At 41.8% G+C, this 227,920-nt stretch overlaps 4 protein-coding genes across 11 annotated transcripts; 3 read left to right on the top strand and 1 right to left on the bottom strand.

Moving 5' to 3' along the window:
* Positions 1 to 7,083: 7,083 nt before the first annotated feature.
* On the bottom strand, positions 7,084 to 90,893 carry zranb3 (zinc finger, RAN-binding domain containing 3). Of its 2 annotated transcripts, none has more exons than XM_030073652.1 (22): positions 90,762 to 90,893; positions 88,611 to 88,917; positions 81,633 to 81,651; positions 81,175 to 81,353; positions 76,583 to 76,814; positions 73,054 to 73,139; positions 71,339 to 71,510; positions 66,638 to 66,772; positions 61,669 to 61,788; positions 58,559 to 58,678; positions 57,566 to 57,745; positions 56,089 to 56,262; positions 53,272 to 53,740; positions 45,659 to 45,952; positions 40,662 to 40,813; positions 33,746 to 33,850; positions 28,728 to 28,870; positions 20,222 to 20,362; positions 15,954 to 16,133; positions 13,723 to 13,915; positions 8,002 to 8,133; positions 7,084 to 7,299 (listed from the first exon to the last, which is right to left on the bottom strand). In XM_030073652.1, the coding sequence occupies exons 2-22, from the start codon at positions 88,847 to 88,849 to the stop codon at positions 7,201 to 7,203; spliced, it is 3,564 nt and encodes a 1,187-aa protein (XP_029929512.1). In that variant the 5' UTR covers positions 88,850 to 88,917; positions 90,762 to 90,893; the 3' UTR covers positions 7,084 to 7,200. The 2 variants fall into 2 exon arrangements, with proteins under 2 accessions (XP_029929512.1, XP_029929503.1); XM_030073643.1 differs by lacking the exon at positions 90,762 to 90,893 and adding an exon at positions 90,449 to 90,587.
* Positions 90,739 to 146,972, top strand: LOC115374653 (R3H domain-containing protein 1-like). 7 transcript variants are annotated; one of them, XM_030073684.1, is made up of 25 exons: positions 90,739 to 90,875; positions 101,779 to 101,921; positions 105,799 to 105,997; positions 111,357 to 111,446; positions 115,133 to 115,256; positions 115,677 to 115,755; positions 116,009 to 116,068; positions 116,827 to 116,967; positions 117,939 to 118,047; positions 118,189 to 118,284; positions 118,606 to 118,631; positions 118,951 to 119,004; positions 120,006 to 120,238; positions 122,963 to 123,232; positions 124,889 to 125,031; positions 128,362 to 128,733; positions 129,767 to 129,893; positions 133,755 to 133,912; positions 134,255 to 134,385; positions 136,843 to 136,946; positions 140,329 to 140,510; positions 141,527 to 141,680; positions 141,837 to 141,934; positions 143,537 to 143,621; positions 145,491 to 146,972. In XM_030073684.1, the coding sequence occupies exons 3-25, from the start codon at positions 105,839 to 105,841 to the stop codon at positions 145,808 to 145,810; spliced, it is 3,315 nt and encodes a 1,104-aa protein (XP_029929544.1). In that variant the 5' UTR covers positions 90,739 to 90,875; positions 101,779 to 101,921; positions 105,799 to 105,838; the 3' UTR covers positions 145,811 to 146,972. The 7 variants fall into 7 exon arrangements, 6 of the variants coding, with proteins under 6 accessions (XP_029929544.1, XP_029929524.1, XP_029929561.1 ...); XM_030073664.1 differs by having other exon boundaries at positions 134,252 to 134,385; XM_030073701.1 differs by having other exon boundaries at positions 134,252 to 134,385; positions 143,537 to 143,608; positions 145,491 to 145,617.
* Positions 146,973 to 147,344: 372 nt separating this feature from the next.
* On the top strand, positions 147,345 to 150,827 carry LOC115374680 (uncharacterized). Its single transcript, XM_030073728.1, has 3 exons — positions 147,345 to 147,623; positions 148,145 to 148,239; positions 149,176 to 150,827. The coding sequence occupies exons 1-3, from the start codon at positions 147,428 to 147,430 to the stop codon at positions 150,481 to 150,483; spliced, it is 1,599 nt and encodes a 532-aa protein (XP_029929588.1). The 5' UTR covers positions 147,345 to 147,427; the 3' UTR covers positions 150,484 to 150,827.
* A 25,861-nt stretch (positions 150,828 to 176,688) lies between these two features.
* rnd3a (Rho family GTPase 3a) lies at positions 176,689 to 193,339 on the top strand. Its single transcript, XM_030073436.1, has 5 exons — positions 176,689 to 176,970; positions 177,605 to 177,692; positions 187,636 to 187,745; positions 190,202 to 190,336; positions 191,230 to 193,339. The coding sequence occupies exons 1-5, from the start codon at positions 176,821 to 176,823 to the stop codon at positions 191,476 to 191,478; spliced, it is 732 nt and encodes a 243-aa protein (XP_029929296.1). The 5' UTR covers positions 176,689 to 176,820; the 3' UTR covers positions 191,479 to 193,339.
* The last annotated feature ends 34,581 nt before the right edge of the window (positions 193,340 to 227,920 follow it).

Below are 227,920 nucleotides of genomic sequence, written 5' to 3'. Positions count from 1 at the left end.
GACCAGAAGTGTCCTTGAGCAAAACACCGAAACCCTCCTAGCACCAGGTGCACTATTTTGTAGCTGATCTTGACTTAGCTGGAGGGATGCGAGTGAGTGGGGGCAAATTTCCCTTCTGGCATCAATAAAGTAACACACACATCCTAAAATGAAATGCAAAAAAGGCTGGGAAGAGAACCCGAAAATAAGATATTAGGAGCGTGGCGGTGTTTATGGCTCTGACTCATCTAGAAGCCTGTGCGCAGTTTGAATTTTTGACTACAAACTAAAAAAAGACCGCCTAAGTACTTATAATCCAAGTATGTTTTGCCCGCCTGAAAGTAGTGACCGCACACACACACACAGGCACACACACACACACAGCAGACGCTCATTTGATGCGACTGAAAATAGCCTCAAATTAACACTTACAGTCTGTTCTTCAACTTGGTAGTCACTCTGTCATTTCAACTCCAAAGTAATGAGTGCAAAGGAAAAATGGAGCTGGGTCACTGCAAAGACATCCACAGCCCTTTGTACATTGAAATTAGATTAGGATAGTATATTGGACCAGCTTAGGTCGGTGGTTTTCAATGTGGGGTCCAGGGTCCTCCAGATGGTCCTTAGAAAAATGAGGGAACATTCAGTTTCACTATAATTCGACTGACTAGAAATTACTGCAGCAAAAAAAAAAAAAAAAAAAAAAAAAGGAAAAATGCATGAGTGATTATTATAATCCCTCATCGGCATTCAAGCATGACATCTAAAATGCACAAGAAATATATTATAATGTTTAATAATTAGATAGTTTTCTTGTATTTTTTGTGGTTGCAATAGTTTCTTTTCTTTTCTTTCTTTTTTTTTTTTTTGGGTGCCAATTTGCTAATCACATTTTTTCCCCAATGTTTTTGAAAGAAACAGTGAATTTGATCAGGTTTCAAATTGAATTCACCACAAATGAAAATATCACATCGTAATATTCACATCAGGGTATACTTGGAGAAATCACTACAAATGGGGGTTGGTGGCTTAATGATCTGCAGGTTGAAACACGTGTATTCACATTAGCAGGTGCGGGAATGTTTCCGGGCCCTGCTCTCCGCTGGTCAGGAAGTGTGGCTAACCCGAGCTAAAGTGACACCAACTCATAACAAGTCAGGCTAGAAGGCGGCGGCTCACGTAATCGTGCGGGGCCTCGGCCCTGTGATGAGGACGCCGCGGCGGGCTCGCTCCCCGACTCGACACATTGATCTGCCGCACGCCGGCCGCCGCCGCCGCCGCTCAGTTGCGTGCTGCCCGTGTTGTTCAAGGCATTATGGGATGTTGTAGCGAGGGAGCAGAGGGCTGATGGAAGACAGTCGCAATCGCCTTCTCCTCATTAGATGCAGGACTGACTGTGCTCATTAGGCCGGCAGCAGGGCGATGGGGCTCCAGTCTCCAGAGGTGACCAAAGGTGCTTACACAGACCCTCCAAGTTCCAGTAATGATGCCCCAGACCTGTCACTCTTGTCACTAGACTGACACGACCTTTTTATGGTTCAGCCGCCGGAAAAAAAAAAAAAAATCCTAATTTCACTGGATGAGGCAAGACAAATCCTGTTTTGCCCCGAAACCTGAAAATCTGCCCGGTTTTGTGTCAGCATTCACTGTGAAACTTTCAAAGTTGTTGATTTGTCTTTTCCACCAGTGTTTTCCACAACCGGCGCCCGTGCAGCGATTGCGCTCGGCGATTTACGCGATCCTGTTTAATCTACCCACAAAAGGAGAGGCCTCGCTATTAAACCGGCGCAACACAAACCCCGAAGAGTGCAAAGCGGCTGAATAGATGTCTGGAAGCAATCTATGAGAGACGCCTGATCAATGGCCTGAAAATGAAATGGAAGATGAAAAGATGTCTTTGAAAAGGGAACTTGTTTGAAGGTGTGTGTTTTTTTTTTTCTCCACCAACTTCCATTTTTAACCTCAATCATTTGAACACAACAAATATGACACGGGGTAAAACGCTAAGCGCGGCCTTATTCCACTGATGTCAAGTGGAACTCTCGTGTTTGTGTGCGCGATGAATGTGGTTGTACATTTATGTCCGCGAGGTATTTATGATTAAATGCGACAACAGGTATTTTAAAGCAGATTAATAAGATGGAATACAAGGTGCTGCAGTTTAAGGATTTTTTTTTTTATCCCCCTTTACTAATAACAAAATCCACCACTGTAGTCCTACATTGCATTAAGTGCTGCTGCCTTATAAACTGCTGTGGTCAGATCCAGTTCTCACAGGGGCCTTTCCAAACAAAGCCTGATTGTAATGGGCCACAAGAAGTGCCAATTTATACCCACACAAGCCCAAATGAGAGAGAGCTACAGCAAAGACATACATTAATCCTAGCCAGATTGGGGACTGTATGAATTATGCTAAGAACCTTATCTGTTATTTCCCCTGATCTCCCGCTGAGTGAATTGATTGCGTTTTGGTCTTAATCCGCAGCATGCCATGCATCTTGGGAGACAACCAGGGAGCCATCTTGAATAAATAGAATTTGGACTTGACAAAAGCCACCTCCAGCTGAGCAATGAGAAAGCATCCTCTTCCCACTGCACATCCCCTGCCACGCCAAATGACATTATCAAATAGCCCGCTACGGCTTACATGAAATTGTTGTATGGATTTCGGTGCCCTCGGTTCAGCCCCGCTTTTTTCACACTCTAGGAATATCATTTGTATACACAGTGACACACATGAGGATGGATAAGCCCCATTTTTTCGAAAACACCCTCTGCTGCAGCGGTCCTCAAGTACATCTCCGTGCAACCGGAGAGCGGATTTTAATGAGATTAATTAGTTTGCTTATGAGTGATGGTTCTCCACCAATTACCTGGGCGATAATATCGTTTCCCTCCCAACCCTGGATGTCGCGCTCTGCGGAGCGGTGCCAGCCTTCTGCCTGACTGCGAGGCTGCTGCTGCGGGAAATGATTAATCATCTCATCACCTTCCCCCCAAAGATAATATGACAATAAAGACAAAAGCCTCTCATCAGCGGCGGGCGTTTAAAAGCAAGAATCGCTTCCTAAAGGCCGACTCCAGAATTCAATAAGGCGAGGCGGGTTCGAGCATCACAGGCGACAAGATTTCCCGATCTTGTAACGCCGCGCCAAAGAGATGCGGCTGGAGGTCGAGTCCTTTTCGATGAAGTGTTACTGGCATTTGGCAGACTATCAGAGATTCTTTGACAGGAGAAATGCAGGCAGCGCCATTTTTTTTTTTTCCAATTCTGAAGGCGAGCGGGGGGTCCAGCCTCCCTTGTGTCTATTTCCTTTTCCTTGGCAAAGGTCGGAGAGGGTCACAGACACAGAGGGATCGCAGTGGAGAGAATGGCAGCCAGGAATCAAGCCACCTCTCCACACAGCGGGGACTCATCCACGGATTGGAGAGCTGGCGGCTGCATGCGGTGCGCTGTGCAGGCTTTTATTGGCCATCCTCCATCACACCTGTCACACAGGATCGGGTTTGTAGAGGCGCACTCTTCAGCTGGCCAAAGTAGATTATGAGGGGCAGGCGAGGATGAAATGGAATAACCAATGGAATGGCACCTAGTATAACAACATGCTGTCTGAGGGCAAATAATGGTTTAATTATGAATGTGTGTTTGAACTGATGTGTTGCTGTGGACATTTGCATCGTGCAGCCCACCGTGTGTTTCACCTCCTGGGTCACTTGGAAGGAAGCTTCCTATTTAGGTGAAATCTTAAGGAAATATGAAATGGTTCCTTTGCTACGTAGGATATTCATAAGACTGCACGGTAAGCCAGAAACATCAGTTCCATAACTTAGTGAGCATAGCCACTCCCAGAGGTAGCCAAATTTAGTGTTAGATAGGTAGCTGTGAGGTAGATAATGTTACTGTTATGTCTTTTTATTTTTCATTCTAGGCGCTATTACCATGGAAATCAGAGACACATTATGTAACATTACCCTGCTAGGTTGTCTAAATTCTTGCACAGAATAATTACTGTCATTAGTGAAGCCTGTGTTTACCCTGCTATTTCATGTCAAAATGGCTGCTGTGAAAAATGTCTATTGGCTCCAAATCAGGAACATTCCTAACTTGGAACGAGCATGACAAGAAACGAGAAACAAGACAGACCCTTTGTAAAAGAACATTAAGGAATTTGATTTTTTTTTTTTTTTTGTCTCTATCTTTTATGCATCATGCTTATTGCTGTGGTGTGTCTGCACTGGAGTGTGGATACCCAACGGGACTGGAGGGGTTGGGCCGGGCTCGCGCAAAAATTTAGAAATGATGTACGGGTTTGGGTCAGGTTCAGTCACGTCAGCGTTAGTGTAAAATAAATAAACAGGCAACCTCCTGTGCAGTGCTGGAGTTTACGTGCTGACACTGAAGGCAACACGTAGGCTATGTCAGGTGGTAAACGTGACCTAGTGATGGAGGACGAACCAAATCAGGTTGGGCTCGGTTACCAGACTCTAAAGCTTGGCTTGGGTTCGGGCACATGTGCAGCCCTATCTGCACTCTAGTCTGCACCGCACTTCCCAGAGATCACCTGTCAATCAAACAGTGTGGGCGGGACTGTGACGTCTTCCTCCTGGGATTTACTGTTAGTGGGGTTTGAATTTCTGTGGGTGGCGCTCTTTTCTTTGTTTGCTCAGCCGTGGTGGCCGTCACTGCTCGTGTTAACTACCCACTTCTTCTTCTGGTTATAACAAACCACTGCTGCTGTTGGAAAGTGCATCATTTCTGTGCAGCAAAGCATTTTTCCCAGGACATTTTTCTTTTTTTGTAAGTCAATGTAAAGGCTCTCATGAGCTCGAGTTAATATTGTAACTTCCAAAGAATTCCCAAATGGAAAATATATGTGTATATATATGTGTCACATATTATTATATTAAGTTTGTTACCATGACTTAGTGTGAATAAATCTGATTATTTTGGCTATGTTTTTTGTCCAGCTAATTTCAGCAGTGTGTGTGGAAATCAGCAAAGTCTTGGCCTTTGTTTGTGTATCATGTGTGCCAGCGCGCACTGCGTCGCTATGCAAGCTGTCAAAATGTCTGTGGACCAACAGCACCGAGGCAGAGACACTGATTGAACTTGACGGAGAGAGCGATTTGGATTCTGATCTCATGCCGACTAAAGAAAGGGGACAGACAGAGAGCAAACACACAAACTTCCACCGCCGCCCTTCCTTGTTTGAGCCAATCTTTATTATTGTCATCATCGGCGCTGGTAATGTTTTTCCTCTGGGCTGATAGGGTGTCCAACGCAAACAGTGTCACGCGGCTGCAGCGCTGCTCTTTACCCAGCAGACCCTCTGGGAAGAACATGAGACGGCTTCATCTGGGCACCGGCTCATTATGGCTCCGTCTTCCCAATACACACACCTACACACACACACACACACACACGCCACTTCCTCTCTCTTCCATGCACACTTTCTTTCTGTCAAGCACACACAGTTTTCTGTTTGTGTATCCAATACACACATGCTGCTACAAGCAGTACACTTTCTCTCACACACATTTCATTCCCTGTGCCACACTCACGCCACTTTCTTGCTCTCACACCCTCTCTATTACACACACACACACACACACACACACACACACACACCTTTTGGGTGTAATAAACCAGCAGATCAGAGTCATTGGCTGCTGACAGGGACTGACACTGAAACCCGCTGTTGTTGGAAGGCTGCCTGGGAGATGTTCATTACTCACAAAGCTTGTCGGTTTGGACAGGAGAGGGACAACGGCCTTATTAAGTGGAGACCTGGAGCAGCCGTGGGGGAAATACACCCACACACACACACACCCGAGCTCAGACAAAGTTTCAAATTGTGGCTTTAACCCAGCAGTGTGACAGACTGACAGAAGTTGTGGCTGCCAGATACATCTCAAACTTTCCAGCTACGTCTGAATTTGCTGAGGTTGGAGTTTGACGCGACTGACGGACAGACAAAGCATGACACGGCGACATCTGCAGCGTCAACCCGGAGACTGAAATCTCGACGCTGAGAGGGGAAGTGAAGTTTTGCTGCGGAGGAATGTGACGGCCTCATTTTCACAGGAGCCTGCTGGTATTGATTGGAGTTTCTGATGTCTGTCTGGCTCATTGTATAACTCGCACAAGAAGTGATTCAATATTCTCGACATTGCTGAACCTGAAGCCTTGTTTCCATAGTAACTCTGCTCTCTGTCTCTCTAAACAGAGCCCTCCAGACTGACTTTAGCTCTATTCAGATCATCAAGCACAGTTGAAGAGGAGGCAGATGCGTGGACATGGACAATAATGTTTCTGACTGGAGGCGATGGAACGATTTGCTAGCTTGTCAGAACAACCAAAGTCTTGCTGTGTTTACAGTCCGCGCCGTGGTTTAAGCATCAATGACTCCCGCTGCAAATCTATCACAGACCACAAAATGAAACGGCAAACGAAAACAGGTTCTTACTTCAGTTGTGAATGTTCATCTGTCTTCCAAATGTTAGGGGGGGGGGACGACGTACAAGGCATCAGTTGTTGAGGGCGCCAACGAGGACACTCGGTCGTGTTTTTCCGCCGAATAACTTTAATCACACCCTGCATCTTTCATCTGCTACTTTTCACCAAGTTTGCACAATCTTAAAATAGCAGCGTCTCTCTAAACAACATGCTCCATTTCAGCCTTGAGCAAAAGGGGGCCCGTCATAAATCAAAACTGCCGCACTTGTGACGGTTCGGGGACGAGCAGGGGAGTTGGCTGAATTTGCATTTGATGCAGTCGCCGCCGTTTTGGCCAAATCTCCGCTGCTGCAGAGGCCCTGCAACGGCAGACACAATCGGGTGACTTCCAGCAGGACTTCGCTGGTATCGCTGTTGTGCAGGGTTGTAAGGAAGACGCAGCACGAGCAGGGCTCTTTAAGCGACATTAATTCAGAAGAGATCCTTTTATCCTATTCTTTCTGGGGAAAATGGCATTGGTTATGTTAACGCGTTTAGTGCGAGTTTTGTCACTGAAGAACCATGATGCATCAACTCCCACACTGATCCAGCTCATGCACATATCAAGCAAACACCTCTGTGATGTCCTAGAGGACGTATATATAACAGGGATGATTCAACACCTTTATTAAGGAAAATTTTTTATACAGCTTTCAAAAACAGCGGCGCATCCACAATAGTAAATCTTTTATGCCTTTGTGTGGTTCTTGAGTGAGAAACCCATTTCATTTCTTGATTAAGAATCTGGTGATATCTGATGCAACCTTGGAGGCTTGCTGACTTCTCTTCATCTGGCTCCGTTCTTTGGCTTGCTGCGCTGTTCTCTGTGAAGAAAAATGGAACGTGATGTAAGAGGTTAAATCTGCAGTCTGCGCTGAAAAGAAAAGTGGGATCAATATATTGAGCATCTCTAGATGAAAGTGTCTGGGCAACGGCATAAACATCCAAAGCCCCCCCCACCCCATTGGAATGCGCGGTTCTTTATATCAGTTTATATACGTCAACGTATAAAGAGTTTTGTTCCGTGAAGAGACAGCAACCCTGGAAAAAAACTGACAGGGACTCTGAGAAAATGTTTGCTGGCTTGAAAGTAAAGCACATTACGGGTTATATTGAGGCCTTTGCTCACAAATCAGTTCTGATTTGTAAAGACAGAACCATATGAAATATTGACTGAGGAAAATCACGAAAGTAACCTTTTTTCAAGACAGATATATATATATAGCCTTTTGGAATGAATGCTATATATCTGTATGACATATAGCCACATTGTATGATCTCATTACTGGCAATAAACAGCTTTGTGAGAGAGGGTGAAACTTTTGATCTATGTGTCTGAGCATGTGTAACAGTATTAGCACAAAATATGATCCCCAAAATGAGTTTCTTTTTATTTCGGGGTTTAGGGTTAGGTCCACACGCTGTGGATCTTGAATGTTACACACTTCTTTTAAAGCCTGTGACTTTGAAGGTGGTGCTGTGGTCATTATTGGTGCGGTGATGGATGCTGTGGGGTGTGGACGTACAGCTCTGTGGCAGACGGTGCAGAGTGTCTGCAGGTTGTCGAGCGAACACTGTCCTCCTCCGCTGTAGACCGGCCGGATGTGGTCGACCTGCCAAAAATCCCCTTCTGCTGGGACCCGGATCATCTCATTCAGCTAGACACAAACACAAACACACAAATACAATACTGAGCATTTTAGGAGCAACACCACTAGCCCTGGATATTTTCTTATTATATCATAAATTTACATAAGCTATAATTACACTGCCCTCCCAAACCATCAATCTATGCTAAACTTAATTTTTTTAACTGATGTGACATCTTTAGTGAAGCTCAGTCTGCCTCCGATCCTCCAGCAACCTAAATTGTGATTTTATGGCGCCATCGCGCACGCCCACACACACACACATACGCCAACGCAGGCACGCAAATCAGTCAAATTAAACTAATTTTCGCACAGCAGGAGCACTTCTGCAGTGCGCTTATTCACAATAAAACACAATAAAATCAAATAAGCCTAAGCCCCGTGAAGTATGCATGACAGCAAGGCACATAAATAAAAGAAACCCAGAACATGGGAAGAAAGAAAAGACACAAAACTATGTAAACAGAGAAGGTCTCTGCTCTCAAATGCTGGAAATGCAAGCCTTTTCTATTGCATTCATTCGGGTGGTTGTGAACCTAATAAGTAGATACTTGGAAGTATGCCTGACAAAGATACACTCAAAGAAGTGAAAAACAAACAGGAAAAAAACATGCTCGCAGAAGACATAGTCTTAAATTCCCATCCAAATCTTGAATTTTGATTGCTGGTGGCTATGTGAATTTACACACCATATCCTGTTTACAACTTGGATAATCCCTTCTCCAAACTATAAGAGAGGATAATGTTCCCAGGATCAACATGTTATGCCTTTATCATTGGTTTTTGCAGACTGCAGAAGCTCGGTTTTGCATAATATATTACATTAAACTAATTACAAAGCTGGAATTAGCAGCAAACTTCCAGAAACATTGATGTTATTCCTATTACTGAACGCTTATTTCTGTTTTGACTGTTAAAGAGAGCTAACAGCAGGGCTGACTATGAAATTACGTTTTTGTCAAAAGGGTAGAGAGACATGCAGTTATACCTAGAGTGGCCATTTCCCCAGCCCCATAAAGAAGGGCACTGTATATGGAAACTCCCTAACCGTGAATACAACTTCAGCTGCTCAACACAGAAATGCCACACTGAAATGATCACAGAGCGCCCCTGCCATGTCAAATGCTATGTCACAAAATCAGTTAATCCCAACACAACACAGGAATGCAATGTGAGCGAATGATTCTTCAGCAGAAAGTGCAATATGTCAACCCTTAGAAAGAGAGACCAAGAGGAACAGAGAGAGAGAGACAGAAAGAGGCTGAGCACCATAACAAGCCAAGAAAACAGGGATACCACAGCAGCAAATCTGACAAAGCTGTCAGAATCCAAAGGCATACCATCCTACTCACACTTACCCAATATATCGATGGTACATAGGATACGGAATATATATTTATATAAACCATGATCCATTACATCAGTGGTTAAATTATAGAGAAGCTGTAAAAATAGGAAAGCAAAAAAACTGTCTGAACTATAGTCTAATGACCCCTGAGATTTAACAGGTGACCCCTGTGCAGGGTCATGATCCATATGTTGAGACCCACTGCACTACATCATGTGCCTGTGCATCCCTCAATACGCCCCAAACTGACTGAATTATTTCAATCTAACTTCACAAACACTACAGAGTAACACTAACTCACTGCCATGTACTGTAAATAAACCCATGTTTGCAGATGACACAGTGCTAATTAAAACAAGTCGATACAGCTACCTGGAAAATCAATGCCAGCTCTGAGGAACCTGCACTCGCACTGTTTTGTCTGTGCTTGTTGGTGCTAGCATGACACTCGATAGCACCTTTGCCCCTGCTGCCCACCTCTACACCACACCTGCAAAAACGTGTAAAACCCTTTGTGCCCTTGGTGATAGATCCAATTTCCTTGAACCACTTGGGGTTAAATGACTGTTGGGGCATTTTGAAAAGGTGCAGAGCTGCTGATCAGCCAAAGCTAAGGGAAGAAGGCAATGGCCTGCAGGTCTGTGGGTCACAGTGGAATCAGTCATGCTGAGGTTTGATAGGTGTGTCATAAACTGGTGTGCAGTTGATGACCGATGAAATGTAAGGATGCATTCTGTTACACCAAGTAAGACAGTAATGTAAAGAAATTGAGCCAGGTGCTGGTCACAGAGCTCAAAAAACCACGTCTGGTCTAGTTTCATTGCTAGATAAATGACTTGTAGGAGAGCAAAAACATTTTTTCTGTGTGGCTACATGCGAACTGCAAATGGATGATTAAAGGTTCATATAAATGGACACATGCAACTATATCCATCAAAAGCTTAATGTTAGGCTATTATCTCTTCGTAGAACCTTTATTGCCTTGGCCTGTTTCACATGTGGCTCCAATGTCTACAAATTGTAAAATTTTAAGAATTACTATCATTATAATACAAAATATTTGAGACACAAGTTTACTGTAATCATGACGTCTTTTCAAGGTAAATCCACGTGACAGCCAATATTCTTTATTATTTTCCCTTATTAAATCTACACCAATCACAAAGGAGGAGGTGCGGATGAAGAAGTAGATCAGATTTGGGGATTTTTAAGCTTTGAGATAATTACGATGTAGATTGTGCAAAAGGGGCTGCAAGTCAATATCGGGACAAGCATCGCGACTGAGTTAGCTTTACCCTGCCAGTACCTGCATGGCCCCTGTGTGTCTATATAAAACCAGATTACCAAGCTCCAGTGGAGCAGAAAACTGAAAGGGAACACTGTGACCTGGAAATTGTACCAATAGGTGTGTTCTAGTAGCTTGTTGGTGAAGAAAGAAAGAAAGAAAGAAAGAAAGAAAGAAAGAAAGAAAAAGATGAAATTGACAAAAGAAAAGAGCAAACAAGTGGAATAAAGGAAGAAGATTGAGACAATTAAAGTGGGTGATACAGCAAGATACAGAGAGACAAAGCAAGAAAGTGTGAGTGAGTGAGACACAAAGATAGAGAGAGAAAAAGAGAGAGGGAGAGAGGAGAGGAGAGAGGAGAGGAGAGAGAGAGAGAGAGAGAGTGAGAGAAAGAGAGACAGAGAGAGAGAGAGAGAGAGAGAGAGAGAGAGAGAGAGAGTGAGAGAAAGAGAGACAGAGAGAGAGAGAGAGAGAGAGAGAGAGAGAGAGAGAGAGAGAGACCCCGTGGGAAAAGTTCAGGGCCAAAAATCCATTTTCCCTCTTGGAGTGTTACTCTGCCGTCATTAAGCGGCGAGCTGGAATGGATCCCAACAGATTTAAAGAACAGGCCCGTTCAGAGGGGCAGGGTTCACGTCTCCACGGTGCACACACACACACGACCTCAAGACACACCAAAACACACACACACACACACACACACACACACACACACAAAATGCTGCAATAACCACACCACACAGAGAATGAAACAAAACAAACGAATACACCAAAATACCCCAATACACATACATGCCAAAAGACCCCTAGACAAAGTCCCTGAATTACTAGTCTTCAAAGTCGGGTTTGGGGACCCAAAGGGTCCTTGAGGGGCTCACAGAGGGTCCTTAAGAAAGAGGAATTGAGTCATTTCACTTTAGTTTAATTCAGCTAAAATTGTTAGAAAGGAGAACATGTAGAAGGGATCATACTCACATTCTCTGGTTTAATCTCACCATGATTTGTGTTCAAGTATGACATTGAAACAATTTCAATGTCAGCAAACTCAGTAGACTTTGTTCAAAAGCATGGGAAAATGGTGATTAGCATGTTAGTCAAAAAATATCTCAAAAAACAAGGAAAAAAAACACAACAAAATTAGCAAAAAGCAACCAGAGAATCAGCAAAACAGAAACACCAAATTAAAAAAAAAAGACAGAAATAATAATAAAAACTGAATCAATGCCAGATTTCTTGGATTTAAATGCTTGTGAAAGGTGTCTGAACACAGCCTGAACATTTAACACTGAACACAAAGCTAAACAATTCTTTATATCAAAATCACTTCAGATGGAGGTCTGCTGCTTATTAAAAGTTAACTTGGAAGTCCAGAGCATGCAAACACACACACACACACACACACACACTGCAATACAAATTCCAAAACAGCAGAAAGCGTTACACACCAAAATATGCCATTACACACCAGCTAAGACTACACCAAACTACGTCAACAGACACCCAAGCCCCGCCAATGCACACACATACAAAATAAAAAAAACACCATTACACATGGACACATACCAAAAGAGCCCCCCCCCCAAACACCTAACACACACCAGAGCCCCCAGTATGAACCAGTTACTGAGCCCATAATCTTGGGGCTCCTTTACGGCTGCTGCGTCTTATCACAAGGCTGAGTTTGTTTCCTCCAAAGCCCGGCGCATCGATCGGCGAAGCGCTGGCGCTGCTGCCGACGGCGCTGGGGTGGTGTGGAGGGTACGTGTGTGCGTGGTGGGGGGTGGAGGGTGGTTGGGGGCTGAGGCTTTGCAGGATAACATCCAACCAAATCAAACAGGCTTACTGGTCGAGGCCTGGCACCGGGAGAAGAAAAAGAAAAATCAATGGGCCCAGCAATCCATTTACTGGGAGCTGGCCCCTTGGAGTGTAGATCTACCTCTGTGTGTGTGTGTGTGCGTGTGTATGTGTGTGTATGTGTATGAGTGTGCATATATGTGTGGGTGGGGATGGAGAGTACAGAGCGCCCTGATTTTTGCACTCACGCAAATACACACACACACACACACACACTTACAAAATGACTGTTCGGAGAGTGATATAACAGCTGACCTGGAAAGCATGCACCCCCTCGAGTTTTTGTGTGCATTATGGCATTTTCTATTAAATTCTAATTCTAGTGAAGTAATTATGTACTTATGATGTGCTGATGGTGCTAGGGGTGTTAATTCACTTAAACCCTAAGCCTGTGGCAAAGGCTCTGCATCTAATATCATTTGCCTCTCAAAACTTCAGCACCCACTTGTTTCAACTAAATCTCCAGAGACACGCGGAACAACTGTTGACAGACAAGATGTTATTTAATGATAAAATATTAGAGATACTGACATATTCGACACATTAGATCAGGCATACATGAGCATCTTAGAGGAAACTTGTCCTGAATGCTTCAGTGATACAGGTGGATGATATATGTGTATATTTATGTAGATAATATATCAATAACATGATGTAGATATCATATCACATCATAATATTGTGATATGGCATCAGTCTTTTCCAGGGTTTAAAGGATGCATTTTCTGAACTTACTAGACTGTTCATGCTGTACTATTGTTTGCCTCCACCTGCTTGGTCATCACATCCACATTACTAATGACTCATTCATTCATTCATTTTCCAAGCCTCTTCTCCTCGCAAGGGTTGCAGGGGGTGCTGGAGCCTATCCCAGCGCTCATTGGGCAGAAGGCAGGGGAACACCCGGGACAGGATGCCGGTCCATCACAGGGCAGACGGACAAACAAGCACATTCACGCACACGTTCACACCTAGAGGCAATTTAGTATCCCCAATTCCCTATCTTTGGACTATGGGAAGAAACCGGAGCTTCCAGAGGAAACCCACACAGACACGGGGAGAACATGCAAACTCCACACTAAGGATAAATGAGTGACCCTTTGTGGTGTCTGACCTGTTTGAGTGGCAGCTGGGTGAGCCACGTGTTCTCCAGTATCTCCTTGCGCTGGGAGGGCGGGGCGTCGCGCACCCTCAGGAAGAGCCGGTGGGCGTCCAGGCCGCAGTTCTGGCAAACGCCCTTCTCCACCTCCAGCACCCGCGAGCGCATGTAGCCCTGGCTGGAGCGCAGCTGGAACTCGTCCTGGCACCTGACAGCAGGGAAATACATTAAAAAAAAAAAAAAAAAAAAAAAAAAAAAAACATCTGGACTGGAGCGGGTTATGAGGTTGATGAGAGCAGATTCTGCACAGTCACATGGGGCCCTTCACAACCATAAGTTCATTTGAATGTGTGGATCCGCTGCCTTCATTTCCTCTGGAGAATGAGGTTAACTTATGCTACCTGGCTAGCTAATGTTAGCAAATGGACTGCAACCAAACATACAGGAGCTTATTACAAAGTGCCTACATGCATTGAAGCACTGGTTATTACACACAATGCTTTGCTATGAAATGAGTTTGCGCTGTCTTAAAATTTAGTAACTTAGATTTTACTACATATATTGCATGGCAGCCGTCTAAATTAGTAAAATGGAATAAACTGAACATGAGGGACAATAGATTATGTAAGAAGTTGCTCATGAGGGGCGTACAGATGAGTGGCTCTCGAGCACAGCATATTCACATCTTATTTCAGAGATCAAGGTGTGAGGAAATGTGCATCTTGAAAGAAAAAGTCAATACTAATTCAGTCAAGGATGCCATTTTCCCGCAGTTTAAAGAAAAACAGGCCAGTGAGATGAGGAGTAAGCCAAAACGCAGGATATACGGCTCAATTAAAAATGAGTTCAGGAAATTCAATGCATTTTGTTTTGTTTTGTCCTCTGCTTATTATGTCCTTGTCCTTTATTGTGATTTGAGGAAGTGTTTGTGTAAGAAGATTAATAGGGAAGATCTTGATTACTTTTCAGTGGGAGACTTTGAAATAACTGAAAGATGTTTGAAAAGGAAACATTAGCCACTGCAGAATATTTTGATAAAGCGTGGTCACTAAGAAAATATATAATGTCTGATAGTATTTTAAATTTGTGTTATTATGTTACATGGCCAGGGAGTCTGTGTTGTATATTGCTATATTTGAGTGTCATGTAATCTAATGTGTGTTGGGCCGTTTAAATGGTATGACACCATAAATAAACTAAGATAAATAGGCAAGAAGTGTATTCTTCCACCATGTGATGTAACTGTCATCCTTGCAGAGATTGGCGGGTCACCATTTCATTCCTCTCTATAAAAATTAATAAATAAAAATCCTTTATTTTTGGACAGAGGAACCTTGTGACTCAAGTGTGTAGTTTTAATAGCACAGAGAGAGAGAACATTGTGACTTTTCATCCCTACAGGGTCCTGACGTCCTCAGAAGAAACTGTAAAAAAAAAAAAAAAAGGCCTGCAACACAGAGATTAAGGTCTTATGAAGGTCTAACAAGACCATTAAATCACAAAAGTTACTGACTGATCTGAGAATGCCAATGTCTTTTTTTCTTCTCCGTCTTCAAAAAACAGAATTCTTTTGACATCATACACCGCTTGGCAGACACACCGTTAGACAGTAAAGCAATGTAAAGCTGTAGATAGTAAATATAGCAAAGAAAAGCTAGTAAAACAATGAGGTGAAGTCAACATTATGTATTGTCATGCGTTATTGGTATTGTTCTCCATGGAAACTCTCAATTCAGCTTCTTAAAGCCCTGAGTATGATTGAATTTACTTAGGTGCCAGATGGGTGGGCTTTGGCACGTAGGACAGTGAGTTCCAGAAACTTTAGGCAGCCACTGCTATTTGAAAGTTAATTTAATATACTTTTCTCTGACTGACAACCTACCTAAGACTGCCTGCATTGTCCTGATGCAGTAAACCCCACCCATCTGGTGCTCCAAGCAGGGTAAAACAAACACTAAGATTTATATGCATCTGCTATTTGACACAAGTCTACTGGGAATGAACACAGTTATTTCCATACTCCTCACAACTTTTTGTGCAACTCACAAACTTTCCAAAGACCTGTAAATTCTCAGTTCATTTAGCAGACTTTTCTATAGCAGTGCATGAATCCAGTCCATTGTAACTGATGCATACCTGCAGCTGCAGAAGCTGCTCTGTTTAACCCAGTTTGTGTTTGTATAGATGCACGACACACACCATATACCCGGAGCTGCTATTTGTGTCCACTATTGTGTCCTACATACTTGTGGCTGCAGAACCGGGTGTCCCAGGGCCCACCGGTGGTAGAGCAGGCCTTCTGGCAGGAGAGACACAGAGGGACACCCTGGCTGTCCACAGCCTGCAGGTAGCCCAACTCAGATGACGGCTGCTCTGGGACCTCGGAAGGTCGCCCCTCCTCTGCTTTAGGGGAGTCCTTGTCCTGCCTAGAGAGAGGACAAGAGAAAGACAGAGCCAATCAATTATATTTACCTTTGGCATTCACCCATGACACCACTGGAGTCAGGGGCTGCGTTCATTCTAATGCTGCCCTGTGTTTACGGTTACTATAAGACGCTCAGGAGACAAGCATCCAAACACTTAAGGCAGCAGGGGTGACTGAGGGGTTTGAAAGATCGCCCTATAACTGGAAGCTCATGGGTTTGATCCTCTATAACTCCAGATCTCTTAAAGTGTCCTGGAGCAAGAAACAACCCCCAGCTCCAGGTTTTTGTGTCTGACCTTGTGCTCCGACCTCACGGTGGAGGAGGGCGGTGAAAACCACAAATCACCCCCAGGGCGATCAATCAGGGAGGACTGCAAATGGCATGTAAATTGAAAAGAAAAGGGTGAAAAAAACATCATATTATTTTGGAAAGCACCTGACATGTAAAAGCGTTCATCAGGGATACAGGACTGCATGCGCTGAAACACAAAAATGGCCACTTCACAGGCAACAGATTGATCAGACATTAATATTTAAATGACTCTGCTGACTTTTTGGGAGTCAAGGCCATTGGCCAACATAGCCAATGTGTGATGATAGGATTGTCAGTATAATCATCTCACAGTGTCCAGCAGATACTTCTGTCAGCTAGATCATATCGTATGCTTAAGCCTTGGCATGCATACAGATGTCATTTTGGAGAAGCTAATAGGAGAAGCACAGTCTTGCTGATGTTTCATGCAACACTCCAGGACACACAATTTGAAATGTTCACCATTCTTTTAGTAATTTCTGTTTTCAGCTCAACACATCTGCACAGTTCTCAAGCGAAATGTGACACACTTAACAGGCCTTACGACTTGTTTCAATAGAATAGAAATATAATTGCCTTTTTATTCTGTAGCAGCCAAAGGACTTCGGCAAAGACCATTCAACTCCATTCAAGTTCTGTGGCTCGGACACATTTATTCACCCTTAGTGCACCAAACTGCACAGCCAAGTTGCTCTGACCCACTTGATCTACAGCAATCTCTAAGCCCAGGAGACCAGATTCAATGTAAAGCTGAGTTCATTCAACATCAGCAGAATAGCAAATACAATTCAATATATATTCATCCAATAGGAAAATCTGTGCCTGCTGCGAATACTGCAGTTACAGGGCTGAGGGACATATGGCTGCAGTGCGTGTATGAAATGTGTATGTGCTCGGTGTGTATGCAGGGTAGGCCTCTGCACAAAATTGCATGTATGTATGTGTGTGTGCGTGCCTGTCCTTTTGGCAAAGGACGGTGAGTTTGGGCATTTGCCACGGTGTCCCACCAGGGTGCTAGAGCCACGCTGGGGGGGACAGATGGACTAAATTCTCCTCTCTGTCCCCATGGTTCACAACACAGAGAGAAAGAGAGAGAGAGAGAGGAACAGAGCCAGAAAGAGATAGAGATACAGAGAGATTTAATCATTGAAATGGAAAAAAAAACCCTAAAATAAAGGAGAACCATCTAAAAAAAAAAACTGTTCGCTGCTTCAAAGTTGAGAGGATACCAAAAATTGGAAGTACCAAGAGACCAATGCTGTGCCAACAGCATCTATGTGCTTGAAAGAGAGACAGAAATAGACTTTTTACTAGTGTGCCCAAACTTGGCACGGTGAAGCATATTATGCGACATCAGAAAAATGTTATTCAAATTTTACATTCCTCTTTGTGATACATGGAGCTTGTTGGTGACTATTGCTATACATATCAGCCTGGAGAAAATCTTATTCAAATCAATTTTAAGTATCACACTAAAATGTATTTTTCAGTATATTTGCGCTACTAATATGTATACGACTTCAAATAAATTTAAAATGATGTGCACTAGTCGACTTTGCATGTTGGCAGCTCCAAATGGCAGCAAGAGGTAACAGTTTGGAAAATGAAATTCATGACCCAGAAATCATGTGCCGTGACACAGCACGCTCATGTTTACCAACCTGACTGTCAAGTGTTTCTTTAAGGAAACTGAAGGGAGGAGCGAAGCAAAAGATCTAAAATTGGTGAGTCCAACTTCCTCTGAAGGAAGCTCTCTTCACTGCTGTTTCGGAGACGATTTGTATTTCACTCAGTATTTCATAATTTGTCACTTCTTGTGGGTGATGAAGATTCCCTGCCAGTGCCTGTACTAGATAACAGCGTTTTACTCAGACAAACAGGACAAATCTACAGCATCTCAATTAAAAGGGATCAGATGCTCTTCTCTCATGTTGCACTTCCTTGTAATTTAAACTGATTAGACAAGTGTGTTTTAACAAGGAAATCTTGCCTTGTGAAGCTTTAACATTTGTAATATTTAACAGACTTAATGCATTATGTATAGATTTGCTAAAATACTTCATGGTCTATTATGAAGACATTTTCATATGTATGCAACATGTCACAGGGGCAGTTGTTTGTGTATGTGTGTTCGCTGGAGGTTTCCATAGTGATATTCTCTGCATGTGGTGAGCAGGCCCCTGCATCTCACCCAGTGGCTTGTATTATGGTCTGTACTAACAGTGCTAACACACTCAGTGGGTTTTTCAGCCTCTCCCACAAGGCACATACAGATCTCCATGGAGACAACTGAGGGAGGGAGAATGAAAATGCACTCACTCCCGACAAAAAAGAATTCCTGTGAAAGTCCAGCCGCCTTTATCTTCGAGTGCTCTGACCTTGTCATGTAAAACCACGATAATGATAAGACATTTTTACATCCATCAACACATCCACCCATCTGTCCAGCTTCAGGGTGTCTGCAAGGTTCATCAACTTACATCTAAGACTAAGACATCCCCAATGTAAGTGCATAGCTATCAACACATAACTCTGTGTGATTAGACTGGACTGAATAGACATTAAAGTGGACCCTCAACCACTGGCTCTCTATTGGCTTGATGCATATTGTGGGAATGCAAATAGTGGGAGAAGGGGGTTTGTACATTTTGGTCTGAGGGTGGCGCAAGACGAAAGGCCATGAGGTCACCCAAGCTGACAGGATTCATCCTCTGGGGAGTATAAGCGTGTGCATTTCATGGCAATGACATAGAAACTGAGATATCAAAGTTGACATTTTGAGCTGAGAGGGCACTGGAGGAAAGGTGAGAGTGACAGCAAAATTGATAAGGTTCATGCCCTGGAAACATGGCTGGGTGATATGGACAAAATCAAATATCATGATATTTTTTGCTGAATATATTGCTATTGATCATCGATATTGTGGCAACATTGTGTTCACTAATGTGGATTTAATGACCGAGCAGGTACTGGCAAATAACAGAACAGCTACAAGAGTCGATTAAACTTTTTAAATTAAACTGCAAGACAATTGCATCTTCTTACAGTAATGCAGCCTAAAAAAGACACTGACATATCATGATACTGCAATAACCAAAATCCCTGACGATATTTGGTCTTATATCACAATATTGATATGATATCAATATATTGCCTAATGCTATCTGGGAAGCATGAGTATGTTCAGCAAACAATTGGGCAATGAGTCCATTACATTATGTTGTGTACAAGCCAAAATTTTGCCTGATGGTGGCGCTAGAGGAAAGGTCTTAGGGTCAACATAATTAGGAGGAATCTTCCTTTCGGGAGCGTATGATTGCACTTCTTAAATTTTGTGATATTTTGCGTGCAAGGTTAGCATTAGAAGAAAGGTCATGTGGACACCAAAACAGACAGAGTTCATCCTCTGAGGAGCATGAATGTGCTCAACAAATTTCATGGCAATCAGCCCAACAGATTTTGCCTTGGAGTAAAGTGTTGAACAGACGGACAGACCAACACGGTCATCTTTACGCTCTGCCTGCCAGCAAGGCAAAAACATGCAAGAAATCACACTACTTTCACAACATCTAAAACTAACTTAAGGACTGTAAAATTGCACTGAAGGCGTTAAAGAGGCTGATGACACCTAATATAATAACATAATATAATTTAAGACCTTTTGAGAATTCCAGAACCACCCTCAGACACCCTTTGCACTTTCCGGTCATATCAATCTATTGATCCGCCCTCCCACCAACCCTGGTTCAACCCTCCCATCCGCCCCCCTGTCCTACCTCTCTGGAGCAGGTGGTGTTAGTGAAGATGCAGACCTCCTTTTGCTGAAGAAGTTCTCCTTGGTGACCAGCCGGACGCTGCCTCCCTCGTTCTGGGCCTTAGTGAGGGAGGCCAGAGCCACCTCGTCTCTGTCGAGGTACCTGGGAGGATGCGAGGCAGAGCGAGAGAGAGAGAGAGAGAGAGAGAAAAGTGAGGGAAAGGGAAGACTTGTGAGCTTTATTTAACTAGCAAAGGGAACTGAATCTCATCTACAGTGACAGTATGGGGGAACTGCTGAAGGGGGGCAGTGGATTGCATTGATAAACCCTCGCTATGTTAGTCGTACTAGGTGAGGTTGGTCATTTGATTTTGTCCTTGCGTAATGGTAATTTTAGGAAGTCTTCAAGTAAGTAAAGTATTTTACTGGTGGACTGTGATAATACAGGGACTCGCCTGTGTGAATGTAACACATAGCGTCGCCCACAGTACAGCAAAACTGGCAAAACTCTCTGCGAGTGGTTCCAAATGCAGCAGCTCATGCACTCTTTTCCACATTTTTTTAAATAAATTTTGTTGGCACCAAACACTGCTTCAAGGGAGAGTTTACCCAAACATGAAAAATTCTGGTGAAGTTAATACAGCAATGTAACACACAGCACACTAGCTGGTACAGCTTCATTTCAATATTTTATAAAATAACTAAATGGAAAGTGAATGACTATAGATATAAAAAAAAAAAAAAAAAAAAAAACTTAAAATGAGTCCAAACAATAAAATCCACATATTCTGAAGCAAAACCACTGCACTGTAGGTCTAAAAGTCTAGTTTACCTCATTATCTCCTAGATTTTCCTCAACTGTTCTGCACCGCAACAATACAGTAGGAAGTATATGCTGCCATTAAATGCTGTTGGGATTCAGGGAACATTATAATTGCTGTTGGAACACAATTGAGCAACTTGATAAAGTGGTAAATACAAATGGAAAAGGTGAAGCTAAAAAAAAAAAAAAAAAACACTTCAAGGTACTTTGAGACCTTAAAATTGGCAGAATGAACAGACAGGTGTGATGGCACAGGTGATCAAACCCAAGTCCTCCAGTTGAGAAACAACCTTGCAACCCACTAAAGGCTCTTCGTCTGTACGTGGGTGAGAGTGCACGAGGTGCAGTTCAGAGACACATCTAGTAAACACAAAACAACACAAAACACCACAAAACACTGAAAACACAGAAGAAACTGGGACACAGAAATCCTCCCAGTGAAACGACATCGCATTGTTACATTTGTATTTTCAAACTGAATCTGTAAGATGCTTTTCTATCCGGCCCAAGTTTGTTTGATCATTCGATTATGTTCTGAAGCCACCTCCTGCCAGAAAGTAGGACAATACGACCAATGAGCAAGTTTGACCACACACCACATTGTTGAGATTTAGGAGGTGTGCTCCTCTATGTCTACCCATAAAATCCATCTCTGTGTAGTTCCGCAGAGATGTTTACGTTCATTTTCAAAGTACAATTCCAGGTTAAGCCATCCTGACGCACTACTGGAACAGTTCCAAGCAACTTTTTCATCCAGTTCCTCTGAATGACTTGTCTTTTTTCTTTAGCCCAACAGTAAGAACTGGGGAGTTTGGTCAAATTTTTGCCTCTCTGGCCGTTTACTTTAAACCATGAACACTGAACAGGATGAAGGCACTGGAAATAGTTGATATTGCAGACTAGAAAGAGTAATGGGAACGCAGCGCAAGCTAGGGATATTGATCCCAAAATAGTGTCTGTACCAGGCTTAAGTAGGGTATCACACCAGAGAATTTCCATATTACTAAAATGTGCCAGATATAACAGATTAAAAATCAGAAAAAAGGGCCTATGCATATTTTTTCCATATAGATAATGTTTCTTCTGTATCTACTGGACAGAAGTGGGCTATGAACTTCCAGTGATGCCAAAATCAATAGTCTAAGTTTGTTGTTTGGAAAAAATATCATAGGTGCTGGCATTGATGTGGTATTAGGACATTAGAAGGGAGAAGGAAACAAGTGGATTTTCTTTTTCTTTTTTTTTTTTTTTGGAAAAAGGGAGGTGAAGTGGGAAAGGATGGCGAGAGGTTAGAGAAAGAGAGATGGGGGAGACACAGGAGGTGGGAGAGGAGGTGATAATTTTATGAGGGGAAGGGACCATACGCTGCTGTGTGTTCCGTGATCGTACATGGGTCATTTTTCAGGCAATCAATTTCAGGTAACAGGACTGATTGTAATTTGTTATGTGACTCGATAACAAATGCTTTGTGTATTGTCCGAGCATGTTGTTTGATGGCTATATCAATGCCTGAATTTATTTTGATGCAACCTTTTTGCCAGCTGACAAATGGCAGCTCTGCCACCTCTGAAATAAAATCAATAACATGGATAGCTCCTAGGTCTATAAGGCATATGCTAGAGTAACCCCTAATTAGCAGAGAAGCCAAACTTACTATGCTAATAAAATATTGATGAATATATGCAGAATATTTTAGCATTTTGAACGAATCAATTCCTTCTAAATGAAGATTCTAAACAAACTGCTAACATAAGTGATAAATAAATAAAGTGATCTGATACGTTATGGTAAATTTACACCCACCAAAGCATGTAACCAGAATAAATATTAAGAATGTCATTAATTGTAAATGTACCAACATGTGCAGAAACATATTACAGTATATTCCAACCAGATGGAAAAGTCAGTTTAAGTGTTTACATGGCAATCAGCAGTTACTATTCTCCTACTGAATGGATTATCAAAGGCTTATACCAGCTCTTTACTTCATCTGATGTAGTTACATTTTTATTCAGACTGCACTGTGTTTCTGATTATTTATGGAATATCAGGCTCCATGCAAACTCAGCTACTGAAGCAGGAGGTGAGTTGGAAGGTGTTGCTACTATTAAACTATGCTGTTGGTTTTTCCAGTTGGCTCTGCAGGCGATGCAGTGACATTTCTATCCCCTCCTTCCACACAGAACGGATTCCTTAGGAGGGAGGAGGAAAGGAGGCAGAAAAAAAAGAAGAAGAGAGAGAATGGCGGGAGGCAAAGAGTGGAGGAGGGAGACACATCAAAGAGGAGAAGTTTCTCTGGAAGCTGAGAGGAGAGCAGGAAGAAGGTAAGTCTCCATCAAACAGAAGAGCCTGCTCTGCTTCAAACAGTCCCAGCACAGAGGGTGGATGAAACGAAATACTCTGCACTAAACTGGAGTCCAACTGCGCCTCTGTGTGCGTGTGTGTGTGTGTGTGTACGTGTGTACGTGAGTGTGTGTAGGTTGTTGGACAGTATGGATTCAAGTAACTCTGTAGATTTTATTTAATTATTTATTTACTAAAGCTAATCCCATTGTATGTGAATGCTTCCTTATATTTTTTTCATGATCCATATTTGTTCTCGCTTCTTCACTCCTTTAGTTTACATACAGGGTCGCCCACGGGGGCAATGTACAGCACTGACCCTGGCCCTTGGACAAGATGGGCACAGGAACACCATCTTTCATCAAAATTATATTAAAATGACTTGAATGTTTGAGTGATTTTGAATGTTTGGCCTGTTTGCTACAATTTACCCACATTTTAGATTTTACAACAAACCATTTTGGAAATCAAGTGAGGGTACTAAAGATTTCACATCATATAATCAAAATCTACCTAAAGTATTTCTGCAGTATCTCTAGAGTCATTCAGTAGTGTTATGCTGCTGAAAACATGTCACTTGTAACACTTGTAACACTTGTAACCTGCTGAAGAGCTACAACAGCCTAGAATTGTCATGCAGGCAACTAGCCCAAGCACAAAAGCCAAGGAAGGGTTTTGAAGGTCGCTTTCCTAAAATGTTGCAAGGTTGGTGCATGCGGTGGTTTTGTGTTAATAGGTCTTATATGCACAGCTGCTGGAATGCCAGTCATTGTGTGGCCAAGTTATGAAGTGCTTGTGTGAATGGGCACAGGACAGCAGCCACAGTTAATAAACCAAAACTAAGAGTAAACTAGGTGCTGAAACACATTGTTATAACTGAAATAAAACTATGATGTATACTTAAGTAAAGTGAGATTCAAATGTAAATAAAATGTTTTTGGTATAATGTGGGAGGAACGAAAAAAAAGAAAAAAGAAAAAAAAAAGAAAATCTGAGCAGAGAATTTTTTTTGTCTTTTTTTATTGGCTGTTATCCTGTAGAACTGCTTGTTAGGCCCTCAACTTGTTAGCAGCTCTGGCTCTTGGAGGAAGTGCAACCTTTGCCAGTGTCAATGACAATGCTTTGGGCAAAATGGCAGAGTCCCATTTGGGATTATTTAGAGCTATGGTCTGCACTGAGACTGCTGTTGAGCCTGCTGGTGCATTTCATTTGTGCAGTAAGAGACAACAGGTCCATACTTTTAGTTGAAGATCTACTTAAAATCTACTGAAAGTTGTTTAAAAAGTGCATATATATCCGTGTATGTGTATACATCTGTGTGTGTGTGTGTGTGTGTGTGTATATATATCTGCCTTGTAAGGTTGCCTGCCTTGAATGTTTTGAAAGGTGCCTATACACACACAAACATAGAGTTCAGCAGTTCAGCACCATGGACAGCAGCTTCCCTCCACCCTGAGCAGCCCTGCAGTTCAGCACCACAGACAGCACCATGGAGGGGGTACAGGTCCTGTCTAGTGGGTAACCCTAGATTTGAGAAACTTTGTAATGTAGGTTTGAACTCTTGCAATTGTGGTTAAGGTTAAGGTAAGGTTTAGGGTAAAGGCAAAGTGAAGCGCTACTGTGCTAAATCAAGTGCATATGTGCAAGAGTGTGCAAGAGCTCTGCAGATCTGGGGTTTCCATCTAGACACTAACAAGGCACGGCTCAGCAGTGTGGGGTCAAACTGACGAACTGCTGCTACAGTCCAGCCCCAGTGAGGCTGCACCTCTGCATAAACCAGCACCAGTGACCCACCGTTAGTGTGTTTTGGCTTGGAGTAAACCTGCATTCCCATTCAAATTCAAAATTTGGAAATTCCCAGCCTGCACATCATATTTACAGTCTACCAGCATGTCAGCTTAGAAAAACCAGGAAAGAATTATGAAGCACAATTTTAAATTTCAAATTTCCTCACTTGGCTAGAAAGAAGTGAGGGAAGTTTCTGCAGTGACACCTTAACCAATTGAGGCTCCACAAGCCTGGGAAATTACTTTTCTTTAGGTTTATTTTGCCTCCAGCTTTGAGATGCATTTTGAAAGCTGGCAATAAAAGCTTATTTTCTGTTCAACATTGAACCTCATCTGTTTCCCCTGCCTTGGTCCCCTCACACTTGATAAGATTGTTTGGGAATGTGCTACAGGCCTATAAACAAAACCCAACCAAGATCTGACAGGTGTGGTGTTTGGCGGCAGGTTTGTTGATGTGTTATTGTCAGCAGCACTGGAAATCATATTTGTCTGTTTGTGAGAAGTGGTGTATTTGATGAACTGTGATGACAATTATTAATGAATGCACTGATTGATAATGTGTGCATAGTTATTATTTCAGTCTTTGGCTACTGCATTCAAAAGAGGACAACTCTTGCCTGCGGTGCGTAAATTGGATTGGTTCTGTGTGTTATGACATTTGACTGTTAAGTGGGCAGCTGAGACTGAGGATGTGATGAAGGTCGGTCTGGAGGAGGTGGAAGAGCCACAGGGATCATAATTTCCTAGGCACAGGAATGACACAAGGCACCACACCAAATTATTACGATATTGAGATTCAAAGTTAGACATTTGAATGGATTTAGTTAATACTTCTGGTTATTTATTAATCTTTTTAGACGCTGTATCACATGATTTTGGAGGGATATCATTGATACAATAGAATTGTAGGCCTATGATTTATTGCGACTATATTTTTCAACCACATCATTGTAATATTTAATTAGTCTTTAACCATTCTTATTACTAATCTGAGCAACACTTACATTTTTAACCTTGCACTTGCATGTAACTGTCGGTTTAATTTCTCCATGCAGATTTAAAACCCTCCCTCCCAAAAAATTAATTTCACTTTTATTTTACACAGCAAACAGCTCTGGTCCTCAGTAAAGCTAAGTAAGTAAGTACATAAGCTTATGTTGCACTTAGCAATCACATTGTTTAGCTACTCTTCAGAGGCAGTATTACCAGGTGGAACATTAATATGCAAGTACGCGCTGAAAAAACATTTTCTTTCTCACTAAATATGTGTACAATGTATTCAATTTCTATTCCTTAAATTCTGTATTACCATGTTTTGTAAGAGCAATAACTCATTGGAGGCCTGGGTTTACAGTGATTTGAGCAAGAAGGCATTGTTAGGCAGAACGCAAAATGGAGTATAACCCTCTGAGCTCTTCTGAAATCACTGTAAATCACCATGAGTGGCTTATGAGGAAAATAGGAACACTGTTGGAAATCTGGGAAAGAGCATTAAGTTTCAAGTAGTTGAAAACTGAGCCGCTCATTGCTGAGAAGGTGAGCCGTGATCGCCCCCCTGAGTCGAAGCCGGAGCTTGATTGGTTCTGATTAGTGAATAAATCAAACAGGTGTCAAATCAAGCCAGGCCAATTGCCTCCTACTCACACCTTGATTAGGTTCACAAACCCAAACACGTCCCTAGTTGAGACACACACACACACACACACACACACACACACACACACACACACACACACACACACACACAGAGTCTATCCTGTAATTGGCAAACTCTCCCAGCCTCCATCCACGCCAGCTGTAATTAGTGTGCCGGAACAAACGCTTGTTTGTCAAAAAAAAAACAAAAAAAAAAAAACAACACACACATGTACACATACACACACACACAAATACACATACTAATTCTGCCTACCCCCATGCCTGGACTAGCAAGCGAACTGCCTAATTTCATTGTTGAGCTAAAATTTTATATAGGTAAAGTACACGTGAGCTGGACTGGTTCCATAGAAAGTAGTAAAAGTTCAAAGCTTTATACTTTGCCGTTTGACAACATATTTAATGTTAGGGACAGGACAATATGCTTATGTAATACAGATATATTATTACTGATATATTGTTTCAGATAGATATATAGTGTTCTTAATAAAGTAATTAAAGTTAAAGTAATTAAAGTTACTCATTACTTACTAATTATTCTCTCTAAAAAGTAACTGGATTACTAATTCAATTACTAATTACTATTCACAGCTGATCATTCAATCTGTAGGACTTTCTGTTTCTCACTGTTTCTCACTGTGTGTGTGTGTGTGTGTGTGTGTGTGCATGCATGGTTTCTCCTCATTGTCCTGAGGTTTTCTGGATGAATGTCATAAATGATAAATATTATAAGGATTTTTGTTAGGTACAGTCACAGCAGTGTCAGTCGCGCTTGGAAGCGAGTTCAATTTTTGAAGTTACATGATCCAGAGTGTTGAGGAGTTTCTGCTTTCATCGGTCTGTTAGTGTATAAACTGTTCATTACCTTCAGCAGACAGGAGGCAGACTGGTCGGGACCCAACTCCATCAGACTCACCTCAGCTCATATATTATATTCTCCCCGCTGAGAACCCATATCTTTCAAAAACTAACAAAACGATCGGGAGGCGACAGTGGATTTTCCTGGTGTCTGGATGAATTTGAATGATCTCACTGACAATCTGCTCACCTCTGTCACTGCTCTCTTCTCAGCAGTTTATTGATCCAACCTGCTGCACTGGACCAAATGAACACAAGCAGGCAAGAGTGATCTTGATTGCTTGTTTGATGTAATTTTTGGGGATTTTCGTCACTTTAAATTTGCCATAACACCACTTCACTCCACTCTAATTTTTATTAGAAATGTAACTGTAATCTGATCAAAAATTTAAACGTAATTAAAACTTTACCAAGGTACCGTGTTGTAATCTAATTACAACACAGCTCTAATGCATTACTCCAAACACTGGTCAGTGTATTCTTATTTCACAACAGCGACATCAGTCATGGCCTTGTCCTGGATGAGTTCATTTTTTGGTGTGAACGTTCCGTCTTATAGCTAAATATCACTACGATGAATGAAAATTTGTACATTTTCCTACCTATCCCACCTGCTGTCATTAAGGACAAAGCAGTAGAGGTTGTCCACTTATACAAGTATCTTGGGATAATCCTTAACAGTGGACTGTCCTTTAAAGCCAACACAGATACTTTTTGGGTGCTGTCTGCAAAATAAATTGATACTTGACCTGACAATATGACACAATATAATACGATATGTTACTTTATATTACCAAATTGTACACTACCATGTGATGTGCTTTTACTGCACAGAGAGAACTACACAGAAAGAAAAATAGCTAATATCATGATTTGTTTTGCTGCACCATGATATGTACGACCACATTCTTGTATTGTGAAAAAACAGAATTTTAATATGTCGCCCCTACTTAACGCTACACCTGTATCATTCTACTGCAGCAAACCCCAATGACATGTGGTCACAACAAACACAGATCTATTACTACGGTGTGACTCCAGCCTCCCTGCATTTTGCCCACCTCTTGGTGCTGGAGTGAGAGCGCTGGGTGGTGGCCAGCTGCTCCAGGGCGAGGATGGGGCTGTGGAACAGGAGACCACTGCGTCGAAGCAGTTTTTGCTTCATGGCTGCCAGGCTGCTCCACTCCTGAACAAAGCGCAGTACCTGTAGGGGACATGACACTTGTAATTCCCATTTCAAACAGTCATGATAGAGTGTTTTCACCTACAAATCTCTGATTCATTCAAGGAAACACAGTTTTCCACATAGCTGAGTAAAACCCATTGAACCACACAGAGATGGATATCCACTGAAGAGTGGAATTGTTTGAAGGTTTGTGCTCCTTACGCGAATGTGTTGGAGCATTGTAAGTTTTCAACCTGTTCTTTGAAGAAGCCAATCGAATAAGAGCTTTTAAAACTTTTCTTCTATGAGAAGTGTCTTGGATTTTGTTTTTCCTCTTTGATGCAGTTAAGAGCACCTTCAGCTGATGAGAAAGCAAGACTGCGCTGTCAAAATCACTATGAAACCGAAACAATACTGAGTTATTTACCTTCAAAGTTCTAAGAAACAAGAAGGTAAAAGACAAAAGACTAGCAAAAACAGAACAATTCACCAGAACTACTGAGAATGCCATCTGGAAACAATTTTACAGTTTAGTTAACCCTAAGCCTTCTAAACAGAATCATATAAAGGAAATAATGATTGATGGCAGTATAACTGACAATGATACACAAATTGCATGTGGATTTAATGTTTTTTTTTTTTTTGTTTGTTTTTGTTTTTTTTAATTGACTAAGTAGAAGATCTTGCCAGATGTTTTAAACCAGTCAATCATGTAAATGACATTATCTCAGACATGGACAGGATACAGTCTACAAAACTGTTTCTCACTTGTCTAACCCTCATGTTAAGATGTTTTAAAGGTTTCAAACTTAGACGCTGTATTCTTAAAGACACACTTTTCTGAGCTTACAAAACCTCTGACTCATCAAATTAATATGTCCATCAAAGTTCCCTGATTCCTGAAAAATGGCCTTTATCACCTCAGTTAGTAACAGTTAGTGGGTAGTAGTTAGTAGCAGTTAGTAACACCTGGAAGTATTCTATTGTCAAAATTATCCAAATTCAGTATTATTTATTTAAGAAACAGAACATAAATAGTTACCACTAACAATACCATGTCACATAGTTGTCACAGCACAAAAGGGCCAATAATCCTCAAGGAGCTGTGATGAATGCTCTTTGGCCTATATATGAATGATATTTTGAAGTGCTGTTTGGGCAAAGAATTGGAAATGTATGCGGACGACATAGTCCTGTTTGTATCAGCAAAAACATGCAGTGCAGCTGCAGCAAAACTGGCAGCCTGCTTCAAGAATGTGTCACTTAGGCATGAAAACTCCTATGTAACTCCAAATATATAGAAAACTGTCTCTATGTGTTTCTCAGTTAGGATGCCCCAATCACAGACACATTCAGAATAAAGATACAAAACATAAAAGGGATTTTCGGAGAGTAATTTTCGAACCACAGCTAAAATCTGTCAAACATATGAACAAGATAGGGAGAACTGTTAAGGCAAATATTCAGACCTTCAGACAAATCAAACATTACCTATTCCATATAGCTCTCTCATTCATGCATGCCATTATTTTCTCCCTTTTATCAAACTGTATAGCCTCCTGGTCCCAGACTTTATCTACATCCATTAAATCACTGGTATCACTCTATACCCAATCCATCAAAGTCGTGGACAAGAAATGCTTACGATACCATCGCAACAATATTCTCAAGAAGCATAACCTCCTCTGCCTTGACAATTTCATTCAACTATTCCAATCTAAGAATCACTTTTAAAAGCTTGCACAACCTGGCCTCCCTCTTTCTTGATCCATACATTGCCAGACAACTAGCACGTAGAGCACTTCAGACAGCAATTGTCATATCAGGCGTGGTACAATGGCTGTTGTTCAAACTACTTTCTCCAACAAAAGAACAAGGCTCTGGAACTCCCTACCTTGCAATATAAAGCAAATCCATGATCTTGACACTTTCTCAATTAATGTTAAAGGCTGTCCCACTGACACGTCACTGGAACCTCAATATGCTTTTATGTTATAAGAATTTGACTTACAATTAAAAAATATACACACACACACACACACACACACACTCACACACACACACACACACACACACACACACACAAACAAACAAGCACTTTCTCCACTCTGCTTTTTTTGTTTTGATTGAATAGTTGTATATACTTTCAAGGATTCGACACTAAAAATGTAGTTGCTTGAAGAAAATCCTCTGGCAAGAAAATGTATTTAGTAGTTTAGTAAAAAAAAAAAAAAAAAAAAAAAAAAAAAAAAAGGTAAAACAAAGCTATATTGTATTTGTATTTGGGATGTTTTGTTTCATGACTGATACCTGTCCTGATACCTGGTACCTCCACTACATTCCATATATTATTCTCATAAAATCATTAAGTAAGGATTGCGTTGCATTTTTTTTTTTTTTTTTTTTTACATTTATGAGTTGTAACTATCTGTATTTTACATGTACTATAAATATTAGGTAATAATTTCTCACTTAAATGAAAAATTGGAGACTGAAACACTCAATTTGTAGCATGACAGAAAATACCTGAACAGACCGCAACAAAACCCTGGAATTGCCACATCTGTGTGTATGTTTGTGTAACCTCATTTCTATTTATTTGTTCTGTTTCGACATGTTTGTGTTGACATTGACCCATGTTGGGTGCTAAATGGCAGTAATTGGGATAATCAGGAGTGCTGATGTGTTGACTTCTGCAGCCAGCTGGGCCAAAAGCTGCCAACTCAGCCACAGCATGCGGGTGGAGCCAGGAGAGTCATATTAAAGAGCCAATCCCAGATGCCTACCAGCCCCTTAACCACTGGATGATACTGCTAACCCTCCAAATCCAGTTATATTCATAATGTGCACTTGCTATGAGAAGCAAATCCAGAGGGTTGACAGAAATAAATACATAAAACAGGCAAAAGCGCCACAGGAGAGAGGAAGAAATACAATATGATGGCGTAAAAGGAAGGGGCAGGTTGACCTGAAGGTGTGAATGGAGGTTTACAGGATAAAAATAACATAATTCAATGGAAGATTTAAGAAGGCAGCAGAGTTTGAATTCAGTCCTGGAGGAGATGTGGAGCCACAACATTGCAGCCAGGAGAGGTGTGATGTGCTGACAGATCCTGACAGTACTGTTCTGGCTGCACTGGGGCTGCTGGAAACTCCTGACAGGGGTCCAGAAGAAAAGTGTGACAGTAGTTCAGGCTTCAGGAGATAAAGGTGTGGGGAAATTCATCTAAACCTTTCCCATGTTCCAAATCTTCTTGAAGTCGTAAATGGAAGCTTTGCAGTGATACTGTATATGCTCATCAAAGGTCAGCCAAAAGTTGAATTGGACACAGAAATGGGTAACTGAGGAAGAGAGATGGATGATTTTTCCAGCAAAATTGAGATGTCATTGATGGTGAGATGGTGAGACTTGGTAAGGCAGCAAAGGAATGAGGGACAAAGGCAAGGGAGGAAGATACAGAATCAAGAGGATGGGGCCAAAGACAGACCCTTGCGGGACTCCACTGACAACAAATACACTGGATTTGCAACATCCAAGTGGAAGTTATTAAGATATACCAGATACATTGTCCTCAAACCATGCAGAGCTAAATAAGGCAACAAAAGTGCAAGGTTAAGTATGGATTATATAACAATTTTATACTGGTCTCATGTTTCATTTTCTTGAAAAGGCTTGATTTCCAAGAAATTGATGAATCTTATACCAAGCACAACAATGTATACCATGCATGTATATCCAAGATTTTAGTTTAGGTGGAGAAGTTGGGTAAACTCGATCTCTAATATAAAGCTGGGTATACCAAGAGTAGGCGAGTTTACACACCACTGCCTCCCATCTAATATGTGCTGCAGCCCACATAAAATTGTTTTGTTTCATATTGACGTTGATGGACAATTGGAGCGTTAGATGGTATAAATGATGGCTTCAGAGGACGGATGCAACTCACGGCTTCATTTTACGAACCAACATAAACAGTGTGAGTGGTGGGGCGTCTGTCAGTGGCTCTGTTACTGCTGTAGCAGATTGCAGGGTTTAATATTAGCTGGATGGTGTGTGGGGTCGTTTTGAAGCGATGATCCGTCTCCTTTAACAACCGTCATAAAAAGGCACTTTGTCTTCGCCGGTCTCCTTGGCCAGCTCAGGTTGCTCAGCCCCCAACCTCTCTCTCACCCCTCCCCTCTCTTTCTACATTCTCCATTATCCCTCTCCTCCTTCTCTGCCTCCCTCTCCAACTCATCGCCCACCTCTCTGCACTTCCTCTCTCCCTCCTCCCTCCAGGCCCTGAGGTGGTAAAAGTGGGCGTCCGGACTCCATCTATCTGCCAGGCTCCTGATGCAGTGCTGCGCTTCCTTCCTTCTCATGATCAGTGGTGTCATTAGCTTCATATCTCAGTGATCACAGACATCCGTTAAGTATATTAAACCCCCTGTACAGTCTTTTGCCTCATCTTCAGTGGGTCAGTGGGAATAGGGTGATAGCCCTACTGACTGTCATATCAAAGAAAATTATCTTAGTCTAAAATGAAGGTCATGCTTAAAGCAGCCTATGGGCATACTGAACATCTGAAGAACTTTTAACTATACTTGAGTAGGCATAAAATAACCCCTCCCCATGCCCCTTCTAGGAAAGTGCAATTCAATGTTGCATTTTTTCTTTATCTTGAGACTTCAGAACTCAGAAAACAGAACAAAATAATTGAAAATTTTAGGAGTAGCAACATCAAAGTGAGTGCCAGTCGAATTCCCATTTATGGCGTGCTTACAGTAATGATAGATCAAGTTGGTACATTACAGAGAGACATCTCCATTGCATTGCAACACCCATCCACATGTTCACTCACACATGTTCAGGCATACCAATCCTCGTGCAAGAATGCATACAAATATACACACAGACAGGTGGGAAGGGCAGACCTGGATTCGATTTTCCCGTCGCTGGCTGAAAGCCTCAGGCAGGTCGTCCCACATGTCCAGTCTGATGTCCAGGGGGATAAAGTTACAGTTCAGCTGAGCACCGTCCTAACAGACAAGGAGAAGAAAATTACAGTCTAATGCAGAATGATTTAATACTATTACCAGAACAGCTACTAATAATAATATTGAGTATAGTTCCATAATGATCAAAATTGGCATATTTTTCTAAGCAAGGTAAACAGTAATTTTCCTACATTACAAACTCTATCATCATTATATAAAACAGTGTATGCCACAGAAACCACAGACAGCACCATGTGAATTGTATTAAGTTGAAGGCCAATTAGCAGGATCTGTCAGTTTTAAAAGAGTCCTGACAATCATCACTTTTAGAAGGGATGCTTTCAAGCATCATGAGGCGATTTACAGAGTCGAAAAATAGCTGGTGTCTAAACTGCAGAAGCATCACTCACAAAAACTGCAAAATTATTTGGTATGGCAGGGGGGAACAGTGTGGAAAATGATGACAGTGCGCCAAACACGGACACAAACTGCATCAAAAAAAAGAGGAACAGCAGTGACATGTCAAAGCTCACTGAGAGGGATAAAACACTCAAAAGGATAGTTGCTAAATTCCAAAAACCATGGCTACAAAAATCACCACATATGTGAATCGACACCTCTGTGACACAATCCAAACAAAAAGTGTACACGATGTGGTTCACAGAGCTGGTATTGTTGGCAGGGGCGCCATTCATCTGCTTCTGTGCAAGGTCAACACACAAAGATGCATAACTGTGTAAGGAGCATAAAACCTTAAGTTCTGAGAAATGGAGAAAGTGAAATGTTTAGATGAGTCATCGTTTACCTTTTTTCCTACATCTGTACAGGTTTATATTTGGAGAGAGCCAAAGGATGCGTTAAAGGCACAATGTCTGCCGCCAGCTGGTAAACATGGCAGTGGATCTGTAATGGTATCCACTGGGATATCCATCTACAGTAGGAATATGAGGCCATTTTATACGACCGAACACTGCAAACACCATTCCCTCATAATGTCCCCATACTCCAAGATGATAATGCCCCCATTTAAACTGCTGAACAAAATCAAGAGGGGTTTTACGAACAGCAGAATGAGGTCAAACCTCCACAGCTTCTGCACAAGATCTAAACTTGTGGTGCAACCTTTATGCTGAGTAGATTTCCCTCCTTCAGAAAAACTGTATGCTTTCCTTCTTGAGAAAATGTCCATTACCTGTTTTTCCCTTCCCTTCTTCAATTTTTTTTTCTTTTCTCCTGGGGCCTAGTTACCAAAATCACAATACATATGGTTCAAGACTTGAAGGAGAGGCGGAGCTGTTGGTGGCAAAGGGTGTTCCTCTCCATATTACGTAATTGATGTTCGAATATTGTCAGGTGTTTCAGCTACATTGCCCTGTGGCTTAGACATTATTATACAACATGTATTTTCAGCTAGGCAGTCTAATTGGTCAAACACGTGTTTAATGGTCGGCCACACTTTGTTGGTTGCCATGCCAACTCTTCTGGAAACCAAGGAGCTGGTTAATGATCTTTCTTGCTTTCTTCTTTTTTTCCTATATACACCACTGAGAAAAACTTTTCAGACAGTATACATGGGTGGTAACAAGTGTGTTATAATGAGTATAAAAAGCTATATGAGCCATATTACCCTTGAGAACATTTTTCACTGCAATTATGGGTAATAATAGCACCATGGCTTGTAGCCACTTGCATCACCATTGTAAAAAATAATCACAGGGAAGGACATTTTCTCATGAATTATTGCTTTATTTGTACAGTGCCTAACTACTGCTAATTGGAGGTCTAGGAAAACCAGCACACCCTCAGAGTTAACTATTACTGAATCGACATTACGAACACGTGTTAAACATTACGAACACTTTACAAGAAACAGACTGACCAGTAAAGTCCAGTTAAAGCTATGATCTGGATCTCTATTAGACCGAATTCAGCCATGGGGAGAGTAGATAAAACGAAAGATTAGGAGAGAGCAGGCAGGTTGAAGCCTGAATGTTAATACTTTCAGGCATCTGAGATATGGCTTGTGGAATACAACTCAATATTAGGAAGGTTTTCCTGTTTGTACCATCAGTGTGCACAGGCCCACATGTTTATTTGGATTATGGTAGAATAAATATCATAGTGAGTCAGGGACCGGCAGAGAAGGCTGGGCTGTGACAGCATGGAGCAGGATTAGAGATGCAATTTCAAAGGAGGTGATACAGTATTGTCATCTCCACTAACAAGCTCACCGGGGGAAAATAAAAAATGTATGAGGTGTTTTGTTCTAAACTCAGATATCAACCGCCTGAAAAATGTGACATCAGCTCTTACGTCCATCATGCACAGCACAATATTAAAGGAAAACTCAAGACAAAAAAAAAACATATTATTTAAAACCAGGAAATTCTGGTGCCATTTTGTTGTTTGATTTTGTATTTTTGTTATTCTGTGGCTAACTGGCTAAAAGTTAACCCAGTGACTTCACTGAGAGATTTTCTCAGCACAGCTACAATAGTGTCACATATGGGGAAAAAAAATCAATAATCTTAAATAGAAGTGTTAGCTATCAGGTGTCAGTGTCAAACCTTGAAAATAAAAGGCCTCTTTGTAGAATCCCAAATTTGCAGTACTATTAGACAAACAATACAGGGAGAAATCCTGCACAGAAGAGGGAGATCACACTTCTTTCTCTGCTTTAAGCTGCAACATAGCTGCAGCTTCTCTAGATGTGAATCACATTTGGAGATTTTACCAAAGGGGAAAAAAAGGAAATTTACTCTAAAGAACAGCACAAGAAGCACAATGTGAGTCACAATGTTAATGTGCTTTATTCAGTTGGAGGAATTTTCCTTTTAAAAACATGATGGTTCTCCACAAATAGAGGTTCACTTCATTTTAGTTTGAAAATGTATTTACAGATGGGATACTCTATTTCATGTTTCCTTTCATATTTTAGGCATACAATAAATGCTACATATGATTTTTTTTTTTTAGATAAATATTGGAATACATTTATGTTCAACACTGGTGAATATCACACCATTTGGAAGTGATTAAATCTTTTTCACAAGGTATTTGCAAATGATTCATGGCATTGATTTCAATTTGATGTAATAGTGGATGTGTGGGGTTTTCCACACAGGATACAAGTTTAGCCTGTTATAGGTATGTGTATGAAAGTCAGCGTAGTACAGCATACTTCTCTGTTACTGACAACTGACACTATCTGAACTGTCCTGATGCAGTGAATGCCACCCATCTGGTGTTCCTGGTGTTTCTGTGAATCAAACCACCCACCCAACTGAGAGCAGGAACAGAGAGTTCATGCATAAATCAACTCTTTGATGTGTAGAAAACTGGCATAAAAGTCCTAATGCTCGCAATATTTTTCTTATACGAACATGGTGACAAATCCTGCTTTGATTGTGCATTGAGCGATCCCTGTGTGAATTCTGCGCCTGGTCTAGGATTAGCCCAATGTGACAGCTTTCCAGCCAGATCTCCTCCAGTTTATCATTTAAACGACAGCGGGGGACATTTATCTCCACGGCTTATCGTCTCAGGCACACGTACATGACACTTGTCTATTGCCGTCAGGGTAATATTCTATTGGTGATTCAGTTCATCGCTTGGTCTTCTCCGTGTAAAACCCTCTTGTCTCTTATCTGTGTTGGCTGAGAAAGAATTTGATCCCTCATGAATGAAACAAAAGGGTGTAAGTATCACAAGCCGATCAATATGAAGGTCCCTTGGCAAGTGGCCCTCAAGGAAAGTGCCAAGAATGCTCAGGAATGTGATCAGGAATAGGATCTGGGTTCAAGATTATTCGAAAATGATATAGCTCGTCTAAGTCTGCTGAAGTGCAGGATGGGTGCGGTGAGTCAAGAGAGTGAGAAGCAGAAAGTTTTGACAATTGTGGGAAAGCAGCTGAAATTCAATTTGAGCTACTTTTCTGTGACTGACAACTTACTTGACTGTCTGAATTGTCAAGATGTGGTAGAGTAAAATCCACCCATCTGGGACTCCAGGCAGGTTGAAACAGACATAAAGCTCCACCTGCAACCATTATTAAGAGGGTGGTTTGCCTGCTGTGGAAACAGGCAGCAGACTTATGCAGGCACAAGGCGTTGTATTAGCATCTGCGTTGGCCTCAGACTCTTGGCCAAGCCAATCAAAGTCATTAGCACCTGCAACTGGTCTAACATATCATGTGATTGGTTGAGTTGCCTTGAGGAAAAGGAGCTCTGTTTTCTTTTCCAGTTCCTAGCCTTTGTTTTCATCTCTGTGCTAACATGTCATGGTCTTAGTGGTTGAGGAAACCTTTAAAGGCTCGGCTCACAGACCGTGACCAAAGGACCTGTGCACCTTATTGACCGATCCAACAGCCTCTGAATTGTCATATTCCCTCAAACGCCTTTGTCACTCGTTCACTGCAGCTACTGTTGTTGAAGAGTTTGTCACTGCTATTTAATGGTTTCTCTAGATTACCTCTTTCTTCATACAGCCCCAACAGCGAGGAGGGTAAATAAGCAAACAACACTAAGCTGCAGCAAATATACACAAACGTGTATGCAGCACAGCATTCATTTGTGTTTCTATTTTGAGAAACTTCGTAATCATTGCAAAGTACACTGACAGCTTAGGCCAAGGACTACCAAGAGCACAAAGAGAAAAGAGTAATATTAAATTAGAAATAAACAGGAGACGTTTGTCCAACCCCCACATGAAATCCTGTTAAAGAAAACTGGGCAGCTTCCCTGAATGCTGATAATGACAGAGGGATTGTAAGAGGAATTGAAGGATTGAAGGTGAAAAGAGGGGCTGTAGGTGGGGAGATCCATGTTAAAATCCTAATGGTAATCCTTTGGTAATCCTAACCTTTCAATTTGTATTGACCCAAGCAATCTGAATGGACTTGGAGAGGTTTTTCTTTTTTTTTTTTTTTAAATTCCCTTATAGCAGTCAATCACTCCTATAACAAAACACAAAAACATCGGAAATGACTCAAGCAGGCTATTGTTCCTGTCTTAACAGACAGGACTAAATAGCTCAGGGTATTTTGATTCAGTAATGAAATGGTGCCATATTTTTTTTTTCCATGCTTAGAAGTACGGTGCTGTGCTTATATTGGCACAATGTGGTATGGTTGCCACTGTGTTTGTTCACATTTCAGTTGAATATGGGTTAGACAGTAACATGCTGTTAAGGCTTAAACATCAACTGGGTATCAAAATTCTATGAGCCCTTTCAATTTGACTAATTACTACTTCCTTGAGGCCTGAAGTGAAACGGGAGGGATTGGAAACATAAAAACATGTTTTGGATGTGTTAAATGATATCTGGGTGTTGTCTGAGATAGAAGACTATAGTACTAGTCGGTAGTCATCATACGATGAACTGGTGTTTCAACAATTCTATTTTTTCCAGTGCTGAACATCAAAAGCAGGTGAATGTCATTGGATGTATCATACGGTTGTACTTTAGTTCACCTCTGCGTAATTAGATTGGTTTGATGGCTGCTCCTGACCCCCTCCCTTCCAGTGCCTTACAGTTTGCAATCTGTAGGGGTGGGAGGAGAGGAGCTGGGAGTATTGTCATTCTTTCAACTACACTTTTTTTTTTAACTTTATTTGAACCAAAACCTGCTTCCCCTCAAAAATAAATAAATAAATAAATAAATAAATAAATAAATAAATAAATATTGGAGATATGTCACCGCCTTTGGGTGAAGTGTCCACAACAGACACCAGAATTTCAAATGGGTAAATAGGGTGAAGTCATGCGGTCTCAATTAATGGGGATGGGACACTCTTCTCTGCTGCAAACCCACTTTGTGATTTAGACTGATAAGATGGATGGGATTTTACAAAAAAATCTTGCCTAGAACTAAAACACCTTGGCTGTGTAAGTGTGCACACACTTTCAACAATACTAAGTAGACGCATACTTTTCATTTCAGGCCTTAGGGCGATGAAAAATGGAAGATTTGAAAAGGGTGGGTAGACTTTTGTTATCCACTTTATTTGGCACTGGCCCACTTTCAAGGGCTGCTGGCAGGGTTACACGCTACTTTGTCAGAGAAACTTTCTCTTTCCTGCTCTCCTACACAAACAGGGCTGCAGTAAGTTCCAATGGAGAAGGACATCAATACTGTATCGCAAGCACATTAGCACCACCACAATTACACAATTGTACTGGTGCAAGGGAAAATACCTACTTGTTGGCTTTGAATTACTGACTGGAAAGATGATAAATGAAGCCAAGAGTTAAATGGGACGCAGAGTAAAAAAACAGACAGCTTAGACACTGATAATTAGGTATTATACTATTCTAATTATTGTGATTTATCATTAAAAACAAATTTGAAAATAAAATTTCAAACCCTCGCAACTTGACTGGTGCCAGAAAAGACTTATTTATTTGTTCCATTTGTTGTTTGGGTCTTGAACACCCAAGTAAAACAAGTTAAAGGACCATAGCAAGCAGCTGTATTTTAAAACTCTGATATCATTCTGATATCATCTGCCTTTTATCCAGCCACTGGTTTGCATTCACTCCACTATGATATGAAAATTAACTTTCAGAGACTTCAAACTTTCTTCACACCAGTATGCCATCACTGTTATAAAGTTGCCCACATTAGTTTTCCTAAAAGCAGCAGCACTGTTGAGTTTTGAGGGGAAACATTTGCTTTACACAGCCAATTATCAGTTCTGTGGTTTATTAATGGTGACAAGCAGAACATTATAAGGTGGCTGTTTCAACCAAAAATGTGAAAATAAAGGGATTTTGATGATATGATTATATGTTGTGGATACCTGATTGTCTAAGCATGACTAAATACACACATGCACATAATACGGAGAGCTACCTTGGAGTAAAGATATATTCGGTCTGTATTCCGGCTGGGGCAGAACTGGAGGCCGGGGTAGACAGGAAGGGAGGTGCCAGTGTCATCTTTATCATTACCATCATCATCATCTTCAGCAGCAGGAGCAGCAGCAGAGGTAGCAGCACTCTGGCCTGCAAGGAGAGAGAGAGAGACAGAGTGGCTGACCAACATCTCAGAGGGCAGACATTTTTGGTTCATATTTGCTCCTCTGATAATACATAGATGGATCTGCACAGACAGGAGATTCATTTATTGCACACTACAATATGGAGAATACAGAATATCCAGAATGTCCATAATGTATTACATCCATTGCATGTACAACTGATTAAAGAATATTTCAAGGAAAGAAAATAACCCCTTAATTTTCTGAATCTCTGATTTTCCCTAAAATGTCTCCTTAAGTAGCTACAAAGTCAGATTTTTTTTTCTATATTGTTTGACAATGACACAGCCATATTCTATATCAGCTGGTTGCAGCTTCACTGAAGCTCCATCACACTGATATTGAGTGAGATATTCAAAGCTAAGATGCCATTGTTTTATGGCTACAGCATCACATAAAATAGAAACTATCTACATGTATAGTGCATCATTTTGTACATATATAGGTCTGTGATTTTAAACAATGCTCAGCTGCGCAGCAAACATGGCAGCAGAGTTGAAGAGGTTAATGTAACAATCCGTTACAGTTTTAAGAGCATTACTTGGTGCATTACAAGTGTAACAAGTACATTTCTTTGCTTCTGTCTTCTGATGAAGTATAGTCACCATTAGTTAACTTTAGAGGTTACCAACAGCAGCATGCTCATGATTTACACACATCTTGCCATTTTCTCATGAGTTTGTTTGACGGAGCTATGTAAGAAGCCCATTTATTTGATGGAAAGGTATCTAATTGCGGTGGTTTTATTTTCCAAGAGGGGAGAGAGAGAGAAGAAGAAAGAGAGAGAGAGAGAGAGTGAGAGAGAGAGCAGGTCATTAATGTCAGCTATGTAGCTCCCTCATCCCACCAGCATCTAGCAGGAAAAGGTCAGGTGGTGGAAATGAGACTGCCGCTGCTCGACCACGCTTCATTTAGACAATGACCTATAACACTCTGGTAATACCTGCCTTAAATCACTAAACGTGGCAAGTTGTCTGCCTTGTGTGTGTGTGTGCGTGTGCATGTGTGTGTCCATTTGGCTTGCTAAAGGAGGAAAAGACTGTCACTAGCTGATCCCTGGGACTGGAGGTTTCTTATCATACAAGCGCCGGAATGAAGCTGCACTGGGTTTAGTGAGGTTATAGTGCAATATTAGCACTCGCTGCTTTACTAGTAAACATTTGATGGATGGCAGAGAACAGGAAGCGGGCAACTTCAGAGTCATCCCAAATGAGATTAAAATTGTCCACAACATAACACAGTGATTTAAAAACACTATGGCTTTGGAAATGGTTTTGACGTGATATCACAAAGATCTTTAGGGGGGTGCCAAGTGGCTCACCGGATAAGAGTGAGTACCATAGGTTCGAATCTGACCTCAGGCCCTTTGCTGCATGCCATCCCCTCCTTCTCCCCTGCCTTTTCCTGTCTCTCTCCACTCTGACTGTCAAATAAAGCAGAAATGCCAAAAAAAAAAATCTTAAAAAAAAAAAAAAAAAATAGAAAAGATGTTTACGTCCTTCTTTCACAAAGCGAGCCAGGTAGCAGCTATGGAATTCCTCTCAACTTTCATTTTGTTGCTATATTCACATTTCAGTGACATTTAGTTGTGAATTTAATAAACTATAATTCATCTCAGTGTGGTGGTGGTTTCCTTTTGGAAAACTAGACTGACAACATGTTTTGCTATGAGCTGTGGCCGGATAAAGATAATCAATTTGACCAATTTTGTTACCCTACCTCATTTTGTATTATTCCCTTATGTATTCTTTCTTGATGTCTTTCTTTTCTATTTCCCTTTTGCTTTGATGTTTGTGCTGCTGTTTGATGTTGAAACTTTTTTTTTGCTCCTGCTGTTTCACGGGTGAGGTCACGCTCATGAAGCACTTCCTCTCCTTGACCCATCCTCTCCGTTGCTCTAACTTCTCATTTTTTATATTTATGGTTGCCTTTTCCTTGGCTGCAGTTTTTTTCCTGGGTCTGGTACACGCTGTTCTGATCTCTCCCTGGCTCCTGGTAGAATGGGCCAGTTTGTGTCTGAAAATAACAAGACACCACACTAAAGCGTTCTGCAGCACTACAAACCTGGAACCAACATGGTTTTTAGGACACCGGCGTTTCACAAAATCTCATCTATCTATCCTTCTATATCTGTAATGAAACCTAGCAGCTCTGCAGTGTGCAGCCTATATTGGTTGTAAGCAGTTTTTTTTCCTCCTTTCCCTGTTTGCTATGGTGGAACGCACCAGCTGCATTAAGTGGGCCATTTATACGATGGGGGCAATTCATCTTACAAAGCCGTCTTATTAGACTGTCACTTACACAGTATGAACAGTGCCTTCAAAACGCCCCGGGGGATTTACTTGTTATTTTACTGCAAAAGAAAGAAAACAACCCCTAATTGGACTGAGTCATCTCATCTTCTGCTGGATCGAAATAATGATAAGAAGAAAAAAAAAAGGAAAAAAAAAAAACACCTCCAACTGCACACTTCCAGTATGAAGACGTCTGGTAGTGCTGACGCTGTTGCAGCGTTTGAACTAACATCAACATAACATGGCATTAACGCTTAATGTGTGGGTCATGCAGGTAGAGAGAGAGAGAGAGAGAGAGAGAGAGAGAGGTGGAGGAGTGATTGCCTGTCTGTGCTGTGAGGAAAGTAATCTCAGAGCAATCAAAAGGTGGGAGCAGCGGACAGCTCTGTGGTTCGCCTTCAAAGACCACAGGCAGGTAGAGGAAAATCATTAGGCACCGCTCCTGACCCCATAGGTCACTTTTATTGGACAACCGCTGTGTTTCGCATTAACCCCACCCCGCGCTGCCGGAGATGGAGAGAAACGGTGGCGCTGGGGGAAAAAACACAACAACATAAAAACTAAAAAAAAATAAATAAATAAATAAATATAAAAATAAAAGCCACTGCCAGTGTTGCGGCGGAAATCACAAGGGGCCATTAGCTGCCTCTAGGGAAAGTACACGGCCAAGTGGGAGGGTGCGTGTGGGAGGAGGTGGGGGTGGTGGGGCGCCACAAGTGGGTGTCCAACGGTGCCTTTCTAGTGCCACCATTTCCGATCGACAGCAAAGCTTTTACCTCTCACCTGGAGTTGGTCTGAATAGATGTTTTTTTTGTTTTTTTTTATATGACAGTGGGCCAGTTCATTTAGTTTCAGTGTTTCTGATTTACATAGACAGCTGGAAAGTAGAAGGGGAGGCTCAGACTGGTGAGATTCGATTCTAGACCAGCCGAGGGGGGGCAGATGTGGCAACAGAGGTGGGGAAATTAACCACTCGACTATCTCTGGGCAGTAATAGGTGGTGGAGTTGTGGATTGTGTGTGTGTGTGTGTGTGTGTGTGTGTGTGTGAGGCTGTGAACAGAAAATCACCTGCAAGCTGCTTCACATTCCTGTTAAAGGATGTCAAGGGAGCAATATGCACCTACACTGGAAGAGATACTGCACAATCTAAGCTCTATTTTAATTATTTCCTGTGTTCAGGCTGCCAATAAGAGCGCTTCATCAAGATTGTGGTTCATGTTTATTTACTCCTATATTTAAAAAGTTTCTTTAAAATATTAAAATGTCATTGTGAATTAAAGGTTGGTACCTTGGTAAAATTACTGTGAACAAACGAAGCCATGGTTGAGACAACTGGTGAACCTCTCTTTCATACTAGTGGTACTGTTGGTGCTAGTGTTTTCCTCAAAATGAAGATCAGATTTCCTAGAACTTTGGTTTTTCCATTTGCATATAAGATCTTTGCCTTTAGGACAAAATTTTTTCTCTTTGGCTTTCCAGAGAACCATCTTAGAAGCGATTTTACTCCATAGGCTTTTGACTCCTTCCACCATTCACCACTGCAAAAAACACCTTTAGGTTTTTAAAAGCTTGAGGTGTGTTGGTGCTGTAAAGCAATCCAGCAGATTTTCCTGCAAATCTGACTGTGAAATGCACCGTTGAGGCAGGTAGAGGCTGCAAGTCCTGCTGTTGTTTGTTTATGGCAAAGATATTTGTCTTTCAAAATGAAGGTGATGAGGATTAATTGATAATAAAATTAAAGCGGCTTGAATTCGAGATGGAAGTTGCAGGGAGAAGTCCCTTGCATGCAAACGCATAAAAAAGCCCCAAAATGCTCAATTATTGCTCAATTGCAAGATCTCTTCAAAACCTCATATGCAAAATGTTTTCGGGTGACACTCCAGGTTACAGGCTTTCATTAGACTTCATAGGTTTTTTCTGTTTTTAGAGCTCTTCATATTGCACACAGTGTAATTAGTAGTTAGTTATTAGCATAATTGCTTTGCAAATCCCTTTGAGACACAAGTGCTCAAACACAGAGGTCTTAATTTGCAATATTACACACCGAAGCATGGAAAACAGGGGTGTTTCAAAGACCAACACTGGCAGAACTTGTAACTTTTCAGCTATCGGACCTCTGTTCATTGTATTCTAACTTTTGTATGCTTTGGATAAAGCTGGCCATTTTGGAAAAAGTGCATTAATTCCTCAAAATATAAATTGGCCCAGTGTATCTCAGTATACCAAATACTTGACTTGCTTAGACAGCCTGCACTATGGAGGGATTCACATTGATGAGGTTTTCTTCAATCTCTCTTTCAGGCCAGTTGTAGCTTACTATGAGCAGAAATAGGCAATATCCTCAGCTGGATATTAATAATAGTAAAAATAATAATATACAGCCCCATATGGAATGGGATATAGCTCCTTATTGGTTTGAAGTGATGATATTAAACAGTATTATATGTGCAGGTGACAGCGCGGCACCAGCCAATTTCCCTAGATATGAAGAGGGGAAGATTGCAGGTGGGATTACCCTGTGTGTGATCAGGAAGTAGGCAGCCGCTACCGCCAACAACGCTGTCGCCTCGCTCTCCTGGTGATTGTTTGCCTTTGCGCCACCGCTTGTCCTCCTCCTCCGCTTCTCCTAGTTTCTGTTTGTCTTTCGGAGGCTCATCCTCCTCCGCCTCCCCCTCGCTCTGTTTGTCTTTGCGCACTTTCGGTCGCTGGGCTTTTCCTGGGCTGAGCTCTGGCTCGCTGTCAGAGTTGGAGATGACGATGCAGGTCTGGTCTCCTTTGGCTGAGGAGGGGTACGGAGGCCCAGATGGCTCTGAGCCAGCAGAGGAAGAGAGAGAGAGAGAGAGGGAGAGAGAGAGAGAGAGAGAGATGAAGATTATTTTATTGGCCAAGCTACACAGTGTAATCAGACTTTGAAGAGTTTCATTCCCAAGTGAGATATCCATCATCTGAAGTGTGTGACACTCCGTCTGACAAAATGATTGCTGACATGAAAGTAAAACTCCATACGGATCATTAGTGATGCTATTAGCTATCGCGAGTCCTTTACTTACAAAAAGTGATGTTTCAGAAGATGCGATCATCTGTGTATTTTCCAACTTTTTGCAAGGTAACTTCTTCAAAAATGGATGGATCTAGCCAAAACTCAGTTTGCCAGCATTTCTAGGCTGATACAAATCTTTACAAGGTTACATCACAGGAAGTATTTTCAAACTGAGGAAAGCTTATTTTGGTAGCTTATTGCCGCATTATCATCAACTGGAGGGCAGCACCCCTGAAGGCAGTTGGTGGTTCAGTGTCTTGCTCAAAGGCACATCAGCAACAATGCTGGGCGCTGCAGATGGGACACCTGTCTTCCTCTAGTCGCGGGCTCTCAGATCAAACAGCCGACATAATTTGCCGGGAGAATTAATTAACTCCATCTCTCATTGTTGTGTTAATTGCCTGTTTGCATCATGTGCAATCAAATCTAAACAAAATAATTGTCAGCGAGTGCCGCATCTGTGCTGTGAACAATATTCACAGCAAACAATATTCAAACTGTTGATCAAGGCAAAATGCCAATCAGAGCTCCTGCTTGGAACTTTCAATGAATGTAAGACTTAGCGTATTGCATCTTGTAGAATGGCTATCGTGCTAGATCTGTATTTCCAGCCATATCCTTGGGACCCGCCCTTCACTTAATTTTCATTCATACAGAATGTAGTAATTTTGTTAAGGTCAGGTGGAAATCTAAGCCAGGAAAATGTTAATGAATTCAAACATTACCCTAATGCCATTCACAGACTTAGCCACATTTAAAATTGTGGTTCAAGTCATATTGTATGAGGTGCTGCCAGTCAAAAACATGTTGGTGCCGCAGTTTCCCAGCTCTCAAAAATCTATCTGTGCTCATGGACGTAATATGTAGTGGCATCATTTGGTTTCAGCCAATCAGCTGCGAACACTAAGAGCACACAGCAAATCAGATCGCTCCTGTGACTCATAAGTATTCAAATCTTATAAAAACAGTCTTCTTGAAGTGCAATCCATTCAGACTTCAAGAGAAGTGCTATACAGTTACCTACTTTGACTTACCTAGTTATTTTTTCATTATTTCCTTTCACATTATTTGTTAAGCCTGAGGTGTGAAGTCTAACAAGACAGTAAGTTGTGAGACTCGGGGACGCAGAGGGCTAATTAGTGATCCTGCCTCTCCGTGGCTTGTTTCTTCAAAAGGCCAGCCTCTAGCCGGCTTCCTCAAATGTCATCTGAGTCTCGGGGCTCCTGGCCCCGCTGCTGCCCCCCTTCGCTAACAAGGCAAGTGAGACCACGGAGAGACGGCTCAATTTATGTTACGCTGTCCCCACCAAGGAAGATGTTAACGGGAAAATCCTACAGTGCCGTGCCTTGACTTTACCAGTCAGCCCCCGTGTTTTCCCAATCAGGGCCGCGTTACATTGGTAGCTGTTTGATAAAGTCCCAAAAAAACTCTGAATAAGTCTCTTATTCACACACAAACACATTAATATGCACCAATACACCCAAAAGCGTGTAAGCTTACTCCAACTCTGAAGCCTGGGAGCACCCTAGAACTTTGAGGGTCCAAATAATTCTGCAACCTTTAAGAAACAGCAAGGCCTCCACTGGCAGCATAAACACTGTAAGGAAAGCTTGTTCTGTAGGCTGCAAGGAGGGTGATAGATCCATGGTGAGTGACAGAGAAGTCTTGAAGAGGTGAATAGTCCTTAAGTAGCCAAGGATGCTGTCAAACAGGTGCACAAATACTCGCCTGGACATTAGTGTTAAGTGGTAAAATACAGAAACCTCCCGCGGTAAAGCATTGTAGCCAGTGAATGCCAATGGGAAGGCAGAGAGCCAGGAATGATCCTGCTGGCCCAGAAGGCAGACTTACATCAAACAAATGGCTTCCTATATACAGCGTGTATCTGTCTTAATGGGTACAAAGAGAGAAATTGCCAGGTGACTTGTAATAGAGCAAAAAGACATACTAAACATACCAGCATGCTGCAGCTGAAAAGGCTACAAAGGAACTCAACTCTGCAAGAATTCGATGTATTTAAAGACTGCAGATTCAAGCCTGAAGGGCTGAACACAGAATCAGAGATCCAGACTAAGGGCCTGATGATACAGGATGGGTTACGAAGGCAGAACAGCACAAGGTGTGCTGCAATGCTTTGCTTTGTGTTGGTGAAGTCTACAAAGCAGAGGCACCTGCTGTATTCTTGTTTTGCTGCTGCCAGGCAACAAAGGATCTGACCATCAGCTGTCAGTCATTCCACCAGGTGTTGTTTATTGTGCTGGGGCATCATGATTTAGCAAAATATAATATGCATTAAATATAAAGTAAAAAAAAAAAAAAATTCTTGAAGAGAAACCTTAAACATAAAAAAACATTCTCTTTGAACAGACAGTAATTCTTCAATATGGAAGAGGATTAGGGCCACATACACACACACTGAAAGTTCTGAGAAGAATCTCATAATTCTGAGAAAAAAAGTTAGAATTTTAAGAATAAAGTCAGAATTCTAACATTAAAGTCAGACATCAATTTCACAATTCAAGACTAAAGTCAGAATTCTGAGAAAAAAGTCAGATTTCTAAGATTAAAGTCCAAATTTTGAGAATTCAGTGAGAGTTATAACTTTGATCTCCAAATGTTGAGATTCTGACTTTTCTCAGATTTCTGAGATTAGTTTCAGAACTGTTTTTTTTTTTCTTTTCATTTATTAATCCTTTCCCATACTTCAGTAGCGGCCTTAACCTCAGGCAACAAAACATGTCTCATATCAAAGGATGGAAAAGTACAGCAGTACACCGAGTCAAAACTAGTCTTGATATCAAGTCTGGCGTGAATGCTAGCTTCGACTCGATGTCTGGTAAACCATGTCCATCAAAATTGATCAAAACTACATTTTCTCATAAATTCATGTTTTCTTGATTGCAGATTAATATAGCGCAATAGTCACTCAACCAAGAGCCAGGTCATGAAAGATTTGACCTGTTTTTAACGCTCATATGGTCTTGTTGGAAAAGAAACAGCCAATATTCTATTTGGCCACTTCTTTATCACCAAGATATCTTCACCTCTTCCTGAATCATTGGAGAGACATTTTTCCCTCTCACTTCACGCATCTCGTTTGAAGTATTAACACCTCACCTATCCGTCTGCACGCAGATGCACTGCTCCTCTACAGCTGCTGTCACAGTGCTGTGTGCATGCTGCTCGAATGCAAACTGACACCAAATATTAAATGTCTATTCTGTCTTCTGCTGTCCCTCGACATTGCACATGAAGTCCAGATGCCCCTCTGCGTTGTGTGTCACTATGCGTCATGACGCTCTTTAAATTGTCAATATGTCTCTGCACTGATGTCACAGCCGGTTTTCTGTACATCCATGTTGGAAGTTGCTTTTCTTGAAGGGATAACATCTGATACAAAACACTCATTCTGTTGACTCGGCCGCAGCCAAAGTGCCTATCTTTCTACATTTCTAGGGTCTGTGGATTGCAGTGTCACGTTGAGAGATATCTCCATAAATACAGTTGTTATTTTTCAGCACGGTCTGTCATTTACAGATTTAGCTGGTTGTTAAATTCCACATCCAGCAAGCTGACAGAGGCTGCTGCAGTGAATGCAAAGTGACGCTTGTGTGAAAGAAGAGTGTGTGCTTGCTGAATAGTTATCAAGCATCTGCTACAGCTGAGCATGAAATGGGGGGAGGGAGAGGGAGGGGGGGGGGGGAATTTTGTCAGTAAAAACCTGTGTGGGTGTGTGTTCTCTTGCTGTTCAAAGATGGAAGGTACTGTGTGTTTGAACTGTGCGTGTTTAAAGTGCACAATCCTCCTTTCCCATGGACCGAGCTGCAAACAGACCTTGCACACTTCCAATGATTATACACAGAATTTTACAAAGACAGGACCTTCAGAGGTGCTATTAGGCACCTCTGCTCAGTTTCAAACTTTATCTTCAAATGGAGAGCTGAAAAACTTGGATATGCTCGAAGGTCAATTTGACTGTCAGAATCATTCTTGTTATTTAGGGTGATATTTTGCGTGATAATTATCAGTTATGCATATTAGTAATTATAATTTGAAGGAGTTATGCCAGTCTTGCACCTTACCGCAACATCTTGGCAATTTGTGACTACAAAGGCTATTGTGAACAAAATTAAATGTTTCAGTGTACTATGCCATGACTAAACCCTCTGGCAGCTTTGTTGGAAGTCCTTGCAACTTTTGTAAACATGTAATTCAACATAAAATGTCACAAATAAATAAGCCTCAGTGGTAATTAAATTGTATTGAGACAATGTCTGCTTGTCAGCTAGCCAGCCATATCAGCTGAAAAGTAATTTTTCAACTGTATAAAACATAAAAAGTGTATTGATTTGTCAAATTACAAGTGACAAGATCCATTTGCAGTGTTTTCTACAAGCACTTTAAGTTACCAGTCAAGATGACAAGATTAAACTTGGCAGGGTCTATCCACATATACTGACACTTTGATTCCATTAAAAATAATTTTTAATTAACGACCCAAGTAACTATTTTACTGTATTATTTTACTGCATGATTTCCTTTCCAGTTTAATGAGATGAATTGAGTTGTGGTGTATTTATAAGAAGTGACTTAAAGGACGATACCAGTTATTTTGAATGTTTGGCTCATTTACTACAACCTACCCACATTTCACATGTCAACAAACCATTTTGCAAATCATGCAGGGGTATGAAAGATTTCTCAACAGATAATCTAAATCCCTTCATTTTAAAATATGAATTCTTGGTTGTAACACCCACCTTGTAATGTTCTGTTTCTGTCGTCAACATTCATAAACCACAGAACTGATAATTAGCTGTGTAAAGCAAATGTTTCTCCGGGGACTGTTTTCTGGCAGAGGGACTGTTTCACTCTGCCCAATTTCAAGTCATCAAAACACAACAGTGCTGCTGCTTGAAGTATGTACAGTTTCTACATTTTGTAGAAATTGTGCTAGACCTGCAAAATCACTGGTATGGTGCTATAATAGATAATAGGCAGATGAACAAGCAGTAAACTTTAGTAAGTAATGACACACCATTTCAGAAAGCCTATATTGCAATTGGAACCTCATGGGTTACCAATTAATAAATCATCCTTGACAAGTCAAATCAAACTGGCAAGTAGAGTGGGAGTGGTGATGTTCATTTTCCATTTGTGTACTGAATTTTACACATCGGACAACTAAAAGAAGTCAATTTACTGTCTAACACGCACAGTTACAAACACACACGAGGAGTCTGGAGAGCACCAGAGAATTTTTAAGTTTGTTTTCATGGCGGGAGGCTCTCTCGGATTGGATGAGATGAAACAGGAGCAAAGCTTCCTGCTGCTGCACTGGCGGCTCTAAAATCAAGTGAAACCACATGTAGAGATAGATTGCTCCGTGTGATGGCCATTACAAGGTTGTTCATATCAATATGACCATCAGATTCTGGAGAGCATGCTGCATTAAAAACTAAAATTACTGGTGAGAAGTTGCCTGACTGGAAAGGAGGAAGTAACCGGCTATTTATAGAGTTATCGTTATAAAGTATATTTCTAGTATATTGCTAGATACAATCACAAGCTGAGAGAGACATCAGCTACAGCCAACTTAACTTTTCCCAACTTCTTTGTGAGATACAACGGAAGGCACCTGCTCTCTCTCTCTCTCTCTCGCAGCTTGACAGGTGAGAATTATACTGTGTCCTTGTCATCTGCACAGAAACAGAGAGACGAAATTCTCTGAGCGAGAGCTATTTCAGACTCTGGCAAGCTTGCTTCCATCTTTCGCAATCACGCATCTCCATCTGGTGAAATCTGTAACGCTGTTCAAAAGTATTATGTCAGCAGACTGCCACGATTGATATTGACGGGAAAGAAAAATAAAGCAGTGAATGGACTGCAGCTTGTTTCTTTTCTCGCCAAGCAGGGGCTGATGGAATTATTGTCTTTTTCTCAATGGATTCCAGTTTGTTTTGCAGTCAGACATGTTGGTCTCCAGACTAAATTAAGTGTATGCATGACACAAAAGACAAAGACAGAGAGAGAGCGAGAGAGAGAGAGCAAAGCGAGAACCCTAAGGTCCTGCGTGTTTACATTTCCAACATACCCAAGAACAATGAACTTAATCCAGATACGGAGCATGTGTCTAGTCATTCTGCATGTGACTGACAACAGCAAAACAAGATATCAAAGATGGTGAAGAACTCATTATATTCATGAGTCTTTATTACTGTGCTGATGTGATGTAGCATTTGGCTGCATGGAGGTAAAAATGAAATTGAAGGCACTAGACAAGCAAGGGCTGAAAAGAAGAAACTGCTTTTATGTGGAGAGATTGTTTATGATATTACATCTAGTTGCAACTGGAGATTATCAGTCTGTTTTTTTTCTCAATTACTAGCCAAATGAAGCTCCTCCTGTGCCCTTCCCTTCAACCCCTTTCTGCTTCAACATTCAAAGCTTCTCAGAAATGGCACATTCTGCAGATAAGCAAATCCAAATTTCATATTATTGACGCAAGTGCCTCTTACTGCAATCAGCAATGCAGCCACAGGAAAAAATTCATTCAAAGCAGATTACCTTGTGGCAAGACGTCTGCAGCTTCACCACAGTTTTGATTTATAGGCCAGAGATAAAATAATCTGAGTAATACAACAGGAACTAAACAGTGACATGTATCCCCCATATCCATCCAAAAAACACATTTTAGCCCTGTGCTTTTGGTTTTGCACAAGCGATCTGCCAAGAGAGGAGTTGTGAGTTTGTACTCACAACATCCTCTAGTGGTCAGAATTTTCTTTGTGCAGCTTTAACCCATGAGCGATGTTAAGAGTTAAAACTCCTCCTGGAACTAGGGTGCTATCTCGGTTATAGGGACTCAACCCCTGGGGTAAAGAGAGGGACTATTTCCTGTGGTTGAAACAGGGGTAAGAGTTCCTGGTTCACCAAAAGAGTTCCCGTGATCTACGGACAGTTCCTGATTCAAGTTCAAGTTCATGTTTACTTAGTTTGTTTTTAGTTCCTGCAGTCGAAAAAAGGGGCAGATGTGTTTGGGATTAACTGGGATTAACAGCATCAACTCTACCTGACCTGGTACTCACCAGATGAAGGCCGCGGGGATTCACACATCTCGCAATAAGGCAATAGACCATTGTTGGAGTAAGTACAGGCCCCACAGCTCCATGTTGCCTTGGGAGGGACGTCTTCCGACAGCTTGCGCTTGGTCTGAAAGAAATCGACAGGGCTGGAATCGCAGAACATGACTCCCACTGCTGCTGATCTCCGCTTCCCCAAGAGCCGGGACTTAGGGCTCGGTCTGACTGGGGGCGTCCGAAGCCTCTTCGCCTGAGGGGAGAAGTCCTCATCCAGAGTTGTGGAGGTCTGTGAGCAGGACTTTGCCTTCTCATCCTCTGCGTCTTCAGAGTTGCTCCCTCCGTCACCCGTTGTGAGAGACGCCTCTGGGAGGACTGATGGAGAGATTTCCTCATCCTCCGATCTCTTCCTCTTCTTTTCCTTGCTGCCGCTGGGGGAGAAGAATGAGCGGATGTCGTGCTGCTTGTCCCTCTCAAACTGCAGGAAGACAGATGCAAACTCAAGACTGTTTTTTATATCCATAGTGTTTCTCACAGCTCTCCTTTGTCCACTTATTTCAAAGAATGGACACTCTTTGAAATAAGTAAATTAATCTATCTTTCATATACACTATATTACCAAAAGTATTCGCTCACCCATTCAAATGATCAGAATCAGGTGTCCTAATCACTTGGCCTGGCCACAGGTGTATAAAATCAAGCACTCAGGCATGCAGACTGTGAAACAAGACATTTGTGAAAGAATGGGCTGCTCTCAGGAGCTCAGTGAATTCCAGCGTGGAACTGTCATAGGATGCCACCTGTGCAACAAATCCAGTCGTGAAATTTCCTCGCTCCTAAATATTCCACAGTCAACTGTCAGCTCTATTATAACAAAATGGAAGCGTTTGGGAACAACAGCAACTCAGCCACGAAGTGGTAGGCCACGTAAAGTGACGGAGAGGGGTCAGCGGATGCTGAAGCGCATAGTGCAAAGAGGTCGCCGACTTTCTGCACAGTCAATTGCTACAGAGCTACAAACTTCATGTGACCTTCAGATTAGCCCAAGTACAGTACGCAGAGAGCTTCATGGAATGGGTTTCCATGGCCGAGCAGCTGCAGCCAAGCCACACATCACCAAGTGCAATGCAAAGCGTCGGATGCAATGGTGTAAAGCACGCCGCCACTGGCCTCTAGAGCAGTGGAGACGCGTTCTCTGGAGTGATGAATCACGCTTTTCCATCTGGCAATCTGATGGACGAGTCTGGGTTTGGAGGTTGCCAGGAGAACGGTACATTTCAGACTGCATTGTGCCGACTGTGAAATTTGGTGGAGGAGGAATTATGGTGTTTGAATGCTTCAGGATACCAAAACATTTTGGACAATTCCATGCTCCCAACCTTGTGGGAACAGTTTGGAGCGGGCCCCTTCCTCTTCCAACATGACTGTGCACCAGTGCACAAAGCAAGGTCCATAAAGACATGGATGACAGAGTCTGGTGTGGATGAACTTGACTGGCCTGCACAGAGTCCTGACCTGAACCCGCTAGAACACCTTTGGGATGAATTAGAGCGGAGACTGAGAGCCAGGCCTTCTCGACCAACATCAGTGTGTGACCTCACCAATGCGCTTTTGGAAGAATGGTCAAAAATTCCTATAAACACTCTCCTCAACCTTGTGGACAGTCTTCCCAGAAGAGTTGAAGCTGTAATAGCTGCAAAAGGTGGACCGACATCATATTGAACTCTATGGGTTAGGAATGGGATGGCACTTCAGTTCATAGTATGAGTAAAGGCAGGTGAGCGAATACTTTTGGTAATATAGTGTATATCTCTTTGGTGCAGGGTGACATGTCTCCTATACCTGACACCTCTGCCAAACACATTATATTATAAAACATATGCATTCGCAAAACACTATATAATTGCATGCTTTAGGGGAGTAGCAATTAATCGATAATGCAAAATATTGCAATACTTCCTCTTGTGAGACAATATCGATACACTTGTGTCAAGCACTGATGTTAGAGTCTTCAACTATATTTGCACAGATGCACATTTGAGTTCCTATGAGGCGTATTTGTTCCTTGCCTTTAGGTATTTAACTGGAACTGTTCTGTTGTTTAAATATTGCGATTGCTGTGCATACTAAAACACTGAAAAACATGACTGACTCCTGCTTACTGAAAAAATAATGTTTTTCTTCTTCAGTTACAGATATTGTGATGTATCACATCTGACTATCTAATAATATATTGCATATTGCAGAATTGCCTGTATCGTGGTACCATCATTACTGTGAGTAAAACATCATGATTGTATTGCATCGTCAGTTACCCACTGAGTCTCACCCTAGTATCAGTCCCGGTGGTGCTAACAACACATATTCCAGTGTACAAATTCTCTCTCATAACTCTCATATTCAAGCATGTGCCATTTGTTAAACTGCAGCACATTGTTGTGTTGGAGACTTTATTTTTTCCCAACAATGCCCCACAAAGCAAAATATTCTGATTCCAAGTACTATGCATCGCAACAAAGAATAATGAAAACTACCTGCTGGCAAATAATAGATTGCTAGAGCACTCTGCGATGCAGAAGCAGGCTTTGAATTCTTTCAGTTCAGATAATAGGATGCATAATGCTCTAAAAAACACTACAAACACAATCTGCTGTCCTGCAGGACAATAGAATTGGACAATTCTTGAGATACATGCGAATCCCACGGTAATACATGGGGATTATGGTGTTTAATTATCATGCAACCCTAGGTGTATGGGTAATATATGGTACTTTCTTAAAAAGCACTGACACAATCCACTATCCCTGCTGTCTCTTGTGGACTCACATGGGAAAAGAACACGCCGTCTTTGTCATTGCACATGTTTCCCTCCAGCGGCAGGTGCATCTCGGTCGGCGTCCACACGTCGGCGAAACTGAGAAACTCCCACTTGTCCTTGTCGCCCTCCTTGGCCTCCAGGTATTCCTTCCTCCCATTCAAAGTGCTGCCTGTCACCGTTTCCTACATGAACATTGGTGAATGATGAACACCGGTGGCATTGCCATTACAGCCTTTCCGTTTTCAGCTCATTCATCCTCTTTCTCACTCTGGTCTTCCAACTGTAGTAAAAATCATGTTCAACAAATCATATCTTTATCGGACACCATAAAAGGAAGCCAAAATTGTACTGTTGAAAAACTGTGACTTTAACTACACAATTTAACTAACTTTATTAACTACAAATCTTGACAACTTAGCTGCGATTATTAATGCAACTCCCCAAACTCTCAACTCATATGCAAATAAGTGTTAATGATGTCACATGAGAGAGGAACAAAGTGTTAGTTTACATGGACTGCTGCCATGTATTGTTGTATGATGATTTATCAAGGTGTCTGTGGCTATCAGAGACTTCGATTCAAATGAAATTTAACACTGACTTTACAAATCCTGACAAGTATATAGGTAAGGTATTACATATCTGGACCAAAGCAGAAGTACATTTTAGGCAGGAATATGGTCAGTTATTAACTACATGACTATATGCTCAGTTTCCTTTTGGTTACATTAACAATGTGCTAAAGTAATAAATCTAACCATCACTTGTTTTTCTGCAGAATATGAACAGTAAGTGGAAGGATTTGCTTGGACTTTTCTCTGAAGATAAGTGGATGTGATGTAAAGTGAGCTCAGTATAAAGTATAAAGTGAGCTACAATAGGCCTTTTCTGTGCCGGTAAAGTGGAGCAGATCAATATGAATATAAGTATAGGGTTCAGCACGCTGAGAGTTCAGAAATGCTGATCTGATGCAGAAGAACTTGACTCATTTTGACAACAAGAAATAGATGAATGCATAAGAATAAATAAAATGTGCATATTAAAATTCAGGCCTCATTACCTCAAATTGAAGACGGTTTACTGGATTTTAAGGCTGAATATCTGTAATTTCCAATGTACCGCAACCAAATTCTTTGACATTTTAAGACTTTTTGCCTAAAATGTCACATTGACGCCAGCCTGTTTATTCCTAATATCGCTAAACATTTTTTTTTATTGTTAAAACTTAATCTGGCTTTGATTATAAAGCAGATTATTGTATAAATGGCTTCTATATGAAATATGATGAAAGCAGCTGATTAACTAGGGAGTACTTTTACTTTTACTTACACCTGAACCATGTCCGAACAACCAAGGATGCACAATCCTTTAAGCATAATTTGATTTTGGTTGTTTGTTTTTCTTTTTTACATTGCATTATGTGATTTCAAGTGGTAGAAACAGCGTAGCACCATGTCCGCTGTGCTAGTGGGTCCACCCCGGTACCTTTCTGTTGAGCATGGCCCACATGACGGTGTCGAAGGTGCCCTTGGCGATGAGGTAGTGGATGTGGACGGAGGAGGTCTGTCCGATGCGGTGGGCACGGTCCTCTGCTTGCTTGACGTGGCCCGGGTTCCAGTAGAGCTCGGCAAACACCACGTGGGTGGCAGCCGTGAAGGTCAAACCCTGGACAGAACAGAAACACACACACACACACACGGTAAAAATAGTCCAATCAGGACAAAAATATCCTAATTGCCATGAAAAAGTAGTGTACAGTTGATTTTCTTGCAGTAGGAGCATACTGTAGTTGACGTCAGCCACGTAAACACTTAAATCACCTGCTTTCTTTGGTAGGAATTTTTCTGTGCATACTTGTTCACTTAGAGGGGCATTAACAAGTTTCTAAATGTGAAACATGTAATTAGTTAATAATGGATAAGGCTACATGGTTTTACATGCACAAACACTGCTTGTGAAGCACTGCAACCTTTTCAAAAATAGTTATTGTTCAAATTAATCATTATTAAAATGCACACTGACTGTATTTTATCACTTCCCTGACTCATATTTTGACCAGGTGGTCCAGGGATTTTCAGGTGCCATTACAGTATCCCAATAACATTTGCAAAATGGCAAACAGACCCACAAAACTAAACAAAAGGAGGCCAGTGTCTTCATTCAATACAAAATCATTTATCTAACCCTTACTGCTGGGATATGTGCAGAATTTCAGTTTTATTAAACATTTGTGTTGTCTTTTCCATGACTATTCCATGGCATAAAGTGGCTACTACAATCACTTGAAACGTGCATACATTATGGGGAAACACAGTCTATTGTGTTAACAGTCCTTCAAAGCCAAATCCAGCTGCCAGCTTTACTCAACCAAATGAAAGAGAGCAAGATTAAAACCAAAGAACGCAGTTAAGTTTTGCAGTCTTGTAGTGTGCCTGTAGGTCTGTGTGTGTGTGTGTGTGCATGTGTGTGTGTGTATACCTGTCCAGCTGCCTGGATGCTGAGGATGGCTACACGGGTGCCGGGGTCATTCTGGAACTTGTGCACCATCTGGATTCGCTCCGAGGATGGCACACTGCCGTCGATGCGGATATAGCCCGCCTGAGACACCACAACATTTATTGTGTGAAGGAAGATTCAGCTCACAACAACGCATGACACATTCACAGTTACATTATCAGTCGGGTATGCTCAGCACCAACTCAGAGAGCAAAGTTTTCTTTTTAATACCTTATTGCTATTGTCTGAACAACAAAAAAGTTGATAGTTAATTTTATCTTTACCTCTTAAGGGGACATTTAAGGGAAAATCTGAGTCAAGAATTTAAAGTAAACCACAAAAAAGGTACTGAGCCAGATCTGGTTTGTTGTCACGATGTCACTATGTAATAATGTTCTCTCCTCTTTCAGTAACTACCACTGATGTGCCCTTAAGCAAGGCACCTAATCTCGTATAGTGACACTGCTCACTGGCTGAAAGTAGAAAACTCAATTAAGTAACACACATCTCATTCCTGCACCATATTTAGTTGTTTAAAACATTTGCAACTTGACTGAACAAACCCTGGTATGGATTCAACACCATGACGTATGGCAGCTGCTGGAAGTGATGAGGTAATGTTCTCGAGAGCGCCATCACCTCTCCGCTTTCGTTTGGGGCGTCTTATCATGATGCGTATTGCTTGTCATCCCTTTTTTTAGCCCGCTTCCTGCTAATTGGTGAGTGTGAACACACCACAGAGCGGGTGTCTCATGGCAGAGGGTGTTACCACGTGTCATACCGCTGCATCGCATTCAGCCAACACCTCCCAGACCCCCGTGACAAACGCACGCACACACACACACACACTCACACACTCTCACAACTAAAACCCCTTCACAGGTTACTAGCGCCGAGCTGAGAGAAATCGTTTGCTTGTGATGACTTGTGAAATAGGCCTTGGGAGATTAGTTGTGGAAGAAAAGTTGCACACTCAAACTTCAGTGATGATTTTCTCAGTTAAGACTTCACTTCTAAAATGAGATATCCGCCATGTGACAAATGTGCTCTTACAAACGGATGCACGGCACACAGCTAAAACAAACTTTCTAATGGATACCAGGTGCTTCAAATGCCCGTGACTAATTGTCTGTATTTGTCATATATAATGAATTTCATGTTGCGCTGTGTTTCCAACAGTCAGTGTTTTGTGAATGAAATCTTGAGTACTGCACTCCAGTTAGACTGAACGGCCGAAATTTGCATACATTTGGAACAGAAAAATAATAATGTGATCGCTGACATCTGCTTTATTGCTCTTGCTGACGCACAAGCTATACTTGTGAACCCTATGACTCAATAATATTTGTAACTTAATCACAGGCGAGGCAGGGTTTTCACTCGCAGACACAGCAGGACTATGGATTAGGGAATAAAACTATAGTATGTGGCCAATTACCTCTGTTTCAGCCAGGAGGAGCATTGAAATATGAATAAATTCTGCACCATTAGTATTTTCAGCTAACTGTTAATGGGGAACTCAGGGCTCAGTGGCTAGAAAAACTTTCAAATCTTAAATGAATTGATAGAAATGAAGACATTTGTCCCCAAATAAGACACACACACACACACACCCAACACAACTGCTGCAAAATCAATGGTAGCACAAATTTTAATACTTTTAAAACAGGGTATCCTGCAGGTTTTTAAGGTTTTTTAATGCCACCTAAAATTGGTTTAAGACTGATTTAACAACCAAATCACATAGGTTGCATGTTATACTACAAATTAATGTGAGCGAACAAGAAACACAAAGTAATCTGACATTAAATGGTGAAAAAAAAAGGCTGACATGGAATGTTGATTTTTTTTTTTTAAGAAAGATGGAAAGAGCAGTTATTTTTTTCTGGGAGGTAAATGGCAAATTTGTATGCTGTATATTTCTCACATTTCTCTCTTCTGCTTTATGTAATTCTACATTTTGTGTTATTTTCATGCAATGTCTCATGGATCGGTCGGCTAGAAATTGACTGATTTAAAATAATAAATCAGAAAGTAGCCATGAAAATATCCATGTGTGGACTCGGGTCATACTGACGTTAAAAAAAATAATAATAAATCGGGCCCTTGTGAGGTCTCATTTGAACGACTGTGGCCCACCACCTATTATGAGTCTGACACCCCTGCTGTGGAGTGACACCAACCCCAGCTACAGCTCCATGTTTGGAGGGAAGTCTTTTCTGGCCCTGGCCTCTTCTGATGGAACATTAGATTGGTAAAATAATCCATGCTGTGCTAACAAGCTAACAGATACTCTTCAGCCAAGTGGAGGATAACAGGTGCAGGTGAGTCACTCAATCAGGGGGAATGAGGGAGGCTGTGTTCTGATTGGGTCACTCTTACATGTGAAAGTAGCTTTTAACCCTCCTATTATGTTTGGGGTCAATTTGACCCCAGCCCATGTTTAACATCTCTAAATAAACGATTAACATCATTTTTTTTGCTTCATATTTAATGAGTGTTCCTAATGTAATGGGTACCACCGGGTAAACATGAATCAATCAATGTCCTGTACACACTTTGTACACATTGGTTATAATGAAATAATATAAAGCCATTAAAACACCAAAAAGATCCAATTTTAAATCAATCGGTGAGATTTTATGGTTGCATATTTTTCTATAGTGGCATAATAGGAGTACTGGATGTATAAGTGGGGGTGGGGGGAGTTATGTTTTATTTAAAGGGCTATTTAGGTTGTCAACAAAGAAACATAAAGTACCTGACACATAAACTTTGGTAACAATTTTAATTATAATAATTTTGTGGAAGTTTAAACTGCTGGGGTCAAATTGACCCCAAACATAAAAGATGTTACAAAATGTGAATATAACAGGAGGATTAATAACCCGGCAAAACCACTGGTTTGACTCAGGAGAAATCAGCTGATAGGCCTCTCTCCACAAAGAAAGGACTTTTGATTCTCACTGTTTCATGATGTTTTCTACACCCAATGATAACAATAAAAATCACTGTGATGAAAAATTACTTATTTTAGTTTATCATCCATTTATTTCCCCTTTAAGACATTTTTTCAAGTTCTGTGGATGTACCTTGGCCTCAATGACAGCCTCGGTGCAGGCCTGCAGCATGGTGAGGTGATGGGCGAACACCAGGAACTTCAGCTGCTCCGTCTCCAGCATCATCTTAATGTAGTCCTTCACGGCTCCCGCCTGGACGTGCACGCACCCGCGTGCCACAAAACAGACACAGAAACAGACACAGATGAATGAGAGCCAGTGAATCCATCACTGGAAGACCACACACAGGAATCGGCTAGATCAGTGAAGAAGTCAATTAATCACAGTGGCATCCTTTCTCTGTGATCGATTCTCTATTGAATGCCACGGATCCAGACTTCAAAGGAGAGAGCACACGGAGCGACTCGGGCGCATTTGTCAGCTCGCAGATAGTGAGAGCAAATCAATACTTCACGACTTGGAGATATGATTGGTGTGTGGTCTTTGTTTTTGTATTGAATGACATCAGTTGCGAGAAATTTGCTTTCCCGTTGGTCGTCTGAGGAGGTGAATCTCAGAATATCACAATATAAAATGCGGTGACAGTATTCAAGATATTTTAGGGCCTTGACTTTAGAAAAAGTTTGAAATTATTCTCTCCTTTCCAGGACCTGGATACACCTTGAAATTTATGTAAGCTGGTTACTTTCCAGAGTGACAGCTGCAGTCCAAATTTCCTGCACTGAGTAAAACTTCGGTTTCATAACTGGTTTTATTCTTGTTGTATGTACTTGTTTTATTCTTATGTAACACTGTTTTAATTCATGTCTGGCATCCTTTGTTTGGCTCTTATTCATCATTGTTTTATCCTTTGTCAAGAGCATGGTAACGAGACTGCTTTGAAAATGTAAATTTATTATGTGAGGCTCAATTTACCAGCGGCTGAGTTGTCGCTGGTGGTACCTCCCACCCAGAATGACTGTGCGGAGCAAGATAAAGAGGATGGTGCCATCTCTGCTGAGTTAAATGCACCCGGCAGGTAGCCATAGCCCATCTGATGACCATTTCACCATGCCATGCTGACCTGTGATCACCCAGCGCTGGCTCTGACTGCTCCTGTTCACTTCTGCAAAACTGTGGTGGATGTATGATTTGGACAAGCATGTCATCGCACAGCCCGCCTTGGCTCATTTCGGGGGCCCCAGGGCAAAAAGCCTAAGAATAGCACCAACTAGGGGGAAATATCGAGGCTTGATTTGAGTGGAGCAGAGCCGTTACGAGACGGTTTTGCCGACAGGCCTTGCTCCGTGGTGTAAAAACCACCCCTATAATCTCCACACGTCCTGCAACCTGCCAACCTCTGCACCCATCACACCTGCTCTGGTGGGGGAACCTCTGCTTTGCCTTGCCGATAATTAGCCAACGTGCCTGATAATGAATCTCCTCGCCAGGCCTGCCGACCCTGTTCTGTTCTGGGGGGTCCTCATTACTGACGGCTTGGCTTCGCCTGCTTCCTTCCGCTGAGTTTAATTAGTGCACAAACTTCTCTGCTGTCTGAAGCGGCCCGTTAGCTTGCTTTAAAGTCCAGCATCAGAGCCGTCCTCTCTGGGTAATTGGGAGCAGATGCTTGGCGGGTAAAGCAATAAAAATACCCCAAAGGCGCTTGGCAGTTCAGTCGCCAGGCGGACTGGCAGGCAGGCAGGGGCCGTGATGCTCGTCAGAGTGACATAGATGTGTGAATCGATCACGCCATTCCGCCCCTCCCCACAGCCTACCAAAAAAGGAGCAAGTACATTTTTTTCTGTCTTTCTTTCTTTCAAAAGTGGAGAAAGTGTGCCTGACTCTAAAAACCGATAGGAGAGGAAATGAGACTGGGCTGGTGGTATCGGTTTTGGGCTGGGTTGAGTGGGCGGGGGGGTGGGGTGGGGGCTTTGTAATGAAAGGAGGTCCGGTGTTAGGCTAAACCAAGCAGAAATCCAATCAGCAAACAACGCCAAGCGCAAAAAGATCCAAGCTTGGAGGCAGGCTGAGCGGGCGCCGCGTCGCTGATTGTGTTCTGTGGTTATCTCCGGTCTTCGTTAACCCTGGGGCCAGGCTCCTCATGGCTGAGGGCGTAGGGCTAATTGAGAGGAATGCGGGCCCTCTAACACGGCAGATGATTGGAGAGCGATATATTTGTTGGAAATGTTCACACTAAACTAATTTTTCCTCTACAAATAGGACAAGGAATTCTACTTGTATGGTGAGCAAGTGCTTCACAGTAAAAATATAGCATTTACGCCCCATGGAAAAAACCTTGGAGTGACATCGATTCGAAATAATCTGAATGGTGCCTAATGTTGCACCAATTTAGGTTACCGTCCTATATTCAACTTTCCCTCAGTGTCTTATTTCTTCTAGGCCCTGTCCATTCTCATCAGTTGTCTGTCCTCCGTTTAGCAAGACCAGCCTGGCTAATGAGGTTGGGAACCGTTCAGATGCTGAAACTGATGCAGAGAGCTGACATTGAGGAATAGGAAGTCTAAAATAAGAATTGGGCTCGCACCTTCACTGTGCCTGTTAGATTCCCGATAAGACAAGAAGCACCAGGCGCTCTGACCCCAACCTTCCTCATAAGCATCGAGCCACCTTCCCACATTGAGCTTGCTTATTTTTCTCTCATTAAAAAATGTCACTTCAAACTGAGGACCAACTGAGTCTCCATGGCAACAACATCACAGAGATGCTATTTTGGAGCAGTGTGTAACTTTGAGATAAGGTGTAATCATGCCAGGCTGGACGCAACTGAATAATACCTCAGTTATAACTCCCTACTTTGTCTAAGTGCTTTCACTGGTGACCATTACGCTCTGTTACCATAGCAATGGTCTCCCTTGAGATCTCATTGAGCGCTTGGCCAAGCGCTCTGAACATCAAATGATGCTGCGCCACCAATTCATGATTTCCTGGAAGCTGAAAATGAATAAAAATTATATTCTTTGGCCAATTTTTAAGCTAGCAAAAAACTGTTCTGGCTAACATATTCAGAAAGGATTTCAATTGCCAGCCTTCAGAGACGGTGTAGAGGTCAAGACCACATGGGAGAGAAAAAAAGCTTGCACACAATACACCTCCCATCAGTGCAGGAATCAATCCATTGATTGCCAGCTAGTCCATACATGTCTTGTATGGCTGAGTGATGTGCTGGAGTGTTTTCTCACAGTTTGTCTGCTTATAGCGGCCATGCTTTCTCCGCTTAAAAGGAAAAATCCACACTAAAACATTTACACTATTTAAAACAGCTATTAATGATGCACCCATGGGTCTGTTTTAATGTTAGTGGTGTATTTTTCTGATTCCTGAAGATAAATTATTCAAATGTAGACAAAATGACATCACATTGAGATATTTCCAGTGCAGCTAGAATGGTGTTTGATAGCGGAAAATGTTTTGTACCTAAAATGACATCTTTCTGGAATCACTTTTCCCCACTGATGTTCAAAAATAATGCAAGGAGAAACCTATCAAGGAAGAGGCAAGAAGATACCACGTTCTTTACCTCTTTAGTAGCATCAATAAACCACAATACACCTCAGCCACAAGACATATTAGTTTGAGCAAAAGGCATGAATTTCTCTTTTTCTGGCAATGACAGTTAGCACTGTCATTATCGCTCTCTCCACCTACACTCGGCGAATGTGAACGAGGTTCAGGCCCGTTTTCTGGAAGTTGTCAAAAGTCATTCTGGGAAACGCGGGAAATCACTAACTGAAGTAGACAAGGCAGATTGAGGGAAAGTAGGTACACCAAAAACATAAATTACAACACTTCATCACCAAGTAACTCCTGAAATGCACTGAACATTACAGACTGACGATATAGGTGTATAACAATGTAATTGTGCCTGAGGGGGATTTTTTCCTTTAATGGTTACTGCTGTTATTGAGGATAAACACAGACTATATCTGTATCTTTTCCTATAGGCATTCTGACCACACGGGCTTCACCATCCCTCATTTGCCCTGCATAACAGCCAGCTAACCGCCTAAAATATAAACCTATCAACTTCAATGGTACTGAATTAAACAGGATGGTGAGTCACAGTGTACCAACTTTCTCATAGCAGTACTTGACTACCTCTGCACAGTTTGTCAGCGCTGCCTTTGTGTATTTTGTGTGATATGGGACCAAATGGACAGATGCTCTGCGTGCTCTCTCTTTCAGCAGAAATCACAAGTGTCAGATGGGGCTTGCAGGGTAGCCTACATATGCACTGGTGTGTCACTTTTAATAATGAACACATAGAAAGCTTAGATGGCGCACAGTCTGTCTTCAAATGCTTTATTTCCAATGTAGAGCGTGAGCTATGTTTCACCATTTCACAGCAACGCTCCAGTGCTGATTTTGTTGACTGTAGGTATTTATCAACTGCAATTTTTCCAGGGCATAAAAGAGACAAAAACTAAAAAAAAAAGGAACCTTTGTTGGCATTTTTGTCAACAAACTGAAGTGAGACAAAAATGCCAGAAATAGACGAATGAAGAAACACCTCCAGTTCTGTTAGGGAGGCAACAGATGTATGGGCAAACCTGTCTTTTGATATTAAGCACTGTATACAAAATAATAAGCTATAATGAGGAGTGTAGATCAATTTATGCATAAAGGTGACCAACAAATAATTTAATAATTTAGGCATTTACAGAGGAAAAAAACGTGAAAAATAATTCAGCAGAACTAGATTAACACCATTTTTAACTAAAAACACTGAAGATTTTGTTGACAAAAGCTACAATGAAACTGATAAAATTCAAATGACTTAAGTGTGACTAAAACTAAAATGCATTTGAGTCCAAAGACTAAGACTAAAACTAAATAAAAATTCTGTAAAAATTAACACTGTATATAAGCTGGTGCTGTTGGCATATGTTGCTCATATAGTCTTAATTTTTTTTAAGTAAATACCATCTATGCGACTATTTGAAATTATTGAAAGGAGTATCCAGTGACATAGGCCTGCTGTGAAAGCCCTCCATGCTGTGCACTGCTAGACAAAAAGACAAAGTACAGCCTAGTCTCTTGTTACCTTGGCGATGGCTGTTTGCTTGTACATTCGCGTGATCAGGCTCATGACCTCAGTGAAGGGGTTGTCAATGGCGATGCCCCCTGACCCCAACCCCTTCATCAGCTTCTCCCACTCGGTGAAGCTGGCTGAGGCCTCCTGGAAACAAGGAGAGGGGAAAGACAGTGAGGCTTCGTCCTTTATTTCTTTATCCACCCCCACCATTGCTTCTTTTCTCGACCATTTTTGAGATATAAAGGGCAAAACAATTAATGGTGCTGCTGGGTGTCCTACTTTTCCTGGAAGAGAAAGAAAGAAAGAGAGAGAGAGAGAGAAAGAAAGAGAGAGATAGAGAATTCCCAAGGATGCCACCCCCTCCGACTGGGCTGCTGTGTTAGGTGGGTCATGAGCGTCTCCCAATTATAGCCGCCTTGTGACAAGCCGGGGTCGAAGATGGAGAAGCAGCCGGGCCAGCACAATAAATCAAAGACGCCTCGTGTGCTCTCAAGGTGATTGGCGAGAGGTATTTAAGGCGGCGGTGGAAAGCGGAGTGGATCGCAGTGGGAGAGGCTGCCGGTGAAGAGCAGCATATGCTGCCTCCTACCCATAAACAAGACATGCAGAGAGGCCATGCATTTGTTGTCGACATATAGGTTAGCTCTGTTTATCATAAAAATGAGATTCTTTGAAATGTTCACTTAAAAACTAGCAAATTAAACAGCAGACTTCCTCCGATGGCTAACTGTTTCCTTGCAATATATCCCTGTTCTTTGACACTAATGCTACAATGCAACTACAAAACTACAAAAGTCATTATGTAGAAATTTCTTAATGAAAGCAGCATACAGTACCTGGATAATTGCAAAGTAAGGGTTTAATGCAATATTTATGCAGTAACTCCGTGGTATGGCTATACATTAAAATGCCTTCAAATATAATGACTTTTCCAATAAATTTGCTAAAAACAACAGTATTTTGTTGACACTGTCATTACCCAGTAATTTATGTGCTGATAATGAATCTCATGTAATTTCACTGAATTCACAACATAACAAAATGTGCATTAAGTCAATGGGGTTGTGATGGTGCAGCCTACAGCACTAACGATGCAAAACTGTTAAACATGTGGTAAACCGAAGGAAATAACAGGGTGTATGTGCGTGTTTAAGAGCATACGATTAATGGTGTGTGGTGGGCGGACAGAGAGAGACAGGTGAGAGATGGAGAGAAGCGTTATTAATGCACAGACACACATTTTGATGTGTATATCTATCGTTAATCAGCCTTGGGAGAAAAAAAAAAAAGCTGTATCGTAAATGGACTGCAAAATAATGGTGGCTTCTTGACAAGACAGGTTTCACAACTGTGCGCTTTTGCATAATCTATTTTCAAGACAAGCACCATGCAATGATTCCAGTCAAACTTTGAGGAAATCACCAACACATCACCATTTACTGGAACAATTAACATTTCAGTTGAGTCAAACCCTTGTCAGAGTAAAGGACAGTTGAATGAGTAAATGGCGTCGCGTTGCGGGAGCGCGGTGCCGTTTTCCCCGTCGTGTTTTGTCTTATACATTTCGTTCCGCTGCACCTGCATTAAGGAGGTCTGGATGAGCATATTTTTCCTGTCTTTCAACATTTGTCATTAAAAAGGCCCCAATAACATTCAAGCATTTCTTTAGAATCTGCTGAAAAAAAAAAAAAAAAAAAAAAAAACATCTCAGCAGCTAAACACTCCACTCCCAATAATATTCACTGAGCCACTAGACTAACACAGACAAAAGGCCAGGGCCGAAAATGTAAAGGGCAGGAGGGGAATAAAAAGTGTCTGGCTGTGGAAGATAAAAGCCATCATTAGGGAGTAAAATGAGATAGGAGGAAGGAGGCGGTGCGGTAAGAACTGGTGAGTGGTCCTGTTAGCAAGGCTGGCCTATATACTGTCAGCTGGCAAACCTAGAAAGCGTTACAGGAAACTCCTGCTTCCAGAAAACATGGTGCTTTTAGTGGGAAGAAGAATGTCAGCCAAGTCTGTAATGCCGTTTTTCTTGCGGTTATACTGCTATACACTTGTTCTCTCTCCTCCTGGCAACCTCTTCGCCTGCGATGTTGTTGGTAACCGGCCACCACATATCTTCATTTCTTAAAGCGTGCACATATAGCTGTTAGAGCTCTACTTACAGGTTCTGCCAATGGGAAAAACAAAACAAAACATCACAACCTGTGGAGCTGCACAGAGCCAAAAGAAGTTGTCTCATAAATGCGCCAGTTTACATGTTGAACACTTTATAAGGTGTATGGTCTGATATACACCATATCTGCAGGCGTGCATGACTCATTCAGCGGACTTATGACACTGACTCATCCGCAATATCTTTTTTATTCATTACTGTGTGTGATTATTATTGTAATTATTATTAAGTGTTCTTATCTGTGACTAATTATTAAGCCTGGTTAAGGGTTAAGTGTGAATGGTTTAAAATACTCCTCTCCTGCAGATATCCCCTGCTCTGCAAGTGGCCACCAATGATGCTACATACCACCAACACTGCGTTTACATGCACTTTAGTAATCAGGTTATTTGCCACTTACAGGCAATTATCTGATTTCTCAAATGCCATGTAAACAAGAAAGCCGGTTTCCATAATTAGGGTAAGGGATTATGAGAAATCAGTGTAAGTGCGGAGAGATTTCCACTGGAGACACCCAATTACTGTGGCATGTATATGTTCATGCTGATCCGGAGGGCTTTTTAGGTGTGACCCGGTCCTGTCTGAGACATTGAATGTAACGTTCAGGGCCCTGTTGGCTTGGTGGTGGCGCTTTGGTGGGCAAATCAGGTTGAAATTGAGTCAAAATCCATCATTCCCACAAGTTTCATCCAAAACAGGCCACATGACAGAGAGACAGACTAACCCTAACCCTAACCTTTAACCGCTGTCTCCCTACCACGTCAACATTTCAGGATAAACAAATGCACCTCTGTTTGTTCGAAGCCAACCCTCACGAGCCTGTGTTATTGGCTGACTGCTGTAACGCCGAGACGACAATGATGACCTGATTAGCGAGCAAACACGAGGACGCTTTGTTTTACTCCAGAATCAGCCCCATTAGCCGCTGCAGCTGTTTAGCTTCTCGGAGCTTGTTTAGCATCACAGCTGCCATTTCAGCTACCTTAGATCAGCGCGCTTGTAGAGGGATGTAAGAACAACTAATGACATGAACTTTTCCAGCAGCTCTACATTTGCCTACGGTGGCCTAATTGGTGCCACAGTGTGCAAACATCAACCATATTTAGCCCCCAGATTGAAGCGTCCCCAAACATTTAAAGGGAACAGAATGAAAAAGCTGCATCATCATTTTTCCCCACCAACTTTCTTATTGTTGTGTCATTCCTGGGACGGTAACTCTTTGCTTAATTAGCAGAAGAGACGAAAAGAATTCATCCAGGGTTTTTCCACCCCTGCTGCTGCTGATACGATACAAAACAGAACAAAGGCTGCTCGGCGACTCGTTTTGAGGGCGTATCAGTTACTCCCAGCGCGGAATGAACCCCTAACCCAAACAGCCTGAAAACTAGTCACCTAACACGGGGAGCAAGGGAGCCACTGACAGCCACGGTGGCCGGGTCACGCTCACATGGGCGTTCACGTGTACATGCACACACACACACACGCGCGCACACACTCAGTGCGCCGTGGGAGTTGGAAATTGTAACCACAACTTTAGATAGGTTTAAAGAGGTAAACACACCTACACATAAAACATGACCTTTTCAAGAGTAGCTATAGCCTGACATCATCTTTAGGATAGTGGACAGAGCAATACACACACACACACACACTCTTACCTAAGCACATCCTTAGCTTAGAGTAGAGTTACATGATTCTAAAGCTGCACTGGGTAATTTTGCTCCAAATATCACTGAGGCAGAAAAAACAGACGTCACTTACAAAATATCTGGATTACTTTAACATGGGCACTTTGCAGGTTTAGGCGGATGTAACCACATACACTGATTACAATTAATATTCAATGAATGCAAAAAAGCACAATCTAATCATTTAATAAGAAGGTAAAGAAACAGAAGTCATGTGGTGAGCTCCACAGCTGCATAGTTTGTTTGAGAGGTCAAAGTGACCTCTTAGAGTGTAAAACCCTCCTTTACATCTGCTATTAAACATGTCTCATATTCAGATTGTACCCACATAGTCTATGATTTAATACATTTATGCCAGGTATTACTATGCAACTCCAGTGTCTGATTTGTTCCGATCACACTATACTGCACACATCACATCCTTGGTTACCCCTGGTTACCCAGGTTAAGAGGTGTTTGTGAACACATATTTCTGTATTTGTTGGATGTGCATTGAATATCTATCTGCGTTTCCACTTTTGTTCAATGTGGAAATGCGTCTCTGACCACCTCCGGAGGCGGGCTGGGCAATCAGATCGCAATCCATCCATCAGGGCATCTTGGGTGCATTTACAGCTGTATTTGTTCAAGTGCTATCCGATTGCTATCCAGGAATCTTCCTAAAACGTCATAGTAGTTAGAGAACAAACTCAACATGGTTGATAATGAAACAAGTAAAATCCCCCTGGTGCCACCTATGCCTGTGCACCTCACAGCAATCTGATCCTCACAGCCATGGAAACCTATAAAGATAATGAAAGAATTAGTCGATCTCCAGGTTTTCTGACCACTCTGTGTGTCTGGTACCTTGGCAGCCTCCTTGGGCAGGTCGAAGGGGATGCGCTGACGGATCTTGGGGGGCAGCTGAGTGAGGACCTCGGCCTTGAGGCGACGGATCATGATCTGGCTGAGCCGCTGGTGTAGCTCCTCCAGGTTGGACGCACCGCGACAGTCCCACTGCCTCCGAGCCCCAAAGTACCTGTGAGGAATGTGAGATCAGCAGATGTGAGGCGAAGCTGTTGTTGCTGGGGCATTTATTTTGAATATTTTAAAAAAGATTTTTTTTCTTTTAACCCTTATTTTTTAAAAAATATTGTTTTTATTCACAGCGATGGCCTGGAGGAGAGTAGTTAAACACATTTAAACATTCCCACCTGGGAGCTGCCCATTTAATACCAGACTGTTTACCACTGAGCAGCACTGCTGGAGCTGTTGGGGGATCAGTATTTTGCTTAAGGGCACTTTGCAGAGTAGGAAACTATGTTGTCTAATGGCCACAGCAGTAGATTCTTCCCAGAATCCACCTGAAACTTTCAGCACCTTTAAGCCAAAGGAGTTTTTAGAATAGAGCTGGCTCGCTACACAATGGCTGGTTCCCTGCCATATTGACCGGTAGAGTGGAGAAACTTAACAAGCAATGGCCAAAACTTACTATTTCCCACTAAGGTGCTTTGATAGTAGTTTTTAAGGGCGGTGAGATTTCACCAAGATGATTCTCCTAGCCTGTTTGGGGATTTGAAACAGCAACTTTCCAGTTGCATGCCTGCTTCTCTGACTTTTGAGTTTCTGCATCTCGCCATAATAACTCTGCTGTTACACAGGGAACAGAGCAGGGATTTAACAGGATGGGAAGAGTTTGATCCGTGCCTCTCAGAAAAAAAGGTTATCAGATAACAATGATAGGGTTCTGAGCGGACTTGTGCCCTTGTCTGTGTAATATGGTCTACTTTGTGTGTGTGTATGTGTATGTGTGTGGGGCTCAGCGCAGCCTTCCCAGCCACACAAGCTATTATCACCGCTAATGCTGCTGAGCCCATTCCTGACCGTGCAGCTGACTTTGATAGACGGCCAAAATGATGTGTTTGATGTGTTTGTTCACACATGTAACTGATGGTCATTGGCAGCCGGCAGCCACTTGGCGTTTAGCGCTTGGCTTCAGCTGTGGCCTGGCTCGAACCACAAACCTTCGACTCACCAGGACTGCCAGACCACCAGAGGTGGGCACGCCCCATCTTATCCAATCAGCTGCTTGAAAAGACTCCAATTTGAATGGTGAAGCAAGACAAAACTGAATTGTTGCAGTAGAGTAAACAGAATTTATATATATAAGAACAACAAATAGGGGCAATTTAACATAATGCAACTGGCAATTACAGCCCTAAAATGTATTATGCAGATATATGTCACTGAACAATATGAAAATTATATGAACTACACCATTTAAGCAGTGCATAAATTAAACAAAGTGGGACATAAAGAGGCACATAAAAGATTTAAAAAAATGCACAATACAAAAATGTACAAAATTAATGACATATTCAGCATAAAACAGATGAAGTGCATATAAGCATCAGGATATATTGTGATATACTATAACAAATGGGAAAACAGGAGAAAAGGCATAGAAAATGAGAGGTTATATCAACATAAAGAGTGGATTTACACCATATAGCTGCATTATGCATTAACCACCTTATTAAAAAAGTGTGAGAATGTGTTGTTTGTGTATGTTAAAGACTCACCTGAAATGGGCGTTGCAGTATGTCTTTGCGTACTCTGTCCAGGAGCCAAACCTCCTGGGATAGAGGGCGTCAATCTGCATGAAAAGCTGAGGAATGCCATGAGGGTGGGTGTATATGAGAATGAAAGAAAGTGGAAAATAAGAGACATAATAATATGAGTGTATCACATCAATATCTTAATACGTTAGTTTCAAATGAAACTCCATTTATGCAACATCCCTCTCCCTCTTTGGATCTTTCTCTCACACTCAGAAAGCAGATTATCACCTTCTTCGAGGCAAGCAACACACCAAATTTTTAGGAGATTGCCCATTGGTCATCTAAGTTGTTAAGTCACCCAAATGTCCATGGTGAATCATTGGCTCCTGCGTGCTATGCTAACACTATTTCTTTCCAGTCTCCTACACAAAACTGTCAGATTTGGATTGGACTGCATTTTCCTTTAATATGAGTTACTCTTTAGCTTCAGAGCTGCTAGAAGTTGGCACTGACTCACTTTTGAGATGATGCTGGTTGCCTTCTATCGCTCAAAATAGTGCATTGCTGAAGTGGTAAAGTGATAGCTGTGACTCTTATCCATACAGTGGGATTTTCTGCACCATGCGAGCGTAATGCATCCACCAGGTTTGGTCCGTTAACTCCTTCACCGTCGCAAGATTCAGACAAAAAGCTGAGGAATTGTTTTGAAGGATGCACAACAACAAGCTTTTGCATTGGTCTACAACTGAAATGTTGCAGGAGAAAATACTTCTGCCATTTTGAAAGCCAGGTGGCTGGAAAAAGTGTTGAAAGTGAGACCAAAACAAACAATTGTTGCAGAAGGAGTTAATGAACCAGATTTGGTGGATGTATTACACTCGCATGGAGCAGCAAAAATGGCCCTATGGGTAAAAATCTCAACTATCACTTAAAGATTGGAGAAAGATAGGAGCAACCAATCTATCGGAAACACTGATGATTTTGGTGCCTATATTCTCATCTTTTAATGTGCAAACTGACCAGCAGTCTAATTTCCCTGAAACTGCAACTCTTTTTGGGCTTTGAAATGTCAATCCTGCCTTGTGTAACTGTCTGTTCATGAGTCAGCAAGAAGTACCCAAGTCAAATTCACTGTGCACTCATACTCTGTGAAAACGGACTCTGAAATGAGAAAAAAAATAAATAAATAAATAAATAAAATATAGCGTGGAAGTTGTGAGTCATCAAAAGACCTTTTACGTCTCAAATGTCTGAGTTTTTGCACATTTGAGGTAGGCGTGTTTTCTCTCCAAAACGGATATGCGCCATTTTGGAATTAAACCCTTCATATGTACTTTAGTGTGTGTGCACATCAGAGAGCAAAAAACCCCTGTGCTGGTGTGGGCGTGCGCGTGTGTGTGTGTGTGTATAGATGCCACGTCTCTGTCAATTTTCAGTATTTGAAGCAATTTCCGCTGTAATGACAGGTAATCACGGGCAAGGCGATCTGAATTAAGTAGCCGCAGTGAGAGTGCTGTTCTAAATGCAGCGCTTGCTCAACAAGAGCTCTGCGTTTTCCCCTCACAGTGCTGATATAATAGGTGTGTGGAATGAGGGCACATCATGAACGGCGCAGTATGCCCTGAGCTGTATGCTAACATAGTGTCATATCCACAGTGAGTAATGATGGCAGTGAGGAGACTGGCACAGAGGCATGGACAGGGCTTAGCTGGATATGCTGGGGATGATAAAATGTAATATTCAGTTTCAGATTCCACAGGCCGGGAGGGAGAGAGAGAGATGATATCTGAAGAGTAACCTCACCACTGCAGTCAGGGAAAGGCAAGGAGAGGATGGCATGTAACACGCACACATATGCATATTCACAATTCCTGTCACCTGGAGATTTCTTGCAACTTTTCTCAAGCACATATGAAGGGTTTAACGGCAAAAACTACTGCATTTGCATTTTGGGACTAATTAGCTGCCTGAAATTCATCATTTAACTAGCAAGATGGCACTCAGTCGACATACTTCTGGCCATGCTACGCAATTCTCAAGCTATTCCATTTCCATATCACATAGTTGACCAAATTAAACTTTCGGCAATTCTTGTTATTTTTCATGCTTTTAACTGAAAGTAATGTTTTTTGTTTAATAAATTCAGACATTAAACAGTTATGTTTATGTATGTGTGTGGTTGCTTTAGGGAGTATTTCTGTTGCTGCACATTTTTGCGATAGGACGCGCCCACCACCACGCTCTCTGTTGGCCGATCGGTGTAAAAGGCAAATCAGATCTTCCTTGCCCCATGACCAAGGTTTCCTCAAAGGTTTGCCATTTTACGTCAGTCTGTTTGGAAGCTATGCACCTTTTCGTTAGGTTAGTCTGTGGCTTTTCACATAATCTTGCAGTGTTAAGTGAATCCGTTTGTAAGTTCTGCACCTTGTTGTCATAGCCCACTGTCATGCCCCATTTTGACCAATTGGTATAACCTGGCTCTTTTGTGGCGTGACCAAAGTTTCCACAAAATGTTGCCATGTTACGTGAATCCATTTGGAAGTTATATGCTTTTTTGTGATTGGCGGCAACCACCACCACGCCCCTTTTGACCAATCAGCATTGAAAAGTTAATCAGCTCTTTCTTGACCCATGACAAACCTTTCCACAAAGTTTTGTGCACCATTCCTAACTTTTTGAGATCTCCTGCTGACAAACAAACAAACAAATAAAAACAGACAGAAGGGTAGAAAAAGCATAGTCCCTATCAAGTGGGAAGCGGGAAGAGGTAATTATTATGATAAATGATCAAATTTGAAGAAACGTTACATTTGGCAACAGAGGAACCAGAATTCCCTTTGGACTGAAGAAACACTTTTTCTACAATTTGTAGAAAATATGTCTGCACCTATTTTTCCTTCTTCTGGAACCATCCTTGTGCATGGTCATTTCTAATTTAGAGGACTGACTGTGTCAGCTAGCTGCAAAGTTCATACATAGGTTGATGTTGTTTAGAAAGGGAAATAACAACCTAATTATATCTGACATTTTTATTCTTCACCATATTGGGCTTCATCTCTATTCTTACTGTTCATTTATAAATGGAGTTTATTAGTAAGTACGGGTGGTAAACATAAATGCAAATCTTCAAGCTCTGTATTTATGTTAATTGGACATATTTGAGAATCATATCATCATGCGCATATGCATTAAATTCACATTCATTTTCATGTTTTTTTATATGCCCCTATAGTCATGTTTCTGTACTGTATATATCCCTATACTTTTAATATCACACATTTTTCATTCATTTTCTTTGTCTCAGTATGTTCTCATATGGCTATTTTGTGAACCCTGCATGCATGCTCTAAATTCATACATTTTTCATAGAGTTCCTGTTTATATATTTTTACTTAATAGGTTCAAGCGCAGAAATTGTCTGTTGTTTCGACGTAATAACCCCCATTTGCTCTATGCTCATTCCCATCCTATTTTTCTTTGATATATCCTAGTATTTCCCTGCGGGGATCATTAAAGTGCCATGGAAAGTAACTATTATTATTCCTGCTACCTCCTCAGGTCGACCAAGTGCAGGAGTGCCGGTGAGCAGGATGGCCCGTCTGGCGCTCTGGATGAGGGGAACCAGGATCTTGGTTCGCGCTGCGTTCCTGGATTTGAGGTAATGTGACTCGTCCACCACGACCATTTGGAAGCGCTGCCTGCTCAGAGCCTCCACCAGGGTGCGCGCGTCAGTGGTGAGCAGGCCGTAGCCCAGCACCGTCACCTTACTGCTGCTGATGCCCCTGGGAGCAGGAAGACACACAAACACACACTGACCTTTACTTTATTTAACTACTTTATAACATAATCAAATGCTATTATTTTGGGTAAATTTACATATCAGTCAGAATGGTGGAGAAGGTCACAGCATTTTTCGTGTTTCACTCCGATGAATGACTCAATCAATGGCCATTTAAAGAAGGATTTCTAATAAAAAACAAAACCAAAAACAGGTTTTTGATTAACCATTTGCAAAATATGTGCCTAATATACCATATAGTATAATGCAGTATATGGCAAAAATCTAAAAAGTTTCTCATGTTTTGATATTCTCAGATCAACAAAGACAGATTGAAAAGGGGCTTATTAAATGTGGCATACTTGATTTGCTTTTATAAATGCAAATATATAAAAACCTGTTTGCAAAAAAAAAGAAAAAGAAATGTAAAAAAAATTTTTTTTTTTTTAAATACAGGAAAAATGTAAATGATGCTGTAAAAATTATGCATAATATATGAAAAAAATCTTATACGTTCATATTTTTCCTCCTCATAAGAGATGTGAAAAAATGCTTTTAAATATGGAATACTCAATGTAGCCGATATAAAAATGCACAAATTAAGCACAAGCTGGTTCTGGTGATTTTTTTTTTTATACAGTACATCAGCAAAATACTGTATTATCTCAAAATGATCAATACTGACAAAACTGCCTTTTTAACCTGGTTCTTTTGCCTTGAAATGTCCATAAATGTGTGTCAACACACAGAGCTAGTTCGCAAAATTCTCCACATTCTTTCAAATGTAGCTTTTCACTGAAAACTAAAATGAAAACCCATTAAATAGGAGGTTTTCTTAAATTTTCATTTAGGCATGCTAGCCAACAAAATCAAGGTGATTTTCATTTCAAAGCTCAAGGTAACGCAGACTGGAGTGTTTCAAAAGGTGTGCAGACTTCCGATAAATGTAAAGGCACACAATGGCTGACAGACAAATGTGGACGCAGGTTTTTCCTGCAGCGTCTCCTCTTCAGCTCTTACAGGATTCAGACACTGTGTGAGGAAGGTGGGCTGCTATGGCTTAGGGTTTGCTTTTTTTTTCCCCGTGTCTGAAACTTGATTTGCTGGCCTGGGATTTTGCGCAGCACTGATGCAACTTGTTTAGGAAGCAGTCTGAAAACAGCTATTCCTAGACATTATGACCATTTCTATTTTTTTTTTTTTTTTTTTTTTTGAATTATTGTGCAGCTCCAACACACACACACACAGACAGAGACAGAGATGCACAGGAAAACAAACAGACACAGAATGAGACAGAGGCGACATCCAGCTGCTTCAAACTCAACAGGGATCTCTACACAATCAAAAACATTTCCATCGTCTGACAGGCTCTAATTCTTTGCCTTCACCACACACATTCGCGAGCTGAAATAAAGCCAAGGTGCCATTCATCTTCTACCAAAAGGGATAAGGGAGTCAAAATTCTGAAGAGGTGGTGCTGCATAATTTTTTCCTTGCTTCCCCCGTTCAGTCATTAACACATCCAGTTCAAGGACACATTTTCCCCAGAAGGGATTCACAACCTCTTTGCGCCTCATCTGTGATGTGAGGTGAGGAGCTTTTTTTCCCCCCCAAGTCACATATATAGAAAGTTTGTTTCATTCAGAAAAAACACTAAGGGAACTAGGGGAAAGTTGACAAGATAATAAAAGTGGGTCTCGGCTGTTTTTCAGGGGTTTACGTACAAAATTAGATTACAATCTAGCGCTAAACTCCAATCAGTGTAAATAACTGAAAATGAAGCCTTCAGAATATCTTTTTTCCCACTTCCTTAGATTGAAGACTTTGGCTCTGGGTCAATATCGTACACGTTGCTGGGACATGATTCGTCTGTCAATTCCGTCAAACACCAGGCTCAGCCGAATCGCGACGCCAAGGGAAACTTTGAGATTAATTTGTCAGCCCCAACTACTCTCCATCTATCACACTGCTGGGTTCACACCTCAGCTTCCCACTTCCAGCTGTTTTTAATCCCCCTCTTTCAGTCAGTTGTTTGCACTTGGCTTGTATCCACTGTGTTTTCAGTAGTGTTACACCAGTGTATCACTTTGCCAATGCTGGCCTTTCATTCCAACTCGGATATTGACACTCACTGTTGTCAGCTTGTGATACGATGGATGTAATGCACTTTTCTGATTAGTAGGAGGGTGAATCTTTGGCTTGACAGTGATTCAGTCCAACTTAGTTGTGTGCAATTTGATTAAATATGAGCTTTTTTTCTCGAATGATTCAGTTTGATGAGTTTGTAAACTGCGCTTTGCGTCAATGATTCAACTCAGTATTTTCTGCCAAAATTTTATACCAGCAGTATCCCCACTTGAACTGATTTTCCATTGAATTTCCCTTTTCCGTAGCTTCAAAGTTGCAGAAAACTTGTCACATACAGCAGATACATATTCTTTGGTTGCAGCTTCTTTGACGCTCCATCACATTTATACTGAGATGCCAAGCCAAGATGCTATTGTTTTATGGCTGCAGCATCACATCAAATAGAAAAGATCTTCATGTCTTGTGCATCATTTTATACATATTTTCCTGGAATTGAGCAGGACATACACTATATTACCAAAAGTATTCGCTCACCTGCCTTTACTCATACTATGAACTTAAGTGCCATCCCATTCCTAACCCATAGAGTTCAATATGATGTCGGTCCACCTTTTGCAGCTATTACAGCTTCAACTCTTCTGGGAAGACTGTCCACAAGGTTGAGGAGAGTGTTTATAGGAATTTTTGACCATTCTTCCAAAAGCGCATTGGTGAGGTCACACACTGATGTTGGTCGAGAAGGCCTGGCTCTCAGTCTCCGCTCTAATTCAACCCAAAGGTGTTCTATCGGGTTCAGGTCAGGACTCTGTGCAGGCCAGTCAAGTTCATCCACACCAGACTCTGTCATCCATGTCTTTATGGACCTTGCTTTGTGCGCTGGTGCACAGTCATGTTGGAAGAGGAAGGGGCCCGCTCCAAACTGTTCCCACAAGGTTGGGAGCATGGAATTGTCCAAAATGTTTTGGTATCCTGAAGCATTCAAAGTTCCTTTCACTGGAACTAAGGGGCCAAGCCCAGCTCCTGAAAAACAACCCCACACCATAATTCCTCCTCCACCAAATTTCACAGTCGGCACAATGCAGTCTGAAATGTACCGTTCTCCTGGCAACCTCCAAACCCAGACTCGTCCATCAGATTGCCAGATGGAAAAGCGTGATTCATCACTCCAGAGAACGCGTCTCCACTGCTCTAGAGGCCAGTGGCGGCGTGCTTTACACCATTGCATCCGACGCTTTGCATTGCACTTGGTGATGTGTGGCTTGGCTGCAGCTGCTCGGCCATGGAAACCCATTCCATGAAGCTCTCTGCGTACTGTACTTGGGCTAATCTGAAGGTCACATGAAGTTTGTAGCTCTGTAGCAATTGACTGTGCAGAAAGTCGGCGACCTCTTTGCACTATGCGCTTCAGCATCCGCTGACCCCTCTCCGTCACTTTACGTGGCCTACCACTTCATGGCTGAGTTGCTGTTGTTCCCAAACGCTTCCATTTTGTTATAATAGAGCTGACAGTTGACTGTGGAATATTTAGGAGCGAGGAAATTTCACGACTGGATTTGTTGCACAGGTGGCATCCTATGACAGTTCCACGCTGGAATTCACTGAGCTCCTGAGAGCGGCCCATTCTTTCACAAATGTCTTGTTTCACAGTCTGCATGCCTGAGTGCTTGATTTTATACACCTGTGGCCAGGCCAAGTGATTAGGACACCTGATTCTGATCATTTGAATGGGTGAGCGAATACTTTTGGTAATATAGTGTATTTGAGATCTTCTGTGGGCTTGACCAAATCAGAATGCTCACTGATGAATTAAGAAATTCTGTCACATTTCACAGGGAAAAGGGCAGCTTTACATTATTGCACATGTTTATTTAATGCATATAAAATTCTGGCTTAAAGTGCTGAATTGTTGAATCGAATCGTTGACTCAAATCAATCGCACTGACTCGTTCCACAAAAACAAAATAAGGCAAAAAGAAACTTCAACTCAAGTCTAAAACCCACATCGCCTGCCCTCTAATCATTGAAAAGTAAGGGTGTCTGGCCTTTGATGGCAGGCAATGTCTCCACCCGTAGAGAACAACAGATGGTGACATCACCTGCCACCAAAGACCAGGCACCATATTTTTCACCATTAGAGGGCAGGCTTAACACAGATTTGGCTTTGGGGTTGAGTGTGTCTTTAAGCTTCACCACCCTAATATGTTTTGTAATAATGATTATTATCATCCTAAGTTTCAGTGGGTAGTTTTGATGTCCCATGATGCTGCGTGACCTACGAGGTGTGGCTCTTGCTCTCCACCAGGTTGATGTCTCCAGGCTGCAGCTCGGGGATCCACTTCTCCAGCTCTTCAATCCAGGGATACTTCAGGGACGAGGGCACCACCACCAGAAGAGGCCACTCCTTCCTGAAGGCGTAAGCCACCGCGATGGCCTGCACCGTCTTCCCGAGACCCATCTGGACCAACCAAATCAACAGAGGGGGTGGGGGGAGAAAAACAAGTCAATCGCATGCCGACTCGCCGGTAAATTGCATATGACGGCCAAGTCGACGTGAGGCCCAAGAGTAATAAGGTCTCAGAATGATTTCTGTGTCAAAACCGATTAGGCACGTGGGAATGCTGCACAGGGTTGACAAATTAATTTGGAAGGCATGCAGCTAAGTCCCAGGTTCATTTTTTTTTTTTTTTTTATTTTGGAAAATAGATTTCCTGAGCTGGTATGTGTGTGTGCTTACCTCATCAGCAATCATACATCTGCAAAAGAAAACAAAGAAAATTTTATCAGAGGATGAAATTCTTTTGTGAAGTTGACCATCAAAGGATGAAGTAACAACTGCTCACTTCATCTGAAAATACACATTCTCTGTACCATTACATCTGTGGGTATGATTACCATTATGGACAGGGCACATGCCACACACACACACACACACACACACACTTTCAAAAATTGGTTTATGTCTTGCCTACTCTTTTGTGCAGAGTTGTCACACTGTACTGTAAATAGTATACACTTGTATGAATATGTTTTACTATAACAATTTAGTATGATAGGAGGTCACAATCCAAAATCCTGTAAATTGCATTTGTTCTGTTCTTGGGCTGGCACACCTTAATTAATCAAACACTCAGCACTAACTAACTGTCTAACTGTATCAAGATAAGCTGTGCATCTTTCCCCTCGGGATGTTTGTCTCTCGTCGAATCCTAACTCCAACACTAAGGCTGAGAGTTGCTGTACTTGACTCTCCAGCTCCCATTAAATGACTCCCTAATGCACCTAGTGGAACCCCTGATCCCAAAAACAAGTGATTATGCATCACTTGTATAATTACCCAGAATTTTTTCAAATGGAGCACAATGGATTGTTGTGGTTGCTTTTTGCAGGCAGTGCAAAATGAAAAACTGGTCAGACAAATTAATGATTAATTCATAACATGTAATTTGTTATTAATCTGTAGTAGCACATATCAGTTATTATTAGGCTGTTGATCCCACAAAGTTGGGACTGAGTGGTTGTGGAGCAATTTATTCTTCACTCTCTCCACTTTCCCTGCTTTCAAGACTAGAAAAATAACAAAACGTAATGAGCTGTTATTAAGCTAAAACATAAGTATAAAAATATAAACAAGTTGAACACAGGTAGGTGTGGCTAAAAGAAAAAAAAATCTGGGAGATATGCCCCAGACCTGCCCCACCCACCTTTCAGACCATAGTTACACCCCTGCACACGTACACCATCTGCTTCACGACAACACACCACCAGTATGAGGGCCTTGCTCATGGGCACCTCAGCAAGGGAAAACATTCATTTAGTGTCCTTTGTGCAGGTCTTCCAGGCTGGTGTGAGGATTCACACACACACATCCACACACACACACACACACACACACACACACACACACACTCCAGTCACAGCCACGCTACATGAACCTTTTAGGCTGCTGCCGCCCACAGCCTGCGGTGTCTAAAGATACATAAAACCTCCGGTTCTTTCCGCCATGTAGGTTTCGCTCTGTCGTCATGACCTTGCTTATTCATAAACGCTTCCAACAACACGACAGACCAAACAGTGTGATAGAGCAGCTGTGAATAAGTCAGACAGAGTCTCTCATTATTCTTCCTCCTCCTCCTCTTCGCCCCCCCTCCCCATCTCCGCCCCATTTCTCTCTTTCAGCTGAGGAGCATGATTAATGTGCACCTTGCCACCGGTGTTTTTTCTAATTGCCAGCACACCGGCCCAGTCAGCGCAATGCACACACACACGCAGAAGTGCACAAAAGTGCAGACGCGCACAAAGACACACACCGATTCGCACACACAAGCATTCACAAAAGAGCGAGGAAGTGAAACACAAGTGCAGACACAGGTACCAGAACACACACACACACCCACGCATCCCCCCCATGCACACACACACACACACACACACACAACCCAACACAAACTGGGAAGGGAGGGAGGCTGGCTGGGGCAGGTGCTTGCCATTTCTCAACACATTAATCATCCTCCTTTAAATAACCTGAGTGTCGTCTTGACGGTTTGAGACTGGGAGGATGCTGCAGCGCTGTTGCTTGACAACGGCACAGACCCCGTCGCCGCCGTTTTCTAATGTTATCTCCGAAACCCACCGGCCCCAAAGTGTCAGGAAACGGGCTCCCCTACCTCCCAGGTTGGCAACGATGCTTTGATGGGTTTGACCTCTGAGCAATGATCTGTTTTTTGGCCCCTTGTCTTCCCAACCTCAATCTTCCAGCCCTGTTAAAGTTCTCTTATGAGGACCAGACCTATGGCGCTATGGTGAATGACAAAAAAATGGTCAAAGGCTGAACTCTGCACAACAGGCCACCACAAGGGGTGGGACAATATGCTGAGCTCCCTGCAGAATTTTCTACACTGTAATGGGTTCACAATGTGATGCTGCAGCTACATAAATAAAGCGAAAATCGGAGGCCATTTTTTTGTCCCTCCATACGGGGACAAAGGAAAATGTCTTATTAGCATGACATAAAATGATATGTATCACTTGTGAAAACTCTGAACCTAGATAGTTATATGGAGCTGTCTACAGCTGTCTGATTATGTAACCATGTGGAACCGTGGTTGGCTGCACAGAACATCCTCTGTTTTCTGCTCAGGGTTTCACTTAAGGATTTACTTTTCTTAACTTTTTACAAACCAGGCTAGGAGAGGTGCAGCAGGCAACTCAGACTGCTTCTATAGGTGAGGCAAAAAAAAAAAAAAAAACCCTGTAAGCTGTTTTCTCTCACGATAAGGAAATATCCCACATCAGCATGTTAGGTAAATTTGCACAGCTCATTTTTTTCTCGAGAAATTTGGATGAATTTTTATGGAAACTTGATTTTTAAGATGCTTCATGCAGTTGGGTACTGATAATTGTCAGCTCCATGACACATAGTACCTATTTTTGCATCACCAGACAGCATTGTATGAGAGTCAGTTGTTAGATTCCCTACAGGGTTAGATTAGCTATTTTGCTTTTTGTTCTTTTTTGGCTGTGATTCCCCTTATAGGCCTCATTCTTTTGATGCAACAATATGAATAGGATGTATATAAAGGTATATTAGACTTGTTACTTTTACCCTGACACTTCTTCTTTCTGGTCAATGTATGAATAAGGATGGGCAAGCATTTTCTAATATTGAACAGATTTCAAAAATTCATTAGTTGTGTCACCCATATTTTGAATATAGTGGTGAGAAGCACCCCAATCTCAAACAAACACCTGAGACAGCCACTTATCGCTCTTTGTTCTTTCCAACAAACATGTTAGTCTGCCATGTCTAAGGTAATATTATCACTGTTGCTCATAGAAGAGGGAAGATCACAAGTAACAAAGCCAGTGCGCATGCAGAGCTGTTTGATGGTATTTGTAATTTTTTCATGTCAGTGCTGTGATGTGACTGTTTCCACCGAGCTTTGCTCAAAGCCCCAGAAGTTTATTTGAAATTGTAGTGGATATGCCAAGGTTTCCAAAGATAGCAGACATGTCCTGCTGAATTCCAGGGCAATGTGTATAAAATGATGCTCAAGACATCTAAATATTTTCTATTTGATGTGATGCAGCAGCCATACAACAATGGCATCTTGGCTTTCAATATTTCACTCAATATAAGTGTGATGTAGCTTCAATGAAGCTGCAACCAGCAGATACAGAATTTGGATAATATGGAAACATACGGGAAAAAAAGTTTGTTTTTTTTTAGACTTTGAAGCAATATAAGGGGATATTTAAGGCAAAACAGGAGATTGATAAGTTAAATACTGATTCTCCCTTAAAAACTGCCATTGTCATACATTATAGATTCCAAATGGATGCTGAGCCTTTCAAAATCATTTTACGGACCCCCAGTGTGTGCAGTGTCTATATTATGAGCAATGCTGTCGGTCCAATACAAACAAGGCACAAATGCATTGCGTTGTTGTGTGTGACCTGGATAAGGACCAAACTCCATCTCTGGAATGGCTCTATCCCTGTAATTTGACCATCAAGGTGAGAAACAACACAGTCTGCTTACCGATCTACTCCTGCATCAGCAGTGCAGCCCTTATTGAATAAAAGCACAGGCAGTTACTTACAATATTTTGGGCAGATCAGGTGCGGCGCGAACGTGGGTGACATCACGCGGCTACTTCAGGCTGAACATCGCAGTCAGCACCTTAATGGAAGTGGCCCCAAGAGGACTTAATGGATGCCCTTTTACTCAAAATCAAACGTAAGGTGTTTTCAATTTTCAGGCAGGCTGCGAGTTCAGTCAGAACAACACATTTTACAGATATATCGTGGATACTCTGCTGCCTCAGACAAGCCGAGTTAAAGGGCCAGTCACTTTGAATGTTTGGCCTATTTACTACAGTCTCTCCACATTTTACATTGCAACAAACTATTTTGCAAGTCATGCAGGGATACCAAAGATTTCACAACATATACTCAAAATGCCTTGATTTTAAAATTTGAATGTCTGGTTGAAACTCCCACCTTATAATTAAGGCTTTTAAATCAATGCAATGCGTGGCTGAATCACAAAACTGAGATTTTGACCATGTGTGTTATATAAAGGCAGCTGAGCACTTTGTCAAACAAGCTAGACAATGCACTTATCTACACAAAACATGCATGCCCAGAAATGCATGTGTGAGTCACCAGTCACATGATCATGCTCACTAAGATTTCCATCTGTTAGTAGTTGCAGTTAGTGAAAAATCTACATTAAAATTGTAAATTGTGAAAAGTTGGGGAAAAAAATTGGAAATTTAATTTTTTGGCCATATGGCCCAGTTCTATTTTTAATGTTGCCATTCATAAACCGCAGAGCTAATATTTCACTGTGAAAAGCATACATTTACCCAGGAACTATTTTCCCTGGTGGAGGGACCATTTCACTTCACCCAATTTCAAGTCATCAAAACACAACAGTGCTGCTGCTTTTAAGGAAACTAATATGGAGGACTTTATTACAGTAATGCAATACTGGTGTCTCTGCAAGTTCATTTTTATATTGTAGTGGAATGAAAGGAAAACAGTGGCTGGATAATAGGGAGCAAAAATTATATTCTAGGATACGATAAGTTCTAAGATACAACTGCACACTTTGGGAAATGATTAGCAGAAATGTGAAGTATATTGGGCCAAAGGTGCAAAATCACTGATATGGTCCTTTGAGGTAAAAGAAGAACTTCCGCCCATCTGTCCAGTCAATAACGTTGACACATCTGCCCCTCTCCCCACATTGTTACTTGTCTAACTAAATGGACTTCACTTGCATTCATACATGGGAAGACATGTGAAAAAGATGCACCAGGAATTTGGACAATAACAAGGTTTGATGTTTTGTCTCCACATTCCTAAAGCTATGATGAATATGATTATGCGCTGACACAGTAATTATGAATGAATTTTAAAGGAGGACTCCTTCCACAAATACTGTTGCTCTGAAAGATATTAGTTTGACATCTGGAGGAGAAATCAGTGTCTTTGCTTCCTCTGCGATGGATTTCTCGCTGTATGAGTGTTGAATGTCAGTGCAAATTGATGACTCCAGAAAGAAGCATTTGTTGTTCGATTCTGAGGGGCTGAAGCATAAACCTGACATTTATTGTTGATGTTGAAGTTGTCAACTTTTGGTCAGTTATCTACGGGAATACAACGCATACACCACAAAACAACAAAATGGAACCACTGATGTATTAAAATGAAGGCAAAGATATATCATTGTTATCACTTCTTAACGTTTAAAGTATTTTACTGGATTTTTTTCTTAAATTATAACCCCCCAGCTTTCATTTGAGGCCATTTTCAGGCATACTGGATGAACAAATAAAGAAGTGCAACCCTCTCTACACATGGCCCCCATTATAGGCTGCCAGAAATAGCTGAAAAGATTAAGATTAGAGTTGATAACGTAATATATATATTTTTCGAGCTCAGAATCATCCTCTCTCTGTCTGTGTGTGTGAGTGGTAGAGGGAGTGGGATGGGCCGAAAATATCCTCAAATTGAAGCAGACAGGGTGCACTTCAACCTCGCAGTCACTGCATCATCTCGTGCTCAAAGTAAAGCGCGGAGTCGGAACATCAAACATTATGTCAGCGTCCACTGTACTTCCTCAGCTGCCTCTACCTACGCCGCCTCGCGCTGATGCCACCTCTGCTGCTCGTCTGCTGAGGGAGGCTCCGAGTGTCCAGACTGCTCTTACTGTCACGTCGATGCCAATTGACTGGGCCAGCCGTCCGAGCGGTGCAGCGAGAGCCAATTGACTCCTGACCCACCCGTGTAACAAAGCAGTGCCTCCCAGTGTTCCTGGATCAATGCGGCCGTCGCACATCACAGCGGCAGCGCTCAGATTGGCTCCCCCTGCGCTGACCTTCCCCAGAAACCCTGGCTTCCATCGATTGGCCGGGCAGGAGGAAACGGACAAGGACCTGGCACCGTCCCTGCTGCTAACGCTCAGCAGATACTGACAACACTTAGCAGACTTAAGGACAACTGAGAAACTTCCCGCTGGCCCCTAATTGTTTTGAAAGATATAAACTGGGCTTCATCTGACCCTGAGATTCTTGGTAAATTCACAGACTCTTTTGAAGAGTTTGCTTTGTACAGAGAAAAGACATTTTTTTTTTTTTTTTTTTTTTAATTCCATCTTAACTTTGAAATTTCATAGCCCATCACAACCCAGTGAAAGTTTCGGTTTACCAGTGTTTGAAATAATGACAAATATAAAAATGACCCGGTGACAGGGGTCCCTTTAAGTTGACAGATATAAACAGGACTTTCAAGTTGTCCCTTTAAAGGTGCAGTAATCAAAATTATATAAATCTATAACATTTTCCCTCAGAGGCTAAGGTGTCATCAACAATAGACGGAGGGCTCAGAGTCTAGTTTTAACTCAACTGACAAAAAAACATGGAGCAAGCGCGTAATTTGATGGTTTGATGAGTCCATATGGCTCGCATCGTTGCTGGACTAAAGTTGAGTCTAAACATTTCTTCGCAATTTCAGCTACTGCGGCTTTAACTGACAAATCCATAATATTTTTTTCCTCCCACATTATTTCCCCTTTGCAAATAAAATGCAACCTATTATATCTAATGTTCAAATCAACTCACAACACATTGCTGAATGTTTTTCCTTATCCTTATATCTGTATATAACATATATTTAACACTTAAGCTGACTAAGCAGTGGTACTCACCTTCCATTCCTGGATAAGGCAAACTGGACCCCCTCCTTTTGGAAAGGCATCAGGCGCTGCAGGAGCTTGGGTGGAAGGCCTGTCAGTGGTTGCTGTGGTGGGCTTGATGGTTGGCGGTGTGGTGGGCTTGACAGTTGCCGGTGTGGTGGGCTTGACAATTGCTGAGACACTCTTGTATCACAGTGAGATTTCTGTTGTTTCTGTGCTTTCGGTTTTTTCTTCTTAATATCCATTTTCATTAGTTAAATCCTCATCAGTTTCTTGGTTCTCATTCGTACTAGATGGGCTCTGATTTTACACAATATTTCTAAAGGGTGAGAGAAAAAAAAAAAACATTTATAACAGCGAGCAGTACTGAATTTGAGCTTTATTTGACTTTTATCTGCACCGGGGGAATATTCACTGCTGTATTGCAGACAGTAAATAGCAGTTTCGTTTTACATGTTGATGGCTGAATTAATCATGAACTGACAACATTACTGTGATTACCCAGGGTACCATCATTCTCTATGGAGCCGCATGTGAATGTGACATCAAAGATCAGGACTCGTTCTCATTTATTCCATTTCAAATAAACACTTTTGTCATGTATCAAGGATTTCACTTCATACATTAGTTGAATGAACCACAACTGTGCATCACAGGCCAGTCTTGTTTCTCCAGCACCTTGTAGCCCTGCAACCCCAATGTCACCTTCAAGTGCTGTCAGAAATATTACAATCTTGATTTGGGCACACAAGTGAAAGAAAGTAATAATTTTCTAACACTAAGATGATTGCTGCCACCAACTACTGCAACATTAGAAGCTTCAGAGCTACTGCCTGCCACTGTTTGGGTCAATCCAGACACAAGTATGTGTTATGCTGCCTTCACATGCAGTCAGAAGTACCGCAGTTGCATGTAGAGGGCAGATGAACAATCAAACAAACTGGTTACATGACTGGAAAACCTAGTTTTCTGTGACACTAGAGTCGCTAAACCTGTGAGAGGGCAGTGAGTATGCAGGCTATGTTAACATTTAATGGCAAAAGAGGTATGCAATTTATTACTAAGTTGTTGGTTGGCATTCTATATATATATATTTTTTTAATTTTCACTTTTTTTTTTTTTTTTATGCTGACCAACCTTTCTTAACTAACACTTTTGTTACGTTGTTCATTCGTCATGTTAACGACTTATGAACAAGAATTAGGAATTTACGAGGAGCACTTGAAGGCAACATTTGTCCTGCAGTGCCACTAAGCTATAAACCAATATTCATCATGCACTCAATAACGTGGCCTAGAAGCAAGATATAACTGTTGCAGACATATAACAGGTTTCCTACGGACAATTAAAGGCTGGTTTAAATAACAACAGTCCGGTCGAATGTTTAAAAAATGGCCAGATGTTTACAAGCTATGCTACATGAACGCAGCTGTCTTAGCAATAAAGTTACACGCACATAATCAGCCTTTAGCCGGAAGTATGGATGCTTTACTTCAAAATGATAGCACTAACAGTAGCCAAAACTGTATCACAATGACAGACAGCACAACCGTCAGAGCACTATTTTGAATGTTTTAATAGGAAAGGCTGTGTGTGTTGACGCGCCTTGCTGCTAACATCTCCATGAGTGACCAAACCGCTACTAACTTCATCTTTTCTTCTGTAGCTTTGCAGTTTCTCCGGGCAGAGTTAAAAGCCACATGCGACTTAATTTCCAGCGGCTCAAATCAACACCGAGTATATATCCTGTAACGTTACGTGCTCCGGGTAAACGTGCTCCGGGTAAAATACATGCAAAGTAGAGGCTAAGCTGTACAACAACAATCATTTTATCCCTGCAAGTTACGTACCTGCCAAGTGAGGCCGCAGGAAGCAAATGCGTTTTTTACAAAAGAACCGCAAAAGTACAAAGTTTTGCGGTAAATTGAAGGCACACTCGATTTGTAGCACCAGCCGTCTGCCCTGCAACTCTGCGTAACTCAAGTTTGGCTTTACAAAATATTTCAGGTATTTTTTCGCGAAAATATGGTCAAAATCCACCCACTAGCATACAGTTAGTACTTTTGTTGACGGTTTAGCTGTCAAACATACTGTCTTGTATTTCCACATTACATCAAAACACAGCCACGAGAAGACGTGACACCGTTTGAACATCGTACGTACGGGACGTGCGGCGCTGACGTTCTCGGTGGATTCAGCTGCTGTCTCCTCCACTCTGCTTCAATACTTGACAACGGCACAGTGACAACGGCCGTCCAGCGACTGTAAACCAAACCGGTAAGAAGACATTAAATTATCCCGTGTGTTGCTCCAGGAATTCTGGAGCAGTCCCCTGGCTAACAAGCTGTTAACTAAATGGTAGCTTGTTAGCAAAAACGTGTCTATTGCCGGAGTGTGACAGCCCAGGGCGCCGGTGTTTGGCAGCGCTCAAACGCTAGCAGGCTTAAATGTCAGGTAGTACTAGCTTGGCCCTTGCACGCCAAACCGCGTTCAAAACGCTTGCACCTTGACGCTGCTTGGTTTTCGACAAATATTAGCCCATAGAACGAATGATTGAAGACCTTGTCCAAATGTGTAGAAGCATTACTTTAAATCGGCGTGCAAATGAAATACCAAGCAGCACTTGTTTCGGTAGCATTTCAACTTTTCTACCTGTTTTGGTTTGCATCGGGTTCGCTCTGCTAATAACTTAAACATGTACACTACGGAGGGCGAGCGGTGTGAACCAGTTCTGAAAGGTGAGATTTTATTTTATTATAGCGCTGCTTGGTAGCCTGAATCGCTTGTATGCCGAATTTCCCAGAGGCTCGAAACATTTTAGAGTGGTTTAAGCCTTGTTGTCCAAGTGTGTTCATGTGTTGATAGAGAAATAATAAAGTTTCCACCTTTTTTGTATATATGGGCTTTGGTTTGAGATTCTTCTCGAGCGACAGAAATGTATTGGAAACCTTCACACCTTGTGCCATGCCAAGCTACACTGAATCTTTTATCTTTGTTGTAGACTACATTTATGGCACAGTAGCCTATCATTTTCTCAAGTAGACTAACTCATAAGATAAGTCACTATACGCTATTAAATTCATTTAATTAATCAATTAACCCTAACCCCATCACATTACAATTTAACTTCTAAGAGACTGGTGAATGATCCCAGAGGATTTACTATTAATTAGGGTAGGGGTGAATGTAGTATTTGTAATGACTACATGTCCACACTTGTAACTAACTAACTGAAGAACAACTCAACCTTGTTAATGACATAGCTCCCAGTCTACAGATCCATAGGAAATTAAGGGAAACGTGACATGAATTTATCAGTGTTTCCTAGCCTTTATATATAAACGGCCACAATGATTTTTACAAGTATAAAAAGAGATTCTCAAAAATTCTCGCTGACTGTAACTGATACAAAGCAGGCATGTGACCTGATAGGATTTGAGTCAGGTTCATGATATGATTACGTATCCTACACCAGCAGAATTGTTGGTTGGGAAAAAAAACAGTGGATAATGAAACCTGACTTAGCTCAGAGTGTTATTGGGAATAGGTTGTAATTCCCACTTCCAACTATTCATTTTATGACACAGTTTATACCTAATTTTACCTGCTGTAATTAGGGATACACAATAATATCAGCATGTTATCGTTATTAGCTGATATCTGCTTTAAAATGAAGAATCGGCATCAGCCTTAAGTGAACATTTCTGCTGATATGACATGTCCAAATGTGAAATAGGTCAGACTTGCCCTGGTTGTGGCTGTGAGGATTGTCTCAAAGAGAGCATCATCCAGGCCTGCTTAAGTAGGATGAATCATACAGTTTTGTTCAAGAGAAAATGTTATATAAAAATAAATATGGCATGTTTTACATAACCCAAGTTGAAGTAGTTTTCTTATTTTGCCAAGTGACTGTGTACATTTTGAAAAACGTTAATTCCTTCACAGGGGAGACTTGATAGTCTCTGCAAGTATGTGCATAAATCGGGATCAGGATCAGTGATTGGCCAAACGAGTTGGAAAATATCTTAATATCAGTACAGAATCCAGTGTCATGCATCTCGAGCTGTAATCCTGTTGAACCAAAGTAAAACAGCCATTACCATCTCGGTCTAGGCTAGTTTCTGCTAACAAGTTACTACCATTGGGAAACAGCATTATCATGGCACCATTTGCATTAAGTTATCAGGGGATACATGAAGTGCAGAAAGAGGATGCAGGCTTAGAGAGCAGAGGCGATCTAATTTCTGGCTGGAAACTGCTCAGCGACACCTTAAGGCAGTGTGTGCAGTGTGTACTGTAAAGTAGCCTAATAAGGAACTTGAATGGAGCTCCATTCAAGTTCTGTGGTTTTAACCTGGAAGTACCACATTGGTGGAGTTTGATCACTGAGCTATAAGATAGCCTAGGCCTGCTAGATCATTTAAAGGTCAAGTCTTCAACTGAGGTAGATGGAGTTAGAGAGTAGCCTTCAGATTCAGTGATTATAGCATATAAAGTGTTACAAAGTTGGACGTGCCAATATGAGGTTGTAGTAGACTTTTGGCACTTTTAATTTCTATTAAAGACTTAATGCAACCCGCCCAGTTGTCTTTGTATTTCCGGTTGCCAGATATCACAGAAAAGATACTAGCTAGCATTGACAAATCCCAAACCAAATAATCAGTACATTTATGGACAAAACATTGCATCTGAAGTGGAAAGATAAAAGCAGAGAGACAGTGGTATACGTGTTGCTTAGAAACATACTGGGTTTGATGAGTTAGGATGATTTGGATAATGGAAAATAAGTTGTCAGTCACCCAAAAAATGCACAAAAATAAACTTTCTGGCATCCTCACAATAAATGAACTAGAATAATAAAACATAACCTCTAAGAGACTCGTGAATGATCCCATAGGATCTACCATCAATTAGGGTGGACTGGGTAGAATGGGTCATTATGGCAAAACCCTCCCACGTGTTCCAATAGAGTTGGGAAAAAAAAAAAAAAAAAAAAAAAAAAAACAGGACTGGTTAGGCCAGTGTAACCACTGCTCTGTGTTGACCATCATTACACAGGTTGGGACATTTTTGGTATAGAAGACATTATCAAATATTGAGGCTGAGGATGCTGTGTAATAGCTTTCTCCAAAGATGTAGCCCTATGACTGAATAATTCATCGCTTTCCAGGAGGAAAATATCTCTCCTATAATATTTGGTCTGGGCCATTAAATAATTCAGCTGCCTATCCATAAATTGTTTGTTGAATTGCTGACCTTTTCATGGGATTAAGGAAGCACAATAATAAATTCTTCAGAGACCTGGCATAACGAATGGCACAATTATGAGGCAGAATTGGATCGGATCGGTTGTCGCAGCCTGGTGTTGGTTGCTAAGTGACAGCAGGAACTTTTCCGCCCACTGTGTTTGCTGTTAAAGTCTGAGTGACTGAAAGGACAAAAACAATTACCTACATTATGCCAGTCTAGACTTCAGCTACAAATAGGGTCTGTTGGTGTTTTCTTAAGTCTTTGATAACCAGTCAGTCACTTACTGATGAAAGTGCTTCATGAATCTGTATTTTTTTTCAGCATTTTTTTTTTAATCATCCATCAAGAGACTTTGCTATCTCCACAGAGTGAACAAATTAGAAGGAACAGATGATCTGTCAGTGAAATAGCCTGGCTGTGTGAATAATGCTGAAAGCTGTGATCCCCTTATTGATTTCATCTATTAAATTCTGTGTAGTCATAAAGGGTAGGCTAGGGTAGGCTAGGTGTGTGTGTGTGTGTGTGTGTGTGTGTGTGTGTGTGTGTGTGTGTGTGTGTGTGTTGTTACGAGCATGTTTAAGCCTTTACAAACCAATACATCAATCGTGCAAAAACAGGGTGCAGCTCAGTAACGGTGCACAGACAGTATTGTTTCCTAGCACCGTTAAGGTTACAGTTACCCAGGCTGCGTTTTTCATCTCAATTCAAGCATTTGGGGGTTCAGTAAAAGGGAGCATTTCAGGCGGCGGTTCTTTGAATTCGTGGGATTATCTGCAGCTTTGTCTTGTGTGGAAAAGCGGGGTGCCAGCTGTAACGGGAAGGTAGCCCAGTGAACAGCTTGGCCTCTCAGCGGCCAGCGCCTCCCCATCGCCTCTCCACCTGGTCTTTGAGCACCTTAGCTGGCCGCAGACATGTCGCTCCGCTCCGCTCCTCCTCCCCGTTTTGTCTTCTTTCCTTCCCCTCCTCTTTCCTCCTCTACGCTCCTCTCGTTTCCCTCCGCCACAGCCCTCTCCTCCTCCTCTGTCTCCTTCTCTCCATCGCATGTCCCTAGTTGCCCTTTCCCCCCCTCTCCCACAGTCCCCTCTCCTCCCCCTCCTCCTCCTCCCTTTCATCCCTTCTCACCACACCACCACCATAGAGCAGCTAATGAAGAGCCCCATTTAGCCGGTGACTTTGGTTCAGTCAGCGCTCTGTAGCGCCGGCCGGGCCTCGGCTGCGGTGACTGGCTGTTCGGCCGCTGACATCACGCGGGGGCCAGCTGTTGATTTGGCTCTGTCTCCAAGGCTGGCTGGTTTGATGGGTTGTGGCAGGTAGACTTGTGTTAGCACAACCCTCTCTCTCTCTCTCTCTCTCTCTCTCTCTCTCTCTCTCTCTCTCTCTCTCTCTCTCTCTCTCGTCGTCAACAAACTCTCCCTCGCCCTCTCCCTAACACTCCCTCTGCCTGTCTTTACACTCGCACACACTCGAGCGAGCGTGCAGGAGGCGGCAGGCAGCTGCCGAGGAGCGAGCTGGGAGGCGACTCCAGTGCAGCCTCCCCTCCAGCAAACAGTGCCTCCTGTACAATGGAAACTAAACGGGCGAGGAGCGGAGGAGATGGAGGGCGCTTGCAGGCAGGTAGGTCCCGCTGCCTCTTGTCGGGGGACCACGCACACCTTCGCTGAATTGTCCTTTCACTCCTAGGCTTCCCGCCTCTCATAGGCTACTTTCACTATTGCTCCGCTTCCCAGAGACTCTTTGTCCTGTAAATATTTGTCATAGCGTATTCCTCTGAAGCAATCGGTGTTTTATGCTTGCCCTTCTTCCATTTTGCACTGACAGCGAAGACGAGAAAATCTGTTGCTTTTCTACAGCTTGTATTGTGGCAGGGCTGTGAGTCAATAAGTGAGTATTCAGGCTTTTCCTTTGGCTTGTTAAACTGAGCGCCGGCATCCAATCCAGACTGAAGGTGTTAGTCGGTGCTCCGTATCTCCCAGCTGGTTGCCGGTGCTGGCTCCGCTTTTCATCACCAGGATAATTAACTCAGATAAGCCAATAAGAGGCTTCTCTCCGCATTGTTCTCCAGCCAAGCGCATTCTCCGTCTCTCCCCCAGTTTCCCTGTTCTGCAGGTGTTTTCCGCAAATGGACTTTTAATGATTCTGGCGGACTGAAAGATATTGTTCTCTCATAAGGCTCCATAGGTTAGAAGTGCTAGACTTGCATGTTTAGTTTCCAGTGCTTATTGTTTACCTTCTAATTGCCTAGATTGATATTCCCTGGAAGCTCTCCTCTGGGATGGGTAATGGATTACCTACATGCGCTGCTGTGGATTTAATTTATTAATGCTGGCTGGCTGCGTCTCCGCCGTACCGTACCGCACTCGCACTGCCTTCTGCGACCTGGAGGCAGAGCGAGCAGCGCAATTAGAGCCTCATTTGTGCCTGTTTATGTTTTTTCTGTTAATACAATCTCAGCTATTACAGGCAGTTCCTTAAGCCGACACTGCCTCAGTCGCCCTGAAATTGAGGCAAGCGGTGTATGAAAGTGATATAATTTAGCAGGCTTTACACTAATCGTTTCTGGTCCAATTATATAGCTCCCCTGTCAGTGCTTTTCTTGCTTTGCAATTAGGAGAAATGGCTAGAAAATGGGAGATTAGTTACTCAGTTAAGCAAAACACTGAAATCAATTTTATCGCAGTGCCATGAGTGTGAACTAGAACGGGTAACCTATTTAACTCTTTATTTGACGCCTAATTTTACCAGCCAGTCTTCATGTCCTGCACTCTAGAGAATCCAGCACACTCCAAATCCATCTTTATGTCTGTTGGTTGTTTTATAGGCGGTAATTAAATGCATAATCATAAATTGTTTAGCTGAGCTGTATCTTGTTCAAATGCAGTTTTCCAAATCCACCAAGAATAAAATCTTTTTTTAGTTGATCTCAGAGAAGGAGAGCACATCACATTAAGCTGTAGCCCATAGACATGGCATTACCTTTCTGTTTTGTGCCTGCGCTTTCCCTTTTGTCTCACAGTGCTCCGCTGAATAGAGCTCTGTTTAGTATTCCACATCTCCTCAGACAATATCCCAGCTGTGATTTTTGCTTTTTGGAGTCCTGCTCCACAGCCACTCTTACTGTTGTCGTTTTTATGTGTTGCCTGCAATAGCTCATTACTGGCAATGATTATATATATATATATATTTTTTAAAATGTGTGATCTGAGCCAGGGTCCAGGGAGATGCTACTACTTTTATACTCAGACCTTGGTGCATTTTTGGGTTTTCTGAAGATTGAATCAGGGATAGAGAAAGATAGAGATGGAGACACTTTAGCCAGTCATTGCTCAGACAAGAGATGTGATCCAGGCAAAGCTGGGCAGAACAGAACAGAGTGGAGCTGTGTGAGGGAAAAGTCAGCCCTTGCAAAGAGGTGTGTGTGTGTGTGTGTGTGTGTATATGTGCATGCGAGAGTGAGGAAGAGTGTATTTGAGTGCACCATCTTGTTCTTTCCTATGTGCGTGGGGCATCACCAGTGGGCTCTTGTGCGCTTCACAGTGATTGAGAAATTTCTCATTAGCGTCCCATCGAACATAATTGTCTGTGTGAGTAGTCTGTGAAGAGCATGGTGTATGATTAGCTGCGCTCAGTCGACGGCCACACTTTGACCCCGCTGTGGGTTTTCGAGAATTAATTTGCACCAAGAGTGTATGTGCAGAGGCAGCTCTGCCCACAAAGCCACCGCATGGAAGAATGTGTTTCTGTGTGTGTGTGTGCGTGTGTGTGTGTGTGTGTGTGTGTGTGTGTGTGTGTGTGTGTGTGTGTGTATGTGTGAGATTCCCGTTCTAGTGATTATTCTGGGAGTGATCAGATTTTATTGTTGTACCGGCATCTTTCAGTGCAACCTAGCCCATCTCCAGCTAATGTAAATGGAATTAAATGTTTTCATATTGCCAAAATTCTGCACTTGTCAACTGTAAAACCAAAAATTGCAATTATAGATGACCGATTGTTCATATTTCCATGCTTAATGCATATATCTTTGGTATGCTCGCTGTGTGCAGATTTGATACATCTATGCGCTTGTGTGTGTATATGAGTGTGTGTTGCTGCTGATATGCCGTCAGGCACGGTGATAAAGGCGGTGTGAAGGAGCGGTGTGACAGTGAACGATGCCTGAGGGAGCCTCTTTAAGGTTGCTGCGCTCTGCGACTCCTCTGTAATACCAATGAACCACTCCCTGTCAGCTACAGCACAACACTGGAGGACACACAGACAGGCTGATCGTCTCCACAACTTCACTCCACTATATGTGTGTGTCTGTGTGTGTCTGTGTGTGTGTGTGTGTGTGTGTTGGTGTTGGTGTTGGTGTTGGTGTTGGTGTTGGGGGTGGCGCTAGGGTCTGTTGTTTGCCTCTTTAATGGCGATGGCGATGTGTCCGTGTGTGTGTTTGACAAGACATTTTTGTGTGCGTGCACTGTTTGGTGTGAGTGTATGCATCCCATTAGCATGCACAAGACCACCTGTCTGTCTCTGGCACCACACACACACACACACACACACACACACACACACACACACACACACACACACACACACACAGGCTCAGTGTGAAGTCCTGAAGCCAGCCAGCTAGGCAGCGGCTGCGCTGTCCTCTCAGCAGCACTAGTCATGAAAACCTGGAGCGCCTACGGCCAGGCTCAGCCACACCGCTGTCAGAGCAACTTTTACACTCTGTCTGTGTGTGTGTGCGTGCACATGTGTGTGTATTCTTGTGTGATAGCTGCTGGACTGGTACTGAATCACAGAGCAGGGTCTACATTTTACATTTCAGACATTTAGCTGGCGCTCGTATCCATAGTGACTTCCAGCAAGCATGAAAGAATAAGCTGCATAGATCAGCAGCCAGGCAAAAGTTAGAGCTATAGCACCCTGATAATACTCCTGCGATCCCAGAGTGACCATGTAACGTGTTAGGAAAATTAAAACTAGATAAGAGTAAAGGATAAGGGTAGAGGGGATTATTTTGAACTATGCGATTGAAAGGGGAGTGGACGATTCTGTCTGTTCGTCAACATAAGAAATTAGCAGGCTACAAGCTTGATATGCTCACTAGGTTGTTTATTCAACAGATCATATTAATTATTAATATTAATGAAAGGTTCTTGTCTTGGCCCGGGCTCTTGCCGCTCATCCGGATTGCTATGGTCATAACCAGGTTTTCCATAAAACCAGAGGCTGAGTCAAACATCTTCCCAGTTAATTAATATGCCAATATGCCAATTAGTAAGTCAATATTAGATTCAATTTTCGAAACATGTCCATTGCTGCAAGAAGGAATGGGAATTTGCCTTTTCTTTCTCCAGTAATTGTGAACATAGAAATTATTATATTCAGCATATAACAACATAAAAAGCCCAAACTTCAAATACATATTAGTGAGTGAAACCTGAGATTGCCCTTGTAAATTGGCGCTGCCCTTGTATTGTTCAGTGTGTAGATAGGGATCAACTGATTATCGGTCTCAGCCAATCAGTAATCGGCAACATAATTTTGATTTACACGATGTTCGATATGAAAACCACTCAGACTCAGAAATACTTGCCTTAAGGACAGAAGGTTTACAGTTTTCATTTCAGTTTTATCGCATGCTTAAAGCTCGTGTGAGTGGGCGGGGCAAAGTTTCCATTAATACGGTTGCAATTTTCATTTCCCTTTTCACAGGATTTTTATTTCACTCCCGTTTACAGAAAGGCAAATCAAGATGTAGCGTTTTGCTTTTATGTACTTGCCCTAAGGACAGAAAGGTTACATTTTCAGTTTTATTGGATTTATTCCATTTTATTTAAATGCTTTTGAAAGGCTGCCATTCATAAGCATTTAAACACAAGAATCTTTGATCCAGTCAGTCTGATGGGACCTAAATAGATCACATTAATCATGGTAAATGTAGTTTTCTTGTAATTGTTTTTTTTTTTTTTTTTTTTCAAATTTTCAGGTAGTTGTTTTGCTAATGTTTTATGAATATAATAACATGAAACATTTGTTCATTTAATGTTTGGCTGGCATTTCTAAATTTTGATACTGCAATTTTCAAATTTACTGCAAATGAATATTGGCCCTAAATATATGTAATCATTGTCCTCTATTACTAATAATTGGTATCAGCCCTGAAAAGTCCGTATTGGTCAATCCCTAGTTGTAAAGTGCGACTCTGCCAGGGTCAGTAGGACCACCCACTCAATAAAACAACAAACAACACCCCAAAACAACCATGCATGATATTGTAAAGCACTGTGGATAAAACCTTAAACCAAATGGCAAGTGTTAAATGCCATATGCTGATGGACAGAGGCTCGTCCCGCCCACCCGTCTCCTCAGTCTGCGGCTCTGGCAGCCGACTCGGGTGTCATGAGAAGGCAGATTATAAAGTGAGCAGGGATTCCACTTGACCTTTTTGGCTGGCATGTGGCTCACACCAAGACCACGTTGGAGCAGCAGCCAGGCCTTGGCACCGTTGGGTGCCAGAGTCAGCGTGGCGCCCTGCCTGCTCACTGAGAGGGAGATTAGAGGAGGAGGGAGAGGCCGAGCGAAATGGAGGGAGACAATGAGGAACCTAGACAAGACGCGGTTATGTAGCAGCTGTTGCTTCGCTGAAAGAGAGCGTGCATGCACAGCAAACGGTTTCTGTGTAAATAAAGTTAAAGAGGCATTAAATAATCTGACCATTACCGACCTCTATTGGCCACCAGTAGGATTTGCAGCCCTACTTGACAGGTCTGTGCTTACGGTGGCCTGCAGTTGACAGAAACAGCACAGTCACATTCTCACAGAAGAGACAAATAAGCCAGCTAATTAGAGCAGAGATCCAGCAGAAATGTCTAGTGAAGAGGTGGTACATCAGCATACAAAATAGCAGAATAATAATAGTGCTTTGTCTTTTTTTTTTTTTTTTGGTTTAGGAGTATGCTGCTATGCTGGTTGCTTGCTGGTAGCACCGCCCTCCATCCCCAAACAAACTGTCTAAGGTGAAGCCCCAATTGTGTGGGGGCAATTGGGAGTGTCTTGAAATTCCAGTGGGTGGTCAGATTTTGTTCCAAAACAGTATCAGCTGGAAAGAGCCACAAATCTCAGCCGCTCATGAAGTAATTACTGTGTCACAGCTATTGATTATCAATCTTGTCACCTCCTCTCCAATATATTATGATCATTTTGTGCTATGAAACAGGAAAAACATACATACTGCACTTATAAAAAAAAAAAGTGAAATCATCATCTTAAGCCTGTTGATTTGGAAAAAAATTGCAGTAACTAACTACAGGTATCAAAGTTAAAAATGATTTTAATATTGATCACAGTTGATATCACAGATAATTCTCTCAATGCAAATTCTGCAATATTGTATCATAGCTGCACAGCTTTCTTTCAGATTTCTGCCCTGCCCAACCAATATTTGTCACCAGTTTGGCTGGAAAGGAATTTGGTGGAAAATAGAGATTGTATGCTCGATGATTTGAAATTTATGTGCCACCAAATGTCGGAGGATTTTCAGCGGAGAAACACTGTCTCCCCTCGCTGCTCTCTGAATTCCTAATGCTCGGTTTTTACGAGGTTGGCAGGGGTGCCTTCGCCTGCTGCCTCCACCGCACTCCCATCTCTGCTCATCCATTATTTATGGCGCATAGGCACGCATAGGCCCCAGAAATACACACTCGCACACAGGCAGACGGCGCACACTCTTTCTACAAAACACATAGACACTTTCTCTCCCCGTGCCACATTCACACTCTTTGCTGTGCCCTGACACTCACGCACATATTTTAGAGTTGCTGACACCCTGAATGCTGTCAGTCCATGTGGCCTTGGTGTCAATGCCGCCCCCACACACACCCTGACCTTTGACCTCTCCCCTCTGACCCCTGGCCCCATCTACCTAACTCTCTGCTTCTCCCAGTGGCAGGTCAGCTAGGGCCATGAGGGTGCCAGAGGCTCCGGTTGCTGTTCTGAGCGGCTGAAGCAGACATGGGAACACAAGCCCTGGATGGCAACGGCAGGCTCAGCTGCATCGTCATCACCAGCCCTATCCTCCATCACCAAGTAGGTGTTCAAGAGGCAAAACTGGATTTGTTATTCAGAGTTCCCACTCGCTGTGGAATCTCTATAATTCTGAATTCTGTGTTTCTGTTGTATTTCCACTAGGAAAAGTCATGGAATTTCTGATGTTCTCTGTGGAATTTTACCAAACGTGTCACTTCAAAAAAGTGCAGAATCTAGCCTGTGTCACGATTTGTTTGAGATATTCATCACGTTCAATTTTTGAAAGTTTTCAGCTCATGTGCTATGGAAAAAAGACTTAACTAACACATTAACAAATTAGAGAGGAAGACAATTTTGATGTCGCAAATGAAACGTCATGGGATTTTAAATGAGGGATGGGACCCCTGGCTATTAATATGTGCAGAACTTTACCTTTAGTTAATGTGTAATGGGATAAACCACCATAAAAAGAATGTGGATAGAAAACTGTTTCTTTTTTGCCGACCTGTATGATCTTACTATTGATTTTTCTCCCCCAGTCATTTAACACCAAGGATAAAATGATGATCTATATTACCGATGCAGTCAAAACATCAGGGATTCACTTCAGCTATTTGAGATGAGACAGTGAAATTCAAATGCATCAAAGCACCAGGCCAAATTTAGCCCAACACTGAAGTCCCGTGATAAAATGTGTTTGGGAGTGGGGATGATTTGGCAAGGGACAAAATGGCTCTCCATCACACGCCCAGCTCTTCAAAATATCTGTCCAATATTCCAAATCTTAAACAGCGTGACTCGGGAGACCTCACTCATCAAAATGTCAGCAACAGACGCTAAATATTCAAAGGTGTGCACCGGGCTCTGGAGTATTAAGCTGTTTTCCCTTAGAATGTAAAAATAATGTAAAGCAGCCGCCGGCAACGCTTTTGTCGAGACACTGACAGGTCATTGAAATTCAACATTTGACTCTCCAGCGCCCAGCTAAACTCTTGCTAACGGCTTTGCCTTGCAGAGCGTGGGTTTTGCGGTACGTTTGCCTGGCAGAAGAGCTCAGGAGAACGGCAACCTCAGTAGAAGTCAATTACTCTGACATAGAGGAATTGGATGCCACCTTTTTAGAGAGCAGCGCTCGCTCGCTGTCTCAGCTCTTTTGGGACAGAGATAAACAATCAAGTTCCAGCCAGTCGGCTTGCAGCTCGGCAATCAGATAGGGAAATGGCTCTGATCACTGCTAGCCAAACAGGCTGAGGCTGTGCTGACTGCTGTAGACCAGAACACACATGCACACACACACACACACACACACACACACTCTCATTTAGAGCACCGTAAGTGTTGTCATGTGTGTATCCAGTTTTGATGTGCGAAGTGAATCTGATGAGCCCATCTCTAATTAACCTATTAATCATAGCTCTCATGTACCAGATGTCTTCCCCTCCGCCCCCTTCTTGTGTGTGTGTGTATGTGTGTGTGTGTGTGTGTGTATGTGTGTGTGTGTGTGTGTGTTTCACCGCATGGGGCCTGGCTGCATAATTAGGGCATATCAGGGGGATGAACTCACACCACGACTTCAACAAAGAGAGGTCGCGGCATTACACAAATATTTCCTGCAATGGCACACGGACATAAAACAGCTTGGCTTCCTGGATCAGCGTCACTGTAAAATTGTGTCACTCTGAAATGGTGGCATCAAACGTGTTCCTTCACAGAATGTCGGCCTGGATGACATCAGCCATTGAAAGGCTTACACATTTTATGCACGTAAGATTTGAGTTAGACATCATGAAGCTGCGGGTCCTCCACAGATTGAGATTTGCTCCTGGTCAGACTTTGCCTGCTTGATGTGGGCACCAGTGGTGTAAAGTATCGAAGCAGAAATTCTTGTTATTGTACTTAAGTATTTTTTGAGGAATTTTCACTTTACTCGAGTATTTATCCCTCTAGACTTTGAAAATAAAATGTGCTCTTTTATTCCACTATAATATCCTGACTGCTTAATTAATGAATTCATCTTAACAAATTCACTTGCTTGCCATTCACAAACTTGATTTATGAAACAAAAAATTTTGCCGCAAGCATAAGCAACCATGTGTTTAGTTTTATCAATTTCAGGACTTTTTTTTTTCTCTTCGTTGATTTTACTGGTGGGTGTCACCAAAAAGAGCTCTTTCTCTTTTATGGGAGCTGGTTTTCAATAAACATCTGAACATATAAGGCTTTCTAGTAAGCACAGTTTTCTTGTACGTGAACTGATTTTTATTTAAGTAGTATTGTAAGGGATGACTTTTATTTGACTAGTTTTCCAACAAGGTATCTTTAACTTTATTTAAGTATGAATTTTGATTACATGTTACACCATTGGTGGGCAGTCTGCTTTCATTTGTGCACAGGTTTATTTAAAACCTCAATTTCTTTGGTGCCCCAGTAGCTCATTGGTAGAGCGCGTACCACATATCAAGGCTGAATAAATCCTTACTGCAGCAGCCTGGGCATACCCTGGTTCAGCCTGGGTTTGAATCCAGCCCAGACCCTTTGCTACATGTCATTCCCTCTCTCTCCCCTGTCTTCTCTGTCTCTCTCTACTGTATATCAAATAAAGCAGAAATGCCTAAAAAATCTTCAGCTTCTTTGTTCTTCTAAGTAGCTTTTCACATTGTCATGTCTTTGTGCTGAGGCCCTCATACACCTTTTTCCTGCCACCAGTTCAGTGTTTTGAACTGACTACACACAAGTGAAAAACTTATTTATGGGGCAGTAATTCAATAAAAGCACAAATACACGTCACAAAATCTTACATGAGTTATGGGTTTCCACATTTCCACATAAAATCACAGATTTGTATGTTGAGAAGAAGTTCAGTATCAAAAGAGGAGTTTCTTGATGCCAGCTCCTTTCTACTCAACTTGCCGACAAACTGCTCTCCAGGTACATCACTCATTGGGTTGAAAATCTGTTTAGACAATATGGCCATGTCTGCATGACATACCAACTGAACATTCACGGAATGTTGTTTTTAATATAAATCGCTCTGTCAGCTTGACACCCCTGATGGTGCACAATGGTACATATGATGTTGGGAATGTCTGCAGCACAGAGGAATCTGTCTGGCATTTTCTGGTCGCTATAAAAAGAAAGAACAGATAAATTCTGTGGTGCGTCTGCTCATTGGCATTCTGTGAGAACTGGTAGTGTCATCTGCTTTGATGATCCTTTAAAAACTCAATTGGCAAGACACATTTTGATGGCTTAGTAGTGGAGGGTTAGCAAATTAAACACTCCGCAAATTTGTCACAGCAATCAGTGATTTTGAACAGCAATGAACGGTGAAGTTTCTGCAACTCAGCAATCGATGACATGTTTGGTGTGTAAGTAAAGGGACGTACAGTAGAGTGACATCAAAGACAGAATCATACAAAGATAGACCCACCGTGACTTATATGTTCTCCTAAAAGTGTGCATTTTTGCAGGAGGTTGCATATCGTAGAGCTTAAGTCGAGGCCTGAATTGGGTTACTTGAAATGGGGCACCTACTCTTCAAGGCAAATATGACAGCAACTGTGTTACTTTGTATGATCATTTGATTAAATGACAGCACTTTGGCACATAGTGAGAATTGCTTACCAACTCCTGCTATTGATCCTAGCTGGATCATAGGAGTGACTTAGACTTGGGACACCAGGAGAACGCAGTGAGCTACCTTGTCAGATAGGAAATCACTCTGTCATGAGGACCAGGGTCAAGAGTCACTTATTTATAGTCTTGGCTCGTATTTTAGAGATTGTTTCTCTCCAGGTAAGGTCGACTATGACGTGATGGGTAAAGCTGTTAAATGTTTCTCTTTTTCACACTGTCTTTTTCAATGTTTACCCAAGCACATTTCATTATTCTTTAATTTCTTAAAGAAAGTGACCCTGGTTAAATTCCTGTCTTGCAGGTTCCCGGCATTTGCCAGCATCTCCCAGTAAGACTTTGCGATGAGAATGTCCGATACCATTAACATAGAAACAATGAAGGTTTCTGAGGCCACCGACATGGTATCGTCTCCAAAAGACAACACCACCAAGTCCGAGGTTTCTGAACAGAGCCTGACCAACAGAGATGAACACAGCAGCGATAATAAAAGGGACATGCAGGTAAAGAGCTGTACATAGCATCAACCTCTGCCTCAGTGATTAATGAGATTCATGTTTGAACCTTGTGTCTAAGGTTTGGAGTCAATTGGCTTTCAGTTGAGACAATTCAAAATATCAGTCAAAATGGCACTTGACTTAGCAATGATAGAACATCACTTCAGCATTAGTTTGTGATAGACAGAATCTAAAATAACCATGAAAACATATCCTCCTGCTCTTTGTTTCTGATCCGCTGAGTCATCTTCAAGCTAATGTAAAATATGAACGCATATCCCTCCTACATCATGACCTGAAAATCACCATTTATACCGAAACAAAAACTATACTGTTCAGCGGAAAAAAAATAACTTTGAATTAAAATTTATTGTTGAAATTTTCCTTGTATTGAACATTTGATTTTCTTTTCTTTTTTATTTAGTTTACCATGCTCATAATCACTGAGGTTCAAGTTCTCAGCACACTGACCAAACCCAAAGTGAGCTGAGAAGAACAATCTTGATTAATTCAACTGAACATTTCACTGTTTTTCACCCTCACTCCCGTGGAGGTTTAGGAACAGTCAATGTCAACCGTCAGGTGCCCTGGGGATGCATCTCCCCAGACATTGAAAATGTGTGTTGCTCTACTTTTCCTGTTTCCTATTAGTCACTTAAAGTGAGACACTTTTCTCTCCTTCATCAGCTCTATCAGAGTGTGGTAAAGATCACTTTGCTCATGTGAACTAGCCAGCCAGGCAGCCTAACATTACTGTATTCTCTGTAGAGGAGATTAAAGCAACCGATCCTCTGAGAATTCAGAGTTGAGATCACTTTAAAATAACCTGGAAACTAATTAAATCTACATGTTATCACCACAAATGTGCCATGAGGCTGTACAGCATCTGTATTTGTTAAAGGACCATGCCAGTGATTTTGCAAGTTTAGCGTAATATCTACAAAAGGTATGAACTTCACGGTTCTGCTAATCTTTTCCCAAAGCAAGCAGTGGTATTTTAGAAAGGTAGTGTCATTTTTCCTGATTAGTTTCCATTCTTTCCACTACACCATGAAAACGAACTTTAAGAGACTTAAAGTCATCCATAATAAAGTCATCCATTGTAGTTTTCCTAAAAGCAGCAGCCAGTTATCAGTTCTGTGGTTTATGAATGGTGATGACTTTGTTAGCCACAGAAGCAGAACATTATAAGGGGGTGATTCAACCAAAAATTCATATTTGAAGATCAAGGGATTTTAAGTATATATTGCAAAAACTTTAGTACCCTCACCTGATTTGCAATCGTTTGGTGTAATGTATGATGTGGATAAATTGTGGTTACTGGACCAAACATTCAGAATCACTAGCATGATCCTTTAAAGTAGGCTTTTAAAATGAAAGTGGTGCTGATCATGTGCTATCTAGGGTGTCCACATTAAAAGAAAGTGAAAATGGTCCGTCGCTGCAACTGTGGTCAAGGAAAAAGAAAATCAAGGAAAGGAAAAGGATTGTCACTTTGGCTACAACCTAAAAATAGGATTCAGGCCAATCTGGCCTTGTGGATGGAGCCAGAGAGAGACGGAGCCAGCCAGGCAGGCAGATAATCTGGAGCTCAAATCCTGGCTTATCTACCAACTTCCTGTGTCTATGTTACCCTGAGGAACAGAATGACACCAGCATGGGGGAGCTGCAGTAAAGAGAGGAGAGGACACAGGAGAGAGAGAGAGACAAGTTCAGAGCAAGAAAGAGATAAGATGGAGGGATCGCGGAAGAGAAAGAATGAGAGAAACGAAGGAATAGAGCAAGGAAGGGAAGAAGGCGGGAGGTGGGGCAGAGGTAAGGATGAGGGAGGGAGAAACGGAAGCAAAAATGGGCAAGGGGGAGAACGATTTCGCCTCTTTACTCACTCTACTTGATCTTTAAAAAAAAAATCCCCTTTCACTGCTGGTTCATGCTTCAGGTTATGACATAGTACATGCATGCTGGGTGATTATGGACAAAATCAAATATCACTGTCTTTCAGTTCTCTAAATGCCTCCGTCGATATTCTAGGGATGACCTTTGGTGCTTTCATAAGATATTTATACACAATAAATCTTTGATAATCAGTCATTAGTAATGTGGATGTGATGACCAAGCAAGTAGAGGCAACAGTCTAATAGCTGAAGAAAATTGCATCCCGTTACTGTAATGCAACCTTTAAAACCAGGAAAAAAACAACACTTATGCCATATCACGATATTATGATATCCAAGATCCATCATCTAGTCTTATATCACAATATCAGTGTAGTAACAATATATCGCCCAGCTCTAGTGCCTGAAAGTTTAAATGCGTGTTTGCCTGTTTAGCGTAATATCTACAAAATACTTCACATTTCCGTAATCTTTTCCCAAAGCAAGCAGTCGTATTTTAGAATATCATGTTTCCTCCCTTTTATCAAGTCATTGGTTTCCATTTCCAAACATTCAAAATCACCGGTATGGTCCTTTAAAACAATTCTAGCAGGGCAGCAGTTGTGTAAACGGGCCTGCTTTCAGGATCAGGTAAATAAAGAGGGAGCATAACCGCTGGCTCATTCCAGCGTTTTTTTGGAGCGCTGAAATTTTTCACAGCAACGCCGCAGTGCTGGAGTTTTTAGGCGTGAATGCCAACGTGTGCCAACCGAACGACTGCATTCCTACGAAGCTCTAACACTTCCAGCCACACAGAAAGCATGAACCCAGCCTGACCCTATATCCACACAGGCAAAATTAGCAATGGAAATTAGTAGTGGTTTTTGGGAACTTCTTTTTTTTCCCACTTCTTTGTAGTGTTCAACCGGAGTGAATCCCTTTCCACCTCAGTTCATGCTGCCTAAAGCAAAGTGTCCATCTCATTCTGTTTGCGTTCCACTGACTTTGCCTGGATTTGCCTCTGTATTTTTCTGTGTGTGTTTATTCCCTCTGAATATAGAGTATCTTTCTCTTTAGATCTTATTCTATTTCCTTTCCCTGCACTCACCCTCTCATAATTATTCTATGGTCACAGGAATGGCAAGATATGCTGACGGCGCTATAGCCCCTGACCTTTTCGCTGCTTATTTTCCGCTGCTTGTAATTTTTTGGCAATATAGGAATTGAAGCTTATTCTGCTGTCGCTCTGGATAAGGGCACCTGTTTAATGCATAAAATGTAAATGGTAGGACGGAATGGAGGTGGCGGGGAAGGGGCGCGAGGAAATAGGGTGGGAGCTGTGCTCGCACGAACAAGAGGGGAGAGAATAGCGTTTGCGATAGAGGACAAGGGTGGTGGGGGGTTGGGGGGGAAGGGTGACTTTGCCACCATCTGCCTCCAGTTCTCCAGCTCCGTCCTCTGCGGCAGGACAGGTGCCTGGTGGCCGCACTGCTTCTGCTGACTTCAGCCCCTTTCCCTTCGTTTTTTTTTTTTTTCCTCCTCTCCTTCCCGCTCCTTTTTATCTCCTGCCGGCATTGTTCATTCCCCGCCGGGCCCCGCACCGCTCAATTAGCTGGTCTAGTGGTGCGCTCACAGTCCCAGCACTCGCCTCCGCCTCCACATCCACATTACCTGATGTAGGGAGGGGCGGGGCAGGTCGCAGGCCCTGGAGATGGGCGAACAGCAGTCCATTTCACTTAAAAAAAAATTATTGGCGTTATCTGGTCCACAGGCTCAGAGAGGGAGGGGGACGGTTGTCCTTTGATTTTTAGAGGACAGGTGGGAAGGACGGGTGTGTGTGTGTGTGTGTGTGTGTGTGTGTGTGTGTGTGTGTGTGTGCATGTTAGGATTAGGAAGCAGAGGACTGGTCTCTGGTACGATTTGGACTGAAATGGCTCCTGCTAGCTTCCACCCCCCCACCTCCTCCTCTTCTATGTGTGCTACTGAGAGGCCTTCTGTTTATATGCACACACACACACACACACACAGCCACTAGTGCGTGAAGCACAGAGGCACCGAGCTGTCTCACACACTGTTGGGCTGCTGGTCTCTGCTTTTTTGCATCCCAGCTCAGCGCCTAGGTCTGATTCACATGACAGCTAAATGGAGCTGGGAGCAACGCATAAAACTGACCCGAATCCTTGTCAGCCAAACGCTTGGCTTTTGTTTTCTGAAGTGGGTGTGTGTGCGTCTGTTTGTGTGTGCGTCTGTTTGTGTGTGTGTGTGTGTGTGAGAGAGAGAGAGAGAGAGAGAGAGGACAGGGTGCCACTGTGCAACCGCGTAGGTAGCATATGCTCCGAAAAAATTAATTCATGCTCCCAGGAAGCAGTGTATGCTCATGTTGCGATTTGAGGCAGGGCACAGAATTGTAAATTATTTTCACAGATCATGCTGCTAAATTTCTGCTCGGCGCTTCTACATTTCTCAGCTTAGCAGCAAAGGTCACCATAGCATGGTGTAAGAGTGCTGAATTTGTGTCTGTTGAGCAAAGAGGAAGGTTGGTATAGATTGTTGTGTGTATTTTATTTATTTATTTATTTATTTATTTATTTATTTATTGGTATGAATTGTTGTGAATTGCTCCCTTGCAGCTAGGGCAGGCATGTGCAAAATGTAGGCCAGTCATATTTAATTCAACCGTCTCCCGACTTTTAAAGTAACAATACTTTTTTTCCCCCCCACCTCGTCTTCTGTGGTTTGTTTGATTTTTTTTTTTTTTTTTTTTTTTTTTTTTTTACCACACACCCTTTCCTGCTACCCCTCCCCTACCTGCGGACAGCCTGTGAAGCACTCTAAGGTATTGTACGCTTGACATGCATGTTGTTGCGGGGATACTGCAGTCTGATGGTGCATTTGGACTGAACTGGAGCTTGTACCTCAGTTTGCTGTTTAAAAAAAAAACAAAAAAACTGCTACACAGCAATCATACTGTCTGCACCGTATTGCTGCAGACAGGGCCTCACTTAATATACATAAACACGGCTAAATTACCTCACTTGGGAATATATATGCAAGCAAAATTTATTGAACTGCCATTATGTGAATGATCTTGAAAGCTACAGTGTTGTGTGATGTATAGTGTGCCTGCTGTGAGTATATATAGCGTGAAATGGAGATGTTTTTTTGTGCTTGCTGCGATGTTGTTGGTGTTCATTAGGGAAAACACAAGAAAGCTTAGACTGATGCGATAGAAGCCCTAGTCCATTTGTTATTTAAAACTGTTATGCTCAGGATATCTGAGAAGGTCTTAGAACTAAAAGGCTTGGTCACTCTGCTTTGTAACATTTGATCGTGCTTGCTGGCTGATTTACTTTGGCTTGCTTCCGGCGGCTTGTCGCTGCATGTGATGATGTCGATGCAGCTGGTAGGAATGTGTAGCCTATGATATGTGACCTGTGTGTATGGTTGTTTTTTTTTTTTAATTGTCCCCACCTCCTCGCCGCTCCCCCCAGCCCAATGCCAAGCTAAAGCTCGTGCGGAGCCTGGCAGTGTGTGAAGAGTCCCCTCCTTCCCCTATTCCTGAGCCGCCAGCAGCACCTCAGGTAAAACCCTCCTCTTAGATGCACATGAAGCAGGCAAGTATTTGTGAGGTGCAGCTAACCTGCTTGATTAGCATGGACGTTGGTCATTCTGTCATTTTACAGGCTTTCACTTTGGTGACCATGGCTGACATCACCACTGTTAATGGAAATAAAGAGATGTCTAGTTTTGGTTCTCTGACTATTTAAAGATAAATGTTTTAGGCTCTGAGCGTAGGGCCTAGTACTCTATGCAGGGTGTGTGCAGGTTCTAAAGTCTTAAAATGTCTCATATTCAGTTTTATAAATATTAGGCCTTACAATACATTGTGTCCATTTTTTATTTATTTATAAGGTTATAATTTCAATGTAACATTTTATCTAATTAATTTTTTTTTTCAGTCAAATTCTTCCTTGCTTGACCAGTAGAGAGAAATCTTTAGTATATAAGAAAGGTGTAACCATAGTGCAGACATTGTTGGAGTTCAAATGATAGCCCTTTCCCAGATTTTTTAAAATGCTTTTCCCACAATTCTGTGATATTTATATATGTATGAAAATTTGCACGTTTAGGACATAGTTTTGAGGAGGACAATGACCACTTGAATTCACATTTAAAGGAATAGTCTGTGATGTCCCTAAGATAGTGACTGCCATTCCACTTTGTTTTGGTCAGTCCCTTACTGTTTACCGACTTTAAACACACCTACAAATTATATACGCCTTTTCCAGCAGCAGCAAATATGATGGCTTCCGATGGGAAAATGAGCCTAAATATTTAAAATAAATAGGTCCATAGGCTAAATATCAAAAATTAATGTTTTCGTTTTTTTTTTTTTTTTTTTTTTTTTTTTTTTTTTTTTTGCTTTTTGCTATACTTTTGCTATTCACTTATAAGAGAAGGTCCAATGGGCCCATGACTGCGGAACCTCCTAGCGACTTGGAACCAACCTTTGTCTGGGGGCTTTCGGGGATGTTGAACACGCCCGTCTTTACCCTGTGTTTCTATGGCCTTATGTTCCAAACATAGACACACATTTTATACTGTACATTGGGGGAACAGATTAGTATTTTCTCAGCATTGGGGGGGCATGACCTCAGAGAGTGCATGGTTACGCCCTAGTTAGAAAGAGTTGATCGAATCATCTATTTAATAACCTACTGTATTTCTATCTAAAACTGACTTCTGCACTGAAGTAACTTTATATCACTTGCCTTTATACTTGACTGAAATTCTCATTTGAATAAAAAGTCTTTGAATTTTGTTCAATTTTATGTTAAACAGGTTTTCAAAAAGCATTATGTTCAGCTCTCTGATACCCATAGACACCCAGTGTATGGATCGTGCTCTGGATCAACAGCCTCCCTCTGACAGGCATGATAAAATACCTGGCTGTGACGGGCTGATGAAAGCATCACATCATCAAAAGAGAAAGTTTGGAGCTCTGACACCAAGCAGCTCTTAGTTAGCTAAATCAACTCTTCTTCTACTCTGTGTCTTTGGGCGAAGCCTCTCCAATGAAACAATTTCTATTACATGCCACTGTGCACAGCTCCTGGCGCACACGCACACACCCACCCCCACCCCCATACACACGCGCGCACACACAGGTGCGTCTGTTCCAGGCCTTTCAGCCAGTCAGCACCGAACTCCATAACCAGAGGGTGGTGTTATTCCCACGACAGTCTCGCATCGTCTGCACTCACACGACGTGCTGTATTACTGCCATCAATCATGTCGAGGAAATTACAATTTCCACACGTCAGCTACAGAGAGCTATGGAGCGCTCTAATTGAATACTCCTGATATTTCCCTGGCTACTGTTATTGGACCTGGAGTTGAGACTTCTCTGAGCAGAGCTCTGCGGCAAACTAGCCTAGAGGGGCGAGGTAAAGCAATAAACTAAATAAAGAAAAGAAAAAAGCCCATTAGTTGGATATACATTCAGCCCTAAGCATTTAGATTCCCATTCAAACCACAAACTTTTAGATTATCTGTGAACCGAATCAACCATCCTTTTTGCTAGCCTGTCCAGATAATAGCAATGTTGATTTTGATATAATTGTCTTCCATTTCAAATAAAGAGTTAACAGCACTTTTACCTTAACAGACATAAACACAGACTGGTAGTATCAACAAGTAATCCATAACCCCTCAGCTACCCAGACTTACCATATGTATTTATAGGCATTTTTCCTCAAAGGACAGTGGGCTGTCCAGCCCTTTGCAGCATACTGAAAAAAAAAAACAAAAAAAACACATCTACGTTTATATTGTGTGCATAGCTGTCAATTCCCCAGTAGTCAAGGACCTGTGAATACAGGCTGTACTTTTGTCTTAGACTGACAACGCATTAATTAAATATTCAGGAGAGCATGATTTTCTTCATATTTTTCCTTTTTCTTGAGGAAAATGGATGTCACGAAACAAATGAGGTGGTAGCTTGCAACAGCTGCACATCAACCAGGCGGCTTCCATGTGATGCAGAGGGTGGCATTAAGTAGCAAACATCACCGCTTCTTGCCAGCAAATCCTCTGCTTTGACACACACACACTTCACACACACACAAGCTCGCTGTCACTTAACTCAGCTCTGCAAACAGACGCACAAACCTACACTAATTTTTGCTGTCACTCAATCTCACTCAGTCACTTAGTCACGTCTCACATTTACATTTTTTGGCATTTGGCAGATGCTTTTATTCAGAGCATTTTAAAATGAGGGAGAAGTTAAGGCTTCTTTATGTTGCTTAGCAGCTATTACAGGGATCAAACCTGCGACCTTTTGGTTCCGGAGTGGTCTCCAATCACTAGGCCAGCCTGCCGCTCTGCCTCCTTTACCACACACTGTCTCTCACTTCTCTGTTCAGCTCTCCTTTCAACCTTTGTAGAATGCCTGAAAAGCAAATCAGATACTACTCTGAGCTGTGTGTGTTTGTGTGTGTGTGTGTGTGTGTGTGTGTGTGTGTGTGTGTATGGGCACAAAGCACAGACAGACTAAGGCTAGAGGAGCATGACTGGGGTAGTCCAAGGCCATTTTCATTAGATCTCGCTAGACGGCAGACCAGTCTTCGAGCCAGACTGAGGCACAGTTGATTTAAAGAATTTTCAAAGTGGGGGGATTAGAACTAACTCCTCGTTCTGTTTAATTTTAAGGAATGAAATGTGCTGTGTTGTTTAATTTTGGGCTCAAATTCATGTATTATTCAGGTGCTTAATAAAACAAGCTAATCTGGCAGATTAATTGCCATAGTGATTTGGAATTCATGGACGCAGGCGCATTATTACTGGCAAGGCTCATTTGAGATGAAACGGTTTTCAATGATAAATCAGGAGCGTTTATTAAGAGTCTCTTACAGTGGCCTTGTTTGCCCATGTTATTCTCTAATTAACCTAGAACCTCAGGCGAGATCATAGAGAATTAAATGCCTCATACTTAATGCCTCTTTTCTAAATTAATGCCTGATGTCTCTTCGTCATTCACAACAGGTCTAAGTCACACGGTGCCCTTGTACAATGCTGACTCTAAGCTTGATTGAACTTGTGTGTGGTCACCACTGAAAGTAGCCTGAAACTGTTTAACCCAGCCGGTGTGCCAAAAACACACATCCGACACGGCATAAAACAAACACAGCATCGGGAACGATTTCATTCTCCTGTGATTTTAGTCCGAGGCATAAGAGATCAGTTGTTGCTTTTCTCCGGACAGGATGGATTCCTTCTTCAGCCCTTTGAAAAGGAGGAAAGATCAGCACAGGACCAAGGTGAGAAAGAGGACAGCTGCGACAAGGCAGACAAACCAGAGAAAACACAGAGAAAAATGCTGTCTAGAGGTGAGCGCCTAGGGATTTCTGGGAGGCTTTGAAATGTGATTAATTCATTTCAACCCCTAGTTTCAACACCTGTACCAGTTCTTGTTGTTTCCTCCCTTGGGACTATGAGTTTTGCTTGATTGTCTTTGCCTGATTTCTTAAATTTTTTTCAGAGTCTGTGTAAAGTGTGTTGTGACAGGTCTATTTAAAATGTACTGTTAAATTTTCTTTTTCTTTTTAAAGTTTTGTTTTTTTGTTTGTTTGTTTTTTTTTTTTTTGTAGGGCCTTTATGAGAGAATAAAGTGACATTAATGAAACATTTGTTGACACAGTCACAGCAGCTGCTGGGAAATATTTCAAGCAACACCCTGACTTTCTTTAGATGATAAGCAACTGATGCGTAGCCTCATTTCCAAAGACTGTTCTGTTTCTCTTGATTAGATTCCAGCCAAGACTATACAGATTCAACTGGCATCGATCTCCATGAGTTCCTGGTCAACACGCTGAAGAGCAACCCTAGGTAAGTTCTCTATACACACCTGAATGAGGTTAGACCACTGTAGTAAAAGACTGACTTGGAAACTCATTTATCAAGCTTTACTTATTGTTCTTATATTTGATCACTGACAATTAATGATCTTTCGTATGCCCTCAAAGATAAATGATAAATGTTCTCAATTGTCAGCCCTATTGTGAAGTATTTAGTACCAGACCAACAATGTGTAACAAAAACTAAAAAAAAAGATAAATAATTTTTTATACTTGCACCTTAGGGATCGAATCATGCTACTTAAGTTGGAGCAAGACATCCTGGACTTCATCAGCAATAACGAGTAAGAAATTATTGCATATAACAGTATTCATAAATACTACTAATAATTTGAGCTCATGTACATATTACCTGTGTTCCTAGGGATGTCTAGTCCTGTGTTTAATCAGTTGAGACACACACACACACACAGATTGTTATTTAAACCCGCTGTTTTAAGCACATCTGTGGAATGATGTGATACAACATTCTCATAATGAATCTTGGGACGTCCCATTTGCCAGTGTTACATGTTACGGAAGACACAAGAATGCATGTGTAAGCGTGTTGAAAGACACCCATAATGTGGTGTGAGCATGGAACAGAGCCAGCTAAGAAAAAGCCTTGAAGACTGTCTGCCACGCTTCACTATGAAGACTTCATTAATGAAGTCATGCTTGTCTAGAAAGACTGAGGGCTTAAAGTCCCCCTCCAGTGACCTCAGAAACTATTGGAAACATGTTCAAACCAGACTTGATAGCAGTTATTTCCTTACAAGGCAATAAGGGAACAACTGTAGACTCCAACCAAATGAAACGGGCGCCGCTGTACTTGACAGACTGCATCTCTAGCTGCGCACTTTAAGCTTATTCTTAAATGGGTTCTGACTGATGGAGGTAACCTATATACAACATTTTTTAGAAGAGCTTAGAAAATTAAATTGAAGGAATGAGTTGACTTGTAGAGACTTTTTATATGATGAATTGGCCCATCATCTAAGTTGAATAAAAGTCCTAACTCAGTATCCCAGATCCTACTCACAACAACCATATCTCCCTCTAGAAGCCAGAAGAGGAAGTTTCCTCCCATGACGTCCTACCACAGGATGCTGTTACACCGAGTGGCCGCCTATTTTGGCATGGACCACAATGTGGACCCTAGCGGAAAGTCAGTGGTCATCAATAAAACCACCAACACCAGAATGTGAGCCTCTCTTTAGTTAGTTCATGGTTTCTGCTGTTTATACAGTAACTAGTAACAAGTTCAATGGTGCAAAGCAAAAGGGGGCAAAAAAACGGTAGTAGTTACCCTGAGCAGTGATGGGGCTGTTGTTTAGAGTTTAGCTTATCAAAGCAATGGCTAAACAATACAGAAACATAAAATAATCATGAAATCATCCCATCAGAAATGTCAAGATTTTTCAGACCATTTTGTTTTACTGCTTATCTTTGAACGTTACAATTACAGTTGAATAATGACCACAGAAATTATCAAATTTGACGATTTCACAAGCCTCCACAATTCAAATGAACCGCCATTTTTCTATCCGGAAGTGGCTGGTGTTAGTGTGATGTCATGGTGGTTCGATCTATACATCATAGCAAGTAGTGTCAGACTGATATGTGTGCATTAATGGGGAACCCTGGTGGCCCAACCTCTTAGAGCACATATAGCGTATCAAGTCCTTACCGCGGTGGCCTGGGTTTGATTCTTGCTGCATGCCATCCCCTCTCTCCCCTCTGTCTCCTCTGTTACTATCAAATAAAGCAGAAATGCAAAAAAAAGAGATGTGGGCATTATTTAAGGATTGGATCATGTAATTGAAAAAAGTACAAATGAATAATTTAGGTATTTATTCATTTATTTAATATAATTGCTTTGTGTATATATTGGTGCTTGTTTACCTTGTGATATCACCACCTAGGTTTACCTGCCTATTTACTTATTTTTATTTACCACTATCGCTGATCATCCCATACTATACCTTTATACTTGGCGACTTCTCTTCTCTTGGTTACGTTTTTTAAATAGTGAATTTTGGCAATCACCAGGCACAGCAATCAATTGACAAATAACCTGGATTCCTGCCCCGGTTGTTGGTTAACATATGTTGCTGTCAGCATATGCCTCAAATTAAGCCACCACTAAAACTCTTGTAAATTCCCCACCGACAGACCCGATCAGAAATTCTCCGAGCACATCAAGGATGACAGAGCAGACGATTTTCAGAAACGCTACATTCTCAAACGAGACAACTCCAGCTTTGATCGCGAAGACAGCACGGTAGGTGTTTTTTTTTCCCCAAGCTGTCACTTTCATTTCTGACATGTTGGTAAGAGTGGGACAATCTGGCGTCCCTGACATATCTGTTAAAGACGTGTGTGTGTGTGTGTGTGTGTGTGTGTGTGTGTCTGTCCTTGGCAGATTCGGATGCGTCTGAAAGCTGACAAGAGAAGCAAATCAATGGAGGAGAGGGAGGAGGAGTACCAGCGAGCCAGAGACAGGATATTTGCACACGAAGTGAGGGGGAGTTGGGGGGTGTTGCACAAATCTTTGTGTCATTTTTATTCATGTGCAAATTCAGTAGACTTTGTTGCTACCAATTACCAGTGCTGGATTTATGAATGTCAATGTAGTTTTGTTATGATTTTGGTCATGAAAATGTCCCCGTTGCTAAGATTTAGACTGACTGATTTTATATAAAACTCTAGGAGGCAAATTCACCAGTTGTTTATGTATATAACTTAACAGAAGAAATGTTCTTAATAGTAATAGGGACAAAAAATATTGTGATTAATCTAAAACATTTTATTTGACTGCAATTTTACTTTTCACCCACAGGGAGATCATTTCATTCTAGATAGAAGGTAAGTGTTCAAATGACAATGTGACATACTGTATTAACCACCACAAGTCCATTGAGTCTGCTGTATTTCTCATTGAGGGACAATTTCATTCCAGTAAGCTGCGTATTATATTGGCACTTAATGTTCATTTGCCAGTACAGGTGATTACATTCTTAAAAATGTAACTATTTTTACTGCCTTTTCAATACGCTTCGGAGTTTTGCTTCCAGGCCAGTAGTTAAAGCAGGTTTTATCAGACTAGGTGTCACATTTTTTACATGGTGGATATCTCATTTTGCCAGTGCGATCACCTCTTCTGTATTACCTCCTCTCTCCCCAGAGCTCAGGATGAAGAAGCATGCATGAGCACCCAACAGAGGCGGCAAATCTTCAGGTAGGTCCACCCTGTCACCGATCATTCAGCTGTTTCTGTGACTGAATCACAGGTACAAAACCCTTTGAATCTCCGTCTGTCTTATTCGGCTGTCTTAGGAACAGCACTGCTGATCTGAGGATTTGCTTTGCTTTTCAAGAAAGCTTCTTTTAAATGGGATTTTCTGCCCAGTCTTCTTCATGTGGTGTAGCCAATTCAGACCAAATCTTCCAATCTATAGCTGAAAACTGTTTTTGAGACTAGAGCTGACTGATGTCTAAATGGAATACAGAGCCTGTGTTGGTCAAACTGCAAAGAATTTATGACCATATAAACTTAAAATATCTAAAATTGAATTACCTAAATTCATAGTCTTAAGAGGTATTGAGTACAGACAAACATAGCTTTAATGTCTTAAATACAGTGCCAAGAATTACAAATGTTTTTTGTTTTTGTTTTTTTCATACTACACTAGTGAGTTTCATTCCAAAACACTGTCTCCATTTTCAGAAAATGTTGATCTGAAAATTGACTCTGTCCTCAAAAACACAACCATTTTGTAAGCAGACATCTTACGTTATGGGTTGCTATTAAAGTTATGAGTCAGCCTGTTGTAAGTATGTATTTTGTTGTTTTGTTTCCTCAGAATGGTGCATATCTTTGTTTAATTTTGAAAAACATTTGTAAATTAATTCAAACTTGCACTAAAAATGTTTTTTTTGTTTGTTTGTTTTTGTTTTTTTAAAGTATCAAATTTAACTTAACCTGTATATGCTGTGATTATAGTGATGTGCACTTGTCTGGTATGCTAAAGAAGTTCTTACAGAAGTCTAAACCAAATGTAGTGTTGGGTTTATATAAAGAGCACGTTTAAAAATATATGATAAAAAAAATCAGTAATTATTTAAGGTTAGGACGTTTTAAAGCTATAGAATAAATTCAAACTTGGAGAGCAAGACTGTTAAAACATGTTTTATGTGGACATATAATGAAGTACAAACGGAGACTCCCTGCCTTTTTAGGCTTCGGGCCGGTCGGTCAGGCGCCAGCCGGCAGAGCAGCTCAGAGACAGAAACGCTGCCCCGGCATGGCGAGCCTCGCCCGTGGAGCAGCACCGACAGCTCTGACAGCTCCAACCGGCTCGCCCCACGGCCCGCCATCACCAAGGCCAGCAGCTTCAGCGGCATCTCCCCGGGCCTCGTCCGAGGTGACAGCATGGCCAGCAGCAAGAGCACCGGGAGGCTCTCCAAAACAGGCAAGGAAAAGAAGGCAGTGACTGAGAGAGACAGACTGACAGAGCAGCACAATATGTGGCAAAAAAAAAAAATCCTAGTGCACTTTTTAGATACTAATGTGCTGAGATGTTAGAGATACCAACGTTCTTAGCATTTTCTCCCTTTGTGTAAAATGAGAGATTTTCTGTGACGGCCAGAGATTCTCCACAGCACAAAAAAACACCTTACTTATGCACTCTGAGACACATTCCCTTAAGAAAAGAAAACTGCAACCACTTGCATTTTGAAAATGTAGTAGTAAATATTGAGCTGCATATATATACATATATATATATATATATATTTTAATGAATAGCCTTAAAACAGACCTGGATCTGTTTCTGTGAGACTGACAGATCTTGTTTGAACAGGAGCCAATGACATTGTCCATAAATTGCTGAAGGATACATGGAGTTAGAAGGATTTCTTTCCTCATCTAAAATTTTGACCCATTCTCTCACTGGCAAGTGCCCACATTGCTTGTAGCCCTTTGAGCATTAGCTACAACAGGAAAAGAAAAAGTCACTAATTAGATGGGTCATTGGGTGAGCGGGAACAGATATTCTACATCATAGAGCTTTAAGCAAATTCCTCATGCTTTTTGGGCGCCTGAAGACATGTTTAGTGTCCTGGCATGGTCAGTAAGATCTGTAGGCTGCTCTGGAGCTGCACAGCTGTCAAAACTGGTTACTGTACAACAACACAGGCAACAGTGTTAATTTTGACAGACAATTTTAATTTAGCTTTAGTCTTAGGCTTCTGATGAAAATGCATTTTAGTTCCAGTCATATTTTAGTCATTCTACAGATTTTTCACACTATTTTCTCCATAAATTCCTCATTAAATATTTGGTAGTGATCTCTATAAGTAGCTTGATCTACATTCCTCATTATAGCTTCTTGTATTGTGTATCTAGCTTCAGATTTTTTTGCTGTACTCAATGTGGAAATCAAAGTTTTCCTATATATGTGTACCCTACAAAACTGAGGTTGTGTTTTTATTCATTGGTTTTATTTGTTCTCAGAAACATTGTGGTATTTTGTCATAGTTTTAGTCAGCAAAGATTCATTTTTGTTCAGTTTTTGTCCTGTAAAAAGTGTTGAATAGTTTTAATCACAGCTTTAGTCAGCAAAATCAACCATAATAGGCAACACCCTGTGACAATAGGACCACTGGATGAAATGGCCTCTTGAAAACTGTCGTAGCAGCAGAGTACACTGGTAAGAGATATTGCGTAATGTATAACTTCGGGCACTGAAAGTGCCAAGCATGTCGAAGAGATAAAGTTAATGCTGCTCCCCAAGTGTGGTAGCTTACACTATATGATACATTTGTTCCCTCATTGGCTGTGATCAGTTGAAATGTCTTCCTCATTGTGAACCTGTGTGCTTTATCTTGGTGAAATGCATACAAACTGGGTTGAAATACACCGGTTTTCTCTGTCAGCGCGGCTCTCTGCTCTCTATTTTCCCCCCTCTAACTCTGCCGCTGTTTTCGTCTGCCATTTTTCTATTTTTGCCATTCCATTTTTCACAGGGAGATAGTTGCAGCAGGCTTTTTTGCCCGAGCAGTTTTTTTTAAAGTTGTTTACGAGGCGGCTGGCTGCCTTCACATTGTGTTTGGGAGTGTAAGTCGAGGAGACATCTTGTGTGTGCTGCTGTGCTCCCCTGTGTTTGTCCTTCTCCTCAGCCCTCAAATAACCTTTCCATGCAACAGGCTCACAGCATCTCTGGCTAAAAGGATCAGTTAGCTGATATTTCTATGATGGAGGCTAAATTCCTCTTATTCATTTGGGCCATACATTCTGAACAGACTGGTTTATTGTTTTTGATTATATGAAATGCTCTGTCATTCATCATCTAAAATGGAAGTCTGTCTTCTGGCTTGGACAGAAACAAAATATAGTCCATTATGGGGCAAACTTATATGAACCAATGTCTTTCTCCCCCCTATTTCTGCCCAATACTGAATCTCGTTTTGTTGTTTTTAGTATTGTTCCCATTCCCACAGCCATGTTCAGCAATCATACAGGGAGAAATACATCGTAGAAGAGGCAGAGATATCAATTTCTTCACCAACAGTAGCCTCAACAGACCAGAATCCAGTGCAGCCAGCCACATTTTAAATGCCAGAAATTACTTCTTGATTTTTTTTTTTTTTTTCTAACCAGAAAACTCCACTGCTGATATCAATATCACTATCTCCATGTACACCTATAACCTAGAACACAGCTGAATGCAGCAAGATTATGCCTGTTCTCAGAGCAGTGTCAAAAGGCATTCTGGGAACCACAGAAAATCATTAAGTGAAGTAGATGAGGCAAGTTGAGGGAAAGTGGTTACACCGATAAATGTAAATTACAACTCTGCATCACAGAATAACTCATGGACTGCACTGAGCATCACAGTTCAGTGTCTGACTAATATTGAACTGTGTGAGATTATCTAAGTATAGATTTTTTAAAAATTTAACTTCTTGTTTTCAGTGCTCGTAGGGTTCCCATGCACCCTGGAAAACCTGGAAATGTTAGAAATGTATAGACTTGCTGTTAGACTGAGACTGAGTTGGTCTGAGATTACAAAGGATATTTTCCTAGCTATTACAATTTTGAGCTTTTTAGCCACTCTTTGTCCATTTTGATTCACTGTAAATCCTGGACAATTATTTCCATGAAGAGTGAGAACCCTGGCTCTCTCTTCCCTCAGGTTCAGAGTCGTGCACAAGCGTCGGTTCCTCCTCCAGCTCATTGTCTCGCCCCCAGCTGCCTCTCCCAGTATCAGTCCCACCCCAGTCCAGCATCCCCAGCACACCTGCAGCCCACCCTGCCAACGACACTAGGGGCTCTGGGCACCCTGAGACAGCCAAGAGCTCGCCAGCCCAGCCGCTAGCTGCTACCGCTGCAACAAACATCTACGTGTTGCCGTTAGAGGCCTCAGGGATACCACCTGGCACTGTTCTGGTCAACCCACACACAGGTACTTTGTGCTGCTTTCATATCCTGTCACAAGTATTGTAATAAGCAAGCATACTAAATCATCAATCAAGAGTCATAAGTCTTATCACCAAAATGTCACCAAAATGTCAGGGAGGCCTTAAAAGACATTGAATCATCTTAAATTTGAATTTATGAGGTATTAATTTCACCAAACATTTTATCTCATTTCATTTATCCATCTATTTCTTTTGGTCAAAATGAGTTCTTCTACATCAGTCAACATTTCTGATGGTTCTGATGATTCACGTTATGTGGGCAAAAAGTAATGATAAGATTTATCACAGCACCACCTTGCCATCTAAACCAAAGAAAACCATTACAACACTTCACAGGATCATTTAGCTGAAAATCTGCCATATTCAAATCTCTGCACTGGATCAAATACATAGTGCTTAACTGCAAAGCCTATTTAAATATGAAAGGGGTGACTTGTCCAAAAATAAGTTTTAAACTTTCATTAAAATTGGCATTTAATGGTCTTAAAAAGTATTCAGTTTAACTCTCTGATACCTGTAGATGCTGTATATTATCTTACGAACTGTCTTTGTAAATAATTGAGCTTGTTTATGTTATTACGAAGTTCTATTAACGACATGTCCACTGTATATTTTCTTTTCAATTTTGAAGCTGCAACAGGAGGAAGCTCGGTGCTGTTTGATTTATAAGATAAAACAGCTACCACCAAAACACGGCTTTTGTTTAAGGGTTCGTCTTGTCACTATTTCAGACTAAAAGTCTTTGATTGGGCGGCTCATCATTTTTCTGACTTCAAAACATGAAAGAAGGAGCTTACAAGGAGTACATGAAGGCAGCATTCGATATTTCCAAAACGGCAACAGGCAGGATTTCTCACTTGGGGTCGCTAGGCAGTGAAGCGGGGTAGCTCTGATGGCATTGCATGACTTCAAAATAAACCGTCTGAGGTCTTCTGCTGTTCTGATGAATATCCATGACTACAGGTCGACATGGGCTGCACTCAGTTAGTCTGTCAGATTAGCTGTCAAACCAAAACAAGCTAATCAAAATGCATTGAGCAGATGGAGGGAAGTCCCTAAATATTCATTAGTGATCCTTGCATGCACAGCTGTGCACTTTTAGACTGCAAACTGAACTAGAAGTGCTACCAAAGCCACAGATACTTGTTCTCCTTTGTACCCTGCTTTTGGATGTAGCTTCCAACCATATATTGGAAGCAGTGTTAATTTTGATGGACAATTTTTTATCTACTTTTAGTTTTTTAGTCTAAAATGCATTTTAGTTTTAGTCATTTTAATTGTTATAGTTTTAAACACGTTTTTGTTGTCAAAAACTTACTGTGTTTTACTCAATGAAAACAAAAGTTTTAATCAATTTCTACTGATTTTTCACTTTTCTCTAATTCCTCATTAGATTATTTGTCAGTGATGTAGATTGATCTACATTCTTCATTATAGCTTCCTGTATTTTGTATCCAGGTTTTGTTTTTATTCTGTACTTTATCAGAAGTGAGGTTTGCCCAAATATCTGTCTCCCTCCAAACTAAGGTAGAACATGCGCAGTTCAAGTGTTTTTCATTTATGTCAACATCTTTTTGCACGTGTGCAGCCCACATTGGTGCAGTTTCTGATCTCCTCTAAATGACACTCTTCATTGACAGGAAAGCCTTTCATCAACCCTGACGGCAGCACTGTAGTTTACAACCCCTCCACTGTCGCCCCAGCTGCTGGCAGGAGCCTGCAGCAGGGGAAAACCCAACAGCCACTGATGCCACAACAACCAACCAGTCACTTCCACTCCCAGGTCAGTGTTTGCGACTACATAGTTTTGATAGTGAACCTGGATTTAGCAACCTTGTGGTGCACATGCAAATCTTGTTCTGCTTTGTAATCAGTCAGCCGTTACGCAGCGTGGTAAAAATGTCCATGATGCAGTGCTGTGTAGACAGTGAGTTCAGATTATTTTCTTTTCTAACAATTCTCTCTTAAAAAGAAAGTGCTCAGGTGTGCTGACCTTAACCCCCGACGAAGAAAGCCTTACTCACAGGCCTTCATGTTACATTCATACTCCAGAAATCCTAGCCACGTCTGATTCAGTAGAAGAAAATGGGTCTTTCATTTTCTGATTTTACAACATCAAAATGCTGTCAAAAAAAGTTGAATTTAAAAAGCTCACACTGTGTAATGCAGGTCTCTTGCATGCAACCGTATGCTCAGTGCTTCCCAAACACATTAATTTTTTGGTTTTACAGCAAAACCAAACATAACCTTTGATAGTGTTTTGCGTTTATAAAACTGTAAAATTACAGACACAATTTTTTCCATTGGATCAGAGGTGGCTAGCATTTTCAGAATATGTTTTTACCATGAAGGCTTTGGAGTAAAACTTTCTTTGTTGGGGATTGGCAGCAGCACACAGTGAGTATTTGATATAAATATCACGCATTATGGGTGAAGTATCCCTATAGCCTGGCCTAATGACCTTATACAGTCAAACTGAGGGAGAAGTGGCTTGCTATGAAACTGGGTTAACTTTTTCCTACTGTTTTACCACTCTTCTCAGAGTCTCATCTCCTGTCTCTCTGTCCATCTGTTGTGTCCTTCCCTCCTCAGCCAGTCTGTCCTCCTCTCCAGCTGCCCTCTGAGACCATCCACTACCCAACGGTCTCTTATCCTCCTCCTCCTCTTCCTCCCTCTCAGTTCCTGCCTGTCTGTCCTAACCAACAGTACACTGTGGTACAGAACCTTTCCTCTCCTGTTATTATACCCCCTCCCCCACCCTCCACCTCTTGTCAGACCTGGCTCATTAAGAGTTTATTCATACACTTTTCCGGGAGTAATTGAACTTTTTTGACTCAGTGGTGCCAATTTGGACTCTTCACAAAGTGCATTAAGTCCAGAAATCCTGCCCCTGCGTCAAGCTGCCCCGGCCAGAGAAAGTACTAATGAGCAATGAAAGGCTTTGAGCTCTATTTTGATCCAGGTCTAGATACTACATCTGCTTGCTACTGAGCACCTTGATAAATCATGTCCTGCGGTGCCTTTTTAAGTGGCGGAAGGGCAGACAGATATTAAAGCACATACAGCCTAACTGATCAGCTATAAACACATGGAAATTAAAATCCTCTTTTTTACATGTACAGATCACACTGTTCAGCAGCAAATCTGACCCACATAGGTTTGGACTTTATGTCAGAGGGATCATTTTTACATATAACCACTGCAGCCACATGATGCTTTATTTAGGCTGTGTGCTACCAGACGCTTTGCAACTGATTGCTCAAATTCTGTTACCATCTGAAAATCATAGTCTGTTTGAAGTGGGAATTTAGCTAGTAAATTGTGGAATCCGCCATGAATAAATAAGTTCATCTGTTGCTATGTCTGTAAGTTCTCGCCGGTTTGACTTCTAAATGTCCTAGATGATAGTGGATACAATTAAACACAACTCAACTCCTAAAAACTCAAAACAGCCCATAATATTCCCGCTGTTAACCATTCAGCTGGCTTTTTTTAGGTGGAAAGGTACATGCAAATCCAGCTGGGGCCATTACCCCCATATATAGATCATGCATCCAGTTAACCTCATTTTTGACCTGGTTTTAGTCAAAGACATGCCTATGTGACTAATTATGCCTGTGGAAAGTTCCATTAATATTTAATCCATTGCCAGATGTTAGCACTGAATAATCCATGACTAAAAACACTACTTTTCCAACAGCTTGTCAAAGATGACCTAAACTGACATGCTTTGGTGATATAGATAGATCATTCACTTTAGATCCCCCCCCCCCTCAGCTCTCCACAGACCTGGGTCAGATACCAATCGCAAAAAACAACTTTGCGATACTTTACTATGCACCAGGTCCTCTTTTAGGTTAAAACAAATCCAAAGTCATTTTAGTAAACTTCACTGTGATTCTCCAGTCACATGAATTACCCTGATGTTTAAACTATTGATCTGGCACTCCATATAGGCTAAATTATTTGCAAATCCCACATGACCCAGGTTTTGATTCTCACCTCCCTTGCACTGTATGTGTCTGTGCCTGTGCTTTAATTTTGTCTGTGTGCCTTTTGAGTCTCGGCCATGCATTTACCATTTCAAAGCTCTTGATTAGGGGTGTGACCGTGTACATAAAATTGGAACCATAAACGTTTAGAATTTTTAAAAAATCCTAAATGAAAAACGCAGCTGAAGTTGTTGTTGTGGTTTTTAATCAGAGCATAAAAATACTACATTCACCATTCATAATATATGGAAACCTACAGCCAGAATGAGGAAATAAATAACTAGGCCTACTGTTAAAACATTGTTGAAATAAAATGAATCATGTCTGTAACACATTGAATATCACTGTTTAATATGCCCGTTTGTCAGGTTATTCATTGTCAAGGGGCAGGCTTTGTAATGTTTGTGTTGTTATAAATTGTTAATGTTGTTGGTTTGTTCGCATTTATTAAATAATTTAAAATGATTAGCTTGTGACTGTGCGCAGCATCAGGAACAGGGGAAAGGCCACTAAACCCACACTGAACGCACATTGAACCCTCATGGCTGTATCTTCAGCAGGAAAACATGTTTTAGGCCAACAAAATCAGCACTTAGGCTGCTTATAAATATCTTCCCGTGTGTTTGCACCCAGCACAGACCGATGAGCCTCTAATTTGTGCAAGCTGTTGGGGTTTCAGATGCAACTTACAGGTCAACTAACGCTAGCTAACATCAACTTTTGCTGTACGTGTCTAATATTGAGTGCTGTGTGTTTTGACAGAATAAATCATTATGTTCCACAATGTTCGCTATTACTCCAGCAACATAGACAGCAAACTAAACGAGCGATGAGGCTGTCATGATTTGTTGTGGGACTGTGGCATGAGATGACAGTTAGCTGCCTCTTAAACACAGTCTAGCGTGGAAGGTTTGATTTATTATTGTTCCTATCCTTGACAAATTTGTGGACTACCTGACTATTCAAGATGCCATTTGCTGTGGGCAAGGATGTATAACATTAACAATAATTTTAAAAATATGTATTTTTTTTCTTTTTTTCTACACGTTCACATCCCTAGTTTTGATGGTCTTCAGTGTATTTTGTGCAGAACTGCATGTTAATCCCTGTCTCCTCCTCAGCCTGACGCCCTAAACTCCCAGTTCAGTCAGATGACTCTGGGGCGGCAGCCACCCAGCGACAGTGGAGGCCCAGCTCCAGACGCCCGCCCCTGTCCAGCTCCATACCACCACCACCATCACCACCACCACCACCCCTCCTCCATGGTAGTCCAGGGACCCCCGCCTCAGCAGCTCGGTAGCTACATGGTCGCAGGGCCATCGGGAGGACACCAGGGGGTGCTTGCCGGGCAGCCGGTCCCGACCCCAGCTCCAGCCCAACATCCAGCCCCCACCTACTCCAACAACACCCCGGGCCCTGCTGCTTTTCCTGGGCCCACACTGAGCCAGCCTCTCCTCCAGCAGCACACCTACATCCAGCAGCCTGTCCAGCAGGTAGGTCACCCAGCTCTCACTGGCATTATCTGTCCAATACTTTTACACATTTCTCCTGGAAGGTTAATTGTCACTTTTTTACAGCAGGCCCAACTCAGGACAACAGATAGGCACTCATAGGCACTCAAAACATTTCTTTGAAGCCTGTCTTTTATGCAATTCTCTTCTTTTATTGTTATATTATTTACATATGTTCATATAACCTATCTTATATGTAATTCATACTGATATCTATGGTTCTGATTTTGTATAAATATACTTTTTTATCTATTTATACTTTTTTGGTGTATATATTCTATAGTATTCAATTGAGTGTTTTATTGAGTCAGTTTCGTGTTTTATTTGCTTTCACTATGTTTTGCTGTGCTTTATTTTTGTTTGTGAAGCCATTTGCATTCAGTTATGTGGAAGTTGCTATATAAATAATTCCTGATTGATTGAAAGCCTGACTACAGAAAGCATTAACCATGAGGGCAAAAAAACCTCCAACAATATGAGGATTAACTTCATTCCACTGAAGTCTGGTGGACGTGTTAGTGCAGTGGGGCTGCACGGTTTATTGAAAAATATCAAAGTTGCAGCATATACAACTGCAGTGTCCCAGTTGCAAGAAGCTGAAATATGCTTCCCTTTAAGAAATATTACAGAGTGCACAACACAGTTTTATTCCAATTGAATAAACAGTCAGTGTTAGAATCTCGGTCTTTCCAATATGAGTTATTGAACAACTCCTGAATGCTGAGAAGGAAATTATCTACGTAAAGCTGCTACCCACTATATTATAATTCTTGCAATAGTTGTATTCAGCAAAAAATGTTGCATGATTTTTTTTTAATATCAATATCTTGCAGCCCTGTATTGTTGTGCTAGGACACTTGAAATACTCCATATGTCTGCATATTTCTCCAGGGAGGTTAATTGTCATTTTTCCACAGCGGGAGCAAGTGAGGCCTACCAAAGCTGATCCAAAATGTGTGATACAGACTGCTGGTGTATCATTCACACTGTAATATTTGCTTTGTGACTGTTGCAGGTGGCCACATGTTACTGCTCTCCAGCCCATTACCCCCACTGCTCGGGCCAGCAGCAACACTACCGCTCCGCTGTTGCCCCTCTGCCCTACAACTGCCCTCAGGGCCAAAACCTGGCCCAGCAACAAGGTGTGCATGCACGCACACACACACACACACGCACACACACATAAACAGTCACTGATATGAAATTTGAGTCTTCAAATCTGAATTTTCATAAAACAAGTGACATAAAAACTGCCGATAAAGTAATCAGAAGTTTCAAACATTTTCATGATATTGTCGTGTCTTTTTTACATATTGACATGATATTAAAAATGCTGTGGAAACAAGTTATGTCCAACCACTGGCAGATTTTTTTCACTTGTTTTTAAGAAAAGTGAGACTGACTATTGAGATGTGCAGCTGCACAGGGCTTCATTCATAAAAGGTTTTACTTTTTTTTTTCTTTTGTTTGCCACTGAGTCCTGCTGTAATAAACCAAAGCTAAAATGTATTATATTTAATCACTCTTTGAAGCGGTTGCATGATGGAATCTCGGGATAAATCAAAGATTTTAATAAATAATGCCGCAGTCTCTGATCTGAAGCAGCTGAATTTTGCTGGAATTTCCTGAGCCCGTTTGTTGTCAAGAGCAAAACTCTGCCTTGCGGCTGTATCAGGAGTTGCCTCTGATATCTTTAGACCCATTAACTGTCTACTTGGCAGTTCAGCTCTTTCTTGAAGGTAGCGTTTTTTTCCCTTCTTTTTTTGTTTGTTTGTTTTGGTTTCTTCACAAGGGAGCCATGCCTGCCGCAGCCCAATTGCTCTCGTGAAGGACAAATATCTTTCCCTTCCCTCCCTGTGTTCGTTTGTTTGTTTTTATGAGTTCAGATGTCTCCCTGGGAGTCCTGCACTTGATTATTCTGTATTCTGTTTTCTTCTCACCGCAGGAGTTCAGATTGTTAGCTCCTGTATGGTCTCTCTCGCACACACAAACACACGCTTGCTAACTGGCTATAATACCGATACAATTGTGACATCTGCACACACACACACACATCTCTCTAAGTGGGTGCGATGCTGCGGCACTATTCTGTCATCTGTAGGCTGTAAAATGCGGCTTCCCTGCTGGGGACCCAGGGAATAGACAGCGGACAAATGAAGCTGCCCTACAAAGGCAAAGGACAGCAATTATTTCTCTGGGAAACAGAAAAATGACTCCACTGCCTTGCTTTTCCTTCCATTTTTGTGTTAATGCAAAAATCCCTTCCTCTGAAAGTTTTGGTTTAAGAGCTAGAAGATGTAGATTGATTGACACACACCATGGGGAAGTTATTAATGAGTGTGATATCGAAGAATAATTCTGCGATGGCCCAGCCAGCGCCAACAGACAAACTTGCGGCTGTTTTCACTCGCTTACATCAGCAAGTCGCCACCACAGGGCCTTGTTTGTTTGCTGCCATCGCCATCAAGGGAGAGCATCTCTTATGGTTAGTGTGTGGAGGGACACAAGGATCTTTTTTCTCTCTTATTTACCAGGTAAATAAGCAAACTAAATTTTGAGTATCTTGACATCACACTGCAAAAAATCTCCATCTCAACAAGTCATTTACAACACGTCTTATCTTTGGTGTTAAAATCTGCCAGTGGGATGTGATAATCCCACTTGTTTCCAATGCTGATAAACTAGTTTCCAGTATTTTCTTGAATCATGTGTCATTTTATTCATCATAGTGGGCTGATCTGCCTTATTCTGCCTTTTTCAGTAAAGTTATACTTGAATGAATGAAGTTAAACTCCTGAAGTAAGTGAATCTGCATTGGAAACAAGTGGGATTATCATGCTCCACATTTTTTTCTTTTTCTTTTTTTTCAAAGATAAAGTGAAAAATGAGACTGAAGGAATTGGTAAGATTGAGAATTTTTGCAGTGCGCACCTTAAATAATTTCAGTCATAGTTAAAGCAGTCAGTACAGTCCAACAGGGATACCAAAAGACAAACACAAAATTCATCTTTCATGGTGAATGGGAAGGCCTTGGTTGACACTGAAAAGTGGGGCTTATTTGTAGCTCTTAGTAGCTTGTTAGTATCACCATAGATACCAGAAGTTAACGTAATAACCATCTAGATTGTCTTAAATCCAGACATGTGCCAAATATCTGCAGATACAGTCCTGCTGTCAAGTCCACCTTGTTATCGGATGGGTGGGGCTAGCCACAGAAGTCAGTCAGATGACATTAATGTAATAATGTGATTGACAGTTTCCTAATACTATCTGGATTGTGCTACCCCTCTGGTACTCTCTACAGACTGAAACTAACCATTGAAAAAAATATTTACAACTGCTGCTTGACCAAAGTGGCTTCATACCCATTTCCAAGGGTTCTGAGGGAGAGGTTTAACGTCCCCTGCTGAAAATACAATTTTGGGGACAAACACTGCTGTACGCTAGTGTTTTTCCAGCCTAGAACCAAAGGAACATTTTGCCCCTCAGCCCACTGTGTGTTTGGGACACCAAGGAGGATGGATCAAAGCTGAGAGGCGGGATTCGGGGCCGGGACGCTGTCTGAGAGGCCTCTATGATTCTCACAGTGAACCGGTCTCTTTTTCAGTCCCTCACTCCTCTTCTACAGGGCACAGCTTCTCCGTGGGTAGAAGCTTAACACAGCCCTTCTGGACAGAGGAAGTTAACTACCTCTTCTCTCCTACATCAGTTACCAATGAGCAAGGCACTTAACCTGAAACAGTCCCAGCAGAGTTGATCAGCTGTGAATTCGACCACTAATGAAAGAACAGCTTGCATGCCAGGCAGAATCTCTCCTTCAAAACATTTGTCTTTAAATTTCCCTTGCTGGGTGGCCCTAAATCCAAGCTGCAAGAAACTGTTGTCTTCAGTCAGCTCTGCATTTCAGGACCTCGCAGAGTGGCGCAGTTTAGGCACGGTTGTCATCAACTGCCTTTGAGGAAATTCTGTTACTGAAGAAGTCACAATCCTCTCTCATCCCCTGCTCACTGGGTTGGAATGGAATGAAATAGGGTGCGTTTGATATTATGGTCATTTCATGCTTGGTTTGTAAGTGAAGGTGGGAGACGGGCGTGGATAAAAATAGTCCGCCCCCGTTCCTCGCGGACCACTTTCATTGTCTAGTTGTACTTTTCTCCCAGGGCGGTAGACTGTAAAGACACCTTCACAAAAGGACGTCCTCTCCTCTGTCACTCGGACTACCGTGTGTGTGCATGAGTGTGTGTGTGTGTGTGTGTGTGTGTGTGTGTGTCAAGGGACAGTATTTTCAAATGTCTCTTTTTGTCACCTTGACATTTAAGTGTCTGATTCCCTCTGGCTAGGAATAAGCATCACCATTTTAAGCCATTTGGAAAATGGCTGGATATGCGTGACTTTGTATTGTCTTTGTGTGTCGTTTTCTTAGGGCAGTCTAAATGGGTTTTTAACAAGTGCGTTAGAAATATGATCCCATTTTCTGTTTACCCCCTGAACTTTATATCACTCAGTGTAGAGAGCGCCTTGCAGGAAGAGTAGTTTCAGCGACTCGGGTCATAGGTTCAGGCCACTACAGACTAACTCAAATATATTGACTTTCCCTTTTATTCCGGGTGCTGCAAACCTGCTTAACTGCAACAAATCAGCTTTCCAGCCCCCACTTGCGCAGTCTTTCTGTATACTGCTTGCTCTATTGTTCCTTTGTAGCATGTCTTGAATATTTCTGTACTTTTGCTAGGTGATTATATATATATTTCTCTATGCTTTGCTGCAAGCAAATGTCCTATTAAAGGGCAATAAAGTCCATGACTTGTATTTTTAGTATTTTCCATTTGTAAAATCTTGATAACCAAGCCTTTTCCCAAAGTTTTTATTAATTTCTGCTGTGACTTTTTGCATATTAAACATGAATGGTAATGGTAATGTTTTTTGGCCTTTTTATCTCTGTGTGCTTATCAGAAGTCTCTTTTCATTTGGTCACACTGTCGTTACTTTTCATTTTGCCTCAGTGCACCAAACCATGATGCCAAACCCAGCGCCCAGCTACCAGACCATAGTGGGCGTGCAGCCAACTCCCAACCTCGCTGTCGCCGGCAGCCATCAAAGCAATATGGGAAACCAGATGCAAGGCATGATGGTTCAGTACCCTCCAATGCCATCTTATCAGGTATTCATCCCTTCCATGATGAGGCGCTTGCGCAAGCATCTCCTTTTACTGGAAAATTGAATAACGTCCAAGCTCAAAATTGAGAATGGGCATTTGCCCTGTGTGTGTTACGATATGAATGTAATTTGCTCTTCTTGCGTCCCAGTACATCATTAAACATTGTTATTAGAGTTAGCCAACAAAGCTAGTTTTTGTGGACCTAATCTCTGGGATCCAGGATTTTTTTTTTTTTTTTTTTTACAGATTCCTCCTTTCCTTTTTTACCTGCTATTTTCACAACCACAACACACTTTGAACTGGATTTTTTGTTTTGTTTTGTGTTGTGTTCCTTTTCCTCAGCAGGTTTCTGTGCCGCAGCAGACGTACCAGCAGCCGGTGTTGGTGTCCTGCCAGTCAGGACAGGGAGCGGTGGCTGTGGCCGGCATGCAGCCCTGCTACAGTCTCCTTCCCCCTAACCAGCACACCACCATGAGGTAGGATCACAGTGTGCAGCCCCTTTAGCCTACTGTTATACTACAAAACAAGTTCAGAAGAACATTCTTTTGTTATACGAGGTGTAGAATCTAGAAAGAAATCAATGTAAAAGAACAAAATTCCGATAACATAAAAGAAAAAATATACAGCTATGTTCAAAATGCTCATTTATATGTAAATGTAAAGAATTATTATTATACTGCACTGCATGTTGTAAAATTAATTCCATTAAAAATGTGTACCGGAGCTTTTAAAGAAATTGAGTGGCCTTTTCTTGTTATTTTCCTGTTTGAATAGGTAAGTAGATCCGGCAAGTAGACTCTGCAATAAACTTCCACATAGTAACCTTGCGCCAGGAAGAAACGACCAAATAGTTCTTTCACATATTATATAGAAAACAATTGGTGCTGGGACTGTTTTTTAATCTGCTTTAATCTGCAAATTTTTAATCTGTTTTGTGCATTTTTTATGGAAATGATCAAAAAGACACAAAGTATTGTGCTAATGAGGCTATTTTATCACCATGTAGACTCATGTAACGCCCAGGTAACAGTACAATCCAGTGGTACCCAAAGTTCGGTTTTGCTTCCATCTATGAGTTTACATAATCACCTCTTCAATTCAGACAATCATTTCTTTCATAACCCAGTTTACATGGCAATAATTATTCAGTCTATAGGCTTAAATGAGCCATTTTTAAAAAATGTAACAATTTGTAATTCCTTCATCTGTTTCAGCAGAAAAAGCGTCTGTTCTTTGCTCCAAAAGTGCTGACTGCTGCCACATCTCACCACTCCGCTGCTCTGCACTGCGCCATATTGTTTGCTTTGTAAATAAATCATCCGGGTTACTACATATGGTGATCTCTGACATGTGCAGTCTGGGGAGCAAGAAAAACAAAAGAAATCTGACTAAGGCTTTTACATGCCCCAGTAAATTGGAAGATTGAGCAAAAAAAAAAAAAAAAAATGGATTCTGCTGATTTTGACCTTACTCCAATTTAAAATAATCCTGCAAAGGTGTTTACGTCACATTTTGAGTTTTTTTGAGTAGCGCTGCAGGGTTAAGATAAAATTTTTAACGCGCATGTAACCATATTCTCTCCCAGAGGCAGATTTGCAAGTACTATGAAGTTATCGCTTCAGTTTCGCTCTTGAAGGTGCCTCTTATTTCCTGACTTAATAGACCTGGTCTGTGTATCCCCAAAGCACCTTAGAGGCAAGGTCATCTTTATCCATTGGCCCACAATGAGGAAAAAAAATGATGTTACTGCCAAGCTGCTTTTGGTAAACAGGCTGCGTGTATGGCTGATGAATGCAGGCTCTCATACCCTCTTGAAGAGCTTTCGCCTCTCTCCTCCATTACTCCTTTAGCGCTGGCAGTCTCTCATTATTGCTGATTAATAGAACTAGTACGCCAAAAACAAAACATGTAATTAGTTTGTACTGCTGTGCACCCAATCAATCAGGAAGCTGGTGAGCTCGGCCGTGTTGGGACCATTGTAAACATACACAAACACAAGTGTAACCGTATACACACTCATCACTGGTGAAAGAAAAATGTATAGATACCCACTCGCACGCGAGTAGCGGAGGAGGTCACTTTCTCATTGTCCCTCAGCTGTAAAATGAGGCTTTTTTAGTAGGGCAGGCAGTGTGGAAATGATTTATACAGCAGCTCCGTCTTCCCCCATGAGGACGGGCTGTCCACCTGCAGCCTGCGTTTCACCAGCTGTAGCCCAGCATGGACGAGTCTCCCAACAGGCAGCCTGCTTCCAGAACAGAGAAGCTACTTTGCACATGGAGCTTGGTTCAACTTTGAGCGAAATAACCTTTTTACCTTGCACCCATTCATCTAAATCTTTAAGACTTGTGGGGTGAAAATTAAAAAATAAAACTGATGTATTCCTGTCTCTTTATAATTGCTTTCCAGTGTAGGCCTTAAAAAACTGTTGGTTGAGAGAGCATCTCTACTCCTCCTAACCTTCCTAAAAGTCCTTACTTGAAGTAGTTTTTCACGTTAGAAGCTCTCTTACAGGCTAAGACTCTTTGTGAGTAAGGATTTTTGCTTATTTTTGAGGAGAAATGCTTAGAAAACCTCAGAATTCTAAGAATTTTCTCAGGATTTCATCACGAGGAACAACTCTCATCATGAAGCTTTTTGAGTATGACTCTCTTTCTTTGTTGTTGAGGTCGTAGGCTCTGCAAAGCCTGCCGAGCATAGGCTGATGAAATCATTTAGATCGCTTCTTACAAAACATTTTTTTAAGAACAGACTTTTACTGTATGTAGTTGGCGAATCGCCTCATTTTTCCTTCTTGAACCATGTCTCTCTTGAAAAGTAGCAGTGGTATGAGTAGAATACTACAACATAGTTGCAGAGGCTCTGCCTTTATAGTTTGAGAGCATTGACTGGAATAATGATTTATTCTGCGTCTGTGTATTGTTCATCCACAGTTCGATGGTGAGTTTCTTGCCTGCCCCAGTGATGGAGCCGCTCCAGTTTCCCCAGGCCTCGTCTCCCTGCATCTCCCAGCAGCACCCAGGACAGCAGTGTGCAGGTACTCGCCCACAACTGTAGCCGGAGCTCAGAGCTATCAGCAACCCACATGCAAACAAGAAGCCAGTAGTTTTCCTTAAGTCATGCTCCCATCTTTCCATAGGCAATCATCTGCAGTAGGATGACGCAATAAAGTGATAGAACAGTACAGCAGAGAATTTTCACACTGATTTTTCCACAGCGCTCAGCAAGAGTATTTGCAAAACTTACTACTTAATATATCAGACCATGGGCTCAGAAATGATCTTATACTCCTTGAGTTGACTTTGCTATTTGTGCATGTGTTAGAGCAGTGGTTTTCAAATTGCTTGAGGGTCTTCTGGGGGTCCTCAGCAAAATAAGAAATGATTTAAATGCGTGAGGCTGCATACAGACGCCTTTCACACACATTAAACACAAGAAACCTAATGTTGATTTAGCATCACTGATCTGGCCTTTAAATATGCAGTTTTAATAATTATAAATATAGTTTTCTTGTATTTTTTTTTAAATACTTTTTGCAATGCTCAGGTTTCAAAGTGTTAAGTACAACAAGTACAATACCTAGACAATTGCACAATGAACACAAACCAAAAGATCTTTTCATATTAGAGTCCCAAGGGCAAAATCACTTCATGTGGGGGCCTGAGGTGTAGTGACAGTCAACTTGGGGCTACAGAACATGAAAAAGTTTGAAAACACCTGTGTTAGAGGTATGATTATATTTACATGAGAGGTTGAAAATGAAGGTGAGTAAAGTATGGTGATTCTAGGCCCCAAGAGTTTGGATAAATTCATACATTGATATATCCACCTATTCCAGTGCTGGACAAGGACTCAACTGTAAAACTGAAAGTAGGTCGCCTCATCAGTCTTATGGACTGATGTTGTGGCCCTAATGAAGACTGAATTACTTGAAGTGTTTTTTGCCCCAATATGAAATTGGTGGTATAATACTGCTTTACAGATCTACTCTGAATTTTTCAGGTGTCTAGAGTTTGTCCTCATGTTGGGTGACTATTTATGAACTCCTGTGTAATAGATTAAACTGTTCTATCAAAGTCAGTCTTTAATATTCTGATTTAACAAGGCTAACGAATACCATGGGTCTTATATTCTGAGAGATGCCATCTTGAGTCTTGAGTTAGTCTCAGTCTTACAGCTACCAGCTACTTCATAGCAAGCCTTTGGACTGCAAATCAGTTGATGTCTGCAGAAAATGTAACATGTATTTTGTTCTCCTGGCAACTTTTCATCAACTTTATTGTAAGACAACACTAGAAGGAAAAAAAAAACCTTATTATAAACTAAAAAAAAAAAAAAAAAAAAAAAAAACATTCGGGGGAAAAGAAATCTGTCCAACTTGTAAGATTAGCTAAAACAAAATTCAGGCAAGTGAAATGTTTTTTAAGGTACTGGGAAAAAGAAAAAGGGGGAAAAAATGCGATGGAGAATTTTAAAGTAGTCCCAACTCAAAGTCATTTGAGGGTGCATTGAAAAATAAATGTAAATAATTTTTTCAAAGAATTTACAGTTCATTGCTTGTGTTATACTTCCTGCAGAAAACATGAACTATACAATATAAATACACCTGTTAACTTACAAAGATACTACCTCTACCCAAAATCTATCCTACCCTCTACCCAAATAAATGCAACATTTGTAAAAATAAAAACACAAACAAAAGCCTAAATAAAGTAACCAAGCCTACCATGAAAACATACAAAAATTGATGTGAAATTGAAATAGACTTTGAAAACTATGGAAAAATAAAAACCAGTGAAAACTCCAGAACTACAGTAACCCTGCTTATCATATTTTCTATATTCTGTCTCTGTTTGCTGTGTGAGCTGCGGTGTCACACTGTTTTGTATTACCCTTTAGAGGGCTCATATAAACACTGTCCAGAGGCCCAGGGGGGCAGTCTCCTCACTAATGACCTTTATTATTCATGTCTGATTATTATGGGAGAGCGATGGAGGGAGCCATCATTTTCAGTTCGTCAGTAATGAGGTCAGATGAAGGTCTAGCTCAGGCTTTACCTACAGCGTCGCCGGTAAACACTTTTAATTGGCTAGGTTGGGGCCAGAAATAATCGGCAGATTAAGTCCAAATATCCATTGTCCTTGCAACTGTTATTACCCAACCAGTCATAATTCATGAATCAACAAAGTTTGTAATGTGATTCCTATTCAGCGAGCATCTAAAGTGAGCTTTATGTCAACAGCAGTTAATTAGATTTGAATATATTAGCCTTATACTTTGTGCTAAGGAGTTGATAGGGGAGAAGGGCTCTCCCATTGCGAAGGAGAGTTGTCTCATAACCAAATGAGCTTCATTACTTTTCACTCACATCACTTTAATTCATTTGGAACAAATTAACCAGGTAGGGCCAACATGGAGGAATGAGCAGGGAAAGGGAATGACTCTGTGATTTGTTACCATCAAGGTGTAAAACTGAATATTCATGCAAAAATATATTTACATACAAGCAAGTACAGCTTCCTTCCAGTCATGTGGTGCATTCATGACCTAACTGATGATCAGTTTACTTGAATGTGATCCCAGCTCTCACTGTCTTGATGGAGCCATCTTCATTTCTTCCATGGACAGCAGACATAGTAGACAGTTCATAGCACATTACGTATATTGAAGCAATGCTTCTGCAATGGGATTTTATTTTAAAATTCCAGATGACGTGTTGGCAATATAAAAAGGTTTGGTTACATGCACTGTCACTGTGCATCGCTGTATGGAAACAAAACTGCTGTAACAGATGAAGAGGCCTAAGTATGTTCTCTTGTCATGTGACATCATCAAAAGTCATTTTCAGCAAAGAGGAGATTCAGGGAGTTGTATAAAATATCACAGGTAGCATGTGAAGCTTTATAACTAGTTAACCTTTTCTCCCTCTAATTAAATTACAGACATAATTAGTAAGGATGGGGGGGGATCGGTTTCAAATCTCAATCTCAAATCTCAAATTATTTCCCAAATCTCAAAAAATAAAATACATATTTAAAAATATTAATTAAAAAATGCATTCATTAAAATAATTGTTGCTTTCTTTTTATTTGCATTTTATTATTTTAATATAAATAATGTATTTTAATTAAGTCAGTTAATTATTATAGTTTTTATTTTATTTATCATATTTATACATTAATTACAATAATTGTAAAATTAAAAAGTCCAAATGGCACAGTATCAAATTGTAATAAAAAATACATTAATTAAAAAATCGCAAGAATAACAAAATGGCAAAATGTATTAAGTTGGTACCCAAGCATCATGAATAGTATTGGTTCACCCTTGCAAACTGACCTCAGTGCAGATTCCTAGTTGCAAGTAGTGGGTTTGCGTGCCTCCCTCATCACGTAGTTATTTCCTTTGTGTGGGTGCAGGGTTGTTGCCCCCGGCGCCCGGCAGCGGGATGGTGATGGTGCAGATGACGGCTCCCCCCTGCCAGCAGCCCCGGGCTCCCTCCCCGTGCCAACGGAAACAGCCCAGCCACAAACCGCCCTGCCTAGAGCAGCAGCGCAGCCGCAGGCCCGCGGAGTTCCCAGCGCCTCCGGACAACTCCCAGGTACAAACGCTATATTACCAGTCACAGATATAAATTACAATTTTGAACAGACCGTGGTAGAATAACAAAACAAAACACTGTTCCACTGCTTGCAGGTGAAAACCCTGTATCTGTGCACCCGTCATATCTTGTGTTTTTTGTGGTTATTCAGTGGTTTTGAAAGGCAGTAGAGGACCATGCAGTCTTTTAACTCGAAGTAAAACATGAAAATAACCAAAAAGGGAGTTGTCAGATTTTAACAAGACAAAACAGTGATTTACATGTAGGAAATCACTGTCAACTATCACAGTATTTTTGACTGAATACCTCTATCGATCATTGTGACAATATTGTAAAGGTGACTATTGAAGCTTTTACACAATAAGATTTTTGATGAGCATTCATTAGTAATGTGGATTTGATGACCAAGTGGGTAAAGGCAAATAATAGAACAGCTACAACAGTTCAATAAGGTCATATAATTGCATCCCTTTACTGTAATGCAGCCTTTAAAACCAGGAAAAGACGACACTCATGCTATACCACAATATTACAATATCCACAATCCCAGACAATATCTATTCTCATGTTAAGATATTGGTGTAATATCTATATATCGCCCAGCCAGATATCCAAATTGGCTTCTAATAACACGTTAATGGTGTTTGCCATACTGTGCAATACTAGTCCCAGAAAAGCCAATTTAGTTTGACACCATACCTGGCAGCATTTGTAGGAGCTAAGCTGCACCCATCTCCGCACTCCAAGTAGGTTAAATGCTGTAGTAAATAGATTCGGCAAATGGAGCTGATGCTGCTGTAACCTGAAAATGAGGAGAAAATAGTCCTCTGCATTAGGCTGTAATGGTGCATTAAGGGGACTAATGTGGATTCAATGTTACATTAAAGCAGCTACTTGAACAAGACAATGACTCGGCAGGAGAAATACCTGGTGTTGCTCTTTTTTGAATGAAAGTGTGTGTTGTTTTCCCTCCGTTGTCTTGCCCTACCTCTGTTATTGTGTGTGTTTCTGTGTAGAGCAGCCGGTCCTCCTCCCCGGCACCATGCCCATCGCCAGGCCACCATCCCAGTGTCAAAGGCCTCCCAGTGGGCATTTCGCCCATCCCTATCATGGCCCACCACCACCACCACCACCACCAGCTCCCTGCAGCCTTCTGCCACAGTGGACAAGGTCAGACTCCTACGGGTCATTGAGTGCCTGCAGGGTGCTTACTCACTGGCTGCTGTCAACATTTCAGAGTTATTAATCAAAGCTTTGGGTTGGGGTTGGTGCTGATCGCAAGATTCACAGTTTGTGCTCCTTTGCTGTTTTGGCCCTGACATCTAGGTGAAGCACACTATCCTCTGCTGGGCCAGCCCCTACAGTACAAACCTTCCATCAGACCTCCGCTGATCCAAACAGCCCCCATGGTGGCCAAACACCAGGTCAGACACACACACACACACACACGTCATGTCTTCCCTGCTCAGTGTGCCTAACACACCGGACAGGAATTAAATAGTAACTCACTCACTGCTGACTTTTGAGCAGCTAAGAGGCATTGGTATGCATAAAGCAGAGTAAAAGCCTCTTAGCAGCTGTTAAAGGGTCACCACAGTGATTTCCATTCATTCCACTAAAATATGAAAAATGACCTTTCAGGGACTTTTCTTCACACCAGTATTCCATCACTGTAATAAAGTCGTCCACATTAGTTTTCCTAAAAGCAGCAGCACTGCTGTGTTTTGATGACTTGAAATTGGGTGGAGTGAAATGCTCCCTCCACCAAAATAGTCCCCAGGGAAAAGTTTGCTTTCCACAGCCAGTTATCAGTTCTGCAGTTTATGAATGGCGATGACTTTCTTAGCTGCGACCAAAAATCCATGTCCAGGATTTTGATTAAATGTAGTGAAATCTTTAGTACCACCACATGATTTGTAAAATAACGTGTTGCAATATAAAATGTGGGTAAATTGTAGAAAATGGGTCAAACATTCAAAATCACCAGTATGGTCCTTTTTAAATCACTGCCTCAGGTGACTTTTTGCCTTCATGAAAAAGCATTAACTCACTATTGTTATATAAAATAATGCAAATGTACAATAAACCTTCATTTTTTAAAAATAATTAATGATATTTTACAAGCTTGGAATGAAAAGATTCTGTCTGCCTTTTTAAAATAAAAAAATAAGTTTCCACATATTTATGATCTTTTGAGTGTTTATTTGGTGTTATTTTGAAAGAACCATTTGGGGTTTGAATATTTAAAAAGATAGAAATATATAACAGGTTTTCCAGCTGGCTCGTGTAATCTTTGATGCTCAGTAGTATCTCAACTGTCCATGCATTTATCAAAATCATCGTGGATAACAGTTTCCAAAACATATTTGGAACTTGGTCCTCTTTCACAAATTTTCCTTTACGTGTATTCTTCCAAGTCAAATCCACAATTTTTTCCACAATGTCCATGTTCACTTATAAACTTATATGTCTACTTGTTTGTGTGATTTTCCAACAAAATAGCACATGAAAAAAAAGCTGCACCTTCAAAGTCTCAACTGCTACACAACCATAGAGTAACTGCTACAAAAATGCACGGATTAACAAGCCAGTTTTAACTCTGCAAGCTGATTTTCAATAAAGGAAATGGATAGGACTGGTATTGTTTGGACAATGATAGATTGTAATTTAAAGTATGCATGTTTTTAATCAAGCATTGACAGGTTTCATTAGTAGGTTTCATTAGTTTCATTTAATAGTTCAGACAATGTGTATCATATCTGCTTTACTCAGCACAGCTTGGCTTCATGTCTTAGTAATAAATATCCTGCTGTTCTCTTTCTTATTCTGCCCAATTCTAGTTTCCCAACTTCAATCAGCCATGTACAATCAAAGATGATGGTTTTCTTTCTTCATTTTGGCCTTTTTAAATTAGGATGAAATTCACTTCCTGGGAGCATTTAAAAGGTCCTTTGTGGTTTATGTTGTTTGAGATGGCCTCCTGTAAGTAATCAAGCTCTTAACAGTGATGTCTTCTTCTTCCTCAGGGTCCGCTGGGGGTTTGGCGTAGCGGTCACGGGAGGAAGGCCAACAGAAAACCCCTGCCTGCAGATCTCAGTGTAGGTGAAGCAGGTAATAGGAAGTACAGAGGCAGGCTTGTGTTCAATCTCTGGAATCTCAAGCTAACAGTCTTTTTTTTTTTTTTTTTTAGTTTATCAGAGGGCCTCATCAAGATTAAATTAAACTACATATTCTACACTATATTCATTCCTAGCAAAGCAATGCAATCCAGGTGAGGGAGTGGATCTTGAATGAAAAGTCAGCTGTCATTTTTCCAAAACAGATGTTCATCAGAAAAGGAAGCTGGCGTCTCAGATTTCAAAGGATAAACCCCAATGCCATGTAGTGTACTTAGCAGATATACTGAAGCAACATTACGTTTTTATTGTGTCAAAATATGCTTGCTGTGCTCCACAGCAGTGGAAAAGGGGCTGTTTGTGAATGTAAGCAGAATAAATCACAGACGGGGCAGAATTCACACCTGGCAGTGGAACCTGCAGCCCCCGCGGTATTAGAAATGTGCTGATTATTTCAAATATCGCGTCGTATTTTGCACTCAACAAGCTATTTTTTTTTTCTTTTCATTATTCAGGTGCTCTTGTCAACAGTCGCACACAAGTACAATGAACAAAGAATAGGCTCCCATCCAGCTCCGTTTCTCTGGGTTGTGTTGTGCATTAAGTGTCGCTGCAAAGTTTACCACTACATCATCATATTGCTGCCGTCGGGTAGAAACCTTGTTTGTCTAAAATGTCAACCTTTCAGGAAAGAGGAAATGCAGCTTCATTTTTATATTGACAGCAATGCATTTTTTAAATTCCCAGTCCACCGTGGGCCGTGTAATAGTTCAGTTCAAATAAAAATATGAAAGCCACCAAAATTGGAGATGTTTGATATAGGGTGACTGGGACATTTAAGCTTTTTGATATTGCACAGTGTCAGTTTTCACAGCCAGTCACAGTAATTGTTATTGTCTTATTGCTGAAGGTGTGCTGGTCATTAAACAAGGGTTTTGATTGGTCTGATGTATATTGCCTGACACATCAAATCTCCTGGTAAGCTCACTGACAAAGGAAGTGATAGTTTAGAATGATAAGGCTGCCATTCTGTTAATTATAATGCAACAGTCTAACTTATTCTCTTAAACTGAATTCATACTGACAGTGTGTTAAAATATAATCAAAACACGTGTGTATCCTTATGGGATATTATGAAAATGACATTCGGAGTACTGTCCCACTCAACCTGATTTTTATTAGAGTGGAATAGCTGGCTCAGGTAATGTGGGACAGTGTGTTAAAATAAAAACACCAGCACAGAGCACCTGCTTGATGAATAAATATATGAAAATATATGAAATTTCATCAGTTAGTCATGAATGAGACAAATAAGCCTGTATATAAATGGGGCCATTTTTGTTACAGGTAGAATGCATGGCAAAACATTAAATAAAATATTATGGTGCTACAGAGATGTCCTGGCCAGCAAATTGTGTTTTCCAGATGTAAGAAAAAATGCTTGTTTGGTACAGACCCCAGCAAAAATCACATCAGCATGATTTTAATAGCTTTGTCAGTGAAAATTGAAATTATAATGCAAAAATTATCTTTCCTACGAAATTCTTGAATCATATCGCAATTGCAGTATCTGTAGAATTAAAATGTCCCACTCAGCCTGACTCTGTTAGATAAAGTGGAACAGGAGGTTTCAGGTAAAGTGGGACTGAGTTAGGATTGTGGTGAAGAGATACGAGTATAAACTACTTCTCTTCAGGGCTTTAGTATGTTGCTGTAGCACGGTGGGACCGGTATGGCCACACTGCCTTTGACCTAACGTCAGCAGTTTTTTGAACCCTCTGGGCAGTGTCTGTCTGGTCCCACTCTTTACCCCTGTCATTTTACCATATTTGTTCCTTCCAGCACTGTCTCTGTGTGTCTGCAGTGAGCAGTCGAATCCTGGAGGTGACAGGTGCACCTGAGGGAATCGGCTGTAGTGACGGCCAGCGCCTCCTGGCCGAAGTCTACAACGGGGGCGCCACCATCCCGTGGCCGTCGGACCATCAGCCCCGGTTGTGCAGCACAAACAGAGAAGGTCCCGGTAGAGACGCGGCCTCGCCCTACACCGTCCTGGCCATGTTCCTGCCCGGATGGGCCTCACACAGCACCCTGCTCCAGAACAGCAACCCTCATGCCGCCTTCAAACTCCGAACTAGTAACAGACACAAAGAGGAGCTGTGTGACTCTGACAAGGCCGGCTCCTAGAAGTGTCCCACCACAACCCAAACCAATGCACACCCAGCTGCCTGCCTCTGCTGCCTCAGTCCCAGACTCATATCTGAAACCGTGTCAAATGTGTGAAAAGCTTGAAGTGTGTTTGATACGTTGGAAAGATGTGTGTGTGTGGCTGGCCAGGTCTGTTCTTGTCGAAACCAACCACTTTAGCCATCAGTCGGAGGCCCTTTTCTATTCTAAAAATATAGTTTGCTGTTATATAGTGAGAGTGGCTGGGATTTGACAGCCAACAAAAATAGTTTCCCCTCTGTATGAATAGCAAGTGAGTTTAATATCACTATATGAGGTGCACCTAAAGTACTTTGTTTCTGGTTCAAAAATGTGTTGTTATGTGCCCACTTTTGAGAATGAAACATCTTAAATTAAGGCGTCAGAGTTGTAGCCTTATCAAAGGGAGTACATTTCATTTCCCATGTATTTTACTTTGTAAAAGCACCATCAACAATCCCTTTGGCTGCATCCTAGCTTGATCCCGGTTGTTGACTCAGGCTGTCACGCAGGTGCGCTCCTGACAGCGACACGAGCGGCACGGCAGGCTGAGCAACATTCAGATCATTTATCTCAAGACAGGAGCACAAGAACGGGTTCATTTTCTTGTCTGAAGCAAGCAGCTCTGGTGTAGCTTTCTCAACACAAATTCACAACAACATCCAGCAGCACTTGTAAAATGTGAACCCATACAGTATACACTGAATAATAGATATGCTACTACCTGAATTATTTAGTCACTTTTCTACACGGTGAATGTTAACATTTGCACTGAAATAATTAAAGAGATGGAAGATTTGATGGGTATTAGACAATGTCCTGGATTTTTTTTAATAACCTCCCCATGCGTGTGTGTTGCACATGGCCAGGCCAGTTTCTTTTATATTTAATTAAAATGTTTATATTCACATAAAAATACAAGTAAGTTTATTACTTCTCTTGGCTTTATGAGAGGTGCTCAGTGTCTGCTGTGGCTTGTTTTTATTTATGTTTGAACCTAATAAATGTTTGCACCATCTGTTTACATGGATTTTATTTCCAAGCTATGTCAAAAAAAAAAAAAAAGAAAGAAATGGGCAGTGTATAAAAATGGTAATGCTCCAACAAGAGTCAGCGACTTGAATAAAAACTCTATTCAAATGTGTCCTTGGAGCTTGAAGATGTTCCCACAATATGTGATTAAAGCAACATTGCTGAGGTAACTTTTTGGAAAATGTTGCCATAAAATCTGGTCTATGAATCCCTGCCTTTCTGGGATGGGTTCTGCTTGGCAGTCTGATTTCTAATATACAATGGAATGGTTTTGAAATGCCAGCCACTCAGAAATTCTGTGCTGAGCAAAAAGGTGATATATATGGAGCGGCAGAGACCCCTACTGCGGTAAAGGTGTTACTGCAGCCTCGCCACCATTGTTCGCGAACTGACTCTGGATCTGTTTTGAGCAGCCTATGCGTGGAGAGTTTAAAGCGAAACTGAAACTTACTGACAACGTAGTTTGTTACCACATAGCAACTGCAGCCGAAGGAGGATTGTTTTTGTGGGTAAAAAATGGGCGTATAGGCAAACATTTGTGCTGCTTTCTGTGTCAGCTGAGCCAAAATGGACCCTCGCTCCCCGGTGAAGTCCAGGATGGTGGTGGTATCCGGCGTGCCCGACGTCCTCCCGGCCAGTCGCATGATTGACAAGCTGACCATTCACTTCCAAAGCTCCCGGAGTGATGGAGGCGATGTGGAAGATGTGAAATACCCGACCAACTTGAACGGCGTTGCATTTGTCACGTTTGAAAGGGCTAAAGGTAAACGCAGGCAGAGAGTAAGCTAGTAACGTGTGTGTGATGTGTGCGCGTGGCAGGTGTTCCATTGTGTCCGCGTCGCCAGGTGAAACCTGAACCTGGCACGCGCACTTGCCTTTGGCGGGAACAGCACGCCACCACCAGGCTCTATGAAGCTTCTGGAAAGTTCTGCATAGCCTACACCCCCAAGCAGCTGGGATTTCTTCTCTTTTAAATCACCTTTTCTCATAGAATTGGAGAAAGAAAAGAGTTTGAACAGACCTGTGAGTAAAATAAAGCTGCTGGTATGTTTTCATGCCAAATTGAACAATAGGTCCAAAAGGAACACAAACTATCTCAATAGGTGTGAAGCTTTGCTAGCAACTTAAAGATTTCTCAATGGAGTTTGGCTTGATAATAGTGAATTGATGAGTCACTGTCAGGTATGAACTGGTGTTTCAGGGAGATGATGGGCAACACCACAGGGAGTGGGGCTTATTAGTGGAAATTAATGAAATAAAATGAGAGCTACAACCTCTCCACAGATGCAGAGCGGGTGGTCAAGAAGGAGCAGCAGGTCATGAGGGACAAGGAGTTTCCTGAAGACTACCATCTCACCGTGTTCCCCTTCACCGCAGATGTAAGTTTCATCAGTTTTGCCTCCTGGGCTATACTGAGATTAAAGGACTGCTTTCACTTTTGGGAATTACCTCACCTCGTATTGGACACGAGGATTTGCCCCAGCATCATATCATTATAACCAGGGTTGGGTAGCAGCATATTACATGTAATCAGCATTGCATAATCAGATTACAAAAAAAGAAGTAACTACAATCACCCCAGATTACATTTGAAAAAATGTTTAATTAGATTGGAGTTACATTTTCAAGGATTACTTCCTTAAAATATGGCAATTTTAAAATGATGAAACCAATGCTGTTAAGTCATGGAGAGTGTGTTGACATATGGGGTTTTCTTAGGCAAGTGCTCCACTTTGTGGCAGGGGAAAAGATAACTGCAACAAAAGAACCAGTAGATGTATATGCCAGCATTTTTATTTATTTATTTATTTATTTATTTTTGTAAGGGTTATTGGATTTGACCAATTCTAAATTCTTAATATCTTCTGTTGTATGTCAAAGTAAGTTACTCCTCTCAGGTTGCCAGTTTTGCTTATGGTGACATAACTAATATTTGTTTATGTTTTTAAATGATGATTTATAGATAATGGAGTTTTATTCAAAATGAAAATGGAAGATGAACATTTTGAGTAAGTCCTCCATGTGGCCTTTGATTAAAGAACAGCAGCAACAAAAACGTATGCAAAAGAAACAGCATCCCATATGTTGTAGAATACACATGAAGTTCACCTGTATTTTGTATTAGATTTATTGTTGTTGTAAGGTTGATTTGACCAACTGTAAATGTTGACTATGCAAAATGCATTTCATTTATATTGAAAAGGTTTTGAGATGTTTAAAGACAAAACAACGCTTGTGGAAATCAAAATGTTTGTGGCTGCGCCCTTTTTGCTGCTGCTATAAGATAAAGGTTCTCATATGTTCTTGTGTTGCAGGTGTTTTTCTACGTCACCAATGCTAAAGTGGATCTCTCAGCATTCCACTATGACCAGGAGTCGCTGATCCAGAGTCTGAAGTCAACACACAGGTGGGTACGTTTCCAGGCTGTGCCTCAGGAGAAGAAGGCCACAGTGGAGGGGCCTTTCACCGCCATCAAGGCCCTGAGAGAGGACCTGATTAGCAGGGCTAACAGGTATCAAAACCTGGCTGCAGGCCAAACCGCTGCTGTCAAACGAAAAGGAACTCCTAATAATCTGAGGGCAGTATCTCATCATGAAAGTTTGGGGTCTCTGCGCAGCAGCAATGCTGAGACTAATCAGGAAGTGGTGGCTTCAAACGGCCGATCAAAGTCACCACATTCCACAGGTGATGCAACTGAGGACCAACGGCTGCTTTCAAATGCAAAAAATCAGAACTCTCGTATCAGGCAAAAACTTTTGGGTGCAGACAGCTTTTGCTACACAATCAGTAAGGCAGAGGAGGAGCTGAGCACTCGAGGACATGTAATTGCATCGGACGTAATAGGATCTGTGCATAGCTACACAGAATATAGAGCAGAGCAAGCGGAGGCCACCACGGAAGAAGTGTTAGGGAAAGCTGAGATGAATGCAGGGATTAGATCTTTCTTATCAAGGCCAAACCAGCGCACAACAGAGGAAATATCAACAGAACAAACCGTGCTGGAGAGTATTTCAGGAAAGCAGACCAGACTCGACAGTATTTCAGCAACCCAGACTAGAGGAGAAAGTATTCTGGGATCCCATCACATCAGCGCCGATTATAGGGACGGATCAGATCAGAGCAGCACAGCAGTAAATGCTAGCCTTAAAGATATGTCAGCATCCTTGGAGACAGATAGCAGGCATGTGGAGGGCCTTGAGGATCTTGATGATGAGTGCATATGGGTCGACTCAAACACTTTCAGGTACGTTGAAAGATTTGACAGGGAGTTCAGCAGGTTCTTAAAAGAGTACAATGTGTCCATTCAGTATGACGAAGGATCCGAGCTCACCCGGGTATCACTGACTGGACCACAAACCGATGAGGATGGGCTGCCCTCTGATCTCCCATGGGCTTCAGCACGCCTCAAGAGATTGTTTGAGCGCTGGCAGACAATTTTAAGAGTCCACTTGATTGACATCAAGGCGGGTGAGAGACAGAGGCTGCTTCAGATCTGCGATGATGTGAATGATATGTTTAAAGATGTTCTCTACATGGAAGAGGATTCTTATATTAAAGTGGTTGGACCCTCCACACTTAGTCATCTGTTCTGCAAGTGGGTGAAGGAAGACTTGCTAAAATGAAGGATGCATTCCATATGAGGTCTGCCTGTTTCATGGTACAGTTCATTTGACAGGTCATTTTAAACAAAACTGCTTTCTTCGCTGTGAGTATTTGACATTGTGGTGCTCCACTAAATATACTTTTAATAGTGAACACAGGGTGGCGCAATTGTGTAACATGTTACCCTTGCAAAACCTGCATAGTACGTTGCTTAAAGTTACTCACACTCTGTCAGTGTTTCTAGTAAGATCAGTACCACTCTTGTGTTTTTTTTCCAGATACCAGTGTTTAGTTACATTGCAGTCATTTGTGATTTATTGAGCTTATAAATGAATAATAAGCCCAATATAACTGTCTTTCATCATACCTCCAAATAGACATGTCTTCTTAGAGCACCATTTGAATAAAAACGAATCGTGAACATGACCATTTCAGTGTTTTTGTCTCTCTTTCTGCGGTGAGGCTTCCCTTTTGTTCCCGCATGGATTACAGGCCGTGAAACAGCGGGTCTTAATCCAAATGATGTCCTCACAGCGTCGGGGACAAGTCTTAATTAACCTCTCCACCAAATAAGATAAGCTTCCTATTAATTTCACCGTAACGAATCCAAATAACATTTGCTGACCCGTCTCTCGCTCACCTCTTTTTATGCTGTTGTCCAGAAATGATTTAATCACTTTATCGCTCATTACATGTGTTTACATTTCATGGATGGTTCACTCGATGGATAAGCTCATGCCTTGTATCTTCATGAAGATATATTATGTTTGGATTGATTCCCAGTTGTGCTCATATAAAAAAGCAATAAATGATTTTATTTGAAGCTCACACATACAGTACAAGATACTGATGGTGTCAGCTAAGCAAGCCAGATCTTATGCATGCAAGTATTCGAGAATGCATAATTGTGACAGTCACAAGTGACAGTCAAGTGTCTGCGTGTTTTGAAACCCAGTAACCTGTCCCAGCCTGTGTGGCTACGCCTCAGAGCCCAGTCTATTTAAGGGCAGAGGGACAATGACTGGAACACAAAGCGGGGCACAGATTTCCTGTCCCAGGTTGCCTCACACAGAGGGCTCTGTGTGTGCTGGGTGGGTGTGTGAGACACAGACAGCAAAAATTAATGTACTGCAAGAGAGGATAGGGTGAAGTTGTTTGTGCAACACACTGCAAAATAGAATCACAGAGTGCTTTGCAGACAGTCATCAGTGATTTAAAAAGAATGCCTCTTTTTGCATGCCATTGAAGTTGATAAAAACATGGCTTTAGATATTTTTGACCTTGGTTGTATGAATTTGTGTACATGCCTTTGGTGTATTAACATATTTTGCTATGAGCTGAACTATGAGGCAATAAATGACAGAAGATGGCAGTAGCGCACTTTCCCCCCTACAGGAGTATTGACTTCTTTCAAATTGGAGACAATGTAGCTGCTACAGCCCAGCTCAGTGAGACAATTACAGAGGCTGGGTTTGGCAAACATGCTGCAGATTGGCAGGCTACTAATGCCAGTTGGCTCTCCTGTGATACACACATACACAGTGCCCCATCTTTTCCAAAGGGAGTAACTGTGTGTGAGCTGTGTGTGACGTGTGCATGCTAAAAATGCTTAGTAAAGTCATTTTCTGTGGACAAGAAACACAAATGCTTTTCCTCTGTTAAACAAGCTCGCGCCACAGTGCTGATATTTGATTTGTATGCAACAACAAGGCACACGTTCATAATGAACGCACACACAGATACCAGACACACTCTCGGACTTGTTACCATAGGAACGTAGTGGAAGAGGTTGGGGACGTTAAGGGAAGCTCTGAATACATTGTAAACATCCAGGAGGATGAAGGAATCACATTTTTTAGCAGAGAAAAAAATGTTTTGCCAGCAAGTGCTCTCTCCCTGATAGTGAGTTTTCAGCAATTACCCACCATTCAGCATGATTATACCCATTTCGGGAGACTGCAGTAAGAGGTGCTGTGGTAAAAGTGAGAAGAGGGTAAATGATGACCTGTCATGACAAAGCATCATAGCCACCAATATGAACAAAAGATCAGTTATACTTCCTGCAAAGTATAGTTTCTTTTTCTCCTCATAAAACCCCATATGTTCACCTAAGTTATGTCACATTAATTGATACAACTTGCAACATATCATATGGGTTTATTCATACAGATTTATGTCTGCCTAAAAAGGTGGGGAACCCAAACCCTACACTATACCCCTAATACCCCTCATAGCGATATTGCTTCTTTGAACATAAACATAGCATGTATGGATTTTGCAGCAAGCCAGGAGAGGAAGCTGTGGCCAAGGCCAAGGACATTTCAAAAGGGATGGACACAAAGGCTCAGGTGGAGATTTAACCGGTGACTTTCTGGCTAGAAGACAGCATATTTTACCACCAGGCTTATTTGCCATGCATTGTTATTTGTGTGTGTTTGCGTGTGTGTTTAGGTACATACATATTTAGGGGTCAGAGAGTGCACACATAAAGACACGCACAGGCACCCAGACAAGCCGCAAAAACCTCCATGTTGCCTTCTCGGTGAGAAATGAGACTGCTGTTGATGGATAGTTTTCCCCAGGCGATAGAAGGCCAGCCTTTGTGTGAGGGTGTGTGTGTGTGTGTGTGTGTGTGCGTCTGCATATGACTCCGTGTGCGCCCGTCACGTGTGCATGGCAGACCAGTGACAGATTGCTTCATAATGATTCTCTTTACAGATCATCACCCTGCGCATTGAGAGTTAACGTGGGGAAATATGAGTTCTACCCCCCTGCTGCTCTCCCTAAATGTTGCATGGGTGCTGGAGACCAGAGCACTGGTGATGGAAGAGCCTTCCGGGAGCAATTGAGGGGAACAGTGCAAGAAAATGGTTTGTCCATTAGCGATGGAAAAACAATGATTGGTGTTTAATTGGTCTCATAAAATATGTAAGCAAACAAAATGCCTTCAAATTGAGCCTGGCTGCATATTTGTCACCTATGATCCATTTGTAAGGCTCTTATCTTCAGATTTGTGGTGTGTTCTTGCTACGACTTTCATTTCATATATCAGCGATCTCAGCAGTACTAAATTCATTAAAGTAGCATTTAAACTTTTGTGTGTATTTCAGTGAGGAAACAGCTAAATCTATCTATACTTCTCAATATATTGCCATCATCTTTGGAGACAAGCTTGTTTTCACAAAAGCCAACAAAGACTGCACTGTGTGAGGCAGTTCAGCTCCACTGGAGTGAGCCGAAACAACTTTTTACAGTGTTTTTATGGAGAGTATATTATCTTTTGCTTTTATTACCTGGTCTGCAAGAGACGATCAGAAGAACAGTAAAGGGCTCTTGTGTTGTCAGCACATAAATAACAAAATCATTGGATTACCCTGGAGAGGAAGTCTCAGAGAGTTTTATTGTCAGCAGGTCCTGAGGAAAAGCCAGTCAATATTAGCTGACAAGTCACACAAACCACACAATGAATTCAGTCCCATCAGGTAGATGCACATTGTGGTGTATGAGGCATTGAAGGAAAAACACCTTTGCAGCATAAGCAATACACATTTTAAATAAGAACCATAAAGCCTCTAAAGTTAAGACAACTGGTAACCCAATGTTTCTAACGTCTGAAATCCCCGCTGTCACCCCCACATTGGGTTTTGAGAGCAAAACCACATTGTCCTTACACTGTCATGTGTTCAGCTCATGACCTACTGCATGTTGCACATCATCTGCCCCGTCTTCCTCTTTCCTCTTAACTGTTACATGGAAAACTCCCATCTACACAACCGTCCTTACAAGCCAGTCCAGGAAGTGACGGTATAATCATCCTCTGACCGTTTCAAACAGCTCGCAGTCAGCACGGCGTGAAGAAGAGACGTGATTCCCTGATAAACCTCAACACCACAGGCCACAGCACTCCCAGCACATGGACGCCACATGTAGCCTCGCTGGGACTGAAAGTATTTGCTTGAGGGTACAAAAGACAAGGGACGGTCAAGACTAAAGCTGGTAGCATAGTTTCTATGGAAATGAACTTCGGCAGGTTTGCACAAACAACAGAAGGACATGCTTGTGTATTGTTCCAGTGCATGACCGTTTCCAGTTGTTCTAAACTATCATCTGCTTGATAAGCTTCATATGTGCTTGATGTGGAAATCCATTGTCACTTCCCTTTGCAGTTGATCACCTCTTTATACATCTCTGTGCTAACTTCTTGTGGTCAATTCTTCAAACAGCCCTTTTCAATTATCAGTAGTAACCAGGATTTTTACCTAACATGGGACTGTACAGAACCTGTGAAGTTCTGGGACTGGCTCTTGTTTCCAGCTCATCTCATTTTTACAAAATCTGTGACTAGTCTCTTTTACCCAAGTACTGATGAAGACACACGTCTTTGTCCAGGTTGCAATTTCCATTGTTTTGCAATTTGTTTTTGTCGGTTTTTTGTGGTCTAGCCCTCCAGGGATAGCACATGCTTACAGTAGCATTATCATGTCACTTGCTTGCTCCTCTTAAAGGTTCCCAGTACTCAGGTTTTAGTGTCACCTCCCAAGCAAGGCCAAAATTAGGTCGCGAGAACTTTATCTAGAACCGCGTCATAGCCATGGAAACAATTTTACAACCTGTAAAAAGGAGTCATTTTGGAGCTGATAAAGTGAGAATTTTACCATCTTACTCCATATAGCTGTGTTTCCACCCAAAGTCTTTTAGTCCTCAGTGCTTTTAGTCTCAGGGACTCAAAGAACTAAATGTTCCTTCAGCATGTTGTCTGCATTTCCACTGCGGTCTAAAAGCCCATGAAGATTAGATGAAGTCCACTGACGTATGGAAAAGTGACATTTTTGTTTTTTTCAGTTGTGAAGCGTCAGGCTATTTAACCAATTTTAACATCTGCATGTTGACAGATTACATCAGCCTCTGACATTTTTAATAGTCTTTTTGTCCTGTGTAGTCTTTTTGTCTTTCCTGCAGTTGAAACATGGCTTTTATCAATCAAGTGCAAAAATCCAGGAAATACAGTTCCCCTTGACCATGCAAGAACTTTTTCCATTAAACGGAGAACAGATTATTCAAAATTAATCCAAAACTCAGTTAGAAAACAATCTTTTACTTGAGAGCTCGCTCAAAATATATTTTGCCAGGACTAATACTAAGGATGCACGGGAAAAATGGGGAACAGAGGGGCAATGACATGCAAGAAGAGGAAGAATATTCAAAATGGATTTGAAAATATGGCATTGTCCCTGGGCTGCTGAACATGATGTGCCAGAGTGTGTGTGTGTGTATGTGTGTGTGTGTTAGTGTAGGTGTTTATGATTGTGCTATTGTGTAATATGAGTCTGAATGCCAATTTTTTCGCTGTCAGCATCTGAAATCAATCGTTTGATGATGATGAATGATGCTGATACACTTCATGCTCGGAAAGGGTCAGAGAGCAGTGTGTGAAATGTCCAACAGTCCCCTGAGAAAGAAACGTCCAGTCTCTGAAAGTTTCTCTCCTACTCCGCCACATACTCTCTAGCAAGGCAGCAAATCCTTAGAAACCAATTTTTAATGGTCCCCATGGTGAAACTGGATTGTTACAGCAACAGGATATAAAATGAAACATAAACAAGATGCAAATTGGGGTTATATAAACATATACAACTGACTGAACACATTAAGCAGAATGAATGGATGTATGAAAAAAGATTATGCAAAAACACAAGCATGTAATGAGAGAGACAAACGTAAGATTAAGATGTGAATTTGCAGCAAGACACATGACAACGTCCACAGAAGGCCATAAGACGCAAAAATGTCTCCACTGTCTCGAAACGCTCTTAGACACAGTGTCTCACCATGCCATCTCCGAGCCTTAAAAAGCCCCAAGTGGCTGGCTGCAGACATGCTACCTAACGCTGAGTAGCGAGAGAGCACATTGATTTGATTAGACCGACTCTCAAGTCTTTAAAAGTCCCCTGGAAATGTCAGCAGAATCATCAAAGCGGCAGTCTGCTTCATAAAACCTTGATCAAAGGCATTCTCGACATAGTGTGCCTCCTATATTATTAGCTCACGGGCAAAATGTCTACATCTGTACAACATTATTGGTTTTATGAGGCCTTTATAAGTGGAGGCAGACAGAAAAGGGGAGAGACAAGTGACATTTCCTCCTTGTAGTTGCGCCCTCAGCCCACCAGCTCTCTGCTGCATTTGCACATATGTCACATATACTTTTCATGATATCAGCCTTGTTTTTACTAGCAATTCCTATTTGCCTGGTGCAGTCCTATCCTCGTGCCTTCATTTTTCTATCTCTACCACGCTGCCACCTCTGCAACAAAAGGTGCACTTCTATCCTGGGTCATATTAATGATGTTTTAATCTACATCAAGTACCAAATCGCTGGGTTTTGCCACATAGCATGCCAGAAAGTTCTGTTACAACTCATCTGACATGTAACCTCTACCCATCTGGTGTGCACAACAATGAAAACCTAATAAGAATAATCTGTGAATACCATGAATTATGCTGTTCTCTCTTTGTTTATTCTGTTTTATTAAGATATCAACCACATTGTCAATCCTGCTGGTACCACTGATGGGTTTGTCATAAATGCATAGTGGATAGCCAAACTTGTCTCAAACCCACAGAACTTTATTTTATATTGTAGTGGAAATCGCGAGGTTTCCAAAGATCCCAAACATGTGCTGCTGAATTCCAGGGAAATGTGAATAAAATGATGCACAAGACATGGAGAGCTGTTCTATTTGATGTGATGCTGCAGCCATAAAACAACGGCATCTTCACTTTGAATATTTCACTCAGTATCAGTGTGATGGAGCTTCAGTGAAGCTGCAACCAGCAGATACACAATATGGATGTGACGTCCTAACGTTGCAACTACTTAAGTGGAAATTTAAGCATACATCAGCGTTCAAGGGGTTTACATTATAACCATGAGCCGTGCAGCACTCTGCTGATTAGCATAAGCCTTGGATGCTGCACAATAGTGCATAGGCCTATATGATGCATACCCCTATAGAGTTTAACAGGGTCATCACTGAAATCCCCCCCTTTCACACATAAATACACAGAGACATGTACAGTATACACACACACACACACACACACACACACACACACACACACACACACACACACACACACACACACAACTCCATCCTCTACCCCACTCACAGCAAGCCACAGAGACCCCAGTCCACCTCTGTAGATCAAAGAGAGCCCGGTATGAAGCCCACCATCACCACCCCACTGTATCAAGCTAACCTGTGTGTGTGTGTCCAACATCTCCACACACACACACACACACATACACACACACCAGCCTCAACAGATGCCATAAGGGAGCAAAACCCTAACCTTGAACTCTCCTCACATTGGAGAATCATGAGGAGAGGAACACATACACAAAATGCACACGCATGCACATGAACATACACATACACATATACCTGCACACCCATGCATTTATACCTATAAAGTACACATACACAAGCATTTTTATTAGCGCATGAAATTCCCATGTTCCTGCAGGCACATTTGCATGTACGAATGCACGCGCACACACACACACACACACACACACACACACACCAATGCTCACACCAACAGAAACCTCCTCCTTGTCCTATTGTGTGCATCCTCCCTCCACCAGTGTGGGCTGGGCTCAGACGGCTTGGCTTGGCACGCTGCCTCCCTGACGCGTCATCTGGTGCTGGTTTCCAGGCCACGCCGCCGGGCCCTGCCAGCGGAGAGGGGTGGAGTATTGCTGGGGGGAGCAGTCTCTCTGTGGACGAGCTCCAAAGAATGCAAGAGGATCAAAATGCTTTCCACAGAGACCTATTAGAAAACTGTCTTGCTCTCACAGACTTGAAGACTAAAAATCAAATCTTAATATTTCATTTATCACTTACTGTGCTAGTTAAATAATGACAAGTCACAGTGTACTCATACTTATGCAAATAATCAACAATTAACAACATACAATTAACACTGTATGATAGACTTTTCACAGCAGCTGTTCTGGCCTGAAATAGCAGGTAAACAAAGGTGTAACTAATGACAGTTAAGGTTCCATTTAAGTGTAGCTTTTCTGTGTCTTTTCAGTGAGCCAGCAGGACAATACCAGGATTCTGGCAATGTTAGACCTAAATGGAACAGAATCTTAATTAAAGTCATTAGAAACTGGGATTACCTTGCTTTGCCATGTAAAATGATGCTGTGAACATGGTCTGTGTTATGGCAACAGTTAATGGTTATGGCATCAGGGCACTTCTGGAGACCGTCTTGGTGGTCCATTGGAAAATTGGCAAATAAAGCCTAAATAACAACTGGGCTTTGGAAAAGTGTTTACCGAGAACGATGGTTGTGGTGTGGGTTAGGTCAAGTGATGTTATAGGTAAAACAAAATGGCTAGATTTGTTTCCAAACCTAAGTGGTCTCTCTGGTGAATCTAAAAGGATTTGTTGTGGTGTTTCAAAATAGTTACCCATGGCAGGTTTACTGATAATGACAAGAAATTTGTGAGCCACAGCTACATTTTTTAAATTTAAAGACATGTTTGATGCATCAAGTCCTTATATATTGTTTTTGTAAACCAGTGAAAAACCTATTCTTGTTGGCTCAAGCTTGCACTTGACTTCAATATTAGTGGCATCAAAGTTTTACACCGATGCAATTTGCTGTCATGTCCTTTCCTTCCTTTACACGTTACTTGTGTCACCTGAAAGCCCTCTGAGATCATAATGAAAAGGCTCCTGACAACCACCTGGAAAGTGATCATGTCTAACAATCAATGCTAATTTCCATTTCAAAGGTTTTGATGAGGCTGACATGGACGGCAGCAGTGATTGGATGCGGTTTGTTTTGTCTGCTGTGCATTTGTGATCTAAGGGCAAATGTAATCAGCCATGGCATTAACACTGCAACAGAGCGGTCCATACGGAGCCTCTCATATGTCATTACTGCGATAAAGAGCTGGATGACACCACAGGCTGTTTTCTGGCTGTCAGTGTCATATTCACATAACACATCACACACTCACACATACACTGCCTCGTGTCTTGATCCTCTTGCGATGTGACTTGACTTATCAGCGTGGCGGAGGCTGCGGTGGGTCTGCACACGGTTGTAAAAAGCCACATCCGCGCACGGCAGGCAGACTTTCCTAGGATCAGAGGAAATGCATGCAGGTTTTGGTTTGGATCCCAGACTACATCACTGGCAAGATACGCTGAAATCTGCCAAGGAAGTCACTTACCGCAGACCTGGGTTTGAATCTGAATCATGACCTTTATCGCATAAATTGCATCTCTATCAACTGTGTTATGTAATAAAACAGAGACAGCTGCAAAATAACTTCATGAACAGCCACAAATTGCTTTTGCATGCCATCTCATCACATAAATGTTGATAAGATACTGCTTACAACCACAGACAGGTAGAGCTATAAATAAAAAAATAAAAAAATTGGAAGGTTTTAATGACCTTTTCAATAACCATTTCTATCACCATTTCTGCACACATGTTTCTTTGTTCTCGTTATGGAACTGACAGATATGATTATTGTCCCATCATGTGTTTTGTCTTGAGGAGATGCTAATGAAGACATCGTTTCATGCGCCATTAACCTGCAAAAATACACAAAAATATAGACATACGCACACACACACACACATGCACAAACCTCCCTGAAGAATCAGGTCATCCCAGCAACGATTCATCCTTCAGCTATTACACACACACACACACACACACACTCATGCGCACACAAATTGAGTTCGTTCCCTGTGCCTCATTACATCAGTGTGTGTATCCATGCCTGAATGGTACTAATGACTGATAACAGACACTTACTGTACGCTGTCTAAAGTGTGATTGCCTTTGTCCTCCCAGAGTGTGTATGTGTGTGTGTTTCTGTCAGCATTTACGCTTTGCCCTTGTTGCCCTGCAGTACGTTCTATGGAGCAAATCAAGCTAATGATTTGTTAAAGGAAAATGTCGTGTTAGTAAGCCAAGGGGCTCCTGTTCTACAATACCTATGGGAGAAGAAGGAGAGCTCAACCTCCGAGTTCATTAGGATTCATTAAGGGGTCCAAGTGAATTCCACTGTTATTTCATGCACTAGAAACCCCAATTGAGAGTGTTCAAAAATAGCTATTTGTGTCATTTTGTGGATTTAACCACAGAAATAGTTAAAGGAGTATGAACTCTGGGAGTTTGCTCTGTCGGTCAGCTTAGCCAATCAGTGATAACAATGTAGACACTGAAATTATACATTTGTTCCCAGCAAATGTCTGCGCTGACTGATAGTAGTAATTGATCATATCTGGGTCATATTCAATAACTTTAGTACTTCCCAATACAACTTTAAACAGTGCACTGATAAATGCACTGTTTACTGCACCTCCAGTAAGTTAAGTTCCCCATAATTATTGGTAATGGGGATGCTCATTTGACACAATATAGTGATTACACTGGCTACAAAGATGTGTATGTTTTGCAAATTATCAAAGTGTGAAAAAAACTTCAAGGTAACTCTCACCACTTCAAATTTTTTTGGAAATCACAGCTAATGCAGTGATGGACTACAGTGATGCCACTATGCTGAAATTACAATGACTATAGTCAGAGATGTCACTATGTTAAAACTACAGTGATGTCACTATGCTGAAATCACAGGTGATGCCATTACATAGCAGCATCATAGAAGTTTAGTTTGCCATGATTGATCGTATATTTTTCACCTACATAAGTTACATATGGGGGAAAGTGGCTTCAGATGTTTAGACACAGACATACAAGAATTCACCGCTAAGCGTGCCCACACACACACACACACACACACACACACACACACACACACACACACACACACACAGATATCATTAGGTAGGGGTCACTCAGCTGGTTTGAAATAACATCTCTCTTTGTCCTTTCTCACTGGAACCCCCTGCTGCTCTCAGCCTGAAGATCTGAGAGCAGCTCTGCACTAAGGACTGATGTGACAGTGTCTTGTTGGTGAATGGACTCTCTACCAACATCAAAGAACTTAAAAAGTCCTTATGAGTAATTATTTCTTACATATGGTAGCACAAACTGCTATTTTTAGTCAGATTATTTCCAGAGATGGTTCTGTCTGCCTGCACACTTATTCATACTCTTAATTTAAACATGTGGAGTAACTTCCTCATTTATTCTTCAATTTGTTTTCAGTAACAGAAAATCCAAGATGCAAATATCAGTGCCATTCTGTGTCTGCCCTGAAATTCCCAGTTGCGGTGACTAACTATCAAGGAAAGCCCTCTCAAAAAGAGCCAAGTGAATGTTTGCCCTGGCAGTAAATGTCAGTGCTCCCCTGATTGAATGAACATCGACAGAGGTAACTGTGGGGCAACATGCTGTTGGGGCAAAAGGCTAGCGTGAGGGCAAGGAGAAGGGGACAGTGGGGGGTGGGTGGGGAGATCTCCGACCCAGTGACCTAGACTAGTCACCCACCTCCAGCACTACTGGGCCACTGGCTAACCTGACTACAAAACAGAAAACCATTAGAGACAACTCACACTTCCTCGGAGTATCAGAGAAGTACATCAAATTGACTTTCCAGTGCTTTCCTGTAATTGTCTCCCATTTCTGGAACTCATTGCAGCAACTCATTCTGCACTCCAAGAACCTGTAACAAACAGGAAGAATTATGAGCAACCACAATCTGACCCAGCTCTGAACTGTGCTTGTCTTGATAGATAGCAATGGCTGTTCCTCTCCACTGGCAAACGTGTTACACAAGCAGAATTTAACACTGGATGCTGTTGCTGCTCAAAGGAATTCATAGTATTCATAACTGTTGCTCAATGCTGCAGCTATATTATGTTAGCAGCTCTTGTTTTTGTCAGGCGTCTGCCAGAGTAGCAACACACTGACAGGAGAACGGAAATGTTCCCTGTTCTGTTCTGGATTACGGCTGTAAAACTGCTACAAGGTAGACTATTGCTGACCCAGTTGTGTAATAAAGCATTATGGGAATAGGTCGTCCAGCGTTCATCCCAGATGTACGGTGCCAAATTTATTCATTAGTCTCAGTGTATCTTTATTAAGGAGAAGGGGATTTTTAATTAGAGACTCAGCATCCAAAATCCTTCAGTCTCAGAGCTCATTTATTTAGGCTTATTTGAAGTGTTTTTGTTTTTGTTTTTTTGTTGTTGTTTTTTTAACTAGGGGAATGCTCGCTGAGCATGCATACTGGCATTACCACATTCTAGTTTATTACATGCATTTGTCAAGGTAACCAGAGCCCCCACACTATTCAATACTATTTCCACTTTATTTTATAGGAGAAAAGTGTCCAGTTTAAACAAGGTCTGAATGAATTTTCTTCAGCGTTTTTTCAGCAAGAAACTAGAGGCTAGAAAACTAAAGATACCACTACAACTACTCATATTAGGCCTTCTAGGATGATAAAAACAATTTGTCATTCAAATGAGCTGCTGTTTAGCTGGCTTTGTTTTACAAACAAGATTATTGCGTCAAATAATTGCAAGCACATTCTTTTACATACAAAAAAGTTGCCTCTGCATTGTTCTCTTCACTATGAAGGCTTCAAGAATTGTTCATGAATTTTTTCATTTTTCCAAAAACAAAAAAATACATCTAGTATCTGTTATCTAATTGTCTATCATTAGGAGGTTGACAGCTATACAATTTGGCAACTATCCTGGTTGTTTCCAGGTTAATAATTTGTATTAATAATGCTGACACTAATACTAACAATAATAATGAAAAACAAATGATCATTTAGTCGCAAAATACTTCAACGATAACTGATAAGTGTGCCTAGAAACAGGAAAAATAAATAATAAAATAAAGTACAAAATTTATATCTACTTTTGAAACAGAATGTATTTCTTCATACACAGCAATCAATCAGTGTTCATGTTCATGTTCATGGGCTCTTAAGAATTAATTTTGGCTTAGCCTTAAAAACCAGATGACAACTCTTAAAGACCGATATGAGGACATGGAGGGGAGAATGAGACGGAACAACATCAGGATAGCAGGCATAGAAGAACATCCGAACTCCAGCTCTCCTAAAGCGGTCGCTGAATGTATCAGAGAAATCCTACAGCTGGACCGGGATGTAAAGGTGGAACGCTCACACTGTGTACTCGCCACCAGAAATCTTGGAGACCGGGAGAAACCGTAAGTGATCATCGCGAAGTTACATCATGATGAAGACTATGTGAAGAACATCCTCCCAGCAACAGAGATGGAAGGCTGAGTATATCCTTGCATATGTGACAAAAACAGTGAGAACCAGTTATGATAATGACGAGAGACTTTTACCTTACGAACAATTCTTCTTTGTTATCCCCATATTCTGTTATAAATACTAGTCTAATACCGGTTCACTTGTGAAATTTCATGTGGGGTCATTAACAGTGCAAACTATATTCCATATAGCTATACCAGTATGTCCCATGAGCGACACAAGGTCGCGGTAGTTCTCACTCTCATCATTTATTATCATATATCTTACTTAAGTAGTTATTATGAGAGTATAGGTTATTTATAACTCTCTGTCAGAGTCTGGTCGTACAAGCAATTCATATAGCGGTAAAGAGCTGCTGTTTGATTTGACATCTGCAGGAGCCTGAATGAATGGATGATGATAATTTTCTTTTTATTTTCTTCTTTCTTTGTCTTAGCGCACCCAAAGCACAGTCAATTCCTACCTGGGCTGCGTACATGTGCTGCTTGTTTAGCAGCTAGGGACAAGGTCCCAAGTACTGTCATGTCTGTTAGCAATAGTTATAACTGGTTTTGTGTTCTCCTTGTTCTGATCCCTCTGTTCCTTGGGGATCCTGAGTTAATTATAGTAACAACAAAGTCACTCCCTTTCTTCATCTACATCAATATTTTCCATGTTGAGGTAAAAAAAAAAAAAAACCCTGGTACAGTTGTAGTAATTGTTTTTTAGTCCACTCTGTTTAGTTGTATTGTTTGATTACATTCCTCAAAACCTACATAGCAGGACATGGTTTGTACAACACATTTACCTCCACCTTCTGTTCCTCCTCTTTTGCTATTTGTAATGGAGAATCAAAACATAAATAAAAATTGGTGAATAATGGATAAATTAAAAATCATAAGCTATAATGTGAAGGGCCTTCATAGTCCAATTAAAAAAAAGAAGGTTTGGTTTGATTTAGATTTGGTCCTAATTTCATAGATTGGATATAAACACTCTACTCATCCCCACAAGCGGCTGTCAAGGTTAATGGGTACAGATCAGAGAGATTCACACTAGAACGAGGATGTAGACAAGGCTGCTCTCTTTCACCCTTGTTGTTTGCTATTAGCATTGAGCCACTAGCTCAGCTTATCAGAGATGATAATAACATGAAAGGGATTATAATAAATAGAGAGGAACACAAAATATCGCTATATGCAGATGATGTTCTACTGTATTTAAGAGAACCCACATCCACCATACCATATTTAAAGGAGCTCATCTCCAGGTATGGTTATTACTCTGGATATAAAGTTAATGTAGATAAAACAGAGGCTATGGATGTGAACAGCCTTGTGTCAGAAAGTGTTAAGCTGCAAAGTGGATTCAAATGGCCTAAAGAGGACATCAAATACCTTGGCATTTATATACCCCAATCACTACATAATTTGTATGATACAAATTACAATAAAATGATTCGGTACATTAGTAATGATTTAGAATGATAGTCTTCACTCCCACTCTCTCTACTGGGTCATGTGGAAAGTATACATATGAATGTCTTGCCTAGACTACTGTACCTGTTTCAGATGCTGCCTTGGAAATTCCAAAAACAACATTTGATGACCTTGATAAAATGATATCAAAATTCATATGGCAAAAAAAGCACCCTAGAATTAGACTTAAAACTCTACAATCACTCAAATTAGATGGAGGTCTTAAACTTCCGAACCTTAGATATTATTTTTGGGCTGCACAGATGAAGCCACTGATAGTATGGATACAGAATGATATTTCCACACGATGGCTTAATATTGAGAAAAGTATGTGCCCAGAGCCTTTAGAAAACTTGGCCTTTCTAGACACTCCTGTAAAAGAAATGACAGTCTGGACAAAAAACACTTTAAAATTTTGGAATAAAATACAGCCAGCTTTCGGGCTGCCAAAGATACTCTCATCATTAGCAAACATTGGACTTATGAGGACCTTCACCCCTAACAATTTAGATGCTAGTTTTAGGAAGTGGTCAGACCATAGACTAAGCTATTTACACCAGCTAATCAAAGATGGCAATTTGAAAACATTTGAACAGTTGAAAAATGAATTTGATCTCCCCAGGACGGACTTTTTTTTTAGATATTTACAGCTGAGATCCTTTCTGACAACACACAAAGAGTGGGGAAAACTTATAAGTCCTACCCCTATAGAAAAGTTCCTCATAACACAAATAAGTAACAGAGATAAGAAAATAATTGGTAAACTATATTATATATTTTTATCAACAAATGTACATAACTTCGAACAGATAAGACAGAGGTGGGAGACGGAGACAAACAAGAATATATCAATGGACACTTGGAGGGAGATATGCACCAATGCACATCTTGCCACAAACTCTAACTCATGGAAGGAGTTTAAGTGGAAATAAAAGTAGTTACCAGGTTTTTCAGAACACCAGAAATAACAGCTAAGATGGGTTCAACACATAGTAGCTCATGCTGGAGAAACTGTGGTACTGAGGATGCCAATCACACCCATATATTCTGGCTGTGTCCTAAGTTGAACCTGTTTTGGAAAGATGTTTTTGATGCTCTCAGAGTGGTTTTTAAACGGGATATTCCACAAACCCCTATAACAACGTTATTGGGAGCAATCCCTGAGGGTATGGAAAGAAGAGATGTGAAATACCTTTTAAACATATTGCTCACAGCGGCATTAAAATGTATAACTATCAGATGGTTAAAGCCAGACCCTCCTTCTTATAATGGGTGGATTCAGAAAATATGGGATATTTACCAGATGGAGCAAATCACATACTCATTAAGACTCCAAAAAACTGTCTTTATTAAACGATGGAAACCTGTCATGGCTCTGCTAATACAATAAGCCTATGGCCCAAGACTCCTGGCCTTGTACTGAGTACATTCGCACCTCACACCATGTCTTTTGATACCTAGAGTGGAATTTCCTTTTTTTTTTTTTTTTTTTTGTTTGTTTTTTTTGTTTCTATTATTATTATATTGTTATTATTATCATTATTTTATTGAATTGTTTATTTCTTTTTCCTTATTTTCTTGTCTTTCTTTCATCTTAAATTTGTGTAATTTAATTGGTCCTATGTTCTATTTATTATTATTTTATTTTGTCATGTATGTACTCATACATGATTTTGATTATAAATGTTAAGATTATGTGAAAAGGGAAAAAAATGTAAATGAAGGGAAATGTACATGTCATGTTACTATTGTGAAAAAATAGATAAAAATTAAGTTAAAAAAAATAATTCTGAGAGGAGAAGAGGTTCTTTTTCTTCTGATGTGTGCACATCAGAATTTGATCAATAAATATACACACTCAGAGTCACTGTATCAGCTCCACCTGTCCCGTCTGCTGCAGTTCAGCTCAGCAGCTCTGCCTTAAATTCTACCTTTAAACAAAGTTTATAATGTTCAGTTTGTGTTGACATTGTGGAGAATGTGTCACTTTAATTCTGTGTTTATTATTGAGGTTGTAGTTTGCAGAAGTCTGCTACTGGACTACATTATACTGCGAGGTGTTTCTAATTTTTTGTCCTCGCCTATTTAATATACATGAGGGGGGACAGAATAGTGGAAACAGCTGTCAGTAAAATGCAGTACAGGCCAACAGCAGTACTAACTATGAGCTCAATGCCAAACATAGAAGTGAATGAACAACTCTGTTACTGTGACAACAAGACAAGGTGAGCATTAAAGGCAGCAGGAGAGGAGACTTTATGGCACAACGGCTGGATTAGATTAGATTAGATTGTGCAGGTCGACCTCATACAGTGGTCACTGAGTGTATATGCATAAATAAACTGCAAACATAAGCATCCAAACATATGCAAAATTCTATAAAAACTATATAACCTGTAACTGTGAAGTTATGATTTTCCACATTATCTGCTAAAATGTGTCAGTCCAGCAGGATGGAAGGTGAAGTTGGAGCAGATCAAGCCTAAATACTGACAATACACATTTCAATTCCTTCAACCTTTATTTAAGGCCAGAGAGATGAGAGAGAACACAAACAGACTGCCAAATGGAAGAGTACATTTGTTCTTTTGTGATTTAAAAAACAAACAAACAAACAAACAAAAAACATAAAAAAAAACAACAACAACATATGTTTCTGTACATCAAGGGGAAAATTTGGAAGAAATTTGGAAATTGGAAATTTGCAAGAAATATTTCAATCTAAAATTCAAGACAGCCATTAAAATTTGGAGGCTTAGACCCACTGATATTAAAAAAAATATTTTAAAGCTGTGAAAGCAGCATTGCATACATATGACATATATATGTTATATATATATTATTCCATTAAAATATTTTTGAAAAGTTTCCTCCTTTGAGGCCTCAGAAGGTTCGATTCTGACTCGGTCCAGAATTCCAGAATTCCCGTCACAGAGGGGCATCGGAACGCCGTCACAAAGCTCCTCTGTGACGTCGGCGACACACAGCAGACACCTGGACCTGCGCGTGTGTCTGGACTTTCATTTCCAAAGTGATCGCCTACAGTAAGCATGTCACTGAAGCAGGTCAACAACCAGAGGAGGACGGGCTCCTCACAGCTCCGTCCGGCTCCACAGAGCCTCCACCAGGCTCCCATCACCCACATTCACACCAGGTATGGACATTTTCCCTGCTGTCTACACAACTTTCTAAGGGACTTTCTGACTCTCTCTCTCGGGTCACATGTTGCTCAGCTGCTCTCTGCTTTTGTTTCCATTTTTTGGAAGAAATCAAGCCAGTTTGCTCAGGTTGCAAAGGGTTCATTCAATTTAAACACAGGAAACGTGACGTTGATCCAGGTTTCAGACGGTTAGATTTGGTTTGACAGGTTTGATGTTCAGAGTGACAGCGCTCGCTCTCCTGTGATGCTGCTTTTATACAACACTTCCACAAACAGCTTCCATCAAATAACAGAAATAAGACACGACAGATTATGATTTACTCATTTAGTGATAATAACAGTAAAACAGCAGCGTGCTGTTATTCTGTATATCAGCACTCACTGAGCGCCTCTTGTCCAATCAGACTGAGCCACTAACAAACTGCTGCATCATGTCTGACATGTATGGTGCTACATTATATTTGTTCTTTTGCTCTAATTATGTTGTTGCTGTAGTTTGTGATGTTTGGACTGCTGTTGATGCATGACTCTTGACCTTTAACCTTCAGCTCCAGCAGAGCTGAGGAGCCACACCAAACTCCTGAGGAGCTCCAAAGCTCCTTCGCCTCTCCAGAGAAGAAACACCAAGAGAGGGAGGCCACAAAAGACACTGAGGAGGACAGCAAGAAGGAAGGTGATGAAGCTCCCAAACCGACCTTCGTCATTGTTGACCCCCAGGACAGATTCAGCCGCCAAAGGCAGCTGTTCAGGGCCAACCTGAAGAAAAGGAGGGAGTGGATGCTGGAGCCTTCTCCAGAATTTAAAAAGGCCCAGGAGAGGAAGAGGAGGGAGGAAGAGCTCCGAAAAGAGAGACAGAGGAGGGAGGAGGAGGCGGCCAGAGAGAGAGAGGCCTGTGCAAGAGAGGCCTATGAGAGAGAGAAAAGAGAGAGAGAGGCCTGCAAGAGAGAGAAAAGAGAGAGAGAGGCCCATGAGAGAGAGGCCCAAGAAAAGGAGGAGGAGGAGGAAGAGGCAGCAGGAGTCCCAGAGGCAGAAGTGGAGCTGAAGCTCGGCTTCTGGGAGAAGCTCCAGGCCTGGAACTTCAGGAAGCAGAAAGACCGCAACCTGAAGAGGATCTCCAGGACTCTGTGGGAGGAGTACAGCTGCTGCAGCTGTGAAGGTGAGTCAGGTTAGGAGTTGTATCCCCCTCAGGGATGTGGAGCTTCACAGACACATTGTTGTATTTTTTCAAAGTGGTGTGTGAAACCATTAACAATAATATAGTCAGTCTCCAATTAATTTAAATTTAACATTTATTTCTTTTTTTAAATTATTTATAATTTAATATAACTTAAACAGCTCCGGGACATTCATGCAATATTGTTTGAGCACCTTTTTGCACCGTCAACTTAAAATAATGTTGTGTTTTTTACAGAAGGGGTCAAGTGCGCTGAGCGGCAGCAGTGGAAGAGGAAGAAGCTGCTGAGAAAGGAGGAGGAGAGACAGAAGAGAGAGGAGGAATGGAGAGCTCAGCAGCTGGAGAAGGCCAGAGAGAGAGAGAAAAGAGAGAGAGAGAAAAGAGAGAGAGAGGCCCGGGAAAAGGAGGAAGAGGCAGCATCCACGGCAGCAGAGGAGGAGCTGAAGCTCGGCATCAGGGCGAAGCTCCAGGCCTGGACCTTCAAGCAGGAGAAAGAAGGAAACCTGAAGAAGATCTCCAGGTCTCTGCAGAAGGAGCACGGCGTCTGCTGCAGCTGTGAAGGTAAGTCAGGTCGCTCACTCAGCAGGAGGAGTGACGGCAGCGTGGCCTCCTTCAGAGCCGCTGCAGCTCCGTCACACTCCACACTCACCTGTCCACCTGTCCACCTGTCCACCTGTCCACCTGTCCCTTTTCTCCTGCAGTGGACGGCTGCCCGGAGGTGGCTGAGCGGCAGCAGTGGAAGAGGAAGAAGCTGCTGAGGAAGGAAGAGGAGAGACAGAGGAGAGAGGAAGAATGGCGAGCAGAGCAGCAGGAGAAGGCCCGCAGAAGAGAGGAGAAGAAGAAAGCAGAGTAGAAGGAGGACTTCTCGGGCCCATCCTGATTTTTTTATTTTTTTCATTCATCTTGAAAACAAAATCTCCTCCTGATGAGACCTTTTGTCCTAAACTGAGGAAAGGATCCCAACCAACTTCACCTTCAGCATCCTTTCCCATTTTAACACACACACACACACACACACACACACACACCACCACCACAACCCTTCACTCCTCTCAATCTCCACACCCCTTAAACCCTACACACTCATGAACACCACACACACACACACACACACACACACACACACACACACACACACACACCAGCACAACCGTACCCTTCACTCCTTTCAATCTCCACGCCCCTTAAACCCTACACACTCTAACACCACACACACACACACACACACACACACACACACACCCCAAAAGGTCTCATCATGATTGGCAGATTAGATTTTTTTTTTTCAAGATGAATGTGCGCTCTTAAAAAGGACGTTGGCAGTTTATTTTCCAGTGCTCCACACGTCCCGGCCTGGGAGCCGGGACGTCCTGAAAAGCCCCACGTCCTTTTTAAGAGTGCACCTCGGGCGGCACGGTGGCTGCTGGTGAAACACTGCGGCCTCACAGCGAGGGGGCGGGGCTTGGGCTCGCGGCCCCGCCCTCTCTGTGTGGAGTTTTCGTGGTTCTCCCCGTGTCTGCGTGGGTTTCCTCCGGGCACTCCGGTTTCCTCCCACACTCCAAAAACACGACTAAATTTGACCCCATCAGTAAAATCAATTGTCTCTCCCTCAGCTGAGGCTCCCTGATCGCTGCTTTTTACTCAATAAGTCTCTTTACTGTACTTTTTTGGCTAGATGGTGTTATTTCATATTTTATAAGTTCTGCCAGTTAAATTTTGCTCAGAGAAGGAAGGAGGACATTATTTCAAGAATCACACATGAAGTGCAATTATAAGGAAGAGGATTTGGGCCGACCCAACAGTAAATACATCAATAAACACATAAATAAACTGAGTTCTGAGATTTGTCTCAGAAAAAAGTCAGAATTCTGACTTTTCTATCATAATTCTGAGAAGAGAAGAGGTTCTATTTCTTCTGATGTGTGCACATCAGAATTTGATCAATAAATATACACACTTCAGAGTCACTGTATCAGCTCCAGCTGTCCCGTCTGCTGCAGTTCAGCTCAGCAGCTCTGCCTTAAATTCTACCTTTAAAGAAAGTTTATAATGTTCAGTTGTGTTGACATTGTGGAGAATGTGTCACTTTAATTCTGTGTTTATTATTGAGGTTGTAGTTTGCAGAGGTCTGCTACTGGACTACATTATACTGAGGTGTTTCTAATTTTTTGTCCTCGCCTATTTAATGTACATGAGGTTGGACAGAATAATGGAAACAGCTGTCAGTAAACTGCAGTACAGTCCAACAGCAGCACTAACTATGAGCTCCATGCCAAACATAGAAGTGAATGAACACCTCTGTTACCGTGACAACAAGACAAGCTGAGCATTAGAGGCAGCAGGAGACGGTTATGCTTTATTTTCCGAGCTGCAGGTGAAAACCTCCAGGTGGTTTCCTACCTGACGATCTGGAAGATGCGGTTGAGGTAGGACTTGATCTCGATGACGGCCTGGGGCAGCAGCCGCCGGTTGGCCCCGATGCCCACGTAGGTCATCCTGTAGACCGCCACCAGGGCCTCCACCAGCCGGCCCAGAGGGTGCAGGGGGGTGTCACACGCCTGGGGGGTGGGGGTGGTCAACATGGGAGTGTGTGTGTGAGAGCGAGTCAGAACGGATCATTAAGAGGAAACTGTTGAGAAGTTTGGCTCATTTAAAAAATACAACAAAAATATAAAAAATTAAAAATAACAAAAAATAAAATAAAATAATGTAAAATAATCAATCAATCTTTTTTTTTTTTCTAATTTAAAAATCCCTGCCAAGGATATTGGGATTTTTTTTTAAATTTTTTTTTATCAAAATACTGAATGTAAATTTCTCATAGAAATACATCCTGTTTTATATATTGAATTAGGAATTTTTAAAGTTGGTTTAAGATGTTAATCTATTTTAAAATTTGCTCACTTTTACCCAAACTTTTATTTGTCTTGATCTTCATTTCTTCCTTTTATTTCTTTTTAATTTTCTTTCTTTCTTTCTTTTTTTGGTTTCTTTCATTTGCAATGTGGGTTTGGTGTAAGTTAGGTTTAAATTTTTTTTTTTTTTTTCTAGATTTAGTTTAGGTTTTGGTATGTCTGGTATTATTCAAAGGTTGTATGAGGTTGTAGAGGCTAGAAAACTAAAGATACCACTACAACTACTCATACTAGGTCTTCTAGGATGATAAAAACAAATTGTCATTCAAATGAGCTGCTGTTTAGCTGGCTTTGTTTTACAAACAAGATTATTGCATCAAATAATTGCAAGCACATTCTTTTACATACAAAAAAGATGCCTCTGCATTGTTCTCTTCACTATGAAGGCTTCAAGAATTGTTCATGAAATTTTTCATTTTTCCAAAAACAAAAAAATACATCTAGTATCTGTTATCTAATTGTCTATCATTAGGAGGTTGACAGCTATACAATTTGGCAACTATCCTGGTTGTTTCCAGGTTAATAATTTGTATTAATAATGCTGACACTAATACTAACAATAATAATGAAAAACAAATGATCATTTAGTCGCAAAATACTTCAACGATAACTGATAAGTGTGCCTAGAAAGAGGAAAAATAAATAATAAAATAAAGTACAAAATTTATATCTACTTTTGAAACAGAATGTATTTGTTCATAGACAGCAATCAATCAGTGTTCATGTTCATGTTCATGGGCTCTTAAGAATTAATTTTGGCTTAGCCTTTAGGTGTTACCGCACATCATCGTCTGCCAATCTGCGCAGTCTTGTCTCGGTCCAAATGTGTGGCTGCGCCCAAGTGAGATTTCCGAAGCTGCAGGCTGCAGCAGAGTGCAGCACATACAGGCAGTGTGAATAAAACAGTCTGTAGACTACAGTGGGATGCAGCACATGTAAACACCCTGGCTTGTGTAGCTTTATCGTGGGTGAAACACTTCCACCATTCTGTCTAGGGTATCTTGTCATCCTTCCTCCTCAGGCATATATATTTTACATAAAAATATAAAAATGGTCATTTTATTTGGGCACATAAAGTTGGGAGATACAGAGGGAACAAGAGAAAAAAATATGCAGGTGAGATTACAAACATCAGTATGGAAAAGTCCCAAAAATAAATTAACCAAAATAGGTGACAGAATGCTCCTGAACTGGGTGACACAAATACCGTGGCTAAAATCTGGCATCCCAGGCTGGCAGAAAATCCTTGGCATCAGCCAGAATCTGAACGAGGTCAAATGGCTATGGTATGGAGATGGCCATATAGGGTGTAAAACCCTCCTGCCCCCTCTCTCCTGGCAGTGTTGGGTCCTGGAGGTACAGCTCCCACGCAACAGACGGGACTCCCACCACAGCCTGCAGGGAGGAGCCTCCTCACAGAGAATCCCTGCCAGCAACACTGAGAATCTCATCATTCTGTCGCAGAGCACACAACCGATGCAGTAAACTACTGTTTTTCTGTTTCGACAATATTTGCAGCTTCGCTGATTGAGGCAGCAGCCTGGAGGTTAGAGAAGAGGCCTCATGGCCAGAAGGTTGCCTGTTGGCATCCCAGACAAGACAGGACGGTCTGGGCATGGAGACTGAACTAGGCAGGTTCTGTTTTCCTTACCGCTGAGGTGCTTTTGAGCAAGGTACTTACCTACTTCAACTCTGCTTCGCCCATGGTTGGATTTATCACAAGTGTGTTGCCACATTTTGTTTAAACCCACAAAGCATTATTATAAATTCTAATGAATATAGAAAGGTTTCCAAATATGCCAAATATGTCCAACTGAATTACAGGGGAATGATGCAATGATGTAAAATGATGCAAAAAACATGTAGATATTTTCCGTTTGATGTGATGCTGCAGCCATACAACAATGGCATCTTGACTCTGAATATTTCACTCAATATAAGTATGATGTAGCTTCAATGAAGCTGCAACCAGCAGACACAGAATTGGTACAGAATACAAAATATGGCAAAGCCTGTTTATTAGGGGCATTTTTAGGAGAAAATCAGAGGTTGAGGGTTAACACACATGTGAAATCCCTGCACAGGAGCAGAATGAAAGTAAAAATGAAAATATGAATGTAATTAATGCCCAACTGCTGCCCCCCAAATGTGCTTTCTGTATAAAATGTTGTCACAATAAGTAGACGTATCATCCACATATACAGTAATAACAGACTCCTCATTGGAAGCTGCCACAGGTGTCTCATATAGCTCACTGGAATTGAGTGCTGTCTGGTGTTGGGCTCACTGGAAGCATGTTTGGGATGTAGCAGATGCTTTATTTTGTATGCTAGGATATTTTCAAAGTGGGGTTGAAGCTACATTATGCTATCATTTTAAGGTCAATCGTTTTCCAGACAGAGTCCCAAGCCAAATGCATATCTACATATTCATAAGGATTCTTATCCTGAAATCTAGTGTCCACTTCAGTGAGCCCTCTAAGGTAGATAGAGAGAGAATCAATCAATACCTGCCCACGAGGCTTTTCTTTCAGCTAATTAGCACACTGGATACTCTCATTCCCTGTAAGAAATGTGTGAAATCTGTGTTTCCAAGTGTAAAGAATGACTACCCAGTGATCCATTATGTGACCCTGAAATCAATACTGACTCTGGCTGACCTAAGGAGCGTGACAAGCCCACTAAAGGTCTGTAAGAGAAGCTTTAATTAAAAGCACATTTAGCTCTTGGTTATTCAAGGTGTTGAAATGTGCCATTCTACTGTCCAGACAGTTCAGTGTGTTTCTATTATCTCACAGAGCGTCGCCAGGGAACATCTTATAGCAAGTATGACAGGACTTTGACTGTTTCCCCAGTAACAGGTAGTGTAAACTCTTTGTTATCAAAGGGATGTCATCCATTGATCCAAATCCATTGATCCATTTTCCTCAGTATTGGTCGTTGTCCGCTCACCATGAGCTAACTTAGATAAGAAATGGCAGAAAAGTGACCTTCTCCTGGCGGCAGCATTCCCACTGTTTGGATTTTGTCCAGCAAAAGGACCTAAATAACACTGGACACCAACGCTGCTTGGTTCTCTGATCATTTACAGAGGAGGAAACTGATTCATCATGGTTTTTGACTGCAAGAGAGGATGCAGTTGCCAATTTTGGGGGTGTACTGGAAAAGTAATAACACTATAACTGGAAGTGGAGTGGCTTACCAGTTAAGTATTGGGGAGTATTAACTATTGAATAGAATTAATTTTCCGTCAGTATTCTATTATATAAATATTTAACTAATTATTAAAGTTCTAAATAACTATTATAATGGAATTATAGTTCTGATTCTTCTAATTAGCAGTTGCAGTGGTGGGCCTGCAGCCTCTTTATTGTTTTTACCATTTACTGCTTTTGCTACAGGCTTTGTTTCTCTGACACTTTATCAAATGACTCTATGTCTGTTGTCATCAGTTATAACCTCAATGTTTCACTACTCTCTGTCATACATATTTAGGGAAGCTGTTATTTTTTGCTTTCTCATCCTCATACTTTCACTTTCAGATTCACTATTCCTGTTCATCCATTCCCATCTATCTGTCTATGTATGTATGCATGTATCTATCTGTCTGTCTGTCTGTCTGTCTGTCTGTCTGTCTGTCTCCTAATTTATTTATTAACCTTTCATTTTAAGGCTCTGTGAGTGTCATTACTTTGTGTGAGGTGCCTCCATTTTGTGTATAAAAGGTGCTGTATAAATGAAATGCATTAGGCTATGTATGTGTGTATTTATATTACTACTACATTTGCAATACCAGAAAAATCCAATTTCATTTTACTTATAATTATATAGTAGCATAGCCTACCTATTCTAGGCTACTATATAGATTTTTATACATAAAATACATTAACATTTGCACAAAGATAGTATTTAGACTTACTATGTAATACAATATCATTTGCAATTTCACTAAATTTAATTATGATTGCAGGGAAATTATAATTTATTTTTTAGTCTTGTATGCAGTGATATGTCATATTAATTAGGCTTCAGTGTATTAGGATATATGACAGTATGCAGAGAGGTGTGTGCAGGCCGAGCGGGGGCGCCCTCGCGGAGCAGGGCTCAGTGCAGAGCTGGTGGCTGCTGTCAGGCTGTCAGCGTGTGTGCGGGCCGGGAGGAGGGACGAGCCTGGGCCGGGCAGGAGGAGACTCTCTGCCATTGGCTCCCGGCTCGTTATAAATACCGGCAAATGGCATTTCCCGTCTCAGACCCAGCTGGAGCGGTGCGGGAGCCGAGCGGCGCCGTGGGAGACGAACTGTGACCGCATCTGTCGCCCTTCCTCTACAAGCTCTTTGAACTCTTTTGGACTCGTCTGTCTTTTATTTTTTTCCCTTTAATCCCAACGAAAATCAATGAAGGAGAGACGATCTTGCCAAAAATTATCTCTGAAATCCGGCATGGATCCCAGTCAGAGTATTAAGTGTAAGATAGTGGTGGTAGGGGACAGCCAGTGTGGGAAGACGGCGCTGCTTCACGTGTTTGCCAAGGACTGTTTCCCAGAGGTGAGCCACCACATGATGATGATGATGATGATGATGATGATGATAGTCGTCGTAGGCAAGTAGCATTAATAGTAGTAGGCTTTGGTATTATTAGTAGTAGTAGCAGCAGTAATTACACAGTGAAATATTAATTAATTGTATAGACAATCATAAATGCAGCTTTGCTCTTATCTAGACTTAAGTGTGATCTAATAGTACAATGTTGTAGTAGAATAGCAATAGATAGATACATAGATAGATAGATAGGTATACTTTATTGATCCCAGACTGGGAAATTCACACGTTACAGCAGCATCATCAATAAAAATAAAAAAATAAAATTAAAAGTATATATAATAGAGACTAAATATGCGAAATATATACACTAAAGACAATAAGGGCTAAGTATATACAATAAAGTAGCCTGAGAATATGAGATGTTTCTTGGAAGAGGAGTAGTAATATTTGTAGTACTAGTAGTAGCAGCAGTTGTAGTGATTTAGTAGTGGTGGTGCTTGTAGTTGTAGTGTGTCTACAGCCTGATTACTAAAGCCCTAGTGAACTTATGTTTCACTTTGTCCATTTTCCATCTTGTTTTTTTTTTTTCTAACACTGGGCTTGCGTCTCATTTCCCCTTCTCCTCTGTTCCCCGCAGAGCTACGTCCCCACCGTGTTTGAAAACTACACAGCCAGTTTTGAAATCGACACACAGCGGATTGAGCTCAGCCTGTGGGACACCTCAGGTAATCATCGCGGTTAACTCATCTATCTGCCCCGAGATCTTTTTCCACTGTTTGTCGCCAAATGAGCGCAAAGTTGTTTTGAGAGCACAGAGCCGAGCTAATCAGATTTCATCTGCTCTGGTGAAGTGTCCAGACTTGTTGGTCACTCGCCCAGACCCTCCCCAGCGACCCCTCTGACACATTTCAATGTGAAGTCTCCTGTCACAGCCTGAATCTAGATTATCATCACTACTTTACTGAGCCAAACTTACATCCTCAGCCCTCATGGATTAAGTGAATTCATTGAGCATAATGCATAGGTAATGCCCTGGAAGTGCTTTGCTTGCGACAGGAGCAGGACTGTGTTTTTGAAAAATGCAATTAATCTGTGACCAAAGCATGCAAAGTATGTTCACCCACAGTTTTGTGCATGTGGAAACATTTCAAGAGAAGCAGCAGGAGTCTAATGTGGATTATGCAGAAATGATAAGGCGTGCATCATAATAGGGGGTTTAATTGGTGAATTCTTCTAATAAAGCCAGCAGTGATAGTATCGTATTCGCTATACTAGAAATAGGAAAGGAGATGTCAGTGATATGCAGGCAGACACATAGATCCATGCAGCAGTAGAAGGACTACATGTGGAGACAACTGCAGAAGACTGAATTTATGCCTGTTGAGTTTTTTTCTGAAACTGTAGCACATATACAGTCTCTCAAACTCTAATCACTTGGACTCCTACTGTAACAAGGGACTTTGTGTTCACGGCCCAAATCAGCTGCTGTGTGTGTGTGTGTGTGTGTGTGTGTGTGTGTGTGTCAACAAACCCACTTACCCATTCATCAATGTCCAGGCAGTGAAAAAGCACAGCAGTTAGGCGTGAGTGAGGCGTATGTCGTGTGTGAGTATGTAATGTGTGTGTGTGAGTGAGAGATGGGAGGGAGCAGGCCAGCAGCCAGCTGTTGTGGGTCTTTGCCCGCTAATTCCTTCGTTGTCTTGAGCAATGTTTGAGTCAGTTTTCTTGATCACCAAAAGGGAAGAGAAACTGGTGCCTGCTGTGTGTTTTCTAAAGTGCACAATAATATTGCAGTGATATTGTTGGGATGACTATTGGTGCTTTGATAAAATATCGACCCAAGAGATTTTTGATAAACAATCACTAGTAGCAAAACAGCATCCAGATCTCATTTTACACATACAACCACAGCCTTTTGGCTTTTATTTCTCCATCCCAAATGAAAGCAAACAGCAAACAGTGAGCGATCTTCATATGAAATGCACAGCAAATATGGAGTGCGACTTTGAGCGTGCGTCCTTGTGGAATCCTGGTGTTCTGCGGAAAAGTGCAAGGCGAAGAGACGAGAGCCAGGCACAGGAGGAATTTCATTTTATTGCGCTCTGCTGGCGGCCAGGCACCTACAGGCATTTCTCTTTTTTCCCCGTGCTTCATAAAACAGCGAGGGGGGGACGTGCTTCCTATTAGATCAGCAACCCCCCACCACCCCACACACACACACACACACACACACACACACACACACACACACACACACATACAACCACACCCAGTGACTGATTGATACAGCTTTTGGCTTGACTGGTCCCTTTGTACTGACACCCATCAGCCATGCTACTGCAATCGATCCCTTATCTCCAGAGGTGTGTCGGGGGGTGGTGTGTGTTTTAGGTTGGGATTGAGGGGGCTGGGACAAGGACACACACACACACTAAACTCCATCCCCATCCCCATCCCCCTCCCTCCCTCATCTCCCTCCCATACACACCTACACACACTGTGGTGGGTTTGTCTTTGTTCTGCGGTGATCTGTATGTGGCCTAATGAGCAGCCGTCTCTGTGTGTGTGTGTGTGTGTGTGTGTGTGTGTTTGTGTGTGTGTGTGTGTAAAAGGGAGGGTGATGGGAGTAATTCAGGTCATTAAGGTAAATGCCTGGTGGTTCTATTGCCTTCCATTTGTCTCCCCCCTCCTCCTTTCTCTGGTTTATTTCCTGGCCTCGGGGTGGGGTCTGCTGGGGCCGAGGCTCGGCCTTTGATGCTTCACACTTCTCTCACCGCCAGAGGAAATGGTTTATGCTATCTGTCTGTCTGCCTGTCTAACTGCCCTGCACAGGTTGTCAGGCTGGAGAGTCAAACAGAAAGATACTGCAGAGAAGCCGGCACAGAGACCCTGATAGACCAAAATCCACTTTACATCTTCAGAAACCTCCATTTCAAATGCATCTCAATGGAAATATACTTGCATTTTCATCCTGAGATTTTGATCGATTATCTTAAGTGAGGCTAATTTGTGAAAATTGATTGGCACAAATTGTCCTTAGCAACAAAACTCTTAAAAGAAACATCAAGGAAAATTACCGAGGGTTGGTGAAAAGTCCCTTTAGAATCAGCTGACAGAAAACATGGAGTGCATGCATACCTTTACGAAGCAATATCAAGCAACTAAAGCTGTTTATTGTCCATTTCATCAGTTCAAAAAGTGAAGCTTCACCTAAGAACAGCATCTCATCCCCACCAGTTGAGTTTGTTGCCACATTACAAGTTCTGGATGCCATATTTACATCTTATGGATATTTACTGAAGGTAGTGTTCAACATCTAACTCCTAATAACAACTAGGAACCTCAGGTTTTTCTGAAAGCTCCGATAACTAACTAAGATGTAAATAACATGGAAGTATCGGGAAAATAGTGGCTGTTAAACGTAAATAAATCTAAATGTACTCCTCTTGGATCATGCATGCAACCCTGCCCAGCAGATTCTGTCTAATAAAGGGTGTAACAGAGTTACATTTTGATGAAATCTTTCCACACTCTTCCACTTTCCAGTCATTCCATTCTCTTAACTTGGAAAACCTCAAGGTTACTGTGCAGAGATTTTTAGACATTTAAATGTCAAGGACTCACTAATAGATACAGTGAAACCCATTCAGGCGTATTTCGTCCCAGTGTATTGAACGATGTACCTCAGGAATAGCTTCATTTGCAATTGCTGATAATGTAATGAATCACATTAAAGGGAAATTGAACTTTTTTTTTTTTTAATTTGCCGGGGACCCGGTGCAATTCCCTCAAGGACTCCTGGAGGTCCGTGAACCCACCTTTTGAGAGCCAAGTGTAAATGCAGGCCAGATTACATGGGCAGACACTTGCATGCCTGTTTGCATGTGCTGCGTTCACTCTGATGCTGACCAGCTTAGCTACGGGGCTTTTTCATGCATTCAGAAAGCTCCCATGCCCTGCAAACACACACACACACACACACTGCCCCCCCTCCATTCCACTGTCAGCAGCCTTTGTTGCGTTGGATCACATTTCTGGGCTCAGCGAATTGGAGCCGCATATCTGACATTCCTGAGACTAAAGGTTGCTACTTCCTCCTCTACAAAGACCCCCATTGTACACACCGGGCCCGGATCCTCACCACAGCAAAGGAGAAGTGGCGTGTTTCAGTAAAGCTTTACCTCGTTAGGCCAAAGGGAAATTGAGTCAGGGTGGAATTTGCCGGCTGATGAGAGCCTTGACTGTGGAGTTCCACTGTCTAAGAAGTGGAATCCTAGACCAGATTAAGCGTCTTCCTGCGAGCTAAAAGTTGTGTATCGTGTTTTATGATCCACTCGCAGGCCGCCTCTCCACCTGGTGTCAACATGTACCTTATATCCGTTGGGTGTGGATATAATTACGCTGGTTTACGTTTACATGTGACATTCAAATGTGTCCGGCGTGACACTAAACGCCTCACTTCGCTCGCCGTCCCTCTACATCCTGCTGGTCTTCTTTTGACAGATTTGTTACCGTCTGACCTGCCGTTCACCTGTTTGAGGTCCTGATGAGATCCACATGTTGAAGAAAACAAACATCCATTTTTGTGGAGTAGCCACCTTTTAATTGTGATTTTTTTTTCCCTTAAATTTGCCCTTAAGAAGCCTCTTATATTTAGTGGATATTCTAAGCCAAGATGCCGTTGTTTTATGGCTGCAGCATCACATCAAATAGAAAAGATCTGCGTGTCTGGTGCATCATTTAGGACATGCCTGGTATCCTTGGAAACCTTGAGATCTCCACTGAAATTTCAAATAAAGTGCTTCAGATTTCAACAAAGCTCAGCTGTGCAGCATGAATTTCTGATGAGACGATGGGACTGGCAGGATCACTTATGGATCACGAGTGAAGCAATAAGAGACAGAAATGCTGTTGCAACCTCCAAAAAAAAAAAAAAAGAAAAAGAAAAAGCAATGAAATGATTGACAGTCATAAGTGCAGCTGCTACAACATATTGGATCTTTGGGTTGAGGCTGCAGTCTGTTTCTGTTTGGTGAGAGGCGTCGCGTTTGAGGTTGATGGTGTTGGAGGGGTTGGCAGGACGCGCCTGTTGTGGTTTGTCATCTCACCAGGTGTCCCTGAAATCTGGACACACACACACACACACACACACACACGTGCACACACCACCAGCCCAGTTCAGCTCAGCTATGTTAACCATGCTGTAAATCAGCAGGCAGGCAGACCTGTTGCCATACCTCCAGCCTGTCAGCTGCAGCTGGTTCCTCAGGATTGTGTGTGTGTGTGTGGGAGAGAAACAGGGAGAGAGAGAGAGAGAGAGAGAGAGAGAGAGAGAGAGAAAAGTATATTTCAGTCTCCATAGTTTAGCACTCTATGCAGGATGTAGATCGTGGAGTTCAAGGAATATTAGGAAATTGTGTATTGACGGCAAATCAAGGAAGTCAGGGGATATCAGGGCGATTTTCAAGTGGGTCAGTGTAGCAGAATGTATTATACAACTTGCTTGACATGATCATTAGATTAAATGAGAGTTTTGAGTCCATCTGTTGTGGAAACATCACTGATCTCGCTTCAGGAGAGCTTTAACAACCAGGAAGGAAAGGAGTCTTGATGTCATGGAAACACTTGGCTTCATTATGGAAAGGAATTTTACTTGAGGGTCACAAGGGGAAGTACGGTATTGTATTGGGTCGTCGCGTATCATAGCGTATCATGTCATATTACACGGAGTTGCGTGCGTGTGTGTGTGTGAGAGAGCAGAGTGTGTGTGTTTCCCTTGCTCGTAGGTTCAGGGACCCTGTGGGCGAACAATGACAGGAGCTAATTAAATGACAGTCAGCAGGTCTGTGTGTGTGTGTGTGTGTGTGTGTGTGTGTGTGTGCGTGTGGTGTCCCTGGGATTTCCTCTTATCTTTCCGGTCGGCAGGAAGACGATATCGTAGCGGGCTGAGGTCCCAGACACAGACCACATACCACCGGCCTAATGCACTTACAGCGACACAGCTATAAACGTCCAACGAGATGGACAATGCAGCCAATTAAACGTCCTCTGAAAAGCATTCCCACCACCAAACACACACTTTGACATCCCGCATGCAGGCCTCTGAGGCTGCTCAGGCTCATGTTGGCAGTTTGAAATGTTTCGGGACCATAGGCGGTTCTAGGGGGTGGCAGGGGGTGGCAGCTGCCCCCCTAGAAAAATGCCTTGCCACCCCAATTTCAGACAGTTTATTTATTTATTTTTTAATTGTGGCTGTTCGGAAACTCGCTGTTACGAGACTCAAATGTCCGAGTGCAAGTAAATTCAGCAAAAGATGACACTCCTACTATTTAAGGGGTTGATAAATGAATAAATAAATAAATCAAAATATATATTTCTAATGCCACCTTTTGGTTTTCTATTCAATGCTTTACTCATGTACCACAATAATGGAATGTTTTTGAGTTAAAATATCCTCATTTGGGGGTTTTCCAAGCAAATATTGATATATGGGATCGTTTGGTATTAAATTAGCATATATATTTCTGCCACCCCTTAAAATCTCCGTGCCACCCTCTTGCTACCCCATGAATATTTGTCTAGATCCGCCCCCGTTCGGGACATTTGTGCTTGGAGGACTCCCGACTCTCCTTGATCGATTTTGATTCCAAGAACAACAAACGCACAGGAATCCGTCCCTGTGGAGGGTCAGGCGGCACGTCGACAGCTTGCGCGCAGACAGCGAGACCTCACATCCAGTGCAAAGGAAACCTAGCCGTATCCGTTTCTTTGCATGTGGTTGATAATTGCAGTCATTTCATTGTGAAACGTCAAGCAATTGCACAGCCTTCCCATTGGGTCACAGGCTCTTATTTTTCCAGTTACCAGCTCCAAAGAACGAGGGAGGAAAAACACCCTTGAAACTTGGTTTTGAGGCAATTGTAAGAAAAAAAAAATAAGGGAAATAAATTATTGAAGCTGACATCCACATTAGATTTGTGTTTCCTTTTCTATGTAGATGATTCAGGCCTCTTTGTTCCGGTGATGTCTTCCAAAAGATCCAAAGTGGGGTCATAGATGCACACAGATGAGCTGTAGAGTGGATGGTTGTGTTTTTCTGTGTTTTGTGTGGTCATACAGTGGAATATGTGATGGAAGTTTTACGATTTCCATCGGAGACTTGAGCCAGAGTTGTGCCTCGTTGAACGTGATCCCAGTCTGGAAGGAAGGGTGGGTTGTTTTAATGGCCAGAACCTCTTCCAGGGTACTCTTGATAAACAGTGTCGTCCTCCACCCAGACTGTTTAGATTAGGAACACTAGATCCCGCAGAGAGAGAGAGTGTGTGTGTGTGTGTGTGTGTGTGTGTGTGCACGTGACAGTGGCGTCCTGGCTTCTCCTTGGACCAGAGTTCGGAACAAACCTCCCTGGGGTTCCTTCAGTTACCCAAAAAACAAAATTCCCAACATTCTTGGCAGCGGAGTGTGTGTGGTCAACTCAGGCTGGCCACGTGACCTTGACTCATCTGGAGCCCGCACTCTTTTTCTCCAAAAACTCCAAAGCCGTTCCACTGGCAGAGAGAGGGGCGTCTCCCTCGCACATGGTTTCAATTAGAGGGTGGGAGGCATTTCTTTGCTCGGCGCTCAGTCGAAGTTTCCCGACTCCCCGGGGAGAATTTCTCAAACAAGGAATCTTGTCATAGTCAGCATATTTTGCCAGTGACGTTGTGGTGTGCTTGGTTGGTTGCTATGGGTTCTGGGTAATTTAGTCTTGAGCTGCATTCATATGGAAATAACCATTCAGCTTCATGGGTAGAAGCAACAACGTGGGATTCTTCACTCAGGCTCATTAACAGACATGAAGATTTGACTTTTTCTGTGGGCTTTAGTCGCTTTTAATCTGATATATTTACATGCATTTGATTATTTGACTATTTGACTTGACTCTCAATTCAAAAAGTCAATCTCAGCTGCAAAAACCTGCAAATGGATATTTTGGTTTTTAAGCAAAACTCCTGGCCAAAGTGCCTTTTTCCACGCTAAAGGAGCTTTGACAAGATCAAATCTTTGTCACATCGATTTCCTATTTCCTTGTGAGTTCGGCTGCAGGTGCTGAGGTATGACGGCTCTATGAATTATGCCCCTTTTGAGATGTTCTCAAAATAGTCCCAGATTCAAGAATGAATTGAATCTGGAAAATTTTCTTCTCTTCACTTTGCCGCCTGTCCTTTTTGATGTGTGTGGGAATGAATCAAGCTGTTTTCACCGTGGAGAGATGCCCAGGGGAGCAGCGGTTGAAGTGATTTCTACACTTATTTATATGGGCGGCCTGGAAGTGGGGTCACAAAGAGTGGGTGTCCACATTCTTGCATAACAACTTCAAAGACCAACATTGGCCAAACTGAATCTGAATATCCTGCATAGGCAGAAAGTCATTCCCACACACACCTTTTATAATTTTATAGTTTTATAGGTACTCTATTTATTATTTTTATCTGTATTTGTTTTATTGTTATTTTACTGATTGTTTCTATGGAGGACTAAAAGGGACAGAATGAAATAAATAAATACATCTTTAAATAAATACTTAAAAGTGTCATTAATTAATTAAAATGGGAATTAAATAAATAAATGTGTCATTAAATAAATAAATGTGTCATTAAATAAATAAATGTGCCATTAAATGTGTCATTAATTCATTAAAATACCAGTTCATTTAATGTAAAAACATATATATAATTATTTCATTATTTATTTAATTATTTCATGGACCGGTGTTGCAGTGCTTCATGAATTAATTTTATCTGTCAAAGTCACCCATCAAAGTCAGTGGGCGGGACTAACGTGAATCTAGCCCAATCGATTGCTTAGGTCTGAAGCCTGGAAGTCTGCCGGAGCCGGAGGAGTTTTGCTGAGAGCCTCTCCAGTTAAAGTTACTGCTTCTCTGAGTAGTTCTGGGCAACTTCTCGACATTTTGTGGCTGCACCTATCTAGCACGCATCGCGCACCGCAGTAACATTTGCTCCTGCAAATCCCCCATTTGCTTGAACCGAGTAAAGGTTGCGCCACCAAGTGTGTCAGAATATCAAATCAAATCAAATCAAATCAAGCTTTATTGTCATTAAGCTACACATACAGTAGTAGTGCACACAAAATGAGATAGAGTTTTTCACTTAGGATCCCCGACTGACGGTAAAGTCAGCAGTTTAAAAGTCTAACAGCTTTCTGGAGGAAGCTGTTGCTCATTCTAGCGGTTTTGCTTTTCACCGTTTGCCTGATGGAAGCAGCTCAAAGTATTAGTGGAGCGGGGGAAAGGGGTCTCTGGCAATGTTCAGTGCTCTACTCCTGCAGGGATGGGATGTTTCCATGGAGCCATGTCTCCGCAAAAGCAAGCACACAGCAGTCTCTCTCCTGCGGGTGTCTCTTAGCAAGCGTAGCTCGTCCAGCTTGTTGTCGAGGGAGCGAACATTAGAGAGCAAGAGCCACGGTTCTGCTGGTCTGGAGGAGTTAGCCTATAGCCTTTAGCCTGTAGCCTTTAGCCTGTAGCCTGTAGCCTTTAGCCTGTAGCCTGTAGCCTCTAGCCTAGCGTGGATCCCGGCTCTCTTCCCCCTCATTTGTTTACGTTTGCACCGCTTGCGCTCCCTCCTCTCCCTGGTGATGCCGGTGTAGACGCAGGTAAAATCCCGTGCTGGCGTAGTGTGTCCACATCAAAGCAGAGTGCCTCAGTTCTTGCAGCATGCTTTACCTGATGTTTAGTAAAGTCTCTCGGCTGTAGGTTATGCAACCTGAGCGTCTGGGTTAAGCAAAACAGTTAAAAACTTTCACTCTAGAATATGTTTACTTGCTCTGCATCAATCGATTATCTGAAGTCGATCTGTCTTGGCTTGCTGTGCTGGGTAACCAATCAGGTGTTAGGATCCGCCCACTGACTTTGATGGGTGACTTTGACAGATAAAATTAATTCATGAAGCACTGCAACACCGGTCCATGAAATAATTAAATAAATAATGAAATAATTATATATATGTTTTTACATTAAATGAACTGGTATTTTAATGAATTAATGACACATTTAATGACACATTTATTTATTTAATGACACATTTATTTATTTAATGACATATTTATTTATTTAATGACACATTTATTTATTTAATTCCCATTTTAATTAATTAATGACACTTTTAAGTATTTATTTAAAGATGTATTTATTTATTTCATTCTGTCCCTTTTAGTCTTCCATATGTTTCTGTATATTATATTCTACATTTTATTTTATTGTTTTTATATTGTTTTTATATTTTATTCAGTATCTTATTCTTGGGGTTTTTTTTTATTATTGCTGTGTTTTTATTGTTTTAAATCTTTTTATTCACTCTCTTGTCTGATTATTTTTATGATGATGATGATGATGATTTTTTTTTTTTAAATTCTTGATTCTTTTATTTTTTAATTAAGCATATTTTATGAGTGTGCATCGGTCTCCTAGTCCTTTCACTTCTTATTTTATGCTTATTTGTCAGTCAAGATGTAAAGCATTTTGAATATCATGCATTCGTTTGAAAGGTGCCATATAAATAAATTTGATTGATGACTGATTGATTTACTCAGTCAGAATCATAACTTTAAGTGTCTTTCACACAGAAGCGGTTGCCATCATGTTTCTGACAAAAGACCTTCTTCTCTTTTTAGGGTCTCCATATTATGACAACGTGAGGCCTCTCTCCTACCCGGATTCTGACGCTGTCCTCATCTGTTTCGACATCAGCCGCCCCGAAACCCTCGACAGTGTCCTGAAAAAGGTGTGTTGCTTTTAATGGATTCATGCAGGTGTTTTTGTCCCCCCTCAGCCTGGCGTTAATCCATCTTGCTCAGCTGAGAAGAAATCATCAAGCCTTTGATAAGCTCAGTAAAGGTCTGCAGGCTTTGTCTTAAAGGCCCCTGCAGCCTGTTCACTTTACTTCCCTTTGAACTGCTGAGGGGCTGTGTTGTTTCTCACTGGATCAGAGGTACGAGTCTTTGGTTGAGATTTTTTTTGCATCCTGGGTGGGGACGTTCAAGCCTTGTGATGTAAAGTCAGACTAAGCTGGGGTGTGATCAGGAGATTGCCGGTTTGAATCCCCGGAGCAGCTGGGAAAATGAAGGAACAGCGCGCTCCCCTCCCTCCAGAGTTACTCATGAGGTGTTACCGCCTGAGCAAGGCACTCAACCGCCAACGGCTCCCATGAGGCCGCTTGGTGGTTCACAGCAGAATGCTGTGGTTGTAATGGCCATTTCCCTCATGTGAATGTGTTTTAGGGCGTCGCTGAGAAACAGCTCAAATAGGCAGCATCAGTTTTCTGAGGCGGTTTCAAGGTGACGCAACACTCCCTCTGGCGGCCATGTTGGCAGTCTTCAGCTATTGGGCAGGGCGAAGCTTGCCTCCAGCACTTTCTGTCAGAAAAAATAATTGCCCATCTCTAATCCTAACACTAACTTTAACCTAATTTTATGACAGAAACATCTGACACAAAGTGCTTGAGGCAAACTTTGCCCTTGCAGGGCAGCAGTGGCTGTGAACAGCTGGTTGCCGACTTAACAGCACCAGCAGAACTGAGCAGACGTGTCTAATTTTCTGTGTTGGTTTTAACAGGGAATGAGATACTCCACCACTGATACACCCAATCAGATTTATGCCAGCATGTTAGCTGTGTATCTATCACTGTCCTGTTGTTGACATGTTTGAGCTGCACAATAACTAACATATCTCATAGAAGAGAGCCTTAAGTTCAAGTTCAACATGTTTATTGTCATTGTGCTGCAGCAAAACTACATGTGCAGCCGCCTGGTGGTGCATGTAAAGAATAAAATGAATAGAAGTAATAAGAGATAAAAGACCGTTCAGGTGTGTGTAGCTGCGCCAACCTCATGGTAGAGGTTTTGTTATCCGGCAAATACAAAATGCACAAGCTGGGCGTCCATTGCTGCAACCCAATTTGAAGGCCTCCCTGATTTAGACGTGCACACGACACACACATGTCAGATTAATGGTTAAGGTTAGAGGACGGGTTGGTAAGTCTGGTCTAAATGAGGTAAGAATCCAAATTTTTAGACTTGCACCTTACAGCACAATGTCACTGTTGATTTCTAGCCTGCTTGTTATTTAGGCAATATTTGTGCAAAACCGGTTTTCCTGCAGACAACCACCATTGTGCCAGACATGATGAAACCACAAAGCCTCTAGAAAAGTCCTCTCTGATAAAGCTGCATGTACAAAATGCTCTGTTTCGGCAATAGGACACGCTTCAATCAGCGGTCTAGACGATGAGAATTAGCAGCGGGCTAGAATTACGGTGTGTGCACAGAAGAGACTGTTGGCGCGGAGCAAGATAGAGAGACAGCAAAATGGGTTTCTTAAGGACTTAAACAAAACAAATTCCTCCTTGAATGTCAGTAAATCTGATCCCCTGACCAGCCAGCCAGCCAGCCAGCCGACCAGCCAGCCAGCCAGCCAGCCAGCCAGCCCAGAGGCACATTACCCTCAGATTAAGTCCAAAGTGAAATACCATCGATCACAGACCGTGTATTGTTGTCAGGGAGGAAACACAGGGATTACATGTAGTTCCTTTCCAGGGTTCAAAGTGTGACGGCCCATGTGAGGGGCTCAAGGAAGTGGCAGCTTTAACCTTTGTGCTCAGAGGGCGGGGGAGAGGGCTGTAATTGCTGCCTGTCGGATCTCATTTCAGGCTCTTGTGATGCCGGTGGACCACACACATTAAATGTGCATTTAATATTCTGATGTAATTAAAGACACACATGTGTTTTCAGTCGGTATACCACTGACTGTTCTGCAGTTTCTTTGCCTCATGCCTCTTATGCCTCATGTCATATTAAGAAAATTTGGATTATTCTTGTTCACTTGGATATTTGCCATTGGGACATATGCCTTCTCATCTCGAGTATGACCTTAATTGTAATAGTCTTAGCCAGTGTAAGTATTAACCACTACGTGCGCATGTTAACGCGCTTATCGCTGCGCAAAAGATTAACTTAGTGTTAAAATGTCTTTGGGACTGAGCCTGATCAGGTTCAAGTGGAATTTATCCAGTACTGAGAGTAATGAGGGTGTGTGTGTGTGTGTGTGTGTGTGTGTGTGTTGAACACTTTAGGTCTTACTTGTCCCTTATTTTTTGTGGGTTATGGCGGAAGTTGAGCTAAATTGTCATCTCTCTGTCCTTTTGAATCATCAGTGATTAAGAGGTTGTGCTCTTCTTTGCAGTGGAAAGGGGAGATCCAGGAGTTTTGTCCCAACACCAAGATGCTGTTGGTTGGCTGTAAGTCAGACCTGCGCACCGACCTGAGCACATTGGTGGAGCTGTCCAACCACAGACAGACGCCAGTCTCCTACGACCAGGTATGATGGTTACAAGTGTTTTTGGTCGAGCTGAATACGACCTCAATCATTAGAACAGCCTCTCTGATGTAGTGCATTTGAAAAAGCCTCATGCATGCCTAAAAGGGGAAATCATTCAGTTGTGGTTAGCGAGAGTAACTACAAAATGATTTCCCATCTTGTCAGCTTTAAAATACACTACTCACAAAAAGTTAGGGATATTTGGCTTTTGGGTGAAATTTATGGAAAATGTAAAAAGTTCACGCTACAGTGATATTATATCATGAAAGTAGGGCATTTAAACAAACAAAAGCCAACAACAGTGGTGGATATACCACAACAAAAAATGTCAGTGTCAATAACTTGTCATGTGCCCTTGAGCATCAATTACAGCTTGACAGCGACGTCTCATGCTGTTCACAAGTCGACTTATTGTCTGCTGAGGCATGGCATCCCACTCTTCTTGAAGGGCGGCCCTCAGGACATTGAGGTTCTGGGGTACAGAGCTCCGAGCCTCTACACGGCAACTCAGCTGATCCCATAGGTTTTCTATGGGATTCAGGTCTGAGAAAGTGCAGGCCACTCCATCTGAGGTACCCCAGTCTCCAGCAGCCGTTCCCTAATGATACGACCTCGATGAGCTGGAGCATCAAACACCTGATGTGAATTTTGCCGTTAAACTCCTTGTTAGAGAACAGCAATTTATGCAAAAAGTACTGAAACACTGAACAGTTGGACATGTGCATTCAAAAGTTTACAGAAGGTCACATTAAGTTCACCTGTAAAGGTTAGAATGCATTTTAGGTTCATCCTGAAATTTCACCCGAAAGCCAAATATCCCTAACTTTTTGTGAGTAGTGTATGTGGCGTTTCTTCCTCGGTGGTGACCGTGTTTTGCCCCCTTTGCGTTGCAGGGCTCCAGCATGGCCAAGCAGATCTCGGCGCCCTACATCGAGTGCTCGGCTCAGCAGTCGGAGAACAGCGTCAGGGACATTTTTCACGTGGCCACGCTGGCTTGCGTCAACAAAAACAGCAAGAACGTCAAGCGCAACAAGGCCGCCCGGTCCACCAAGAGGATTTCGCACATGCCCGGCCGGCCCGACCTGGCAACCGTGGCCTCGGACCTGCGGAAGGACAAAGCCAAAAGTTGCTCGGTCATGTGACTGCTCAGATTGGGACTAAGGAGGTCTTTAGACTGGGGGTGAGGAGGACTTAGCGCAGTGAAGGCAGGACATAAAGGAACAATCGGTGTCCTCTCCTGCACATTAACAACCCCTTGTTTGTCCTGAGATGGGGTTTTGTATGCTTCAATTCATGTACATGTTACTGGAATACACTGCACCGATAGAAAACGGACTCTTAATGTGTAGTAGCTTCCCAATCCCTCCGGCCCCCCCACCCCACCAGAAGAGGAAGCTATCTTTCAACGGGCAGCACTCCCGGCTCCTGGAAGTGACACGCTTCCTCCGAGAGGATGAGGAGGACGTGATCGAGGCTTTCCACGCCGACGGGAAACGAGCAGGAAGAGTGATGTCACCAGGAGCGGCTCATTTTGTACAGGAAGGGCTTGGGAACATGTGATCGTTTGAACGGGAGCCAGAGCCGGCGATGGGGCGTTCGCTGTCCGTGACTCTGCCCGAGCGACAACGGCGGCCATTGTTTGCGCCGCATCAAAGGCTCCCACAACTTGCCACTGTGGTTTTGGACCGATTCCTTCTCACCCTTGCTCCTGTGATCGTGAATTTGTATGTGGATGCGCTCAAAATAAGAACCTCTTAGTCCGCTGCGAGGTGACTGTTTGTCACGTTATTGCCCCTGTCTCCGATGTCGTCAGTATAATGTGAAATCATTGGTGTAGCTGCGTCATTGTTTTATTTTCGCAACCTTGCAATGGGTTCCAGCCAAAAAAAAACAGAGTTTGATCCTTTGACCTGGACTGTTCCACTCATCAGATCATCAAAAACCATTGTGTGCCCATTCATTTCACCTCAGAGGCTACAGCTGCTGAAAGGACCAGTGATCAACAGGATATTTTTAATCTGTTCATGCTGGCAGGTTTGGCGACTCCCCTTTGTGTTACTTGGGTTCCATAAGAAGGGAGGTTGCCTCCTGGCTATGGAAAATCTCATTTGATCAATCAACGATTCATTAAATTGGCAAACAAACTACTCCTGCAGTTATGCAAGTTGGCCTTAAGGTCTAAAATTGGTCATAGATAAACACATATTTGTCATGATTGCTCTGTTGTCAAAGAAACGTCTCTGTTGTCTTTCAAACATCTTAAAAAAAACCCAAAAACTTTAAACCCCTGAACTAAAAAGCTTCAGTTGACTGAGATCAGCTGAAAAAAAATGAAGAAAAGGGAGCGCTTCCAGTAAGTTGGCAGACATTTTCACTAGTGAACCAAATTCATTATTGTTAAGCTCTGAAAACATCTGACCTCCTGCACTGCATTTTCCCTGAAGAGCTTTATCACTGCTGTCGGGAAAGTCCACGTCACCGCAACGTTGTTTTTCTTCTTACGCGAGCTGAAATACGGCACAGCTGTTTGTTGAGCAAGTTTCACGACCCCCATGCCTTAGAGACTCATTCAGAACATTGCATAATTTTAAAAAGTACATGGACTTCAATGAGAAAATTACTCATTTCTTAATTATTGCAAAAAAAAACAGCATCTACTTTCTCAAGACTTGTGGTTTTCCTCTGACAGCAGAGCAAGGAGCTGTTAAAATATCAAAGGTATGGATGCACTTTTTAATGTAATCTTAAAGGCTAAAGTTTTACTTGAATACCCAGCATGCTTCTTCAAATATCAGTGATTTCAAATTTTCCACATCAGCAGTCCCACTATTTTCCGCCTGATGTTAGATCCTCATTTTATAATCTGTTGTGTTTCCTCCATGTGCATTATCATCCTCAACCTTTATTGAATGTCGTTCCTTTCATATGTTCCTACCATTGTTGTTCCCTCAATATTTATTGAATTATATATTTTCCCTTTAGAATAAATGCAATCTTAATTGACTTGACTGTGTTTTCTCATTATTGATAGTACACAAGTTGCACTGATATACACTTGACAGTATAGTAGAAACCAGAGGTGTACATTATCCACCACGAGCTGAAGTGGAATGAAAGTACACGAATTTAGGTTGATTACACGAAGGTAGACCTTTCACTTTTATCTAGGATATCATGCTTATTAAGAATTTTTAATTGACTTACCTTAAAATAAAATTGGGGGTGGTGGTAGCCTCGGGGTAGGAGATGCAGGCCTGTGACAGGGAGGCTTTTTGGTTCAAATCTCAGTTGGGAGAATAATAATGTCACGCAGCCACACTTATAGCTCAAACAAATCTCATCATATAAACCACAGAAATCATACAAGGATTTCTTATATGATTTCAATGCATAAAACATGGCATGACGAGACCTTGATTAAGCTAAAGCAGCCATTTTTCTTTTTTTTTTTTAATCTCAAAGCCAGACCTGAAGACAAATAAATTTTGGGGCATTTTCACCTTTGACTTTTGCCAGTTCCATTGAAAACAATGTTACTGGCTGCCTGGCTATCAATCATTAGTACTTCATTTTCCATTGAATGCTTTGATTCCAAGTAGAAGATGGAAATTTAAATTTTAGACTGTTAACGCAGTACAGGCTATAAATACAAGGTATTTCTTTACAAGTTCCCATTGTTAGTTACCTACCTTGCTACTTTGCCAAGGAAATTTGTGTTCATGTACAAATCATTGGGTAAATACACAAACAAGATTAAAATATGAATAAAGACTTAGTCCTAGATCATTCTTTTTTGGCAAAAGCATGGTCAATAGAGCAGCTTGAGTCCATCATTGCTACACCAGCACACAGCAGCCACGTTGACATGAAGGTTGTGTTCCATTTGAGTTGAGCAGAGCCTTTCCAGTGAAGCAGAACGCACAACAGCAGACCGGCTCTGTTAGACTAAAATGGCCCAGAAACTGAACTAACACCATCGGCGCCACCTGTGTTTACCCTGCTATTTCCAGTCAAAATGGCTGCTGTGAAAAGGCTCTGCTCGCCCACAGTGTCATGCTCCGTACTTGTGAAGTGTGACTGGTTTTAGTTGTGACGGCAGCACACATTGTCACCACATATTGTATTTAAAAACGTTCACATTTCTGTCATTTGAGCTGGAGGCGCGCTACGTGAGATCAGGATCATTCGAGCAAGGAAAGTGTATAAATAATCACAAGAACCACTGTTTGACTTGCTCTTGAGCATGAAACTGAATCCCCAGCAAGGAGAGTTACCACAGCTCACATGTGTAACTGTGTGCACTGATCCTGATGAAAACGTGTGCTCAGTGGGCATCTCTGGAAAAATAAAGTCAATATTAAAGCTATGGAATAGGTCAAATTAGCTTGGGATTTACACATGACATTTTTACATTATGACATATTTCCTACACTGCTGAATAAAAGAAAGGGGAGTCATTTCGTGCAGCTCTTGATTTATTAAAAGAAACTTGAATCCTTGACTGTGTTTTTTCCCCCCAGAGGCAGCTTTTGCAGTGCAGAGTGGCATTAAAATGTCTGATTCTGCCACTGGAAAGGCACTGGAAAACAGACAGTACCACGGAGGCGGTGATGAATTCACTGTGAGCTGCAGAGCGTGCAAACTATACATCATGCAATGACTTGATCATAAATATATATATAAGACCCGGCTCATGGCAGTGTGGTGTGAGACGTATGAGGTTGTCACAGCAGGGAAACATGGCTGTCATGCTGTAATAAATGTCAGAGGTGAACGATGCACTTACACCGAGGAACCATTAGGGGAGACTGGGGTAAGATGAGCCATTTTTCATATTTAGGATCACTACATCAAGGCAATCATAGTTTTGTCGCTAACTAATATATCTGCATATATTTCAGGATGTTGTGCATCTCTTCAAACAAACAGAATGAGTGTAAACATAACTGTTTCCATAATATAGCACGTCCAAAAAAAGTGGTCTCGTGGCACAACTTACCCCGTGTATGGGGTAAGTTGAGCATAGGAGCGGGGTAAGTTGAGCCATATCCCTACTCCCCCTCCACCTTCCTCCCCACCTCCATCCCACCCCTCCCTCACCTTCTCCCTCCCTAAATAACAGTCACTTCTTCACATTCATGTGTATTTTTATGTATTAAACACAATTCAACAGGTACAATAAACAGCTGTTTTAATATGCCTTAAAGTGCGCTTGGGAAGAGAACATCTCTTTCCCAGAACAGCTGTGTTTTTGGAAAGAAAACACTAGAACACTAGTTTCTTGGTGTCCTTGTTGACAGTAAGGTCAGTTATGAACATATGAACGTAACACATTTGAACACTGAGCCAAAATACACTTACCCCATACACTTAATATGTAATTAATATTTATTTTATTTTTATTTTTAATTAATTAATTAAATAATTATTTTATTTTTTTATTCATTCATTCATTCATTCAATATTTCATATTTATTTAATATTTAAGACATTTAGGCTACAGCCAAAATACACTTATTAAGTGTATGGGGCTCCGGCTCAACTTACCCCTGGCCAAATGGCTCATCTTACCCCAGAGCTACCATTTTGACTTTTTTAGTCCCCACAGCTAAAATGGTGCACTTTTATGCTAGGTTTATGACCTCATGTTGTAGCTCATAGATACCACAACTGATGTATAAAACAAATTGAAAATGATCTGTTTTGGTCTTAACACAATTCTCATGAAAGTGATGATAGATTGAATTCACTTTCAAGAGTAAAAAATGCTTTTTTGGAAATAAATGTCTAACCACTTTACCCATGTGGTTCTTACCTTCACAGACTCCATGAAATGATGCCTTCCTCCTAAATATTTGGTCAAATGATCAATGTTTTTTACCGTTTCCTAGCAACAGGGGGTGGCTCAACTTACCCTTTGGCTCAACTTACCCCAGTCTCCCCTACATTGTTGACGCTGTATCAATGAAAGATCCTTCTATTGTCTGAACAAACTGAAGCCTAATATTGAACAATGTCAAGATTTATAGGAAAATAATTTCTTTGTCAGAATAAGCATATCCTTCACCTTCCTAAATGTTATGCAGTGACACTAAAGCTAAAGTAAACGCTAAGGTTATTTCTTTTGTAGAATGGTGACAGCAGCTCTATATGTTAGGGGCAACATAGCCGACACCATGAAAGGCTAAAAATACCAAAGAATAGATGGTTATATTTGGTTCAGTGATGTGCTGCAGTAAAAATTTAGATGGCAATCTAAAAGCGAGGATCAATTGTTTCCCCCTGCGAGCATGTCATTTCCTGTTTCCTGCTTCTCTGTGAGTATTTATGGTGAGCAAGTGTGAACCTAAAGAGGAAATACACCTACCTTTAACCCTCCTATTATGTTTGGGGTCAGTTTGACCCCAGCCAATGTGTAACGTCTCTAAATAAATGATTAACATCATTTTTTTTTTTTTTTTGCTTCATATTTAATGAGTGTTCCTAATGTAATGGGCACTACCAGGTAAACATGAAATTCACATGATGATATGTTTTCAATGTCCTGTACACACTTTGTACGCATTGGTTATAAATTGTCAAAAATCGTTACTTAGAAATAATATAAAGCCATTACAACACCAAAAATTAATATTTCTTTCCAATTTTGGATCAGTCAGTGAGATTTTATGGTAATTTGAATATTTTTCCATTGTCGCATAATAGGAATACTGGATGTATAAGTGGGGTGGGGGGAGTTATGTTTTATTTAAAGGGCTATTCAGGTAATCAACAAAGAAACATAAAGTACTTGACACATAAACTTTGATAACAATTTTAGTTATAATAATTTTGTGGAAGTTTAAACTGCAGGAGTCAAATTGACCCTAAACATAAAAGATGTTAGAAAATGTGAACATAACAGTAGGATTAAACACTGTTAACACTTAAAAACAGCCTTTAATACAGGTACATTTTGATATTTGTGGTTTGTTGTACACAATATGATGTTATTATGAGAAATTTCTGCTATTTTGGACCAAACATCCCCCAGGGAGTAATCCATGTTCACATCATACTGCATTTCCTGGAAGCACCATATGTTTGATATGATTAGGAGCTATATAATCTGGAGGGGTCTGGAAAATATAATGCTGTTTTTATCATGCATCTTTTTTTTTTCAACCACAAACCAGCTCTGCCCTATGATAAAACAGAGCAAATTTAGCTAAATTAACTTAACAAAGTAACAAAGTAACAAAGTAAATAACATAGTACAGGAGTATCCTCTAGTTGCTTTATCTTTTAAATCACCACACCAGTGATTTTGTATGTTTAACTTATTTACAAAATGTATATACTGCTGATCCTTCTCCAAAGCAAGCAGTCAGATTTTAGAACAGAACTAACCCTAACTCTAACCCATTCATTCTACTACGATATGAAAATGAACTTTGAGAGATTTCAAACTTTCTTCACACCAGTATTCCATCACTGTAATAAAGTCGTTCACTTTAGTTTTCCTAAAAGCAGCAGCACTGTTGTGTTTTGATGACTTGAAATTTGAGTGAAACTGTCTCTCACCAGAACAAAATAGTCCCCAAGGAAACATTTGCATTACACGGCCAGTTAGCTCTGTGGTTTATGAACGTCGACTACTTTGTCGCAGAAACAGAACATTAAAAGGTGGATGTTTCAACCAAAAATTCAGCTTTCAAATTTAATAAAATCTTTAGCAAAATGGTGGGTAAATTGCAGTAAACATGCAAAACACTCAACATCACAGGTATGGTCCTTACATGCATAGAAACAGTAGTTAAAAAGTGTGTGTGTGTGTGTGTGTGTGTGTGAGAGAGAGAGAGAGAGCAATCGACATGCTCCACTAACACGAGCCCGGTGCTATCACTGACTTACATTCACAGCTGTTGCGCTGACCGACTCTCACAAGGAACAGAATATCTCAGAGGCAGTTTAACCTCGATTCTGCCGCTGGCTCCACACTGTAATGGAATTCAGCCTGACCCAGATAGTGTGTAATAAGTAAGGAATCCCACTCAAGCATAATGCCTGAACACAGCCCTGGCCTTAAAGACTTCCCATGGGTGGACTTAGCTGGCGGAAAATCAGTCTCAGGCTAACTTGTTGTCCACCCTGTGTGTGTCATACGTTACGCAGCCGTGTTATATAAGTTCAGGGGTGAAATGAGCTCATCCATTGATTGCAGATGTGCTGTGAGCGATGTCTGCCACCCCTCCCAGGTTGTGTCTCTGTGATGTGGAGCTATTCACACACACACCGCGTGTGTTTTTTAGTGTGTCATACAGTAAAATCATGTCATTTCTGGCCCAGGCTCAGACACAGACACACCTTCAACCTAATTCGATTAAGTCAATAAATGATGTGCGGGAGGGGATTTTAGAAAAGTTGGTACCACCTCGCGGCGGATTTGCAAAGCTAATTAACCTGTACATCCATCCACACACACACACGCAGAGCCCAGGGCGAGCCATTAGTGGCATTTGTGGGAAAGAGATTTGACAACCAGCAACTTCTCTCCCGCACGTGTGAAAAGTTTCACTCCACTGTAGCCTTTGGCATCTCAGTTACAAAAGAAAGAAATCATTTGCTGGACAGGTGAAGCTTGTCACCGCGTGTCTGCGTATGGAAGACGCTTGACGGCTGCTTTTAAATGTAGCTGCAAGGTTCTGTGTAACACGGCTTTTCTTACGTTTTCATGCTGTGAACCCCCAAGCTGACTTCAGATAAGCCTCATACCGCCATGTGAAGTGTTTTTCCTCTGTGCACTGCAAAAACGCAAAATCTTACCAAGATTATTTGTCTTATTTCAAGTCAAAAATGTCTTATTTCTAGTCAAAATATCTCATTACACTTAAAATAAGACATGATCACCTCAGAAGTAAATTGTTTTTAGACAATTTTCACTTGTTTCAAGTGAAAATTCAATCACCTGTTGTGCCAATGAAACAAGCAAATTTTCACTTGTTTCAAGCAAATTTTTACTTGAAACAAGAGACAATTGTCTAAAAACAATTTACTTCTGAGGTGATCATGTCTTATTTTAAGTGTAATGAGACATTTTGACTAGAAATAAGACATTTTTTACTTGAAATAAGACAAATAATCTTGGTAAGATTTTGAGTTTTTGCAGTGTGGACCCTGATATGAAAAGATATTTTGGTATGTATTAAGTATTACATTGTATGATGTCGTTCTGACAAAGTAAATAGAGGTGGTGAGATTCAGGCAAAATCTTCGCTGTATTGTAACAACTTCTAAAGTACAGAGAAATTAACCCTTTGGAGACAACAGGTGATTCATAAAAGAGCAAAGAAATTATAGGAACATTCATGAAAAATTAGCCAAAAATAAAACATAAAATAACAATAAAATTTAAAAAACAACAACAACAGCAAAACACACATCATGAACACAGCTGCCTTACAGAGGCATTCAAACTCGGCCTCGTTTTGCTGAGGACCCCCCTGGAGGCCTCTGAAGGACCCCTGGGCGAGGGGGGGGGACCCCACTTTGAAAACCACAGCTTTAACATATTTCATTAATTTTAAACAAATCGCTGTATCACATTTGCACAAAACAATTCACGTTCCCAGCACTTTGATCGCTAACCTTTGTCATTAACTTGGACTCCTAGCGGCGAGCGGGCACACTTTAACGCGCCTTAGTTAAAAGCGTTTGCAGCCATCAGTCAGGCCTCCCCTGCGTACGGTTGAAGAATCGCTTTAATATAGAAGCCCTGGCTGTGTTGCAGTGCCAACGAAAATAATTTCCTAATACATCTATCGTAACAGGCTTAAAGAGAGAGAGAATAGTCTTTGCGGGGCCAAACAAGCTCAATGTTCATCTTGATTAAGGAGCAAAAGCGTTTTGGTGAGCCCTTATGGCGCAAGGAGCAACTCGATTACGCAGAAATGATCACCCATCACCCCTGGATGACTTTTCGGGGACAAACTGTCGTCTGGCACTCGGTTTCAGTCGAGGCTGTTGTCAGAGATCCCGTATGTCTCAAGCAACAGCTCAATCGGGAGGAGGTCATCGCCGCTCGCCCACAATTTATTCTCACACGCACTAAATTCATTGAATTCAAAGCTGTGGGCTTGTGGGTGCTTGTGTGTATGCAGGACCGGCCCCAGCCACCCCCCCCTTTCCTTTCCCTGTCTTCCCATTTTCCTGCATGGCCAGCTGGGACGGACACAGACTGGGAGCGTCTAGATCAATAGATCTCTGCTGGTGGGGCATTGTCTCCCCTCTCTTCAGACAATCAGTCATGCACAGCTGTAAAATAGAGAGCGGCTGAAAGCGACACAATGGGCATTTTTACAGGAGAAAAAAGCTTGCTCTGTACTCCCGCCGAAGGTCTTGAGAAAAGAGGATGAAGAGGGAGCCGTGTTCCCCCGTGGCTCCGAGGCGTGCAGACAGCTTGGGCATAATGACAACCCTTCAGCTCATTATGGAGGACTTGGTGCACCGTGACAAAAGTGGCTTAATCTGAACCACTGAGACAAAACAGCACCGTGCGGATAAAGCAGCCTGGCTACAGAAGAGAGCACAGTGGAAGGAAAATGTTGGACTCAAGTTTACTCAAGCCAAAAACACGAGTGTGTCTCGAAAATGACTCGAAAATGGCTAAATAGTGGCCCGCTACGATCCTGTTTGTTTCTAAAGTTCATCGTTGCTATGCGGTCAAGCTTAGTTCAAACTCACAGAGGTTTATCTGAGATTCTAGTGGAGATCCCAAAGGTTTCCAAACAGACCAAACATGTCCCGCTGAATTCCATGATATGTAGATCTTTTCTATGTGATGTGAAGCTGCAGCCATAAAACATTAACATCTTGATTTTGAATATTTCCCTCAAAAAAAAGTGTGATGGCACTTCAGTGAAGCTGCAACCAGCAGAAACACAATATGGATGTGATATTGTCATAATATGGGGGGAAAAAAAAGTTTTTTTCCTAAATTTGAAGCTACTTCCAGGAAATTTTAGGGAAATGAGTGCAGTTTGTGATCTAAGGTAAGATGAGATGAACATGTGAAAAGAGGTTCAGTGCTTTTACTGATCTATTTTTCTGAGATCTGAGCTGTTTTTAATTTTTTTAAAAAAAATTAATTAACTTTTTTTTTTTTTTTTTTTTTTTTTTTTACAGTGGTTTTGGAAACTCAAATTGCATCCCAATTACGAAAGCCGCATGAGATCAGACTTTAATTCCAAAGTAGGTCAGTGCGGCGCGCAAAGAAAGAAGTGTAAGTAAAAACAGATCAAACGCAGAGCGCCGAAGACGATGTAAAAGTAATTACAACAAATAAACGTCCTGAGGATAGCACAACAGATACATAAAGATCAAGCATCTCTGACACTTTAGTAGAGAAGCCCATGGCTTTGAAGAGTTCATCAGCACTCTGAGCGCTGGTTATCAAATTGTTAACTATTTTTTTACTTATTAATTATTCACCTTCATTCATTTTACAGATGGAGGACGCATAATTCTAAAAAGTGCATCCAGGTGTGAGGCTGTGCAGTGAAAAATGTAAGGGAATGTGGTGGTAACTTAACTTTTGGCAGATTTTCTTCACTTCTCTTAATTATTCTTTCTTCTCACTTGTACAATATATTACAATCTTCAGCTTTTGTTATAATGTTTACAGTCTTTTTTTTTTTTTTTTTTTGGCTTGTTTGAAGCAGCAGTGGAGCAACCTTCACTGATTTTAAAGGAGGCCTCCCGGTCCTCCCTGGTTGTTCCTGCAGCTTGGAGGTCAGCCTCTCCTCTAAACTCTCCTCCTCCTGCTTCCTCCTTCCTCCTACCTGCTCTCTTTTTCCTCCCTTCTCTCAGTCCCGCTTTGCCATATGTCTGATCCTCACCATAGGCTAGCCGCTCCACTGACCTCCTACGTTGCTCTTCTCCTTGCCATCTGGTCCCCGGCTTGGCCTTTCTGGTCAGGGGCCAAATGGTGACTGACTCGACACATGTCTGAGCATGATGTCGGGGGGAAAGTGGCACTTGCCGTGAGATCTGAACTTGTTTCGGACTTGACGCAGACACCCCAAATCAACTTTGTATTCATCCACTGCTCTGTGAATTTTGGCATTACGCAGCCTCTCATCACCTACCACCTTCACCTCTCAAAGAAACGGGCTAAGAAAAGTAGTGCCCTTTAAAGAAACAGGTGAAGTTCCCACTAGATCAAAACAGTGTGATTTCTTTTATCACACTGTGTGTGAACCTACCACACAAAATGCCATCATATCATTAAAAACAACTACCATTTATAGCCGAGCTGTTACAAATTCTTATTTCCCTGCTGCTCCGACTGACTAATGAGGATTTGTTGTGATTTGTGCTCTTTAATTTCCTTTTCTACTTTCCCTCTTTTGTGTTTTCTCTATCATTACCTCTAAATATCCTGGGCTAGGCATTGATTATTGGACCTCACGGTAATTTTGTGAACTTTTTTCAGAGCCAAAAGATACATATATGTACTGTTTCCTCTAAATACAGAGGTACAATAGCAGGACCAGATACAATGAGTTAATAAATGAATGAATAAATAAACAAGTACAGAAATAAATAAATTAGGCAAAATATTAATTAAAGGTTTTAATGTGTATGCTGTGGTAGCCTTGAGAGGAAATAAGTTTTGTATATTAGTGGATATGAAAAACTAGGTAACATGTGCTACATGTGCCCCAAGACACAGCAAGATCACCACATTCTGCTTTGTGGCATCCCATGTTGTTGCCATGGTAACTGTAAAGCCACATCAGACATGTAATCGAACCGGAGAGACTGATGTAAAAACCCAACTACATTTTGACCTGTGTTGATTCCGCAGTGTCGAGCAGGCTGACAGTTTGTCTGAGCTGCAGCGCTTTTGTCGCCCCCTGCTTTAAAATCTGTTATAATAATAATATCAAAGTTGTGCTGCTACTCAAAATCTGACAGCATGATTGGCTGAGAGTGTGTGTTATGTTGACGTGACGTGCATCCTCAGCTTTTCCAATTTTTCCATTGTAATCTGATGGGGTGCACAGTCTCCTTTTACAGCTGCAGAGTCTCTGGCTGAGTGTTAGTGTGAGGTGCTGGAGCCACTGATCTAGCAGGAGCACTTGGATGATTTTCTGTTTCACAGAAGCTTGCTCAACTAAATCTCCCAGGAGCTATTAGTCAGTTTACAGTACCTCCATGAGCTGAGAACCCACCTAAAGGGTAGGGAAACTAATGCATCACAAGAATCCAACTCTTTGTGTGTGTGTGTGTGTGTGTGTGTGTGTGTGTGTGTAACAGAGAGAGACTCTTCCCCCGCTGAGTGTGTTTACTTCACCAATGACAAAAAGCACCCAGGATTCCCACCTGCCCTGATTAGCATGAATGAACTCCGGATGAGTCTCTGGCATGCCCGCCACCCATCAACCCCCCCAACAAACACACACACAAACACACACACACACACACACACACACACCTCCCCACCCAAACCCCTACTGTGCTACTGATGCAACACTGAGCAAAAGGCTCTTATCAGTTGTCAGCCATTCCTGGTACAGTGCTGAAACCCTGCTGTGTGTTTGTTTTGCTGAGCTGTAATTAAATTCAATTTCCATTTCGCTACAGCACGAGAATCTGCATCAGATTTAGTCATCTTTCTGTGGAATAATTTTCTTCGCCCATTTACATTTTTTTCATCCTGGCGAGCTGTAAATTACTTAAGATCCAATTTTGCTGTGACAGCAGAAGTCCCAGAATTAAGTTATTTTTTTTTTCCTCCCGCTATCCTCCGCCAAAGAAATATGGTCAAAGCAGACATCACACACCTGCATTAAGTAAGTGCATACTACATAATACAGCATCGATTCTAGCACACCATTGTGAATATTGAGCAGTGTGTGGTGCATTTTACAGATGATTCACACTTAATGAGCATCTTCTTAATCAAACTTGCCTTATCCATTTGCTGTTTTTCCTGTCATAGGCTATTAAACCTCCATTAAACCCCTGCTGCGGCTGTTTGTTAATGGACTGTAATGCATTCAGATTTATAGGCTCCACAGAGAGCCTTGACTCGCTCAAATATTCAGAGCTTGTTCTGAGAATAGCTTCATACAGAGAAGAGCTGACTCAGAGGGAACAAAGAGAGAGAGAGAGAGATGCACAAGTGAGTAAACCTTTCCCATTTGTTTGCCTGTGTCTTTGTTGTTCTTCAAATCTAAGGCAATAATGCCTCATGCTTGATGTGAGAATGACCTTCAAATGGCAATAAACCGTGGAAATAAAAAATGAAACTGCAGTCGAGTGTGAGTGCCTTGATCAATACTTGGCATCTCTGCTTGTGTCATTCTCTACCGAAGCCATTAGGGAGGTTAGGACAAAAATCCTGTATGAGCGCCCTGTCCAAACAGTGAACAGGGACTGATTACCAACATGGGCTGCACAAGAAATGGTGACTTTAACAGAACTGCTTGGGCTCACTGTGTGTGTAAAGATTCAGAAATGGAAGACAAAGTTAAAGGAAAGCACCAATTTATTAACAGATGAGGATGCAGCAGCAAAATCATCCATTTGTCTCAGGCAGATCATTGTCTAGACTGGTGAATGAGGTTGAGTCTTTTAGTCTTGACTATTTTATTCATCATCCACCAAGATCAGAGAGTCCCTGAAAGTCACTAACTGTAATAAAATGGATAATCTTTTTTTTTTAATCTATTCCAGCAAAGTTGGGTGGGCTTTAATTCTCCTTGGAGGGTAACATTATTGCCTGGACCCTGGGAAGACCAACCAGCTGTCCTGCAGATGAAAATATCCCACTTTGTCCCATATTGCTGTAGTGCTAACTTGCTAAAACAGTGAGAAAGTCCACAACTAACAGCATCATTTAAAAAAAATTCAGAAATAATGACATAAATTTTATATTCCTTTACAGGATAAGACTGGAAGTGTAGTTTTTCAAGCAACCCTTAAAGCTTGTGGTGATTCTAAAGGCAGTGATAGATTTGCTGCAGTCGGAAGCTGCTGCTGCCTCCTCGGCTGCAGGTTTGCTTTACCTCGTGGATGTCACCGGCTCCCAGTGCTTTCAAAAATCCATTAAAAACAGCTTCAGACACACTGCCGCCCTAACTGACATAATCCATCATTTTCAACAACACATGCATTCTTTTTTTTTTTTTTGGTGAAATTATTTCAGCATGTCCTTGAACATCAATCTTAAGCTCCCATATCTCAAGCTACAGTTGTTAAATTACAACGTCGCTCTATTATACAGTGTGGAGGCAGATCAGGCAGCTGCATCTGTATATAAATCTAACATCATGATGTGTGGTTCAGGTGGGAATTAGTGACTGCAGGGCAGCAGAGCACGGTGCTGCTGTTTTTCCCTGCTTAACTCCACTTCTCCTTGTGCCCCAGCAGGTGATGGGTGTCTGACAGGCGGCCGGTCAGCGGGGAGTTTGAGGGGAAGAGAACCCCTCCGGGACCCTTCATCTGCTGATGGAGCAGTGGGTGGAGATGGGGTGCCATTAGCATAACTGTTTAAAAGGCTAATCAACCCCCTGCCAAGGTCAGGGGGAGTGAGTGTGCACACCAATCAGGTCCATCTTTAACGGATCCATTTTATTGCCATGGCAACATAGTGTTAGAAATGCAATTTTGCCGCTGGATACGCGGTTAGGTGGGTCACATTTTCCTGCGATCTATGGGAGATACTGTCAAATTAATGTGAGGTTAAGTACAAGTGGGGTCAGATCATTCGCATATACATCATGTCATGCATTGGCCAAGGCCTTCAAGGTGCAAAGTTGCCAGTCGATTTAACCTCTTCATCTCCGGGTTCATCATTCCTGCATGGTCGAGCATGGTTCAAACCCACAGAACTTTATTTGAAATTCCAGAGCAGATCCCGAGGTTTCCAAAGATCCCAAACATGTCCTACTGAATTCCAGGGAAACGTGTATAAAGCAACGCACAAAGCATCTAGATCTTTTCTATTTTAGTGAAGCTGCAGCCATAAACCAACGACATCTTGGCTTTGAATATTTCACTCAGTATCAATGTGATGGAGCTCCAATGAAGCTGCAACCAGCAAATATGGAATATATATGTGACACTGTAGTATAATATAATCATGAGGCTACTTAAGGGGAAATGTAAGGGGAAATCAAAGATCTGTGTGTTTTGGTGTAGTTTCCTTTGTCTCTCTCATCAGTGGTCTCACCTGTGTCTGGTTAGCCTTGTTTGCCCCGCCCACTTCCTCACCTGTCCTGAGTCTGTGTGATGATCCCTGGTTGTCCTGATCCCTCCCAGTGTTTCCCTCAGCCTCTCCTCTGTGTTCTCCTGTCTGCTGCTCCAGCCCTTCCCCAGGTGTGTCTTGTTATCCGATTGGTTCCTTGTGTATTTAAGTCTTGTCTTCAGATCATTGTCTTTGCTGTCACGTGTATTTCCCTCGCTCCTTGTAGATATTCCTAGTCCTCCTTGAGTCCCGTTTGTAGTTTTTCTGTTAATAGTTTTTCTTTTCTGCAGCCTGCTCCTGTGCTTGGGTCCTCCACATGACAATATGTGACACTGTAGTATAATATGGATTTGTTTTTATTATCACCTAAGGGGAAATTTAAGGGAAAATCAAAGGTCAAGGGATTAAGTAAGGGCTTGTTCCACATTTTCTGTCAGTTGTGTTTAATGTCCTCCCTTAAAATGACCCTCGGCAGTTGTGGATAGTGCACCTTTAAATAACACTATTTGTATAATAACTATAATTAGTATTATCCTACTTTGAAGTTTTGCTATAGAACAATATGGTTAGTGGCAGAAGAATCACAAGTGGTTTAAACAGACTTATTCAAAACTACCAATCAGGTTAAAAACAAATGCTGAAAATTATTGCATCAGCATTCTGAAGGGGAGACTAGTGCAGTTACTGTATTTGAGAATAAATAAATTGGTCACGCAGGGTCAGAGCCTACAGTGGCTCTCTCTACTCGAAGCTGGATAATATCTTCTCAGCCTGATAAAAACCAAGGAGCTCCTCAAGGTCAGGTGGCCCAGAACACACAGACGCACACACCCCTGGAATCTGACTGTGTGCTGAGATTAGGAGCGAGTCTATAGGGTTGTGCAGGCTCGGCTGTGCTTATCAGCCGCGTGCAGCTTACTGCTCCCTCGCCTATCAGCCATCTCTGGGACCGGCAAACACTGCAGATGTATCACCCAGATGGAAGAGGCTACACTATCACAATACCATCACTATTATGAGAAACTGGACTTCTAAAGGGGACGATGACATTTAAAATTTTGCTCTGGTATGGCACTACAGCGGCTGTTTATCGTCGCACGCGGCCAAAAGTTAACTGTGGTTCACTGAGGCTCAGGTTGAGATAGCAGAGTGCTCTCACAGAACCATTCAAGTCTTTTGGAGTCCACGGTGAAAAAAAAAAAATTGAACAAAGCACGCCAAGGTATTCATTTGTGCATCTCAGGAGAAACCCCTGATGACGGCATCTATACTGAAAGGCGTGTGCCCATAGAAAAATTCAAGGCTTTTGCCACTTTTGCATACAAAAGAGTGGCGTGGATTCCTTTTTTCCTCTGGCGGCAGTCAGAGAGGAGGAGGGTGGTGAAGGTAAAAGCTCTGGAAAATGAAAAAGGGAGCGCGCGACAAGGACAATGTGTGGACTTTATAAGCCGCTGTCTGACGTTTTTTATGCACTTGATGATCATAATGGCTTTTCTGGGTTGAAAATGTGACAAGTTCCTCCTATAGTGCTGGCGTGTGATACAGTAAAAGCACACAAAGAAGAGACAGGATTAACCTCTTCAAACCTGCTGGTTCCATTGATGGGTTTATTGGGCCCAAAGAAATGGGTTTGAAATTCTAGTGGAGATCCCAAAGTTTCCAAAGATCACAAACATGTCCTGCTGAATCACATGTAGATGAGTAAAATTATGCACCAGGCATGTAGACATTTTCTATTTGATGTGATGCTGCAGCTATAAAACAGTGGCACCTTGGCTTTGCATATTTCACTCAGTATCAGTGATGGAGCTTCAATGAAGCGTTGCAGCTTGCAGATGCAGAATACGGATGTGACATTGTTGTGCAATATGGGATTTTTTTTGTTGTGTCTAACTTTGAAGCTGCTTAAAATGAAGGCAAAATCACAGTTTAAGGGGCTTAGTGAGGAAAAATACACACAGAACCTCAAACGTTTGGATTAATAAAGAACAATCTGAGCAGAGTCTCTCACAGTGGCAGCCATGATGTCTCTGCAGTCAAACCAGTGTAAAAAAAATAATAGAATGAACAGCTCATGATACTAATAGACACAAACAGATACCAGGACTGTCTTTATGTTGAGTCTTTTCTTGAGAAAAAATAGGAAATAGTGAGAGTGTGTCAGAGTGCTTCCCTTTACAGGAAACTGATAGAGCTGCCAATAATCTCCCTGAGGTTCTTGACAGCCAAAGGCGATAAAAACTCGGCGAGCTTTTGGATGACTCCAAGTCTTTATGAGCTGGGAGACCAAACTCTCAATTAAACGAGGGCCAGGCTACAGATCTGCTGTCACTTTGTATATTTGGAGACAAAGACATGGGACTCCCCAACCATCTGGAAGAGAAGAAAATCCCCAAAATGTTTTGGCTCATGTAGCGAATTCAACATCTGCAATCCCTCAGCCAAGATCATATTTGCTGATGCTATAGTCAAAAACATCATTCATAAAAAACAACGCCAACTTGTGTAAATGTAACTTTCGATGATCCTAAATGTAGCTAATCTCAGTATTACTCCTCATGGTGGATTGAAACTCAGCCTTCACTGCATCAATATGCTATTGAGACGTGCACTGACCACAAAGGTCGCCGCAGCGTGACCCCTCCTTTCAGCCTCTCCCTGATCAATCGGCTCCCAGCTGAACCAGCTGACCCTCACATTGTCAAGAAGGTCAGATGACCTAATATCAGGCTATATGCAAACTGACAGCATGCCAAATTAAAGCAGCGTCCATTTTATTAGCCCCAAACACAAATTCAAATGTAAGAGTGGAATACAAAGCTGTCTCGAAAAACAACAGAGAAGGAGCAGATCTTTTCTCTCTCTCATTCCTTTGGCTTCCTTTGGTAGAAACATCACAGACCGGCTGGTTGGTTAAACATGAGTGTGCCTGGAGCAGTTAACCAACCTCATTGAAGTCCTGAGATTTCAAACTGGTGCCTTTTTGGGGCCACAAACATGTGAAATTGTCCACTTGCAGCTTTAGAGATATTGAAAGACACTCAAAATACATATAGAAAAGATTAAAAATGTTCATAGTTTGACATGAAGATCCTCCAAAATGTTACTATTAACGGCTCAGCATGGTTTCACTGACTGATCTGTGAGACAACTCTCATTTATTTGGAATAAAAGTATGCTAAAATAAATTATAAATACATTTTGATCCAAGTCTGACTGTGAACAGCTGGGATTAATACTGGGTTTACACATTTGTTGTTACAATATTGATATTAATTTAGTGGAGAGCTTTTTTTTTTTTGCTCTCCACTTGCACTAAAACAGTACAAAAGTTCAGTTCAGTCAAACACTGTTTACTCTGCATGGATCCAAAGGTTAAAGTTTTCCTGCTTTAAACAAATAAGAGGGACTTGTCAAGGCTGCGGGTTATCACCACTGCTTTTTCTGTCTAATAATTGAGCTGGCATTACAAAATTTGTATCTTACATTGATCACACATGAATTTGAATCCTGAGCCTGTGCAAAGGGGAATAAAGGCAGCTTTGATGTAACTTGAATAAGGCTGCAGTGAATGCGTTTTATAGATACAGTTTGGACTTATTGTGATGATGGGAGCCCTTAATTAAGTTTAGAATAAATACTGTGGTTATTATTAGCAATTATGCAAAGATTCAGTCTATCTTCCATGGTCACAAGATGAAACGAAATGAAGGGCAAAATGCTTTTTTTTTTTTTTTTTTTTTTTTTTTTTTAGCAATTTTGTGATGATCTAGAAGAGGATGTGGAAGAAATGGGTGCAACATCAACAAACTTTTACATTGATTTCACATTTACTTAGCAGACTACAGCCAAACCGATTATTACAGTTTGTTAAATATATACATATAAAATATCAAAACATTATAACCAGTTATTAAAATGGATAGTTTATCAATTTTCCAGAAATTCTTCAACACAAAATTTCTCATACATCAATAGTAGTTTCATGAATACACGCTGTGTGCACAAAGATGCTCTCAGATGCTACGTGTGCCACAAGGACACACACACACACACAAAACAGAAAAAACACACTAAAAGGCAGTACCTCAGCGTTATTAATAATGGATCAAAGGCGAGCGAGTAAGCAGGCAGTCGTCCATGTTAGTTTTGCATTGATCCATCTGAAGCAGCTGAAACACGGCGAACACAAGTGCAGTTTTATAAATGAGAGGGAAATATCATCTCACATCCAGCATTGATCTGCATGGGGGTCTTCTGGGTGACATGCTTCTTAATTGATTGTGCTGAAGTGAAATAGCGCATAAAATTAAATGAATATAGAATAGAATAGAGAATTGTTGTGAGCATAGTTTTTGTGTACGGATTGCGATGAATAAAATGATGAAAGATCAATAGGTAAAGGCTATTTCTGGAAATTAAGATTTACTCACAGGTTTTCTGATGAAAAACCTTGACAATTAATTAAAAAAGTATTTCATTTTTTCTTAGTTTATGGTCTTTTGTTTCTAGTCCAAGGTTTAGACGTAAGAAAACGGGGCTCATTTCTTCATTACAGACAAGTCACAAAGCATCATGACAGCCTAAGCGATGCAGAAAATGACTCATAAGATAAAGAATTAAAAACATTATGCAGAACAAAGTGAGGCTCTCATGTCGAGCACGTTCACACCCGATCCGTCAAGAACTCAGAGGCTTTCTCTCCCTCTGCTTTCACTGCAATCATCCTTGAGATGCCTGGAGAAAAGCCCGCTCTCAGTCTGGAGCCTGGCTTTTATTGCTGTTGTCATGTGAAAACCTTTAACTCCAATTATTTTTCACATGGTCTTTCATATGTCGAGGAGGCTCCATGACCAAAGGGCCCGCCAAACTCACAGCAACATCAAAAAGCGATTTCATATTTTCTGCGCTACACACAGCCTTTATCAATAGACGAACGGAATCCTCATAGCTGCAATAATCCTCTTTTTGTCGGTTCCAGAAATTTGACTTTGAGATGTGAGGCTTCCGCACAGCAAATGCAAAAGTTTAGACTCAACGCATTTATGTGGAATTCATGGGAGAATTCATTAACTTAAAAGATCAAGATGAGGCTCACTCTGATAATATTAGGATCAAAATATAGCAACACACCTGCTGCTGTCATAACTTCAGTATTGAATATAGCATGAATATTATATGAAACTCACTGTCCAGAGCTTTGAAGAAGGCAGGTAGTTTAGACGCCTAGGGCTCTAACAGCACTGCCAAGTTTGCACACACACACACACACACAAACACACAGAGAGGAATTGATGAAGTTGCTGCCCCCTCCCCCGTCCCATTTCCCGTATCAAGTGACAGCAGCAGCTTGACCGTATCCTGTCTCGACTCATTTTCCATTCTGCTGAAGCATATCATCAATAATTGCTACCTCGAGAAAAATACCAGATTGTTTTCATACAATAATCTTTTTTCTTTGTCACTCTAAACCGAACAGCTTAACCATAAATCGTTTAAAAGAGAGGTTAGGTAGCCTATTCTGCAACCCAGGACGTATTAAAATGGTGATTCCTATCATGCATAATCGCACATAACCTCACTGATTGTTGCAAGCTTTCAACACAGTCCAATAGGGCAAAAAAAAAAAAAAAAAAAATTATAAATGTTTTTTTTTTTTTTTTTTTTTTTTTTTGACAACGAGAAGCTGATAGTACAGATGCATACATCATGGAATCCCCCTCCAAATGGTAAATGGTTGCAAACAGTCCCTTTGTAACAACTTTTATTTAGCATTTACGATAATTATTCCACACCATTTGCAGGAAATTGGACCCCGATCCATCTTGTACATTTCTGACCTAACATGGCATTCACTGTGTCAGCTGAGGATGAATGAATGCTCACAAGAAGAGGGTCACAAGTTCTCCCCATGGGGACTCTGTGAATACCATGGTGTTGATATTTACAAGACAGAAATCCTACGGCCCAAGTTAAAGTGAGCGCAGCATCAACGCAGCGACCAGAGGAAAAGGTTTATAATGTGTTTTGGGGCAAAAAATAAAATAATGCCCTGTTGGACTGTAACATGTCTGTAAGCTGTCCGTTCACACCTGGCATTAGGAAACGTCTTCACACGCGTCTCGCCTGCCCACTTGTGATCAGGTCTCACATTCCCGCTCAATATGCAAATAAACACGATACATTTCTATGCAGGTTTTTTTTTTTTTTTTTTTTTTTTTTGAGAGAATTTTAATGCACTGTCAATCACGCAAGACATATTTCACATCTGAAAGTTGTGACAGACTGGACCCAATCAGCTCAGATTATTTAATTATTCCAGTGGGTTGAGGTCAGGGTCTCCGCTTAGGTGGTCTTATAGTAACTTTATCACATCGAGTGTTAGACAGAATGTGTTTCATCGTGACATGAAATTGGGCATGAAATTTAAGAAAAGCTGCAGCTTCCAAATTTTATACGAAGGAAGAACCCTTCATGTTGTCAGTACATATTTTCAACATTTCTTGCATTATGTTTGTAGGGGAGCTCATGCCTTATGAAGGGCAGCTGAGCTCCTCCTGCTCCCCTGCAGCTCCACTCTGCAGGTAGACCGTTTGTGTTTTTCTTCATTAAGCAGCCGCTTTATAGCCGAGCTGCACTTCACTTTGCATTTGATCCATCAGCCGACAGTGCAGCTGCTGGGCAAAGTCAGCAGGAGATTTTCTCTGCTGGAAGAGGGACGGGCTGGCCGGTGTTGGGGGTTGTTGGGATGGAACAGAGCTGAGGACAGAGGACGTCAGGTGTGTAGGTCGTCCAGATCTCAAGACGCATTGAGGACACATTGCTGCTGTTTACACCCGTGCTTAGAGGTGTCAGCTTGTGATCAGAACATGCAGGACAGATGTTAATACCAGGTGGAAACATGGTTGGTGTGTATTTTCATATGGTCCGGGATGAAAAATACCTAATCATATTCTGTAAAATTGTTTGCCATTTTGCTTCACAACCGCTACCAACTGTCAGTGTCTCACTTTTCAGATTGTGCTACCTACCTGCTCTCACTTAGAAGACTTAGAAGGCATGCTGTAGACTAGCATGGAGCACTAGAGTGAATGAGAAATCGATCACTTAACAGGTAGGCTTGACCAACCAGTCAGTCCTCTGAGAAAAATAGTATTTCTTTAAGTCTAGAGCTGTGGATCTGGGAATCTCTCTTTTTTTTTTGGCACTTTGACCTCATATAATAAGACTTTGCAGCAGAATGTGTTTGTGCCGGGTAAAGGTGCCCTCTCTGTGGGAAGCGAGCTCATCCCCGCTCGAATCCTTTAACTGCAGGAGGTTTAGCGGGAAGTGTCAACGCCCCCCCTTCCTCCCACCTCCCCTCCACCTCTTTCCCTTCCCCTTCCCTTCCTCTCAGCTGGGACTGAACCTGGCTGAGTTCAAAGTAGGGAAAGAGGAAGAGGGAGAGAGGAGGCACATTGGGGAGGTGGGGTGTTTGTGTGTGTGTGTGTCTATACACACACACTATAGCTCTAATCCACAGGAAGGGAAAACATCCTGGTGAAATCTGACATCACTTTAAAAATGCTTTCAGTGACATCTGCCATCCCAACCACTCTTAACTAAACGCCTTGGCCACTCCTCCTTAATGCGCCATCAGGGGCTTTACTTTGACACTGATGAATAGAAACTAAGGAGCACGGCAAAGCCACGCGCTCTGCCATAAGCCTCTAGGTATTCCTCACAGTTTGACTGATTTGCAGTAGCTTTAAACTGGCGAGCAGCTCAGGCATACTCCTGAGTGGACATGAGTCCGCTCGGTGAACATGTTCCACAAACGTGCAGTTGGTGCTCTCAGCCAGGAGCGGAATAGTGGCTCTAAAGATGTGCGGTCACAAATTTTGGGCTGCATACAGACGGGTCCACGCAGACCCTTGCAGACTTGAGTGGTGATGGAATTGAGGTCATGTGGACAATATATGGAAAATATAACACCGACCTAACGGTGCATTCATGGTCTATAAGTACAGGGTGCTTACACTGTGTGGACAGACCAGGGACGGACAGTCTGCGGTCGTTTGCCCTGTGACACTCCAGTTAAACCAGCGCATACCTTATGGGGAGACTGGGGTAAGATGAGCCATTTTTCATATTTAGGATCACTACATCAAGGCAATCATAGTTTTGTCGCTAACTAACATATCTGCATATATTTCAGGATGTTGTGCATCTCTTCAAACAAACAGAATGAGTGTAAACATAACTGTTTCCATAATTTAGCATGTCCAAAAAAAGTGGTCTCGTAGCACAACTTACCCCGTGTATGGGGTAAACTGAGGGGGTGGCTCAATTTACCCTTTGGCTCAACTTACCCCAGTCTCCCCTACCAAGGCCTACATTTCCCACAGTGTTTGTGCGCCGTCTCCCTTTTCTGTCGGAAGCCGACGGTAAACAACGGTGTCGTCCGCAGACGAGGAGGAACAGCTGCTCTGTCTCCGGGCTATGATGAAACGAAAGCACCTACGGAAAGCGGCTATCATGGGAGCCATTCCAGACTGAATAATGGCGTGAAAAATGGAGCCGTCATTCCGTCTGAATATCAGGCTGGAAAAAAAATAATATCAGGAACTGAAATAACATTAGCAGCTGACTGATGGGACACAGTGGAAGTCGGCAATAGAGGAAAAAAGAGCTGGAATATAAATGTATGTTTATATTCTGTTATACACTCACTTTTTTCATTGGCCTTGTTTAGATGTGCTTTTGTTATCTTTTCTTTTGCATCTAATGAGCCAAATAAGGAGCCACCAGTTCCTCCTGGATGATTTACATATGGAGATGTACAGCGTTGACTGCTTGTTATGCGGGCTTGGGTACAAAAAACACTGAACTTTGTACGTCGTGCTGAACGGATAGTCACTTTGTTAGTATGTGCAGCTGTTTCACAAGCCCAGATCACAGTGAACAGAGCTCTGGAATCCAAAGGATGTGAGTTTTATTGGACGAGCGCTCTGCGAGAGACCTTTACGGGAGGTCTGGATTATCTGGCAGCTGTTACCACACTGTCAGGAATGTCTAGGAGAGCACAGAGCGGAACAATGATCGCAGTGGATCATTTGTTTGAAGGATAAGTCACTGTAATGATGAAGATGTAGCAGTGGTGGGTCCATGTTTGAAATCTGCAGAGCTTGTGACGAAAAAGTTAGCAGCTCTCCAGGCGTCCGAGCTTTTAACTTTCACTTTAGCTATTTAACTTTGCTTTTGCTTTCAAGGATGCACTAACAACCGCCAGACGGAAAGTTTGTTTAGCTCGCGCGGGACCGATGCGACTTTGTTCCAATGAGCGCGAGCAAACTCATTCCTATTCTCCACGGTGGGCTGAGCTGTCACTCCTCCATCTCCCGTTACCTGTCTTTTGCTTTATTATGCTCACACTCTGCATATAATTCGTGTGGGAGTTGAACGGTAAACATCAAGTGGCTCCAGCATCCCTCTCTAGATTAGCCTGTGTAGCAGCGCCTCGGAAAAAAAAAAAACGTCTAATTAAAAAAACGCTGCAGGTGCGTCCCGGCTCTTCCCTCGCTCCTCATGAAAACACAATTAGTCTTGAGTTGGCGAGAGCAAACTGAAAAGCCTTTAATTGCTTTTAGGGATCCCTGCGCGCTCCTGTAGAACATCAATTAACGCCACCCTCCTCCACGAGGTGCTGCAAGTGGCACTTGGAAAAGCTCTCCCTCGAGAGACGGAACAAGACGCCGCTAATGGGAATGATAATATGTGGGATTCCGTCTCCAGATCAGCGCTGGGCTCGTTTCTCTAAAGTGGCGCGGCACGTAAGACGCCTTCAAGGCTGTTCGAGGGTCAACGCGAGGTGAGGCCGACATTTCATTGAGAACTTCAAGGAATGTTTTGGTTTCAGATGTTAAGACGACAGGCACGGCGTTGCGTAACATGCAAATTCCTCCCCGCACCTCCTGCTGCCGTGTTGGTAAGAAGGTTCCCTGTCAGCCTCGGCTGCTTTGATCTCCCTCCAGGTTTGACACATTAAGTATTATCTTCTTTTATGTGTTCCAGCAGCTTCCTACACCCTGTTTGGACCAGAGGGAGCTTCTCTCTCTCTCTCTGTGAGTTTGAAAGCCACTGGATGGCAGTGGGAGTCTGTGCAGGAGCTTAGCGAAGCGGCGTTCCAACCCGACGTTCGCTCCAGCCCTGTCGCAGTCAGACGTGACTTTCAAGTCCCAGTCGGCGGTGCGGCGACAGGCGGGCTTGCTGACACGCTGGCAGAGCGTGCGGTGGCATTCTTGAGTAAGCCGTCGGGCTGAGGGGAAACAGCTTGGGAACAAATGTTTAAAACCATTCAGTGGCGGGAAACATCACCGAACGCAGAGCAGGGCATGCCTGAGGCTCGAGGTTTTACACCATGTGGCAGAAAACGTACAGGCACATTTGCATTGCTATAACTGGGAGGACATTCCATTGACTATGTGAGGACATTAAGGCCACCACACACAGACTTTTGCCTGAGTGATGGCTGGATGCCCATGCCAGTGGCGTTTATACATTGCTGGATCCTGTTTACAATGTGTGGATGCATGTGTGTGGTCTTTAACTACCCTGCAGTCTCTCCTAACACAGAACAGAAGCCAGCCGCTTTAGGTTTTTGAAGTCGGGCAGCTTCTATTTGTCACCAGGACTCCCACAGTCAGAAGTGTCTTTAAGAACAGTTTGATCAGACAGAGATTTAAAAAAAAAAAAAAAAAAAGGGTTTATATTAAATATACATGAGCTACCTTTTGGGTGGGATGTTACCACACAGGACAACACAAGAGGAGCCAAAAACCTGAGACGTCTTTGAAAGTAAATTTATTATTGACTGACTTCTCTCTGATTTGCTGCCATTAAATTGAGTACGGAGTGGTGTGTCTGCACCAGGGTTGCCAGGTCTGTGAGACAAAAGCAGCCAAACAGCAACTCAAAACCAGCCCAAAACCCGCCCAACCTGGTATAAAAAGGGCCCAAAAATCAGCCCAATACCAGAACTCAAAATATGCCCATAAAAATCCATATATGTTGCTTTTAAAGTCCAACAGCATTGCTATAATTGCAAAAATGCACTATAATATCTATAAAATAACACCATAAACATTAAAGGCAATTTCCTGAAACAGTTCTTTCACCTATTTAATTTACAGTATATCAGAACTTAAAATATAATATGGGATACCTTACTTCAGCTGAGTGGTGCTGATGATGTGATTGGTCATGTGCTGAGTGGCCTCACACAGCATTGGCATATTATTTGTCTGTGGAGCATGTGACATATGTGGATAGTTTATATTCTGATCTGGCCCGGAGTCAGTTTGACAGGATTTGGGTATAAACATTAGTCATTCAAAATATGAATCTTTATTCATGTCTGCCCAAGCCCAACCCGCGGACAATATTTGTTACCCGCGGCAACACTTAAAAAGTAGCCCAATTTGGCGGAAAAAACACGGACTTGGCAACCCTGGTCTGCACTGCACTTCCCAGAGGTCACCTGTCAATCAGCCAGTGTGGGCGGGACTGTGATGTCATTTTCCTTGGATTTTCAGTCGATGGAGTTTGGGTTTCTGTAGGTGGCGCTCTCTTTTCTTAGGATGGCTATCACTGCTCATGCTACCCAGCTCTTCCTCTGTTTGACTAAAATCACAAAAATACATCACTCCCTGTGTCACAGAGGATTTTTCTGAGGAAAGAGCTACCAGACACCAAGTGTTTAGAGCCACAAATGTAAAAGATATCATTAAGTGAACATAAAACCACTATTTTCTTAACCTATGTTTATTTCTGTGACAATGTTGCAGATTATTACTTAAAAGGCACCCACCTTGAGTTTGGTTATCTGGAACAACAGTGCCCTCAGAATCTAAACTTTCCACTCAGGCAAAGCAGTGCATCTGGAAATGAGGTGAGACAGAAAGAAAGCAAAACAACATTTTTGTACTATTTGCCTCAATCTTACAGGCCCACTGAGTGAAAATCAAGAAACATTCCTTTAAAAAATGAAACGCAAAGAGTTTTCTGCTAATTGCATGCCTTACATCCAGTAATCACACTGTCCAGTAACATGATCAGCCATCAGCAGTACTGCTATGTTCATATTTATCTATGTTTTTCTGAGAAAAAAACAATTATGCATTTGTTCCCTGCTCTAAGCAATTCAGATTGTACTTGAAATCATTTGGGTGTTGCTGTACCTGCTGCTATTTTGTCTTATTGTGCAGGAATGGTTCGAGCCTTGTAATAAACAAAATCATTTAGTCTATAAAAACAGGCCCAGTGCCTGTTTGTCAAATGATCCCAGCCTCATAACAGTCGCCTGAATCATTTCAACACTGAAATACTGTACACAACTGAGTCATTGAGTCCGGCGCAAAGCAGCCATATCACAGCGAGCGGTGGTGACTTTTCTTGTACCAGTCTGAGACTATTTCTCCATGCTGGTGCAGACCCAGATCTGTCATATCTGTGCTGCGTTTTCTAAAAGACTTACTTTTTTTTTTTTTCAGATTCCACGGCTGCAGAGTTGTACTGCAGTGGCCGAGCGTTTCTGCTCCACTATAGATTTACTTGTCAGATTGTGTAAATACAGTGACATCCCCCTTTCGCATGCAGACACACACACACACACATACTTATGCACACGTACCCACACGTACATACATACATACCCACACATGCATGCATATACTGTAAGCACACACACTTTACCCTTTGGACATGGTAGACAATGTCATTGGAAAGATTTGAAATGTCACTGCATCCTGTACACAGAATAGTGTTCTCTCTCTCTCTCTCTCTCTCTCTCTCTCTCTCTCTCTCTCTGTGTGTGTGTGTGTGTGTGTGTGTGTGTGTGTGTGTGCCTTCACCAGAGCAGGTAAGCTTTATGTGTTTCTGCATGAAAGCACAGATACTTTGATGAAGCCCTTCCAGTCGAAATGTTTACAGCCTTTAATTGAATTAAAATTTTACTATTTTAATTTTACAACCTGCACATGTATATTCTCTAAATAATATGGGGAAGTGGAGGAAAAGAGCTCAACGCTTCGTCTGGGGCCAAAGGAACATTCTCAAAAAAAAAAAAAAAAAAAAAAAAAAAATCTCACTGCCACCCAAGGGGTCTCACTTTGTTGTCAGATATTGTATTTGGATTACTGTCATTAGGCTGGAAAAAATGAAAAAAAAAAAAAAGTTCAGTCAGAGGCAGCTAATGCTGACTTGTTGCATTAGTAAATGAAGAAAGTTCAATCTGATTTTATGGCTCAGAGCAGCTGATGCACATGATGCATTTTCTCCCTTTGTCCAAAAGTTTGGGAGTCCTTGTTTGAGACGAATACCTCACGCAAAAAGTGAAAAACTGTATCTTCCATCATGAAGGCTGCGCACCTGAGCAGTCTCGAATGTTCAACAAAAGAAGTTGTTAATCGTTTACCTCACAGAGGACAAAGGATTCATCTGCCAGTCTTCATCTGTTAGCATGGAGTCCAGCGACTTCGGCAACAAAAATACTTTAAAATGTCTTTCAAATGATCAAACTCTTATGGAAAAGAATTGCCAAAATTGCTATATGACATTTAGTGAATGATGAAGCAATGAACAAGCTGGAGACGCTGTGCACGCCTACACTATATTACCAAAAGTATTCGCTCACCTGCCTTTACTCATACTATGAACTGAAGTGCCATCCCATTCCTAACCCATAGAGTTCAATATGATGTTGGTCCACCTTTTGCAGCTATTACAGCTTCAACTCTTCTGGGAAGACTGTCCACAAGGTTGAGGAGAGTGTTTATAGGAATTTTTGACCATTCTTACAAAAGCGCATTGGTGAGGTCACACACTGATGTTGGTCGAGAAGGCCTGGCTCTCAGTCTCCGCTCTAATTCATCCCAAAGGTGTTCTATCGGGTTCAGGTCAGGACTCTGTGCAGGCCAGTCAAGTTCATCCACACCAGACTCTGTCATCCATGTCTTTATGGACCTTGCTTTGTGCACTGGTGCACAGTCATGTTGGAAGAGGAAGGGGCCCGCTCCAAACTGTTCCCACAAGGTTGGGAGCATGGAATTGTCCAAAATGTTTTGGTATCCTGAAGCATTCAAAGTTCCTTTCACTGGAACTAAGGGGCCAAGCCCAGCTCCTGAAAAACAACCCCACACCATAATTCCTCCTCCACCAAATTTCACAGTCGGCACAATGCAGTCTGAAATGTACCGTTCTCCTGGCAACCTCCAAACCCAGACTCGTCCATCAGATTGCCAGATGGAAAAGCGTGATTCATCACTCCAGAGAACGCGTCTCCACTGCTCTAAAGGCCAGTGGCGGCGTGCTTTACACCATTGCATCCGACGCTTTGCATTGCACTTGGTGATGTGTGGCTTGGCTGCAGCTGCTCGGCCATGGAAACCCATTCCATGAAGCTCTCTGCGTACTGTACTTGGGCTAATCTGAAGGTCACATGAAGTTTGTAGCTCTGTAGCAATTGACTGTGCAGAAAGTCGGCGACCTCTTTGCACTATGCACTTCAGCATCCGCTGACCCCTCTCCGTCACTTTACGTGGCCTACCACTTCGTGGCTGAGTCGCTGTTGTTCCCAAATGCTTCCATTTTGTTATAATAGAGCTGACAGTTGACTGTGGAATATTTAGGAGCGAGGAAATTTCACGACTGGATTTGTTGCACAGGTGGCATCCTATGACAGTTCCACGCTGGAATTCACTGAGCTCCTGAGAGCGGCCCATTCTTTCACAAATGTCTTGTTTCACAGTCTGCATGCCTGAGTGCTTGATTTTATACACCTGTGGCCAGGCCAAGTGATTAGGACACCTGATTCTGATCATTTGAATGGGTGAGCGAATACTTTTGGTAATATAGTGTATGTGTGAGGTATTTTGTGGAGCTTTTTTTTTTTTTTTTTTTTTTTTTAATTTAATACCACTCAGGGTGAGTACTTGCTAAAGAATAGATATAAATAGCTGATATAAGTAAACTTGATTCAAATAGTATTCTGTGCTGAAACTCTTTTATGTGATTTCCAAGCATGTTATAGTCAAAAGTGCAGACAACAATGATAAACTGAACCAGACTTGATGAGATGATGTAACAGTCAGACTGGCAGCACAAAGACAGACAGATATCAAATTCACACACGGTAAAAACATGAAATACTTATGACTGTCATCTAATTCTCAGCAGGAGATGCATATTATAAAATAAGCAGCAGCACCACCACATAGAGATACATACACACGAATGCACAGCCGCCTAAGTTTGACTGTTTTCGCACTGTCATCCTTCAAAAGGGAGAGTGTGCAGGATGTAACGCACACTGGGCTGAGCGTGTCTGAGATCAGCTCTGTGCCTCCGAGTTTAGCCGCGGCCCTTTCATGATAAAAGCAGCCAGAGCGATGCTCCAGGCTCTCTGTGCTTCTTCTTTTGTTGTTTTCTTTGTTTTGTTGGGGGGTTTTTTTCCTGTCGTAAAAGGAGAATTTTTTTTTTTCCTGTCTCAGGCAAGGGATAGCGCTTGCACAAAAGCGAGCTGCATATCTCTCGTATGCAGATCCACTTGAAGAGTCGTCGGAGTTGTTTGTTTTCTCCGATGCTGTTTCTGGAGGACAAACAAATCTGGATTAAGTCAGAGAGAGGGCTTGTTGTGTGCGGAGCCTTCAGCTGTGTGCGGCTCCAACTTATGCAGCCCTGCTCCAACTCATCCTGTGCCCAGCAGGGCCTTTTGCCCCGGTCCATTCATCTTAAAATGTGCATATGTGTGTGTGTGTGTGTGTGTGTGTGTGTGTGTGTGTGTGTGTGTGTGTGTGTGTGTGTGTGTGTGTGTACATGAGTCAGTTTATGTGTCTGTGGGTCCCTAAATACCTCCAGTATACAGTATATGTGTGCTCGCTGATACCTGGATTAGGTGCAGATGCCATTAGGACTCTTAAATGCACATGCACATGCACACACACACACACACACACTTCCACACACATACAGGTCTTTAGTCACTGTATCAGAGCCAGCAGATTGGCTGACTCACAGACAGGAAGAGCAGGTGTTGTGTGGGAGTTAAGCATCTTACAGATTTACATGTTTTACTGCTTTTCACCCCCATGTGTTTTGGCATTTGGAGTTTCTTTTTGACAATGAGGAATATATAAATATATGTACTCACACACACACACACACATATATATATGTGTGCATTCAGTTGGGATATATCAAGGTTCAAGGTTGAAATGTGTTCAGTCCCAAAGCGGGCAATTAGCCTTGCAGTGCTGGTAAAAACACAAGGCACCGTTTAGAAATACAGAACGGTGCCACTGAAGTAATGAGCCATGAGATTTCCATCTAACAAAATGTCTGTTTTGCTCCTCTCTATCACCGGCTGATGTCAGACAGTATTGACTCAGCCTATAGCCAGTTCATGAAAGCTTTTACGTGTGTTGCTCGGAGCGCTCGGTGTCTGGAAGGTCTCCTCGGTGAAAAATCCTCTGCAAACAGGAGGTGATGTGTTTGACATTTCCGGCTCGCCTGGAATAAACAGAAGAGGAGCGGTGGAGTTAGCGTGAGCCGTGCAGTTAGATTCTGCCATTTGTTTTTTATTTTAGTCTAACATGCCAACATTTTACTGCCCGTACTTGTTTTGAATCCAACTTCAGTAGTTAAAGTTGCATCCAGTACTTCAGCTGTAACTTTCCTTATACAATTATAATGTATTTACACATATAAATGTAACCACACGTATGCCTCGACAAATTTTTGAGTAGGCAGTTTTCTTTCAAATTATGTAAATAAGAGCGCCAGTCAAATTAAAATATGATTGTGCTGAATGCATATGCAGATGTTGTGACCTAAGTGACAGAACGCACCTTAGATGCAAAATCGATACACTTTTTGCAGCTTAACGTGCACACATGAAGAGCGCATGAAGACAAATACAGATTATATACATGGTTATATACATGCAATATATATATATGCAGTGCGTTTCAACCTTGGCACACTTCTTCAGGCAGCATCAGCTTTCAATTTAATATTTCCTGCCAATTTGGAGGCTTTTTTCTCACTTCTAAGTGGATGTATGCTGTCGATTCAGGGCACAAACGGGACACAGCAGCTGCCTGGTGCTACAAGAACTTCTTCACACAGAACATACACCATCTAGTTAGAGTTTGGGTTAGCAAATAGTTTGCAGCAACTTAAGCAGCATGGTTAAAGGAGCAAAATGAAAATTCTTGACATCACGTCAGTTATAACACAGGTGAGGAATTTTTGTCTATACAGGCAGGTACTTTGATGCTGAGCAAAACGTGGATGCATGAGGCTTGGTGTATGTTAACATGAAATAAATAAAGTAAATATAGGTCTTTGCCACTCAGGATGTGATTATTTGGCTTCAGGTTTACTGATTTTACAGATTTACTATTACAAATCATGTGGATGTACTAAAGACTTCACAACATAAAATCAAAATCCCTCAGTTTTCAAATTTGAATTTTTGGCCTCCTTATAATGTTCTGCTTCCACTCATAAACCACAGAAATAAGAACTGGCTGTGTAAAGGAAACGTTTCCCCAGGGATTATTATCCGGTGGAGGGAGCGTTTCACTCTGCCCAATTTCAAATCATCAAAACACAACAGTGCTGCTGCTTTTAGCAAAACTAATCTGGACAACATTATTACAGTGATGGAATACTGGTGTGAGGAAAGTTTGAAGTCTCTGAAAGTTAATTTTCATACCGTAGTGGAATGAATAGAAACCAATGCTGGATAAACAGGAAGAATTATGTGGGAGTTCTAAAATACAACTGCTTGCGTTTGGAGAAGATTATTAGAAACATGTGGTATCTACATTTTGTAGATGTTTTTGGCTAAACATGCAAACTCACTGGTGTGGTCCTTAAAGATTGGGAAAAGGCTTTAGTCATGGAGAAATTTAGCTAAAAATGAATAATGAGTTGTGCAGTGCACCTCTTTCCTCAGCTGCATTTCAGCATTGTGGAGCCACAGTGTTCCTCTGTGGTCCACATCCATTTCACATGTCCTGTTCTGCAGCACCGCTGTTCCTCCCCTGCAGTATAACAGAGGAGGCTGCTGCCCATGAGTGTCACGCTCAGCATGCCTGCACATGAAAAGGGCTTGGGCTTTTAATAAAAAAAAAAAAGAAAAAGAAAACGCTATTGGCCAAGCAGGTCCCCACAGGAAAGCGGAGAGAGTTGCGGAAAAACCAGAGAGGAAATCCACAGAAGATAAGACGGAGTGCTCTGCCACACCAACACTATCGAGGAAATGGCTGAGATTGCAGGCGGCTGTCCAATCTGCAGACGTTTATGATCTGACCCACATCACTGCCATGCAGCCGGCTGCTGCTATATCATCCGATTGCTTTGCCCTGGCTTGATTTAGAAGCCGCTTGCTTGATAGTGGAGCTCATTTGACCCTGTGTAGTCTGGTTATATCACAAGGAATAGACTGTACCAAGTGCTAAGACACACTTTTCTCAACTGTTAACTATAAGCTGCTTTTTTAAATATCATTTGCATTATGTTATGCTGAATTCCCGAGTATTTTTGGCAAGGTGTTGCAGCCTAATGAAGTCATTTGCTGTGAAACTTCAAGAGGAAAATTCATCTGTTGGCTTCACTGCTTTATTGCTGCACATATGGTTCAGTTCCATTTAATTTATTTTTGTCACTTGGGGCCTGAGCATTGTGAGGGAAATTAGATTAGGAAATTAGATTTCAATGAATTTCCTTTTCAACTGAGTAATATGTTTACCTGCAGAATCTGGAATATAGAATTCCCTATTGTTCACTTTCTCACCGTCAGAGTATTTACGAGGGGAGCGGTCTGAAGCTGACGCAGCATGAAGCTTGACGAACCAATGCCCTGGACAGTTTGCCTCTTTAATTGAAATGTGCCTTTAATTTCCTGCCAACTGTGCTCCACACCGTCTGGATGGGCCTTTCACGCTGCTTTCTCCTTCCCATCAACACACCAGGGAGGATCCCCATGTCACTGCATACACATATGAGCCATGCAGGTATGTGCACATGGACATAGCTAACTTGCTAGACAGGCTAACAGTGTCTCTTTCGTCTAGTTATTAATGGCTGCACTGCACTTCCCTTAGATCACCTGTCAATGAAACGCTGCAGGAGGGACTGTCTTTCTTCTTGGATTTTCTGTTGAGGGAGTCTGAGTTTCTGTAGGTTTTTATGTTCAGGTATGATGGATATCGCTGCTCATGCTAACTATCAAGTTCTTCAGCTGCATTCAATTATGGTTGGATGTAGGAGGTCGGAAAACGGCCCGGGTCCTATGGTCCCAGGGTCCTCTGTTCCCCAGTTTAGTATTTCGTTAACACACATTAACCCTAACCCTAACCCTCTGAATACAGAGCTGGGAAACATCTTTTTCAGGTTCCCATTATGTGCTATATAGAGCTGGGGAACACAGGACACTGGGAACATAGGATCCTGGGAACATGGGACCTTGGGAACATAGGACCTTGGGAACATAGGATCCTGGGAACATAGGACCTTGGGAACATAGGGCATTGGGAACATAGGATCCTGGGAACATAGGACCTTGGGAACATAGGACCTTGGGAACATAGGACCTTGGGAACATAGGATCCTGGGAACATAGGACCTTGGGAACATAGGGCATTGGGAACATAGGACCCTGGAAGAGCACACATGTAGAATTGGGGAACAGAGAAGCCTTTGTCATGTTCCCATAATGTGTGATATAAATCGGGGAACATAGGACCTTTTGTCATATTCCCATTATATGCCATATAAATCTGGGGAACATGGCACACTTGGAACACAGGAATTATTGGTATGTTGACTGATCTAATAACATTACATGTTGAAAATCAAACATTAAAGTCTTTTTAAAAGTATACAGTATTAAAAAAAAAGTTGTAATATTTTTTGCTGCTGATGGTGTGGCAGCCATGTTGTTATGAAGTCAAGTCATGAACAGACGGTTGAGAAAAGTTGCTCAACAAAGTTGCCAAACAAAGTGGAAATGTAAAATACATCTCTTCCTGTGCAAAAGAAGATTTTTTCCCAGGAAAGAGCTACCAGAGTGTTTAGCACAGCAAATGTAAAAGCTTTCATGAACTAGAAATATACAATATGGACAGAAGCTTTGGATCACCTACACAATCTTCGTTCTTGTTCATCCCAAAGGTGTTTGATGGGGTTACGGTCAGGGCTCTGTGCGGGCCAGTCAAGTTCTTCCACACCAAACTCAGCTCATAGCATTATCCCTCCTCCAGCAAACTTTACAGTCGGCACAATGCAGTCAGGCAGGGAACGTTCTCCTGGTGTTCACCAACCGCAGACTCGTCCATCAGGCCGCCAGATAGAGAAGCGTGATTGGTCGCTCCACAGAAAACGTGCTTTACACCGCTCCATCCGACACTCGGCGTCATGCTCGGTGATGTGAGGCTGGCGTGCGGCCGCTCGGCCATGAAGCTCCCGGCGCTCAGTTTCTGTGCTGATGTGGATGCCTCTGCAGTTACTGAGGCGGCAGAGCGTCGGCCACTTTTACGCACTATGAGCCTCAGCGCTCGGCGACCCCGCTCTGTAACTTTACATGGTGCTGCCCCCTGGTGGCTGATATGCTGTGGTTCCTAAACGCTTCCACTTTGCAATAATCCCACTTCCAGCTAATGGTGGAATATCTGGGAGGGACGAAACTTCACCTGCTGACTTGTTGCAGCGGTGGCATCCTATTACATTACTATTACAGCAGCACGCTGTAAGTGAGCTCTTTAGAACCAGACGCTCTTTCACAGATGTTTGCGAAAGCAGACTGCATGGCTGCGTGTTTGATTTTATACACCTGTGGCAATGGGACTGAATGAAACATGTGAATTCAGTGATCAAGAGGTGTGGCCATATAGTGTAGGTGGAGTCATTATTGTGTATGCAATAAAGCATAAAATCATTATTTATTTATATGAAACTGCAGCAGAGTATTATTTAAACCATCTTACAGACTATCAATTGGCCAACATCATGACAGGTTAACACAAATACTACACAAATGTTCATTTTTTCATTTATGATGTAAAACATGCTTTTGATGGGAATCTATAAGTTAAGCACCACTGTGTTCCCAACAAGACTTCTTCTTTCTGCTTCACCTCTCCTCTCTGTACCTGCCTCTAAAGTGCTTACTCAGTCTGTGTGCTCAGTAAATGGAAAAGTTTGAAATTAAATATACTGTAGCAATGTTTCCCTTTGATTTTTTCTGGTGCCGCGGGAAATATCGGTCCACAAATTGGAAGTGGGGCATCATATATAAAGTTATTCCG

The sequence above is a fragment of the Myripristis murdjan genome, chromosome 2, assembly GCF_902150065.1.
Source record: "Myripristis murdjan chromosome 2, fMyrMur1.1, whole genome shotgun sequence".
Classification (NCBI taxonomy): Eukaryota; Metazoa; Chordata; class Actinopteri; order Holocentriformes; family Holocentridae; genus Myripristis; species Myripristis murdjan.
The sequence above is the reverse complement of the archived record's forward strand: the minus strand, read 5'-3'. Positions and strand labels throughout refer to the sequence as shown.

Bases quoted from the DNA above. Each gene is read 5' to 3' on its own strand.
- zranb3 (XM_030073652.1), bottom strand. From the start codon at position 88,849: ATGAAAATGGATATTAAGAAGAAAAAACCGAAAGCACAGAAACAACAG. The intron at 61,789-66,637 runs GTAACAAGAGAC...GTGCACGTCCAG, and splicing joins AGCAAACAGCCATCGCCAAG to GCGGGAGCCGTGAAGGACTA. The intron at 33,851-40,661 runs GTAGCTCTCCGT...CTTGTCTGTTAG, and splicing joins GAATATATCTTTACTCCAAG to GACGGTGCTCAGCTGAACTG.
- rnd3a (XM_030073436.1), top strand. From the start codon at position 176,821: ATGAAGGAGAGACGATCTTGCCAAAAATTATCTCTGAAATCCGGCATG. The intron at 177,693-187,635 runs GTAATCATCGCG...TTCTCTTTTTAG, and splicing joins CAGCCTGTGGGACACCTCAG to GGTCTCCATATTATGACAAC. The intron at 190,337-191,229 runs GTATGATGGTTA...TTTGCGTTGCAG, and splicing joins CGCCAGTCTCCTACGACCAG to GGCTCCAGCATGGCCAAGCA.
- LOC115374680 (XM_030073728.1), top strand. From the start codon at position 147,428: ATGGACCCTCGCTCCCCGGTGAAGTCCAGGATGGTGGTGGTATCCGGC. The intron at 147,624-148,144 runs GTAAACGCAGGC...ACCTCTCCACAG, and splicing joins CACGTTTGAAAGGGCTAAAG to ATGCAGAGCGGGTGGTCAAG. The intron at 148,240-149,175 runs GTAAGTTTCATC...CTTGTGTTGCAG, and splicing joins TGTTCCCCTTCACCGCAGAT to GTGTTTTTCTACGTCACCAA.
- LOC115374653 (XM_030073664.1), top strand. From the start codon at position 105,839: ATGAGAATGTCCGATACCATTAACATAGAAACAATGAAGGTTTCTGAG. The intron at 141,935-143,536 runs GTCAGACACACA...CTTCTTCCTCAG, and splicing joins CCATGGTGGCCAAACACCAG to GGTCCGCTGGGGGTTTGGCG. The intron at 143,622-145,490 runs GTAATAGGAAGT...GTGTGTCTGCAG, and splicing joins TCTCAGTGTAGGTGAAGCAG to TGAGCAGTCGAATCCTGGAG.